This window comes from Balaenoptera acutorostrata, chromosome 3 (genome assembly GCF_949987535.1).
Source record: "Balaenoptera acutorostrata chromosome 3, mBalAcu1.1, whole genome shotgun sequence".
Lineage (NCBI taxonomy): Eukaryota > Metazoa > Chordata > Mammalia > Artiodactyla > Balaenopteridae > Balaenoptera > Balaenoptera acutorostrata.
This window is the reverse complement of record NC_080066.1, coordinates 52,326,602-52,566,808: the sequence shown is the minus strand read 5'-3', so window position 1 is coordinate 52,566,808 and position 240,207 is coordinate 52,326,602. Positions and strand designations below refer to the sequence as shown.

Here is a 240,207-nt window from a genome sequence, read left to right as displayed (position 1 = left end):
GCTTTATTTTTTGAATTTGCAAGTTTAAAATTTATTTAAAAACTTGGTTCATTTAATATTAATCTGGGATTTCTGATCTACTGTTCACAGTCAAAAAAGAACACTTAGTTCTGCATCACATCACCATAAGCAATTATTTACGGATTTAAATTAATAATAAGACAACAAATGAAAGTAGTACATAAGATTCAACTGGTTCAGGCACAGTGCAAGTTTATATTATATAAACATATTGATACTCAGATATACATTGGTTGCATCTAAAGGTTTTAAACGATAGCAACAACAAACAAAATGAGCATATAAACAAGAAAACAGGATACCATCTTATAACAGCACCATGAAGAAGCCTTGGCTAAGAGTTTGCCAAAAGTGCTATCCTGAGATATTTCAAGACCAACAACTTTTCACATTTATGCAGTGCCGTTCAGAAGTAAACATATTTTCACAATTGCTTCTGTTTGGAGAGAGGCTGGTGTGAAATGACTGAAGCTTGATTTGCAGCTGTTTTGTAGGTGTGAAATGACTGAAGCTTGATTTGCAGCTGTTTTGTACGGTTCTTGTCCAGAGCCTTGAGGTGGGGAAGGAAGTGGGGTTTCTGGAGTTGAGATCTGGTCTGTATGAACCAGTGTTGACATTGGACCCAAAAGTATAGTTTGTCCAGTTAATGGATCTTGAGATAAATGTGGGTGCATTGGATGATGGAGATGGTTAGCCTCACTGGAAGCACCACCCAGTAACATCTCCTGAAGTAAGTTGTCGATTTTAACCATCCCAAAAAGTTTAACGAAATGTATTTGCTCAATCATTTGCCAAGCGATGCTCTGCAGTGTGGGCAGGAGCAGAAGCAGCTCCCCAAACCTGCCCTGCGAGTCGTACTGCCGGTCGTTGATGTAGTCCTCCAAACTCAGCTGCACTTGGAACCGCATGTTCTTAATCTTTACGATCACTTAGCCCTTTTGCATCTGGATCAAAAAATACAATTGCCTTCAAACAAGCATATTCATTGTCATCAATCTGAATTTCTTGAAGTGGTCGGACCAGCTCGTCTAGAACCCGGTAGGCCACACGGCTAATCTCAACTTCACAGCTGTTGCAGTGAATAATGTAATTGTTTCCCAAAAGCAAAATATCTTTATACACCATGGATCTCTTTGTAGCTCCAAGCAGTAAATGTTCCCCTGCGTGAGCTCTCAACAGTGCCACCTGATCATCCAGTGGTAACTCACAAAAGGCAGGAATATATTTAGCCCATTCCACCAAGACTAAGAGCTGCTGTTTCATGGATTCACAGACATCACCAATACTGGCAATTTTCTTAATATTTACGTCAGTGCTTGCACCAGGGCTTGAGACTGAGATCTGGCGAGACCGAACTTCTGCTTGTGCCAGTGTGTTAATGGAGGGGATGTTGCTGCCATCAAATGTGCTTCTTCTTGTGCTTATTCTATCACGTTCGTTTTGCACAGCTTCTTTTTTCATTCCTGCTCTAAAGCACTTTCTTAATCGACAGTATCTACATTGATTCCTTTTGTCTTTGTCAACAACACATTGCCGGCTGAACCTGCAGGAATAAATGTGACTCTTGCGGATGCTGCGTCTGAAGAAGCCCTTGCACCCGTCACAGCTGGAGGCGCCATAGTGCTTTCCTGTCGCTCTGTCCCCACATATAGCACATAGACAGTTGACACCATTATCTGTGGTATTCATACTTGTTGTCTCTGGGACAGAACTATCAGTTTGCACGTTTAGGCCACCTCACTACAAATAGATCAATTTCGTTTCTTTTTATGGCTGAGTAATATTCCATTGTATATGTGTGCCACATCTTCTTTATCCATTCATCTGTCGATGGACATTTAGGTTGGTTCCATGTCCTGGCTATTGTAAATAGTGCTGCAATGAACATTGTGGTGCATGTCTCTTTTTGAATTATGGTTTCCTCAGGGTATATGCCCAGTAGTGGGATTGCTGGGTCATATGGTAGTTCTATTTTTAGTTTTTTAAGGAACCTCCATACTGTTTTCCATAGTGGTTGTATCAATTTACATTCCCACCAACAGTGTAGGAGGGTTCCCTTTTCACCACACCCTTTCCAGCATTTATTGTTTGTAGCTTTTTTGATAATGGTGATAATGGCCATACTGACCAGGCGTGAGATGATACCTCATTGTAGTTTTGATTTGCATTTCGCTAACAATGAGAGATGTTGAGCATATTTTCATGTGCCTCTTGGCCATCTGTATGTCTTCCTTGGTGAAATGTTTATTTAGGTCTTCTGCCCATTTTTTAGCTGGATTGTTTGTTTTTTTCATATTGAGCTCCAAGAGCTGTTTGTATATTTTGGAGATCAAGCCTTTGTCTGTTGTTTCATTTGCAAATATTTTCTCCCATTCTCAGGGTTGTCTTTTTGTCTTGTTTATGGTTTCCTTTGCTGTGCGAAAGAAAGCTTTTAAGTTTAATTAAGTCCCATTTATTTATTTTTGTTTCTATTTTGGTTACTCTAGGAGGTGGGTCAAAAACATCTTGCTGTGGTTTATGTCAAAGTGTGTTTTTCCTCTGTTTTCCTCTAAAAGTTTTATAGTGTCTGGTCTTACATTTATGTCTTTAATCCATTTGGAGTTTATTTTTGTGTATGGTGTTAGGTAGTGTTCTAATTTCATTCTTTTACATGTAGCTGTCCAATTTTCCCAGCACCACTTATTGAAGAGTCTGTCTTTTCTCCATTGTATATTCTTGTCTCCTTTGTTGTAAATTAGGTGCCCATATGTGCATGGGTTTATCTCTGGGCATTCTATCCTGTACCATTGATCTATATTTCTGTTTTTTTGCCAGTACCATACTGTCTTGATTACTGTAGCTTTGTGATATAGTCTGAAGGTGCGGAGCCTGATTCCTCCAACTCCGTTTTTCTTTCTCAAGATTGGTTTGGCTATTCAGGGTCTGTTTTGTTTCCATACGAATTATAAGATTTTTTGTTCTAATCTTGTGAAGAATGCCATTGGTAGTTTGATAGGGATTGCACTGAATCTGTAGATTGCTTTGGGTAGTATAGTCATGTTCACAAGATTGATTCTTCCAATCCAAGAACATGGTATATTTCTCCATCAGTTTATGTCATCTTTGATTTCTTTCATCAGTGTTTTATAGTTTTCTGAGTACAAGTCTTTCGCCTCCTTAGGCAGGTTTATTCCTAGGTATTTTATTCTTTTTATTGCAATGGTAAATGGGTGTCTTTCTTTAGTTTCTCTTTCTGATTTTTCATTGTTGGTCTATAGGAATGCCAGAGATTTCTGTGCATTAATTTTGTATCCATCAACCTTACCAAACTCATTGATTAGTTCTAGAAGTTTTCTGGTGGCATCGTTAGGATTTTCTATGTATAGTATCATGTCATCTGCAAACAGTGACAGTTTTATTTCTTCTTTTCCAATTTGGATTCTTTTTATTTCTTTTTCCTCTCTGATTGCCATGGCTAGGACTTCCAAAACTATGTTGAATAATAGTGGTGACAGTGGACATCCTTGTCTTGCTCCTGATCTTAGAGGAAATGCTTTCTGGTTTTCACCATTGAGAATGATGTTTGCTGTGGGTTTGTCATATATGGCCTTTATTATGTTGAGGCAGTTTCCCTGTATGCCCATTTTCTGGAGATTTTTTTAGCATAAATGGGTGTTAAATTTTGTCAAAAGATTTTTCTGCATCTATTGAGATGATCATATGGTTTTTATTCCTTAATTTGTTAATGTGGTGTGTCACATTGATTGACTTGAGTATATTGAAGAATCCTTGCATCCCTGGGATAAATCTCACTTGATCATGGTGTGTGATCCTTTTAATGTGCTGTTGGATTCTGTTTGCTATTATTGTGTTGAGGATTTCAATGTTCATCAGTGATATTGGTCTATAATTTTCTTTGTTTGTGATACCTTTTTCTGGTTTTGGTATCAGGGTGATGGTAGCTTTGTAGAATGAATTTGGGAGTGTTTCTTTCTCTGCAGTTTTTTGGAAGAGTTTGAGAAAGATCGGTGTTGTTAGCTCTTCTCTAAATGTTTGATAGAATTTGCCTGTGAAGCCATCTGGTCCTGGACTTTGGTTTGTTGGAAGATTTTTAATTATGGTTTCAATTTCATTACTTGTGGTAGGTCTGTTTATATTTTCTAATTCTTCCTGGTTCAGTCTTGGAAAATTGTACCTTTCCAAGAATTTGTCCATTTCTTCGTGGTTGTCCATTTTATTGGCATATAGTTGTTGGTAGTAGTCTCTTATAATCCTTTGTATTTCTGTAGTGTCAGTTGTGATTTCTCCTTTTTCATTTCTAATTTAATTTATTTGCTTCCTCTCCCTTTTTTTCTTGATGACTCTTGCTAAGGGTTTATCAATTTTGTTTATCTTCTCAAAGAACCAGCTTTTAGTTTTACTGACCTTTGGTATTGTTTTCTTCATTTCTATTTCATTTGTTTCTGCTCTGATCTTTTTGATTTCTTTCCTTCTAGTGACTTTGGGTTTTCTTTGTTCTCCTTTCTCTAGTTGTTTTAAGTGTAGGGTTAGATTGTTTATTTGAGATTTTTCTTGTTTCTTGAGGTGAGATTGTATTGCTATAAACTTCTGTCTTAGAACTTCTTTTGCTGCATCCCATAGGTTTTGGGTCATTGTGTTTTCATCGTCATTTGTTTCTAGGTATTTTTTTGATTTCCTCAGTGATCCATTGGTTGTTTAGTAACATAGTGTTTAGCCTCAACGTGTTTGTGTTTTTTACTGTTTTTTTTCTTGTAGTTGATTTCTATTCACATAGTGTTGTGGTCAGAAAAGATCCTTGATATGATTCCAATTTTCTTAAATTTACTGAGGCTCGCTTTGTGGCACAGCATGTGATCAATCCTGGAGAACATTCCATGTGCACTTGAGAAGAATGTGTATTCTGCTGCTTTTGGATGGAATGCTCTATAATATCAGTTAAGTCCGTCTGGTCTACTGTGTCATTTAAGGCCTGTGTTTCCTTAATGATTTTCTCTCTGGATTGTCTGTCCATTGATGCAAGTGGGGTGTTAAAGTTCCCCTCTATTATTGTGTTACTGTTGATTTCTCCTTTTATGGCTGTTAGCATTTGCCTTATATATTGAGGTGCTCCTATGTTGGGTGCATATATATTTACAATTGTTATATCTTCTTCCTGGATTGATCCCTTGATCATTATGTAGTGTCCTTCTTTGTATCTTGTAATTGTTTTCATTTTAAAGTCTATTTTTTCTGATATGAGTATTGCTACTCCAGCTTTCTTTTGATTTCCATTTCCATGGAATACTGTTTTCCATCCCCTCACTTTTCAGTCTTTATGTGTTCCTAGATATGAAGTGGGTCTCTTGTAGACAGCATGTATATGGGTCTTGTTTTTGTATCCATTCAGCCAGTCTGTGTCTTTTGGTTGGAGCGTTTAATCTATTTACATTTAAGGTAATTATCAATATGTGTTCTTATTGCCATTTTGTTAATCGTTTTGGATTTGTTTTTGTAGGTCTTTTTCTTCCCTTCCTCTTTTGTTCTCTTCTCTTGTAATTTGATGACTAACTTTAGTGTTTTGTTTGGGTTGCTTTTTCTTTTTTCTGTGTGTATCTGTTGTAGATTTTTTGTTTGTGGTAACCATGGGGTTTTTTGGGGGGTGTGGTGGGTCTTTGTTGCTGCGCATGAGCTTTCTTGAGTAACGGTGAGTGGGGGCTACTCTTCGTTGTGGTGCATGGGCTTCTCATTGTGGTGGTTTCTTTTGTTACAGAGCACAGGCTCTAGGCACACGGGCTTCAGTAGTTGCAGCATGTGGGCTCAGTAGTTGCGGTGTGTGGGCTCTAGGGCATGCAGGCTTTCAGTTGTTGTGGCACGCAGGCTCAGTAGTTGTGGCTCATGGGCTCTAGAGCACAGGCTCAGTAGTTGTGGTGCACGGGCTTAGTTGCTCTGCAGCATGTGGGATCTTCCCGGACCAGGGATCGAACTTGTGTCCCCTGCATTGGCAGGTGGATTCTTAACCACTGCGCCACCAGGGATGTCCCCCATGGGCTTTTGGTATAGCAGTCTATATATAAACAAGATTGTTTTAAGTTGCTGGTCTTTTAATTTCAAATGCATTTCCAGTATCCTTCACTTGTACTGTCCTCACAGTTGCTGGTTTTGATATCGTATTTGTGTGTGGATGATTTCCTACCTTTACTGTATGTTTGCCTTTACCAGTAAGCTTTTCCATCTGTAATTTTCTTATTTCTAGTTGTGGCCTTTTCTTTTCCACCTAGAGAAGTTCACTTAGCATTTGTTGCAAAGCTGGTCTAGTGGTGCCAAATTATCTTAGCTTTTGCTTGTCGGTAAAGCTTTTGATTTCTCCATTGAATCTGAATGAGAGCCTTGCTGGGTAGCATATTCTTGGTTGTAGATTCTTCCCTTTGATCACTTAAAATATATTCTGCCACTTCCTTCTTGCCTGTTGAGTTTCTGCTGTGAAATCAGCTGATAACCTTATGGGATTCCCTCATGTGTTATTTGTTGCTTTTCTCTTCTTCCTTTGGATATTTTTTCCTTGTCTTTAATTTTTGTCAAGTTGATTACTATGTGCCTTGGTGTGTTCCTCCTTGGGTTTACCCTGCCTGGGACTCTCTGCACTTCCTGGACTCGGGTGACTTTCCTTTCCCATGTTAGGGAAGTTTTCAGCTATTATCTCTTCAAGTATTTTCTCAGGTCCTTTCTGTCTCTTTTATTATTTTGGGACTCCTATAATTCAAATGTTGGTGTATTTAATGTCCCAGAGGTCTCTGAGACTGTCCTCATTTCTATTCATTCTTTTTTATTTATCTATTCTGCAGCAGTGATTTCCACCATTCTGTCTTCCAGCTTACTTATCCGTTCTGCCTCCAGTTATTCTGCTATTGATTCTTTGTAGTGTATTTTTCATTCCAGTTTTTGTATTGTTCATCCCTGTTTGTTTGTTCTTTAGCTCTTGTAGGTCTTTGTTAATCATTTTTTGTATCTTGTCAATCTGTGCCTCCATTCTTTTTCAGACACCTTGGATCATCTTTACTATCATAAGTCTGAATTCTTTTTCAGGTAGGTTGCCTCTCTCCACTTCACTTAATTGTTCTTCTGAGGTTTTATCTTGTTCCTTCATCTGGGACATATTCCTCTGCTGTCTCATTTTGTCTGACTTTCTGTGATTGTAGTTTCCATTCCACAGGCTACAGCATTGTAGTTCTTGCTTCTGCTGTCTCCCCCGCTCTTGGATGAGGCTGTCTAAGAGGTTTGTGCAGGCTTCCTGGTGGTTGGAACTGGTTCTTGCCCACTGGTGGGTGGAGCTGGCTCTTGTCACTCTGGTGGGCAGAGCCATGTCAAGGGTTGTGTTTACCGGGCAGCTGTGCACTCAGGAAGACTTTAAGCAGCCTGACTGCTAACGGATGGGGCTCTGTTCCTGCCCTGTTGGTTTTTTGGCCTGAGGCATCCCAGTACTGGAGCCTATAGGCTGTTGGGTGGGGCCAGGTCTTGGTGAGAAAATGGCAGCCTCCAGGAGGGCTCATGCCAATGAGTGCTCCCCCGAACTACCACTACCAGTGTCTTTTTCCCCACAGTGAGCTACAGCTGTCCCCTGCCTCCACAGGAGACCCTCCAATACTGCAGGTAGGTCTGGCCTTGGCTCTTATGAGGTCACTGCTTTTTTCCCTGGGTCTTGGTGTACATGAGACCTTGTGTGCACCCTACAAGTGTGGAGTCTCTGTTCCCTCAGTCCCATGGAATTCCTGTGATCAAACCCCATTGGCCTTCAAAGCCAGATTCTCAGGGGGCTCCTCCTCCCATTGCTAGACCCCCAGGCTGGGGAGCCTGCCATATGGCTCAGAACTTTCACCCTTGTGGGAGAACTTCTGTGACATGATTATTTTCCAGTTTGTGGGTCGCCCACCTGGCAGGTATGGGATTTGAGTTTATCATGATTGTGCCCCTCCTACTTTCTCGTTGTGGCTTCTTCTTCATCTTTGGGTGTAGAATATCTTTTTTGGTAGGTTCCAGCATTTTTGTTTTGTTTTGTTTGTTTGTTTTGTCAATGGTTGTTCAGCAGTTAGTTGTGATTTTGGTGTTTCCATAAGATGCGTTGAGCTCATGTCCTTCTACTCCATGATTTTGTCTCCATCTCCCCTGAAATATTTTATTAAGATATTATTCATCGTGAGTACTGAGATTTTCGGCACCTCTTAGATTTTGCACACACAGCAAGTTCGTCATTCATGCCTCTAGTCTCAACTCTACTGCTTAGACTTGGATTAGCATTTTTATAATATTACATATTTTAGGCACTAGGCTAGGGGTTGATGCTGTCAGTGGAGGCACAGGGTATCCACTGCATCTTCTTTATCCATTGATCCATTGACAGACACTTAGGTTGTTACTATATTTTGGCTGTTATGGATAATGCTGCAAGAAACATGGGAGTACAGATTCCTTTTTGATATCTTTTTTCATTTATTTTGTATATGTACCAGAAGTGAGATTCCTGGATCATATGGTAGTTTTAAAAAAATTGGGGAAACCTCCATACAGTTTTCCATAGTGATTAAAGTAATTTACATTCTCACCAATGGTGCATAGGGGTTCCCTTTTCTCCACATCCTCATTAAGCTTGTTATCTCATCTTTTAGATGATATCCAATCTAACAGGTATGAGGTGATATCTCATTGTGGTTTTGATTTACATTTCCCTGATGATTAGTGATGCTGAGAATCTTTTCATGTTACCTGTTGGCCACCTGTGTGTTTTCTTTGGAAAAAAATGTCTCTTCAGATCCTCTGCCCATTTTTAAATTGGATTGTTTATTTGTTTTTTGCTATTGAGTTGTATTAGTTCTTTAATATACTTTTGTCATTAAAGCCTTATGAGATATATGGTTTGCAAATATTTTCTCCCATTCTGTAGGTTGTCTTTTCATTTTGTTATTGCTTCTTTTTCTGTGGAGAAACTCTTTAGTTTGGTATAGTCCAAATTGTTGATTTTTGCTTTTCTTGCTTGTGCTTTTGGTGTCATATCCAAAAAATTGTTGCCAGAACCAATGTCAAAGAGCCTTTCCCCTGTGTTTTCTTCTGGGAGTTTTATAGTTTCAGGCCTTATGTTTAAGTCCTTAATCCATTTTGAGTTAATGTTTTGATTGGTGTAAGATAGGGGTCTGCTTTCATTCTTTTATGTATGAATACCCAATTTTCTTAGCACCATTGGCTGGAAAGAGACTATCAAATTTTCTCAGCACCATTTAAAGGAAAGAGACTATCTTTTCCCCACTGAGTATTCTTGACTCTGGGCTTGTGATTCTGTTCCACTGATCTGTGTGTCTAAGTTTTTTTTTTTTTTTGCCATACCAGGTGTCTTGTGGGATCTTAGTTCCCCAACCAGGGATTGAACCTGGGCCACCACAGTGAAAGCACTGAGTCCTAACCACTGGACTGCCAAGGAATTCCCTGTGTGTCTATTTTTATACTAGTACAACACTGTTTTGATTACTATAACTTTGTAGTATAGTTTGAAATCAGGAAGTATGATGTGTTTGCCTTTATTCTTCTTTCTCAGGATTGCTTTGGCTATTTAGGGTCTTTTGTGGCTCCATATACATTTTAAGATTGTTTTTTCTATCTCTCGGAAAAATGCCTTTGGAATTTTGATATGGGTTGCAGTGAATCCATAGATGGCTTTGGATAGTATGGACATTTTAATAATATTAATTATTCCAATCCATGAATACTGGTTATCTTTTTATTTGTGTTGTCTTCAATTTCTTACATCAAATTTGTAGTTTTCAGGCAAAAGAACTTTTACCTCCTCAGTTAGATTTATTCCTAAGTATTTTATTGTTTTAGATGCTATTTTGAATGGGATTGTTCTATTTCTTTTTCAGATGTTCCGTTGTTAGTGTATAGAAACACAACTATTTTCTGTGTGTTGATTTTATATCCTGCCACTTTACTGAATTTGTTGATTAGTTCTAGCAGTTTTAGGGTCATGTCTTTAGGATTCCTTATATATAAGATCATATCATCTGCAAGCAAGTACAGTCTTACTTCTTACCTTCCCATTTGGATGTCTTTTTTTTCTTTTTCTTGATTGCTCTGGCTGAGATTTCCAATACTATGTTGAATTGGAGTGGTGAGAGTGTGCACTTTTGTCATGTTCCTGGTCTTAGGGAAGAAGCTTTCAGCCTTTCACCAGTTGAGCATGATGTTGACTATGGGGTTGTCATGTATGGCCTTTATTGTATTGAGGTATGTTCCTTCTATACCAACTTTGTTGAGCATTTTTATCATGAAAGGATGTTGTTTTGTCAAATGCTTTTTTCTGCATCTGTTGAAATGATCATATGATTTTTATCTTGCATTCTATTAATGTGGTGTAGCACATTGATTGATTTGCATATGTTGAACCACCTTATGTCCAGAGATAAGTCTCACTTGATCATGGTAAATGATCCTTTTAATGTGCTGATGAATTTAGTTTGCTAGTATTTTATTGAAATTCTTTGCATCTCTATTCATCAGGGATACTGGCCTGTAGTAGTTCTCTTTTCTTGTAGTATCCTTTTCTGACTTTGGTATCAGGGTAATTCTAGCCTTGTAAATGAGTTTGGGTATGTTCCCTCTTCTTCAGTTTTTTTTTGGGGAATGGTTTGAGAAGGATTGCCATTAATTCTTCTTTAAATGTTTGGTGGAATTCATCAGTGAAGCCATCTGGTCCTGGGTTTTTTTGTGTTGGGAGGTTCGTGATTACTGATTCAATCTCCTTACTCAATATTTGTCTGCTCAGATTTTCTTTTTTTTTTTTTTCGAGCAAATGAATGAATACAGCACCATGAATTTTCTTTTCTTTTTTGTAAAATTTATTTATTTAATTTATTTATTTTTGGCTGTGTTGGGTCTTCGTTTCTGTGCAAGGGCTTTCTCTAGTTGCGGCGAGCAGGGGCCACTCTTCATCGCGGTGCACGGGCCTCTCACTATCGTGGCCTCTCTTGTTGCAGAGCACAAGCTCCAGACGCGCAGGCTCAGTAGTTGTGGCTCATGGGCCTAGTTGCTCCACGGCATGTGGGATCTTCCCAGACCAGGGCTCGAACCCGTGTCCCCTGCATTGGCAGGCAGATTCTCAACCGCTGCGCCACCAGGGAAGCCCTGTAATATCTTTTATTTCATTTTCTGATTCAGTCTAGCAAAAGCTTTGTCGATCCTGTTTATTTAAAAAAAAAACCCCAAAACCCAGCCCTTGGTTTCGTTGATCTTTTCTAGTATTTTTCTGGTTTCTATTTCATTTATTTCTGCTCTGATCTTTGTATTTCCTTCTTTTTACTAAATTTAGGCTTTGTTTGTTCTTTTTCTATTCCCTTCATGTGTAATGTGAGGTTGTTTACTTGAGCTCTTTCTTGTTTCTTAAAGTAGGCAGACATTTATCACTATAAACTTCCCTCTTAGGACTGCTTTTGCAACATCTCATAGGTTTTGATATGTTGTGCTTCCATGTTCATTTGTTTCAAGATATTTCTTAACTCCCTTTTCTATTTCTTCTTTTAACCCATTGTTTATTCAGGAACATGTTGCTTAGTCTTATATATTTGGGATTTTTCCAGTTTTCCTCCTGTTATTGATTTCTGGTTTCATACCATTGCAGTTAGAAAATATACTTAGTATGATTTCATTCTTCTTAAGTATGATAAGACTTTTTTGTGACCTGTCATGTGATCTATCCTGGATAATGTTGCATGTGCCCTTGAGAAGAATGTATATTCTGGAATGTTTGTATATTTCTATTAGGTCCATTTGGTCTAAAGTATAGTTCAAGTCCAATGTTTCCTCATTGATTTTCTGTCTGGATGATGTATATATTGTTGAAAGTGGGGTATTGAAATCCTCTTCTATTATTGTATTGTTGCCTATTTCTCCCTTTGATCTGTTAGTATTAATATATTTAGGTGCTCTGATGTTGGGTGCATATACATTTATGATTGTTATATCTTCTTGATGAGTTGAACCCTTTATCATTACTTAATGACCATCTTTGTTTCTTGTTATTATTTTTGGCTTAAGGTCAATTTTGTTTGATATAGTATAGCTACCCATGCTCTTTTGGCTTCCACTTACATGGAATATCTTTTGCCATCCCTTCACTTGAACCTATGCATGTCCTTAGAGCTGAGATGAATCTCTTGTAGCATACAGTTGGGTCTGTTTTTTCTTTTTTAATCTATCCATCCAGTCTGTGTCTTTTGATTGGAGAATTTAATCCATTAACATTTACAGTAGTTATTGATAGGTAAGGACTTACTAATGCCATCTTATTGTTTTCTGACAGTTATTATATTTCCATTTTTTTCTTTTCTTCCTTTCTTGTTGCTTTCCTTTGTAAATTGATGATATTCCACAGTGTTATGTTTTAATTTCCTCTTCTCTATCTTTTATGTATATGTTGTAGATTTGTGCTTTGGGGTTCCCATGAAGTTTAAATAAAATATCTTATAAATATAACAGTGTATTTTATGCTAATAACAATTTAGTTTGATTGCATATAAAAATTGTATCCATTTATTCCCCCTCCCCCTCCCCTTTTAGGTTTTTGATGATACCATTTACATTTTTTATTGTGTATCCATTAACAAATTGTTGAAGCTAAAGCTATGTTTAATACTTTTGCCTTTTAGCCTTTATCTAGAGTTAAGTAGTTAGCATATCATATTATAGTATTAAGGTATTCAAAATCTTAATCTATCCTTTACCAGTGTGTTGTATATTTTCATGTTTTCAAGCTACTAATTAGTGGCCTTTTTTTCAGCTTGAAGAACTCCTTTCAGCATTTCTTGTACTGTACTTTCAGTGATGATGAGTCCCCTCAGCTTTTGTTTATTAGGAAAAGATTTTATTTCACCTTTATTTCTAAAGGACCATTTTGTTTGGTAAAGTATTCTTAGTTGGCAGTTTCTTTCTCTTAGCACTTTGAATATAGTATCTCATTTTCTCCTGGCCTAGTGTCTGGTGAGAGATCTGCTAATAGTCTTATGGGGGCTCCCTTGTATGAGAGAATTTTTTTTCTCTTGCTGCTTTTAGAATTCTCTCTTTATCTTTTAAAATTCTCTGCTTTTAAAATTCTCTCTTTGTCTTTGGTTTTAGACAATTTTATCACTATGTGTTTTGGAGAAGAATGTTTTGGATTGGTGACCTGTTAGCTTCATGAACTTGAATGTCCAATTCTCTTCTCATGTGTGGGAAATTCTCAGCCATTATTTCTTTAGATAAGCTTCTACTCCTTTTTCCTTCTCTCCTCCTTCTGGGACTCCAGTAATGTGTACATTATTTCTTTTGATTATGTCCCATAACTTCTGTAGGCTTTCTTTGTTCCTCTGCATTCTTTTTTCTTCTTGCTTTTCTAATTGTACAATTTCAGTTGACTTGTCTTCTTGTCCACTGATTCTCCCCTCTATTTGTTCAAATATGCTGTTGAAGCTCTTTGTTGAAGACTTCAGTTCAGTCATTTTATTCTTTAGCTTCAAAATTTCTGTTTGGTTCTGTTTTATGTTTTCTGTCTCTTTCTTTATTGAGCTTCTCATTTCATTCTTGTTTTATTTTTCTCATATTATCAAATTGTTTATCTGTGTTCTCGTCTAGCTCTCTGAGCATCTGTAGGCAATTTTTTTTTTGCAATTATTTTAAATTATTTGTTGGGCAATTCATGAATCTCCATTTCTTTGGTCTGGATAGTGGAGGTTTACTGTATTCCTTTGGTAGAGACAAGTTTTCCTGATTCTTTGTGATCCCTGTAGCCTTGTGTAGGTGTCCAAGCATTTGAAGAGGTAGTCACCTCTTCCAGACTTTATGGACTGATTTTGGTAAGAGAAGCCTGTTACCTATGGATAGGGGAACACCAGATTGTGTGGTGACCCCAGATCTAGTGATACCAGGGCACATGGCAGCACTGGATCCAGTGTGGGTGTGATGTCTCTTTGTCTCAAGCCACTAGGATCCACAGTATTGACAACTATGTATTCCTGGGTGAGCACTGCAGGGAATCTGAAATGGCTGCAAGGGATGTTGGGCTTCTAAGCCATGCCTCTTGAATCAATAGCTAGGGACCAGGGCAGGCAGCAGTGGTGGCTGGAGCCAATGGTGTGCACATACTCTGCTTCAGGGGCTGCTGCAGATGCCTATGTAGTGGCAGAGGTTATTTGCAGGCACACTTGAAGTGATGGGGGTCAGGGCAGGTAGCAAGGGCCAGGGCCAGCTATGGGCTCACTGTCATCTATGGAGGACCTGGGTGTCAGCATGTTCTCCTATGGCTTCACACTCTACCCCTGGGTATGTATACTACAGTGGAGGACAGTGACAGGGGTCAGGCTGTGGGGCATGGAGGTCCTCAGCTGGATGAACTAGCTACATGTGGGCATGGTGGTGCTGGCCAGCAACAGAAGACAGGGCCTCATCTGGACTCAGAAACAGCTGCTAGGGGCCCTGGTCCTTGGTGTTCTCTCCTGTGGCTGTATTCTTTCCCCCTGGGCATGCACACTGCAGTGAAGGCCGGGGGCGGGGGGGGGGGGTCAGGCTGGGGGCATGCATGTGCACTGCTGGAGGGGCTAGTTACAGGTAGGTGTGGTGGTGCTGGCCAGTGACAGAAGGCAGGGCCTGATCCAGGCCTGCAGGCAGCTGCAGGGTCCCTGGATATCAGTGTGCTACAGTCTCCCCATGGGCTGTGCACACTGTAGTGAGGGCTGGTGATGGGGGTTGGGCATTGGCATGCTGGAGCAAAGCTGGAGGGGCTGTCTATAGGTGGGCATCTTGTTGCTTCCCTGTGAGGAGAGGCAGGGCCTGATCCTTGCCCAAAAGCAGCATCAGGGGGCCGGGCTGTCAGTGTGTTTACATGTGGCTGTACCCTTTCCTCTCCCTGCACATGTGCTACAGTGGAGGCCAGTGACCAGCATCAGGCTGGTGGCATACAGGTGGGCAGCTGGAGGGTCTAGTCCCTAGCACAGAGCCAGTGGTGGGGGTCAGCTGACGGCACTGAGGCTTCTGTCTTGCATTCATGTAGCTGTTGAAGCCAGTTTGCTCTAAGTGTAGCTCCCAGGCTCTGGCGGGCGTGGGGAGGGACTCAGGTGTCTAACTTCTTATCCTTGTGCAGCCACAGAAACATTGGATGGCTACTGGTGCAGGTCCAGGCTCTTGCAGGAGGCAGCGGGTGGGGGCGAGGGGGTTAGGAAGCAGGGAGGGACTGGACTGAAGCTCGCTGACTGGCATTAGGGAATGTAAATACCTGCAGTGTGGCTGGCAAATCTGAGCAGCTGGCTGGTGACTTCATCAGTGGTGGAAGCTGCTGAGCTTGTCTGCAGGGCAGGTCTCCCACTCAGAGGCACTCTTAGTAGTTGGCCTTCTTGGTGCTGAATACTGTCTTGGAGGATGGGATGATACACGCAAAATGTAGTTGTCTTCCTTCTCTTCTTGTGCAGTTATTCTCAGGTTTGTTGGGTCTTTTTGGTTTTGTTTTTTTCCCCCCACCATGTTGCTAAAATTTCATAAGTGGATTCTAGAGATTTCCTGGAGCTGTTTTTGTTTGTGGATAGCTGCCTAATCATTGATCTTTGCTCAGGGACAGGGAAGCCGGGATCTTTTACATAACCATTTTTTCTAGAATCTTCTTCTATTTTATTACCTTGCTTGATTGCTCTGGCTAGGATTGCCAGTATGTTGACCAAGAGTGGTGAGAGTGGCACCCTTGTCTTGTTCCTAATCTTAGAGGAAGAGCTTTCAACCTTTCACTGTTGCATATGATTGTGGGTTGGTTGGGTGTGGGTTTGTCATATAAAGCCTTAATTGTATTGAGGTTTGCTCCTTCTATACCCACTTTACTGAGCATTTTTATCATGAAAGGATGTTTTATTTTGTCAAATGCTTTTTCTGCATCTATTGAAATGATCGTATGAATTTTACCTTTCATTCTATTAATGTGATACATCACATTGATTGATTTGCATATGTTGAACCACCCTTGTATCCCAGGGATAAATCTAACTTGATCACGGTGTATTATCCTTTTAATGTGCCATTGAATTTGTTGTGCTAATATTTTGTTGAGAATTTTTGCATCTCTGTTCATTGGGGATACTGGTCTGTAATTTTTCTTGATTGTCCTTATCTGGCTTTGGTTATCAGGATAGTCCTGGCCTCATAAAAAGAGTTTTGGAGTGTTCCCTCCAATTCAATTTTTTGGAATAGTTTTGAGAAGGATTGGCATTAATTTTTTAACTGGTAGAATTCACCAGCAAAACCATCTGATCCTGGGCTTTTTTGTGTTGGGAGGTTTTTGATTACTGATTGAATCTTCTTGTTATTGGTCTAGTCAGATTTTCTGTTTCTTCCTGATTCAGTCTTGGTTGGTTGTATGTTTCTAGGAATTTATCCATTTCTTCTCTGTTGTTCAATTTGTTGGTATACAAGTGTTCATTGTAATGTCTTATGATGCTATGTATTTCTGTGTTATCAGTTGTGATATTGCCTCTTTCATTTCTGATTGTATTCTCTTATTCTTAATTAGTCTAGCTAAAGTTTTGTCAATTTTGTTTTTAAAGAAAATAGCTCTTGGTTTTGAATCTTTTATATTTTTGCTCTGATCTCTATTTCCTTTATTTCCCCTCTGATCTGTTATTTCCTTCCTTCTGCTTACCTTGGCTTAGTTTGTTCTTCTTTTTCTAGTGCCTTGAGGTGTAAAGTTTTAGGTTGTTTATTTGGGATCTTTCTTTGTTTATAAATGCATTTATTACTATAAACTTCCCTTTATGAACTGCTTTTGCAACATCCCATTGGTTTTGGTATGTTTTGTTTCCACTTGCATTTGTTTCAAGGTATTTCTTGATTTCCCTTCTGATTGATTTCTTTTTTGACCCATTAGTTGTTCAGGAGTGTGTAGTTTATATCTTGTTTATACCAGACATACCGTTAAGTGAAGAAAGCAAAAGAAACAAAAACAAAAACGACAAAAAAACCCCCACCAAAATGCTAATTTATGCAAAAGAAATAATACAGGAAGGATTAAACCAGAATCTAGAGACTGGTTATCCGTAGAGGGCTGGTGGGAAAAGTCAGGGAGGGGGATGGGGTAGCAGGGGTGAGAAGAGAGTGACATTACTGTATCTTTTGTATAGCTCTCTTAGAACATAATAATGTTTCAGATACCATTCACTTATCTCCCCCCAAATAAATTAAAACCAACTAGTATGAGGTGGAGTACCTGAAATGAAATAAAAGCCAACAAGAGATCCTAACTATATTATATTGAATAACGTAACACTGAAGGTGGTTGGGAACATAAAATAACCATGGAAAACACTGTCCTCACTGGATAATGTAAGGCCAGAGGGAAAAAGAACTACACAAATGCTCTAATCTGGTCAATAAATGTGTTTCTCACGCAGGTGTGGACTGGCAATTTTTTTTTTTTTTTCCCATGCCATACATCATGAAGGATCCTAGTTCCCCGACCATGGATCAAACCCGTGTCCCCTGCAGTGGAAGCAGAGTTTTAACCACTGGACCACCAGGGAAGTCCCTGGACTGGCAATTCTGAAACTACCTTATGTGTACGCTAGAACTGAACAAGTAAAAAGATTGCAGATAATGAGAGCCAGGTTCTTACCTTAGGAGAAAGAATTTACAAATAAGGAAAGGTTAAAATGAACCCTGTGATGCTGAATTGAAATCGGAAGTATTACTGTAAGCGCATGTTTTTTCACATACATATGTTTAGATAACTAGCTGCAGAATATGGATGTGTGTCTGTGTGAGTGAGCATACCTATATTTACTTCCTAGCTTTGGTGGCAGAGAGGGCCAAAAAGCAGTGACTCTAGTAGCAATGAGCACATGTAGTGCCAAAATCTTGGCTTCTCAATGCCATTCTCCAATAAATGGAACTAGGAATCCTTGGAGAGGCGGTTGTTCCAGTACCTGGAAAGGGAATGAATATGAGAGTGTTTAACATCTTGCCAGAAAGTAAGGAAATGCTTAAAAAGTGGGCAGGAGCTTTTCCAAGGAACACAGTAGTCTACCTAAAGGAGCTCTTAATGGCCAAAACTGGAATAATTTAAGGAATAAAATAATGATAGTACTAGATTATAACCCATAGAATAAAATAAATATCCATGATTCCATAATTAATATGATCAAATAAATTAGTGGGGAGAAGAGACAGTTCTTCCTTCAGAAGTCCAATTAATAAATGTAGAAGAAAACAGGCAAATACTACAGAAATAGTTGTTCTAAACAAGATGCTATAATTCGTAGGTGAAAGTTTTTGAAAAACCTATGTATAGTTTCAAAGTATCTCCCCAAGATACTTATCAACTACAAAGGGAAAGATAGTAACTTTACAGTGGAGAAACCCAATAGAAACCACTTAACCAAGTGGTCAAGGTCAACATCACCTGTACAAACATATGACATGAACTGCATGATGCATTAAGGATACATCATTTCTGTGAAATTCTTGCCAAAATGCACACTCATTCCAATCATGAGAAAACATCAGACAAATCCACACATCAAGGGATACTATTCGGAGTAACTGATCAGTATTCTTCAAAAGTGTCTTGTCTTTTTGAAGACAAGAAAAGACTGAGGAACTATTACAGAGACATAACAACTAAATGCAATGTGGGATCCTGGATTGGATCCTAGAACAGAGATAGTGGATAAAGTGGTGAAATGCAAATAGGGTATTTAGTTAATAGCACTGTATCAATGTTAATTTCTTGGTTCTGATAGTGGTACTGTGGTTTTGTAAGTGTTAACATTAGGGAAGGCTAAGTGAGGGACATATGAAACCTACTATTTTTCCAACTTTTCTGTAAGTTAAAAATTAGTTCAAAATAAAGTTTAAAAAAAGGGTGGTGGAGGATAATATGGTGAAACCAGTTAGTGTAACTGATTTTTTTCTTCCCCAGCTGCGTTCAGCCGCTTTGGTATACACAGAGCAGGCAGACTGTGAGTAAGACAGTGACTGGAGTCTAGGGCATGTTCTCAAAGCGGGGTAAGCCGCCCTGTTAGTTTGGGTCCTCTAGGAAGCAGACGCTGCGGTGGAAGTGGGAATTTACCCCAGCTACGTGCAGTCATGGGCTGGGGCCCACCTCTCACTCGTGGGCTAAGCACGCTCTGCCTGGCAGCACGTGTCCACTCAGCCCCCACGAGCCCCTCCCTGTAGTGTTCCAGGTGCCTATTGGGAACCTCCCCACTCTTGCGTCAGCTGGAAGGAAGACCACCGCCTCCTCAGTTCTACAACCAAGTGGTACTTTGACCCCTTGTGAGAGACTGGACAGGCAGATGGGAGCAGGCAGGAGGAGCCATCCCACTGGCAGAAGACATCACTGAAAAGTCATTTTCTTGGCTGGTGTCAGTCACAGAATCAACTGAAAAACAAGACAGAGCCTAGAGGGAGGCAGCACCCATGGGAGCCAACTAGGAAATCGCAATGAATTGATTTTAAGTAGCTGCCGGTGTGATTTTTAGCCACAGGCCTCAACCAGCTTTCAAAACCTGCTAGTAAGAGTCTCACAGTAGTCACCAAGTAAAGCCAGCACAGACATTTAGCTTTTAATTTGACAGCAAGAATCTGCTTAGCTGGGAGATGGCTTAGAAAGTGAATAAGAGGAAGAGAACTCTTTTTGCTGCAAGTTTAAGATAATTTTTCACATCTATCAATCACTTTTGAAAATAAAAATTTTTTTAGTAAATCTGTCTTCTGCCACCCCACCTAAGTATTATGTATGCATGTTGAGTAAAACAAATTATTTCACCACCTAAACTTGAGGGAGAAATAGACTCGGATGATAGTAAGTGCCGGCAATGCCCCACCCCCACACTTTGGTAGCATATCCTGCAGGAAGCCGCGATCAGAGACTGAATGGGTTTAATGTATCCACACCAGCATGCACAGAATGGCCAGGCTGGCTGATGCTGGGACTGGATCCCTGGCTGCTTCCTAAAGCGTCCAGGGCCGCCCCAGGAAGAGAGGCCTCGGGAGCCAATACAGGGGAGGCTGGTGGGGTGCCGCCAACAGTTTCCCTGACCACATCTCAAAGCAAGTGAAAGGGACCTGCAGGCGGAAAAGGGGAGGGGAGGGGAAGGAGGAGGGAAAGGGAGGGGAGGGAGAGAGGAAAGGGAAGGGAAAAGAGGACGACTGGTGGCAAACATGACAGAGTCTGGAGTACACAGGAAAAGCCAGTCCATCTTTACTGTAGTGAGTGCAGGATACAAAGAGTTTACAACAACCTCTAACATTTTCTTAACCATTTGATAAAAAGTTCACTATAATATTTATTGTATAATGAAGAAAAAAAACACATTCAGGGAAAAATTGAGATTAACTTATTTTTCTTAAAAGGTTCATCTCAAGGATGGCAACAAAGTCCAGCTTGTGCCGCCAAACGGTTTTACATGATCAAACCGTGTACAGCTTCTTGTGTGAACTGTTGACTACAAACATTTACCAAATACATAAATCTCTTTTAAAAAAGCCATTTTAAATATAGCAAAGCAGTGTCTTCTTGCACAGCAAAGTGAAGAAAGTTTCTACAGAGAAATAAAAGTTTTACATTTGTAAAATCTTTTTCACATTCTAATCATCTAGCTTCTTATGATCCAATGCCAGGAGTTTTCTGGTTCCTTATTTACTATGTATTTCTTGTGCGCATGATGGTTAATACAGAAAATATGTTAATGCTTTATTAGTTGTCCTTACAGTAAAAGGAAATGGTAAAACATATACTGTTCTTTTAGAACAAGCCCCTGATTTAGTCTCTAACACAATGGACATAATTAGGGCTCAAAAGATTGATTTTTGATTGGGACCATCTGTAGACGTACAATGGTGACTTTCACTCTCAATGTAGTACCAGGTAGACTGCTGAAGGAAGTACAGCTGCTGGAAACTGTACTTTAACCAGTGCAATTTAAGCTTTTTTTGTTTTTGTCTTTTAGTAATAAAATACTTCATCTGCAGGGATAAAATTTCTTATGATGGTGTCATACAAAACACATGAGTCTAAAAGGGTAGAAAAGTAGGTTCTAAAGTAACACAGTTAGTGCCTTCCCCACTCTGAGCTGGTTTCCACCAGGAGACGTGTATGTTTATATGTGTTCGTACATGGGGTCTGGGTGAGGGTGTCTCTGTCAAGTCCATATGCTCTAAGTCACACTGGGTGTATGGGAAAAGGGTTAACAGTCAAATACTCAGTTCCTGAAAACGGAATACATTGTTACTTGGTCAGTGTAATTGAAATACAAACTCCGAGCCTTGCGTAATATTATTTTAGAAAACAGTAGTTGTACTGATTATAAACCTGCATAGAAAGAAAGACTATTGAGATACAGTCAGAAAAGCCATCTCATAAGGCACACAAGAAAATAGACAGTAAATGTGAATGTGTTAACTCCTATCCCATGTACAGCAGAAGTTCATGAACATGCATAAGTAACAACCAAAGAAGCACTGAACACTTCCAAAGCTATAAATGGTTTACAAAGTGGTAAGGATTATCCTGGAAATTCAGTGTTGGGAAACTGTCTTCTTTCAACTAGGTGTGACCTCATGAAGAAATGTGCCTGTAAGTAGTTCAGTAAAATAAGTATATTTTAAAGAAAAACCAATCCTTTCTGAATAAGAGCCAAATGTCTAAACTGACGAGAGGAGAAAGCACATTGCCCTCCCTTTTTTGGCCTCTTATCAAAATTTACTACTGAAAATGTCATTAAAAACAGAATTCCATTTTGCAGCTGGGAATGCCACAAGTTTATCCTGTACCTACTACCTATGTGTCAGCCAGGAAGTCTGGCTGATGATTTGTCATAAAGAGCATAGGAGGAAAACGTCACAAGGAACGCAATTTAGGGGGAAAAACCAAAACATAAGTAAAAATTGTAGGTAGCTGCTTAATATTAAGTTTAAAATAGAAAATAGCAGTAATTTTAAACCCTTATTTTGAGTTTCTCAGGAAAGGGAGTATTTAAAAATCAATGATGAAAGACATACAGGACTTTGAATTTTGTTCATGGCACAAGCCCAGGGACCTGCTGAACTTGCTGTTACCACTTAGCTGTCTTCCTGTGAGAGTAAGGCCTTGGTCAGCATCTCAGTTGAGGGCATTAGGATGGCAAGAGTTGTGCCAAGAATCGGCACCATGAGAGGACTGCTCCCCACACTGCAGTGTCATTCGATGCAGAGTGTCCGGCGTGGTAGTATTCTGTAACCAGCTGCATCACTATTTTAGAGGGTCAAGGAAAAAAGACCCCTTTCCCCATGAATATTTTTCCCTAATCATTTACCACTTATAAAACCTTTGTGCTCATCAACTATTTTGCCATTTTCTCTAATATTAATTAAATTAGGTCAGCTTTTCTACTATATTTTTTTCCTCACAAAAGGCAAGATTTAAATAATGCCTTATAAAATCTGTCACAACACATTTTACATTTATGCAGGATGAACTTAACACCAATTTTTTTTGCCACTTTGCTATTTATATACACATATAAAATATATAATGATGCTCAACCCATACAGCACAAAGATTACAATGTAACATCACACATTCACCACCAGTGAGGGGAGAAACCCCTTTATACAATCCTCTGAAAAGACTGGGCCAATAATTAAAATCCAAAGTACAGTATATTTAACAAAATAGTAAATATTAAACAGTGAATACTCTACTTAATAAGGATCTCGCCTTTTCCCCCTAAATTGGTGGCAATCCACAAAAATATACTTTTTAATCTGGTGACCATACAATACATAGGTACTTACATCAAAGGTGATAATATATTTAAGATTCTATATACACAAAGAGTTTGGCTCAACTTTTAATTTACATATAGAATAATAAGTGTTCATGGCTTTTTTTTTCCAAGGTTCTGCTTGCAAGATATTTTTGTTTGTTTTTTTTCCCCCTCTTAAAATAAAACTAGAAAGTTAAAACAAGATAAAGCTATTCTCTAAAAAAAAAAGTTACAACATACAGCTTTGGCTTATATAAATAATTCATAGCAGAATGTGTTCAAAAGTAGTGAATATAATTTTATATATAGTCATCAATTCATAAGGGTGTTTTCTTTCATATAAAATATACATGAGCTAAAATCAGTTTCTTTAATTTTTATGATATGAATGTAAAAAGAAACTTCTGACATATTCCAATTATAACTTAATATATTAATTTACTGTTAATGCTCTATATTTCTAGGCTAATATTTTCTGAATATCTCATGCGTGTTTTCTATTCTCTCTCTTTTTTATTAGCTAAAGATCACTTCTTTGACCCAATACATTTTTGCACGTGCAAAACAGTTATGTGTGGGGCTTTTTTTGTTTTGTTTTTTGTTTTTAATATCAACAGCCCTTTCCCATGCACCTCTTTGCAACAGAGACCCATGCCAGGTGGGTAATTAATATAAATGTCATTTTATGTACAGTATTGCTTTCTTGGTTCCTGCTTTTCTACTGCTCTGTTCTACAAAGCATTTTTCTTAAGTAACTACAGTCACCGCACAGTTAAATAAAACAAGTAGGGGCCCTCTAGGTTTCTGCAAGCTAGTGTGGGAGAATTATATATATGGGTACACGTTTCTCTGCAAAAACTGGTTATCTTACGAAACAAGTAGTCCAAGGAAGTGCCAGACTAGACTCTGCCTACAGGGTGCTCTGTTTGCCATGGGACGCACACCTGCAGATCTACAAGAGTTTGCAGGTAAGTGCCTGATTCTGTGTATGCAACACACACCCACACATACACACACTCACACCCACATACATATATATGTAAAGGGATATATATGTATGTATGTACATATAAATATATTTAACTCATGTCCTTATTTACCAACTTAGATATGTAGAGCAGTTCACTGCAGTAACAAAGTACAGACACCAGCCTGGAAGCCTTAGGTCACCCACGTGTCCATCCTCATTCGCTTTACGGAAGGGCTCTCTCTGTCCTCAGTGTTTGGGGGTCGGCCAAGCACAATCGGAGAATGGAAGTCGCTCCGCGGGTCCTCCCGGTCACTGCCATCATAGGAGCTGCTAGAGCTGCTCAGACTGTCCACAGGGGAGCGGCCCATTTCCTGCCGCGGCTGTGGTTGCGGCTGCGGCTGCGGCTGCGGCTGGGGGGGTTGTGACTGTGGCGGCGGCTGCTGCTGGAAGCCTGATGGGGTCATTCGATCCCGGGGAGGTGAAATTGGTTCTGACTTAATGTTGATGTTTTGGTTGGTATTAATGGATAAATTCGAACCCTGAGATAACTGCCCTCCAGCACTGAAGGAAAAAAAAACGATATGGTAGATGGTTTGTGAGTGCATCTGCATAAATGGAATATTACAGACACCACCTGACTGAAAAGAGTCCAGGGTCTGAAATACTGTCAGAATTCCCCAAGACCAGTTTTGGTGTTTCCTGCAGTGCTTGGCACAGAAAAAAATTATATATCCCTGGTAGAAAAAAAGCAAGTACAGTTGAGATTTTTAGTGACTGGTCCTGTTACCCACAGTCTTGGTACTTCTGTAGCTGAAGTATCCAAAACAGTGTCAGTGACTAATGCTGTACATGGACCAAAACGGCAGAGGAATAATATGGCAACTTGAATTCTTCTCCCTCTCTTCCTTTCTGCTGCTTCTGTGACAGGCACAACATGTCACCTACTCTCACAGCAGCTCTCAGAAGTCAGTCATGTCACCCTATTTTCCAGATGAGGAAAGAGTCTCAGAAAGGCTAAGTGACTTGCTCAGAGTAGGACACAGTAGAGTGTATACAGGCTTTTCCCCCAGTCTGAGCACCAAGCCTTTTCCACTTGCCTTTGCATGGCTATTTTTAGTGTGTTCATTTAGGATGCTCTGCAAAGGCCCGAGGGCCAAACACCCGTGTAGGCAAAGAAATTTCCCTCAGATACTCTGCGCCTTTCTCCATGACACAATTCCCAAGACGACTGATAACAGTATGCATTGTGGAGCTATTTCAGGATGCAGGGAAGCTCTCTGGGGATTTTCAGGGCAGGAGGCTAGGAGGCTGGGTGTCCTGAGCAGAGGCGAGGTGGCCAACCCTCGTGGAGGCCACGTGCGCCTGCTATGCTGTCCCCTCTTCTAGGATGTTCTCCTCTAGCTGCTCTGTGGGCTGACTATTCTGTTCTACTGAAGCACCATTCCTTCTCCTGCTGGTGATGCCTGGTCCTACCTGGGCACCACTGTAAACCCTTTTCAGTTATATCCCCACACGCTGTCCATAAGGAACATTCTCTTTTGTGAACCCTTCTTGGTGAGGTATACAGTGTATGCAGCGGGCTGGGATCAACCACATGAATCCCATGTAGCTTGATTCATACATAAGATACCCAAGCCCTACCACTCCTCCCCTACGATCCAGGGAGAAAAAGCAAAGGGCACAGCTCATTTTCTTATTCTCTTTGTCTGTTGATGTTAACCAAGGCAAAAAAAGAGAAGGGTGGTAGGTAGGCCGGAATACCTTCAGGCTGCCTTTCTTCAAACAGTGGAATGAGACAGAGGTTGGGAAATAGGGGTACAGATTTGGGGAAAATTTCTAGTTACTCACACGAGAGAGCTGAGGGCTGCTTGTCCTAAATGGTGCTGCTGCCAGGCTGACACCTGTCCCAGAGACAGCATTCCTGGGGAGTTGAAGCCCTGCAGGGCCGACAGGTCTGCACTAGTCAGTGAGTAATCTAAAAAAGAAGGAAATGTTGCTTGTGTGTGTAATTAAAAGGACCATGCAGAATCTGTTTTTCAAATAGTTGCTTCAAAAGTTTTCTTAGGTTGAGAGAAGCCAGGTACTTCATAACATCAAACAACGCACTTACGGGTCTAAAACCCACAAAAAATTCTTCTTTTGGGAGGTTTATAGGACCTAGCTGTATTCAGTTGTCTGGGATTATTTCAATAAAAAAGGTTTCAATTTTGTACTAAATATTTATAGTTTATTATTTTTCAAAAAGTTGAGATACTTCTTCCGGACTTGTAAATAGAAATAATAAAAATGCCATCACTAAAGGATGTTCCTATACAATTGTTATTTTAAATAAATATGCCCACTGCTACCCTCCTGAACAAAGAGAAACACTCCAGCTCACCCTGACTCCATCTAAATCAGCAAGTCTCATATTCTTGAAGTACAGGGGGAGCAGGAAAGACTCAGGACCCCTTCTCATGGGGTGCCAAGCTTAGTGACATAGACAGTATTTACATTATCACACAATTAAATAACTGCATTTGTTCGAAGTACAGGAACTGCCAAAGATCCCTGATTGCATGCAAAATGAAAGTTCATCAAAAAACTGTTACAAGACATAATATACATGAATGCTTCAGTCATAATCATTGTGACCAAGACTTAGGATGTTAGTTATCAGACTTAGGATGTTAGTTATCATTCACACGTAGAGTTATTTCAGTTCATCATTAACGCTTGTCTTTTCCAGTTAGTTCTAAAGAGAGGAGGCAAAAACTCTTCTAACTTCTTTTTCATGTCTCAAGAGAGGTGTTTAAAGAAATTGGTCTTCCTAGTGAATTAGCATTTTAAAAAAAGAAACTGAGTTGAAACAGCATAGCTCTGCTTAGGATATTTTCTCATTCAGTGTTCTCTAAGATTGCCTCGTCCCTCCCCACGGAAGCTGGGGTGGGGGTCCATCACACTGTGCCTTCCACAGTGCCTCCAAGTCCTTCCAACTACTTACTTGACATGTCTACTTGTATGTCTCTCCAGACACCTCAAATCTGACATGACTCCACTGGACTCATCATTTCCTCCAAACCTGCTTCTCTTTAGTAAATGGAACCAACTTTCACATGACTGTTCGTGCCAGAAACCTGTGGGTGTTATCCTTGGTACTTACTTCCACCACCAACCATCATGTCTGGTTGGCTCTAGCTACTGTCTCTCAAGCCTGCCCAAGTTTCACCGTCTCCACTGCCACCACCCTAGTTCACGCCATCAGTATCCATTACTTGGACCATCACAGTAGCCTCTTGTGTGGTGTCCTTGAATTCACTTTTGCCCCATGCACACTGTAGCCAGGTGATCTCAAAAAACAAATATGGTCATGATACCTCTCTGCTTAAAACCTTTCTATGGCTTCCCAATGCTCTCAATGCTTCTCATGTCCAAAGTCCTCAACAAGGCCTATGCATCCCTACTTACCTCTGTAGTTTCAACTCTACAGCCGTCCCATCCCTCCAGCCACGCTCCTGTTGCCTCCCAGCCTTGGTACACAGTACTCCCTCTTCCCGGAACACTCTCCCTACTCTGCCTGGCTGAGTCAGGCGTGCTCCTTCAGGCTGAAGCTTCAGTGCAGCCCTTAACACGGCAGTAATAAATTATTCCTGGAGCTGTTTGTCCTGTGTCTTTTCCTCTGATAGACCCTACATTCCGCTGTTAACCATGCACTCTTGTATTTCCAGTGCCCGGCACAGTGCTTGTCACACAGTACGTGTTCAATAAATATGTGCTGAATGGATCCATGAATGAGTGGAGAAGCTGGGAGCGATCTTATGGATGGGCATGAGGAAGCAAGCGTCTCTATGATTCCTCCACACAGAACTATTGTACTCTTTGAAATGTTGCTCATTTATTCATCCCTGTACTGACTGACTGGCATGTGTTTGACACGTGCCACACATACAACGTAGCTGATATACTAACGAAAGACAAAACATGGATGCATGTTTTAAAAAGGCAAATGGATAAATATGTTAAAGATAACGTGGTAACATTAAACAGAATAGGTGCTCTGAGAGAGAGCAAAGACTATGTAGTTAAAGAAGGAGTGAGATTGATGCTAAGTGATGGACAGTTTTGACAGAACCTGACTCCATTTTTATGTTTTGGTAATTCCTTCTGGACTTAAAAAAAAAAGATTCTTTAAATCCAATGGCATTTCTAAAAACAAATACAGGGGGATATCTAAGTTGAATATTGGAAAAACCTGTCATGAACTGCTCAGTAAACTGTAATCTAATGTTGACACCCAGCTCAAGCCCCACCTCCTCAGCCAACACTCCTCTGAACATTCTAGCTCACAGATTTCCTTCTTTCCTCACCTTCTAGAGATCAGAGTATCAACTGGTAACCTCAACAACTCAGGACTTCCCCGCCATAGTTACCAACTTAGGTATGTCCTGTCTCCTTTTCCAGAATAAACTTGGGAGAAAATATATGTCCCTAGAATAGTGTTGCTCATATAGCTGGTGATCAGGACAATGAAACAGAATTTCTATGAATGCATAATCCCTGGCTTTACTCTAGATTTAGCGGATGGATTTGGACATTTTTTTTCATATTGATTGTTGGAAAAGGTAGTAGACACTTTCTAAGAGGCTTTCTTTTTCAACAAAACCTTTTAAAGTTATTTCTGTTTTAAAAGAACTACTTGGAATTAAAGCAGCAATCAAATGTATTGATGGCTCTGCACCCCTCTGGGAGCTCCAGAGAGCAGGGTGAAAGCACCGTGCTACAGCATTTACCCTGAAGTCTAAAATTAGATGATTTTTATTAGTCTCCTTATTAGAATCACAAAAGAATAAATTCTCTGCACTGTCGTCTCTGAGAAACTGGCAAGGTATTTTTAACTATCCCCCTCTTTCCTTCTTTTGAAGCATCAGGTGTTGGCTGGGCTGGTGAGACAGTGAAGCCCCGTGTGTCCTCTGCCGCTCCCTATGGTGGCACATCTAGAGAGACCTGGGCACGTCGGCTTCTCCACACGGCCTGCGTGGCTGGAAGCACCCCTTCAGTCACTGCAGCATTCTTACATTTGCTTAGTATATCCTCCAAATAGGGTATTTGGGAGTGAAACGTCTAAATAAACATGAATGAGTGAAAAGCTCCCCTCAGAGGTGACGAGGGACAGACTCTGAGGAGAAACAAGAAAGCTCCTGGTCTTGCCCCTCAGGCACAAACAGCGGAAACCAAACGGGCTGTCACACGGAGGGAAACACGACCTGCTGGCACAGCCACCCAGCTCCACCTCCCCGAGCCCTGAGGTCCAAAGGGACTCAGTCTTTCCCAAGGTAGGTTGACACAGCATACAGAAAAACACCTTATTTCAAAGCCTGGAATAGTGAGATGCTGTTTAACAAGAACTATATAGAAAATGCTGAGCCTTTTGCTCCGCTTGCTGCATACCATAATTTTGATAACAGCTAGTTGTTTCTTCGTCAGGGGTAAGTAAAAGTTCATGCTGGGAAATCTTTCTACAATCAATGTGTATTTTCTAATTTTTTTCAAAGTAGCATGTGTTTCTTTAACATATCCAAATGTGAATCTAAGAAACTGGAAATAATTTATTTCAATAAATATACTTTTTAAGAATCATAAAAGCACATGTTGAGCACAAAACAAAGAAATAAAACCCACAAAAGGCAACAGAGTAGGCTTACCAGTGTTGTAGGCGGTCGGCATTGCTGAGTACACCAGGCCCTGCGGAGGCAGGCTAGGGGTTGTCACAGACACCACGGGGGTAGCTAGGGGCTGAGTGGCTTGAGAACTGCTTATCCTCTGGGTATTCTGTGAGAGAGAAGAAAAAAGTAAAAGTGTTATTCTGTGAGTATTTATATTCAAACTTAATATTTTAAAAATAACATTCAATTTAAAAGTGACATTTTTCACAGTTTCATGATGTGAATGTCATTATTCCCTGAAGCAGTGATCATGTGAAAACGTTAAAAATACTAATGAGAATAACTAAATATTTAATTTTAAAGGACGTATTTTACATTAATTATTCAGTTTCCCCTAGAGTCTTTTTCATAGAGTTTATTGATGTCAGAGATATACCCTTAAAAAAGAAAACTGCATTAGGACTGATAACACTTATGTGTTAGCATAAATGAGGACTTGATGCCACTATAAAGACAGCCAAACTACCCTAAATAAAATATGTGTAGATTTTAAATACCCGAGGATAGCAAGGTCATCTGTATATATAGAGATTATAAGTCCATGAGCATATAGGGATCAAAGCTACTTTTTGCAGCATTTACATATTAACAAGGTTTTAAGTCATGGCTTACTAAAGTACAGCTTGTATTCATATTTCCTTCCCTGTGATCCTGCAGTTGACACACACACATATATATATATGTACATGTATATGTATGTATATATTTAGATATAGATTTTTTAAGACTTTTAAAAGAGCAGTTTTAGGTTCACGGCAAAATTGAAGGAAAGGTACAGAGATTTACCATATACTCCCTGCCCCCATACATGCAGAGCCTCTCCCATCATCCACATCATCCAACATTGACCTGTTTTTTAACGGCAGATTCAGACACAGTCTCCTGACTCTTATGAGAGGAGAAGCTTTGAGTAGAGAGCTCTTGAATAAAGTACTTTTGACAGGGCTGTATGAGAAATGGTAAATGCTTGCCAACTGACAGCATCTACATAGTATCCTATCTACAGTGGGAATGAAAAAAGAAATCAACTATTAAATAGTCAAGTCAGTTTAAGATAGTCACAATTCTCTATATGTAGGGGTATGACAGGGCAGTTTCTCATGACACTTTCTAAAACTGAGGATCAGAGGAACAGGACAGACTCCAAGTTCCATGTGGTTAGAGCACAAGAAGGCTAAAGCATAACTCCAGGGTTATTTTTTTCTAACTGAAGAAATTACAGCCTGATAACTGACATTTGGGGTACTAAGCCATATGAATAAAAGTATAATTCAGTGCCCTTGAGGTTATAAAGAGTCAGGATGTGATTCAGTTTTCTCTAACACCATTTCAAAGGGTAATCAGATAAAGGCATTTGGTTAGATCTAGATATTTGAACTTTTGATCATTTGATAAGGATCCAGATCTCATTTTATTTCTTTTTAGTTTGTATTTTCTATCCAATCTTAAGTTAGAGGATGTTGGAAAGACCATTCAGGTTATACTGCCCTGGATCTTGTCCCAGATTCACTAATTCCTAAGCACTGGGAAAATCATTTAACCTCTCCAAACCTCTTCAGTTATAAAGTGGGGAAGATAGTGATCATTGTGCTGCCTGCCTTGTAGTACTACTGTGAGAATCTAGTAAGGTAATAGATGGGAAATGCTTTGAGACAATTGAAGTACTACAGGAAGATAGTACCCTTAAATTATTGCTCTAAGAAACCCTCTGGCCCAAGACTTCTACATAACTCGTATAAAAAAAAAAAAGGTAAATATATTTATTCCTTCTGATCCATAGCTATTCCCCTGGAGCTGTCATGAAGTAGAGTTATTCTAGAATTGCAAGGCTTCTAAAGGAATCTCTGTAGCCTGGTTCTAAAGGAGGCTTTAGTGTAGGCTCCAGGGCACTTGTTTTTATTTCACTTGGGGTCAGAGCCATTCACGATTATATTTTAGAGTTCAAGCCAATTTATACAACTTTCCGAATTCTAATAGATTGTGTGTCTGATTATATTTTGGTCTGACACATAAAGCTCTGCATTTTAAATTAAGTTTTAGAGTCTGAATTACCTTAAGTTTTAGAAATGTGAACGACTGTTTACAGTTTTTGGTTATATATTTGTTTCTTAATTACAAGTATTTATTTTTATGATTGCTAGATTTTATAGTCTTCAAATACTTAGAAATTTACCTTTGAGATTCTGTTATTGAGGGTATACTTTAAGGAATGTGGAAAGGAATACATTTTTGTCTCAGCATCAAGTTAAAAATTTTAATGAACTTTTGAGACAGAGATCTACTTTGGATTTAATTTGTTCTCACAGATTTGGTCACTGAAACTTCAAGAGTCAAATACTAGGTGAAAAATAAAGTGCAACATGGTTTGGTCTAGCTTTATCCATGCCATAGCTTCACCTCCATGGAAATCTACTGATGTGACCTCAAGATGGGGGGGTGGGATGGGGTGTGTGTGTGTGTGTGTGTGTGTGTGTAAAACAGTGACACTCCAATATATTGGTTCTACCCATCAAAGCTCAATGGCACAACCACTAGTGGATTTCCACAACCACTAGAGGGCAACATATTGCTAGATAATTCATAAGTTCACAAGGAAGCATTCATGATAACTTCTTAAGGGTATAAATAGTGAGGTTTAATCTAAGATGAATTATTTTATCTTGAACTATAAACATCCATTTGCTAATCATTACTGTATCATTAAGTAAAGTATTTCCCCAAAAGATAGTTAAAATCTGCACATGATATAATCCAACAACACAACGAAAGCTGGCTAGTGTATTTTAGTTAACCAATATGAAACCACATCCAAAACTGTGAGAGTGAACACAAAGTTAAAGAACAATCTCTCATTTTAAGGACAGAGCACAGACAACCTTATTTGAAAAGAAACCAACTGTGCAAAACACACCAGCATGCATATATATATAATAATAAAATGTAAACAAAATGAACAGATGCCTTTCCCCCATGCTTTCATGCAATCTAAACCTCTGTCCATGCTAAAAGCTAAACATTTTCAAGTTTTTATTCCCCTTAAAGTCACCTAATTAGCAGCTGACTGTGAAATCAGAAGATCAGTTCTGTGAGGTTTGAGTTTTAGTTCCCAAAGTAATATATCAACTGAAAGTTATTTTTAGTCAAATTTAATTTCTAGAAAAAAAGCCAATAGAAATCATTTGTTTTGGAAAAAAGGTAACAGCTACTTTTAAGAACAGAATATCTTCTGATAGAAAAAAAAGTAAGTTTGTGTATGTTAAATTAAAGACATTCATTTTAATAAACAGGGAACCCCCTTGTGGTTCAGATCGTCTCATGCAGGATGAAATAATTCTAACTCTGTGAAAAAAGGTGACCTCACCAAAAATGATGTAATCTTTTTGAAAGAAAGAGAAACACAAGATAGTGTGTTACAATCTGAGGAATTGTGAGGGTGAAGTCATTTTCTAAAAATATATTAATAATTTGGGGAACTATAAAAGGTATTTTGTATCTTTCCTTAAAAAAATTCTTTAATGTGTCTTGTCATCATGGACAGCTATTGTTTATAAAGGCTCTATCCCAAAGTTCCCTAAAAAGTTGTAACAAATAAAATGGGTCAAGATATACAATTATAAGTAGAAAAACCAGACTCTGCAGTACCAGTAGGTTGGTCTAGTTATTCAAAATGTTTGGACAGTATTTAATAGCAAGAAAAAAAATATGTGTAACAAAGGGAACATTAGATAAAAACACTGAAGAGAATTAGTACTTTCTACATCTTTTTCAACTCCCTTCAATCAGAAACCCACACTCACCAACTCCAATTCCTCTTCCTCCGACTGCACTCAGCACATAAGAGGGATAAGAGAGTTACTAAGACTGTTGGTACTCGAATATAAAATATTTCTTTAGAAAAACATGTTATCTGAACACTAGCAGTTGTTTGGAAGTCTAAAGAGATGATTATATATGCAGTGAATACAAACATAAATTATTTACTGTTTCTGTACCTGTAGTTAACTTCAAAAGACTGGAAAGATTCTTTTAAATCCTCTAGGGCCAGGATTTAAAGACATTCCTACCCTAACTTGGTCTGCTCTTATGCTGGCCTCGCCTACACATGGCCATGCTACTGTGACAATATATAAAATGATTTCCTAATCATGAAACTAGTTTCTATTTGGAATCTGGAGAATATTAACTCTATACTTACATCTAAATCCTCCCATCCCTACCCTACCTGGTCACACATGTCCACTTATCTTATACTAGATTCTGTGCTCCTTGGTGGGCAGAAATTATCTTGTTTTCTTATTTCCCACAGTAACTAGCACACTGTTATGAAACAACAAGAACTCAAACATTTAGTAAGTATAGTTTTAAATAATACAAATTTATATGTTTATCATTTGCAAATACAGTTTTCAAATGAATATAATAATTTCAATGGAGAAAAATCACATATATGAAGAAAATGAGACTGGAGGAGAAATGAACTGATAAATCACATACAGAAAAGATAAATGAAACATATTGCTCCTTTTTTCCCTACACATCTAGAAAGCTAATATGCTAGAAATAATCTACAATCTAGTTTTTTTATTATTTTACTTGAATAAGTCAAGCTTCTTTGTCAATCTGCTAAAGGTGTCTTTATAATAAGCATCACTGATACATGAAGCCCCAATGTGAAAGCAGACAATGGTGTAAAATAGGAGGGAAGCTCATTATTTACTCTGAAAAACAACTACCTGGCCTATAAACTTCTATTTCAAATGTGGGCAAAATGCTCTTCAACTGTTTTGTTATAGATGTCTTCACACATCTCCAACTGTAAGACACATCAAAATAATATGGGTGTGTGTATGTACAGTTTTCAATATAACTTAAATGGATAAGGGTGTAAATAGTTTCTGTGGCGAATTTTAAGAATTCCACGGAGATGCTTCATGATCTCTTAAAAAAAAGATCAAGATAACTGACAAGTTGCTAAATGTCAAACTTGTAGTTTGTCCTTAAGTTTTGTAGTTTATTAGTAATTCTTATAAACATATTTCTACACCTTAAGTGAAACTTCCTACAGTTTTTATTTCTGAAGGATAGTGGCAGGTATTCCACATCCAGTTCATGAAAGGTGAGCCAAATGACTATCCTAAATGTCATTTTTTCTCAGCTCCTTTTCCTGGGGGTATACTTCTCCGTTATATATAGGTATGTATTTTTTTTAACATCTTTATTGGAGTATAATTGCTTTACAATGTTGTGTTAGTTTCTGCTGTATAACAAAGTGAATCAGCTATATGTATATATATATTCCCCCCTCCCTATATATGTATCCCCTCCCTCTTGCATCTCCCTCCCACCCGCCCTATCCCACCCCTCGAGGCGGTCACAAAGCACTGAGCTGATCTCCCTGTGCGTGCAATGCAGCTGCTTCCCACTAGCTATCTATTTTACATCTGGTAGTGTATATCTCTCACTTCGTCCCAGCTTACCCTTACCCCTCCCGGTGTCCTCAAGTCCATTCTCTACGTCTGTGTCTTTATTCCTGTCCTGCCCCTAGGTTCGTCAGAACCAAATTTTTTTTTTTTTTAGATTCCATATGTGTTAGCATACGGTATTTGTTTTTCTCTTTCTGACTTACTTCAATCTGTATGACAGACTCTAGGTCCATCCACCTCACTACAAATAACTCAATTTCGTTTCTTTTTATGGCTCAGTAATATTCGATTATATATATGTGCCACATCTTCTTTATCCATTCATCTGTCGATGGACACTTAGGTTGCTTCCATGTCCTGGCTATTGTAAATAGTGCTGCAATGAACACTGGGGTGCATGTGTCTTTTTGAATTATGCTCTTCTCAGGGTATATGCCCAGTAGTGGGATTGCTGGGTCATACGGTAGTTCTATTTTTCTTTTTTTAAAGAACCTCCATACTGTTCTCCATAGTGGCTGTATCAATTACATTCCCACCAACAGTGCAAGAGGGTTCCCTTTTCTCCACACCCTCTCCAGCATTTATTGTTTGTAGGTTTTTTGATGATGGCCATTCTGACTGGTGTGAGGTGATACCTCATTGTGGTTTTGAATTGCATTTCTCTGATGATTAGTGATATTGAGCATCCTTTCATGTGTTTGTTGGCAATCTGTATATCTTCTTTGGAGAAATGTCTATTTAGGTCTTCTGCTCATTGGTTGTTTTTTTGATATTGAGCTGCATGAGTTGCTTGTACGTTTTGGAGATTAATCCTTTGTTGCTTTGTTTGCAAATATTGCTCCCATTCTGAGGGTGGTCTTTTCATCTTGTTTATGGTTTCCTGTGCTGTGCAAAAGCTTTTAAGTTTCATTAGGTCCCATTTGTTTTTATTTCCATTTCTCTAGGAGGTGGGTCAAAATGGATCTTGCTGTGATTTATGTCATAGAGTTTTCTGCCTATGTTTTCCTCTAAGAGTTTTATAGTGTCTGGCCTTACATTTAGGTCTTTAATCCATTTTGAGTTTATTTTTGTATACAGTGTTAAGGAGTGTTCTAATTTCATTCTTTTACATGTAGCTGTCCAGTTTTCCCAGCACCATTTATTGAACAGGCTGTCTTTCCTCCATTGTACATTCTTGCCTCCTTTATCAAAATAAGGTGACTATATGTCTGTGGGTTTAATCTCTGGGCTTTCTATGCTGTTCCATTGATCTGTATTTCTATTTTTGTGCCAGTACCATCTGTCTTGATTACTGTAGCTTTGTAGTATAGTCTGAAGTCTGGGAGCCTGATTCCTCCAGCTCCGTTTTTCTTTCTCAAGGTTGCTTTGGCTATTCAGGGTCTTTTGTGTTTCCATACAAATTGTGAATTTTTTTGTTCTAGTTCTGTGAAAAATGCCATTGGTAGTTTGATAGGGATTGCATTGAATATGTAGATTGCTTTGGGTAGTATAGTCATTTTCACAGTGTTGATTCTTACAATCCAAGAACATGGTATATCTCTCCATCTGTTTGTATCGTCTTTAATTTTTCATCAGTGTCTTATAGTTTTCCGCATACAAGTCTTTTGTCTCCTTAGGTAGATTTATTCCTAGGTATTTTATTCTTTTTGTTGCAGTGGTAAATGGGAGTGTTTCCTTAATTTCTCTTTCAGATTTTTTACCATTAGTGTATAGGAATGCAACAGATTTCTGTGCATTAATTTTGTATCCTGCTACTTTACCAAATTCGTTGATTAGCTCTAGTAGCTTTCTGGTAACATGTTAGGATTCTCTATGTATAGTATCATGTCATCTGCAAACACTGACAGTTTTACTTCTTCTTTTCCGATTTGGATTCCTTTTATTTCTTTTTCTTCTCTGATTGCTGTGGCAAAAACTTCCAAAACTATGTTGAATAATAGTGGTGAGAGGGCTCAACCTTGTCTTGTTCCTGGTCTTAGAGGAAATGGTTTCAGTTTTTCACCATTGAGAACGATGTTGGCTGTGGGTTTGTCATATATGGCCTTTATTATGTTGAGGTAGGTTCCCTCTATGCCTACTTTCTGGAGAGTTTTTATCATAAATGGGTGTTGAATTTTGTCGAAAGCTTTTTCTGCATCTACTGAGATGATCATATGGTTTTTAGCCTTCAATTTGTTAATATGGTGTATCACATTGATTGATTTGCATATATTGAAGAATCCTTGCATTCCTGGGATAGACCTGACTTGATCATGGTGTATGATCCTTTTAATGTGCTGCTGGATTCTGTTTGCTAGTGTTTTGTTGAGGATTTTTGCATGTATGTTCATCAGTGATATTGGCCTGTAGTTTTCTTTTTTTGTGACATCTTTGTCTGCTTTTAGTATCAGTGTGATAGTGGCCTCACAGAACGAGTTTGGGAGTGTTCCTCCCTCTGCTATATTTTCCAAGAGTTTGAGAAGGATAGGTGTTTGCTCTTCTCTGAATGTTTGATAGAATTCACCTGTGAACCCATCTGGTCCTGGGCTTTGGTTTGTTGGCAGACTTTTAATCACAGTTTCAATTTCAGTGCTTGTGATTGGTATGTTTATATTTTCTATTTCTTCCTGGCTCAGCCTCGGAAGGTTGTGCTTTTCTAAGAATTTGTGCATTTCTTCACATTGTCCATTTTACTGGCATATAGTTGCTTGTAGTAATCTCTCATGATCCTTTGTATTTCTACAGTGTCAGTTGTTACTTCTTTTTCATTTCTATTTCTGTTGATTTAAGTCTTCTCCCTTTTTTTCTTGATGAGTCTGGCTAATGGTTTATCAATTTTGTTTATCTTCTCAAAGAACCAGCTTTTAGTTTTGTTGATCTTCGCTATTGTTTCCTTCATTTCTTTTTCATTTATTTCTGATCTGATCTTTATGATTTCTTTCCTTCTGCTAACTTTGGGGTTTTTTGTTCTTCTTTCTCTAATTGCTTTAGGTTTAAGGTTAGGTTGTTTATTTGAGATTTTTCTTGTTTCTTGAGGTAGGCCTGTATTGCTATAAATTTCCCTCTTAGAGCTGCTTTTGCTTTTGCTGCATCCCTTAGGTTTGGGGTTGTGTTTTCATCATCATTTGTTTCTAGGTATTTTTTGATTTCTCTTTGTTTTCTTCAGTGATCTCTTGTTTATTTAGTAGCGTACTGTTTAGCCTCCATGTGTTTTTATTTTTTAGTTTTCTTCCTGTAATTGATATCTAGTCTCATAGCATTGTGGTCAGAAAAGATACTTGTTATGATTTCAATTTTCTTAAATTTACCGAGGCTTGATTTGTGACCCAAGATATGATCTAGCCTGGAGAATGTTCCATGAGCACTTGAGAAGAAAGTGTATTCTGTTGTTTTTGGATGGGATGTCCTATAAATATAAATATCACTTAAGTCCATCTTGTCTAATGTGTCATTTAAAGCTTGTGTTTCCTTATTTATTTTCTGTTTGGATCATCTGTTCATTGGTGAAAGTGGAGTGTTAAAGTCCCCTACTATGATTGTTTTACTGTCGATTTCCCCTCTTATGGCTGTTAGCATTTGCCTTATGTATTGAGGTGCTCCTATGCTGGGTGCATAAATATTTACCATTGTTATATCTTCTTCTTGGATTGATCCCTTGATCATTATGTAGTGTCCTTCTCTGTCTCTTGTAATAGTCTTTATTTTAAAGTCTATTTTGTCTGATATGAGAATTGCTACTCCAGCTTTCTTTTGATTTCCATTTGCATGGAATTTCTTTTTCCATCCCCTCACTTTCAGTCTGTATGTGTCCCTTGGTCTGAAGTGGGTCTCTTGTAGATAGCATATATATGGGTCTTGTTTTTGTATCCATTCAGCCAGTCTATGTCTTTTGGTTGGAGCATTTAATCCATTTACATTTAAGGTAATTATCGATATGTATGTTACTATTACCATTTTCTTAATTGTTTTGGGTTTGTTTTTGGAGGTTTTTTCCTTCATTTGTGTTTCCTGCCTAGAGAAGTTCCTTTGGCATTTGTTGTAAAGCTGGTTTGGTGGTGCTGAATTCTCTTAACTTTTACTTGTCTGTAAAGGTTTTAATTTCTCTGTCAAATCTGAATGAAATCTTTGCTGGGTAGAGTAATCTTGGTTGTAGGTTTTTTCCTTTCATCATTTTAATTATATTCTGCCACTCCTTTCTGGCTTGCGGAGTTTCTGCTGAAAGATTAGCTGTTAACCTTATGGGGATTCCTTTGTATGTTATTTGTTGCTTTTCCCTTGCTGCTTTTAATATATTTCTTTGTATTTAAATTTTGATACTTTTATTAATGTGTCTTGGTGTGTTTCTCCTTGGATTTATCCTGTATGGGACTCTCTGCGCTTCCTGGACTTGACTGACTATTGCCTTTCCCATGTTAGGGAAGTTTTCAAGTATAATCTCAAATATTTTCTTAGACCCTTTCTTTTTCTCTTCTACTTCTGGGACCCCTATAATTCGAATGTTGGTGCGTTTAATGTGGTCCCAGAGGTCTCTGAGACTGTCCTCAATTCTTTTCATTCTTTTTTCTTTATTCTGTTCTGCAGTAGTTATTTCCACTATTTTATCTTTCAGGTCACTTATCCGTTCTTCTGCCTCAGTTATTGTGCTATTGATTCCTTCTAGAGAATTTTTAATTTCATTTATTGTGTTGTTCATTGTTGTTTGTGGGCTCTTTAGTTCCTCTAGGTCTTTGTTAAATGTTTCTTGTATTTTCTTCATTCTATTTCCAAGAGATTGGATCATCTTTACTATCATCATTCTGAATTCTTTTTCAGGAATACTGCCTATTTTCTCTTCATTTGTTTGGTCTGGTGGGTGTTTACCTTGCTCCTTCATGTGCTGCATATTTCTCTGTCTTCTCTTTTTGTTTAACTTACTGTGTTTGGGGTCTCCTTTTTGCAGGTTGCAGGTTTGTAGTTCCCGTTGTTTTTGGTGTCTGTTCCCAGTGGGTGAGGCTGCTTCAGTGGCCTGTGTAAGCTTCCTGGTGGAGGGGACTAGTGCCTGTGTTCTGGTGGGTAGGGGTGGATCTTGTCTTTCTGGTGGGCAGGGCCGCATCCAGTGGTGTGTTTTGTGGTGTCTGTGAACTTAGTATGATTTTAGGCAGCCTCTCTGCTAATGGGTGGGGTTGTGTTCCTGTCTTGCTAGTTGTTTGGCATGAGGCGTCCAGCACTGGAGCTTGCTGGCTGTTGGGTGGAGCTGGGTCTTAGTGTTGAGATGGAAATCTCTGGGAGAGCTCTCGCTGATTGATATTACGTGGGGCCAGGAGGTCTCTGATGGTCCAATGTCCTGAACTCGGCTCTCCCACCTCAGAGGCTCAGGCCTGACACCAGGCCAGTGCACCAAGACCCCGTCAGCCACACGGCTGTTGACGAATATGAGAAATATGAGCTCCCTGAACTGTTGAACCAGATTGAGGTGCTGTCTCTGAAGTGTTATTCTTGTGAGAATCTTCCATAATCAACTGTGGCTCTATGTATGTATTTTTAACTTTGTATTCTGAAATAGTTTTAGGCTTAGAGAGCAGCTGCAAAGAGAGCACACCACCACACACCTCATCCAGTTTCCCCCAAAGTTAACACCCTGAAGAAACAGGATGCAGTTGTCAAAATTGCATGTAGCAGTAACCAAAGCTATAGACTTTCCTGGGTTTCAGTCTTTTCATGAATGTCTTTTTTCTGGTCCTGGATCAGATCCTGCATCTCATATGCCTTTAGCTGTCATGTATCCTTAGTCTCCACTGGTCTCCACAGTTCCCTCAGTCTTTCCTTGTTTTTCATGATCTTGACAACTTTGGAAGAGTACTGGTCAGGTATCTTGGAGATCGTCCTTCAGTTTGGGTCTGTCTGATATTTTCTCATAGTTGGACAGACAGCATGGACTTTTGGAAGAAGACCACAGGGGTGACGTGATCCTCTTAGCACATGATATCAGAAGACACATGTCATCCCATTACCAGTGATGTTAACCTTGATCTTCTGGTTAAGGTAGTGTCTTCCAGGATTCTCCACTATAAAATAACTATTTTTCTTTTTGTAATCAACGATTATTTGGGGAGAGACATTCTGAGATTTATTAAATACTCCATTTCTCCTTAAATTTTTGCTAATTTTAGCATTCATCCATTGACTTTGCCTTCAAGGTCTGCACTGTGGTGTTATAATGGTGATTTGCCATTTCTCTCATTCTTTCTACCTGTATTAATTAGAATTCTTCTCTAAGGAAGAGTTGTCCCTTCTCCCTCTATTTATTCAATCAATTACTTAGTAACAGTCTCAGTATTTTTAATTCTTTTATTCTTCTTGTGTTATAATCCAATAATATTGTTATTTATTTTGTTGCTTAAATTGTTCTAGATCTGGCCACTGGGAGCTCCTCTGAAAGGTTGGGTTCCTCTGACTTTTGACATACATTTCCTTATACTCTGGCACCTCTGGCTCATTGTGTATTTTCGTGACCCTAGCTCTACAATCAATCACTTCTCCAAGAAGTCTTGATTCTTTTTATTGGAGAATGGTGTTTAGAAACTAAGATCTGAGTGCGAGGTGTGCTCAGTTACCAGGTGTCATTGTTTTAAGACCCTCTCAGCAGTCAGAGCTAGGAAATATATGATGTATACGAATTCATGTGTACACAACATCTATTTCTGTATCTATCTATCTGTATATATGTTAAAAAAAAAAAAAAGTTCATACTGAAACCTCCAACTACAACCTCAAAAAATAGGGTTCATTATAGCCTTCCCCACCCACGCTGCTTAACTGTAAGTTTTTTCTCGAGAAACCTGGCTTTCTTTATCTACAATGGATAGTAGTTACTTGTTTAAGGCTGTGTATGTATGTAACAAATTTACCATCTTGAGCACCGTGATTTCATGCAATTTTTTTTGGTCTCCATACTTATGGTGTCCAGTCAGAACAGTTTCCAAAGTTATTTAGACCAGCTCTTTCTTCCTCATCCCCTTCAGTATCATCATATCACTCATTTGTAATAACATTATATTCATGTATCATGGTCTGTATTTCATCTTGGGTTCCCCTGGAATCCTGGTTGACTTTTTTTAACGGCATATAGTAAAAAAATCACTCTTTGTATTGTACAGTTTTGTAGGTTTTAACAAAAGCATAGATTCATGAATCTAACAATACAGTATCACAGATAGTTCCACCTCCTCAAAAATTCCCTATACTACCCCTTTCGTATTCAACTCCTCTCCCCACCCCTGGCAACCACTTGTCTGTTTTGCATTTTCCATCATGAAATATAAATGTAATCATATATATACTATGTAGTCTTTGAGATCTGGCTTCTTTCAATTAGCAAAATTCATTTAAGATTCATTTATATCGTTGTGAATAAATACTTCATCCCTTTTGTATTACTGAGCAATATTCCTTTGTATGGATGTACCAGAGTGTGTATACCCATTTATCTGCTGGAAGGACATCTGGGTTGTTCTCACTTTTGGGAGATTATGAAAAATATAAGTTTTTTATATAAGCATGGTTTTCAATTCACTTGAGTAAATACTCTAGGAGCAGGATCGTTGGGTTGTATGACAAGTATATATTTAACTTTATAAGAAGTTGCCAAACTGTTTTCCAAAGTAGCTGTACCATTTTGAATTCCAAGCAGGAATACATGAGAATTCTTGTTGCTCTGCATCCTCACCAGAACTTGGCATTTTTAGTTTTTTTGGTTTTGTTTTTGTAATTTTAGTCATTCTCTAACAGGTGTGTAGTTGTATCATTCTGGATAAAAGTCTTTTACTAGATAGGTGATTTTGCAAATGTTCTCTCCTTATCTGTAGATTGTCTTTTTATTCTCTGAACAGGGCCTTTTCATGGAGTGAAACTTAAATTTTGTTAAATACCAATATATCAATTTTTTCTTTATGGATCATGCTTTTGATGTTGTAATTCTCCAATGTTTTCTTCTAGAAGTTTCAGAGTTTTGTGTTTTACATTTGGATCTATAATACATTTTGAGTTAATTTTTGTATAAGCTATGAATTATACATCGAGCTTCTGTTTTTGCATATGGATGCTAAATTGCTGCAGCCCCATTAGTTGTACTGACTATCCTTACCCCACTGAATTGCCTTACTACCTTTGTAAAAAACCAACTGAATATATTTGTGTGGGTCTATTTTCTGGGCTCTCTGTTTTGTTCTTTGACCCATGTGCTCATCTTTTTGCCAGTATCACACATTATTATTGTAGCTTTATTGTAGGTCTTGAAACCAGGTAGTCTTAGTCTTCCTATTTTGCTCTCTTTCAAAATTGTTTTGGCCAATGTAGTTCCTTTGCCTTTCCATACATATTTTAGAATTGGCTTGTTGATATCTACAAAAAAGCTTGCTGTGATTTAAAGTGGGGTTGTGTTTAATCTGTTGACCAATTTAGGAAGAAGTGACATCTTGACAATAGAGTCTTCAAACCCATTAATATGATATCTCTATTCATTTGGCTCTTTGATTTCTTTCAACAATGTTTTGTAGTTTTAGCATGAAAATCATGCACATATTTGGTGAGATTTGTAGGCAGTTTTTTGAGTAATATTTAAATGGTATTTTAAAATTTCATATTCCAATTGTTCACTGGAAGTTTTTTTGTAGGTTCTTTTATGCTTTTCTACATAAATATTATCTTCTGTGAACAGAGACAGTTTAACTTTCTTCCCAGTGTGTATACATTTTATTTTTATTGCCTTACTGTTTCTCATCTAGGACTTCCAGTACAATGTTGGATATGAGTGGTGAGAATAAACAACACTGTCTAGTTCCTAATATTATTTTACCAAAAGACTGTTTCCCCCTTATTAGGTATATTAGTTGTAGAATTTCTGAAAATACTCTTTATTAGGTTAAAAAACTTCCTTTCTTCTCCTAGTTTGATGGAAGTTATTTTTATTATGAATAAAAGTTGAATTCTGTTAACATGGTAAATTATATTGATGAATTTTCAAATTTAGAATCAGCCTTGTATTCCTGAAATGAAACCCACTTGGTCTTAATATATTATCCTTTTTAGTATACTGATGAATTTATTTACTAATAAACTAATATTTGTTGAGGATTTTATGTCTAGAGTTCGTGAGGGATATTGGCTTATACTTTTTTTGTAATGTCTTATTCTGATTTGTATTAGAGTAATGCTGGTCTAATAAAATGAGTTGAAAGGTGTTCCCTCCTGGGACTTCCCTTGTGGCGCAGTGGATAAGAATCCGCCTGCCAATGCAGGGGACATGGGTTCGATCCCTGGTCTGGGAAGATACCACATGCCATGAAGCAACTAAGCCTGTGCGCCACTACTGAGCCTGCGCTCTAGAGCCCGCGAGCCACAAATACTGAGCCCGCGGGCCTAGAGACCATGCTCTGCAACAAGAGAAGCCACCACAAGGAGAAGCCCGTGCACCGCAATGAAGAGTAGCCCCCCCTTGCCAAAACTAGAGAAAGCCTACGTGCAGCAAGCCAACGCAGCCAAAAAAATAAATCAATAAAATTAAATCTTAAAAAAAAGAAAAGAAAAGGTGTTCCCTCCTTGCCTTTATTCTGAAAGAAATTATGTAGAATTGATATCATTTCTTCTTAAATGTTTGGTAAAATTTGGCAGTAAAACTCTCTGCATCTGGAGTTTTTTTTGGGGAAGGTTTTAAAACTAGGAATTCAATTTCTTTAATAGATATTTATTATTTAGGTTAACTATTTCTTCTTCAGTGAGTCTGATAATTCTTTGGTAATTTGTATTTTTCAAAGGATTTACCCATATCATCTAAACTATCAAATCTATTAGAATAGAGTTGTTTGTAGTATTCCCCTTGCCCCCTTTTTAAGTTGTAGTGTTGTTTTGTTTTTAGATTAGCTGTTACACAATAATTGTTTGTAGTATTATTCTGTAGCTTATCTTCTGTACAATAATTGTTTGCAGTATCTTTTAGTGTCTTTTGGGTTATGTAACCTCTTTCATTCTTAATATTGATAACTTGTGTTCTTCTCTTTTTCTTCGGTAACCTTGGCTAGAAATTTAGCAGTTTTATTGATCTTTAAAAAAAAAACAGCCTTTGGTTTGATTCCTTTTCTCTACAGTCTTTCTGTTTTAAGTTTCATTAATTTCTGCTCCTCATTTTTCTGGTTCCTTTAGGTTAAGTTTGCTCTTCTTTCCCTAGTTTCTTAAAGTAAAAGCTTACTGATTTGGGACCTTCGTCTTTTCTAATATAAACGTTTAATGCTATGAATTTCCCCTCTCAACGCTACCCTAGGTGGTCCCTAAAATTCTGATATGCTATATATATTTCAAATTTTCCCTTGAGATTTCCTCTTACACCCATGAGTTATTTAAAAGTATGTTATTTAATTTCTATATGTGGAGATTTTCCTGTTGTCTTCCTGTTACTGATTTTATTATGCTCAGAGACTGTAATTTGTATGATTGAAATTTGCTAAGGTTTGTTTTATGGCACAGGATATGGTCTAAATTGCTGAATGTACCAAGTGCCCTTAAGAAGAATGTGTGTTCTGCTATGTGAAGTGAAGTGTTCTGTAACTGTCTCTTAGGTCAGGTTGGTTGAATACTGCTCAGGTCACCTAAACCCCTAACTGATATTTCTACCTACTTGTTCTATCAATTACTGAGAGAAGAGTGTTGAAGGTTCCAACTACAATTGTGGATTTTTCTCTTCCACCTTTTAGTTGTATCAGTTTTTGCTTTATGTATTTAGAAGGTGTGCTGTTAGGTGCATACCCATTAAAGATACTTATTTCTTGGAATATGGACTATGTAATATCCTTTGTTATCCTTGATAATATTCCTTATTGTGAAGTTCACATTGCCTGAAATTAATATGGCTACACTAGCTTTCTTTCGGTTAATGTTTGCATGGTATATTTTTTCCATCCTTTTACCTATGTCTTTATATTTAAAGTGGGGTTCTTATAGACAGTGTACTGTATGATCTTCCTTTTTTAATCAATCTGACATTTTGTCTTTTAACTGATGTTTATGACGTTTACTTGTATAGTTGGATTAAAATCTACAATCTTGCTAGCTATATTTCATTTGTTCCATCTGTTCTTTATTATTCTCTTTTTCTCCCATTTCTTGGGCTACTGGAGCATATTTTATGTTTCTATTTTATCTCCTCTATTGACTTATTTATACCTCTTTTTATTTCCTATAGCTGTACTAGGGTTTACAATATACATCTTCAGTTAATTGGAGTTCACCTTCAAATATACACCTCATCATGTGTAAAGACCTACAACAGTATATTTCTAATCCCTCCACCGTCATTTTATTTTTACAGATGCTATAAACACAAAAGTCATTGCCACTATTTTTGCTTTAGAAAGCCGATTATCTTTTGGGGCAAGTAAGAAGAGGGAAAACACCCAGATCTTGGTTTCTAATATCATTCTCCAAAAAAAGGAACCAACGTTCCTCAGAGAAATATCTGATTCCAGGACTGGGGCAGGAAATATACAAGATGAGCCTGGAGCATTCTGTAGTAACCAGAAAATAAAATAGTAACCCCTACTTTCCTCCCTGCCAAAAAAACCCCACAAAGACGAGGGTACATAAAAGGGGCACAGGAACCATTTGAACAGTCCTCAACAGCTAAAGCTGGAACAATTTGAGCAACAGAATAAACTAGTATTGGTATTGATAGAATCATATATTAACAGAATTTCTTATTATTATAACCCAAAGTATAAAATAAATGTCCATGAGTCCATATTAATATTCACTATAAATAAATGATTAAATAAATGAGAGAGAACAGGTAAGTCACCTGTGCAGAAGAACTCCAAATAATGTATGTAGATAGTCTGCCTTCAAGGAGGTAGGAGAATAACCCCCACTACTCCTTAGGTGTGGGCCTTGCACAGTGACTTCCTTCCAAAGAGGACAGTATGGGAAGGGGGAAAAGAGGAGCCAGTGAAATACTACACCAGCAAGATGACCAAAGTGATCAACAGTCATGTTGATAGTATGTACCCTTGATATAATGTGATGAAAATGGCACTTTAGTTCCACAGCCTTCCTCCCCCAAACACATAACACCGGTCTAATCATGAGGAAACCATCAGAAAAACCACAATTTAGGAACACTCTACAACATATCTGACCAATATTCAGAACTGTCAAGGTCATTAAAGTAAAGTCTTAGAGAAACTACCACAGCCAAGAAGAGCCTAAAGAGACATGACTACTAAATGCAATGTTGTATTCCTGGATTGGATTCCAGAACAGAAAAAGACATGGGGTTAACAACTAAGGCTATCCTAATAAAGTGTAGACTTTAGTTAATAATAACGTATCAATATTGATTCATTAGTTGTAACAAATGTACCATACTAATGTAAGATGTTAATAACAGGAAAAATTGGGTGTGCAGCATATGGGAACTTTCTGTACTACCTTTGCAATCTTTGTATAAATTTAAAACTGTTCTAAAATTAAAGTTTATCAAATGAAGGACAAAATGAATTTTATTTTATCTTCATTTATTCCATTTCCATTGTTCTTTATTTCTTTGTATAGACCCAAGAGCTTGCTGGTAGCATATTCCTTCTTCCAAAGGAAATCCTTTAACATTTCTTGTAGAGTATGTCTGCTGGCAATAAATTCCCACAATTTTCTTTTGAGAATGTTTTTATTTCTCTTTCATTTCTTGAAAGATATTTTTGCTGGGTACAGAATTCTAGGTTGAAAGTTTTTTGGTTTTTGTTTTAATTTCAGCACTTTAGATTACTCCATTGTTTTGTAGCTTGCATAGTTTCTGAAAAGAAGTATGGTATAAATTCTTATCTTCATTCTTCTATATATTTATCTGTCTCTTTTCCCTGGTTGCCTTTAAGATTTTCCTCTTTGTCTTCTGCTTTTAGCAGTCTGAGTATATGTGTGTTTGGTGTTGGTTATTATTTCTTCAAACACATTTCTTCTGCTCTGTTCTCTCTCTCTTCTCTTTTTGAAATTCTAGTTATAAACATGTTAAATCATCTGAAAAAGCCTCACAAATATTAGAGGCTTTGTTCTGTTTTTTTTTTTTTTTGACTCTTCTCTTTATATTTCAGTTTGGGTAATTCTTACTGACCTGAAGACCTGTAGCAGGTCTTTCCTCCTGCTAGGCCTTTAGTGCAGAGTTTGAGTTAATTTAATTAAGAACTGGGCTGGGTCTGAGCTTCAGTGTTGCTATGGTTACCCTCAGTGTATCCACCACAGGCCTCAAATCCCTCTGGTGGGAATGGAAGATTGGTTGGCTAGAGGTTTTTTGTTTATTTGTTTTTTCCCCAAAGACTGCTCATTCTCAGTTTTAAGCCTTCCCCTTTGTGCTATGCCTCAGGCTGCAGCCTTCTCAGAAATTCTGCCATGTTCATGACATTGTTCCTGCTCCTTCACCATGGGCTGAGAGAGTTTTCCGTTTCCATTTCCCCAGATACAATGGGAATTCACCAGTGCCTAAGGATGACCGTTTATGTCGTTCATCTCCTCACAGATTAAGACTTCTGTTCCATAGGAGTGAAAGGGGAGAAGGACCCAGGCAAAACTTTTTGCCCCTACTGCAGTGGCTGCTCTTCCCCTCTCTTCCCGTTGTACACCACAAAGGAGACTTTTTCAGGACATTCCCAATTTTTTCTGTGAGCACCCAGTGGGGTTCATGGAGGAAAAGCCTGCAAGAGGGCTTAAGACTCTCCCTACATAGCAGTCCCAGGGGTTTTACAGAGTCCTGCCAGTGAACACTTGGCCTCCAGCAATTCACCAATCACCCTAGCTTAACTCTTATTATCTGTGTCTTGCCCAGATAAAGTCAGTGCTCCAATGTCCTCTCCCTGCAGTATCTGTCTCTCCCTAGAGTCTGGGCCAGTTGGTTGCCCTGAAATCTCAGCACTACAATGTGTTCAAGGAAAACTATGAAATTGTTTGCCCAACATTTTTTCAGTGTTAGGCTGGAAGCAATGGTTTCCACTTTTCTATATCTCCGAATGAAAAAGCACTTTGTTTTTGACTTAAAGGGTTTTGGTTCTGGCTCTCTTTTGTGCTACCTTGGACCAGTACTAACCTTCCCTTGGTTTCCTTATCTTACCTGCCAAGATCACTGTTTGAGAATCAAATGATACAATGCATATAAAGATGTTTGGGAATCTATAAATCATTATACAATGTAGAATTATTATCTAAAGCCTGATAGCATTACTTTCACTTAGCAAACAATCAAATGGCCAGTTTAGCAGCTGCATAGTAGAAAGACCACCTGACACATCACATTGATTGTTAGTAGTCAAACAGTTGCTAAAATCAGAATGGTCTTAAAACTTGCATATATATTCTAACTTTTTTCTATAGAAAGCTAAGGGGGACAGACATATTTTCCTCTTCTTATAAACACAGGATTCAAAAGCAAATGAGGCTGGAACATTGTTAAGGGCTGGGGTGGGCAGACCTGTATTCTTATAAGAGTTAAACGGGAAGGTTATTTCAGAAGGAATAAACAAAGGTTATGAGAACAACTCATCCAAGTTTCTATGCATTCTTTCCTATTCTACAGTAGTTCTCTTTGGTATGTAGAATTTTCTAACAAATAATTTAGTGTTTCTCTTACAGAAAAGTATGTGCAAAAATTACTGAAAGTATGCAGAGCACAGAGAAGAAGTACTTAAGTCAGGTTTAATTTATCAAATTGAGGATGAGACCTCTAAGCAAAGATTCCAGTTTGGTAAATTAAAATTAACATAATAACTTCTCCATATTTAGCTTTAATTTTAAATAACCATTAGGTAGGTTTCCTGTTTTTTCATAATCTGATTTCTGTGTATTTAAAATAGACTTGTCTCTTCAAATGCTAATTTCAAATAGAAATACTCATTAGGAAAAGGTCTAGAGTCTATGGAAGTACAGTAAATTGCAAAGGAGAATATACACTATGTATAAAATACACGTTTTAAAGAATGAAATTGAAGAAAGGTTTAACGTACCAGTGGAGGCATCATGCCCTTGCTTGAAGGGGGGATGACAACTCGAAGATCTGGTTTTCGACTGTTCATTCCAAGACTGCCACCACCTGGAGGAGGGGGAGACTTTGTAGGCATAACTTTGCCTAAACTATTTGCACCAGTAGTTCCAATCAAATTTGGAGAAGCTCTTGAGTTTACAAATCCATTCCCTGGAAAAAAGAAATACCATTCATTAACATGAAACGAGTCATTAAAATTCTTTGGTACAAATATGATGCAAGTTTTCCCCAGTCCCAGTTTCAAGTGAATTTTATAATAAAACTCATGAATATCTAACCATGTCATCTTTTAATACTTTAAAAATAAGCAAAGAAAAAAAAATAAGCAAAGAGAGTGAAGCAAGTCTGAAATACATATAAAGTCTAAGACTAATGCTACTTGTTTCCAGTCTTACTGCTTGGACCTGCTGACAGAAACTTAAAACACAAAATATGTTTCTAATGGGGCATCTCCTACTGGGGACCAAGATAATGGGGATATATAAGAAGATGCCTGAGACCAGCCTATTCATTCATTCTCGCGACAACAAAGGCACTCCTACTAAGTTCTGGGCACAGAACTAGGTATCAGGGCATCTCCTTAACTGAAGCTTATTTAGCACTCAGCTCTAATGCCTTATTTTCACCAAGTACTTCTTCCTTATAGCTCTACCTGTACCTGTTCTGTTCTTTAGCTGCCATTAAGGTCTTCTTTAAGTATCTGTGATTTATCTGACTTCAATCAACTAATTCTTACTTTTTAACTTTCCCTAAAGAATTGTCTATCTTTCTTAGAGAGGAAATAAGGAAAAAGATACAGTGTGGTATATGTTCTATTGTATATACACAGTACATTTGGGCACCAGTTGAGATAGAAAATTAATGTACGAGATCATCCCTACTTTCATGGATACTGCAGTCATTCTAGTCCTCCTCATGTGTAGCCATGTGGTTTGGGTGGGGCTGACTCCACTTCAATCCCCCTTGCCACAGACTGGCTTGTTGATGGGCATTTGACTTAGGCCCAAGCCAATGAGTATACGGCATTCTCCCTCACCACAGTGATCAGAACCTAGGTAAAGCAGTTGCTATATGGCAGTGAGAAAGGCTCCTTCCTGCATTCCTCCAAATGTGACTGGGGAAGCATTTTATTCTCAAGCCATTTTGAGACTCAGAAGAAAGTCAGAATGAGAAAAAAGCTGACAGAGAAAGGAGAACTGAAAATAAATGAAGTAAAAGCCCTACCATGCTTACTGCCTATACCACTTCTGGCTCTTTTCAGTTACATATAAGTTAGTAAATACCCTATACTATTTAAGCCTAATTGAGGTGGTTTTCTGTCAGTTGCAACTGAGAGTATCCTATTACTACTCATCAGCTTACAGTTCAATGGTGGAGATAATGTCACAAATCAAAAACAAAGTAAAGTAACAATATACGGGAACATAAATGTTCATTTATAAAATAGAGGCTACATATACTATTTTGATTTCTAAGTAAATCTTAAATAAAGCAGGTGAGAACAGAAAACGTTAACTACATGATATATTTTTAAAATATTCTGTGAAAATTTAATTACTAAATTTAAGATGTAGTGTTAACTGCCCATAAAAAATACAGCATAGGTCACTCTACTATTCCATATTTTAAAAATAATCATCAGCTTTATAATAATCAAAACATAAAAAATTAAGTTTACCATGTATATGGTGTACTTTTAGCAACAGAGACTTAATTCCATGAATGTTTTACTATTATTCTATTTTGAATAGTGCTTAGTATCTAACTCTACTCTATTACAGTATATAGATGTTAATTTAAGGGCACCGAATAGAAGAAAACTTTGTTGGCTTAAGAATTCCATTCCTAGTGTTTATTACAAGCTAACCAAAAACAAAATATTCAGAATAGTGAACTAGAAGTTCCTGGAGGGCTGAAGAGGCCTCTTGAATTCTCTGGGTGGGACTCAGCATTCACACATCAATAGTAGCAACCATCTAAAATCAGACAACACAGAACTACCTGTACAATTTAGAAATAAACTTTTAAATGTCTATTAGGTGTAGAGCACTATGCAGTGAGGAGATTATAGGAAGGGATTAAAAAAAAAAAACCCTACATGGTCTTCAAGCAGCTTTTCACCTAGTTAGCAAGAACAGGCATACACCACAGAGACACGAAGATGTCAAAATTATACTTAAGATATGGGCAACACAATGAAATGTAACCACACAAAATTTACAAGGAAATAGAAAGCAAAGCACTGATACAGGCATGTGGGCTTTTAATTAGGGAAGACTTTGTGGGATCAACTATTTAAGCAGTCTGAAAGGGCAAAAGATGACAGAAGGCAGGCAGTATGAATAAATGTGAGAAAAATACACTAAAGTATGAATGAACAAAGTGTGACTAAGGAAAGGTGGGGCAGATAAGCACAGAGTCCATGGCTTCAGCGACTGTCACAAGGAAAGGGCAGTTGTATTTATTCTGTTCTTTTCCTTCCAGTATAAAGCAAAAAAGACAACTTTAGAATCCTCCAAAAAGGACTTCCCTGGTGGCGCAGTGGTTAAGAATCTGCCTGCCAATGCAGCGAACATGGGTTCGAGCCCTGGTCCAGGAAGATCCCACAGGCCGCGGAGCAACTAAGCCCGTGCGCCACAACTACTGAGCCTGCGCTCTAGAGCCCATGAGCCACAACTACTGAGCCCATGAGCCACAACTACTGAGCCCATGTGCCACAACTACTGAAGCCCGTGTGCCCAGAGCCCATGCTCTGCAACAAGAGAAGCCACCACAAGGAGAAGCCCATGCATCGCAACGAAGAGTAGCCCCCGCTCACCGCAACTAGAGAAAGCCCACGCGCAGCAACGAAGACCCAATGCAGCCAGAAATCAATAAATTAAAAAAAAAAAAAGAATCCTCCAAAAATAAACAGACACCAGATATTACAAATATATATACATGTCTGTGTTAAATACATGCAGGGACTAACCAAAACTGAGTATCTGCTGTGTGCTTAACACTGGCCTAAAACCTTCCTAAAATCTCACCCTGAGAAGACTATTCTAAAAAGTGAAATGTAGTACAATGAGTACTGCAATGAGTTAATGACAAAAACCAATTATGTACTGCACATATTTTTCAGTTTGTAATTTGTATTTGCTTTTGTATTGGGTTATCAGATCATTTTAATTCTATGGAAGTTTCTTGACTGGAAGAGAAATATTTAAACCCACTAAAATCCACGTAGTGTTTGGCAGTTTATAAAACATTCTCAGGAACAAAATATATAATGAATAGGGTCAACTGATGAATAGATATGTAAATTCTAAAATTAAAAAAATATAACTAGAAAGAGATTAAGTTCTTGAAGTTCTGCTGAAGGAAATGAATGCTTCAGTATATTTGCTTATATTAGAGTTTGAAAAGATATGTTATTTAGGTGATCTATATGAGAAACTAAAAATTAATGTTTTGCTAATGTGATATAATCAACTTTGTTGGATCCTAACCAGAACATTTTCAAGGGACAAAGAAAACAGAGAAGTGAGGTGCAGCACTTAGGAACTGGCCTGCATCTCTTCAGCACTTGTCATTCAAAATGTTGGGATTCCAGATGATCAGTGCTTCTTTCCCCCTCCAAGTTACTCTCACCCAATTCCTCTTGCTTTCTCCAAAACTTTTACCAAGTGACCTACCATTTTTAATTCATTATGTGATTTAATTTTGTTGTGGGGACTGATACTTCAGTTAACCTTATGAGGTTATTTCCTGCATTCTGCTTCCATTATCTTGAAGGGGTATGTATTAAATCTGGGCTGAATCTCCTTTCCACACCCCAGAAAGCAATTTCCAGCACTCTGTTAAGCTCCAGAAAGCAGTGCTGTTAAAAAAACAAGCTCTGCACTAGGCCATCCCCTGTGGAGCAGAGCTCATCCATGAATTGGGCAGAGGTAACTGCTAAGCAAGTCATCTGGATATAAAATGCTCATCAAATAATTTTATACAAAAACCTGAAGGTTTAACAGAAACCAGTAGAATGTAAGTGCAAATTAAAAATGCTTCTCTTAAATAATGGCATGAATATATGTTCTTAATTTCTCTGTTAATATATAGAAGATTCTTATTTACTTGATTTGCACTCAAATCTGAAGGATAAAGCAGTATTTCCTCTCAAATACATTATAAGATGATGCAAAGGTGTAATTTAGAAAAACGCATTATCAAGAAGCACTAATGTGCTTTTCCCATGTGGAATCTATGATGCTTTTCAGCTAGACGTGGTACCATAGTAACCCATGAGAATCAAATTACAAGAATGAAAGGGGACCTAAAAGCACGATATTTCTGAGTATAAAGTCAGAGTCTGCAGCAGACGATTACAGGATGATGTAAGAGTTTGGTAACTTGCCAGACTGAAACAAGATAATCTTATATGCACCATTTGTTATTTTGTGGAGTGTAGTGATATACTGCCTAATGTGTGCCTTCTTACCTCCTGTTCATTTTTTATGACAAAAATGAAGACATTGTTGGGATAGACTTTTGAGGTATATACTTTAAGGATATAACTCATCTTGTCACAGCCTACAAATTTAGGAATAAAGTACTGATTCTAAATGAATAAACCCAATTTAATGTGACTTTTGGTAAAATGTGTTTTCAAGCTTTATGATAACTTATGCCCTGACACAAATGTGACAAAAATGCTTTCGAGCAAACTGCATACTAATGCTTCCAGAAACTTGACAAAGCTGATCTTAATTATGGTCCTACAGCTCTAAGGCAAGTCATTCAATTATATCAATCTGGCTTCTATTTCAGAATATCGTATCATCTGAAATACTGCACTGAAGTGGCTGGAAAGCACTCCCATGTTCTTAATACTGCTCTTTTAGGGTTATTACTATGAATCTATCTGAGAAGTTGAACTGACATGCAGAGGATTTTGAAAATCTCAAGAGATTCTGAAAAATTCATCCAAAGCAAGGTTCAAGAATTAATTTTATCATATTTGACAATTTTTTCATAAAATCTGACAAACTTTCAGCTGATTATTCAATAAATAGGTAAATAAATAAAAATATACTTTAAAAGTCTATAAAATTATGTCATTTGTATAAAGAAGTGAATGAGGTTTCTAAAATTTAAAAAGACCATGGGTTTTAAAATCACTGATGACATACTTACTTGACTCAGTGAAAATTCCTATATGATGAACAATATGGATTCTGTCCATTAGAAACTTATGATCTAAAACAATCATGAGATCCTGGTTCTTCTGTACTCCCTCTCAATCTTTCCTAGGTACACAGCCCCAAAGAGCCCCATGTCTCCTTCTCTTTCAGAGACTTCATGTATCCCCATGGCTTCAACCACTGCCTCAATATGACTCTTAAATCTGTAGTTCTGCTTTGTGTCTCCTAATTTCCAGTCCACATGCAACTATCTGGTGGGCACTGTTCCCCAGATATGCTGCTGTCATTTCAAACTCAACCTGTTTTAAACACCTGTACTACCGTCATCCTCCATCACTTCCATCCCCACTTTCACAGAGCTATCAAGCTTTTCTTTCTTTATAATGCCTTTCTCCTTACCCATCTCTTCTTTTTAACTGCCACTGCCTCTGCTATAATGCAAATCCTTATTACCTTCACTCAACCCATATCAACTCCAAGAGCTTGTTGAGCTCTTTCTAGTCCAGTGTATTTTTTTTCTCTTTCTCGACATGTTTTTAAAAAAGTGAAACTGCTGGATTTGGGCAATTTTACATTATGCTTGATCTTTGAAAAGAGGCCCAAAGTTAAAAAGAGTTCCCAAAGTCATCTAAGTTACAGTATTATCTGAGTATTAAATGTAAATTCTCAGTAGAGAAATTTACCTAGTAAACCATAAGCAATAAGCAGATTGCCTCCATGAAAGATATATACAATTTACAATACATACAAAACTAGCAGGTTTTATTTGGACAATAACATAGACAAAATACAAAAAATCACTTTACAAGGAAAAAAACAAATGAATGCTCTAATTTACTATAATAATTTTATGACTATAGATGTACCACATCAATATAGCATCACAGAAAGTTCAGAAACTAGAAATCAGGAGGGAAAACACATACTTCCACTATTCTAACATAACTATTATAATCATTTTGGATTTCTTCTCCTTTTATCTTCCATGTGTATATTTTTTGCATAGTTTTAAATCACAACTAAAAATTGGAATTCAGTTGAAATTTCTAATTTACTTAATTTTTATACTGTTGAATATGTTGATATTTTCCTATTATTCCCTACTATAAATAAAGTTGCAATGAACCTTTGCATAGTCTGATTGATTTCTTTAGGAGAGATTCCTAGAAATGGGATTACTAGGCTTAGAGGAAAACAGGTTATTATGACTACTGAAACATCTTGTCAAAAACTTTCCAGAACGACTGTTACTAATTTCCAATGCCACAAACACATAACCAGATCATCAGTTTCACCCACCTTCATCAGCTTTCCATGTCACAATAAAAAGTGGTAATAGTTGGCAATTACTAGGTGGGGCTGTTTTTTTTTTTTTTTTTTGCATTTTTATTTGAATCTCATGATTACTATCAACGAGGAACATGCTTTTCAATTTTTAAAATACTAGTTGGGTTTCTTTTTTGAATTGTACATTCAAGTATATTAAATGCCTATTCATTTATCAAATATTCCCCTAGATGTGGCCTGTATTTTATTTCACTTTTTCTCTTAAGAATGAGAAAAATCTATTATCTCACATAAGACTTGGGGAAAAGTGGTTGCAGGCTCAGTGCCTTCAACAGCTCAACACAGAGGACCCACAGTCTTTCTAGCTTTCCACTTTGCCATCCTCAGCTTGTTGGCCTGTCCTTTTATACTGACTTGCTTCATGATCTCAAGATGAAGCTGCATATCTAGCTGCCAATGCAGACAATAATGTTCAAAGATTCAAAAGGCTACCAAATCTTTGTGAGTGTGAATGTATGTGTGTGTGAACTTTTTTCTCTCTAAATTTCAGAATTAATAGTATAACTACAATGTACATTACATGCTCGTAGTTTTAAAAGTGCCTCCACATTTGTGATTATAATTACTTTTTTATATCAAAGTATTATATTTATTTTAAAAACTTTTAATATAATACATATACAGAAAGGTGTACAAAACAAAAACTTAAAAGATCAAGGATTTATCATATGAACCATGTAACCATAGAACCCCAAAGAATATTGCTAGTTTCTATAATTGGGCCCCCAAAATACTCCTATTGTTCCACCTACCAAAGTGGCATATATCATGACTTTTACAGTAACTTCGTGTTTTTCTTTATAGTTTTACTATCTACCTACACAGACATCCTTAAAACTATAGTTTTGCTCGCCTGCTTTTCAAACTTTATGTAGATAGAATCATTTAGTATTTGCATCTCTCTTCTTTCATTTGTATTAGCTTGGTGAAATTCATCCATGTTGTTGATTACTGCTATAGTTCCTTCATTTTCATTGCAGTACAGTATTACTTCATGTAAAGGTACTATCACATATTCATCCACTCTACTACTGACAGAAATCTGAATTATTTCTAGATGCTGGCTGTAACAAATAATGCCATGCACATTCTTTTACATATCTCTTGGTGCTCATGGTGCATATATGCATTTCCCTAGTATATAAGTATGAGTGAAAATGCTGGGTCATGGAATACACATATTTACAACTTTAGTAGATAATGTCAAAATGATTGCACCGATTTGTACTGCCATCATCAGTGTATGAGAGTTTGGGCTTTTCCAAACCCTTGTTAACACCTGGTATTATCTATTTTGCTTTAGCCATTCTGGTGGGTACCTAATGTTGTCTGTGGTTTTAATTTTGCATTTCCTTTATTACTGAATCAAGCATCTTTTCACACATTTATTAGACACCTGGATAGCTTCTTTTGTGAAATGTCTGTGTTCTCATGCACATTAAGACTTAAATTTCTCTTAAAGCACAGCTTTACCTGTATCCCACATGTGTTCTAAAGGGTTTCTTGAATCTATGGCTTGATGTGTTTTGTCAGGTTTGGAAAATTCTGTGATTATCTCTTCAAATACCACTTCTGGCCAATTTTCTCTCTTTTTGCCTCTGGGACTCCGATTTTAAGTATGTTAGACCTTCTCACTGTATCCTCTAGGTCTTACTCTTCTTTTGAATTATCCATCCTTTTATGTCTCAAAAATTCTGAATATTGTTCCTGTCTTATCTTTTAGTTCACCAATTCTCACTTTTGCTTTGTCTAATTTGTTATTAAACCCATCCAGTCAGTTCTTAATACTATTACTTTTTTTAGTTCTAAAATGTCCATTTTTAAAGTTTCCAGTTCTCTGCCAAAATTCTTAATCTATTTTTTATCTTCCTGATACAGTAAATATTGTTATGTTAAAGTCAAAGTCTGTGCCTAATAACTCCAAGTTCTGGAGTTCCCAGGAGGCAGGTTCTACTGTCCATTTTTTTCTGCAGGCTTTCATTTATGTTGTACTGCTCCTGACTGTGCCTAGTTAGTAATCTGCTTGTATGTCAAGTACAAATAATAAGGCCTGGGATGGTGTTTTATCCTTATATTATTTTTCTAAAGAGTATTCCCAGGTATCCTTCCCAGGTATCCTGGGGACCCTAACAATATATCACCACGATCTAACTTCAAGAAGTGGGATGATGCAAATAGGAGATGTATCTACTATGAGGGACTGATAACCTCTGATTCATGCTACTTCTAGGGTCCAGCCTTTTGGGGACTCAATCCAAAGTGAGAAGAATATACTAGGCCTTCCCAATTCTTTGTGGGCCCTGAACTTTGATCTCTCTGTCTCCCTATGTCTCTGAGGCTATTATACTCAGCTTCTTTAGGCAATCCACTGTGGAAGTGGCCAACTACCACCTAGGAAAAGCAGCCATAAATGCTGGGCTCACCTCTTTGAGTCTCTGTCTTTGTCATTCCCTGGATCTTGAGCCAATAATTCCTCATTATCTTATTAGCTCTGAAATGCTTTCAAACAGATTTTAAAAAATACTCTGCCTAGCATTTCTAGTTGTCCTCAGAAAAAGAGTTGGTCCAAATGACCAAGTCTGCCCAAATGACCTGTCTTTCCCAAAATATGTTTTATATGACACTAATTCTGAAAGATGCTTTTTCATGAGGAAAATAAAAATGAAGGGTTCTACTGTGAAATCGCTTTGAGTAACCATATGTTTAAAGATTCACAAAACAGGTTAGCATTTTATAAAGGCTCTGATAAGTCCTACAGTAAAGAAACTGGTTTAGTTTTATTTAGCACAAGGTTTACCAAACACATAGGTAAGTCCTTCTTTTCATATGGTTCTAGGAAACATACTTTGAAAAATGTAGATAAGAAATCATATCCACAGCTCTTAATATATTTTCTTCTAAGTTTCTCTGGGAATTTAAAAATGTTTAATCTTTTCATTCATAAAGACTTTAGGCATAAAATTGAGTTTAAACTATTTTTCCAAACTACTAAACCAAAATGGCACCATTGTTGAAAATGGGCTAAAATACATTATTTGACTCTTCTTTGCAAAAAAATAACAACACTTCTAAAATACCTATGACAGACCATTTATTTTGGGGTGGGGAGGGAAATTTACAGCAAGAAACACTTTAAACCCATGTATGCTATAAGTACTGCACAAAAATAATTACTTCCATTTGGTATCTGAATTAAGTGATACAAGATGTCTAGTTAGTTGAATCTGAATTCTGAGGTGGCACATGTTAAAAAGCAGTTATAACAAAAATGTCATCTAGGATATAATCCAAACAAGCAGAATTACATCTAGCACAGGTTAAATAGGTATATAAGAGTATGAATCAGTGAAGAATCAAGACATTCAATCTTGATATGTCTGAGGTTATATTGTGTTATAAGATTGTTATAAGAAATAGATTTATCTCTGTGTGTATGTAGTAATAGAAATAGACTTTTAAGTAACTCACTAAGCACTTAAATATTTTAATACTTACTTGAATCTTAAATTTTTATAAAAATTCATGTTCACTAATCATGATCAGTAATGTGGTTATTAACACTATTAGCACTAAACATATTAAAATAGTTGCCTATGACTGGGGAATGGAGGGTGCAGGGAGAGGAAGGGAATGGGAGTGGAACAGAGGTATAAAGGGAAAAGTGAATAACATTGAGAGATGCTTTGTGCAAACCACTGAATATGCGCCATGATCTGAGGAGTGTGACTAATGTGACCCTCCAAACCTGAGGGTCTAGAAAGGGGGGAGGAAGCTTACAAAAGAAGAAAGATGAATTTAAAAAAAGAAATAAAAGAAACAGGATTAGATTATATGTAGAAGGTCAAATTAGGATGACGACAAAGTCTGAGTCTGAAATTACCAAAGGGAGCACAGAAAACTGAGCAAAGACAAAGTCTAGATTTATAGTTGCACGGCAGATAATAAAGAATAGTATAAGAGCTTTAGGGAAGTGTGGAGAGTACAAAAACCAAAAAAGAACAAAAAGAGAACTGAAACACTTGTTTGATAGGAGGAAGAGCCATGTTTATAAGCCAGAGGTATGAGAAAAAAAACAAAGGCAAAGGGAAAACACATTAGAAATCTTCAAATAGTTAAACCCCATTAAATAAAAATAATTTTGGAAATAACACCAAGAGCTAGTCAAAATTAACATTAAATAAAACAGAAATTATTGATTCCAGCCATAACCAGGCTGGAAAGTAGAAGGGAGAGCAAGATGCATAGTGCTGGAAGAATAAAAGCATATGGGAAGGGACTTTCCTGGTGGCGCAGTGGTTAAGAATCTGCCTGCCAATGCAGGGGACACAGGTTCGATCCTTGGTCCGGGAAGATCCCACAGGCTGCGGAGCAACTAAGCCCGTGCACCACAACTACTGAGCATGCGCTCTAGAGCACACGAGCCACAACTACTGAAGCCCACATGCCCTAGAGCCACACGCCACAACAACTGAGCCAACACGCCACAATTAACTGAAGCCCATGCACTCTAGGGCCCGCGTGCCGCAACTACTGAGCCCGTGTGTTGCAACTACTGAAGCCCGTGCCCCTAGAGCCCATGCTCCGCAACAAGAGAAGCCACCACAATGAGAAGCCTGTGCACTGCAATGAAGAGTGGCCCCCACTCGCTGCAACTAGAGAAAGCCCACATGCAGCAACGAAGACCCAACGCAGCCAAAAAAAATATTTAAAAAAAAGCATATGGGAAAATGCAATATAAAAAGAGTATATGGGCACGTAAACAACTAAAATAGAGCTGAAAAGAAAGAAACTATAAACATTAGGAAATACACATACAAGGATAGCAGTCCTAATGTGTAATTGGTAAGACCTTTATGAATTTTTCCACATTTAATTATCTGTTAAAAAAATATCCCACAACAGGTCTTATCTGTTTAATTCCATTAAAACAGCAATTAATACAGTCAGTGGCAGATACAATTAGGTATTTATTCCTACTTTAGGTCACTACATGTTTTGTAACTTGTCTCACTCAATAAAGTCCATTTATTTCTTTCTCATCATTTTAAATTATTCAATCATCTCCAAAATTTTCTTAAGGCAGAAGCTCCTCACATTTTTGGAATAAATGGGTTGAATATATGTAATTGGGAATTTTTCCTATAAGTGATCTGTTTTCAGATGTCTCTTTGAACACACAATATCTAGAAGCAGGGAGGGAATTCCTGCCCTTGTTTTCAGATAAAAATGATGATAACTGTAATTATCACAGATGAAGAGACCAAGACGACAAAATGTGATGGTAATCCAAAGGGATACAGTTATTCTTGTGACTCTTTGACATACATGTCATGTTTTTGTAATGTTAAGATCACAATCTATCTTTACCAGCACTTCAGGGCTGGGCAGACAGACACATTTATGACATGTTTAAACTGCTAGTCATCTTGGGAGGGGTCCCAAAGCAAAAGAGCCAATCTGGCAGCAACCACGACAAAATGTGAATGTTCTACATGTGACTACCAAAACAGATCCTTCAGAGACAAACTTCTCAATTCTCTTTGTGTCTCTAGAAGTAGGCCCACCATTTCTTCCTATTGCAGTTTCTCTGAAAACATTTCACACAATTGTAAGATATAGCAGTCTGCTAACAGTCTAACTCTGGTAAGGACAGATGACACAGAAAGCTTCTCCTTAAGAAACTGTCTTGATGTAAAAATTGTATTAAGGTAATTTAGTCTTGAGAAAAGAACAATGTCTGCTATGAAGGAGGCACTCAATTAATATTTATTGAATGAATGAGTAACTGAACGTAAGGCCAAGGTATGAGGAATAACACAGGGATATGAAAAAATGTTAAGTACTAGTGAAAGCACTAATTAGACAAAGTGCAAAGGGACATGTCTACTCTAGTCATATATCCCCATATTCTCCTCTTCGTTTGGTAGAAGGCCTTGTTTGAGGGAAAATATTCCTTTTATCTCAGATAGGACAGATGCCTACAAAGTAAAACAGTAGGAATTCACTCACCCACTGGGCTGCTTCCAGCTCCATTTGGCACTGTGAGGTCTGAGGTGCTCAACATCCCACCTAACAACATTAGAGAGAGGAGAGAGGGAATGTGAATTGGCTCTCCTTATCTGAATAACAAGGAATTGAACAGAGGTTAACTCTCACTCCATTCCTAAAAAACACAAAAATAAAAACTAGCCCAGTCTGAATTTGGTGTTAACATGTAATATGATGTAGTCAAACATACAGTCACTCGCCTATCAAGCTCTGGACATGTCTGCCTTCTTGTGTATCAATACCAAATGGTACATATTGATAAGAATGGGGGGAGTGCTAATGGAGTGCTATAAAATCTAGGAATAATGGGAAAGGAGACACTGCATTACACACAGTGATGCAGTAAATGCACTGAAAATTTCTGCTGAATTAATGAACAAATCAGACAGGGGGAGATGGAGAAAACGCTCTAACTCCAATCAGGTGAGTCATCTCTCCACATTTTTAACACGAATGGCTCACACTCAATTTTAAATCTTTGCTCATGATATCCTAAATAAATTTTCTGCCTGTCTAGTATGGCTTTCCCATGATAAGGAAAGCTTTCCCAGGATAAGGAAAGCTTTATTTGTTCCACAAAGCCTAGTACAAGGCTAGAGCCACAGATTTTCAAAATAATACTTTCAAATGGAGGCAATTATGTAGTAGTGACTCTTGCTCATCAAAGCAATAAAATTAAGAGTAGCAGAATAAGAAACGGTTTATGTTAGCACTTAGTTTTTTCTTTCTTTTAAAGAACTGGAAGAATAAATATCAGGACGTACCTGCACTGCCAGTACTTGGTGGTCTCTGAGGGGCTCCAGGGGATACATTTCTATGTAATGTGGCTTGAGGTGGAGAGAGCATGTTTGAATCTGCTAATGTTGAGCTGGCTGCCAAAGATGGGGACACAAGTGAACTCCCTGGGTTAGTGTAGGACAAAGCACTAGGGCTGGTCACCGGGACTGTGACAGACATTGAGAAGTTTTGAGGTGGCAAACCGGGCTGTAAATAAAGAAAAAGGAAGAGAAAACTGTTAGTTTCATTTTAATCTATATTAAATTTAATAACTTATGAACTTTAATTTGATAAGGTAACACTAGTTACTAAAAGCAGAGGATGGGGATAGCATAGGTTCTTACTAAATCAATTTGCAGGTTTAAGCTATTTTCTTTACAATTATATTTGGACATGAGAATGTTTAACATGAACATTTTCAATTTCCATTTTTTATATATTAATACATATATACTAGTATAATGTATATATTATATATTTCAAATATTGAGAAATGAAAATGAGAGGTCAGAACCTGATATTAAAGTTGTGTTGTCAAGTTTACACATTATAAAATACATCACTGTTACCAAGAAAGCATAAATTAGCACTTAAATGCAAATCAGTTTAGTAACATTACATTTCTATTGGGAGATTCCAAATATAACAAAAGGGGAAAAGTATGTACATATATCATAAACTTCATACATCAAGTTTGCCCTGGTCTGATTTAATTCACTAACATTCTTAATGGACAAAACTTAAAAAAAAAAAAAAATCACGTTATATATATAACACAATGCAATGAGTGTAATAAAAATGCAAAAAAAAAAACTAAACAAAATTAACTACTGACAAGTTATCTTTAAACTGTAAAGATTAAATTACAAGTATTGTTATCTTATTTCCCTCCAAAATATTCCATAGTCCCTTAAAAATAATATTTTCTATTTTCCTCTTGCATTTCCTCCATAGACCGCTTATACTTGTTAACCATGATAAATAACAATCCTCTTTATAATTTAAAGTGAGAGAAAATAGAAAACTTTCCTCTCCCTACATTTTAAAACAGTGATTTGCAAAGTAAGGTAACACTGCTAATTCAAAGTTGAAAGAATGTAAATAATTATGTACTTTACTCAATAGTTTATTTCAGGTAGAAAATTATAACTCATTAAAAAGTATAAAACAATGGATACATGATAAAATGTTTTCAAAGGTAAAGCAATTTTATTTAAACAATGTCTTTGCAGCTTAACGTTAACTGCAAGGTCACCAACATCCATATGAGTTCAAAAGGGATTTTTTTTTTTCTGTTGTTTTGTTTCTTAAGAATGGTATTAGCACAAAAAATACCTCCTTAAATCTGTTTTCCATGGGCTTCTTCTTATAGCATAGGACTACTTTGAAGAAATAATCCATGATGCGTACTTTAGGGCACAGTTTTAAGAGAATTAACTCTGGTAATGAAAGAAATATCAGCATTGGAAACAATTTGTTCCACAAAGCCTACAACACATATATAGTGTTAGAAAAATTAGATCCAGAATAACTGTCTTAAGCAGCTCTTGCCAATGGTGCTTCAATGAGAACTCTCTGAAGAACTATCAAAGGAGTATGAACTCAAAGAAGTACTGTTTCACTATGGTTAAATGTGTGAGCATGGAAAAATTTTAAACCAACTATTTGTTTTGTAACCAGTTTAAGAACACTGCTTCCTTAAATTAAAATCGAGCCAAGGCTCTCTTCCTCAATACCTACAGTGTTAAGAAAAGAATAGGAATTTGGAGGTACTGTCACCAAATTGTTTTGGGACATTAACAAAGAGCCAAATAGTAAGCTACTATTACAGCAACTGTATAAAATAATTAAAAATAATTTTGAAACACCACGTTTTATAATAAACCCAGCCATTTTATATTTTATAGTCTCAAGATCTACTTAAGTACATGTAATATTTTAAAAGTCATCGGAGGGAGAGGGAAGTCTCATATGCACCCTATATTTAAAATCATGGAAATTTAAACCTGGAAGGGACCTTAAAAAACTATTTGAGCCAACTCACTCACTTTACAGATGAGGAAATTGGAATCCAGGATGTTTAGGTGCCCTATCCAAAGACATGGGGATAGTAAGTAGCAGAGCCTGGATTAGGATGTTTTCGCTTCACTTCTATGTTTAAGACACTGAAGACTGAAGATGTACCATTGTAAGATTTATGCAATTTTATTTTGAAGTTCTATAAAACCAAAAGAAATTAATAAAATACTTTTTCCCCCTTCTACTTACTGCTGTCATCACCCGCTACAAAAATAAACAAGATGTGTTGTCAATCTCTTCATGCACAAGGTAAGAGCACAAACCATACTTTAGTACTCACTGCGATTTTATGATTCCGCATCATATTATCAAATTCCTCATTAATTTTTTTATATTTTTCTTCTGTATGTGGAGTTAGCACATAGGAAGTATCAGGGTCTGGGCTGTCGCACCCTCTGTGTTCCTTCTTGTTCAGAGCCTAAATAATGAAGTTAACAAAAAGGATCAACAAATAAAAAGTAGAGGTAAAGTAAAAGTACTTACAGGGCCTCGTTTGAAAATAAAATCACTATCTTCATTTAGTTTGCTGAATCTGTCCTCCGAGAGTGGACTGTGCTCAAAGTAATCGTCAGCATCAGGGCTCTCACAACCATTAAGGCCTTTCTTTCTTAAAGTCTGAAATACAATTGGAAAATTCACACACAAATGATACTAACTTGCCATGAGTTTTTTTTGTAAAATTATGAGAGCACAGACTGAATGAACTGGGTAATACAAGAGCCACTGAAATGGTTTTAAATGATCACAATGCACTCTAAGTCTTCAAATAAAGTAAACCTTAGACATAAGCAAAATTATGTTCCCATTATACCTTAAGAGAAAAGGAATATTTATATATTTGGATTCTTCCTTTCCAAACTTCCTAGAGAATACTAAGTTACTCACTGCTCTGACAGTTACAATCCAAATCTGATTACAGCTTGATCAACATATCTGATAGGATCAATGAGTGTGAGACCCCGAAATACAAATATATCAAGACGATATATATATAAAGTTACCTTTATAAAATGAACATTTCAGCCACTTCATCTACTGACATTCCTTTCTGCCTGAGAGTTTATCCCATTCTTCAGAAAGAATAGGCTCAATATCCCGATAATTTCATTCCTAATTTGTTCTTAAATACTGTGATTTTGCTACATAACTCTGAAGTATAAAAACTCAAATACTTATTTACATATGACAGTAATGACTCTTTCCTACGTAGAATGTACGTATCGTTAGTGACTTCACATATCTTTAAATTTTGTAAAAAAAACTAATTCAGCATGATCTTTTCCACATTTCGCTAGCTCTTTCTACAGAGTGCCTTCATGGATTGATTTAGTCCACTGAATTGACTTCCTGGAGAATTTTCTTGAGTGTTATCAAACTATCCCCTGGACCATATTGACTCTTTTCCTTTCTTCTTACTTTGGGGTACAAATATAATGAACAATTGGTTTTCTGAGTTTTAATTTTTTTAATTAAAATCATCACAAAATGACTTGTTTAGTATTTAAAATAATACACTTAAAACCAAGGGCTTGATAACCTATAGAATATTAATTCACTTACAGATTGTCTAAATTTTTAAAAATCCTGATGGGTCTTACTTTAAAGTAGAATTTTGGGGTTCAACAACTTAGATAGCTTTGAGACTTGCTGATTTTCCAGCCAACCACACAGGAGTTTTAGGAAGTTAAAATTCTCCAAGTAAGCCTACCTACTTAGGTTAAGAAATATTTGAACAATAGATTAGTACTAGATGAGTGCATTTATAAATGATTATTTATATTAGATTTAAGGTATATTTTAAATTAATTCATAATAATAGATCTTGGTATCCTTTAAAACATGATTTACAATAATTATGAATGCTATTTTACTCCTTTTTTTCTTGAAAGAACATAAACACACAATACATTAAGATTTGAGAATTTTTTCTTAATTTCTCTGAAGTCTATTTTAAAATTTCACTTTACTCAATTTGATTTTTTTTTTTTTGGTGCAAGCTTAAAGGATCATTAAGAAATCAGTGGTATAGCTGTGTTAGCTTCTCAAATTGCTTGGCATGCACTAGGAATCCCATACACAATGCCTGAAACTCCCACCACAACACAATCACTAAACATGAGCATATAGCAAACACTACACCTATTTCCCCAATATCAGCCCCGTGGTTCTGAGTTCTATGGGTCTAAGTAATCACATGAACTTTTATGTGTACTTAGCCATAAAAGGTCCTGTTGTTTAGAACTAAAAGGTGGACACGTATCCTCCCCCATTCGTAGTAGCAAGTTCTGCTTGCCAAAGCTCTGCAACTTGCTATCAGCAATGAAGATGTTAACACTCAGAATACTGGAACACAGTGAACTCGTATAACCAACACAGCTCTAGAAACAGAACAAATATAGTAGTCGCCTACACACAGATTTTATCATGAAGTTGATTTATTCTAGCCTGAAATCTCTGGATATTTTCCCGTCATATTCATATATCTTAAGACTAAGTAATTCACAGCCTTGCTCTTCCACTAACAGCAATCACCAAGTATGTCTCTGAACATTTTTAAATTACAGAAGAAAAAGAATATGGCCTTTGTTTAGTAATTACACAAAATTTTTATCCTACAACAGTAGGGTTAACTCTACTTGTACCCAAGAGGAAGAATAGCGCTCTGGTATCTCCAGCTCTGCAAGTCTTCACTTTAGAGGGGGTTCCTGTCATTGTGAGAGAATTTAAGAGGCTGTATCAGCTCTGCAGATAACAAGCTAATGTACCTCTGTTGGATATCCAACTTGTGTCTTCTTATCACTATAATATGAAGAGTTGTTTTGAGGACCCAACTACCATAAAAAGACTTTTTCTGTCTTCTTTATCTTACCACATAGCAAAATAGTAAAAGTTTCTCCTGTGTCACTGGTACTAACAAGTGGAATGCTGTATCTATTAACAAGGCCAGGCGAGGCATATAAGAAACAGGCTAGCTTCAGTTTTCTTACGTGCTTCAAGTTAGCCACAATAAAAACACTTGCTCAATGAAGAAAACAGTCTGAAAGGTCACCACTACGGAGGAATCTGCTTTTAAGTGGGAAAATATTCAAGAGTATTAGCACTGTGCACTCTTTATAGCTATTACTGATGATTATAATGTTCCACTCTTAAGTAAACAGGACTTTAAAAGTACTTTATTCTTGTACATGTGATTGACAGTTTTTCAGTGCCTTTACGGCAAACTTAAGGGGGGAAACTCCACTGTGCCAAAATAATTTCATATTTCAGGGGTGTATACCATTTAAGTTGATGTATCCCAGTTGCTTTTCTTAAATAACTGTATTCTGAAACACAGATTATGAATTGCTAAAGGGACCAGTGGTGATGAACAATTAAATTATTAATCAGTTTAAGCTGACTTGATACAACCTGTTCTGTGTCCTTCATATCAGTGTTCCAAACATGTTTAAAGATTCTAACTAGCAAGATTACTTACATGAAATCATAAAATCAGTATACCTACAATTTTCATTAGTCCATTTCTATAGAAAACAGAAATTTTATTTTTGGAGGGTCAGTTAAACACCTTTAAAAAAGCAAACATTTCTACTTGTCACAACAAAGTTAAACTCTATTACGATTTTAATAGCCTGTCTTTTTGTGATTTTGGGAAATTTTACGCAGGTTTTAAATAATGAATGCCCTTAGCTAACATTTACCTTCAACGTTAGTTATATAGAGACAAATTGTGAAAAAATTTTAAATGGATCAAAAAATAATTGCTAAGTGTCTTTAATCTAAAACAATGCATCTGTTAGGACACATCCTCCCAGGTTATCTGATTCTTTGTGGTTTGTGCCTGTCTTCAAGCTATTTTACAACTCTGTAGATAGAAGTTTTTTGGTAGAAAGCTGATAGTAATGCAAATAATTAGTGTTTATAGACATGCAAATAGATTCTGTCTGAAGGAGGTTTCAACTGACCTCTTTCCTCACCGGGGAAGATGTCAATTTTGCATCCATGAAGAAAATTCATTTTGCCTTCTTGATGGGCTTATGCATTTCTCTAATCTTTGGATTTACCTTTAACCAGTTGCAACATTTTTTTCTTGTTCCCTGAGTAATTAATAAGTTAAAAGTTTTGACTCATGTTCATTTTATAGCTGTCTAAGAATCATGATTTTACCTTTTCTGAAAAAAAACTGTTTAACAGTTTTAAGAGTGAAACCACCCTTGACTCGTGATTCACAGCAGATCCAAACTCAGGGGAAAAGAGTCTGCTCTTGTTAGAACTTAGTATTGGATTGAGTATCGGTTTTTAAAAGAAAAAAGCAATGTGCCGTTATTTGAAATTTTTGAAAATATTTAATTGTCTGATTAATAATCTGTACTAATTTATTATGGTATCAAAAATTAAGGAAATATGATCAGAGAAGGATTATGACCTTTCAATTCTCTTCTTCAAGAAGTTAAGGACAATAATCCTTAATTTCTGTGACAATTCATAAATGAAATATTCATATCACAGTATTAAGAGTGTAACCATCTAAAACTGCAAACCCCACAATCTCTTGAAACAGGGTTCCTCTCCATCTGAAGCTAACGAGCTCCGAAGTAAAATTCAAGCTGTTGGGGAAAAGAGTAGGTAGTGTTTTGTCTGTAAGCATTTCCAAGGAGAAGGGATCCCTACATGACATCTAAACTTTCTGAGCTGGATACGCCCAAATTAAACTTACAAGTAAGAGGATGTTTTCTTTTTGGTTTTGGTATTAATTAAATCAGTTTTACCCAAATGAAGAGTAACTTAAAGACTTCTACCTACTGATTAAAGACCTCATAGGTAGAAAGGCTCTTAAATTTAAGATTTCCATACCAACTTAAGGAAAAACATTAAAAAACTGAAATTTAGTGGGTATCCTGGCTAGAACTTCCATTTAGGTTACATCCATCTTTATTCTTTGACTAGGTTATTTTACAACTCTGTGGAGATGGATATCAGTTTAAAACTATCAGAAAACTCACAGTAACTGCAAATAATTCCTGTTCATAGAAATTGTTTTCTGTGGAATGCCACTGATTATCACATTGTGGATACTGACCAATTTTTGCTTCCCCATGTATTGGGTTGGCCAAAAAGTTCGTTCGGGGTTTTCCATCACATCTTACAGAAAAACCGGAACAAATTTTTTGGCCAACCCAAAAAATTCATTTCAGCATTCTTTACTGATGTGTGGTATTCTGAGTTCTTCTTTGAACTGGCTGTGACATCTTACTAGTTCACTCATTAGTTAATTAATTAAAATATTTGACATATTTTCACTTAATAGTTGCATGAGAGTAATGATTTTATACCTTCTTCCAAATCTAATCTGAAACTTTGAAGACCTACAGTCCCAAATGACTACTGCACATTTCCATTTGGATATTTGGCTAATATCTCTATTTCAATTTAACCAAGATGGAACTCATTATCTTTTATTAAATAGATCCCCTCTTTGGACTTAGCTATTCTAGTCCACACAGCAAGCAATCTTGCTGTTCACTCTTTGTTCTCTCCCCACATTAACATGGAATTCCAAATGTTGTAGATTATTATTTCCATTTCCACTGACTATATATCCTCCTTCGCTTTTCTCTCTCTTCTAATTTGTCCCTTAAATTGTTACAGAATCGGGCTTCCCTGGTGGCGCAGTGGTTGAGAATCTGCCTGCCAATGCAGGGGACACGGGTTTGAGCCCTGGTCTGGGAAGATCCCACATGCTGCGGAGCAACTAGGCCTGTGAGCCACAATTACTGAGCCTGTGCGTCTGGAGCCTGTGCTCCGCAACAAGAGAGGCCGCGATAGTGAGAGGCCCGCGCACCGCGATGAAGAGTGGCCCCCACTTGCCACTACTAGAGAAAGTCCTTGCACAGAAACAAAGACCCAACACAGCCATAAATATAAATAAATAAATAAAAGACTTTCTATTAAAAAAAAAAAATTTGTTACAGATTCATTTCTCCTCAATACCACTTTGTACTTGTCACCCTTGTTTTAAATCTTTGATGGCTCTCTGTGATCTAAAAGCAGTAGCCTCTAAACCTTCTAGATTATCCACCCCATCTGTAAACATATTTCATGCACAGCCCCCAATATATGCATACAATGAAAAAATTATATGCATGAATGACTGTCAGTCTTTTCAAATATTAACATGCCATATCTTAGGATGAAATATAATTTCTCTTATTTTCTCCCTGAACCCTAGTAGTTTTATACATCTTATATCCCTCCTGAAATAACAGATGTAGAGTACAAAATCAAAATTCCTTAGCCTAACTGCAAGTCACCTAACAGCCTAGCTCTTACTTTTTTTTTTTCCTTCCCCATTTTTATGCTTCCTGAAACCTCTGACCCAAACAGAGTGGTCAAAATTATTGTCCTCCTAACAGGCATAAAAATCCCTTCACTGATGTCACCCCACTTGTTTGAAACCCTGTCTTCTCTCTTATTTGTATGACTATTTTATAGCTCCCTATGGCCTAGTTTGAACTCCATCTTTCCATGAAACTTTCTTCCCCCACTGCTTCCTATGCTGAAATTTTAAGAGCACTTACTCTATAGAACATTCATGTAATACATGCAACACTGTATTTACTTATCTTCCGTATATTTTCTGTATTCTTCAACTAATCTATGAACTTTCAAATCAAAGACTGAAGTCTAGATTGCTTTACATTTTCAGAGTCTAGACAAACAAGGTGCTACACACACATGAAGTATGTATTTATTAATACTTGCACAATAAAAAAAAAACATAGCAAAGGAGAGATCAGGATGATCTCTGACGTTATTTCAGGTGTCCTCTAAAACAAAATTATGGATTTGTTATAATATACGTAAATAATAAGGCAATCCAGAAACATTAGTTTGAACTAGGTTGATCCACAGAAATCGTTGATAGTTGACTGCTTCTGAACTACAAAAATACAATTTCATATGTATAATTTCATATATAAGTTTAACTTACAATAGCCTATACTCTGAAAGCTGCTGGGATATTCTCCAGTGGGCTTTTGGATAGGAAAGATTAGAATTGGTAGTGCAAGAAGACTTCTTATTTTGAGTGTACAGTTAGCTATAATCAACTAACAGCCAAAGATTCTGATTCTGGATCTTATTTTGAACACAGAAGGCTGAAGTATAAACCTGGAAATCTAAAAACCAAAAGCCTTACTTTTCGTAATTAAGGGAAACTCCATGTCATCTATAGAGATCAACCCAGTTTAAAAAAATAAAAACTTATGTTAGCACTGAGATAAGTGTCCACAGCTCACCAAATCTCTCCTACTGAGAAAGTATCAGTAAGACAGTATCATAATTGAAGTTTTTTTAAATTTGGGAATTATGTTCTGGTTATAAAAATGGGTAATTGGATAAGAACCCAGAACATCAATTTTTACATGAAGACCATCAGTTGTGCCTTCTGGAGAGTCATCTTGCAAACTAGCCATGGTGGCAGAGATGAGGGACCATGTAGATCTTGAGATGGAGTTCCCGATTTCAGGCCTTAAGGAGGCAGGTATTGCTTCCTGCCTTGGGTGCAATCTGCCTGTATTCTTTCAATAAGTCCCCCTTTGGTTTGAGCTACTTTAACTGAATTTCTATTCCTTATAATCAAAGAACCTTGATAAAAAAAAAAACTGTCACAATTCTTTGAGTCATGAGTTAAGTCTCCTTATCTGTCTAAATCATCTAAGTCCCCAAACAAGTCTGGCTAATGCCTCCACAACCTAGTGTCCAGAAAAGATCCCTAACCTGGAGAAAACTGACTCAAACAACGATCTTTAAAGTCATGTGTTCTACTGTTCTACTTATAAAGTTTTAGCAACCTTATCTTTCAAGTTCAAGGAAACACTTTTAGAATTCTGGAATTCTGGGTATATATAAAAACACTGCTTAGCAGGCCCTGAACATTTGCCTCTCATTTTCTAGTCTACATTACTAAATCTGTTGGTGAAACTGGAGATAGAAAGAATAAGGGAAAAGTAGAAAGGAGATAGGGAAAAGAAACTTGAGAAGGCAAGAACAATGCTGTTTAGACTTTTTTCTAAGTATAGCCAGGTTTTTTTTCTGTTTTTTTTTTACACAATAAACTTAAAAAACAAACATATTTCAATATGGATTATAAATTAGGCAGAGGCAGCTAATTTTAAATAGATTTCTTTCAGCTTATATTCTGTCATCAGCAAAAAATAACATTTAAAATTTTAGACACATTTATTCTCCATGGAAATTATATATACACACACGTGCGTGTGTATATATATATATATATCAATAAATATATATGCACTAATACATATACACACACTATACTCTTTGGTGTTTGTTTACAGAGTGAAGAAATCTAGTATTCAGGGTATTTTTCATTGTAAATATGTTTAAATAAATATTTAAATCACGTGGAATCTGAAATAAGAACTGATAAAAATCCCAGAGGACTGGCATTTTCTGGAATCTTGAGATATGATACTGAATTTTGGATTCAGGAGTCTATACTGCCTGAGTGTTTACCCGGGCCCGTGTCAGACTGCATTTTTAACATCAATCAAGAACTGAAATATACTTTAACATATGCTCAATTTTATAATGACAACTGTCAAATTCCATTCCAAACTAATAATAATCATAGCACTTAGAAGTGAAACTAGGGAATTGAAAGTACTCAAAAGGTACATACGCATAGTTTTAAAACGCACGATGACCTCATCAACTGAACCAATCTACAGTATCACCACCCACCTATCTCATTTCTGCGAAGCAGCTAAGCAGCTCCATAAACACCGGCTGAATGGATAATTTGTCTGCTCTAGCTTATAAGGAATAAATGAGTGCTTGTAAAATAAAGGAATAATATGTCTTCAGTTCCAAGGAACTTAAACTGGACTTTAGAACTTTTTTTAATGAAAAGTTCTCCTTTTCCACATTTTTAATAACTTCCCAATTTTGAAAGATACTTCTTATTCTTCCTAGACACTTTAAAAACACACAAAAACATTTAATTTTTAAAACTGGACATACATAGAGAAAGGTGCATCAAAATTTATATAAAATTCAACAATTATAAAGTGAACAACAGTAATTCTAATCAGGTCAAAAAATAAACCAGAACCCTATATATCTCCCTCAATCACATAACCCTCCCCTCTCTCTTCTATAGGTAATACCATCCTAAATCTGTGATGTCAACTATCTGTACTTTCTCTATAGGTTTACCATATACATATCCCTAAAACTATAATTTAGCTTTGCTTATTTTTAAATATCATGTGAATGTAATATATGCAATGTATTATTTTGTCTGGCCTCCTTCATTACACTTTATGTTTATTATATCCATAGGGTTGCATACAGTTACAGTTTATACATTTTTATTAAATATTGTATTATATGGGAAAAAAACTTTATCCATTCTATTACAGATAGACACTGGAGTTGCTTCAATATTTTGGCTATCATGAAAATGGCGAAACGCACATTTCTGCATAGTCTACTGCATATCTGCACACATTTCTCTAGGGTACATTCTTAGGAGCAGAATCGTTAGTTTGTAACTAGATAATGCAAAACTCCTTTTTAAAGTAGTTGTATCAATGTATACTTCTACCTGCAATGAGGATTTAACTTGCAATCCCTTATTTCATAACTATTGGTCATTCAGATTTTCTCTTTTGTGAAGTGCCAAGTGTTCTAGTTCTTTGCCAATTTTTCTACTGAGTTGTCTTTTTCTTATTACTTTAGAGTCATTCTTTTATTTGTAATCAACATAAATCGTTTGTTAATTTTACGTATTGTAAAAATCCTTCCCTATTCTGTGGCATGTTTAACACTTGTCTTTGGATGAAAACAGGTTCTTAACTTTAATAAAACCAAATTTATACTTTTGTCCCCTTACAGTTATCCTTTATGGTAGTAATGTTTATGTCTTGTATAAGAAATCCTCCCCTACCTCAAAATCATGAAGATATTCTCCTATATTATTTTCTAAAAGTGTTATAATTTTGCCTTTCACATTTAGGTGTATAATCTTCCTGGAGGTAGATTTTGTGTAAGATATGAGGTAGGTTCACTTTCACAGTTTTCCCATATATCTGTATCCAACTGTCCCAGCAACACTGCTTCAAGAGTTTGTTCTTTCCCCCTTTGATTTGTGATACCACAATTATCTATATATGTGCATGGTTTCTGAGCTATTACTTCATTGATATGTTTGGCATTCATGCCAATGCCACAGTATCTTCATTACTGTAGCCATAAAATTAGTCGCAATATATTGTAATGCAAAGCTTCTCATCGTGCTGTTCTTCAGAGTGTCTTTTCCCCTTGAATTTCCCTATATAGTTCAGAATCAGTTTTTGAATTATTAAAAAAATTAATTCCTTGGAATTTTCACTGGCATTTACTTGACTCTATATGGATTATTCACGTAGCACTGACATATACAATATTGAGACTTCCAGTCCATGATACTAGGATACTCTGTTAAGTCAACCCTGCATTCCTGGGATAAATCCAATTTAGTCATAATGTGTATGACTTTTATATATTGCTGGATTTAATTTCTGTATGAGTTAGCATAAATGATGTTAGATGCTTTAACAAACACAAGTCTCTGTGGCCTAACACAATGAAAGTTTCTTATTCACACAAAGGCTAATGAGGATGTTTCTTATCTCAGAGAGCCTTAAGTGAAACTATTCAGAGCCCAGTCATTTATCTTTCGGTTCCACATGAGATCTCAAGAGTTCCCATCTGGATTCTCTGCAGCTGGCTGACAAACAGAGAAGAGAGAGTATGATGATCATGTGGAAGGTATTTTACAGATCAGGCCTGGAAGTAGCATGAATCACTTCTATTAACGTTCCATTGGCCAACTCAGTCACATGACCACTCCAATGCAAGGCAGGCTGATAGTCTAGATGCGTGCCCAAGCAATGAAGAAAATGACTCAATGTGAAAATAAAAATGTCTCTGATAAAAAAAAATTTGTGAACTCAAAAAAGTCAACTAATATTATGTTTAGGAGTTTTGCACTTACATTCAGTGAGACTGACTTCTGATTCTTCTTTTTAGAACTCTCCTTGTTGTTTTGCTATAAAGATTAGACTAGCTTCATATAAAGAGAGTTCCCTCTTTTTCTATTCTCTGGAAGAGTTTGTGAAATATTGGCGTTACTTCTTCTTTAAAATTCTGCTAGTACTTCTTAACAAAGCCATCTGGATTTGGAGTTTCTCTGTGGTAAACTTGACAATAAGACTACTCAGATTTTCTATATCTTTCGTGATTCCATTTTGTTAAACTATATTTTTCTCGAAATTTGTCCACTGAGTCAAAATTCTGAGGCACAACGGAATCTTGAGATTATATGTGCTCAAAAAATTATATTAAAATAGCTGTTGAATAGAAAACTAAATGTTACCTTTGTGATCATCTAGTTCACCTCCTACCTTTATAGAGAAGATTAAATTTAGGAGAGACCCAAGTTCTCACCCCCCAACCCCACCACATCACACAGCTATTAAGTGGCAGTACTGGGACTAGAATAAAAGTCTTCTGATGTCCAGTCTAGTGCTCTTTCCACTACACTGTGTTAGTTCAGACTGCATTAATCAGTCAACAAACAAAAGGGAGAGACTGCATAGAGGACTGTGATCAGGAACCACTTCAACCACTGGAAAGAGCACATTTCTTGTGCATGTGGTTGTAGGCACTGCTTTCAGACTCCTTCCCCAGTTCTTCTATGACCTTATCCATATCTATCTCAGTTAGAAGTGTGTGATGTTCAAGCTATGGTTTCTTTGAATTTTAAGGTCTTACCCAGTATTTACCCAAGTTTGATGGCAAAGGTGTCAGCAAGTGGTAATGATACTTCTCCCCAACACCACCCAAAACAAACAGTTTTGGGGCCCTTGTCTTCAGGGAGCTAGATACTAGGCAGCCCAACAGTCTCATTTTACCCACAGGAATAATGTAACTCTGTTGCAGAACTCCACATATAAATGAACACTTTGACAAGAGTTGGCTCTTGGTGTACTGTGAAGTCAGGAAAGTATATCTTCAAAGCCCTGGCTCTTGGTTCTTCACTATCCATGTGTGTGTGTGTGTGTGTGTGTGTGTGTGTGCACTTAAACTATACAAATGACTTCATTTACCTTTATCCTTTTTTTTCCCCTTTAATCCAACAAAAATTACTGACAGCACTCTACTAGGTTCTGATATTCACTGATAAAACAGACACGGGAATCAGAGTGGGACCTTCAAGATGGAAGAGGAGTAAGATGTGGAGATACCTTCCTCCCCACAAATACATTAAAAATACATCTACATGTGGAACAACTCCTACAGAACACCTCCTGAATACTGGCAGAAGACCTCAGACTTCCCAAAGGGCAAAAAAAATCCCCACGTACCTGGGTAGGGCAAAAGAAAAAAGAAAAAGCAGAGACAAAAGAATAGGGACAAGACCTGCACCTCTGGGAGGGAGCTGTGAAGGAGGAAAAGTTTCCACACACTAGGAAGCCTCTTCACTGGTGGAGACAGGGGGTAGGCAGGGGGGAAGCTTAGGAGCCACGGAGGAGAGCACAGCAACAGGGGTACAGAGGGCAAAGTGGAGAGATTCCCGCACAAAGGATCTGTGCCGACCAGCACTCACCAGCCTGAGATGCGTGTCTGCTCACCTGCTGGGGCAGGTGGGGGCTGGGAGCTGAGGCTGGGGCTTCTGAGGTCAGACCCCAGGGATTGGACTCGGGTTGGCTGTGTGAAGACAGCCTGAAGGGGGCTAGTGCGCCACAACTAGTCAGGAGGGAGTCAGGGAAAAAGTCTGGACCTGCTGAAGAGGCAAGAGACCATTGTTTCAGGATGCACGAGGAGAGGAGATTCCTTCCCCGTGTGCCCAGAAAAGGCAGAGCACCACCTAAGTGAGCTCCAGAGATGGACGCGAGCTGCGGCTATCAGCTCAGACCACAGAGATGGGCATGAAATGCTAATGCTGCTGCCGCTGCCACCAAGAATCCAGTGTGCAAGCACAGGTCATTACCCACCCCCACCCCCACCCCCCGTGAGCCTGTGCAGCCCGCCACTGCCAGGGTCCCGAGATCCAGGGACAACGTCCCTCGGAGAATACATGGCGCGCCTCAGGCTGTTGCAATGGCACGTTGGCTTCTAACGCTGCTGCAGGATTGCCCTGCATTCCAATTATAACTACTGTACCCCTCCCTCTCCCCAGCCTGAGAGAGCGAGAGAAGCCTAATCAGCCGCTGTTTTAACCCCTCCTGTCTGGGTGGGGAAAAGACGCCTGAGGGCAACCTACATGCAGAGGCAGGGCCAAAACCAAAGCTGAACCCTGGGAGCTGTGCAAACAAAGAAGAGAAAGGGAAATTTCTCCGAGCAGCCTCAGGAGCAGTGGATTAAATCCCCACAATCAACTTGATGAAGCCTACATCTGTGGAATACCTGAATAGACAACGAATGTTCCCAAAATTGAGGCGGTGGACTTTGGGAGCAACTGTAGACTTGGGGTTTGTGGTCCGCGGTTGATTTGTTTCTGATTTTTATGTTTATTGTAGTTTAGTTTTTAGCGCTTGTTATCATTGGTGGATTTGTTTACTGGTTTAGTTGCTCTCTTCTTTTTTTTAATGTTTTAAAATTTATTTTTTTATTTTATTATTTTTATTTTTTCTATATTTTTAAAAATTTTACTTTTTCTTTCCTTTTTCTTCTTCCTTTTCTTCTGAGGCGTGTAGCTAACAGGGTCCTAGTGCTCTGGCTGAGTGTCAGGCCTGAACCTCCAAGATGGGAGAACCAGACCCAGGGCACTGGACCACCAGACACCTCCCAGCCACACATAATATCAATCGCTGAGAGCTCTCCCAGAGATCTCCGTCTCAACACTAAGACCCAGCTCCACCCAATGGCGAGCAAGATCCAGTACTGGGCGCCCCATGCCAAACAACTAGCAAGACAGGAACACAACACTACCCATTAGCAGAGAGACTCCGTAAAATCATACTAACTTCACAGACACCCTGAAACACACCACCGGATGCAGCCCTGCCCACCAGAAAGACAAGATCCAGCCCCACCCACCAGAACACAGGCACCAGTCCCCTCCACCAGGAAGCCTTCACAAGCCACTGAACCAACCTCACCACTGGAGGCAGACACCAAAAACAACGGGAACTACGAACCTGCAGCCTGTGAAAAGGAGACCCCAAACAAACTAAGTTAAACAAAGAGAGAAGACAGAGAAATATGCAGCACATGAAGGAGCAAGATAAACACCCACCAGACCAAACAAATGAAGAGGAAACAGGCAGTCTACATGAAAAAGAATTCAGAATAATGATAGTAAAGATGATCCAATCTCTTGGAAATAGAATGAAGAAAATACAAGAAACATTTAACAAGGACCTAGAAGAACTAAAGAGCACAAACAATGATGAACAGCATAAAAAATGAAATTAAAAATTCTCTAGAAGGAATCAACAGAAGAATATCTGAGGCAGAAGAACAGATAAGTGACCTGGAAGATAAAATAGTGGAAATTACTACTGCAGAGCAGAATAAAGAAAAAAGAATGAAAAGAATTGAGGACAGTCTGAGACCTCTGGGACCACATTAAATGCACCAATATTCGATTTATAGGGGTCCCAGAAGAACAAGAGAAAAAGAAAGGGTCTGAGAAAATATTTGAAGAGATTATAGTTGAAAACTTCCCTAACGTGGGAAAGCAAATAGTAAATCAAGTCCAGGAAGGGCAGAGAATCCCATCAGGATAAATCCAAGGAGAAACACGCCAAGACACATATTAATCAAACTATCAAAAATTAAATACAAAGAAAATATATTAAAACCAGCAAGGGAAAAGCAACAAATACCATACAAGGGAATTCCCATAAGGTTAACAGCTGATCTTTCAGCAGAAACTCTGCAAGCCAGAAGGCAGTGGCATGATATACTTAAAGTGATGAAAGGGAAAAAGCTACAACCAAGATTACTCTACCTAGCAAGCATCTCCTTCAGATTCGATGGAGAAATTAAAACCTTTACAGACAAGCAAAAAGTTAAGAGAATTCAGCACCACCAAACCACCTTTACAACAAATGCTAAAGGAACTTCTCTAGGCAGGAGACACAAGAGAAGGAAAAGACCTACAATAACAAATCCAAAACAATTAAGAAAATGGTAATAGGAACATATATATCGATAATTACCTTAAATGTAAATGGATTAAATGCTCCAACCAAAAGACATAGACTGGCTGAATGGATACAAAAACAAGACCCATATATATGCTGTCTACAAGAGACCCACTTCAGACCTAGGGACACATACAGACTGAAAGTGAGGGGATGGAAAAAGAAATTCCATGCAAATGGAAATCAAAAGAAAGCTGGAGTAGCAATTCTCGTATCAGACAAAACAGACTTTAAAATAAAGACTATTACAAGAGACAAAGAAGGACACTACATAATGATCAAGGGATCAACCCAAGAAGAAGATATAGCAATGGTAAATAGTTATGCACCCAACATAGGAGCACCTCAATACAGAAGGAAATGCTAACAGCCATAAAAGGGGAAATCGACAGTAAAACAATAATACTAGGAGACTTTAACACCTGACTTTCACCAATGGACAGATCAACCAAACAGAAAATAAATAAGGAAACACAAGCTTTAAATGACACATTAGACAAGATGGACTTAATTGATATTTATAGGACATTCCATCCAAAAATAACAGAATACAATTTCTTCACAAGTGCTCATGGAACATTCTCCAGCATAGATCATATCTTGGGTCACAAATCAAGCCTCGGTAAATTTAAGAAAATTGAAATCGTATCAAGCATCTTTTCTGACCACAACGCTGTAAGACTAGATATCAATTACAGGAAAAAAAACTGTAAAAAATACAAACACATGGAGGTTAAACAATATGCTACTAAATAACCAAGAGATCACTGAAGAAATCAAAGAAGAAATCAAAAAATACCTACAAACAAATGACGATGAAAACACTATGACCCAAAACCTATGGGATGCAGCGAAAGCGGTTCTAAGAGGGAAGTTTACAGCAATACAATCCTACCTCAAGAAACAAGAAAAATCTCAAATAAACAACCTAACCTTACACCTAAAGTAATTAGAGAAAGAAGAACAAAAAACCCCCAAAGTTAGGAGAAGGAAAGAAATCATAAAGATCAGATCAGAAATAAATGAAAAAGAAATGAAGGAAACAATAGCAAAGATCCATAAAACTAAAAGCTGGTTATTTGAGAAGATAAACAAAATTGATAAACTATTAGCCGGACTCATCAAGAAAAAAAGGGAGAAGACTCAAATCAATAGAAATAGAAATGAAAAAGGAGAAGTAACAACTGACACTGTAGAAATACAAAGGATCATGAGAGATTACTACAAGCAACTATACGCCAATAAAATGGAGAACCTGGAAGAAATGGACAAATTCTTAGAAAAGCACAACCTTCCAAGACTGAAACAGGAAGAAACAGAAAATATGAACAGACCAATCACAAGCACTGAAATTGAAACTGTGATTAAAAATCTTCCAACAAAGAAAAGGCCAGGACCAGATGGCGGCACAGGTGAATTCTATCAAACATTTAGAGAAGAGCTATCAAACATTTAGAGAAGAGCTAACACCTATCCTTCTCAAACTCTTCCAAAATAGGACAGAGGGAGGAACGTTCCCAAACTCATTCTACGAGGCACCATCACCCTGATACCAAAAACAAAGATGTCACAAAAAAAGAAAACTACAGGCCAATATCACTGATGACCATAGATGCAATAATATGCAAAATACTAGCAAACAGAATCCAACAGCACATTAAAAGGACCATACACCATGATCAAGTCGGGTTTATCCCAGGAATGCAAGGATTCTTCGATATACACAAATCAGTGTGATACACCATATTAACAAATTGAAGGCTAAAAACCATATGATCATCTCAGTAGATGCAGAAAAAGCTTTCGACAAAATTCAACACCCATTTATGATAAAAACTCTCCAGAAAGTAGGCATAGAGGGAACCTACCTCAACATAATAAAGGCCATATATGACAAACCCACAGCCAACATCGTTCTCAATGGTGAAAAACTGAAAGCATTTCTTCTAAGATCAGGAACAAGACAAGGTTGCCCATTCTCACCACTATTATTCAACATAGTTTTGGAAGTTTTCGCCACAGCAATCAGAGAAGAAAAAGAAATAAAAGGAATCCAAATCGGAAAAGAAGAAGTAAAGCTGTCACTGTTTGCAGATGACATGATACTATACATAGAGAATCCTAAAGATGCTACCAGAAAACTACTAGAGCCAATCAATGAATTTGGTAAAGTAGCAGGATACAAAATTAATGCACAGAAATCTCTTGCATTCCTATACACTAATGATGAAAAATCTGAAAGACAAACTAAGGAAACACTCCCATTTACCAGTGCAACAAAAAGAATAAAATACCTAGGAATAAACCTACCTAAGGAGACAAAAGGCCTGTATGCAGAAAACTATAAGACACTGATGAAAGAAATTAATGATGATACAAACAGATGGAGAGAGATACCATGTTCTTGGATTGGAAGAATCAACAGTGTGAAAATGACTATACTACCGAAAGCAATCTAGAGATTCAGTGCAATCCCTATCAAACCACCAATGGCATTTTTCTCAGAACCAGAACAAAAAATTTCACAATTTGTATGGAAACACAAAAGACCGTGAATAGTCAAAGCAATCTTCAGAAAGAAAAATGGAGCTGGAGGAATCAGGCTCCCGGACTTCAGACTACACTACAAAGCTATTATAGTAATCAAGACAATATGGTACTGGCACAAAAACAGAAATATAGATCAATGGAACAGGATAGAAAGCCCAGAGATAAACCCATGCACATATGGTCATCTTATCTTTGATAAAGGAGGCAAGAATATGCAATGGAGAAAAGACAGCCTCTTCAATAAGTGGTGCTGAGAAAACTGGATAGCTACTTGTAAAAGAATGAAATTAGAACACTTTCTAATACCATACACAAAAACAAACTCAAAATGGATTAAAGACCTAATGTAAGGCCAGACACTATAAAACTCTTAGAGGAAAACATAGGCAGAGCACTCTATGACATAAATCACAGCAAGATCCTTTTTGACCCACCTCCTAGAGAAATGGAAATAAAAACAAACAAATGGGACCTAATGAAACTTAAAAGCTTTTGCACAGCAAAGGAAACCATAAACAAGACGAAATGACAACCTCAGAATGGGAGCAAATATTTGCAAACGAAGCAACTGACAAAGGATTAATCTCCAAAATACACAAGCAGCTCATGCAGCTCAATATCAAAAAAAAAAAAACCAACCCAATCCAAAAATGGGCAGAAGACCTAAATAGACGTTTCTCCAAAGAAGATATACAGATTGCCAAACACATGAAAAGGATGGTCAACATCACTAATCATTAGAGAAATGAAAATCAAAACCACAATGAGGTATCACCTCACACCGGTCAGAATGGCCATCACCAAAACATCTATGAACAATAAAGGCTGGAGAGGGTGTGGAGAAAAGGGAACCCTCTTACACTGATGGTGTGAATGTAAGTTGATACAGCCACTATGGAGAACAGTATGGAGGTTCCTTAAAAAACTAAAAGTAGAACTACTATATTACCCAGCAATACCACTACTGGGCATATACCCCGAGAAAACCATAATTCAAAAAGAGACATGTACCACAATGTTCACTGTAGCACTATTTACAATAGCCAGGACACGGTACCCACCTAAGTGTCCAATGACAGATGAATGGATAAAGAAGATGTGGCACATATATACAATGGAATATTACTCAGCCATAAAATGAAACGAAATTGAGTTATTTGTAGTGAGGTGAATGGACCCAGAGTCTCTTATACAGAGTGAAGTCAGAAAGAGAAAAACAAATACCGTATGCTAACACATATATATGGAATCTTAAAAAAATGGTTCTGATGAATCTAGGGGCAGGAGAGGAATAAAGACACAGACGTAGAGAATGGACTTGAGGACATGTGGAGGGGTAAGGGTAAGCTGGGATGAAGTGAGAGAGTAGCACTGACATATATATACTACCAAATGTAAAACAGATAGCTAGTGGGAAGCAGCTGCATAGCACAGGGATGTCAGCTCCATGCTTTGTGACCACCTAGAGGGGTGGGATAGGGAGAGTAGGCGGGAGGCGCAAGAGGGAGGAGATATGGGGATATATGCATACATATAGCTGATTCACTTTGTTATACAGCAAAAACTAACACAGCATTGTAAAGCAATTATACTCCAATAAAGAGGTTAAAAAAAAAAAAAACCAGACATGGGTCACTGTCCACATGAAGCTTGTAGAGGTCATATGATCTTTGCATGAAGACTGCTTTCTTACCACAGCAGTCTGACTTGACTTGGTTTTGACCCTTTCTTCAAAACTCTGAGGTGCTTTAGTTGCAAAGCTGATACACTGGTGTTTTGCCCTCATTTCTGAAGATATTTTCTCTGGACATAGAATTCTAACTTGGATTCCAACTCCTTTTTTCCCAGCACATTTAGGATATCATTTCACTGACTACAGATTTCATTTGCTGTTGTTTAGAATCAGTCAGCACTCCTTTGAAGATAATGTGTTTAAAATTTTCTCTGTCATTTGTTTTCTGCAGTTTCATTGTAATTATGTCTATGTAGAGATTAAAAGCGTTTTTAACTCTGCCTGGGATTTGATGGGCTTCTTAAATCTGAGGACTATAGACTCTCATTAATCCTGGAAAATGCTGTCATTATCTTTTCAAATATTGCCTCTGCCCCATTCTCTTCCCTCCAGGAATGCCAGTTAAATTTAGGCTAGAATTTCTAAACAATCCTCCTTTTCTCTCAACCTCTTGGTATTTTCCACCTTTTCATCTCTTTGTGTTGCATTATAGATAATTTCTTCTTTCAGTTCACAAATTTCCTCTTCAGCTATGTCAAATATATTTGCAATATGTCTACTAAGATTTTAATTTTGGCCATTATATTTTTTTCATTTGCAGAAGTATTTCATTCTTTTCAAGTCTGCTATATCACTTGTTTCATAATTTCTTGTTTCATACAGACATTTGCAAGCTTTTAAAAAATTAAAACATAGTAAGTGAAATTGCTTATAATCTATGTATAATAATAGCAGTATCTGAAATATTTAGGTATCAGTTTCTGCTATTTCTTGCTGCATTTTGCTTATTGTGCCTTGTTTTCTTTTATGCTTGGTCATCTCTGTATGATAGATGCTCAATGGCCTTGAAAGGTTACTTGAAGATTTTTGATGCCTACAATAAGGTGCATTTATTCAAAAAGGATATATATTTGCTTTATCGAGGTAACTGGGGCACTACTTTCCTCAGACTTCTTGTGTTATATTCCTTTGGCTTGTGATTCTGCACAATGCTGGTACTTATCTTACAACCTCTCAGAAATAGGTTCTCTTTCTTTTCTTTTTCTCCTCTTTGCCCTATCTGGTCAGCACAAAAGAATTCTCCTGGCAGTCCTTTGCAAGTAGGGAAAAGGCAGTGAGCTTCCCTCTTCCTGAGGTCCCAGCTTGATGTGGGAAGCAATCTATTAGCCTCAGAAACCTAGAAGTAATAACTGTCCTCTTGCCTCTGAATCTACCGAAACCTGAAGCTTAGTTTTTTAACTGTTTTATCCAGATGGGCAAATGATTCAGGGTAGCCAGAGCTTTAAACACTTCTTTACCTTTGAGGTTCTAACATTTTCTTAGATTTTGGCCTGGCATATTCCTTAACAGTTCTTTGATGCTAAAACAAAGTTTTTGTACAACTCATCAAGCGTTTTTAGTTGTCTTCAGTTGAAGAATTGGTCCAGATAATCTGGCCCAACGTTACTGAAATTTAAAAAGTCAACAATTTTAGGAAAAGATGAGCCAAGTGTTTTTTAATGACATCCGTAAAGTTGTTTTTTGATGATTTTTTTTGTTTTTTTTAAAGTTAAATGTTGAAAAGAATTCCACATTTTCCAGAGTTCCACCATCAACTTCCCCCAAAAGAAACAAAGAGCTACCAGCAAATTCCACTCATGGTGAGATACCCAAGAGAAATGAAAATATGTCCATACAAAAACTTGTACACAAGTTTCACAGTAACATTTTCACAACAGTCAAGAAGTGAAACAACCCAATGTTCCTAACTGATGAATGGATAAGCAAAATGTGGTATATCTATACAATGAAATATTATTTAACCATGGAATGAAGTACTAATACATGCCACAATATGGATGAACCTTGAAAACATTATGCTAAATCAAAGAAACCAGTTACAAAAGACCACATATTATATAACTCCATTTATACAAAATACTCAGAACAGGCAAATCCATAGATACAAAAAGTAGATTAGTGGCTGCCACCATGGTGGGGGGGGGGGGGGGTAGGGGAACTGGGAAATGAATGCTAATGGATACCAAGTTTCTTTGTGGATTGATGAAAATATTCTGGAATTAGCGTTCATGGTTGTACAAACTTGTGAATGTTCTAAAAATCACTGTGTAATTTAAAATGGTGAATTTTATGGTCTGTGAATTATATCTCAATAAAAAGAACAAAAAATGTTAATGTTAATCTCAGGTATGTTTATAATACCCACTGTGGTAGCCACTAGCAACACAAAGTTGCCTCACTGGGCATTCAATTTCACATAATGAAAGATACCCGAGGCAATGATTTATAAAAATACCAAGTAGTGTGAAAGTATTTCATGCAGCTTACTAAAAACTTTGGAAATGTTTATTACTATCATTATGAATAATCATCACATCGGCATTTGTACCTATTGAGTCCTATATCCAGGTATATTAAGATTACCAACTGGGCATATACCCTGAGAAAACTGTAATTCAAAAAGAGTCATGTACCACAATGTTCACTGCAGCACTATTTACAACAGCCAGGACATGGAAGCAACCTAACTGTCCATCAACAGATGAATGGATAAAGAAGATGTGGCACATATATACAATGGAATATTACTCAGCCATAAAAAGGAACGAAACTGGGTCATTTGTAGTGAGGTGGATGGACCTAGAGTCTGTCATATAGAGTAAGTCAGAAAGAGAAAAACAAACACCGTATGCTAACACAGATATATGGAATCTAAAAAAAAAATGGTTCTGATGCATCTAGGGGCAGGAGAGGAATAAAGACATAGATGTAGAGAATGGACTTGAGGACACGGAGAGGGGGAAGGGTAAGCTGGGACAAAGTGAGACAGTAACACTGATATATATACACTACCAAATGTAAAATAGATAGCTAGCGGGACGCAGCTGCATAGCACAGGGAGATCAGCTCGGTGCTTTGGGACCACTTAGAGGGTTGGGATAAGGAGGGTGGGAGGGAGACGCAACAGGGAGGGGATATACGTATGCATACAGTTGTTTCACCTTGTTATACAGCAGAAACTAACACAACATTGTAAAGCAATTATACTCCAATAAAGATGTTAAAAAAAAAGATTACAATGAACAGAACTATATGAAACAAAAGCCAATAGAATCTATGAAAACTTTCTTTATATTGCAAAGGAAACTAGAAAGATAATACAACTTCCCATCTCTGAATAATTTTCTTTTACATAGCAGCCGTTTATTCAGATGAACATAAGCTGACAAACACTATCTCAGAAGGGAGGGAGGGAGGGAGGGAGGAAGGAAGGAAGGAAGGGAAGAAAAAACCCTTCTATGATTAAACAGTAGTCTGCTCTACTATAAAACATGTTTTGGAATGCAAATTAGCTCATATGAAACTGATAAACAGAGAATGATGTCAGTATAATAAAGAAGTCATTTTGGTTCACTGGTGATTTTTCCTAGGAAAGGGGAGCCAGGAAAGAGGGAACAGCATCACAACCTTCAGGAGGAAAGGAGAATGTCCTCCTGACAGCAGGAACATTTATCTGTATTATAAGAAAATTTTAAACGAGGGCTTCAGAGGAGTACTCCCAGCCTTGTTGCAGGTTCCCATGCCCACTTTAATGCTAACCCCCCCCTTCCCCCCATGGCTCATTGCTACGTTGCCATCTGTACTGTCCTAAAACCCACTATCTCCATCCTAATTAAAGTGTTGCCAGCATTTCTATTCAAGTAATTAATTTGGTGAATTTATCATACCAACTCTTGTAGTCACTAGCTACACTAAGGTGCCTCACTGAGCAGTTCAAACTATCTTCTCAATTACTAATTAGTTTTAGTTTATGTTGGTGCTCAGAACGCAAAGTTGCATAGGTTTTGCAGTCTGTAAAAATTTTCAGGAACGCATAAACTGCACTACACCAGAAGCACTTGTACTTTTTTCTTTTAAAGTCTGTTTACTTGTCTAAAAGTTGGAAGTTATATATACTGGGAGGAGATGTGGAAGATGGGGAGATACTGAAATAAAGGCATCGTCTCCAGTGTTACAGAGCGAAGACAATCACATCCTGTTCATTCTTGAGCTTTATTTCCACTTAAAGATACTTTATGATTTTGTCCTTATTAGCTTTGGGTAACATTTGATGGATTTTTAATAGTATCATAAATGAATTAACACTGAAGTGAGTAACACTGCTTTTAGCTCAGTTTTATAGGTCACTATTAATTAAGCCATGTGCTGGATCTGTGGGAATCCACCAGGAAGAATACTAATGCTCTTTCTCAAAATCTTTGCCTTAAAGGATCTACAGTATTTCAAAGAGATCCAGCGTTCCCCAACCCAGTCCACGGCCTGTTAGGAACCAGGCTGCACAGCAGGAGGTAAGCAGCAGGCAAGAGACTGAAGCTTCATCTGCTGCTCTCTATTGCTCGCATTACCGCCTGAGCCATCCCCCACACCTGCCTCCGTGGAAAAACTGTCTTCCACAAAACTGGTCCCTGGTGCCAAAAAGGTTGGGGACCGCTGAGATAGACCCAAGACTTTCAAGAGAACATTATTTAAGTCTTGGTTTTGTCATTATGTACTGGTATGATCTTGGACAAGTTCTTTACTTTGTTTGGACCCCAGCTTCCTTATCAATTAAATAAAGTACAGAACTAGATCAAGGTTTCCAAATCTTTTCATAACACAAACTCCTTTTCACAATAATTTTGGTCATTCTGTCATTTTTGCATGATAAATAATAATGAAGTGATTTTAAGTAAAAATACTTTAAATTGCTGTATTAAAGGAGATAACATTGTACAGATTATTTATAAAATAATATTCGACCATATTCACATTACGGTCAAATTCTAAACATTTCCTTTTCTACAAATGATGTACTCAAAATTTTTATAGCTCAATTAAGAAAAAGTGTCATGTGTGAATACATTACACACTTTAGAACACAGCCTAAATCCCCACTTTAATCCCTCTTCCCCATTCAAACCAAGTGGAATAGCATTCTTCATCATACAAATCTCAACATTACTAAAAAGCTACCATAATTAAGAGGTGAGGTAACAGTCTATTTTTAAAAGTATAAACTTCTTTTAAAATGTTAATTATCTGCTGCCAGATGAGTATTCTTACAACAACTATTTGACTTCCTAAACTTTTAAACACTTCTAACGGCTGCCCAATGCCCATAGGACAAATAGCAAATGTCACAGCCTGGTATTCAAGGCATTCCATCAACTATACCCAATCTGTTTCTTCCTTACCTTTATTACTCCCCTATGCAAACTCTCTATTCCACAGAAATTTTGTGGATGATGTGAATATTGGTTTATTTTTTTCTATATGTACACTGCATGTATATGCATACTGCATGTATGCTGCATGTCTGCCTTAGCTACCTTTATATAAGAGAACTGAAATACAACTTAAGACTATAGATAGATCTCACTTTTCAGGCATACCCATAACATTGTTAAATACGGTGAGTACTCTACAGCTTTTGCTCTAAATAAGCTTCTAGCTCTAATAGTAATATAATATTTATATGCTGAATGGTTAATATTTGGTGGTAAACATCAAAATCTTCAGATTGTAAGTGCCTTGAATCCATACTGAAGTGTATCCAACAAAGGGACTTCTGAAGTAAGATAATAAAATAGCCACACATAATCCTGTTAGAAAAACAGAAGAAATATGGCCAGTCACCACCATATTCCCAGTGTCCAGTACAATGCCTCATACATGATATCAGTTCAATAAATTAAAAAATGAAGAAATAATGCATTACATTCAATACTTTTACCCTTTTCTCTTCACTACTCTTCAGCCCCTTTCAAAAAAATTACAATGCAATTCTAACAGAATTTACAGCTTGGGAAGTGCAAGAGAGTCAGTAAAACCGCAGGCAGCTATTCTATTAGGCTCTTTCAATAGGCACCCAAACCTTCAGGAGAAAGTCAAGGGTATTATACGTCTCTTCGGAATCTGGTTTACTTCTCAGGTTTTAGCTGTTTCCACTCTCCACTCTTCACACTACACTACAGCTATTCATAGCTGATTTTAATTCCATAAAATAAGTATGCTATACCTCATTTCCTACTTTCCACATAAGCTGTCCCCCTGACCTACAACACCTTTCTTCTAACCCCTTTTCTCTCTCCAACCCTATCCTTTAAAGGACTCAGGTGATGGTGTCACCTCTAGAGGAAGTTTTCTCTGACCACTCTCCCAATCCTCTGTACCCTCCTTTTCTCACTGGTCAAAAATTTGGTCAATGTATCAAAGAACTTCCCGAGAAAAAAAGAACAATTTATCTCATCGTAAGTACAAAAACATTCAATCCATGACACATAGGGACATAAAAAGGATACAAAAATATTCATCAATAATCACAAGAAATGCATTACAGAAATGTGAGCTATATTATAAAGTGAGATATATATATATATATATATATATATATATATATATATATATATCTCACCCTTTTCACCCATGAACTCCTGTTTATATATCAGCAACATCAATCTCTGATGGAGAAAAACCTGACCTCAAGAAAATAAAAATCACACGCAGAGATGCATAGTTCCTTATAAAAAGCACATAAATGAAAACCAATAATTGTATGATAAATAATAATATTCAAATACGTAGCAAAATGAAAAGAGTAAAACTGAAATTGTAAGAGCTACAGTGATTGCTGTGTGAGGTGATGGTGTAGGACATGTGGGAAGAGGAGGAGGGCCATGAGGATTGCGTGCCTCACCCTGTGAATCACCATCCTGCTGCTTCAGGCTCTGTTAGGAATAAAAGAGCAGGGCAGGGGGCTGGAGGTGGAGGAAAGCTTTGTCTTGTCTTCAGATGTTTCATTATTTTTTCCCTTTCCCTGCCGCTCCACTGCAGCCCTGTAAAACATTAGGCAAGCCTCTTAAACACTCCCTGTCTGTTCCATTCCTCATCTGTAACATGGGGAGTAAAAAACTGATTGGCTCAAAAAGGCTCTCTGAGGACATAATAATACTGTCAGAAAACCTAAACATAATCATGCCTCCAAATTCTGTAACTAGATGATCTCAGGAGACAAAAGTCATTTATCTTTCTTTTTTGCTCAGCTGAGGAACTGGAGTCCATCTCCCCACCCATCCCCACCAGACCCCCTAAATACACTCAAAGAAGCACGTATAACCATATAGAATTGAATCGAAAGGTCACCCATTAAAAATGTGTTCCCTAGTTTGCAATTCACACCAAATCAGCATACTACTTTGAATTGTTCTTTAGAAGGTCTTAAAAGTTACAATTTGTGCTTGCTCACTGCTTGAAATTATTTCAGAGGATAGTCTTAGGGATAAAAATATTTTAAAAGCTGGATAACCACTGCCAAGAGATTGCATGTTAACTTGAAGCTTTTAGTCTCACTGCACTTGGGACAAGTTACTTCAAGTTAATACAAGATTGCTTAGGCCTCATCTCAGAAGTTTCTGATTCTGTAGGTCTGAGGTGGGGCCCAAGAACTTAGATTTCTAACAAGTTCTCTGGTGATCCTGATGCTGCTGGTCAAGGCACCACACTTTGAGAACTACTGATTTTAAATAATGTACTCCTGGCATGATCACTTTTACTACCAGCTGTTTTTATTTAGTAATTGATAGATGCATCTTATATTGATTCCCTATCTTCCTTTGAGATATTATTTACAAATTCCTTTGTAATTTGAAAGCAGGGAAGAACTATTAAGACTCAAAAAAGCAGATTTTCTCTTCCTTTAGAACGCAAATTATCATCTTACTTCATTTATCACTGTGCCTCAATTTCCTCAACTACAAAATGGGGATAATTAGAAGGATTCAATAATATAATAAGATAATATAAATAAAAGCCCTGGGAAGAGTACCAGATCATAATAAGTACTTGATAAATGTTGTGTATTATTCTTGTTGCAATTACTTCGCTAATTTTCTGTTCATTATTGAGGAAAACTTATTCATGTTTGCTATACGTTATACATTACTGGTATATGTATAAAATCTTATCTATTTATGGTGAAATGTCCCAGAGCTCCAATGGATTCAGTAAACTGGGGAACAAAGGGAGGGGATAATGTTAAAGACCTAGGTTCTAATCCCAGTTTTCCCACTAAATTGCTACATGACTCTGGGCAAGTCATTTAACCCTAGTCTCAATTTCTGCTTCTGAAAAAGCTTAACTTGGATATGAAGATCAAATGAGATAATGCAAGTGAAAAAATAATAATAATTTAAGTACTGTAGTATTCCTGTGGTGAAGAAAATACCTCTATTTGGGAACAGTTCACAAGATATTAATAAGAGAGATAACTGGCCATGGCCCCTGTATTTACATCCTTAAATGACAGCACAATGATCTGAATCACCACACAAGCTATTTACTGAATGTCCAATGCCACCAAGTCACTATTTTAAATATATAATGCTATTTTAAATATATTATGAGCAGAAATATTTAATATTTCAAATATTATTGCAAAGTGAAAGAAAAGTAAATACAAAAGTAATCTCAGGCGTATATTGTGTAGCGGCTGCTAACATCCTCACTTCATGTCTTTAGCATAATTTTTATTTTGATGCAGAACCCTTGTATTGGTTCTAGGCTTTTATTCAGTATAAATTCAAAGTGAATGAATAATGGCAACTAATTAGATTGGTGATTTTCATTTCTAGTTTCTAATACTCCAGGACATATCTAATGTTCTTATAAAATTGCATAATACAGTTCACAAGTTTTAAAATCAATTTACTGAAAAGAAGATTTGGGGGTTATAACATTTTCTTTGTACATTTCAATTAAATTACTACCTTTTGTAGGACCAAACAAAAATCTGCCATCTTTCTTTGTGTCAATGCTTACCAATATAAAAAGATACAATGAAACGAATATATTCCTGAAAAGCAGTACACAAACATTTTCAAATAAAATGTCATTTTAACTGCAGCAGTGATACTCCCCTTTCAAAGAAATCCAGTTATGAAGTCTCTTACAAAGTTTACCCCAATGACAATCTCCTAATTTACCAATGTGTAAATTTCCATTTTCATGTATTTAGCTTTCTCAACACAGGAGATATATACATCCAAGACATTGCAGACCTTAATTTAAAATACCTAAATGCAATTTAAAATATGTAAATGTTGTTGATTAAAAAAAAAGCTATACAGAAAAAATTCTTATCAACTATGATTAAAATGTTAAAACTTATTAAAATTTTAAGAGACTAGTTTTAAAATATAAATAATATGAAACAAGGAAAAGCAAAGACAGAAAACACCACTCTGTAGATGTGTTAAAAATACCTGTGGATAAATGTGAGCATCATGTATTCCTCTGTTTATTATCACAATATTCAAATACCAGCTACTTTTACTTTTACTATATTATATTTATTCTATAGTGCTCCCAGAAAACATATTAGATCTAATTCCACAGGCAAAAACATGTGCATCCTTATGCCATGGACTATGCAGATGTGGTTAACAGTACAGGGCACCCATCCCTCTTCTCTCCACAGTACATCCCAAAAGGGCCTGTGTGTAGGATCTAGTAGAATAGAAATACTGATACATCTACAGAAGACTCCATTTTAATATATTCAAGGTTCTGTCGAAGAGTATTTTAGTTCTGGGGGAAAGCAAAATCCTGCTAATTTTAAAGACTAACATATATGCAACAGGAAATGGGTGAATTCAGGTTAGAGGCCTTATGAAAGTTGTTCGCGAAATTTTCAGTTAGTTTCACTGTTGGTCATATTGCATTAAGGAAACACTCTAAAGTAGATCACTTATAGTTGTTCATGCCTCCATTTATTGCTGATGTACTCAGCGAATGAGTACATCATGAGATGGCCCAAGAGTTCGGAACCAATTTGTTACAGGTTTAATATAAAATCTTCCATTGGTAAAAGTGTATCTCAATGTTTTACATAACTGTGGTAGGAGAAAAAAAAAAAGTCTCGTGGCTTGAATTAGAAATCTCTAAATAATATCACTTTGCAGAGTCCCTGGCACACAGAAATCCCTCAAATATTTTTGTCAAATGAACAAATACACATCAACAAGTTTGCTTCCAATTACTACAACTGTTTGAAAGGAAACTATACGTAAAAGGAAAAAATACTTAAAATGATATTCTAAAAATATCCTTAAATAAGATATTTGTAAAGCACTTAAAAAGTGGCCCATAGGAAGCTTTATATAAGTATTTGTCATTACTCTTATCCTGTTAATTTAGTTTGGTTCACAACAATCTTGGTAGCTGCGTTAGCATAAAGCCATCACCACAACTGATAAAAAGAACTCAGGTGTGTATGCACTACTAGTGAGGATGTAGTTGCATCACCTTTACATGTGGAATAAAGACCATCTTACAAGGGTAACCACTACTGTCTTATAATGAAGATTAACTCAGTAAGACATTAACATACAAGAAAGGTGAATTAAGCCTTATAATTTTATCCTACCACAACAAATTAAATCCCTTATAATCCAATGTTTTCTGTCTTGTATTTACATAATGTGTCTTGTATTTATATAATTCAGAACTTCAAAAAGAGCTATTGGTAAGGTTCATGTTCATTTGTATCTAAGAAATTCAATTAAAAAAATAAAACATCAAAATGGCAACTGATGGCAATTTGCTTCATACTAAAGCAAACTATAATATAGGAGAGTGCTAAAAAATGTTTGGGATTTACTCTCTTACACTTTGACTGCTGACCACAACAGAGATGAAGACTGAGGTAGTCTGAAAATTCTGTGAGGATTAAATCACACTATATTCTTCATATTCTCTAAGGAAGTAAACTTTAGGCTGTGCGAAGTACCCTCAACTTCCAGGGGCCAAGAACAACAACTGCTGCAATGAAAGAGCAGAGTAGTTAGGGTTAAGGAGGTGATTGCCTTCTATAATGAAACTAGCTTCAATATCTCTTTGTTGACACTATTAAAGTCAACTCTATTTTTTTGTTTGACTTAAGGCAGTGGAGCTTTTGATAAGACACAGAGGTTTTTAAAATAAGATGTCATTGTAAACTAAACACCAGGGATACCTTCTATTTCAAGGAAAGCCCGTTACAAAGTCTCTTCATGAAGCTTACCCAAACCAAGATCCCCTAATTTACAAAATTACGATTCAAAATGCATTATGATACATAACCAGGGAAGAGTCTACTAAGCAGTTTATATGGCACATAAGTGATAAGATATACCATAAAAGCTAAATGATATAAAATAACTTACAATTGATTAAAACACAGCTGCGCTAAGGGGTTTGGCTAAAGATTAACCATGTAGTTTAACTGAAGTGATCAACAAAAGCAAGATCAAAAGCTTCATAAACACTGGAGTGAGCCACTCAAATAAAATGGTGGGAAAATCAAGCAACAGAGGAATCGTAGCTCTAATTATACTACACTTTTACTTTTCATTTCAAACAATTAATTGCTAAAAAATAAGTACTTTTCTAATAAAAGTAGCAGAATTGTTTTTTTGCAGTAACAATCAATCAATTACTGTCTAAAAAGGAATGGTTAAGGCAGAAAAATATAGGGGAAATTTAAAATGCATTTTCAGAACTATAACATAATCTGTGGAGGCAAATAAATCAGATTCCTACACAATAAAATAAAGTATATTTCTCTATCTTAATTTCAATTTCTCAAATAAAATCTAAATTTGGACTTCATTTCTTCTTTTATGGCTCAGTCTGCATCATTTCCCATGATTTCAGTACTTTAACCAAGGAAATCTCTAATTTATTGAAACAGTTTTCTAATATTACGAAACTAAGTAAACATACATGTTTTTCAAGCAGTGAAAAAAAAATCCATTTCGAACAAAAATAAAACAAAACCTCGAAGTATAAACAAAGAAGATAAAGTAAATAAGAATGCTAATTAAAAATGCTATTAGAAATATACATAGAAAGTTATCTTTTATAAGATTTTTGCAACAGAAAATAGTTGAAGGGGAAAGTATATTGGTTCTCCTTTTTGAAGGTTTTGTCTTAAAACACTTTCTGAATAGATTGAAATCATTCTAAAAACCTTTTTCTTTATTTTCACTTAATTAGGTTGGTAGAACTATGAGAGATACCAAAGGGCAACAGATTAAAAAAAATAATGAGGCAATCCTCCCCCCCACAACCAAAGCACTATTAACAAAATAGAAATAATATTTACATCATTTCCTTCCATTTCATTAGTGTTTAAAGTTGTGGGTAGTCACTGAGGTAATGAAATAATTAAGACATGTTAAAACTATAACTTCATACTGTCCAAAGTGATATAGTTTCTTATAACATTAATTTAAAAACTCATACAAAATAAGTAATCATAGATGAAATGTTAGATTATACTCATGTATACAGTACAACAGCCTAGTTTATTTTTTCTCAATGATTAGGATATGCTTATAACATAAATGGGTCATCATATAAGCAATAATTAGACCCTTCTAAGAAACAATTCAGAGAAAAGCTATATCTATAACCGATTTATATTTTGAATATAAAAAGCAACCTGACAGTTAAAGTTATTAAATCAAGATTTAATTATTATCTACAATTCAGGCATTACTAGATATATGTTACCTCAACAATATCTGAGTTGGTTCTGCTTTCGTGAGGTTCATTATATTCTGTATACTTGAGAAGAACTTTGTCCATATCAGTGCTGGCATACTGAAACAGTTTGTTAGAGCTGTTGAAAATGATGAGTGCTATTTCACAGTCACAGAGCACACTAAGTTCATAGGCTTTCTTCATTAATCCAAACTTTCTCTTTGTAAAAGTGACCTAGACAATCCAAAAAAAAAAAAAGTATATTTTTATTACAAGTTATTAGTAGTACTTGAACACAGGCTACCTGAAGATGAGTTCTCTTTTAACACTGAGTCTGATTTCAAAGCTGAAAAAGGTTCCTAGCTTCATACTCCACATGAGTCTTCTTCCCCAGTTTGCCAAAGGCCTACAATCCTACATATATCCTGTACCTCCAAGGGCTCTAATACAGCAGTCTCCTAAGGAGGCTTCCTTTATCCTTGGCTGCCACTCTGCTGCCGTGGGCAAAGAACCAGAGAAGGAAACAGTTGATCAGTGGCCCCTTATCATCCAGCTTAAAATGGCATTAGAAAACCAAGTCCCACCTCAAGTAATCCATTCATCACTCAGACTTTAATCCCTAAACAACAAAGTACATCCACTAATCTAATTTATATTTCTCCTCCTTCCCAAGCTCTTCTACTGCACCCACTGAAATTCAGTCTAGATCTGCAAATTCCCCAATGTCCTCAAATTCTTCTTTGATATTTCTTTCTCTAACTGAAATATGTCACCTGAAGCCCTCTCAAATAGAGACTAATTAGTTTGTTTTTAAATACTACATCTCCTGTACTCAAGTGTCTGGAAGATATGTCCTTTTTGCTCCCCATTCTTTCCTTAATTTTCCTTTCTTCTTCTCTAAAAACCCCAGATATTTTGAAGGTCAAGCCACGAAATTTATACCACCCAAAAACTCTCCTTGTGGTGACCCCTGGTCACTCTCCCTCTCCCTCATGCACTGATAAGTATCACATAACTACTTCTCATTCTAATCCTGCTCTTATCTCTGGTGACTTCAGCATCTGTGTAAAAAATTAGTGCAAATACCTTAGCCTCTCAGTTCCTTTATCTCCCAACCTCCAAAATGATCAACCACCACCACATGTCAAGCACTCCTACTGCCATACCTTAACTCTGCCATAAACAATAATCACATCACCTCCAAAATCTCAATTTCACGCATTCCACTTTGCCTTCTATGCAACTCTCCTATTTTGTATTATCTCTCCAGAAATTCTTTAACCTTCATCAAGTCCTCCAATCCATTGACCTCACCACTTTGTTACTATCTACATAGTCTCATGCCCTTTCTTCTCTCTTTAGATTCCATGGTCCATCATTATTTTTCACTCCTGTTCTCCTCTACTCTTCTCTCATTAACATACTTGCTTAGCACAGCCCCAACCAAGTACTGACCCCCCATACATTTACCCAATTATCCCTTTATCTTTATGCAAGTAGCTGACAATTACTGGGAACATTAAGTGTGCGTGCACACTCACACCCACATCCCCCTTGTGTTTCTAAACTGATGACCATAAATCTCAACACTTAACACTGCCTGACATTATAACTTGGCTTATTTGTCCCATTATCCCATTCTCCAGGTCAGCTACTTCCTACCTGCTCTCTCTCAAATCAACTCTCCACTGATAACCTTGCCTCAAACCATTGAGAAAACAGAAATAAGCAGCAACTATCTCACTTCCCATCACCAAATCTATCAATTCAATTGTTTCATCTGTACTTTTCCACACTCTCCCTTTTCTGCTGTCATTACTGACATCTCTGTTCCTTTTCCTTTCCATATGCTACACTCTCTTCCCTCATCATGGTTTCCTTCCTATCAGATCAAAGACCACAAGCTTAGAAACATGCTCTAGCATCTCCTTTGACTCCACGCTGCCCCTTCAGTTACCACCCCTTCTCTTCACCCCTCTTTCTGCTCTACTTCAGAGTAAAAATGTTTGAAAGAAACGTCTATAGTTGTTGCCTCTAACTTCTCATCACCTATTCTCTCCTCAACCTTACTGCAATCAGACATCCAGTCCCCAGATTCCACTAAGACTTGTCAATATCATTACAGTGACCTTCAATTTATGTGATGAAAGTCAATGGTCATTTTTTTTTTCTTACCTTACTATACATCTCGTCTGACAAAGTTGACCATATTCTCACTCTTCACACATTTTCTTTTCCAGTTGTTTATGGCACAACACTGTCCTGGTGTTCCTCCTACTTCAGTGACTGCTTCCTCTCAGCCTTTAGAGCTCTATCCTCTTCCTCTGCTCAGCCTCTACCCACTGAAGTGCCTGTGAGCTTTAGACTTGGGCTCCCTTCTCCTCTTTACCCCCCCAGTCCTTGCTAGGTAATTGCAGCCAGCCTCATGATTTTAAAAGCAACAAATATGCTCTTTCCACAGTCTTCTCCATTTCAGCAAATGCCACCGTCATCCATTCAAACAAAACCAAATAATATCTAAGAGTTATCCTTGATCCCTGTTATCACAATAATCTACCCTACCAATCCTTCAGCAAATTGTGTTAGCTCCACCTCTAAAACATATCCCAAATCTATCCACTTCTATCTACACCACTATATCGCCCTAGATTAAGTTACATAATCTCTCATGTGTATTATTTATATAATCACCTTATTAGATTTCCTGCTTTACCTATTGTAACCCACAGTATATTTGCCACATACCTGACAGAGTGATATATTTGAAACATAAATCAAAATGTGTAAGTAGGAGTTTAGAGTTTTTCACTGTACTGAAAGTAATAACCAAACTCATTAAGAAAACAGAATAAATGATCTGGCCTCAAACTACGTGACCTTATTTCTCATCACTCCCTCTTACACCCATTATGCTGCACTGGCGTGTGCGTGTGTATACATGTGCATGTGTTTTCCTTAACCACAAGCTACTTTCCACCTTAGGAACTTTGCTATCTTCCCTCTCTGTGGAACACTTTCACACCACATCTTTCTAATGGTTCCTTCCCTCTCCTTTTAAAAATAAATCTCTCATCTTTATTTAATCTTTTAAAGAAGTCCTTACAATATAAATACACAAATATATGACTTTATATGAATGCATACATGGAATATAATGTGTTTTGCTTGCCTATTTTCCCTTGAACCAACATAAACCTCTTAACCCACATTTTCAACTTAGTATTTTTCATTCCACACTTTTGTGTAAGACCATATAATCATATACACATTCAGATGTATACACATATAAGGGATCTTGTCAGCATTTTACAAAACTGGGACTCTTGTCAGTTTTATTTGTTTTACTCATTTAACTACTCCTCGTGGATATGTCTCTAAGTCAAATGGTATAGTTCTAAGGTACTCTTTTGAATAATTTCTTAATTTTTTCATATAAATGTCAGTACTCTTTTGCTAGGTGCAAAATAAAAATCTCGTTTCTGTAATATGAATTTTCCTAACTAGTAGTGACTAAACATCTCTTTTTTATATTTGCTGTCATTTGAGATTTGTTTGTTCTAAGCTGCCCATCTTTTGATCATTTTCTTATTTTATAAATTGTTTATTACTTGTCTGAGAGCTCCTTGTACAGGTATATTAACCATGTTTTATACTTTTCCAAATTTCTCAATTATATATTCTTTGTTTACATATCATCTGTCATTTAAAAGTTTTAAATTTTTATAAACTGATTGTATTACTGTTCTTCAAAATCTTGGCAGTTATTATACCACTGTAAGAATATAGTGAATATAAGAATACCACTATTAAAATATACTATTTTAAAACAATGAAATCAAAATCATTTATATTTTGAGATGCACCCAGATGTACTTGCTGCATTAAAATTTTGAATTCAGCAAAGGTGCAGTTAGAAAATGTTTTACCATACTCCTAGTAACTGAAGAAAATGACAATCAGCAAAGGAAAGCATTTATTGCAAGAATAATTCCTACTCTAGTCAAAGACTTTCAAAATAAGTAAGATATGAACAAGACATGAGACAGGCAATACTGCTTCAGAATATCCAATAAGCATGCCTGAAGAAAATTCTCTAAAACAAAAACTTAAGTTCACTAACAGTAAAATTAGGACAAACCCTGTTATCCTTTCCAAAAATACTTACAAAAAATATTTCTCTGAAGTTATCAATTAGAAGGAGTTGAAGATGAAGGATGGAGTTAGTGGAGGAGACCTAGCTTATAACAACCTCCTCTCCTCCATTCCTCCAGCTTACTCCAACTAGAGTAAGGTCAAAAAGAGTTTTTTCAGCAACTAGAAAGATTTGCACAAAATACACTTACGTTTCAACAGTGAAGCCAAAGACATAACAGTGAAAACTACAATCTTAATATTTTACTTTCAAGCTTTATAAATTAAATCTTTTTATTTTATCTATAAGTGCTTAAGTCTATTTTTAAACACTCTGGTTTATTGCTAACAATTTATGACAATAGTAATATAAAATTAACTTTGCATTCTTATAAATTTGTCATCCTTTTATATTTTGAAATAATTTCAAACATACAGAGAAGTTTCAAAAAGTAGTACAAGGGAGGAGGTATGGGGATACATGTATATGTATAGCTGATTCACTTTGTTATAAAGCAGTAACTAACACACCATTGTAAAGCAAACTCTAATAAAGGTGTTTAAAAAAAAAACAGTAGTACAAAACTTTCATATATCCTTCCACCAAATTACCTGTTAACATTTTACCACATTTGCATTCTCTAAACACACATAACTTTTTCTCTGAACCCTCTGGACTAAGCTGCAGGTTATAAGGTCCCTTTGCCCCTAAATACTGTCTTAAAAACAAGGACAAATATAATTATCAAAATAAAAAACCAACATGGACACAGCACTATTATCTAATCTATAAACCTTATTCAAATTTCTCAATTTTCCCACTAATTTCCTTCATAGGGGAAAAAAAAGTTTTGCTTTTTTTTCTCCCTCTAGCACAGAATCCAATCCAGGATCAGACGCTGCGTTTAACTGCATCCTGTTTAATTTGGAACACTTTCTCAGTCTTTCTTTTTCAGGACCTTGGCACTTTTGCAGAATACAGGTCATTTATATTGTGGTATGTATCTCAATTTGGCTTTGTCTGTTGTTTCTTTCTGATTATATTCAGATTGTACATTTTGGACAGGAATAGTTTAGAAGCAATGTGTCCTCAATACATCTCATGAAAATCCACATATCTATTTACCCCCTAAATAGTATTGTTAGCTTGATTAAGGCAGTGTCTGCCAGTTTTTCTCCCCAGCAAAGCTACTATTTTCTCCCTATAATTAGTAAGTATATTGTGAAGATCTCTATGAAAATATTCTGTTTTCTCATCAAACTTTAACAAACTGATTTTTGCATCCACTGATGAATACTGCCTGAAAAATTATTACCACAATGGTTGTCAAATGGGAATTTTCTAATTCCATTACATTTTCTATCTACATTTACTAACTGGCATTTTACTGTGAGAGTTTTCCTTTCTCTTCATTCATTCATTCATTCATGTCAGCAACAACTCATGGATTCTTATTTTATTCTATGGGTTATAATTCATTCGTATCTTTACTCATTCTGATGTTCAAATTGTCTTTTATTTCAGCAGTGAGAGATCCACTATGTCGGCTTCCTGTGTCCATTTGACATGCTCCCAGTATTCTTTGAACTTCCTGGCACAGTCAAATGTTCCAGGCTCTTCCTGTTCTTTCCCTGCCCTAGCCCTAGAATCAGCCATTTCACCAGGAAGCTCTGATTCCTTTTGGTAGAGAACTGTATTTAGAAACTAAGATATGGAGGATAAGTTACTCGGGTGTCACTGTTTCTAGGCCCTCTCAACAGACAGAACTAGGAAATATGTATATGTACACACATACACACACAAACACACTTCAATATGTTTCTATTTTTATCAAAATATATTAAAATCCATGATACTTCCAATTCTAATTCTACGTCATAGGGTTTACCACAGGCTTCTCCCTTTCCATAGCTCTAACTCCCTTCTCTGACAGTAAGAAACCCAGCTCCCAATATCCACAATACACTTACTTATTTGCTCAATCTTAGATTACACTTTAAGTAGTTTTAAAATTGCTAAGCCACACTATGAAAAACAAACCTACCATCTAGAAACAAAAGACAGTTCTTTTATCGATACTCTGAAGGACTGGGTCAAGAGATAAATGCATACATAATTTTGGTAAGATATCGTTAAATACCGTCCCCTCAAATGGCTATACAAATCTGTATTCCCATCTGCAATGCACAGGACTGCCTACTTCTTCACAGCCTTACTATACTTTCATTAATAACAGTATTTAGGGCTATGAATTTTCTTCTGATTCCTACATTAAATATATTCCATAAATATGGATGTGTACTATTTTCTTTTTTTTAGAAATTATATTATTTTAGTTATATATTTCCCTTTTTACCCAGAAGTTGTTAGACTGGCATCAAACTTTTCAAAAAAGAAATTCTTATGTAGAATTAGCTTTCAGAAAAACCATCAAACAAAATTAATTTCTAGTTTTACTACATGGTAATCGGCGTATGTTTGTAATATTCTCCTTTATTGAATTTACTGGTGTTTCTTTGGTTAGGTAATATATGATCAATTTTGGTGAATGCTCTATGTACCCTTATATACTCTATTTTCTAAGTGTAGTGTTCAACATATCACTTAAAGTCAATTTTATTGATTATGCTGTTTAGATCTGGTTTACCATCAATTATTTTTTGTCCATTTGATCTATTTCATACTAAGACTACTGTGTTTAAGTATCTTATTACTAGTTTGTTTCCATTTATGTTTCTTTGTATCTCTTTCAGTTTCTGCTTGATAAAGGTAGTATTTAGTATACCATTATTCCTAATTCTTACATCTTCAAGGTGAATTACAGCTTTCAGCACTGAAAAGTATCTTTCTTTGTCCCATTTAATGCTTTTTTGTCTACAATCCTACATCGTCTAATATCAGGATTATAATCTGTTTTCTCATTGTTTTCATTTGTCTGGTATACCTTTTCCCATACCTTTATTTTTAGTCTTTCTGATTATTCCATTTTAGGTGTGTCTCTTTTTGCCTATATTTGGAGCTTGTGAACTAAACTGGAAATGTTTTTTCTCTTAATAAAGAGTCAGTCCCATTCACACTTATTGATATGACTGATAAGGCTTAGAGATTTCATCATCATTTTAATACTTTAATAAATATTTAATGCTTATACGTATTATGTATATTTCCTATTTATTTCCTCTCTCTAAATGAGGTGTTTTCTTTGCTCTTTTATGTTAAAAAAATTTAACAAAGATTAGCATTTTTGTTCTAGTGGTTACCTTTGTAGTTACAGCTTTTAAAAATGCCCTTGGTCTCCTGTTTTCATGTTTAATCTTTCACTATTTGGTGTGTCAAATCTTAATGATATTCTTTAACTCCCACCTATTGCCTAAACAATAACCAGTGTGCTTATTCTACTTTCCTCTTTCCCTCTCCTTTCTTACCATGTCTGTTGCATTACTTCTATTTTATCACAATAAAGTAACATATAATAAACAATATATAACATATTATTCTTCCACCCTTGCCCCCACTGTTGCTTTAGGCTAAAATCTATAGTTAAGTATATTAAATGTTGATCATGTATTTTTTTGCTTATTTCCTCAGACATTTCTCAGTTGTATAAAGCTTATCCTCTACTAGATTGCACACTAACAGCTCATAAGTACAGAATTCCCTGAGCTCTAGTATGTTTAAAACTTGTTTTTATAATCTTTGTATTTGAATACAGCTTGACTGCAAATGAAATCTTTGCTTCAGACTTTTTTCCCTGCATTTTTTGAAAATGCTGCTCTACTGTTGCCTTGTGCTTTATTATCTCAATTTTGCAAAATTCGATGCCAGTCTAATTCTCTGTACTTATATATTTGTTGTTGTTTTATACCTTAGAAGCCCTGAGGATTTTTTTTTTTAATCTTAAAATCTAATAGTTTCAGTAGGATATGTATCAGAGTTGATCTCTGCAGGTCCACCTAATCCTTGGCATCTTACTTTCTCTCTTATTTATGAAAACTTTAATTATAGTTTAAATATTAGTTCTATGGTTTCATTTTTCTTCTTCAGGGACTGCAATTATACATAAGTTCGATCTTCTTTATACATAAGTTCGATCTTCTTTATCTATCTCCCTTTTCAACCACTTCTCTCAAACCCTTTGAAATTACTTATCTCATTTTCATTCATTCATTCAGTTGTTTCCCTGCCTTCCTTCAATCAATATTAAGGTTTCATTTGAATCTATTATTCCTTGGCCACTTTGTAATTTAGTCCTTGTTTTTATCTTTATCTTTTTTTTTTTTCTGGAGTTCAATCACTTTCAGTTTCATCCATGCTTTTAAAAAAAAATCCACTTCCATTCTTAGTATTTCAAAATTCTGAATCATGATTTTTTTGTCTGTAATATTCCTAAATACTTGTTTAAGGAAATTTATTGCAGGTTAGAAAGTCAGATAGCAGTTTTTTCCCACTTTTTCATTGTTGGGGGAACAATCTTATCACCCAAATAGTAGTAAATATCATTTTGCTTTCTTCTTTATAATAGTATATATAGGAGAATACTGCTTGCATCACTGAATATCTATGGAAAGAACAAACAGTGGGGGGTGGTTTAAAATACTCTTAGTTCAAGAGCACCTCTCCTTCTAAAGGAGTTAAGTATGGTCCCTTTAATGGAAGGCTTTTGGGGCGGGTACTGGCAGTGGGGAGAAGAGCTTTGTGTCCTTTGATAAATATATATATATATATATTTATATATATATTTGCATATTCTTTTGTCTTGAAGGATATATACATATATCCATTTGTATATATCCATATATTCATTTCCATTCAACTAGCATTCTCCAAAGAGTACCTTTGCCTTCCTTTTTACCCTCTTCTCCCTCAAATAGTTACCTTTTCAAGACTATATATAACACTTCCTTGAGCACTACATACATTTAAGACCTTTCTTTACCTGTGGTCTCTTCTGACCTACAAATAGTATTTTTCAGAATTTTTGGACTTAGGGTAGAATTCCTCTTTTTGTAGTGATTTCAAATCAATCTTAAGACAGCTACAAGGTTTCCTCTTCTCCTTTCCCACACACTTTTTCCTGATGTATGCTTGCTCACCTCAAAGACTTACAGTAGAAGTTCAAGAAACAGCACACTGTGACTTAGTAATAATTTTCTACTTGGAGGTAATGTAAGATTTAGATATGCTTTGCCTTCTAGTTATGCCAAGATTGTAGGTTTTATGTAATTTTATTTGTTCTTCTTGTTTTTCTGTATCTATTTTTGGAGAAATTATGTTGGAAGAGTCAGGATTAATGCAGCCACCATTCCTTTAATTACTAAGAATTCCTCCTATAAATTTGAATCTTTGTTTTCAAACAAAGGCTTAAAAATTTTTTTACTTGAAACATATTAAACATTTAATTTCATTTTATTTTAAATATTATGAAATTTTTAAAATATCAGTATTAATAAAGCTATTTCAGTATCAGGCAAAATAAATTTTATTTTTATTAAAAAAATTTTTTTAATGTTTATTTATTTGGCTGCATCGGGTCTTAGTTGCGGCACGCAGGCTCTCTAGTTGTAGCATGCACGCTCTGGAGCGTGCGGGCTTAGTTGCCCCACAGCAGGTGGGATCTTAGTTCCCCGACCAGGTATCAAACCCACGTGCCCTGCATTAGAAGGCGGATTCTTAACCACTGGACCACCAGGGAAGTCCCATAAATTTTATTTTTAAATTGTCATTTTACTCCAGTACTGTAATAACTATAAAGAAAAAGAACAGGACTAAAGGGCTAGACTACAAAATTCAGTGCCTCTATAAACTGAGACACATTTGGTTTTAACCTAACCAGCTTTCCTGATTTTGTGTAAAATCTGGGACTAATATAATTCTCTGAATTCAAGAAGGTTGAACTTTACCATCTCTAAAAGACCTTCTATGTTTTAAATCCCAAGTACCTGTAAAGATTTTCACATCATATATATTTAGACATACTTTATTTCATTGTTGAATTTAAAAGTCCAGGAGAGACTTTGAGTTTCTGCTTCAGCACTTAACACTCATGGAAGTCGCCACTCTGTCCTAACAACAAGTAAAAAGCTGAACAAACTGAAAAATCAACAACTCTTCTTAGATCCCTCAGAGAGTTGAGGTCCCAGGGAAACTTCTACCTCCCAAACTGGAGACAGACAGGCAGATACTACAAATCATAAATTACCAGAGCCATGCGCAGAAACCTCCAGAGGAACCAGTACAGGGGTAGGAAAATCTTAACTGTAATTGATGAGTTGCTAGAGGATCACTGTGGACAAGTACAAAAGTTAAGAACTCTAGGGGGACCCAGTCTAGGGAGGGCATACCTACACTTTTGTGAGTTTTACCTCCAGGACCTCTATCTATCAGGTTCTCACAGTAAATTGAAATAATCAACTAAGATGGTATAAACCAGTCCAAATATATATACAAAGGATGACAAAGAATAAGATCCATGTAAAATGGAGAGTCAAGATATATTATCAGACTAGATAAAAAACAAAATCCAGCCACATACTATTTACAAAAGATATACCTAAAGCATAAAGACATAGGTTGAATGTAAATGTAGAGAACTAGACCTATCAAGAAAATACTAGCCAAAAGAAAGCTGTAGCTATATTAATGTGAGACAGTAGATTTAAGTAGATTTAAGACAGATATGCCTTCCTGAGGACAGAAAAAGTCAATATGTATTAAAAAATTCACCAAGAAGATATAACAATTCTAAATATGTATGAGCCTAATGAAATATTCCCCAAATATATAAAACAATATGTATTAAGCTAATAAAATATAGAGAGAAATTGACAAATCCATCATTGTGGTAAGTGCAATTACTGACAGGTCTCAATGAGCCAAAACCAAATACATAAAAAAAACACAAAGAATACAGATAATGTGAACACAAAATGAGACTGAATAGACATATGTAGAATCCTGCATCCAACAATTAAAAGAATACACATTTATCTCAAGTCCACTTGGAACATTTACCAAAAACTGATCATGATTTAGGAAATTAAGCAAAGCCTTAACACATTTTAAAGTGTTCACAATCTAAAGGCAATATAAACTACTATAAAACACTGTAATAAGTCCTATCATTAAAGTGTTTATAAAGTGTTTTGGTAAAGACTGAAAGATACTATTTGAAACAGATTAAGTACATACAGAATTAATATCTAGAATATATAAAGAACTTCTAAGAAAAAAATCAACAATCCAGCAAAAAATGGGCAAATCACAAAAACAGGTAACATTTCACCTTCATTAGACAAAAAAATATATTTAAAAAAATGAAAAAACAAAGTGAGAGAGAAAGGAAGGAGAAAGGCAAAGTGTATAGGAAAAAGAAATTTTCATAAATTACTACAGTGTATCTGGTACAACTACTTTGGAGAGCAACTTGAAAACCACACAGTAAAGCTATGACAGACATACTCAACCCAGCAACTCCTCTAGATATTTATCACAGAGACATGTCCACAGATGTAGCTTTAGCATTTCTAACATAACATATGCAGCAAAATTTCTAAAAAACTGGAAACAACCTAAATGTTCTTTGATAGAAGTACTGATAAATGAATTGAGGCATATTCTTTCCTACGAACTAGTTGTACTAAATGAATTACACAGACAACTCTCCAAAACACTACATTTAGTGAAAAAGCATGTGCAGATAATAATGCTATTATGTAAAATTTTTAAACCATGTTGAAACAATATTCAGTAATATGTGCTTAAATAATAAAGAAAATACAAATTAAATCCATGATGGGGGTTACTTTGGGGAAGCAAAGAGGAATGAGACTAGGAAAAATTATAGAGGACAGTAAATTTTTAATTTTTTCTTTTACAAGGAAAGATATCTGCAGCAAATATGTCAGAATTGACATACACTACTTCTGGATAATAAAACTAACAGTGTTTGCGGTATTGTTTGTTCTCTGTATTCTGCCTTAAAATAATTTTTTAACTCTATTTCATTTTTTATTTAAAATATAAGAGGATGTCTGTCTCTAAGTAAAATGGAGTGACTGGTGGAAGACCAAAGAACCCACTGAGATCAACTACAAAAAGAGTGAAATACACCAAATACCTGTTCTAAGACATGAGAAAGCTGCTGAAGCAAAAAAGGACTGAAGATGCCAAAACTTTAGAGGGATGAAAGACTTCACTTCCACTTAGAATCTTCTGATGAAACTGTGTGTTTGTCCTTCTTGGTCTAATTCTTTTTAAAATGTAAACTTTGTACTAAAGCATAACATAAAAGGAAAGCTCACAAATCCTGAGTGTGTGGCTCAGTGAATTTTCGAAGAAAAGAATATGGCCTTATGTCTAGCATATGCCGGTGCACCACCCCAGAAACACTCTTTTGTCCTGTCTCCAAGTCATTATCACCTTGTCCCAAGGAAGATCATTAACCTAACTTCTAGCATCATAGATTAATTATGCTTGTTGTTGAGTTTTTTATGAAGAGCATGTGTTCTTTTCTGCTTCGTTGGTATGGTTTTTGCAATAAATTGCACTGGGTCAACTGAAAATCCATCTGAAAAATAACAAATTTTGACCCCTACACCTCAAACCACACACAAAAACAAATTCCAAATGAAGAGCAGATCTAAAACCCAAAAGCCTATTTACAAGAGAATAAATATATACATTGTGTTCTATTCACACAATGGAATATTATACATCAATGAAAATGTATAAAATACATCTCCATGCAACAACAATGATGAATTTCACAAACATAATGTTGCGCAAAAGAACACGTGATGTTCCAATGACTTTAAGTGTGTTATTTATCTTACTAGCTCAAAAACTCTAGTAATTCAAAACTCTATTTGCTATTACCTCCTTCAGTAACTGCTCCCTGAACTATCCCACCATCAGAGGTTGGTGGTTTCTTCCATAAACACTCCTATCACCTAAGCTTACTTCTATTTGCAATACACTTAAAATGTATTTAATGAGTTCCCAGTGCCTAGCAGTCTCTCAGATAAAGTAGGTATTCAAATTTGGATGAAATAAATGACATCTCTTCTGCATGGGAACGATTTTTCCTCTTTAATAAAGCAAGAATAATGAAACTTTTAACTCAGAATCCACAAATTCCAAAATCAGTAAAATTAAGATACCCTTTTAGTTTATGACAAATTGTTCCTAATCTAACCTTAAAAATAAACTACCCAACTACCTCTTTGATATCTTTTCTGCATTTTTTTTGCCAAAATCATCTGAGGAGAAATTCAGATACCCTTGTCCCATTTGGCAGCTTGGCAAGAAGCTGACTTAGCAGGTAAATTCAACACAGGAATAGGCTATTTCTAGTTGCTGAGATATAGTGGCAGGCTCCATTTTTTTAACCAGCTCATTTCCTTAACTTAAAAAGTTCCCATTACACAGTCACTTACATATTCCTAGTTGTCCTTTCCCTCTAAACATGTGGAGTCCTTTCCACTAGTTGTTCTAGTCTACCTATGCTCAATTTAAACGTGACTCTGTATGGGATACCGAGAGCTGAAGGGATCTTAGGTGCTTTGCTAATCCTCTGCTTGTACGTTATTCCCCAATAAATCCTATTTTACATTTACGCTGCACATGATTATGAAACAGGTCCCCATGCCCCCTCTACATGTCACAATCCTCAGACTTGTGAAGGGAAATTTACTTGCAATCTTGCTAGAATCATTCCTTTGGAATGATGGTATGATTATTTTATCAGTCTTCCCTATTTTATCAACCTTCATAACGAATCATACTGTGTGAGCCTTAACACTTTAGCTAAGGAATCTTCATGAGCTGAAACAAGGGAACTCTTCAATTCGGTCTATCAGCAACCCTAATCACTTCCACTAACTTCTTTACCAGCTGCTCAGTTGAGTTTTGTATTACTGGATGAACTACTACTCAGACTTTACAGAACACATCTTCAGTACTGTTCTATTCCTGGTAAGCTTCCAAAAACCAGCTGTTCTTGAAACTTCTGATATGCAACCTTTCTGGAGATACCATCCCTCCCTTCTGCATATGCTTTCAATAGTAGTTCCTTTACAATAGTCTATGATATTATTTTTCCTTCTTTCCTTTAAACGAAGGGATTGGCAAACTTTTTCTTAAAGGGCCAGGGAGCAAAGATTTTAGGTCTATGGGCCATGCAGTCTCTGGGGCAACTACTCAACTCTGTTTTAGTGTGAAAACAGCCAAAGACAATATGCAAACAAATGTGCATGGCAATGTCCTAATAATGCTTTATTTATTAAAAAAAAACAATAGGCAGCCAGCCCATGGAACATAGTTTGCCACCTCCTGCTTTAAACTCTTACAACTTCTGGGCTTCATATACCAGTATCATTATAATTACCCTGAATTTGGAAGGGTTTACTGAAATTGTAATGAAAATTAAGTTCAACATATTTGATCAATTAAAGGTGAGATATATACATAAATGACTTAGAAATATTTGTGATAATAAGAGTTGTAAAAAAATTCTCACTATTTGTTGGTGAATCGGAAAACCTAACTGACCAGAACACATTCACTGATAACCACAGTTAACTTAGGTATTACCTAATTATGACAACAGAGGTGGTAATTTAAAATAATCATCAATATATGGAAAACTAACAAACATAATCAAGTGTACAGAAGACTAAATATATTATGATAAACCTACACAATGGATGGTAGTAGTAGAATTGCAGTGATTTTACTTTTCCTATTTTGCTTATTTATGTTTTCTATAATTAACAAAAACGATTGCTATAATAAGAAAAAAAGTTTCTTTAAAGCACATGATGAAAAGTCAAAAGCTTTTGATTGCTAAATGTTTAACGTAGTCTGGAAATAAAAATATTTAGACTTCAAATTAATTAAAAAAAAAATCAACCATTCTATCCCACACTCCTTTTTTTAAAAATTTACACCGATTAAATAGATAAATTAAAATTTTCATTTACCTGTCGGTTCCTTTCATCCATTATGCGTGTGATTTGTATTTTCTTCCGCCCCATTTTCAGTCACCTTTCCTTCCTTATATTCCAAATATTTAATTCAAAAATTAATTTTCTTCAATACCCTAATGCATGGTACACAGCTTCTATTATTTCAGCTTCTAGTTCAAGGGCTACAGCTGAAATTTTCTATAAGATCTAAAAGAAAACACAAATTAGAAAATTTAAGTTCTATAAGTTTGCAACTCATGAAAATGTTATACAAATTTCAAACCTGCCTTTATAGTGCACACAGACTGCATTATTAGTTGAAATTTTTCATTACGTAAAATTAGTAAACAAGTTGAAGCCTTGTTAATTTTACCCTTAAAATATCTCTTGAAACTTTTCATGCCTCTAGTTCTGGCTAAAAGAGTGCAATTATATATAACCTTTGAGCTTTTCCTCAATGAATATAATAACAGCAAAACAAGAGCAACACTTACTGAGATTTTTCTATGTGCCAGGCACTTTTCTAAGTACCTAATATGCCTTAACTCATTCAATCATAACTTCAGTCTTCTGAGTTATAATTATCATCTCCATTTTATAAATAGGGATATTAAGGCAGAGAGCTGTTAAGTAATGTGTCCAAGGTCACACAGCTAGTAAGAGGCAGAGCTTGGAATATGAACTCAGGGAGTCTGGCTCTAGAATTTCTACTCTCAAACATTATGGAATATCCTTAAAAGCTTTTGATAGCCTCCATGTCAAAGGATGAACTAATAATCTGGGTAGCCCCAATCTGCCTTTACAAATTCTTCTTGCAAATTGCCCTAGCCACCAGCAAAATTACTATCTGTCAATCCACAAAGACAGTATATGCTTTCATAAGAATATGCACCTAAATGAAACACTATTCCTTTAGCCATTTAATTACCTCCTCCTTATCAGCCAAGGTGCAGTTTGAATGGCACCGCCCTGATGAAGCCAACACCAATTCCCCTTGGTAGAATAAATCATAGCACCTTATTTTGTGGGTACACGTGTATAAATTCCAAGACCATTTCCCTTTGAGACTGTGACTCTTTCAAAAACAACGATTTTCTATTCCATTTATCTCTACAGTAGAATGACTGGCAATGGTATAACTTGTCATGCTCTGAATGATAGCTGTGTCAAAAACCCAGTGCTCTCAAAACTTACATAATAAAATACTTACAGAGGGATGGGGGATGGGAGACAAATGTTATAACACAATAACAATTTCTCAAGGGAATTTTTTGAAGTATTTTTAATATTGTACATGTAACTCTATAAAACTTCAACTGTACTATGCAAATCCAGTGTTTAATTAAATCTGGCTTTTGCTCAAAAGCAGTTAGTTTCCAATTCTTATCACAACCATCATTATCATCAGCACAGCATTTCTTACATATTTTCCCTTATTCATTCTGTTATTTCTTTATTTATACAAATATTAATTGATCATCTATTAACAACTAATAACCTATTCAGTGATCACCTACTTGCAAAACAGGTACTTCCAAACACTGAACTAGGTACATATGATAAAATGGTCAAGGAAAAAAGGCATAATTTCTGATCTCACAGTCCAGAGTCTAGTAAGGGAAAACAGACATTAGCCAAACCATCATATAAATGAGTTTGTACAAAAGTTCATTTATCTGACCTAAATTCATGGTCAGGGCAGGCTTCACTGAGAACTGCTTCATACTCAAACCTGAGTATGCAGATATACTTACTAGGCAGACAGAATAGCATGTGCAAAAACCCTATGACAAGAACGAGCAGGAAACATGAGAGGAAATGAAAGATGGCTAGTCACTGGTAGGAATCAATTAAACAAGCAGCTGTGCTGTAGAGTATTTCTGTTTTGTCAACAGGCTGCAATATAAACAATAGAAGTTGGTTTACTCCAAATCATGTTCTCTAATAGATCACAGCACATCCAATTCCCATTATGAAAACTTGCACTGTAGCAGGCAATGTAAATATTCACACATTTCACCACAGAGATAATATGTTAACTCCTATAAGGTATATGCACTTGTAGAATCTGAAAAATTCTGAACATATCTGAGCATTTTGCTTTTGACAATGGTGGAGTAGGTTGCTTCAAACCAGTCTTTCCCTGAGAATCACTAGAAAAGCAAAACAAAAAGTAATCTGTTTAAAACAACTGAAGAACTTTCAAGACAGTGAGAATTTGCAGGGCTGGGACCTAGAAGAAACAGGTGGGGCCAGACTTTAGACTCGTTTTCCCCTAGAATCATTGGTAGATTGTAAAAACACTAGCTGAGAGGCTGAGAAGCTAAGCAGAGTTTTCCACACTTCTTTGGGTGGGGACACGAAAATTCAATTCAGAGCCTGGCTAGGAGGAATAGCTCCAGTAAACACATTGGGAAGCTGGAGGGAATCTAAAGGACTACTACTTTTATCCTAGGTAAAAGGTAAACCAGAAATAGACCAGGCCACAAAAGGAAAGAAGAATAGCTTCAATCTTCTCCATCTGATTATACTGAGGTAATCTGGGCTACCTAGTATCATTAGCCTAGCTGCATGCCAGTAAAATCTTCCCAAAAGGTTTTAGCAAAAGCAAATCTTATCAGCAAGAAGACTCCAAAATTCAAATTATCCTATCATTTTTCGTATGAAATGTCTAAAAAAAAAACTCATCAAGATCTGACTGAAAACTAAGACTTTAAAATGGCAACAGAAATAGACTCCTAATAGATTCAGATAATGGTGTTAGCAGAAAAGTTTTTTTTTTTTTAATGATCCATGCTTTTGACCAGATTTAACAGCTTTATTTATTTATTTATTTTTTGGCTGTGCTGGGTCTTTGTTGCTGCACGTGGGCTTTCTCTAGTTGTGGCAAGTGGGGCCTACTCTTTGTGGTGTGCGAGCTTCTCATCGTGGTGGCTTCTCTTCTTGTAGAGCACAGGCTCTAGGCGTGCGAGCTCAGCAGTTGTGGCTCGCAGGCTCTAGAACGCAGGCTCAGTAGTTGTGGTGCACGGGCTTAGTTGCTCCGCAGCATGTGGGATCTTTCCGGACCAGGGCTCGAACCTGTGTCCCCTGCATTGGCAAGCAGATTCTTAACCACGGCAAAACCAGGCAATCCCAGAAAACAGTTTTAAAATAAGTTAATTTAATGTGTTAAAAGGATTTTTTAAAATGAAGAATTTTAGCAAACACTATAAACATGGAAAACAGAGAACTGAAAAATACAATTTTTTAAACAGAAATTGAGAAATTGATGGATGAGTTTAACAATAGGTTAGATACAGCTGACGAAAGAACCAATGACCCAGAAGATAGGAAAGAAGAAAATACACTGAAGCCCAAAAAGACACAAGAATGGGAAATACAGAAAAGAGTGTGAAAATATTACGAAACATGAAGAAAAGATCCAAAATTCATGTAACTGGAGTCCCAGAAAGGAAGGCGAGAACATATAAGAAAGAAAAGATATTTAAAGACCTAATAGTTTAAAACTTTAAAAAACTGATCAGTGACATCAAGCCACAGACTCAAGAAGATCTACAAACTCCCAAGCAAAACAAATACAAAGAAAACCACACTTAGGCAAATCAAAGTAAAGGGGGAGGTTGGAGGGACAGAAACAAAGAGACAGAAACAGCCACAAACAGACCTTAAAAGCAGCCAGAAAAATTTAAAAATATATTAACTTTAAGAGTAACAGTAAGGGGCTTCCCTGGTGGCACAGTGGTTGGGAGTCCGCCTACCAATGCAGGGGACATGGTTTCGGGCCCTGGTCCGGGAAGATCCCACATGCCTCGGAGCAACTGAGCCCGTGGGCCACGGCTGCTGAGCCTGCGCTCTAGAGCCACAACTACTGAAGCCCGTGCACCTGGTGCCTGCACGCCGCAACTGGAGAGAGCCTGAGCGCAGCAACAGAGACCCAACGCAGCCAAAAATAAATAAATTAAAAAAAAAAAAGAGTAACAGTAAGATATAGCTGGCTTCTTTAAATGAATAATGGAAGCCAAAAGACAACAAAATGATATCCTCAGAGTGCTGGGAACAGGGGAAATGCCAAAATAGAACTCTGTATCTGGCAAAAAAAAAAAAAAAAAAAATACCCTTCAGAAATGAAGGCAAAATAGAGACCTTTTTAGCCAAACAGAATCAGAAAATTTGTCACCAGGGTACACTGAAGAGACTTCTTCAAGTAGAAGGAAAAGAGGGATTCCAGATACAGCTTGGATATGCACCAAAAAAATGAAATATAATGAACAAGTTAAATATGTAACTCTAAATGAATACTGACTAAATAAAATAATGACAGTATTTTGTGGAATTTAAAATATTACAATGAACAACAATACATAATTGGGAAGGGTAGTAAATGAAGTTAAAGTGTTCTAAAACACTTTCATTGATTAGGAAATGGAAAAAGTTCTCATTTACTTTAGACTTCAAAACATGAAAGATGCATGTGGTAACCTCTGAGATAACCACTAGAAAGACAGTAAGAGTATATATAGTCGTTCCTTGGTATCTGTAGGGGATTGATTCCAGGACCCTGAGAGGATACCAAAATCTGAGGATGCGCAAGTCCCTTATATAAAATGGCATAGCATTTGCATATAACCCACACACATCCTCTCATATACTTTAAATCATCCTTAGATTACTTATAATACATAATAAAATGTAAATGCTATGTAAATAGTTGCTGGCATGCAGTAAATTCAAGCTTTGCTTTTGGGAATTTTCTGGAATTTTTTTTCCTGGATATTTTCAATCTACAGTTGGTTGAATCCACGGGTACAAAACCCGCAGACATGAAGAGCCACCTGTACAGCTAACAAGCTAACACAGGGGAAAAATGGATTAATAAATAATCCAAATTAGATTTAAGAAAATAAAACCTAATTATAAGATGATTATAGAGAATATATCTGACATATGGGGATATAGAAAGAATAAGCATAAAAGCATGGAGAAAGATATCTTTTGTAAAACACAAACCAAAAGAAAGCTTGTGTGGCTATACTGTACCATAGAAAACTTTGATGCATGAGATAGATATATATAGATATGGATAAAAATATAGTGGGATATTTCATTACAATAAAAGTTCAATTCACCAGGAAGGCACAGCAATTCTAAATCTGAATGCACCTGGTAACACCTAAGTCAGGTATCTTTTCCTGAAAAGCAGATATTCTGTGCAAAACCCTAACCAGGAACTTGTTTTCCAATATTTTAAATAGGAAAAATTATGTTACATATCAACTGATAACCCCCAATCACTTCTCTTTGAAAATTTAACTAAACATAGAAAATGTCCATTTACCATAGTAAATTATCATGGTTAGGATGTAAAATGCACACTATATGACTTCATATGCAATAACTTTCTCCCTGGCTTTGTTTTCCTTCTCCACAATTTAACATTTTCTCAACATGTTTGGGGCATTCTACAAATTTAAGCAAAATCAAGGACCAAATATGAAAGGCAATTAGAAATTTAATCAAAACAAACACATATGGCAGATAATAGCTCAAAAGCTTACAATACTGTAACATCTTTCTCATTGCCAGAAACATCAGAGATGCATATTCCCTTTGTTGACACTAAGCAAATGTTTCAAAATGTCTACATGTGCTTCTAATGTTCAACAAATTACATTTGGAAGGTAATTTGTGACTTCCCCCATAGACCAGTTTGCTAAAATATTGTACTGAATTTTACAGATTAAAAAATACTTTTTCTAAATAAACTTAAACTAAGAAACTAGAGTATGGTATATAAAACCAACATGAAAAGAACTACGTGAAGTCCACAATTCTAGTAAGTTGATTTTAACACAGCTTTCTCAGTAAAGGAGAAAGGAACAAGCACACCAAAACAAGGAACAAGCAGACTAGAAGAAACGGAACAGATGTGAACCTTACAATTAACAACCTAACTGACATATAGAACATTAAACCTTACAAATGCAGAAAATACATTCTTTGTAAGTATGTAAAAAACATTTACCAAAAGTGACCACATGATGGACCAAAACTAAGTGTTAACAAATTTCAAAGGACAGACATGTTTCTCTGAGCTCAAATTGAGCTATGAATTAATAACAACAATATAACTAGAAAATCCTTATATATGTGAAAATTAAGCAATAAACTTCTAAATAGCCCATGGGTCAAAGAAGAAATCACAGTGAAAATTAGAAAAAATTTTTAATGGAATGCTATTAAAACACTTCCTATTAAAATGTACAGGATGCAGCTGAAACTATTCTTAAGAGGAAAAATTTTAGCTTTAAAATACATATACACTTGAAAGGCCAAAAACCAATGTTTTAAGCAACCATCTGAAAGAGTAACAAAAAGAACAAACTAAATCCCAAAACAGTACAAATGATGAAATAAAGGTAAGAGCAAAAAGTAATGAAATAGAAAACAAACATACAACAGAGATCAACAAAGCCAAAAGTTAGTTTTTTGAAAAATAAAAATTGATGAACTCCTGAAAAGAGTAATGGAGGAAAAAAGGAAGCAATCCAAAACATATCTGGCCCCAAAGGTCGTAGATAAAGGAATCTGGACTGTCCTATACATATATTTATCACACAAAGATTAATATCAATATAATAACCAACAAAAATCTGACAGTACAATAAATTATTTACTGGCATGAAATTAAATTGGCATGTGGGACTCTAACCACCACCTCCTGTATTTCCAGCTTACAGACTCTAATAACCTAATTCCAACAATCCTTTGATCCCACTAGGTCCCACAATTTATTAAGCCTACTATGTTTTCACTGTCCCTCACCCACTCTATGTTTCTTACATGCCTCCTTATCCAGTTTAATTTTCATATATCCTTAGTCCCTTGGCTCCCACTCTCCCTCCTCCCGCCACATTTCCTGGGAGAAAACTCACCCCTGAGGAGGGCCTGCTCCTGTGTAGCTGAATATGGCTGAAAAATAAACAACCATGCTAACTAGGCTAATTAATCTGACAAAATTCATGAAGGTCATGGACCTCAAGCCTTAAATATTCCCTTCATACTGCCCAGTAATCTTCCATTTCCCAATCTCCTAGTTGATTATTTAATACCATATTCTATCTCCTCACATCTGCAAGACCCATCCTTAATCCTCACTTTCAGCTGATAATTTGCTACCTATTCTACTGACAGGAAAAAAAAAGCAATCAGAAGAGAAGCTCCTCAAATTCCTGCCATCACAACTATCAACCCACCAGCATCTGTCTCATATACTCTGCCTTCCTTCCTTTTAAGATCTTCGCTCCAACAATTCTTCTTTTCTTTCCTTCAATGTCAATTTTTGCTTCCATACTGAAGAGTTCCCAGTGGCACACACACACACAAAAGATGCTATTATTTCACTTACCTAAAACAAAACACAGAAAACAAACAAAAAGTCTTGATCCTGAGAGAAATTTAAAATATACTAAATAACAAATTCACATTTGCAGATTCTCAGAGTTTCAATTTTGTAAAGATGTCAATTCTCCCCAAATTAATCTGGAGATTCAATACAATCTTAATCAAAATACCAGCAGGTTTTCTTTTACTATATGCAGAAACTGACAATATTACCCTAAAATTCATTTGGAAATACAAAGGTATAAGAATAGTGACGGCTACCTTGAAGGGTAAAGCTTAAAGACTCACATACCATCATTTACCAGACTTATTATAAAGCTATAGTAATTAAGATGGTGTGCCCCAAGAGAAAACTCAAAGCTAACAGAAGGAAAGAAATAATAAACAGCAGAACAGAGATAAAGAATAGAAAAACAGAGTAAAAAAAATCAATAAAACCAGAAGTTGGTTTTGAAAAAGGTTAAAAAAATTGACAAACCTTTAGCTAGATGGATTAAGAAAGAGAGAAGACTCAAATAATTTACATCAGAATTGAAAGTGGGGACATTACTTACCAGAAATAAATATCATAGTACCAGAGTACTCTAACAATCGTATGCCAACAAATGGAATAACCTAGATAAAATGGACAAATACCTAGAAACACAAAACCTACCAATACTGGGGAGGGAGGAAGGGAGGAAAAACTGAATAGATCTACAACTAGTAAGAAAATTGAATAAGTAATCAAAAATCTCCTGAAAAAGAAAAATACTCAACCTGATGGCTCCACTGGTGGGTTCTACCAAAGATTTAAAGAAGAACTAACACCAATCCTTCTCAAACTCTTCCCAAAAACTGAAGAGGAAGAAACGCTTCCTAAAGTCAGCTTTGTCCAGATAACGAACCAAAGACAGTACACGAAAAGTACAGATCAATATCCCTATGAACAATGATGCAAAAATCCTGAACAAAATACCAGCAAACTAAATTCACTGGCATAGCAAAAGGACTGTACACCATGACCAAGTGGGATTTATTGCTGGAGTGCAAGAATAGTTCAACATACTAAAATTACTCAATGTGATATGCCACCTTAAGAGAACGAAGGAGAAAAACCACATAACCATCTCAATTGATGCAGAAAAAGGATTTGACAAAACACACTACCCTTTTATGATAAAAACATCCAACTAGGAAAAGAAAGAAACTACCTCAACTTAATAAAAATATATAATAGAAAAACCCCACAGCTTACACCATACTCAATGGTGTAAGACTGAAAGCTTTTCCTCTAAGATCAGGAACAAGACAAGGATGACTGATTTCACCACTTCTAAAACAAACAAAAAGCATCCAAACTGGAAAGGAAGAAGTATAATTATCTGTCTGAAGATGACATGATCATATATGTAGAATCCCCTAAAGATTCCACAAAAAAACATTGTTAGAATAAATAAATTCATCAAAATACTAGGATACAAATCAACACACAAAAATCAGCTGCATTTCTATTCACTAACAGTCTGAAATAGTAAAATAATTCCATTTACAATAGCATCAAAAAGAATAAAATACTCAGGAGTAAACTTTAGTCAAGGAAGTGAAAGGCTTGCACGTTGAAAACTAAAAAAGATGGATAAAGAAATTAAAGCAGACACAATAGACATTCCACGTTTATAGACTGAAAGACAATTTTGTTAATCTGTCAATACAAATTCAATGCAATCCCTATCAAAATCCCAAAGATTTTTTTTGCAGAAATAGGAAAAGCCATCCAAAAATTCATATGGAATATCAAGAAACAACAGCCAAAACAATACTGAAAAGGAAGAAACTGGAAAACTCACACTCCCTAATGTCAAATTTTTCTACAAAGCTACAGTAATCAAAACAGTATACTACGGGCATAAAGACAGACAATAACAGACAAATGGAACACAACAGAGAGCCCAGAAATAAATCCATGTATACATGGTCAAATGTCAAAAAGTGTCAATGGACACTATCAACAGAGTAAAACAGCAACCCACAGAATGGGTGAAAATAATTATAAATTACATATCTGATAAGAAATTAATAGCCAGAATATATAAATAACCCTTAAAACTCCACAACAAAAAATAAACAAGCCAATTTTAAACATAGGCAAAGGACTTGAATAGACACTTCTCTAAAGATATACAAATGGCCAATAAGGACATGAAAAGATGCTCAACATGACTAATCATTTGGCAAATGCATATCAAAACCACGAGATACCACTTCACACCCATTTGGATAGCTATTTTATGAAACAAATAAAAAAGAAAAATAAAAAACAGAAAATTAGTGTTAAGGTACATGTGGAAAAACTGGAACCCCTATGCATTGTTTTGGGGAATCTAAAATGGTACACCTGCTGTGGAAAAACGTATGGTGGTTACTTAAAAAATTAAATATAGAATTACTACTTGATCCAGCAATTCTACTTCTAGGTATACACACAAAAGAACTGAAAGCAAGGACTCAAATAACATATTTGTACACCAACGTTCATAGGAGCATTATTCACAATAGTCAAAAGATAGAAACAACCCAAATGTCCACTGGCAAATGAACAAAGAAGCAAAATGTGGTATATATATGTATACAATGGAATATTTTTCAGCCTTAAAAAAGGAAATCCTATCACAAACTACAACAAGAATGAACTTTGAAAATATTATGCTAGTAAGCCAGTTGCAGAAAGACAAATACTATGTAATTCCACTTACATGAGATTCCTAGAGTAGTCAAATTCAGAGACAGAAAGTAAAATGCGAGTTGCCAGAGATGGGGAGGGATAGGGAGTAGAAGAACGAATGGGGAGTTAGTGTTTAATGGGTACAGAGTTTCACTATGGAATGATGAAAAAGTTCTGGAGATGGCCTGTGGTGATCACTGCTCAGCAATGTGAATTTATTTTAATGCCACTGGACTGAATATTTAAAAATGGTTAAAATGGCAAGTACTATGCTATGTATATTTTACCACAATTTAAAAGAATACAAATACTCCCCCCAAAAGTATGTACATACCTTTAAAATGATTACAGTATTCAGATTTTATTAATTCAATCTAACCACTAACCCTAGGTCAAATGAGTACTGATTTTTCTGTACAGTGAGTTTTACTGGAAACGGCAACATTTAAAACCTACCTTTAGAACTAAAACCTATCTTTAGCAAACACAGATGGGCATTTTTTCACAGAGAAAGTAATATATATCCTAGAGGGGGAAAAAGGAATCTCTAATTAAATCCCAAGGCCTCTATCTGTATTCAAGCAATGTTAATACAGTAAAAAAAATTAATTTAAACTGAACTTACAGTTAACTGAAAAAAATTTTTAGTATATCATTTTATTAAAAGCAGGAATCAGATCTTCAAAAAGATTTCCTATAATAACTATAAATGGAATATAACCTTTAAAAACTGTGAATCACAATGTTGCACACCTGAAAATTATATAATATTGTAAAACAACTATACCTCAGTAACAAATTTTTTAAAGAAATTTTGAAAAATTCCCAGTTTGGGCTCTACTGTCTTAATTTAAGAGATATCATAGAATCTGGCACGCAGACTCAGACCACACTAACACTGATCGCAGATGTTCAGTCTTTTAAAATCAATTAAAATCAATTTTACTTACTGTTTTAAAGAACTCTGTTGCTTAAGTAAATAAATATTTTAAGAGCATGGACTTTAAACAGAAGGTGAACCTTTACTTTTTAAACTTGGCCCTTATTAACACCAATCTTTGAGTTCATCAGAACACCCCATTTTGGTGATGCTGGTAAATCAATTATTTATTAATTTTTTTCAAAAGTTACTAAAATAAACTTTGTAATAAAAGTAACTATGTACAATCAACAACTGAACCTTTTTAATAGATAAACAGGTATCTATCAAGAGAAAATCTTTAATGATTCATTACCTCTTTAAAAGGCGGGGGGGGTGGGGAGCACGACTTCCCCGGTGGCCCAGTGGTAAAGAATCCACCTTCCAATGCAGGGAACTCAGGTTTGACCCCAGTCGGGGAACTAAGATCCCACACACCACAGGGCAACTAAGACCACACGCCACAATTACTGAGCCCACACACCACAACTACTGAGCCCGCGTGCTGCAACTACAGAGTCCACATGCTCTGGAGCCCGCACGCCACAACTAGAGAGAGAAAACCCATGTACCACAACTAGACAGAGAAAACCCGCACACCACAACTAGAGAGAAGCCCGCGTACCACAACTAGAGAGAAGCCCACGTGCCACAACAACGATCCCATGTGCTGCAACTAAGACCCAACACAGCCAAAAATTAAATAAATAAGTAAATAATAAAATGCTTAAAAATAAATAAATAAAAGAGGGGAACTTAAGAATTCAATTTTGGATATAATAAACTTGTGATAGTCAGGGATCATTATGTTGGAAATGTCAAAAAGGAAGCTAGATATAACACTCAGACCTTAGAGCAAAAAATACACTTTGGGGAATCTTGTGAGAAACAATGTGCTCACCTAGGGATAAAATGTAAAATGAAGAGGGAGAGCGAAACCCCCAAGGAACATTTATTATTATTGTTGCAAATGAATAGCCCCAAACTATCCTTAAGACATAAGGCTTTAAACAACTTGGCCAACATTAAAAAAATTTTTCAAACAGAAATCTTTCAGCCTCCCTTGAAAAAACCATTCTACTTTCAAGAATTTATTCTAAGGAAGTAATAAGACAATGACAAAAATATATATACATATATGGATGTTCATCCCAATGCACCCAAAACAGTGAAAACGTAGAGGGAAAAGACTATAAGCATATAGGCATGACCTGTCTATATAATAAAATACCATAGCCATTAAAAACGTTGAACATTTTATAACAATGTTCACAATATAATGTTGTGGGCAGAAAATATATAATTCTAGTAGTATTTTTAAAATTTTGTAGGTATGGTGTGCACAGATACAAGATGGCACTGTATATTCATGTTACCGAAATTAATAAACTGTGGACAGTTTTTAAAAATCATTTTCATTTTATTTTTTCCAAAATAAACATCACTGTGATAAGGAAAAAAGTTATTACATACAACAAAAAACTAATGGCCACTTTTAAAATTAGTCAGAAAATTAAAATCCTGAAAGATAGAAAGCATGAACTTTAAACATTACTGAAAAGTTCCTTCTACTTTAGCATTTTGTGCAATTTCCAATTACTTTTTCTTCATAACTTGCTTGCAATTTCAAAGCATTATTTGACTGAGAAGGTCTATGACAAGTGAAGTGAGAAAATGTGGGTCCTAGCTCCAGACAATGTCACTAAAGTAGCTGCACAACCTCTGGTACACGACAGTTTCTAAGAAAAAGTGACTTTTTATAACAGGAAAATTGAAATTATACACGCTATAAGTACTACACAAGGCTAGAATAAAATACTGTGCATATGCAAATATTTGAGGAAAAGTGATTATTACTACCAACAAATATATTTTTAAGCATGGTATAATGTGTTACATTAATATTTATGATTAGAAAATGAGTACTTTATTTAGTGTGTGCCCACTATTTCACATATTTATTCCCTTAAAATGTATTTATACCTTTTTTGCACATACAATAGAAATCAAGAGAAAAAAATTAAATTAAAAACATTATCTTGTAGCTAATTTTCAATAACTGAATGTCAAATTATATCTAAGATTATACCTTATAAAAAAGCAAATTAAAGGACTTCTCTGGTGGTCCAGCAATAAACACTCCGTGCTCCCGAGATTGGTTCAAGATGGTGGAGTAGAAGGACGTACTTTCACTCCCTCTTGCGAGAGCACCGGAATCACAACTAACTGCTGAATGCTGAATAATCATCAACAGGAAGACACTGGAACGCACCAAAAAAGATACCCCACATCCAAAGACAAAGAAGAAGCCACAATGAGACAGTAGGAGGGACGCAATCACAATAAAATCAAATCCCGTAACTGCTGGGTGGGTGACTCACAAACTGGAGAACACTTATACCACAGAAGTCCATCCACTGGAGTGAAGGTTCTGAGCCCCACGTCAGGCTTCCCAACCTGGGGGTCCAGCAACAGGAGGAGGAATTCCTAGAGAACCAGACTTTGAAGGCTAGCAGGATTTGATTGCAGGACTTCGACAGGACTGTGGAAAACAGACTCCACTATTGGAGGGCACACACAAAGTAGTGTGTGCACTGGGACCCAGAGGAAGAAGCAGTGACCCCACAGGAAACTGAACCAGACCTACCTGCTAGTGTTGGAGGGTCTCCTGCAGAGGCGGGGGGGGGGGGGGCTGTGTCTCACCGTGAGGACAAGGACACTGGCAGCAGAAGTTCTGGGAAATACTCCTTGGCGTGAGCCCTTCCAGAGTCTGCCATTAGCCCCACCGAAGAGCCCAGGTAGGCTCCAGTGTTGGGTCGCCTCAGGCCAAACAACCAACAGGAAGGGAACCCAGCCACACCCAACAGGAGACAAGTGGATTAAAGTTTTACTGAGCTCTGCCCACCAGAGCAACAGCCAGCACTACCCACCACCAGTCCCTCCCATCAGGAAACTTGCACAAGCCTCTCAGATAGCCTCATCCACCAGAGGGCAGACAGCAGAAGCAAGAAGAACTACAATCCTGCAGCCTGTGGAACAAAAACCACATTCCCAGAAAGAGAGACAAGATGAAAAGGCAGAGGGCTATGTACCAGATGAAGGAACAAGAAATAGCCCCAGAAAAACAACTAAATTAAGAGGAGGTAGGCAACCTTCCAGAAAAAGAATTCAGAATAATGACAGTGAAGATGATCCAGAACCTCGGAAAAAGAATGGAGGCAAAGATCAAAAAGATGCAAGAAATGTTTAAAAAAGACGTAGAAGAATTAAAGAACAAACAGAGATGAACAATAAATAACTGAAATGAAAACTACACTAGAAAGAATCAATAGCAGAATAACTGAGGCAAAAGAATGGATAAGTGACCTGGAAGACAGAATGGTGGAATTCACTGCTGTGGAACAGAATAAAGAAAAAAAGAATGAAAAGAAATGAAGACAGCCTAAGAGAACTCTGGGACAACATTAAACTCAACAACATTCGCATTATATGGGTCCCAGAAGGAGAAGAGAGAGAGAAAGGACCAGAGAAAATATTTGAAGAGATAATAGTGGAAAACTTCCCTAAAATGGGAAAGGAACTAGCCACCCAAGTCCAGGAAGTGCAGAGAGTCCCATACAGGATAAACCCAAGGAGAAACATGCCGAGACACATAGTAATCAAATTGGCAGAAATTAAGTACAAAGAAAACTTACTGAAAGCAGCAAGGGAAAAAAGACAAATAACATACAAGGGAACTCCCATAAGGTGAACAGCTGATTTCTCAGCAGAAACTCTACAAGCCAGAGGGAGTGGCATGACACATTTAAAGTGATGAAAGGGAAGAAACTACAACCAAGATAACCCGGCAAGGATCTCATTCACATTCGATGGAGAAATCAAAAGCTTTACAGACAAGCAAAAGCTAACAGAATTCAGCACCACCAAACCAGCTCTACAACAGATGCTAAAGGAACTTCTCTAACTGGGAAACACAAGAGAAGAAAAGGACCTACAAAAACAAACTCAAAACAATTAAGAAAATGGTCATAGAACATACATACCAATAATTACCTTAAACGTGAATGGATTAAATGCTCCAACCAAAAGACACAGGCTTGCTGAATGGATACAAAAACAAAACCCATATATATGCTGTCTACAAGAGACCCACTTCAGACCTAGGGACACATACAGACTGAAAATGAGGGGATGGAAAAAGATATTCCATGCAAATGGGAATCAAAAGAAAGCTGGAGTAACAATACTCATATCAGATAAAATAGACTTTAAAATAAAGAAAGTTACAAGAGACAAGGAAGGACATGACATAATGATCAAGGGATCAATCCAAGAAGAAGGTATAACAATTATAAACATATATGCACAACACAGGAGCACCTCAATACATAAGACAACTGCTAACAGCTATAAAAGAGGAAATCGACAGTAACCACAGTAATAGTGGGGGACTTTAACACCTCATTACACCAACAGGCAGATCATCCAAAATGCAAATAAATAAGGAAGAAGAAGCTTTAAATGACAAAATAGACCAGACAGATTTAATTGATATTTATAGGACATTCCATCCAAAAACAGCAGATTAAACTTTCTTCTCAAATGCGCACGGAACATTCTCCAGGATAGATCACATCTTGGGTCACAAATGAAGCCTCAGTAAACTTAAGGAAATTGAAATCATATCAAGCATCTTTTCTGACCACAATGCTATGAGATTAGAAATCAATTACAGGGAAAAAACATAAAAAACACAAACACATGGAGGCTAAACAATACATTACTAAATAACGAAGAGATCACTGAAGAAATCAAAGAGGAAATCAAAAAATACCTAGAGACAAATGACAATGAAAATACGACGATCCAAAACGTATGGGATGCAGCAAAAGCAGTTCTAAGAGGGAAGTTTATAGCAATAGAAGCGTATCTCAAAAAACAAGAAAAATCTCAAATAAACAATCTAAGCTTACACCTAAAGGGACTAGATAAAGAAGAACAAACAAAACCCAAAGTTAGCAGAAGGAAAGAAATCATAAAGATCAGAGCAGAAATAAATGAAATAGAAACAAAGAAAGCAACAGCAAAGATCAATAAAACTAAAAGCTGGTTCTTTGAGAAGATAAACAAAATTGATAAACCATTAGCCAGACTCATCAAGAAAAAAAGGGAGAAGACTCAAATCAATAGAATTAGAAATGAAAAAGGAGAAGTAACAACTGACACTGCAGAAATACAAACGATCATGAGAGATTACTACAAGTAACTCTATGGCAATAAAATGGACAACCTGGAAGAAATGGACAAATTCTTAGAAAGGTATATATAACCTTCCAAGACTGAACCAGGAAGAAATAGAAAATATGAACAGACTAATCACAAGTAATGAAATTGAAACTGTGATTTAAAATCTTCCAACAAACAAAAGTCCAGGACCAGATGGCTTCACAGGTGAATTCTATCAAACATTTAGAGAAAAGCTAACACCCATCCTTCTCACTCTTCCAAAAAACTGCAGAGGAAGGAACACTCCCAAACTCATTCTATGAGGTCACCATCACCCTGATACCAAAACCAAAGATACTACAAAAAAAAGAAGGGCTTCCCTGGTGGCGCAGTGGTTGAGAATCTGCCTGCCAATGCAGGAGACACGGATTCGAGCCCTGGTCTGGGAGGATCCCACAGGCCGCGGAGCAAATGGGCCCGTGAGCCACGATTGCTGAGCCTGCGCGTCTGGAGCCTGTGCTCCGCAATGGGAGAGGCCGCGACAGTGAGAGGCCCGCGCACCGTGATGAAGAGAGGCCCCCGCTTGCCACGGCTAGAGAGAGCCCTCACACAGAAACGAGGATCCAACACAGCCATTAATAAATAAATAAAGCACACCTAGTATAGTGTAATTAAAAAAAAAAAATTACAGACCAATATCACTGATGAATATAGATGCAAAAATCCTCAACAAAATACTAGCAAACAGAATCCAACAACACATTAAAAGGATCATACACCATGATCAAGTGGGATTTATCCCAGGGATTCAAGGATTCTTCAATATACGCAAATCAATCAGTGTGATATACCATATGAACAAATTGAAGAACAAAAACCATATGATCATCTCAATAGCTACAGAACAAGCTATTGACAAAATTCAACACCCATTTATGATAAAAACTCTCCAGAAATGGGCATAGAGGGAACCTACTTCAACATAATAAAGGCCATATACAACAAACCCACAGCAAACATCATTCTCAATGGTGAAAAACTGAAAGCATTTCCTCTAAGATCAGGAACAAGACAAGGATGTCCACTCTCACCACTATTATTCAACATAGTTTTGGAAGTCCTAGCCACGGCAATCAGGGAAGAAAAAGAAATAAAAGGAATACAAATTGGAAAAGAAGAAGTAAAACTGTCACTGTTTGCAGATGACATGATACTATACATAGAGAATCCTAAAGATGCCACCAGAAAACTTCTAGAGCTAATCAATGAATCTGGTAAAGTTGCAGGATACAAAATTAATGCACAGAAATCTCTTGCATTCCTCTACACTAATGATGAAAAATCTGAATGAGAAATTAAGGGAACACTCCCACTTACCACTGGAACAAAAAGAATAAAATACCTAGGAATTAACCTACCTGGGGAGAGAAAAGACCTGTATGCAGAAAACTGTAAGACACTGATGAAAGAAATTAAAGATGATACCAACAGATGGAGAGATATACCATGTTCTTGGATTGGAAGAATCAATATTGTGAAAATGACTATACGACCCAAAGCAATCTACAGATTCAATGCAATCCCTATCAAATTACCAATGGCATTGTTTACAGAACTAGAACAAAAACTCTTAAAATTTGTATGGAGACACAAAAGACCCCGAATAGCCAAAGCAGTCTTGAGGGAAAAAAATGGAGCTGGAGGAATCAGACTCCCTGACTTCAGACTATACAACAAAGCTACAGTAATCAAGACAACATGGTACTGGCACAAAAACAGAAATATAGATCAATGGAACAGAAAGCCCAGAGATAAACCCATGCACGTATGGTCAACTAATCTATGACAAAGGAGGCAAGGATATACAATGGAGAAAAGACAGTCTCTTCAATAAGGGAACACTGGACAGCTACCTGTAAAAGAACGAAATTAGAACACTCCCTAACACCATACACTAAAATAAACTCAAAATGGATTAGAGACCTAAATGTAAGACCGGACACTATATAACTCTTAGAGGAAAACATAGGAAGAACACTCTTTGACATAAATCACAGCAAGGTCTTTTTTGATCCACCTCCTAGAGTAATGGAAATAGAAAGAAAACTAAACAAATGAGACCTAATGAAACTTAAAAGCTTTTGCACAGCAAAGGAAACCATAAACAAGACGAAAAGACAACCCTCAGAATGGGAGAAAATATTTGCAAATGAATCATCGGACAAAGGATTAATCTCCAAAATACATAAACAGCTCATGCAGCTCAATATTAAAAAAACAAACAACCCAATCCAAAAATGGGGGAAAGACCTAAATAGACATTTCTCCAAAGAAGACATACAGATGCCCAAGAGGCACATGAAAAGCTGCTCAACATCACTAATTGTTAGAGAAATGCAAATCAAAACTACAATGAGGTATCACCTCACACCGGTTAGAATGGGCATCATCAGAAAATCTACAAACAACAAATGCTGGAGAGGGTGTGGAGAAAAGGGAACCCTCTTGCACTGCTGGTGGGAATGTAAATTGATACAGTCACTATGGAGAACAGTATGGAGGTTCCTTAAAGAACTAAAAATAGAATTACCATATGACCCAGCAATCCCACTACTGGGCATATACCCAGAGAAAACCATAATTCAAAAAGACACATGCATCAGCTCGGTGCTTTGTGACCACCTAGAGGGGTGGGATAGGGATGGTGGGAGGGAGGGAGACGCAAGAGGGAAGAGATATGGGGATATATGTATATGTATGACTGATTCACTTTGTTATAAAGCAGAAACTAACACACCATTGTAAAGCAAATATACTCCAATAAAGATGTTTAAAAAAAAAAGACACGTGCACCCCAATGTTCACTGCAGCACTATTTACAATAGCCAGGTCATGGAAGCAATCTAGATGCCCATCGACAGACGAATGGATAAAGAAGATGTGGTACATATATACAATGGAATATTATTCAGCCATAAGAAGGAACAAAATTGGGTCATTTGTAGAGACATGGATGAATCCAGAGACTGTCATACAGAGTGAAATAAGTCAGAAAGACAAAAACAAATATCGTATATTAATGCATGTATGTGGAACCTCAAAAAATGGTACAGATGAACTGGTTTCCAGGGCAGAAATTGAGACACGGATGTAGAGAACAAACGTATGGACACCAAGGGGGGAAAGCGGCGGGGGCTGGGGGGGAGGTGTGGTGGTGTGATGAATTGGGAGATTGGGATTGACATATATACACTAATATGTATTAAATGGATAACTAATAAGAACTTGCTGTATAAAAAAATAAATAAAATTAAATTAAAAAAAAAAAAAGACTCCGTGCTCCCAATGCAGGGGAAGAACCGACGTGCCGCAACTAAGATCCGGCGTAGCCAAATAAAATAATTAAATAAATATTTTTTTTAAAAACAAGCAAATTAAACATGAAATATACATTAGCTACATATATTATAATATATTAATATATATTTTTAAAATTTATATGTAGTATGTATATAGTTTGAATTTTTTTCCTTAGGCTTAGTAGATACTCTTACTTGATTTCTTCCTTTTTCTATACATAGTCTATCAATGAAAAGCAGGGGAAGAAAGAGTGCCGAGTCAATACTGCTCCAGGACCCATTTTAATGTAAACCTCATTTTTCACCAAACTTCAATCAAGCTGCTTAAAAAAGGGTAGAATCCTAAAATTTTCAAGTTTCCTTAGAAATCATCTTGTAATCCCTACCCCTTCAGCAAAGAAGAAACTGAGAGCCAAGGAGAAAAGTGAACCCTCTAGAATCTCAGTTCCAACAGCTAGGAACTTTTCTACTATAACATGGCAGTTGTTCTTCTAGTCATTCACATACTATCTTCTCAATGTTTCTCCTAATTATGTACCACTCTGTACATCATTATTTACCTATTTTTCCTTTACATCAATTCTCTTTTTCACTTTAATAAATGTATTTAAAACAAACTTTATTAATGCTATAATAGAAAAATTAGTATAACTTGCCACAAATGAAAGATGGTCATTAAAAACAATGAAAACATAATTAAATATAAAGTAAAATGAAAGCAATTAAACATAATGTTGGTATGTATGTATGGGTGTATCACATTATTACTTATAGTTTCTATGATTATATGGTAAATATGTATATATAGCATACCTATATATAATATATAGAATAATGGTAAGTATAAGTAACATGATTTCATGATAACTATACATATTTATATAAAACATATTTATATAAAGTATGCTATATGTTTATAATCATAGTAACTATAAATAAAACAAATCAAATTGCCTAATTTGTAAAAATGCATACCTGAAAATAATTTCCTCAGTAAGAACAGGATTGTAAAAAATTAGTATTAAAGAGGGATTCAGCTCCATTTTACTTAGGAAGACAACTCCAATTTTTAGTTTTAAGTAAACCAGATCAAAGAATCCCATCTCACATGCGTACTTAATCAGAAAAGGGAAAGGTTTGGGCAACCTTCTTTGATAGGGTTGGAATACTGAAAATTAATTCCTAATCATAAAATTAACTTTTGTTCAACAAACTTTTGCCTCAAGATCATTTCAGAAGCCTTCTTCTTAAATGTGAAAATGTACCTGGCAATTTTCAAACAGCAATGGGAAATGGGTACTATGTCCATTCATTTCTGCCATGCAATTTGGGGAAAATACCTTTTTTTTTTTTTTCAAACATCTTTATTGAAGTATAATTGCCTTACAATAGTGTGTTAGCATCTGCTTTATAACAAAGTGAATCTGTTATACATATACAATATGTTCCCATTTCTCTTCCCTCTTGCAGGAAAATACCTTTTAAAAAGCCTTTTATCAGGTCTTCCAAGTGTCTTTTCATAATATTCAGAATATGTTCAAAGCCAGTTCATCAGAGAAATAAGTCCATAACCATAGGATTCAGACAATGAATACGTTTTCTATTATGTATTAAATGGCTGAACGGAGAAATGAAGTTTTTCAAGGGCCCCGGTACATAATAACAGCAAAGCATTTTACATGCCTTATGTCCTTAAATTGTTAACACCTCTTTATGACATAGGCATTATTATTACTCCCATTTTAAATCTGAGAAAACTGAAGCCTAGGCAATAAATACCACTTCCCCAAGGTCACAGGTGCTAAATAGTGGAGCCAAGACTCAATCCAGGTCTATGTGACTCCAGAACAGCACGTTAATAGTTGTATTCTGCTGCCTTAGTAAGACAGGATCAGTAGCTAAAGCCCTGCATCAGTTTTCCCAGAGCAGCTAGTCTCAGGCACCAAGTACCAGCCTTGACCAGGGAGGGACCCTGGGTTCAGGGACCCAAGGTCAATAGTCTGGCTATCACTAGCCCAGCCCTACCAGAGAAACCCTTATCTCACTGCTGGCAAAGGAGAATGGTGGGAGAGAAGAAAAAGCCAAAGACTACCAACCCCAGCTAAAGAAACCTCACCACCACTCCCACTGCCTGGTTCCTTCCCTCCTCCTCCTTCCTTCCATCCTTAATGACCATGCCAGGGACACCACAGTCCTTTAAGCTGCAGCTGCTGCCTCCTCCTGCTTGCCCACACTTTGGGATATAGATCTTCCTTGACCTACTATGCTACTCTTGCACAATTTAAAATTCACATTGTGCCTTAAAAGAAAATACAGAGAATGTCTTCAGCAAGTATACTAATGTCTGTAACCATTTAGAAAAATTTTTATTTTTAAACTTTTAACATTTTGCCATAGTTTCTCATTCTCTGTCCCCCTTCCCTCATGGAGTGAAGAATATTTTCTTATATAACCAAAATACAGTTATCAAACTCAGAAAATATATCATTTATACAATACTCTAAAATGCAGGCCATATTCCATTTTTGTCAATTATCCCAATAATGTTCTTTAGAGGTTTTTTTTTCCCTCTTCAGTACAAGATCTTTACAGGTTCACATATCACATTTAGCTGTCCGTCTTTTTAGTTTCCTTTAATCTAAAGTTTCTTGGCCTTTGCCTTTCATGACATTGACATTGTGAAGAATGAGAGCCAGTTATTCTACAGAATATTCCTCAATTTAGGTCTGTCTTATGTTTCCTCACATTTAAATTCCCAGCCAAAACACTACATAAGTGATCTTGTATCCTTCTTAGGGTATCATATGCAGAGGCATTTGATGTCCATCTACCCCTTACTGATGTTTATTTTGATCACTTGATCAAAGTGTCATCCAATTTCTCTGCTGTATAGACCTATTTCCCTCTTGCAAATAACAAGCAATCTATGGGAAGATAAAACCATATAAATATCCTACTCCTCATCAAACTTTTCCCCTGGATTGAGAACCCTCTGATGATTCTTACCTGAACCAATCTATACCATGACAATTAAAAAATGATGGTCTTTGGATTCCACTACTCCCTCCACATTTATCAACCATAAGGAAGAGCCCTCCTCTCTGCTGTGTATTATTTATTTATCTATTTATTATCAGTATGGATTTATATATTCCTCTTTTATTCAATGGTTATAATTCATTACTCTTCTAATTTTGATGCTCAAATTATCCTCAACTTGGCCAGTGGGACCCCTCCTTTCAAGCTGGGACCTGTGTCTTTTTAACATTCTTAGAGCACTTGATTACTTTCTGGCCCAACAGGATGCTCCAGGCTCATCTGGTACCTTCCTGAGCCATCCCTAGAATAAGTAAGTCATTTATCCAAGTGAGTCTGGTTGCTTTTATTGGGCAATGGTAGAAGTCAAGATCTGAGTGGTGCTGGGTGTGCTCACTACTACTGTAGCGCCATTCTTCTAAGCCATTTCTAGGAAATACATAAATAAAATGTGAACCTATGTTCATATTGACACCTCCAATTCTCACAAGGTTCTTCTCTGCCTTCCCTGTGCCATATTTGTACTTCCCTTCTTCCATAGTAAGAACCCTGGTTTGCAGCAACATCAATGCATTTATTCATTTCCTTAATCCAGAGTTTCTCAACTGCAGCCCTATTGACATTTAAGACCAGATAACAATTCTTTGTTGGGGGGTGGGGGGGGTTGGAAATCCTGTGTACTGAAGCAGGTTTAGTAGCACAACTTCCTGACTTCCACCTTTGCATGTTTTCAAGATAATTATATTTCCAGACAGTAAGACAGACAAGATCATAAGGAAAATAATGATCGAACTCAAGTGAAATTTGCCCTGTTTATCTGATAAGGTATTTATTGACTATCATTAGAGAGAAATGTATTTTCAGAACAGCCTAGGGTAAGGAATAAAACATCAAGTGTTTCAATGTTTAGTTATACGTAAAAAATAATATAATATAGATAACAAAAACACAGAAGCAAGAAGAGACTTACACATTCCCATAATAATATTCTAGCTCTATATAGCATTCCAGGTTACAACCATAGCTTTTATAGACAAAGAATATAAAATGAGCAGAGAACAAAAATCTTTAACCTGCATAATTTTACTTCATTTTACTGTGGCTGTTATAAACAGAAGGAAGACTCCTAATAGAGTCCAGCCTTTCATTCCTAAAGGAAATCTAGATAATGATTTATTATTTTTAGGGCAGAAAGATTATTTTATGTAATTAATTAACAGCAAAAAATGCATCCCAAGAAGTTTTGGTATATTTTCATTATACTTCTCTCATTCAAAGATGTGAGTCTTTAAATTTCAACTAATTTGACGGTGTACCTCCAAAGAATTACGATACAGTTTAAACCCAAAACCCTAAAACAGAATTATGTACTTAAGAAAATATACACTTAACATTAATCACCTAATCGATATAATTTTTTTTGCAACACTCTCAACTTTACACAAGAAAGGATTTCATAGTCCAGCTACTCAAAAGACAAAAAAATTCACTTTATACAACCTTCAGCTAAGGATGTAAAGACAATGTTAGAAGCTGCTATCCTAACAAAGAGAGCCAAATAATCTACAGAAGCATAATTTTTTGAACCTATCAAAAGGCTGAGGTTGCAAGGCAACCACGTGAATTCTAAAGGATGACAAGCCTCTCTGAGGAAACAGGACACATAAACTGATTCACCTTTGGCAGAACACGGGAGAAATAGGCTGCTACTACAAAAGCTGGTAAGAAGAAATCAGCTGACACTGCAGAAATGCAAAGGATCATGAGAAATTACTACAAGCAACTATATGCCAATAAAAAAGAAATCAGCTGACATTTTAATGTTTCCTTAAAGGCTAAGTGGGCTAGTATGACAGTTTAGAATCTCTGGAAACCCCAAACAAAGGGGTGTTAGTGTTCTTTTCTATGTGCCCACAAGAAAGATTGGGGGACAGTACAAAACATGTGAGAGAGGCCCCCCTGGTGACACCCAAATACAAATTCCTGTCTTCTTACCAGATATCAGAGTTGTCTACTAGATACATGACTCTGGACTACAGTCAAGTAAATTTCTCTTACCCTTCGTTTTCAAATCTGTAAAATGGGAATAATATATTTCACACAGGGTTTTGTGAGGATTCATCGAGATAAAGTACCTGTTTAGCACTTGGCAAATATCAGGTGCTTAAAAATTTATAGTCATTATTCAATATTCCAACTCCAAGTACCCATTTGTTGATAAAATTAATGAGGGCAGCATAGGCTTGGCTGCCACCTAGGGAACATGTAAACGGCAAAGAAGCCCCAAAACAGAAGTACATAAGCAAACAAAAGATCAATTTTAAATTCTGCTAATTTACTATTTAGAGAAATGCATCAGATATCGTAAACCTATAAAAAACTTACACTTACAATGAGAGGAAAAGGTAGTATCTGGAAGAAAACGGTGATTCTCTTTTATGAAAGGAAGAATTATCTTTTAATTTACCTGGATTGAAAGTTCATGATTTACATACACTGTATTTTCATCATGAGCATTTACTCTCTTTAACGCATTTTAATTTTATACCACAGACATCACAATGAGTGAACTGGATTTACTGACAGGATTCTCTATTGTCTGAGGGGCTTCTGACTACAGAGAAACACTTGTTATTCTCTATGCTTTTTTTAATGTTCATTTTCCTTAATTATATATGTAATTGAAAAATAAACAACATTAGATATTTAGAAGAAAATTCATATTTTTAGTTTCAATGATGAAAATAAAAGATAAAAGCAAAAATAAACTAGGATATTTAGAATCAATCCAGAGCATTTTTTTCTCCCCATGGGCATAAACACAGTCTAGGTCAACCACACACTGCCTAGGGACTATACTAGTAGGGAAGGACAGCTAAATCAAGAAGTTCAGAATGAAACAGTAGAACATGAAAACTGCACAGAAAAGATAGAAGAGGGACCTAAGTTAACCAATCCTGGAACCACCCTAACTCTGAACTTCTTGTTAGATGAGATGATAAAATCCTTACTGTTTTGATTAGCCTCTCTGTTACTTGGAACAGAAAGCATCCTACCTGATGCATAAATGCAGACAGTTTAAGAGCTGATTATAATCTGCTCCCAAAAAGACAAGTAAATTATAGATCACTTAAAAATATTTCAGTTAGGTTATTTTCACATCAAAACATAAATATTCTTTCCATCTATAGCTTCATTTTGTAATTTTTATTCTAGACATAAAAAAGATGTGTAAATGCTCATAAGGCCAAAACCTTCTAAGTCAAAATACCAGATAATACAGAAAGCTAAAAATAGAAAACAAAAATATCTTGTAAATAAATATAGACCATACAACAAAACACATATATAGCTTAAAAAAATGAAAGATTTTCCTATGCAGTCTAAAGAAAGCTCACTGTTTCTGGTATCTACAGGCACCCAGTATAGCAGTCTTTACAAGAAATGATGTGAGCTGAGCACACAATTAAAGATTGCTAAACAACAGTAGTATTGGGTGACAGAAGGCAGCATTCAAAGATAAGCAATCAGGGACTTCCCTGGTGGTGCAGTGGTTAAGAATCCACCTGACAACGCAGGGGACACAGGTTCGAGCCCTGGTCTGGGAGGATCCCGCATGCCGCGGAGCAACTAAGACCGTGCACCACAACTACTGAGGCTGCGCTCTAGAGCTCGCGAGCCACAACTGCTGAGGCCCAGGCACCTAGAGCTGTGCTCTGCAACAAGAGAAGCCACCACAATGAGAAGGCTGCACACTGCAAGGAAGAGTAGCTCCCACTCGCCGCAACTAGAGAAAGCCTGTGCGCAGCAATGAAGACCCAATGCAACCAAAAATAAGTTTTAAAAATTAATTTATTAAAAAAAAGATGAGCAATCAATTCTTGTAATATACATAGATCATAATCATATGCTAACTTAAAGACAGATTAATAAATGACTGTAACAAAGACAGAGATAGTGGAACAGTAAGCTTGTTGATTTAGCTACTCATTATTTTCTAAAATTCAAAAGTACCTTAAAAGACTGCTTCAAAATTCTCTCACATCCAGCCAACCAATCAAAATTCAGTATCTGTTTCAGAATGGTTCTGCCAGCATAGTGAGATAGGTTTGTTCTTCACTGTAATAAGAAACCCCATGGCTACAGCTCCAATTAGAGTATCCATGAACCAAAAGAAACATGAATATAGCATTATTTTACTGGCATTCAGTACCCAAAAGACATTCTACATCATCAACTGACAGCATAAAAGTGAGGCAGCTGACAGGTGATTTTTTATTTTTTTAGAATGTGCCTCAGACTAAGCTTTTTTGAAAAGGGCTTACTGAAAAAGAATATTTATTCCAAACCGAGATCCTGAAGAAGCAGTGAAACGGTTAATACTTATTTTAATTGCCTTTCACTGATTTTTAGTAGGCAGTAACAAGTACTGGTAAAATAAAAGTCTTGAACTCTGGTGTTAAGAGAAGCCAATATTTAAGATGCATTTATGCTGTGTCACCTCATTACCTCAATGTTCATTCGTCCTCTCAAAACTAAGGAAAAAACAAAAAGAATGAAATTAAATGACTGAATTAAGATCCAGATGTAGTCCTTTACAAATGCTAACAATTATCTACTGACTATGAAAAGCTAGTCAAGATATCAGTATTGTAATTTTGTCTGATTTCTTCAGAGACATTATAAAATGGACATGAATTTGCTAGATAGTATTTTCCCATTCTATCTCTTCTAAAATAATTTTAATGAAGAAAAAGGCTTTACTTCACTTTCAAGTAAAAGTTATTATTTTTAAGTATTTTAATTTTCTCAGCTGTTTATCCTCTAAGTTCAACACATAATTTTAAACATTGAAGATCTATAATTTATTTGTAAGAACAAGACTGTAGTTTGATACATAACCATTAAATTCAATCATGTTCCCCAAGGGAAAAGTTCTCATTTTTAAGTCAACACAGTTCTTATTTTTAAGTAGTAAAATAGCAAATATACTAGCCTTGGAGTCAAAAGAGCCAATTTTAAACCCTGGCCCTGCCATTAACTAATGATCTTGAACAAGTCACTTAATCTCTCTGGGCCACAGTTTGTTCATTTTTAAAATGGAACAGATACCAAATATTTCACAGAGCATGTGAATGTTAACGTAAATGAGGAAGTATATTAAAGCATCTACAGCACAATCAATGCATAGTATACACAGGTCTTCCATAAAAGTTCAATAAATGCTTTCTTATTCAGTCATTCTCAGTTTTGTTTATTCGCTTGGTTCAAAAATCACAGAGGAGTAGCTTATGGTAGTGGTTAAGAAGACAGGTTCCGCGGTGAGCCCGCCTGGATTCAAACCTCAGCTCCACCACTTACTACATGTGTCACCTCGAGGAAGTTATTCAACTTCTCTAAGCTTCAAGTGCCACATCTTAAAAATATTAGAATAATAATAATAATGCTCATACACGTGTAAGAATTAAGAGATAACATATATAAAATACCTACCTTAGTATGCAGCACAAGCAAGTTTACAAATGTTAAGAAAATCATAACAAATGCATTCAAACTGTTGTGAAATATGCATAAAAGACAAATACCAGGAACTCAGAGTATCAACCTACTACAAAGGCCTCAGCCACCACCTGAACACCAGAACCACATGGTTGTCCTTATGGGCCCTCTATTCCCAACCACATTCTCAACTACTCAACCTGGGTGTCCTACAGGTATCTTGAAATCCAAGGTTTTTTAAAACCAAACACATCAAGTCTATTTCTTTTCTGTATTCACACCTTTCCTGCTGTGCTCCAATCCAATGGTTACACTGCTACCTGTAATGTTTTTTAAACATCTTATCTAGCCAAATCATTCCCATTTATAAAATCTCCACTGACTCCACACTGCCTACAAGGTTAAAGCCATTACAAGATCTGGTTCCAACTCATGTCTCCAGTCACAGCACAGTACTCCATTTCCAGGAACAGCCACTAACCACTCTAGCCTAGGTCGTGCAATAGCCCACTACCTGGTCTCAGCAGGCATTCTTATTTCTCTCTAATCCAATTTCCCCATTTTCATTAGATTGATTTTAAAATGCAGTAATGTCACTTGCCACTGTTCTTAAAGTCTAAGCCCGTAACATGGCCTAGAAAGCCCTATCTAATCTTCGCCCTGTCTCTACCCACCACCCTCTTCCCCTGCCACTCTTTCTCTTGCCCAGTAAGCATCTGAGCACAGGCCTTTCTATGCTTAGAAAGCTAACTCCTTTCCGCTGCAGGGCCTTTATACATACTACCAGCTTGCTATCTCTTGCTAGGTCTCAACCCAAACACCTCCTCTTACTAAGAGTCCTACACATCCTTTATGTCTCAGTATTACCATTATTTCCTCCACGAAATGTTCCAAACTATGTTGGGACACCTTCTAATACACTTTCAGAGCACACTGTACTTCTCTTTTATGGCATTTACCACAAATAAATTACTAGTACAAATGAATGTTTAATTTCTTTTTTTCCCCCTGCCAAACTGTAAGCTCAGGGAGGGACAGGATCAAGTCTGCTGTATTTGCCCTTAAAACCTCAGAAGCTACCAAAGTGCCTAGCCCAAAAACAGATGGTCAATAAATAGTTGCTTAGTTAATGAATGGAAGCAATAAATCAAAGTGTAAGAAAGATTTCAGGCCCCAGGCTGTGAAAACTCTCTAAAAGCCAACCTTTTGAAGGCAGTCAGTTGTTCTTCACTGAACTACAGGTCACTAACATTTATCCAATGTCTACATGTACCAATAGCTGTGTCAGAAATTAATGTACACTATCTCATTTAGTAGTCACAATAATCCTGTGAGGTAGTTAGCATTTGCTCCATTTCTAGGGTGAAGCAACTGAGGCCAAAGCAGCTCTCATCCAAAGTCACCACAAGGAGGCAGAGTTAAAATTTTGGCTCTAATGCCATGTGTAGTATAACAGTATAGCATCACCAGTAGGACAATTTAAGCAGTGGCTGAAGAAAGGCTATCAGTTAAAAATGTCATGGGGACATTTTTGTACAGGTATGATCCATCACTAAATAAGCTAAACTGCAAAACCTTCAAGGAGCAACGCAACTCCAATTTCATGAGTCTAGCATTAAGATAATGTCTTCTAAACTATGTGTGGCTGTACAAGAGAAACCACAACATTGCACTATGTCCTCCCCCAATTCCAACATCAGAGGGCAATTTATCTGGCGCTACAATGGGCTGTCAAAATACAAAGGCCGTGGGCAGTTATCAGCTAACTGAGAGAGTTCTGACCTCCAAGGTCTCCATCTCCCAATCCCTCCTATTCCACACAGTGATGAAAATACCCTTCCCTGTCTGCCAAGGATATAAGTTTCAAGCGTTTGCAAAGGAACTTGAGCTTCTACCTACTTCCCACTACTGCTCCTGCTTCAATGTAACCTAAATAAATAAATAAATAAATAAGATTCCTCCCAATCTCTGTTCTTGGAGGAGTAGAGGAATCACAATTTCTGGTTTACCAACAGGGCTAGCCCTGGGTGGGAAAAAGGTAGGTGGGTATAGTTTAGACTAAGGTTCTCTCAGGTCCTACAGCTGTTTACTATTTATCCACCAAACAATAATAACTATATATTTCAATAAATGAATCAATAAAACTCTTTGATTTAATGCAGTGGCTCTCAAATTAAATGGATACTAAATTCAACTAAGGAGCTATAACATATATTTTGCATGCATGAACTTACCCTGGCCCCACAATAAAACTATCAAATCATAATTGAGACTAATGTCCAAGCAAGAGTAATTTTTAAAAGCTCCACATATTATTATGATGCACATCCCTAGCTCAGAGCAACTGTTTTATTATGTTACAGCACTAAACTCCTTATTCATTCAAACACTGGTTGGCTATGTGTGACAGTTAAGTGACAAAATCATATAAATGAATAAAGATCTAATTGTATTATAACTACACATTGCACTTCATACACACATTTGCATTCATTTCCATAGAGAAATACCTTCTCTATTTCCTTGAATAACATGGCTGTTTTAGTCTTTTTCTTTTTCCACATTCGATAATGAAGGACAAGAAAAATTTTATATCCCTCAAATGTCTTCTATGTGAGAAAGAAAATAGCTTAAACACACCAAGAAGCAGGGAGAACATACACTCTGGTGTACCTGGGACAGCCAGCTTTATGTTTATTGTATGGGTATAATTATTAAGCGAGACCCCTCACTCTCAAGAATATCCTGGTTTGATGATAAATTATATCAGAAGTAGGTCACTGTTTTCATTTCTATGTGATTTTTAATTGAGTTATAATTCATGTGTGCCATTAAGATCACCTTTTTAAAAGTGTACAATTCAGTTTTTTTTTTTTTTGCAACCATCCCTACTAATTCCAGAACATTTTTATCATCCTAAAAAGAAGCCCAATGCCCATTAGCTATCAATCCCCATTCCTTCCGCTCCCCAACTCCTGAAAATTACTTTTCTACTTTCTGACTCTACAGATTTGCCTATTTGAGGCATCTCATAAAATGGAATCAGACAATATGCAGCCCTTTGTGTCTGGCTTCTTTCACATAGCATAATGTTTTCAAGGCTCATCTGTGTTAAGTATTATCAGTACCTCATTCCTTTTTTGGCTGAATAATGTTGTATTTTATGGATATACCACATTTTATTTATTCATTCAACAGTTGATGGATATTTGGTTGCTTCTATTCTTTAACTATTAACTGCTGTGAACAGTGGTGCGCAGATTTTTGTGTGGATATGTTTTCAATTCTCTTGGGTGTATGCCTAGGAGGAGAATTGCTGGGTCATGTGGTAACTTTATGTTTAACTTTCTGAGGGACCGCCAGGCTGTGCTCCAAGTGGTCTGAACCATTTTGCCGTCCTACCAGTAATGTACAAGGGTTCCAATTTCTACACACCCTCATCAACACTTGTTATTGTCTTTTTTATTACAACTATCCTAGTAGATGTAAAGTGGTATCTCAATGTAGTTTTCATGCATTTCTCTAATGACTAATGATATAAAGCATCTTTTCATGAGCCTATTGGCCATTTGTATATCTTCTTTGGAGAAATGTATATTTCAAATCCTTTCGTAAACTGGGTTATTTGGCTTTTCATTGTTAACTTGTACGAGTTCTTTATATACTCTGGATACTAGACCCTTATCAGAAATATGATTTGCAAATATATTCTCCCATCTAGCAGGCTGTTTTTTCACTATCTTGACAGTGTCCCCGGAAGGATAAAGTTTTTAATTTTGACAAAGTCCAATATGTCTTATTTCTTCTTTGGTTGCTTGCGTTTTTGGTGTCATATCTAAGAAACCACTGCCTCATTCAAGGTCTTGAAAACTTAAGTTTACATGGTTTTAGCTCTGACGTTTAAGTCTTTGATCCACTTTAAGCCAATTTTTGTATATGGCGTAAAGCAAGGAAACAACTTTGTTCATTTACATGTGTATATCTAGGTGTCCCAGCACCGTTTATTAAAATGTCTATCATTTCCCCAGTGAATAGCCTTGGCACCCTTGTCAAAAGTCAATTCACCATAACAGGCAACAAGCATATGAAGACATGCCCAGTTTCATGAATATCTGGGAAATATAAATTAATGCAAGGCATTTTTTCTTCCACTAGATTAAAAAAGAAAGAAATTAAAACCACATCTGAATAAGCCAAAAAAAAAGAAAAAAAGAATAAAGAAAAAATTTTTCCTTGTGATGAAAATGTGTAAGATTTAACGTGCTGACCATAATAAAAGTAAACTAAAATCTGTAACAAAAAAATCTTCAAATACTTGGGAAATAAACCATACAAGTCAGAATAATTCATGAATCAAGCGAAATTAGAAAATGTTTTTAACTGGTCAAAATTGAAGTAGAACATAGCAAAATATGTGGGATGCAGCTAAAGCAGTGCTTAGAAGGAAATGTACAACTTTATACACTTACATTAGAAAATAAAAATGTCTCAAATTAACAGTCATAGCTGCCAATCTAAGAAACTAGAAAAATAAGAGCAAAATAAACCCAAAGCAAAGAAAGAAAGAAGATACAAGATTAGAAGTGAATGAAATCGAAAAGGGAAAAAAATAGAGAAAATCAATGAAATGAAAAACGGTTTCTCTGAAAAGACCAATAAATTGATAAATCTCTTATAAGACTCACAAACTAAGGGAGAAGATACAATATCAGAAATGAAGGAGAAAATATCACTACAGACCCCTGAGACATTAAAGGGAAAATAAGGGACTACTAGAAACAATGCTTCACACATAAATTCTACACCTTTGAAGCAAATTGATCCATTCTTCAAAAACAAAAACTCAAAACAGATCAAAGACAAAGAGATTATTTGAGTAACTTTGTATCTATTAAAGAAATTGATTTTGTAACTAAAAAAACTTATGAAATAAAAATCTCCAGACACCCCCCTCAAAAAACCAATTCACCATAAATTGTATGGGTTTATTTCTAGACTCTCAATTCTACTCCATTGATCTATATGTATATCCCTACACTAGTAGCAAAATGTCCTGATTACCATAGCTTTGTAGTTAAGTTCTGAGATCAGGAAATGGGAATCCTCCAACTTTATTATTTTTAAAGACTGGTTTTTGGCTATTCAAGGTATCTTGAATTTCCATGTGAATTTTAAGATCAGCTTGTCAATTTCTGCAAAACAGCCAGCTAAGATTCTGATATGGATTGCCCTGAATCTGTTTAGGGAGTACTGCAATCTTAATAATAATAAGTCTTCTAATTCATAAACACTGTATGTCTTCCATTTACTTAGGTTGCCTTTAGATTCTTTCAACAATGTTTTCTAGTTTTCAGAGTACAAGTATTACACTTCTTTTGTTAAATTTATTCCTAAGTACTTTATTCTTTTGATGCTATTATAAATAGAACTGTTTTCTTAATTTCACTTATGGATCTCACTGCTTTCACTCTATATGATTCTTGACTTCAAAAATGTAGAATGATATTTTAAAAAGAGTAATCAGAAGTTTATTACATTTATTTTTTAAGTTTTTTTATTGAAGTATAGTTGATTTACAATATTGTGTTAATTTCAGGTATACAGAAAAGTGGTTCAGTTATATATCTACACATACATATATATATATACACATATGATTTTCATATTATTTTCCATTATAGGTTATTTTAAGACATTGAATATAGTTCCCTGTGCTATAAAGTAAATCCTTATTGCTTACCTATTTTATATACAGTAGCGTGTATCTGTTAATCCCAGACTCCTAATTTATCCCTCCCCACCCCTTTCCCCTTTGGTAACCATAAGTTTTTCTATGTCTGTGAGTCTGTTTCTGTTTTGTAAATAAATTCATTTGTACTATTTTTTAGATTCCATATATAAATATTTGTCTTTCTCTGTCTGACATACCTCACTTAGTATGATATTCTCTAGGTCCATTCGTGTTGCTGCAAATGGCAATGCTTCATTCTTTTTTATGGGTAATATTCCATTGTGTGTGTGTGTGTGTGTGTGTGTGTGTGTACACACACACACACACACCCCACATCTTCTTTATCCATTCAACACTTAGGTTGCTTCCATGTCTTGGATATTGTGAATAGTGCTACTATGAACACTGGGGTGCATGTATCTTTTCAAATTAGAGTTTTTGTCTTTTCCAGATACACACCCAGGAGTGGGATTGCTAGATCCTATGGTAGCTCTATTTTTGGTTTTTTAAGGAACATCCATACTGTTCTCCATAGTGGCTGCACCAATTTACATTCCCATCAACAGTGTAGCAAGGTTCCCTTTTCTCCATACCCTCTCCAGCATTTATTATTTGTAGACTTTTTGATAATAGCCATTATAACCAGTGTGAGGTGATACCTTACTGTGATTTTGATTTGCATTTCTCTAATAATTAGCAAAGTTGATCATCTTTTCATGTGCCTGTTGGACATCTGTATATCTCCTTTGGTGAAATGTCTACTTAGGTCTTCTGCCTATTTTTGATTTGAGTTGGTTTTCTTTTTTTTTTGGATACCGTATTTTATAAGCTGTTTGCATATTTTGGAAATTAAGCCCGTCGGTCACATCACTTACAAATATTTTCTCCCCTTCTGTAGGTTGTTTTTTTGTTTTGATGATGGTTTCCTTTGCTGCACAAAATCTTTTAAGTTTGATTAGGTCTCATTTGTTTATTTTTGTTATTATTTCTTTTACTTTGGGAGACTGATCTAAGAAAATATTGCTACGATTTATGTCAGAGAATGTTTTGCCTATGTTCTCTTCTAGGAGTCTTATGGTGACATGTCTTATATTTACGTCTCTAAACCATTTTGAGTTTATTTTTGTGCATGGTGTAAGGGTGTGTTCTAACTTCATTGATTTACATGCAGCTGTCCAGCTTTCCCAACACCACTGATTGAAGAGACTGTTTTTTCTCCATTTTATATTCTTGCCTCCTATGTCAAAGATTGACTATAGGTGTGTGGGCTTATTTCTAGGCTCTCTACTCTGTTCCATTGATCTATATGTCTATTTTTGTGCCAATACCATGCTATTTTGATTACCGTAGCTATACAGTACTTTCTGAAGTCTGTGAGGGTTATGTCTCCAGCTTTGTTCTATTGCCTCAGGATTGCTTTGGCAATTTTGTGTCTTTTATAGTTCCATACAAATTTGGGGATTATTTGTTCTAGTTCTGTGAAAAAATGTCATGGGTATTTTGATAGGGATTGCATTAAATCTATAGATTACTTTGGGTAGTATGGCCATTTTAACAATATTCATTCTTCCAATCCAAGAACATGGGATATCTTTCCATCTCTGTGAATTGTCTTCAATTTTCTTTATCAATGTTTTATAGTTTTTAGCATATAGGTCTTTCACCTCCTTGGTTAGATATGTGCCTAGGTATTTTTGACGTGATTTTAAATGGGATTTTTTTTTTAACTTTCTCTTTCTGATATTTCATTGTTAGTGTAAAGAAATGCAACAACAGATCTCTGTATATTAATCTTGTACCCTGTTACCTTGCTGATTTCATATATTAGTTTTTATGTGGAGTCTTTAGGGTTTGCTATATAGAGTATCATGTTATATGCATATAATGACAATTTTACCTCTTCCCTTCCAATTTGCATACCTTTTATTTCCTTTTCTTGTCTGATTGCTGTGGCTAGGACTTCCCATACTATGCTGAAAAGAAGTGGTGAGGGTGGGCATCCTTGTCTTGCTCCAGAATTTAGAAGGAAGGCTTTCAGCTTTTCACCATTATGTTGGCTGTGGGTTTGTCATAAACGGCTTTTATTATGTTGAGATATGTTCCCTCTATACTCACTTTGGTGAGAGTTTTTATCATGAATGGATGTTGAGTTTTATCAAATAATTTTTCTGCGTCTATTGAGATGATCATGTGGTTTTTGTCTTTTGTTAATGTGGTGTATCACATTGATTGATTTGTGTATGCTGAACCATCCTTGTGACCCTGGGACGAATCCAACTTCATTGTGGTATATGATCTTTTTTATGTATTGTTGGATTCAAGTTGCTAATATCTTGTTGAGAATTTTTGCATCTACATTCATCAAAGACACTGGCCTGTAATTTTCTTTTTTGGTAGTTTCTTTGTCTGGTTTTGATATCAGGGTGATGGTGGCTTCATAGGATGACTCTGGGAGTGTTCCCTCATATTCAGTCTTTTGGAAGAGTTTGAGAAAGATCGGTATAAGTCCTTCTTTGTATGTTTGGTAGAATTTCCCAGTGAAGCCATCTGGTCCTGCACTTCTGCTTGCAGGGAGTTTTTTTAAATTACATATTATATTTCACTTCCAGTATTCAGTCCATTCAAATTATCTATTTCTTCTTGATTCAGTTTTGGTAGGCTGTATGTTTCTAGAAAATTGTTCATTTCTTCCAGGTTGTCCAATTTGTTGGCATATAATTGTTCACAGTATTCTCTTATGGTTTTTTGTATTTCTGTAGTATTGGTTGTTATTTCTCTTATTTCATTTCTTATTTTGTTTCTTTGGGTTCTCTCTTTTTTCTTGGTGACCCTAGCTAGATGCTTGTCAATTTTGTTTACCCTTTCAAAAAACCAGCTCGTGGTTTTATTGATCTTTTCTACTGCTTTTTGATCTCTATTTTATTTCCTCTCTCATATTTCCTTCCTTCTACTGACTTTGGGTTTTGTTTCTTCTTTTTCTAATTCTTTTAGGTGGTAGGTTGGGTTGTTTGAGATTTTTCTTGTTTCTTGAGGAAGGTCTATATCACTATGAACTTCCTTCCTTGAACTACTTTTGCTGCATCCCATGGATTTTGTAATGTTGTTTTCAATGTCATTTGTCTCCAGGTATTTTCAGATTTCCTCTTTGATTTCACTGTTGACCCACTGGTTTGTTAGTAGCATGTTGTTAATTTTTTTCATTGCAGTTAAACACGAATACCTTGGGTCCTCTAATTTTTATCTACTACAAGGGGAAAAAAATTGATCTCAATAAGCAAGAAACCCTAATAGCCATCCACTTTGCTAAAAGATCTTAAAAAATCAGAATCTAGCAATGCCAAATAATCTTAATCCCAATTTCAGTACTGGGCAATGCAACTACCTTACGCACATGCATGTGTGCACACACATACACACAGTCACAAATGATGTCTTGCATTCCCTTATTAACTATATAAACAAAATAACCGCTATTCTCTTAGTCACACGAACTTGAGGGAGACTATCTTACTATAATTGTCAATGTGATTAGAGATTCTTTGCTCTTACAGATTTATCTTTCAGTTACTTTTAATACAAGAACATTTTTCTTCACTGTAAAATAGGATATTTTCATTACTGTTTACAAACAATTAAATCCAGGCAGAAATTCAAATTCTAAATTAATTTAAGACTATCATTTAACTATTGTTTTATGGAAAATGAGCAAAGCATTCCATTTCAGCCGGAATTGCACATGCTATATCTAATTACACATTTTTAAAATACAATATGTTGTATGAACTTAATGATGGCTACTACTCAGTATTTAAAGATATGATTCAATAAGTAAAACAAACTTTACTTTGAACTATAGCTATTACTTGAAAACAGTTTTTCTGTATTATATAACTTTCATAAAGGCAGAACATGCCCTACAAACAATTACACTTAATTTTATAAAGCTCTGACTTATATTTGGTTGTTATAAATTTTAGGTAAAATTCAAAAACATTAACATATGATCAATAAAAGTATGAAACATAGATATCACTAAGAAAATAATCCCATACTAACTACAAAAGGGACTAATGAACAAATTCATGGGTATCATGATAGATATTCTGGCCTGAAAAGCAATTTAAATGATATAAATCTATCAAAAGAAAGGCAAGAAGTCATTATGACTCAAGGCACTTTGAACAATGGTGGAGGCTGTACCCTGCACATGGGCATAGGGCCAAGAGAAGGCAAGTGGGGACTGAATCCAGTTTGTTCTCCACTCTCTAAACCCTGAATCCTAGCAGAGGGCAGCATCCACCTAAAATTGGGAGAAGAGCCTTTTTCTAACTTTGCAAGGGCTAGCTGTGACTTGGCTGTAACACATCCAAACAACTAGTTCTTAGAAAAATTAGGACAACTAAGATACTAAATATTGGTACCCTTCCTAAAATCATAACACCAAAATATCACTTCTCACTGTGAGTTTATTTTGAATGTTTTAGGTAAAATCGTTAATATAGCAAAACATAAATAGGTTGAGGGGAGGGGAGAAATCATCTAAAATTCTAAAATGATATCCTTCTAGTTCATTTGGATTTCTCTGATTAATAACCAGTTATATATTCAGATTAGAGACATTTTAAAGCTGAATGCTAAAAAATTAGAGGACAGCTTAGGGGTATATTGTTAAGAACCTATTCCTAATAGAGAAATATACAACTTATTTTACACAACATATATAGTGCAAAAAATTATGTATTAACTAAATTTGATGGAACTAGAAGTAATTTTTTTAAGGTCACTATCCCTCCTTTCATTTAATTGTACAGGGAGTTTGAAGATTTTTTTTAAATTGTGTTTCCTTAAAGACACACATTTTTAAATGATACAAATTATTAATCATGATAAATAATCCAATCTACTGACTAAAAAGACATTATAACTGAAATTTTTATCAGAATGACCAGCCTATAAAATGTTTATTTTATTTCTAGATATACCAATGAATTGCCATGTGACTTTCAGTGACTCACGTCTTCACTACCTCAAATCAGTTGTACAAAGTGGAGCAAGAATATAGCTCAAACTCTTGTAGGAAATTATGAGGATATAACCACAGGGCACCTTGGGCTCCTTAGAGATAAGCACAATATTATTAAAATTATTATTAAAAAGGATATTTTGTAAACTGCCCTTATTAAGACTAAATTCCATCCATACATGACCTTTCATTCCCAGATTAATTACACATACATAAGAGCAATGTCCTGTCTTCACATGGGACACACAGAAGAAATAAAGGACACATCAAGGCAAGGTGTGAAAATGAGAATGAGATTCTAGTCCTCCACCACCAACTCACTTTCAATATTAGCACTTTGTCATTTTTAAAATGTAGATTCTTATACCTATCCCAAATCATAATGATTTCTGGAAAAAAACCTTTGCCAATAATTACATCCTGTATAAAGATAAATTATCCTTACTAGAAACCATCTCCATTCTCTATATTATTACAAATACTAAATACATTTAAATCTTTTAACCTTGTATCACCTGAATCAAACCTGTATATAAATGCTGTTCTAGGTCTAACTTTATCTTTATTTATAAAGATAAATATGATTTGGCATATACCATTATATTCAGAATCAGAAGATTTCTAAATGAATGTGAAAAGAAGTATAGCAATATGGGTAGGCATGCAATACAATTAGGAACTGGCATATTTGGTGTTAACATATAATATACACAAGCATGAAATGTATACATTTTATGTTTTTATTTTTATGTGCTTTGATTTTACTCTGCATAAGTGGAATCACAAATTATGAATTTTTTTGTTTCTAGCTTCTATTGAGAAACATGTTTGTGTTACCTGTGTAGTATGTAGCTGCAGTTCATCCATTTTTATTGCTATAAAGTAAACATATATAAATATATATATATAAACATATATATGTTACATATATATAAACATATCACAATTTTATTCAATCAACTGTTGATGAATATTGCATTGAGTCTGAAGCTACTAAAACACTGCTGCCACCAATATTATCAACATATCTCTTGGTACACACGTTCATTCATTACTCTCAGGGGTATACTCATGGAAGGAAATTATTGGGTCACAGGGTAAGCAAGTAACAAACTGTTTCCTAAAGTGGTTGTAGTAACATACATTCCTACCAGCAGTGTTTACTGAGTTGCTATAACACTTAACATCCTCTCCAAAACTTGTACTGTCAATCTACTTTTTAAATTCAGACACTCTAGTGTTTTATGGAGGCTCTTTGCAGTTTTAATTTATATTTCCCAGATTACTAATGAAGTTAAGCACCTTTTTCACATATTTCTTGAATACTTGTATTTCTTTTAGAAAGTGCCTTTAAGGGACTTCCCTGATGGTCCAGTGGTTAAGACTCCGCATTTCCACTGCAGAGGGTGTGAGTTCAATCCCTCGTTGGGGAAGTTTCACATGCTGTGTGGTGCAGCCAAAAAAAAAAATAGAAAGTGCCTTTATATGTCTCTTACCCCTTTTTCTATTGGATTTTTTGTCTTTGTCACACTGATGTGCAGAAGTGCTCTGAATATTCTGATATATACATTTTGTCTGTTACATGTGTTGCAAATATCATCTTCCACCCTGCCTTCCCTCTCTATTCTAATGGTGACTTTGCAAGAACAAAATTTCTTAATTTTAAGGTAATCAAACTTATCAATTGTGTTATTTATATCAGCACTTTTTATTTCTTTTTAAGAATATTTTCCTGTCCAGAGATCATGAGCATGTTCTCCTTACATTTAGCTTCTAAAGTTTTACAGTTCTGCCTTTCACACTGAGATGTACAAATCAATCTTTAATTGATTTTTGCATATGGTATGGAGTATGAGTCATATTTTTGCTTTATCACCAATTGTTCCAATATCATTTATTGAGTAATTCTTTTCCCACCACTCTAAAGTGTCAGTTTTGTCATAAAGCAAGTGCGCATGTACACAGTGACCCTCTTTCAGACTCTTTATTTCTTTTGTTTATCCTTGTGGCATTATTTCATGAAAGTAATTATTGTAGATTTATAGGCTTTGAGTAGAGAAAGTCTTCTGATTTGATCTTCTTTTTCGTGACTAAGCTATTCTTGGGCAGGCCATAAAATTTCCTTTAAAACACAAAACAGAAACTAATAAAAATTTTTTATAATATCCATTGGGATTACAATGAATTGAGAATAATGCTCAAAATGGATTATAACCCTCAGAAAAACATAACCTTAATGGATGACCAAATTAACCCCACAATAAAAGCTGCTCTGGACCAATGCTGACCAAGCTTTAAAAAAAAAAAAAAAAAAGCCTCAAAAGGATTCGGCTGATAGCAAATAACTTAAACGTGTACAAAAACAAAGTTCAACACTATATAAAAAGTGCAAAAAAATCGCTATACCCAACAATGTCCAGCATTCAAACAATGAAAAGCAGGAAATGTGGCCCATAATAACAATAGGCAATCAATATAGAGAACCAGGAATGATAAAGTTAATGGAATTAACAGATGAAGGCATTAAAACAATGATTATAAATAAGTTTTATATGTTAGAAAAGGTAAAGGAAAATAAGAATATGATGAGAAAAATGAAAGAAATAAAACTTCCAGAGATAAAAAATAATTATTAGAAATAAAAAACATACTGGATGGTATTAAGAACAGATTATATATTGAAAAAAAAAATCAGTGAACCTTGAGACATGACATTAACCATCCAAATAAAACAGAGAGGAAAAAAAGAATGAAAAAGAAGGGGGAGTTAAGTGCCGAGACAATATCAAATGTATAATTGAAATTCCCTCCCCTCCAAAATATCACCTGGGATAAGTGGGATATCTGAAAAAATAGTGGTCAGTATGTTTCTAAATTTGGTTTAAAAAACAAAAAAAACCAAAAACTCAAAAAAACTAAACAGGATTTTCACAGAGAAAACCATATGAAGGCACATTATAATCAAGTGACATCATAATCATAGTCACTAAAAAAGTTGTAAGACTGAAGAGCAGTCAAACAAAAAAGAAAATTTACATATGAGGCAACAAAGTAAAAATAACAGCAGACTTTCTGTCAGAAACTATACAAGCTATTTCAGAAATGACTTCGCAACATATTACCAGAGATAGGGACAAGACAGAAGACCCAATTCATCAAGAATAAATTTTTTTAAAAAGATATGTATGCACCTATTAAAAGAGCTTCAAAATACATGAACCAGTAAGTGAAAGGAGAAACAGACAAATCCACAATTAAAGTTGACTCTTCTCTCAGCAATTACTGTAAACAAATAGAAAATCAGAAGGGATAAATCTTGAAGAACACTATCAATCAATTTGACCTAATATTTTTAGAAAGCTCCACTCAACAGCATACAATTCTTCTTAAGTGCACACAAAACATTCATTTATACAGACAACATTCTGCACTCTATAATAAACCCAAAAAGCACAATATGTTCTTGGACCACAAAAAAATTAAATTAAAAACCTATTAGAGAAAAAGATCTGGAAAATTTAGGAAATATTTGGAAATTATATAGGTCCAAATAAAATCACAAAGGAGCTTAAAAATACTTTGAACTCCATGTAAACAAACACACGTAAAGAAACTTTGCAGAATGCAGACAGAGAAAAGTTTTAAATTTTAGAATTTAATTTTTCCTTTAGAAAAAGTAGGAAGGTCTCGAATACTAGAATGAGAGTATCACAACAGATCCTTCAAACATTAAAAGAATAAAGAAATATAACATGAAACTTCATGCCAATACATTAGACAACTTACATAAAATAGACAAATTCCTTAGAAGACACAAAAAACTAAAACTTATTCAAAAAGAATTAATACAGACCTGAATAGCCCAATATCAAACCCTTCCCACAAAGAAACTCCAAGGCCAGTGGTCTTCGTTGGTAAATTCTACCAAACACTTAAAGAAGAAATAACACCAACTGTATGAAAACTTTTCCAGAAGAGGAAATCTTTCCAACTCACCCTGTTATCCTGATACAAAACCCAGACAAAGGACATTATTAAAAAACTACATACCAATGTCTACTATGAACACAGATGAAAAAAACCTCTCATTAACACAAATCTGAACTTACACAACAATTTAACTCAAAATTACCTTTATTTCAAGATACCAGAAAACATTCACATATTTGCAATTTTTGTCTATTATCTGTATCTGTAACAACTTTCTTCAAGGCTTCAACATTGGAATTATTTTATGCCTTTGTATCACAGACCTAAAGAGATTGAAAGTGAGATAATTCTTGGGATAGCTCACCAAAATAAATGGTTTCTTAATATAAAAAATTTAACCCAGCAATATATAAAAAGTATTAACACATCATGACCAAGTGGGGATTATCTCAGAAATGCATGATTTATTCATTCAATATTCAAAAATCAATCAATCAACTACATTAACAGAAAAAAGGAAAAAAACCATGTGATCATCTCAAGATGCAGAAAAAGCATCTGATAAAAATTCATTTGATAAAAATACTCGCGGGTTCAAAAAGTTAATAGGCGTTTGCAGACGCTAGTTCCCGAGGCTTGGGTAAAATCTTAGGGCTTGTGAACAGTAAAAATATTTTTAGCAAAAAGTTGCCTAGATAAACAGGTATCACTCCCACCTGCTGTAGCCCGTGTGAGAGTGTTTAAGCAGGCAGTGACCTGCTGAAGAGCAGGAAACAGGTTTTAACCTGGAGGTCCCGGTGCTTAGTGCAGCTTCTCGGATAAAATGCTAAGTGAATATAGGAGAAAATGAGAAACCTGCAACGTTACTGTAGCAGAGGCATTTGAGCGCCTACTGTGACCCAGGCACTGAGCCACACTCTGCAAGGATTCATTTAATCCTCACCCAGCATAAGAGCTGTGTGGACGAAAGGCTCTTGGTGCTCCAGCCAGGCATCAGGGCCGTGCCTCTGACGGGGGAGAGCCAACTTCAGAACACTGGTCCACAAGAGACCTCCCAGCTCCACGTAATACCAAACGGCAAAAATCTCCCAGAGATCTCCATCTCAACATCAAGACCCAGCTTCACTCAACGACCAGCAAGCTACAGTGCTGGACACCCTATGCCAAACAACTAGCTAGACAGGAACACAACCCCATCCATTAGCAGAGAGGCTGCCTAAAATCATAATAAGGCCACAGATACCCCAAAATACACCACCAGACGTGGACGTGCCCACCAGAAAGACAAGATCTAGCCTCATCCACCAGAAATCAGGCACTAGTTCCCTCCACCAGGAAGCCTACACAACCCACTGAACCAACCTTAGCCACTGGGGACAGATACCAAAAACAACGGGAACTACGAACCTGCAGCCTGTGAAAAGGAGACCCCAAACACAGTAAGATAGGCAAAATGAGACGACAGAAAAACACACAGCAGATGAAGGAGCAGGCTCAAAACACACTGGACTTAACAAATGAAGAGGAAATAGGTAGTCTACCTGAAAAAGAATTCAGAATAATGATAGTAAGGATGATCCAAAATCTTGGAAATAGAATAGACAAAATGCAAGAAACATTTAACAAGGATGTAGAAGAACTAAAGAGGAACCAAGCAATGATGAAGAACACAATAAATGAAATTAAAAATACTCTAGATGGGATCAATAGTAGAATAACTGAGGCAGAAGAAAGGATAAGTGACCTGGAAGATAAAATGGTGGAAATAACTACTACAGAGCAGGATAAAGAAAAAGGAATGAAAAGAACTGAGGACAGTCTCAGGGACCTCTGGGACAACATTAAACGCTCCAACATTCGAATTATAGGGGTACCAGAAGAAGAAGAGAAAAAGAAAGGGACTGAGAAAATTTTTGAAGAGATTATAGTTGAAAATTTCCCTAATATGGGAAAGGAAATAGTTAATCAAGTCCTGGAAGCACAGAGAGTCCCATACAGGATAAACCCAAGGAGGAACACGCCAAGACACATATTAATCAAACTGTCAAAAATTAAATATAAGGAAAACATATTAAAGGCAGCAAGGGAAAAACAACAAATAACACACAAGGGAATCCCCATAAGGTTAACATCTGATCTATCAGCAGAAACTCTGCAAGCCAGAAGGGAGTGGCAGGATATACTTAAAGTGATGAAGCAGAAAAACCTACAACCAAGATTACTCTACCCAGCAAGGATTTCATTCAGATTCGATGGAGAAATTAAAACCTTTACAGACAAGCAAAAGCTGAGAGAGTTCAGCACCACCAAACCAGCTTTACAACAAATGCTAAAGGAACTTCTCTAGGCAAGAAACACAAGAGAAGGAAAACACCTACAATAACAAACCCAATACATTTAAGAAAATGGGAATAGGAACATACATATCGATAATTACCTTGAATGTAAATGGATTAAATGCTCCCACCAAAAGACACAGGCTGGCTGAATGGATACAAAAACAAGACCCATATATATGCTGTCTACAAGAGACCCACTTCAGACCTAGAGACACATACAGATTGAAAGTGAGGGGATGGAAAAAGATATTCCATGCAAATGGAAATCAAAAGAAAGCTGGAGTAGCAATTCTCATATCAGACAAAATAGACTTTAAAATAAAGACTATTACAAGAGACAAAGAAGGACACTATATAATGATCAAGGGATCGATCCAAGAGGAAGGTATAACAATTGTAAATATTTATGCACCCAACATAGGAGCACCTCAATACATAAGGCAAATACTAACAGCCATAAAAGGGGAAATTGACAGCAACACAATCATAGTAGGGGACTTTAACACCCCACTTTCACCAATGGACAGATCATCCAAAATGAAAATAAATAAGGAAACACAAGCTTTAAATGATACATTAAACAAGATGGACTTAATTGATATTTATAGGACATTCCACCCAAAAACAACAGAATACACATTTTTCTCAAGTGCTCATGGAACATTCTCCAGGATAGATCATATCTTGGGTCACAAATCAAGCCTTGGTAAATTTAAGAAAATTGAAATCGTATCAAGTATCTTTTCCGACCACAACGCTATGAGACTAGATATCAATTACAGGAAAAGATCTGTAAAAAATACAAACACATGGAGGCTACACAATACATTACTTAATAACGAAGTGATTACTGAAGAAATCAAAGGGGAAATCAAAAAATACCTAGAAACAAATGACAATGGAGACACGACGACCCAAAACCTATGGGACGCAGCAAAAGCAGTGCTAAGAGGGAAGTTTATAGCAATACAGGCCTACCTCAAGAAACAGGAAACATCTCGAATAAACAACCTAACCTTGCACCTAAAGCAATTAGAGAAAGAAGAACAAAAAAACCCCAAAGCCAGCAGAAGGAAAGAAATTATAAAGATCAGGTCAGAAATAAATGAAAAAGAAATGAAGGAAACAATAGCAAAAATCAATGAAACTAAAAGCTGGTTCTTTGAGAAGATAAACAAAATTGATAAACCATTAGCCAGACTCATCAAGAAAAAAAGGGAGAAGACCCAGATCAATAGAATTAGAAATGAAAAAGGAGAAGTAACCACTGACACTGCAAAAGATCATGAGAGATTACTACAAGCAACTCTATGCCAATAAAATGGACAACCTGGAAGAAATGGACAGATTCCTAGAAATGCACAAACTGCTGAGACTGAACCAGGAAGAAATAGAAAATATGAACAGACCAATCACAAGCACTGAAATTGAAACTGTGATTAAAAACCTTCCAACAAACAAAAGCCCAGGACCAGATGGCTTCACAGGTGAATTCTATCAAACATTTAGAGAAGAGCTAACACCTATCCTTCTCAAACTCTTCCAAAATATTGCAGAGGGAGGAACACTCCCAAACTCATTCTACGAGGCCACCATCACCCTGATACCAAAACCAGACAAAGATGTCACAAAGAAAGAAAACTACAGGCCAATATCACTGATGAACATAGATGCAAAAATCCTCAACAAAATACTAGCAAACAGAATCCAACAGCACATTAAAAGGATCATACACCATGATCAAGTGGGGTTTATCCCAGGAATGCAAGGATTCTTCAATATACGCAAATCAATCAATGTGATACACCATATTAACAAATTGAAGGAGAAAAACCATATGATCATCTCAATAGATGCAGAGAAAGCTTTCGACAAAATTCAACACCCATTTATGATAAAAGCCCTGCAGAAAGTAGGCATAGAGGGAACTTTCCTCAACATAATAAAGGCCATATATGACAAACCCACAGCCAACATTGTCCTCAATGGTGAAAAACTGAAACCATTTCCACTAAGATCAGGAACAAGACAAGGTTGCCCACTCTCACCACTATTATTCAACATAGTTCTGGAAGTCCTAGCCACAGCAATCAGAGAAGACAAAGAAATAAAAGGAATCCAAATCGGAAAAGAAGAAGTAAAGCTGTCACTATTTGCAGATGACATGATACTATACATAGAGAATCCTAAAGATGCTACCAGAAAACTCCTAGAGCTAATCAATGAATTTGGTAAAGTAGCAGGATACAAAATTAATGCACAGAAATCTCTTGCATTTCTATACACTAATGACGAAAAATCTGAAAGTGAAATTAAGAAAACACTCCCATTTACCACTGCAACAAAAAGAATAAAATATCTAGGAATAAACCTACCTAAGGAGACAAAAGACCTGTATGCAGAAAATTATAAGACACTGATGAAAGAAATTAAAGATGATACAAATAGATGGAGAGATATACCATGTTCCTGGATTGGAAGAATCAACATTGTGAAAATGACTCTACTTCCCAAAGCAATCTACAGATTCAATGCAATCCCTATCAAACTACCACTGGCATTTTTCACAGAACTAGAACAAAAAATTTCACAATTTGTATGGAAACACAAAAGACCCCGAATAGCCAAAGCCATCTTGAGAACGAAAAATGGAGCTGGGGGAATCAGGCTCCCTGACTTCAGACTATATTACAAAGCTTCAGTAATCAAGACAGTTTGGTACTGGCACAAAAACAGAAATATAGATCAATGGAACAGGATAGAAAGCCCAGAGATAAACCCACACACATATGGTCAACTTATCTTTGATAAAGGAGGCAAGCATATACAGTGGAGAAAAGACAGCCTCTTCAATAAGTGGTGCTGGGAAAATTGGACAGGAACATGTAAAAGTATGAAATTAGAACACTCCCTGACACCATGCACAAAAATAAACTCAAAATGGATTAAAGACCTAAGTGTAAGGGCAGACACTATCAAACTCTTAGAGGAAAACATAGGCAGAACACTCTATGACATACATCACAGCAAGATTCTTTTTGACCCAGCTCCCAGAGAAATGGAAATAAGAACACAAGTAAACAAATGGGACCTAATGAAACTTAAAAGCTTTTGCACAGCAAAGGAAACCATAAACAAGACCAAAAGACAACCCTCAGAATGGGAGAAAATATTTGCCAATGAAGCAACTGACAAAGGATTAATCTCCAAGATTTACAAGCAGCTCATGCAGCTCAATAACAAAAAAACGAACAACACAATCCAAAAATGGGCAGAAGATCTAAATAGACATTTCTCCAAAGAAGATATACAGATGGCCTACAGACACATGAAAGAATGCTCAACATCATTAATCATTAGAGAAATGCAAATCAAAACTACAATGAGATATCATCTCACACCGGTCAGAATGGCCATCATCAAAAAATCTAGAAACAATAAATGCTGGAGAGGGTGTGGAGGAAAGGGAACACTCTTGCACTGTTGGTGGGAATGTAAATTGATACAGCCACTATGGAGAACAGTATGGAGGTTCCTTAAAAAACTACAAATAGAACTACCATATGACCCAGCAATCCCACTACTGGGCATATACCCTGAGAAAACCATAGGTCAAAAAGAGTCATGTACCAAAATGTTCATTGCAGCTCTATTTACAATAGCCAGGACATGGAAGCAACCTAAATGTCCATCGACAGATGAATGGATAAAGAAGATGTGGCACGTATATACAATGGAATATTACTCAGCCATAAAAAGAAATGAAATGGAGGTATTTGTAATGAGGTGGATGGAGTTAGAGTCTGTCATACAGAGTGAAGTAAGTCAGAAAGAGAAAAACAAATACAGTATGCTAACACATATATACGGAATCTAAGGGAAAAAAAAAAAAAAGGCCATGAAGAACCTAGTGGCAAGACGGGAATAAAGACACAGACCTACTAGAGAATGGACTTGAGGATATGGGGAGGGGGTGGGGTGAGATGTGACAGGGTAAGAGAGTGTCATGGACATATATACACTACCAAATGTAAAATAGATAACTAGTGGGAAGCAGCCACACAGCACAGGGAGATCAGCTCGGTGCTTTGTGAGCACCTAGAGGGGTGGGATGGGGAGGGTGGGAGGGAGGGAGATGCAAGAGGGAAGAGAAATGGGAACATATTGTATATGTATAACTGATTCACTTTGTTATAAAGCAGAAGCTAACACACTATTGTAAGGCAATTATACTTCAATAAAGATGTTTAAAAAAAAAAAATACTCACTGATAATAAGAAAATATACTCCCAGCAAACTACGAATATAAGGGAATTTCTTCAATCTGATAAAGGATATCTATAAAAAACCTACAGCTAACATCATACTTAATGGTAAAAGCCTGGATGGTTTTGATCTAAGATCAACAGTAAGGCAACAGGGATTTCCCTGGTGGCACAGTGGTTAAGAATCCACCTGCCAATGCAGGGGACACGGGTTCAAGCCCTGCTCCAGGAAGATCCCACATGCCATGGAGCAACTAAGCCTGTGCGCCACAACTACTGAGCCTGCACTCTAGAGCCCGTGAGCCACAACTACTGAAGCCCGCATGCCTAGAGCCCATGCTCTGCAACAAAGAGAAGCCACCGCAATGAGAAGCCCATGCACCACAACAAAGCCCATGTGCAGCAACAAAGACCCAACACAGCAACGAAGACCCAACACAGCCATAAATAAATAAATAAATAGATAGATAAATAAATAGATAAATAAGAGTAAGGCAACAATGTGAGCCCACCACTTCTATTCAACATTGCACTGGGACTACTAGGCAGTGTAATAAAGCAAGCAAAAGAAATAAAAGGTACAAAAATTGAAAAGGTAGAGGTAAAATAGTCTTTACTCACAGACAAGATGATGGTCTACACAGAACATTTGAAGGAATACACAAAACTGCCACCAGAACTAGTAAGTTTAGCAGAATCATAAATTACAAAGGTTTATGTAAAAATCTATTATATTTCTATACACTAACAACAAACAATCGGGAACTGATGTTAAGATGCCATTTACAATAACATAAAAATAGAAAACAGAGATCAATTCAACAAAATACGTGTAGTACCTTTACACTGAAAACTACAAAATACTGCCGAGAAACTAAAGACAGCTTAAATGGAGAAAGATACCAAATTCACACATTAGAAGACTCAACATCCTTAAGAGATTAATTCTCTCCCTATTAGCCTCTAAAAGCATTCATAATCAAAATCCCATTGAGGCTTTTTTGTAGAAAATGACAAGCTAATTCTAAAATACATAGAGAGAAATGGAAAGGACTTAGAATAGAAAAACAGCTTTGAAACAGAAGAGCAAACTTGGAGGATTTACACTACCGGATTTTAATATAAAGCTATGGTAATCAAGACAGTACAGTATTGTCATAAGGATAGATACATAAATCAATAGAACATAATAGAGTCCTGAAATAGACCCCCATATAATGTCAACTGATCTGCAGCAAAGGTTGCCAAGGCAGTAATTCAGTAGGGGAAAATATAACCTTTTCAAAAATGCTTCTTGAACAATTTGATTTTCATATGCAAAGAAATAAATCTCACCCCTTACCTAATACCATACATAAAAATTAACTCAAAGGGGACCAAACACTTAAAATACAAGATCCCAAAGCAGTTTCAAGACATGAAGGAAAAGAAAAAAGGTAGAAAAAATTTTGCCCAATGTCTGTGCCAACTCCTCCAATTTCTACTCAGAATTAGGGCAGAATTATAGGGAAAACAAATCTGAGGTTCTTCAGTCAACATTTGAACCTACTCAAAAGGAAAAGAGTGTTCCCCATCTAAGTACTCAGAGTAACTCCAAAACAAGTAGCTCTTAACTCAGTCACAGCCCTCAGAACCATGCAAAACCTGCCATAAAGAATAAGACACTGTTTATATCTTCAGAACTCAGTGAAAGAAGTATCATAGAGGATACCCTAAAGCTTAAACATAACCCAAATATAACAACTGAAGTTATGCTCACAGCCATCACGGAGGTTCAGAGAAGGTACAGAATTATAGGGAAATTATAGGGGAAATTCTCTGGAATGAGAATGTCTAAATTCCTATAGTGCTTTAATTCAAATCACTCAGTATTGAGCAGTTAGTGAACTATATATATATATATATATATATATATATACATATATATATATATATACATATATATATATATGAGAAATGTAAAAAAGATGAGAAAAGAAAACAAACCAAATAAACACTGAAAGATATACAGAAGACTAACCAAGGTTTGTATTTTAAAATGTGAACTAAACTTCATTATTCCCATCTTTCCTGTACATATACAATTTTTCAACTGAAGGATACTTTTCAATTGGAAAAACAATACCTTTTCCCCTAGTTCCCCAAACTGAAGGATATCATAAAATGGGCTGTTCTGCAGTCAAGGTTTAAGAAGAAAAATATATGGGCATAAGAAACGACATTGGAATAAAGTATTTTAACAAAAAACTCATTTTGTAAGCTCATAAAAGTTCTTTCTACCATTTAATAATTCAAGAAAAAATTTAAACATTAAACAGCAAAAGTATTCTTAAAACAAGAATAACAACAAGAGCAAATATTGTAAGTAGCTTTCCCAAGTTTTTACTGACATAACCATCAGGCTTGATCAACTGTATCTAACATTCAGAATGTTAAGGTTAACATATTATATATAACACACCAAAAACTATCCCCTAACATTTGCTGAAATTACATTATGTTAAAATATCCTAGTATTAATATAATTCTTTTCCATTTTGAATAGAAAGTAGAATTCAAGTGAAGTTTCACTTATGAAAGCTTTCTGAGGAGAACTACACATCTTACTAGCATACTGGAACCATTAACCTAGGCCAATGTAAGTTTTTAAATCAAAATTGCCTACTCCAGAGCTTTGCAAATATGGGCCTACAACTTAAGGCAAAAAATTCAAAGTCACAAAAAAAGTCTACATTTTAAAAAGATTTCTTAAATTTGCTTAATTTTTTTCTTCAACCCTTCCACCTTTCAAGAGATATGGCTAGATTTGTCCACTTTGTCTTTCATTTGAAAATCTCTCCTCATAATATGTAACTCACGTCCTCAAACCCTCTCTTCCTCCAACTTACTGTCACAGTAAATATGGACTTTAGATCTTTTTTCCTTATTTTCAAATACATGTAATGGACATGGAAAATGGAAGTGGAAAAGATGTAAAAGTATGGGATTATCTCAGCAGTGCCACTATATGAGAAACTGTCACTATACCACATCACGTATATTTTGTGTGTGTGTGTGTATATATACACATACATATATATGTATATTCAACAGGATTTTATGAATTTCCTTAATTAATCTACCTTAATCCCCAAAATAAACTCCAAAATGACTGTTATTCAAGCTCACAAGTCAGTCTTATTTAAAAAAAAAAAAAAATCCCATTGTGTTTATTTACTTCATAACATAGAAAAAAGGAAAAATGTCTTACCAGAAATGATGTATCAGCAAAAAGTGCACTTAGATGTGATCCTTGCAAAGAATTCTTCTTTGTTACTTTTTCACAAAATCCAATTCTTTAATAAAGAAAAAAATATTAGATGGGTTAGTAATTATTCTTAAGTCTAAAACAAAATTAAATATAATTTCATTACTACAAATTTCAACAATCAACAGACAGTTCCACTAATACTTACTGATCAATAGAAAAATGAATTTTTAAAAATTTGGCTAATAAAAACACAATGTTAGCCAATTGGGCATTGCTAATGTCACTAATCCATTTTTTTCAGGAAGTATTACTTAAACGTTCAGTAATATTCTATCCACGCCAAGGTTCACAAATTGGTGTCCTAGGTCCCACTTTCCTACCCTCTATATCACATGATATACTTTATATTTAACTGGTATACACAGCCTACTGAATTTACGTTTTGATAAAATAGTTACATTCTGAAAATGTTCACTGTACTATGTTCTCATTTAGAAAAAAAACTGTCAATGGGTCAGTGACTTGCATTGCCATAAAATGTGTATATATTCAAATGCTATGTGTATACTTAGAGCTTTCACTCTTTTAAAGGGAACAATGAAATGAAAATGAACATAAAAATGCCAAAAACAAATATAAAACAGATTAATGTCAATAATTCACATTAATAAAGGAACACTAATAAATGCTAACCAATGGAGTAGTGCATAAAGAATAATCCAGTCCTGCTACACTTTTGCTTGGAAATAGTAGCAATACACTTAGGTAGAAAGAGAAAGATGGTAAAAGCCTCTCCTCACCCTGACTGGCCAGGATCAATTTATGACGCTAATCTAATAATTTAGAATTACATGATTGGGTAATTATGACAATCCCCAAGTAAATCTGCTTCATCAAATGAAAATGGTAATTTCTCCACACAAACACCAGTCTTTTTAATCTTGTTCAGCAATACTAATTATTGTGATACTACAATTTTGTTTCTATTTGAAATGTATATCCCCTCTAGAAGCGGGGGGGGGGGCAGTGGAGCCACAGTCTGCCAAATATTTTTTATATTAACGAATTAAGCATTAAAAGCTTTAACTTTAAAACACACATACACACCACACACATACACACACACACACAAATAAGCCCTTTTTTTTTAACCAAGGTTAAAAGGAGCTTGCTTTAAAAAGCCAATTTCAGCTTTTAGTCTAATTGTACCGAAAAACAGAACAGAGCAACCTCCTCAAATACCAATACATTACCAGTTTCTAAAATCCAATAATTCAAAGTGAAACTATTTTTCATGTGTTCTCATTCTAAACAAAACTAATTATTTTTAAATGTATTTGGACACCAGCTTTGTGTCAGTGTCACAGTAGGAATTAAAGTTTGGCAATTTGACCCACGGTAAATAACAGATTAAATAAAAATTTGATAATTATCCACGTGGTACATATTCTTATATCAAAAAATATTAATTCCTCAATTCTATAAATTAACTGTTGACAAGTTTGTTTTGTACACAGTTCTCAAATAGTTTCTAAAAGGTAATATTCTAAAAACCAAGTTTTTATAGGTCGTTTATAACAATCTATAAAGAAATACACTCTCACCTTCAAAAAATAAAACCAAAACTAAAATGTTAGTGCTACAGCCAGTTATCATTAAATTTCACATACTGAACATCCAAAATCCCATTACTCTGTCCAGGTAAGAGCTAGACAACCTGTACCTCTAACAGCTATCTTTCCCAAACCTGGTCCTAACTGATTTCCTAGCTCCCTCTACTTCTAATTAACCTACACTGTTGTTAACCTGGACTACAAGCCATTGCCCAAACTGTCAAACTCTGTAATTTTGTTCAAGATTTTACCTCTACCTGGAAACAACCTTCCTTATCTGGATCAAATGTCCAGTTCAATTGACACCTTCTGTGAGGGCATCCTCAGGTATCCTTTACCACCATCATCACCATCACTTACATGGGGCAAAATAACTATAGTTAGTTTTGTAGGTATGAGTCTCTTCTATTATACTACATGCTTTTTAAGAGAAAGAACTTTTTTGTACTTTTTTCATTTCTATATCCCCAGTATCTAGTCAATACCTGGCACACAATTCAACATTATCCATTCAGAAAACATTTACTGGGTATCCAATATACTCCCGACACTTCTCTAGGTGCTAGGAATAAATCCCTGTATCTATTCCTGACTTTATGGAGTTTACATTCTAGTGGGGGAGACCTACAGCACACAGTGAATAAGGGATATATGTGTATACAGCAGGTTTGTGGAAAGTCCTTAATGAGAAAAAAATAAAGCAGGGAAGGAAGTACTGTCATAGGGAGGGGATTAAAATTTGAGAAAAGGTGTCCAAGAAAGGCCTAACATAACAATAATAGTAATAATAACTGCAACAGCAGCAATAACATTTGAGTATTTATCATATGCTAATCAGTAGCCTAATTGCTTTACATATATTAAGTGATGTAAAGCCAACAATAACCTCACTATTATCCTCAAGAGGAAACTGAAATACTAAGAAGCAGTTAGCCAAGGTCACAGAGCTAAACCAGTAAAGTGGTAAAGCCAGGATTAGAACCCAGGCATGCTTTTAACAACTACACATAACCACAGTTCAGTTAATGCTTTTGTTGAATAAATTTAATAAGTGAAATAAATGAATGCATACTATAGCAACAGACTGAAAAGAGAGCCAAGCATATCAGTCTCAGAGGACTGATACACTTGAGCGGCTTCAGATATACAATGAACATCAATACCTATATATGAAGACATCCTGACAAATAACAAGTCGGTGCCTGCTGTGAACAAAAATTATAAACAGTGATAATTCCTCTATAACTTTAAAAATACATTTTAAGCTCCTATATGAGAATTACCAGAACTAAAAATTACACAAACAATATCACAAAAAGCACATGGAGAGATCATTTAAAAAAAAAAAAAAACTTTTAAAAAAGGTCCTCTGAAACAAATGAGACCTTTGAAGGCATTACCATTTCAGTGATAAATGTTGAATACCATATTTTATACTATGGCACAAGTTACTGTCATCTTCCAGTTTTCCATATTAATAAAAAAGGGTTAAATGAAATGACCAAGGTTCAAAACTCCTTTCTTCAAATGTCCCAAATATGCTTTATAAAGCAAACAGACGAAACCCAGCACAACTGCTGATAACTGAAGACCTGAATGACCTAAAATAAGTAATTTGCTCCCTAACTCCTATCTCTTGCCATATTAGCTGGTTATTTAAGTGCCTAATCAGTGAATGCCAATAAACTAGAAAGCAAAGTGAAACCAAAGTGCTGCTGACATACTGACATTCCTAGCTTCAAATCTTGAGGGCCTAAAAAGTATCTCCTCAAATCTTGATTAAAATTATCGATACAATTATGAAGAAAATTACTGCTTTATGTTTGGAAATTATCAAAGTTTCTGCCTTGAGCATAACGTAGTGTCAAAGAAAATAGGTTTCTACATGAAAACAAACAGCTTTAAAAATCAATCCAGATTAAGATAAAAATGAAGCAGGCAAAAAAAACCCAAAAACATAAAGTACAGTCTATAAACACAATACAAAGTATTTATTTGCTCAAAGATGAATTTCATTTTGTAATCAAAACTGAGGTTTAAAAATGGTGTTTTTAATTCATGTTCTCATATGTGGTCATCAACTTACTCGTGCCTTAAAAAGATTTTTGCTACTAGCCATGATGTGGTAACTAGTACCAATCATGCTCTCCCAGTGAACTCAACGAGAAAACTGATGATATATATATATATACACACACACACACACACACACACACACACACACACACACAGATATATATGTAAAACTATAATTTTAAAACACTGGACAACAAGGAGCTCACCACTGCAACACCTGAGAAAACGGAAAGTGTCCCCTACAACAGGGGTCCCCAACCCTGGGGGCCACGGACCACAACTGGCCTGCAGCCTGTTAGGAACCGGGCCACAGAGCAGGTGAGCGGCGGGCGAGTGAGTGAGCGAAGCTTCATCTGCCACTCCCCATCACTTGCATTACCACCTGAACCATCCCCCCCATCCCATCAAAAAATTGTCTTCCACAAAACTGGTCTCTGGTGCCAAAAAGGTTGGGGACCGCAACCCTACAATGAAGAGTCAGGAGAGCAGTGCAGAAATGAGAAGCCAAGCAGAATATGGTGGACTAAGTGAGTAAAAGAGACAGAAACGGAAATTTAGGGAGGCTAAGGAAGCTGGAAACTGTGTGGGAAAGTAATAGAGACGATAGAGTTCAAGAAGACAAAGTGCACCTGAAATTTGCACAGAGGATTTTACAGCAGCTCCGTCCAAAACAAACATAACATGAGCCCAAAATATAATTTAAAATTTTCTAATAATCACATTTTAAAAGTAAAATGGGGTTTCCCTGGTGGCAAAGTGGTTAAGAATCCGCCTGCCAATGCAGGGGACACGGGTTCGATCCCTGGCCCAGGAAGATCCCACATGCCTCAGAGCAACTAAGCTCATGCACCACAACTACTGAGCCTGCGCTCTAGAGCCTGTGCTCTGCAACAAGAGAAGCCACGACAATGAGAAGCCCGCGCACCATAACGAAGAGTAGCCCCCACCTGCCTCAACGAGAGAAAGCCCATGCACAGCAATGAAGACCCAACACAGCCAAAAATAAAAAATAAGTAAAATTTAAAAAAAAAAAGTAAAATGAAGCAGATGAAACTAATTTTAACATAATTCCTTTAACCGGAATGCTCAAAATGTTATCATTTCAGAATACAATTGATTTAAAAAACAGATATTTTACATTTTTTTCCCATAAGTTTCTGAAATTCAGTATGTTTTATACTTACAGAATATTTAAATTTGAACTAGCCACAATTCAAGCTCTCAAAAGCCACACGTGGTTAATTGCTATAATACTTGACAACACAGTTTTTTGCTGAATATAAAGCTGCAGCATTAGTAAAGTGAAACTCTACAAGGCCAGGCAAAGAACAATAACTAGGAAGCAGTAGGCTCAAAAGTTACCAGAGATTACATAAGATTTGGAGATGTTCAAATTCCAAATAGAGGAGAGAAAAATCTCATTGAAACCTGGCGCAGTGAGTAGACATTGAAGCAGAATCACTTCCTTAGCAGTAGTGCTAAACTACTACTATTTTTTCATAAGAAATGGAATACACTGCCAAAACAAAATTTAAGCCTGTTAAGAAAAAACCAACAAAATCCAGACAACATCATGATGAACATCCAAGAGTCAATCAAAACTTACTCAACATAAGAAACCAGAAAAATGTGTAAGCTATACCAGGGGAAAAAATTCTGACAAAAAAAACAGATCCAGAAACAAGATGATGATATCTTTAAAGACATAAACTTTAAAATTTTATAAATATATTAAAGGATTTAATGAAAAACAGAAAAAATGACAATTATTTTGAAAAGAATCAAATGAATTTCTAAAGATGAAAAATATAGTATCTCAAATAAAAAACTAGATAGACTTAAGCAACAGATTCGACAGTGCAGGAAAAAAGGATCCCTAAATTGAAGATGTGAAAATAGAAAGCAAAAAAAGAAACAAAGAACAGAGCATCAAGGACCTGTGAGAATATCAAGGGCAGTCTAAAAATGGTGTAATTATAGTCCCAGAAGGATAGAGAGAGAAAAAATATCTGAAGAAACAAAGGCCAAAGAATTTCCAAATCTGAGGAAAACTGAACCCATATACTCAAGAAACTCAAGGAACAAAAAACAGGTTAAGCACACAGAAACTGTACCAAGGCACATAATTAACAATCAAACTGCTGAAATCCAGTAATATAAAGAAAATCTTAAAAGCAACCAAAGTGAGGGGAAGACACATTACATACAGAGGAACAAAGGTAAGAATTACCACAGACTCCTTGCAGAAAGTAATGCGAACAAGTTTAAGCAAAGGAATAACGCCTTTAAAGTGCTAAGAAGGAAAAAAAACCTGTAAACTGAAATCTACATAAAGCAAAAATATCCTTCACAGATGGAGAAATAAAAACATTTTCAGACAAACAAAAGCTGAGAATCTGTCAACAGAATGAACCCTAATGTAAACCATGGACTTAATTAATAATAATGCATCAGTATCAACTCTAACAAATGTACCATCCCAATGCAATGTTAATAATAGGGAAGGGGGAGAGACGAGAGTGAGAAAGAGAGTATATAGGAACTCTGTACTTCCTGTTCAGTTTTTCTGTAAACCTAAAACTGCTCTGAGAAACAACAGATAGAAACCTATTTCTACAGAAAGGAAGACCAATAGAAATGGTAAGTGTGTGAGTTTACCTTTTATTTTCTTACTTTTACTTTTTAAAGAGATAATGGGTTTTAAAGCAAACGTAGCAATAATGTATAAAAATAAAAACATGCATCATAAAATGGATGACAAAAATAGCACAAGAATGAGGGGGAGAAAATTTTATTTCCAAATTGGAAACAACCAAAATGTCCATGAAAGGTGAATGGAGAAATTGTGGTATAAACATATAAAGGAACACTAGGCAACAGGAAACTGGAACAAAATACTGATAGACACAAACACGGATGAATTGCAAAAACACTTTGGTGAGGGAAAAAATCCAGACATTAAAGAGTACATACTCTATGGTTCCATTTAGGAATAAATTTGTAAAACTTTGAGCAACCACCAAATACATACAAAGATCACACATTACGAAAGCAGATACTCAACACAGAGAAGCTATACATACATAGTTAAAAGATTTTTCTGACTTTACAAAGTTAAGATCAAGAACAATCATCATTATCTTCTGAGTTTTAGTTTCCTCATCTGTAAAACAGTGTAGTAATAGTTTGTATACTTCATAAATTTAGTTGTTAAATTAATTAAATAGTTGTTATTAAATAAGCATATATGCTACGCTATTACTTCGCATAGTTCCAGTATGAGCTCAATAAGTGCTAGCTTCGTAAAGAAATAACCCAGAAAAGGGGGCAAATGGAACAAATGGAGACTGCCACTGGAAGTCAATTGGTTAGCAACGTTCCTATTAAAGAGTCATCACTGTTGAAGAAATCAGAAAGGCAAACACTACATACAGCAAAAGCCAAATGAGAAGTTTTGGAATATATTTGGAATCATTTAATACGACTCTAGAACTGAAAACGATACTACTAAGGCCTTAAAAGAATAGATTTATAAACATATAAAAAGACTAAGCCACAAGAAACAATATCTTCAAGTCAGTTAATTTCACAGAAGCAAGCATTTAAGAAAGAAAGTGATTTCAAGCACACATGAAACTAGGGACTGTTCCAATTACAGAAAGTAAAAAGATGACACAAATGTGAGTAGGTGTGAACAAAAAGAGCAAAGCAGGGTGTAGGATGGATAGATGGGCAGAACACAATTATGCGCTACCTTGAAAACAGGAAAACATTTGAATTTAATATGACAAAAAATACACAAATAAGAGAAAGGCAAGACTAATCCTGTCAAGTAGAATAATGCACAATTCCAGCCTCAGTGTTAGGTAAGGTTAAAAAGCTGGGTTCTTTTACAATGCCCACTAAAACACAACCTATCACATTCTTAGCCAGCAAACAGAGAGGGTAGCATTGGTGTTACAATGTGATAGTATACTAATGCCAGAAATGCCTATTTTCCCCCATGCGCTTCCACCTCCATCTATATCTCCCAAAGTACCCATTAGGTCCAAAACATCTCTTCACACAGCCTCAGTTCTTTTTTAAAAAATAAAAAAGCAAATAGCTTTACTGAGATATAATTCACATGCCATACAATTCACCCATTTAAAGTATACACCTGAATTTTTTTATATTCACAGGAATGTGCAGCCATCAGCACTAATCCCAGAACATTTTCATCACCCTTAAAAGAAACCTGTACCCATCAGCAGTCACTCCCCATTCCCTATTCCCACCCCACACCCCAGCCCTAAGCAGTGAGGCATCTTTATGTCTCTATAGAATTGCCTATTCTGGACATTTCATATAAATTGAACCATATAATATATGATCTTCCATGACTAGCTTATTTCACTTAACAATGTTTTCAAGATCCATCCATGTTGTGGCATGCATTCATACTTCATCCTTTTTTATTGCCAAATAATATTCTACTGTATGGAAACACCACATTTTATTTATTCATTCATCAGCTGATGGACATTTGTTTCCATTTTTTGCCTATTATTAGTAATGGTGCTATGAACACTGGTATACAAGCTTCTGTGTGGGTATATGTGTTTATTTTTAGCTTCTACTCTTATAATAAAATAACTTAGAGTGCCTTCACATTTTCTTTTCTATCATCCTACTTCATTATGGTATCTAACATCTTCCCCATAACGATACGCATACCAGTGGTTATGCCACAAAAAGGCATTTTAGGTAAATTACTAGTTCCTATTTTATTTTCCCAAATAATTTATCACCCCCTAATCTATAATCAGCAACCATACTGACAGCGTTCACATTGATATTTAATATTTATTACATGTTCTGATAACGCTATCATTCATCAAGTGGAGGATGTAACTTCCCAAATGCTAAAGTTCCATTTGTTCTACGCGCCTCAACCCAAACTAAGGGCTAACAACACTCTTAGTATTTCTTGTCAGGCATATAGTTACTGGAACCTATCATTTTTACAGTCCTCAACCACCTACACCCCAATAACAAAAAGTATATTTTGTCCACAAAAAAAAAAAGTTCAAAAACAAGCACACTTTAAAATGTGACACTAGGCACTTAACATAAAAAATGGCCAAATATACATCACTTTGGTTAAAGTCTGGTAAGCTGGCAAAGTGTGTCAAACAGATGTCCATATTAATAAGGATGTTGGCCAGAATCTAGAAAAAGCTTGAACACCATATTTGCGATATTCTGCAACTTCCTAAAGTTTTGAACTGGAAGAGGCCTCAGAGGTCTTTTTAGAAACACAAACTCTAAAGCTTAACAGAAATGAAATGGAATCCAGGAGTAATATCCAGACTACCAGTCTAATCCGCATCAAAACAGGATTCTACCCATTTCAAACAAACAAATAGTTAACAACAAAAACATCTGCACTAATGGAAAAGAAGAAATCCAAAAAACCCTAAAGTTATCCTGAAAGATGGATACTATAACTAGGGATTTTTATTGCAAATAATTTGATACTTCTAAAGTGCTGTTTTGAACCTTAAAATAGAGAGAGGGGGCTTCAGATTATCCTCATAGTACTACCTTTCCTTGCATTCTGGTATGCCTTCTTAAGTGGAAGAAAATTGGGAAGAGTTAAAGCTACTGCCCTAAGAACTATATACATCATCTACTACTTGTTACACTGACAACAAATCCTAGGATAGTTGTGGCAATTATAAATCACTGTAACATTTTACTTCCCTGCTAAGTAGATGCATGGGAGTCCATGTGTCAAAATTTCATCTACTGTATCTCACAGCAGAAAAAATGTTGAGAACTACTGATCTAGACCAGCAGTATTAAAGACTTTAAGTTCAGTCCAAAACCTTAGTTCAGCCCAAATCCTCATGTAAAATCTAGGGTCATTTGAAAGACAGAAACTTAATAGATTACTATATATTTACTGAGAATCTACATGAAAAGAATGCAAGAACTAAGATACAAGCATAAAAAGCTTTAATGCACTGTGTATACACCTACTCCCTTTATTATAAGGTCAAACATGGTAAGTACAATAAGACAGATACAAAGTACTATGAGGATTTCAAAAGAAAACTCTTCTAATTGGAAGGAATCAGTTCTTTATGGAAAGCACAGCATTTGGCCTGACCTGGGAATGGAGATCAAGAAGTGAGATACAGGGTTTCCCTGGTGGCGCAGTGGTTGAGAATCCGCCTGCCAATGCAGAGGACACGGGTTCGAGCCCTGGTCTGGGAAGATCCCACATGCCGCGGAGCGACTGGGCCCGTGAGCCACAACTACTGAGCCTGCGCATCTGGAGCCTGTGCTCCACAACAAGAGAGGCCGCGATAGTGAGAGGCCTGCGCACCGCGATGAAGAGTGGCCCCCACTTGCCACAACTAGAGAAAGCCCTCGCACACAAGCGAAGACCCAACACAGCCAAAAATAAATAAATAAATTAATTAATTTAAAAAAAAGAAGTGAGATACAGAGGAGAATGAGAAAAGAATAATCTATCTTTATTCATGTCTTCTACTTGAAAGGCATATATTCCCACCAATTTCCTTCAAACAATCAAATTAAGAATGAGGCTAGCACTGTCCTTTCAAACAAGTGTTGTTGAGCATTATTCTTTAAGGAACCAAGCTTTATTAATAAGGAAGGACATAATGTCATCTTTGTTATCTTGTTATATGGGGATATTAAAGACGGCCCTGGTCACTTCCAAGCTTAAAAGACTTTTCAACAGCTCTTCCTTAGCTGAAGAACAAAGTCCAAACTGCTCAACATCCAACGTGCTCTACAATCTGGTCTCAAGCTCTCTTTCCCACTTTACCATCTTCTACTTCTGAAACACCCTCCAATCTAGCCAAACTGTGTCCAATACATACCTCTCACTTTTCTGTTTTAGTTCTTTTGCTCAAAATGGTTTCTCTATGTGAAATATCTTTTCTACACCTCTGACAATAAAACCTGACATCCAGCTCAAATATCAATTCTTCCATGAAGCATTCCCTGGTCACTTCTGAACTCTTCCTTCCCTGAACTCCCTAATCCATGCCTTGTGTCTAAGATTTACACATCACTCGGTAATTAATGTAGCATAGTAATTAATGGGGTTTTACCCTTTCTACACCATTACCTACTAGAAGCAAAGAGCTATATCTTAAATGTGTTTATATTTCTGCATCAACAATACAGAAACAATAGTTAAAGTAGTGAGAAAAGAAAAGGAATAGAGTCCAAAGGAAGGGGCAAGGGAGCAGAGCAATGGACATTGCTTTGGGGCTACCATATTTACCAGCTGAAAGAAAAGGGGTAGGGCAGTAAAAAGAAATTGTATAGAGAGCCTGTCAAGTCATTACTTAAGACTTCGGGAAGCTACAAAAAAAGAAATGAAAGCCCATATATGAGGTTCCAAAGACAGACAGCTGGGCATAGGTACTGACTGCCTTTAAACACCATCAAAAAGTCAGGTGGAGAATTCCAAAAACACATCATTAATAGCAAAGGTTTTAATTTATATTATGAAAGATTTCTGCTGTTTAAAGTCAATACGCCTTTTAATTTTGGTTTATATTTTTTAAAAGAAATGTATAATGACTAATGGAACAAGTCAATTTCTACCCCAACAACATAAAACACTGACAAAAAAACTTGTTAATTCTAGGGAAAGAAATGCTTAAAGGTAATAAATATTTTAAGCAACTAAATTCTAGAAACCAAGCATAAAGAACTTCCACACATAACTCCAACTTTATGTTAAATTTCTCATGTTAAAAAGACATAGATATAAAGCATATAAGACAGAACCAATTAACTTCAGCTACAATCAACAGATACAGTGCCATCTTATTGAACACCATAAAAGTGCACAGCCAAGAAATAACACGACACCTACAATTTATTGTAATCAAAGGACAACAGTTCAATCATAAAATAAAACTGAGAAAGCCAAAAGAGCAGAAAAAGAAAAAGAAGAGATACAAGTAGTTTAACTTTCAAAGAAGTTAACATCTATCAGATCAATTCCCAAGTTTAGAAGTTACCTTTCTAAAAAAAAAAAAAAAAAAAAAAAAAAAATCTACTATCCTACTAACAGAACCAGGAAACAAGTAGAATGGATAAATAAACTGTGAAGTAGTCATACAATGGCATGTGAGGTCATGGAAAATAAACGGACTTTAGCTACATGTACTAATAGTAACCTGCTTAAGAATATAGGCCAAGAGAATAATAACCACAAATTCTTAATAATTCTTAATCCTGGGGTTAGAGATAGAAATAAGACTGTGAATGTTCACACAGGGGACTTCAACAATACTGGTAGTTTTATTTTTTCAGTAAGGTAGTAGATCCACAAGTGAATGTTTTATTATTCTTTATATACCATTATATTTCTTATATATTATTTACATCTCCACCTCTAAGTGTAAAAAATTTTATTAAAAATGATTTAAATTCCAAAAAAAAAAGTTACCTTTTCTGAAAACTTCACATATTAGATTGTCATTAGAATAAAGAAGTACCAAAGAAGTGCTAGGTTGAATATAGGCCTATAACTCATTCATGTTATAAATAAAACCAAAGCATTTCCAATATACATTACAGAAATAAATATTTGAATTAATAACCTTCTTTACAAAAAAAAAGCACTTAAGACTCTTGCAATAACCTAGAACCTGCATTTACATGCTAGCAGAATGAAGCAAGAGTATTTAAATTGGTTTATATCTCCTACAGGGTACTTTCTAACATCTCTAGCTCACCAGTGTAAGTTGACTACCTATGTCTTTTCTTACTAAAACCCTTGTAGCATTGATAGCATAAGTCAATAGATTCCTGCTCCCCCTCCCCCAGAAGTAGACACTTTAGTGAGGCCAATGGTGGTAGCATTATCTAACTAAAAATATTCCCCCTAAACCATATGAAAATACAAGGTGGAAAAGGAAATCCTACACAAAACCAAGCTTTCAGCATAGCCTAAAGACAAAAAAAAAAAAAAAGCTCTCTATGAGTGGAAACAGAAAAATCACCAAATCCCAGTACTTGATTGATCTCCCAAGCTGTCACTCCACCCCCACGCACCACAAGGCTTGGTGCCAGCAAACAGGCCTAAGGGTCATTTGAAAGGACCACCAAAAATATTAACCCACCCTAAATCTGGGGAATTACTGGGAAAATGGGCAGATCAGAATACAGAGCACAGGGAAGGAAGTTCAAACTTCTGGTGATTTAAAGAACAGGTGCCATTTAAAGCACTAGCCGCCACGTAAGGGGGCACAACCTTGAAACACATGGCCTCTGGGAGAAGACAGGCAAAAGGAAGGAAAGAGTGTCCTTTGGCAATTGGATGGTAAAGGGAAAAAGAAAAAGGGGAAAATTTAAGGTCCCGCAAGACCAAAAAGAATCATAAAATTGGAAGTCTCACAACCCTTCTCTCCAACCATTAAAACAAACAAGTAAGAACTACTGAAGTAACAGGACTATTTTATACCGACAGAAGAGGGCACCATTAAACTAGGAATACTGTAAAACCCCCCAGTATCACAAAAATGAACAAAAGAAAAGTGAAATCCAGAAAATCAGGAAACAGATTTTGACATATCATGTGAGGAAAACCTCCTACCAAAAACAACCTCAAAGCAGCAAAAACTCTGTAAGTCAGTATTCCAAATAGAATTAAATATATTCTGTTAATACATTATCCTAATATATTAATAATTGGATTAAACATATTCAAACAAGCATTTGAGGATATGAAAACCACTTTGAATCAGACAGAAACTGAAAAACTAAAAACAAAAATGAGAAACTTAAAAAGCTGACTGAATTCAAAAAAGAAATAGAAAAAAAAATTATTGCAGAAATGAAGAATAAATTGCAAGGCACCCAAGGGAGAACTGACTCAAATGAAAATGATCTACCACAGTCCATAACATAACAGCATGTGTTATGAGCCACATCCATCCACATCTGGTGGTGTTTCATTTGATTTCAGATAACTTTCAATCCACCACTTCACAATAACTCACAAGCCACAACCTTTCCAAAACTCACCTACATAAGCAAACTTCATGTCTTCTTCATAGCAAAGAGCCACATTTACTCTTTCTGTAATACTTAACCATTTAACATGTTTAACCGCATGACTGCTGTTTTAAATAGGTTTATTAGGTTCCTATCTTTTCTCTTTAATGCGTCACTGACAGAGTTTCTGAGTATTGTTTTCCTGGCTCCATCGATGCCATGAACCCCGTGGTCTTTATTATACAACTTTGCATTGCACACTGATTTTCAGGAACACACATGCCATGTTATAGTAGAAGTGACTGTACATGTATACAATCATATACTAACCCACACATACATATATGTGTGGGTTAGTATATACACACATATTTCTTAGCTCTGCTGAAAAGGCCTAGAAACAATGACACCCCAGGAGCAATGAGCACACCTAGCACCCAGATCTTGGTTTCTAAATGCCATCCTCCAACGAAAGGAGCCAGGGCTCTTCGGAAAAGAGGATGATTCCAGGATTGGGAAAGGTAAAACACAAGATGAGTCTGGAGCAATTAAACAGTCTCCTGCTTTGTTTAGAAAAAAATATTTATTGTTGCGGGGTTATTTTTTTTTTTGCTTTTTTGTTTGCTTGTTTAACTTAAGACAATCTTATTGAGACTACAGTATCTGAAACATTTTATATGCTGAAAACCTTGAGATAATCTAAAACAGTGTGCTCTGCCTTAGGGCAGGCATACCCTTAGGCTTTTTTTAATAGATAAATCCTCTCTGTTCCCCAACCACTACATACCTTCACTTCCACTCCTCTTCAAACACCCATTCCATGGGCAACTCCTTAGGCCTCGTCATTAACAGGAACTGTTCCACTTCTGAGAGTAAGTTATACATCCCACTCTCTGACCATACCCTCTTTATCCATCTAGGCACTCTATCACAAGTAAATTCATCATCTTTCTCCAAAGCCTAAACCTCCCCTTGTGCTTCCTATTTCAGTAAACCACCCATTCATTCCCTCAATTGCCCAAGCCATAAACCTAATCATTACCCTTAACTCTTTCTCTTTCACCTACCACAAGCCCTCCATCACTGAGTCCTTTCATTCTACCTCCTATATACCTCCTCAAATCCAACTATTTCTTCAATCCTCATCCCACTACCACAGTCCAGGCCACCTTAACCCCTTTTAACTAATTTGTTGTAACATCCTCCTAATTATTCTCCCTGCCTACCAGTTTTTTGGGTTTTTAAAATTTATTTATTTATTTATTTATTTATTTATGGCTGAGTTGGGTCTTTGATGCTGCACGCGGGCTTTCTCTAGTTGCAGAGAGTGGAGGCTACTCTTCGTTGTGGTGCGCTAGCTTCTCATTGCGGTGGCTCCCCTTGCTGTGGGGCACGGGCTCTAGGCATGCGGGCTTCAGTAGTTCTGGCTCGCGGGCTCTAGAGGGCAGGCTCAGTAGTGGTGGCGCACGGGCTTAGTTGCTCCATAGCGTGTGGCATCTTCCCGGACCAGGGCTTGAACCCATGCCCCATGCATTGGCAGGCAGATTCTGACCCACTGCGCCACCAGGGAAGCCCTGCCTACCAGTTGTAACTCTCTCTGAAGAAGTCTACACAGTGCAATCAGTATCACCTTTTAAATTAATTTTCTCCAGGCTTAAGATGCTTAGATTTTCCCTAAAATAAAGTACAAATTCCTTAACACAGCTTAAGGGCTCTTCATAATCTGGTCCCTATTTATCTCTCTAGTCTAATCTCTCTGGCACTGCCTGATCCATCCATAGTGTACTCTTTGAGTTTCTCCAAGCAACCCAAGGTCCTTAAATGTATCTCTTGCCCTTAACACAGGTCTAGTAAACTCTATCTACTCTCTTCACAAGGCTAAGTCCTATTCACTCTTTAGACTTCAACCTAAGTTGAAAATGTCACTTCCAGTGGAATAAATTTTCCTGGCTGGGATCCCTGAAACTGGGTTAATTGCCCCTTCTATGTGCTCCTGTAGCACTCTGCACTATACACATCAAGCACATAGCAAAGTGAATTATAAACCTATATGTGTCCATACTCCCACGTGACTGTGAAAGCCATGCCTTTTCACTCTTATTCCTCATCACCTAGCCCTGTGGACTGAATGAATAAGATAATGAAAACCAAACTGTGAAATTGCCAAAGTAACACAATGTTTACGAAGAATTAGAACCCAATGACTCCTGGCTCAGTAGCACAATATTCTTTCCACTATACTTTGTAGCACTTAATTTCACTTTCATAAACAAGTCAACGTTAATTATATATAAAGCATGTAACCTAGACTTAAAAAGGATCTAGATATCATCTCACTATAATTAAAGTGAAGCCCAGAAAGGGCTAAAGAACAAAACACTATAAAACAGCAATGTCAAGATTAGTCGTTTTGATGTTCTTTAATTATATACTTTAATCTCAAGAATTAGGTTTTTAAAATTTTTAAGTTGAAAAACTTTTAGATGTTTCATTACTTCAAGGTTAATAAAGTTAGTATAAACAGAACAAATGAATCACCAATTCACTTAAAAGTTTCCACAAAATTACCTGAAATGTTACAACAAAACACAAGAACAGTTAACTATGGTATAAGAGTAATAAAGATAATATTGAGTCACTATTATATTTATACATTATAAACCACCTATGGGTACCAATCATGCTCAAGGCACTATGAAACATATTCACTGAACATACAAAGAGATATAAAACAGGACTCCTATTCCCAAGAACCTTAAAATAAGTTTTGGAAATCAAGACCCAACCATTACAGAATAAAACAGAAAAATTACGTGACAAATTAGTCACTTAAACTGTTAACAGTTTCAAAAGAAAAGATTCTGTGCTAAGGAGTTCCAGGAACGTAAAGAAAAATTACAATCTACTGCTTGAGCAATTAGCATAAACTCAAAATTTCTCAGCTTGGTCAGCTGAAAAGGCTCTAAAACAATGATATTCCAGTATCAACAAGCATACCTACTGCCCAGTTCTTGACTTCTAAATACTCTTAACCCAATGAAAGAAACCAGAACTCCCTGAAGAAATGGCCAATCCTAGGACAGCTGCAGGAAAAGCAGAAGATGAGCCTAGAATATCTTCTGTCCCCAAAGTAAGGAAGTGCTCCAAAAATGATAGAAACATGTCAAAACAATCAATGAGTTAAGTTGAAGGAGCTCCCACTGACCAAATCTGAGTTAATTTGGAACATCAAAATGAATACTGACAGGGGACTTCCCTGGTGGCACAGTGGTTAAGAATCTGCCTGCCAATGCAGGGGACACAGGTTCGACCCCTGGTCCGGGAAGATCCCACGTGCCACGGAGCAACTAAGCCCGTGAGCCACAATTACTTAGCCTGCGCTCTAGAGCCCGCGAGCCACAACTACGGCAGCCCGTGCGCCTAGAGCCCGTGCTCCGCAACAAGAGAAACACCGCAATGAGAAGCACGTGCACCACAATGAAGAGTAGCCCCTGCTCGCCGCACCTAGAGGAAGCCCGTGTGCAGCAACGAAGACCCAACGCAGCCAAAAATAAATAAATAAATATTTTTAAAAAATGAACACTGACAGGTGATAGAGTATAACCTACTTCATAAAAAAAGAATCTATAAACATATTGATATTAAATAAGCAATGAAAAGGAAAAGCTCTAATTTACAATTGAATAGAAGGTCAACTAACAAATGTAGAAGGAATAATAGAAAAACACCACTTTGAAACCGCTGTGTAATAACTGATTCAGGCAAGAATCATCAACAAATGCTAAAACCATTATGTGAACATTCTGGGGGAAGACAGAGTATTTACACAGTCTCAAAGGGTCTCCCCAAAGATTATTCAACAATAACAAAGGGGACAATGAAAACTTTTATATGGAGTTTTCAAACCTTAACTAAGTGATTCAAGTAAACAACAACAATGGGTCAAACAGACATTATATTGCCTCCTGATAGTGATGCACTGAAGGATATATCATCACTTATGTGGTATTCCTGCATCCTACAAAACAAAGGACCTGTACTCTTCAAAACTATTCATGTCAGATAAAAAAAAACACTGAAGGATTGTCTCAAATTAAAGGAGATAGGACAACTAAAATGCAATAAATAACACTGAATTAGAAAAAAACACTATTAAAGGATATTATTGGCACAACTGGAGATTTCAACATGAACTGTATAGTAAATTATTGTATCAATATTAAATTTCCTGAATCCATCATACTGTGTGGTTATGTAAGAATATCTCTTCGTTATTAATATTGCTAAAGCACCTGGGGTAAAGGATCATGATGAGTGAGACCTACTCTCAAATGGTTAACAATAAAAATAATTATAATAGGAAAAGGAAGAAAAAGGAGAGAAGAAAAAAAAAGAGGAAAAAGAGAAGGAAAAAGATCTACACAGTGGATTCCTGCTATTACAGCACAATACATGATATGCTGAATGAGATTAATATATTTAATATGTGGTTTCCTTGTTAGCAAAGTACATTAATGCAGCATTTCCAATCTATCCCTTGTATGCATCTGTGATGCTCTGCCTCAGATGATATGCCTCCGACTTTAACTGAATAAACTTGAATCTTTCGCATACTCGAGAAGATGTAATCAAGGAGCTTCAAATTATAGATAAAATAAAATAATAATATCTGTTTCCAGAGTTTGGGGCCACTCTGCAAACACAGAGAATCATAAGGCAAATATGCTAAATATATTAACAATCGGTGAATCTAGGTGACAGGTATATGAGTTCACTGTACTAGTCTTGTAACTTTTCTCTAAGGTTTTCCCAAAGCAAAACATTAAAACAACAACAACAACAACCTTCTGACAATACCTTTACTTTGGGAAAACTGAGCCATTTCTGAAAAACAAAATCTCAACTTGCAGATTCTTTTCTCCCTTTCCCTTCATAATCCATGTGAAAATAAGCTTAACACCATTAAGAAAAAGGTCTTCAGCATCAAAATAAACATTTTGCTAAAATAGTCCCCAACTTCCAAACAGGTTATGTTCCAAAAGCTCATTTGTAATTTAGGTATTTAGAATGTGGAACCATCTTCACCATTACAAATAGTTCTTAGGTTCCTAATGCTGGCCACAAAAGCTCTCACAAAATGGAATTTCAGGAAATGCTATTATACTTAGGCTCGATAGCTCTGAGATTCCTGCCTTGACCCAGAACACATATATTAATATATACAGGAAATGCACAAACTAGTATTTTATAATCTGGAAAGTTCGTTTATAATTTTTAAAGTCTCATTTGGGAAAACTGGTTTGTGTTGGTCATTTCAGTTGATTAGGACAACTTCCACTCAATTCAACATTTATGGAGATTTAATATGTGGCATGACAGACTGGTTGGTACTGAGCATACAGAAAGAGCAACACAGTCTTTGACAGAGGAACTCCGCCTAGCAGAAGAGAATGACATCAATTATAATACTTTAAATAGTCTATAATGGATTTTACTCTACAAATAGTGTGTGCATCAAGAGCAAGGGAGGAAAACTTTGTCTAAAAACATTAAAATCGGTATCAAGATAACATCTGAACTACAACTTAAAGGATAAATATGAGCAAGTGAGCATTCCAATCCCTGGCAAAAACATGAATGAAGATATAGATATATTACATTCAGATAATGGAGAAAAACCATAATTAAGCAACAACTAAACAAGATATGTACAAATTACACTAAGTGTCTTAAAGAAAATAAACAAAATGTGTGACAGAGTAACTAACAGACTGCAACATTAAACAGGATGGTCTGAGTGAGAAAGTGAGATCTGGGCTAAGTTCCAAAGAGTTTGGCCAGGCGAGCCTTATGAAAAGCATCTCAAGCAGGTAGTACAAAAAGTGCAAAAGACCCTAAAAAGGAAGTAAAAAGTTTAAAGAACACTGAGAGGCGCAAGTGGCTGGCATCCAGTGAATGAAGGGAAGAACAATGAGAAGAAGAAAGATCATTCAGGGCCATTCAGGTCACGGAAAAGAATACAGGCCATTTGAGAGAAACGGGAAGTCACTGGAAGATTTTAAGGAAAAATGACATGACTGAGGCTCTTAAAATGGTCCCTAGGGCTGCTGTGTGAATAAAGAACTTGTGAGGAACAGGAAAAGAAACAAGAAGCCCAGTCAGGAGGCTACTGCAGTAATTCATGCAAGAGATAATGAGGCCTTGAAATAAAGAGGTGAAGGCAGTGAAGGCTAAGAGCAGTGGATTGGCTCAAGATAGATTCTGAAGGTACAACATAACGTGTGGATGGGTTGGATCTGAGAGAAAAGAAGAGAACCCGAAATGATATCTTAGGTTTCTGGCTTGAGTCCTGCCATTTACTGAGATGGGGAGGGCCAGCAGAGACACCAGGGTTTGAGGGTAGGAGAGAGGAAGAAGATTGGGGGAAAGGAATAAATAGCTATATCTTAGTCACGTGGCTAACATGATGTTTGAAATCCCAACTAGATTTCCAAGGGGATATCACACTCAGGAAAATTCTGGGCTAGAAAAATAAAAGTGGGAGACATCAGCATGAAAATAATAGCCTTTTCAGGGAAGAGCAAATAGCTGGCCTTAACTGGGTCATAGAAACTGAAGAGTTGTGGCTGACAATGAGCCTAGAAAGATAGGATAGAATCATACTATGAAGTGAACTGTGACTAATAATGGCAACAGCAGTAGCGGTAATGATAGTAACAGTAGGAGAAAAAATTACTGCATTTTAGGTACCAAGGACTGTGCTAAAAGCTTGATAATACACATCTCATTCAATCGTCTCAACAACTCTACAAAGTAAATAACATTATAATCACCATTTTATACACTGAGCCTCATGAAGACTGAGAACTTGCCAAAGAAAAAGTGCTAGAGTGGGTATTCTAAAACTTAGGCAGTCAGATTTTAGAGATCAACCTCTTATCTTTTAAATTACTGCCTGTTTACTGATTTTACATGCCTTCCAAGTTTTTTTTAAAAGAAGAATGCAATTTAGATCTGAATTTTAGAAATGTAATTCTAATCTCTATGTAAAAGATGGATTGCTAGGGGTGGAGATAAAAAATGAGACAAGCAAATACAATATTAGTCAATGCAAGAGCACCTTGTTTTAATAAGCCAACAGCTACAAGTTATCTTACCAGGTTAAATGGAGAGTATTCTTTTGTTCCAAGGGTCACAAATCATACCTCAAACTAATCCAAGTCAAGCTCCACATGCATGCTGCTGGCAACAAAAATAACCTGGTGAAAAGGTCCAGCTCATGCAGTATAAATTTACCACCCACTACCAAAACATTTCTCAAAACATATAACAATGTAACTTTATTGATGGCTGAATTTAAGTTCATAAATTAAAGTTTACATTTTTGTATAAGAAAGAAAATAAAATTAGTATTAATTCAAGACAACCATAAAAAGATGTGCCTTGGTTGATAGTTATTAGAAGTCTGATCAGCTAGTGTCTGTTTTTCACCTATGTTAACAATTCCTCTGGCTTTCAGCATCAACAGGTATTAAACTGAAGAAGTAAATTATCTGCTGTCATACACCAATGTTCAAAAATCTGGTATTCCACTTCATAAACCAGATAATTTTCTTAACTCATATGCTTACGATTTCATCTTGAGTGATTATTAAGATGATTCAATATTAGATAAAATACTAAGTTCAGTAAATATCAATTTAGTAAATACAAAAATATTAAAATTAGTAAATAACATATATCTATATAAATAATATAGTATTTATTAAATATGTGCCAACACATATCCCGTGCCATGCATGAGTCTTATTAACAAATGAGCTTATACTTTCAATTATAATAAACTGGACACAGGATCCATTTATCATAGAGTACACAGATAAACCATACACAGATAAAGCACACCTAAATAAAATAATTTAGTTCCACCAAGCAAGTAAAAAGAATAAAAAATTAAAATTACCAACTAAAGAAAACCTATTTTTTAGATATACCTATTCCAGGTATGTTATAAAAATATTTTTATAATTTCAAATTTTAAATATCATATCTTAAAGATAACTCCCACAGATAATTCCTAAAAGACATGTTTCAGTGAAAAGTAGGAAAAATGCTTATATTTCACTTTTTTTTTTTTTTTTAATGTAGAGAGATCATGGAAGTTAGAATCCAACAATGATTGCATATCAGCCAACTAAACATTTTATGTTTAATCTGACAATGAATTTAAGATGCTGGGATATTTTATCCCAAACAAATATATGAGCATTCTCCTGTATTTATACATTACACGAAGTCCTTTTGGTAACAAACATTAAAGGTACAGGTATTGGGCAGAGTACCTACACAATCTACATAGAAAGGAAGGGATGTATGCAGGAAGAGATGAAGGGAGACGAGGCAATATGCATTTTTGTACATCAAGTCTCAGGGAACGCCCTAGGAACTATCACACCATTATTTCATTTAATTCTAACAATTCTATGGGGCAGGTGGTGTAATTCCTTCCCATTTTACAGAAAACATCTCATAACTTTGTCAGTGGCAGAGCTGGGATCAGAACCAAGATCTGATGACAAAGTCAAGCAGCCTTCCTTTATGAGGACTTGCAAATCAGCATAATGTCTTAGAGTGTTCTATGCAGGAAGTTATCTAACTAGAAAACAGATTTGATTTTCCATATTTACACTTCTCTTATTACTTCAAACATTGAGAGAGCACTCACTTCTCAATTTACTAAGAACGTTCAGAAATTTTCTTTCTAATCTAGAAGAAGGCAATGCTGATCATTTTCAGTCCACAAAGCAGTATTTTCATTGCCCCATCGCTGATAAAAGAAAACTTCAGCTAGACTTTGTAACATTCATATGTACCATTAGTATATCTTCCAAAACAAACAAACAAAAAATAGGTGCATAGTCTGATTACAAGACAGAATATATAAAATTAGAAATGCCCAAAGAAAATCTAGGACCATCATCATTGTGTGTTACTCTAAATTCCTCTTGCCAGACTTTATAAAAGCAGCAAAGGGAGGAAAAAAAAGTGGCTTCCCAAAACCACACTGATAAGCATACCACTTCCCAGTAACAAATTTACTTATGGCTTCCCCCTCCTAAATCGGAAAACAAATCTACTAAAAAGATTTTATTAAAATATTTCAAACTTCAAAATCACGTTCTAATAAACATTTCCACAATTACTTAACCACTCTCAGAATACACTTAGATATTTCTCTTGGTAACCAAAAAATTAATGAGTGACGACACTGCTACTGCTTGAATATTAATAAAATTAATATTAACCTGCACTGCATTCTTAATGTAAAATACAAAGAATAATGCAACTGCCTTGAAAAATAAAACATCACCATTCAAAACAACTCATCTTTAAAAGATTATTTCCAGTTGCATTTACAAAATAATCTTTGTCAAACATACCCATTAAGGAAACATAAAAACTCTAACAATATAGAAGATTATTCTCAAACCCTAATTCAGCATGGTGACTTTACAATTATTATTTCTGAGCCCCAAAGAGTTTCCTTCTACTGAGCACTCCCCACCACTCATTCACTCATTGCCCTAAACAATTTTATTGGACTTTTGCTGGGAAGCAATTTAAGGAGTTAACATGATTTTATCATCTTTGCTCCAGTATGAATAAAACCATAGTTTCATATATAACAACAGTGTGAATTGAATGAAAAACCTGTGTTTAGAGAGGTCACTACCATCTCACAATCGTTGACGGCTTTAGTAAATAAGTTTCTATTGGAAGCACTCTTCCAACAGAAATATTAAAGCCTGTGTCTGCAAAGTATTTAAATCACTAGTTTTAGTTCTTCAGAGTATTTTCATTTTAACACCATTATCACAACTTTTTACTACAACGCTCACTGAGAATTAGAAGTGATTCCAGAATCAGTTAGTGCATCATCATATAGAACTAATCTTAATGTTTTATATAACATGTGTTCACTACGTTTGATATAAAGTCTAACTAAAATTGTCTTCCACTTTAGTGAAAACACGTTTGACTTTTTTCTTAAAACAAAAGTTGCCATTCACAGGAAAAGAAATGAGTAAAGACTGAGCCTTCCAAAACTAAACCAAAAAAACAAAAACAAAAAACACCCCAAACCAAAAGACCTATATACAAAAGCCATAATAACACAATATAGTTATTTTATCCTCATTTCCTAAATTCACACTATTAAAATAAATGCCGTTTTTGTGTTTGCAGAAAAAATCTTTAAGCTATTTTGTTTAACTTTTCCACAGACTGTACAAGTACTGCCAAGGTAACAGATTTTAAAACTGACAACTGGAGTACTTGGCAGATGCCAAAACAACACAGCTGGATTCTTAAAGGAAAAGTGCTCTTCTGTAATGTACACCTAATTAGAGTTTTAGAGAACCTTCTCTCCATATAGTAATAGATACAAGACACAATGCAAACATACTGTGCTAAACCTTGAAAATGTTTAGACAGTATTTGTTTTAAAATACACACACTCTCAACACACCACAGCAGGCCTTTCTAAAAGCACACTTACTGGAATCACAATCTCATTGTAAAATAAAATGCAGGTTAACACGGTGCTGCTAGTCTTCAATCTACACATGGTTCCCTACTGGATCATGACAGAAGGCTCGTTTCTTATCTCAGTAATCAGTCATCAGGTCTGAGGACATTTTTATAGTTACACTTTAAAGCGAAAAAAACCAAAAAAACAAAATAACAACACAAAAAACCCTTGTTTTTCTAATTCAGAAATGCTCATCTTTTCCAAACTTGTTTGCACTATCTCACCTACTAATAAATCCTCACTGATCAAAGACAGATGGAATCGAACTAAAAGGCAAAGTTCCTATCACACAAAACCTTCCCTGCGAGCCGGGATCTACTTAGATGGACGTCCTGGGTGAGGGCAGCGAGCGGTTCCCTCTGTAGCCCCTTCCCTCCCCGCGACGTCTCCCCGCACGGTCGGGCGTCCGCACCCGCAGGTACCCCCAGCCCGGGCCACCTCTTGGCCCCAAGTACCGACCCGACCACTGACATCCACACACACACACGGCCACTGACTGACTGACACACACACACACACACACACACACACACACACACACACACACACACACACACACACACACACACACACACACACACACACACACACACACACTTCCACTCCGTTAGACCAACCTTCTCCCAAACAGAAGTGGGGGAACTTCTTCGAGTCCAACAACAGCGCAAAACGCCCCCCGCACCCCCTGGTAAACCGCTTCGGGGAGACCCCGGCCTCACACTGGAAGATTAAGAAAACAGCCCTCGGGCGTTCCCCTACAGAGAGGCTCCGGGCCCCCAGGGAACTCCAACTTTCAAGGAGGCGACGTCCACCACCGCCCCCCAGCCCCAAACACAGCGCGCGCCCTGGGAGGCTCCTCGCGCCGAGCCTGCGCGGCCGACCCTCCCTCCACCGGCCCGCGACACCCCTTCAGACCTCGGGCCCGCCCTCGGGGCACCCCGCCCCCACCTCCGCAGGCGCCTTGCCCCTTGTCTCCGACCCCGACGCGACCACCGCTCGCCGCCTCCCCGCACCCCACCCGCCCCGCCGCAGCGCGCCTCGACCCCTGCTTTCTGCCAACCGGACACCACACCGTCCCGCTGTCCTCGGAGTCCCGCAGGCGCCCCTCCAGGGCCGCGTCGCCCCCCTCCCCGGCGCCCCCAGCCCCCTCGCCGAGACGCCGCCCCTCTGGCCCCGCGGACTGAGCCCTGCCGCCCGCGGCCCTCACCGTCTCTCCGGCGCAGCTGGCGGGCGCACACAAGCCGGAACGGGGGCCCGCCACCAGCGCTCCGCGCCGCCCGGAGCCGCCTCCTTCAGCCCGGGACTCGTCGGGACATCAGCGCACGGATCCCCACACCGGGGCTATTTTTAGGAGACAGGCCCGGGCCAGACCGGAACTCGTTCCTGCCGACGCGCGTGCGCACTATTTCGACGGTACTCTGTGTCCCTCCGCCAAGCTCGCCTTTTCCTTTACTTCCCTTCGCACCCTCTCTGGCTTCTCCCTTAAGTTTTCTTCACAGAGCTGATTTATCCTGTTGGTGGGTCCTAGAGCACTTGGAGTGGGAAAGACAAGGGTGCGGGCAAAGAGAGTCACACTGTTTGGAAGCGAGCACTACCCCACAAGGACGTGAGGGGCGGACTATGTTTTCTGGTGGGTGAGGAGACGGATCACCCGGCACAGGAAGGAGATGACGGCGGTTTGGCGCCGGGGCTACAGGCTGGAGCTCGCTTCCCTCTGAAGGACCGTGTTCTCCTGGAAGGGATACTGGTCACTTAATGAGGACCCGGGCGCCTCCTAGGGCGGGGCAGCCCAGCGGCGTCGCGCCCTGTAGCCCTGCCTCCCCCACTGCTGCCTCCCTGACCAGCCGCGGGGGCCGGGCTCGGAGCGGCTCCAGAGACGGGGCGCGTGGCAAATCGCCTCGCTTGGCCGCCGGCTCCAGCCAACCCGGGGCGCCGGGGGGCGGGGTCCCAGGGGCGGGGCCGGAGCTCGGGGGGCGAGTCCGTCAGTCGTCCGGAGTCGGGTGCCAGGCGGCGTCCTTCGGAAGGGCCCAGACACCCCCTGCCGGGCTCTTGGAGCCGCTGCCAGACCCCCGCCCTCGGGACAAGCTTGGCGCCCCAGATCTCCGCTCGCCACGCCCGTGCCCACACCCACATTGCGGTTGGGACCGCACCTGTGCCCTCGCCTGCGCGGCCACCAGATCACCCTCACTGAGCAAGCACAATTGGGACTCAGGCCCCTGGCACGCCGAGGCGGCTCGGACCCCTGCCCCCAGACAGTAGGACTTAAAGGGGCCTGGAAAGCTGGAAGGCGGGCGACCCCTTTCGGGCTTTCGACCCCAGCCAAGCTCGCCACGTCCGGGGAGAGACTCAAACTACTAATCTTGACTACTAGTAATAGCTAGTTACTGATAGGCACAGCTAGTATGCCTTGAGCGCTAAACTGTGTGCTGAATAGTTTGCAATATGATAGCTCATCATCCTTACAACATCCCCATAAAGTAGCTTCAGTTTCTATTCCCATTTTACATAGGAGGAAAGGGAAGCTTGAGCGCTAAAGTGACCTTTTGAGGTTACAGCTTAGGAGGAGGGCACTGAGCACTTGAACTCCTGACCACTCTGCATACTGCCTTTTCTGAGAGGGGTTCAAAGGAAATGTGTTTGGGGGCTATTGGTTTTTGCCGAGGGAGGTCGTTAGGAGGTGAGCCATTTGTAGTCTTTGCATCATGAAGCCTGCTTGCCTCTGGAGTTTCTACGGCCACGCTGCCTATCTATGCACCCAGAGGTACCTATGCAGTGGATACAAAGCCAAATAATTATTTTCATTTGAAGATGAGAAATTCAGTCGCACAGCACTTTGAAACAAAGTGATTGGGGTGGGTGAGCAGATGCGCAGAGGCTGTGGGCAGAGAAACTGGGAAGTTACAAAGGAAGCTGGAGACTAACAAGCTTCCTCCCTCAAGGACAAGGCAATGTACTGGGGAGAACCCAACACAAAAGTGACACATAAACACCAGACACTGGAAAATTAACCTGGAGTTGTGCTCAGAGCCCCACAATGTCAGCGTTCAGAGGAGCCAGCAGCAGGGAGGTTTTTTTAAAAACACGTTAGAATTTGGTGTAACTCAGCAAGTCATGTGGAAATGCACACTTTTTAATCTGCCAGAAGCTGCAAAGCCAGCTGGATTTGGCTTCTCTGCTCCAAGAAAATAGAAGAGTTGAACAGTTTTCCTTCAGAAAGGAAAAGGTGAGGTGGGAGGACCATGAGCAATGGCTCCCTTATTCCCACCTGCCCTGAAAGGAGAAGAGGAACAATGAGAACAGACTTTTCTGAAAGAGGTTTTCATATGCTCATTGCTTCACCCCATCTCCCATCCTTGGCAGAAGCTGACCCTCTTGGGGCACAGAAGACTCAGCTCAGACTGCCCTTCCCCTACCCATTCAAATGCTGTTGGTCACTCCAGAAAGCCAGGCAGAGAACTTGGCTCTGAGTCCAGCCAAAGCAGAAATGAAGAATGTTTGCATCACCTAAGAGAGCACCTCTTTCCCCACTACCCACTGCAAGTCAAAGCCCTTGTCTAAGAATTACAGGGAGTTGGAAGGAAGGAAGGAAGGAAGGAAAGAAGGAAGGAGGGAGGGAAGGAAGGGAGGGAGGAAGGGAGGAAAGAAGAGAGGGGAAAAAAGTAAGTTTAAGAATTTTAGAGCACAGCTATTGTAAAATCCATTAGCAAGCTATAATCACTGTTATTTGTAATTAAAGTAACCAATTCTAGGAAATCATCATTGCCTCTATGGTTTCAAAAACATGTACCTGAAGTCCAGTGTCTCCAGCAACTTGCTGCACTCAGCTGGGCCTAGACCATGCGCCACTGGCTTGGAAGGAACTTCTGAAGGACAGCATCTGTTAGTCTTCCAACTCTTTCTGGAAGAGCACTTAAAGCACTTAGGTGTCCAAGTGTGTCTCAACTGAAGAGGCTCTGTATTGTACTAGGCACTGTGATATAGAGGTAAGGAAGAGCAGCCCTTCCTTCAAAGGGGCTGGCAGGCCATGGTGGGGGACATACACCTTAAAACACAAGCCAGCCTGGTAACCACCAAGAGATGGATTTCCAAGGGCACTAGAAGAGCACAGAAGATGAATATCTAAGAAGAAAAGAGAATTAGGGTAGGCTTCTTAGATGAGGCAACCCCACAGTGAATCTAAAAAGCCTCCAAAGAAGGATGAAAAGGGGTCCTCTCATTATGTCTTGAGCTGAAGAATAAAGCCCAAGCTCCTTAGGAGGCAGAGGTCCCTGACCATTGGCCAGCCTTACTCTCACCCCTTCCTGCCAGATACCTCACTGTCCGCATTCAGGAATCTTAATCACACACCAGGCTACTTCCTATGTCTGCAGGGTAAACCCCTTTTTATCCATCAAGTCTCCATTAGGCATCTTCTCTAAGAACCCTTCTCTGATACAGTGCTTAGTTGAAGTGTATTTCTGTATGTCTGTCTCCTTCCTTCTGGTGAATGAGCCCCCTGAAGACAAGAAATGTGATTTATTCCTTACTTGATCTGCCATATCTAGCACAGTGCCCGGCGTGTGGTAGACAATCAAATGTTTGTTAAATATTTCTGAGCAGCCTTTAGGCAGAGGGACTGCTATGTGCAAGGACCCCATGAGTGTGGCTCAAGAGAAAAACCACAGCTAGAGTAGTGTGCCTGGAGCCTGGAGTCTGATCAAGTGCTGGGGAGTGGTCAGGAGCAAAACGGTGCAGAGCCTTAGCCCATCAAGCCAGGCCATTTGGATCTCTTTCTGAAAGCAAAGGGAAGCACTGACAGATTTCAAGCAGGTGAATAGCAAGATCTGTTTGGCATTTTAGAAGGATCACTGAGGGCAGTAGTTGGAGGTGGGTGGGAGGGAGCAAGACCGGAGGCAGGACAACCAGTTAGAATGCACTGATGGTATAGCCGCTGCTGGCAGAGCCCCCACCCTTCCCATCCCTGGACATCTCCACAGACTTTCCCCACACATGCTGATGGCTTTCTGTGTCTCTGTTGAGGCTCTGGCCCCAAGAGAGGGCTTCCTTGGGTCAGGAGATAAAGACTCCAGCTTCCTCACGCCTTAGAAAGACAATTCTAAGGCATGTACCCCAAAGTCTCTCAGGGGCCCCAGTGGATTGGGCCCCAGTGGTCCTCAGTGGTGATCCACTCATTAGCACAGTTTTGATGTCTGTCCTCACTTCCCAAGTCTTCCGCACTCCCCCAGAGCCCTTCCCAGGATCACCTCCCAAATAAACCACCTGCACCAAAATCCTTGTTTTGAGGTCTGCTTTTCAGAGGACCCATTTAAGACAAATTGCAACTGAGATAAGAAGAAGGAGGACCTGAATGAAGACAGTTGCCTGATGGTAAAGAGAGGGCAGAAGCAAAACATGGAGCTAGAAGGAGAATTGACCTGCTTGCTGACCGTTGAATATGGGGTCAGGGAAGGTAGAGGAGTCTCAGCTGCCTCCAGGTTTCTGGCTTAGGCTCCTGAGTAGATAATAGCAGCATCATTTAAGTGGGGAACACTGGAGGAAAGTGAGGTTGAGGGAGCTGGATGAGGGGAGCACGATGAGTTCCATTCTGCTCATGTTGAATTTGACATGCCTGTGGGACAAATTATCCTTAGCCTCGTGGGGTTGGAAAAAGAACTAGTTGAGACTGGACAATATAGGGAAGTCTTCCTGTGGGAAGAGAATTTTAAGCAGAATTTTGAAGCTGTGGTATATGGGCTGGAGAAAAAACATAAATACATATCAGAATGACAATGAGAGGGATGGACAGTAAAAAAAAAAAAAGAAAGAAAGAAAGAAAAAAAGATTCATACGGCGGCGGTGGGGTGGGGGGAAGGGGGAAGCAAGTTTATCTGAATGAGGGAAAATAAAAAGAGCCTCACAGGGGTTTCAGTTTGTGAGCTGCTTGAAGATAAGGGTCATGCCATGTTCAGTCTTGTGTCCCCACACTTACACAAAGTTGATATTTATTAAATATGGTGTGAACCAGGCAAAGTAATATTTTTCATGATGTCTCAATCTTGTACAACTATAAATAATTAAAAATTGAAGGTTTTAAATGTGTTCCAAATTAGCAAATTCTCCAAATTTAACTTTGTGTAAGGATTTGTGTCTTGTTGAGGAATACCATATTTAAGAGAAATATCTTGCTCATAAAGTTACCTGATTGTAAATTTTACTTGTAAATCTGACATAGGATCTAATGACTTGCGAATATTTCAGAAAATCAAAATTCCACATTTTAAATTAAACCTAAAGCTAAAGACGTAATCTACTTCGTACTGTACACAATAAGTGCTTTAGAGTTAAAATCATGAACGTATATGTGAAAGAAAGAGACCTTTTGTGCATTCCTTTTCTATTGCAAGTTCCATGACAAACACCCAGATCTAAATGACATTTTCCAGTAAAAGAAACCAGGGCTCCTTGGAGAAATGGCTGATTTCAGGATTGGAGAAGGAAAAACAAACAAACAAAAAACAAAACAAAACGAAAAAACCTAGATAAACCTATGGTGCCAGAAAGCAAGGAAGTGCTCAAAAAAATGATGGGCAGGTCAAAGGGACATTGGAGCCAATCTGAAAGAGCTGCCAATGGCCAAAGCTGGAACAATTGAAGCAACAAAGTAAATAATGCTAGTGTTGGATTATAACCTATAGAATAAAATGAGCCCATACTGATACAAATAAATAATTGGCTGAATAAATTAACAGGAGAGAAAGTATAGATGTTACTTATAGGAGAATTCCCATTTTAAAAAAATGTAGAAGAATGAGAACAATATAAAAACCACCATTAGGCAAACACCACAGTTAATAACTTCTTGCAGGCGAGAATGTTCAGTGGATGCAAAAATTGGTGGGAAAAAAATTATGAGAACAGGACATTTGCATAGTCTCAAAGTAGTTACCTGCAAGATATTTATTAATTACAAAGAGAAAAATAGTAACTTTATGATAGAGAAACCCAGCAGACACCACCTGAGCCAAGTGAACAAGGCTAGTATCACCAGCAACAATGTTTATCGACATTATGCACACTATGTGTATGATGCAATGAGAAAGGCACGTCCCTTCTCTGGTATTCCTGCCCAAAATGTATGACCTGAATCTAATCATGAGAGAACCTCAGACAAACACAAATCGAGGGACATTCTACAAAATAACTGACAAGTATTCATTGAAAGTGTCCAGATCATGAAAGACAAGGAAAGACAGAGGAACTGTCACAGATTGGAGGAGACCAAGAAACGTGACAACTAAATGCAAAATGGGATCCTGGATTGGATCCTGGTACAGAAAAGAGACATTAGTGAGAAAACTGGTGAAATGAGAATAAGGTCTGTAGTTTAGTTAATAGTGTTATGTCACTGTTAATTTCCTGGTTTTGATCATTGTACTATCCTTATGTAAGATAACATTCAAGGAAGCTGGATGAATTCTCTGCACTATGTTTGTCACTTTTGGTAAGTCTGAAAGTATTTCAAGATAAAAAAAACTTTTAAGTGACAAAATATTTTAGTATTCTATAATTTACTCAACTCCCCAATAACAACCCCCTCATGTGGAGTTTAAATAACAGGTATAAAGCATTTTTACAATGGTAAGTTCAACTTCAAATTGGGCAATATTAAAACTATTGGGAAAATACTTATAAGTATGAATGTTTTGAGGTGGCCAATGTTCTGAATTGAGGAAAAAACCCACAGAATATAACAATGTTTCCACTTATTACACACAGCAATAGGATCCATGACTGCCATGTCTATGGCTATTCCTAAACACCAGAAAGTGAAACACACGTATAAATTCTAACACTGCCTATTACATCTTTTTCAAGCATTAAAAATGTTGTTTTCACTTCTCTTATGTCATGGGCTTTTATTCTTGAATGCCTTATGATGAAAAGGATGAATTCAGGTTCTCGAAGAAGAGGATAAAAGACGTTTCCTTTGCTCAATTTATAATCTTACATATCAAAGTCTACATGAAGTTTAAACAAACTTCAAAAATATAAGAAATCGAATCTTTGACAGCTGGATGTTTTGTACAATCTAACTTCAAATAAGTCTTTCAATTTCTATGATATGTTATCATTTTGTTATATATTTTTTTCCTCTGCACAGAGTTTATTCTGACTTTGTGATCCTCTCCACAACCAACAATACATTCGCATGTCAATTACAGTAACTCCCAACCTTGAGTTTATTTTCTTTTCACTTTTTGTATTCCATCCAAAGAGAGGCTGCATTTCACAGCAATATCCCTCCCAATATCCCACCCACAACTACCCCTTGCATATGAGATATGATCTCTCTCCTGTCCTCTTTGCCTATATATTGTTGTCACAGATATTTCTTCTAAATCCTGGAATTGCCCTAGTTCCCCCTCAATAATTTATTTCCAGATGCATCCCAGGCATTACCAAGCTCTACCTGTCTATTAGGATGTCCATTTAGACCTATTTTGGGCCTAGGTGTCCCTAAGATCTCATAGAGAGAGAAGGGTCAGTTTTCTTGGTGATGACCACATTATACAACTCATTCCCAAATTGCTACTTATGATCTAGCAAAGATTTTTATCTGTTAGGATTTTAGAATGTTGACATTTGAAACAAATCTGGGAGTCACTGAAAAAAATAAGACTACAAATTTTGGAGTCCAGTGGTCTTTTGTTTAAATCACACCTCTACCATTTCCCAGGTGTGTAAATTTGGGCAAGTTGCTCAACTTCTCCAAACCTCTATCTTCCTACCTGTAGGATGATAGGAATCCTTCCTCAAGGTTGTTTTACGGACTGAGTAACCTACATAAAGTGCTTACATAATCTGCATGCATAAATAGTAGTTACATGTTTGGCCGTTTGATTGATTTCACAAACTTCTACTGAGCCCTTACTGTGTACCACGCACTGTCTTAAGCATGGGGAATACAGAGAAGATCAATGTTCTTAGGAAGTTTGTAGTCATGCAGGTACACAGACAATAAAATATATATGTAAACAAGAAGATGTCAGATGGCAATAAGGGCTATAATGAAATAACACAAGACCATGAGAGAGCCATTGAGAGGAGATCTTAGCTAGGGGTTCAGGGAAGGCTTCTCTGAGGCAGTGACATTTAAACTGGGTGACAAAGGAGCTAGACAGGTGAAGACCTGGGGAAGAGTGTCTCAGGCAGAGGGAAGGACAATGTCCCCAAGGTGCGACTGAGCTTATTTCGTTCAAAGAATAGAAAGAAGGCAAGTATGGCTGAAGCAAGGTTGGGGGGCCCGGGATGGTTTTTAAGCCATTGGAGGGCTGTTGCTGTGGTGTTGTTATCTAAGTGGGAAAACAATGAAAAAACAACAGATTAAATCACCAGCATGTTAGTACATTGCTCCCTTCACATTCAAAAGGGACAAGTGAGGCAACTGTCTGTCAGTCTATTAGTCAGCAGTTTTTTAGCGTAAGTAACAGGAACCCAAGTCAAACCAACTTAAACCAAAAATAGGGAGAATTTACTGGCTTGTTCGACTGAAAATTCAGTGCCATTTCTAATTCCAGCGTTGCTGGACTGGAAACTAAAACACTCTCTCCGTGTCTCTCTCTCTCTCTCTCTCTCTCTCTCTCTCTCTCTCTCTCTCTCTCCCTCTCTTTCCCTCCCTCTCTCCCTCTCTCCCATTTACCCTGTTCTGTGCCCCAAATTCATATGTTGAAACCTAATCCCCAATGTAATGGTATTAGGAGGTGGGGCCCTTTGGGAGGTGATTAGGTCATGAGAGTGGAGGCCTCAGGTTGGGATTAGTGCCCTTATAAAATAGACCCAGAGAGCTCCCTTTCCCCTTCTGCCATGTGAGGACAAAGCAAGAAGGCCATCTATGAACCAGGAAGCAGGCTCTCACCAGACACCTAATCTGCCAGCACCTCGACCCTGGACTTTCCAGCCTCCAGAACTATGAGAAATAAATTTCTGTTGTTTATACACCACTCAGTCTATGGCATTCTGTTATAGCAGGCCAAACAGATTAAGACTGTTTCCACTGAGAAAGAGCTTTCTTTAAATTTCTATTAATCAAAGTCCCAGAGTTAAGCCTGGCCTGGCTAACACATCTCTTTCTGAACCAATCACTGTGGCCAGGGTGATAGAATGCTCTGATGGGTCACATCTGGGTCATTACCTGCCACTAGAATCCTGGAAGGGGAATTGAATTCACCAAAAACCCAGGAACACATGGGCTGAGAGTGGGTCGAGTAGTTCCCCACAAATTGAGCTATTATCAGAAGGGGATCTATGTGCCAGAGAGAAAATAAGAAAATAGACATTGTTACCAAACCAAACTTGGGTCCACTTGCCTGGACACAGTAAAGACAATCTACTGACACCAGGTTGTGGTGAAGGAAAGTGCAGCGTTTATTGCAGGTGCCAAACAAGGAGTCCAGGCAGCTAGTGCTCAAAAGGCCCAAACTCCCTGATGGCTTTCAGGTAATGGTTTCTAAAGACAGGGTAAGGGAGGGGGGTTGTGGGGTGTGTGATCAGCTCATAGACATTCTTCTGATTGGTTGGTGGTGAGGTAATCAAGAGTCAACATCATCAACCTTCTGGTTTCAACTGGTCTGGGGTCTACATGCTTGTGGGCAGCATACAGTTAACTTCTTCCACCTGTTGGGCATTTCAGTATCTGCAAAACAGCTCAAAGGGCATGACTCAGAATATTCTCTATAGCCCTTGAAGAGGAACTAAAGTTCCTTGACTTTATTTAACGGCCAAACTATCATTATTTTGTTTTGCTTGACTGTTTTCCTTTCTTTATGCATTTTCTCACTTCTCTGATTAAATTTATTCTTTGACTATAAAGTTTTTCTACAGACAAAAGGCAGGCAGAGGACTTGGGAGGGGGTCTGTTCTGGAAAGACCCCATAGGGTCCTGCTCAGTTACAGACATCACAACAATTGAGTGGCAAGAGTTGATTGTATGCTTGTATTTAGATTGTGAGTGGAGAAATTTTGTTCCTACCCTCAAGGCTAACCCTGGGCTCCTAATGGAAAAGAGACACAGAAGGAAAATTATCAGTAAGAAACCTAACAGACTATATTGTAAAGCCTGAAATTCCATGTTCTGCCTTGACATCTTTGACCCTCACAGGGCTGCAGAGTCCTAACCATGAGTTCCCTGTTCTCACCAGACATGCATGGCCCCTAACCAGCTGGTGACCCTATCAGCCAGACCAGCCAGGCCAGCCAGACCCCACCCAGTTCTAAACCTCATAGGTTTCATGTCCCTGCCAGCCCACACAATTATTCAAACAAGCAAATCACATTCTCCTGCAGGAACCAGTGGGCATCTCACCCTCCTGTTACTAGAGAGCATTTCTCGCCCAGCTCTTGCTGGTTCACTCTGCTCCTGAGTGCAAGCCCAGTGTGGCCCTGCACAGCATTCAGTCTCCTCCTCCCTCAGGCTGTGAGCACATGTGACTCAAAATCTGCTGCCAGTCTCATCTGTCCACTGCTGGATGTCATGTGTTTGGCCATCTCGTGTTTTTTAGGGCAGGAGATCCCTCCTGCTCCAATGGGATGAATGGGGGGTGATCAGATCACAGACCTCAATAGCTTTTCTAAGAGTAGCCTGAGCCATTTGCACTGGTCAGTAAATTTCAGCCCTCTGGACTCTGATAAACCCTGAGAGCTCCTGCTGGTGGGTCCTGGGGGCCTCTGCACATACAGGCAGACTTCTCCACACCCCTGGTTCCCAGCCTCTCTTCCCAGATGATCTTTTTTAGTATGAGATCTGGCCATCAGACATGGCATCTTACTCATTAGTGCCTTTGCCAGAGTCTAGCTGAGGACCTGATACATAGTAGGCTTCCAATAACTGGTCCCTGAGTGACAGAATGTATCTTTGTCTTCAATCAGGCAATGGTAAAATGTGGAACTTTCTGGTCTGACGCAACCCCTTGAAAACTTGGTTTAAGTTAGAGTCAAAGTGACCAACCCAGAAAATCTGAGAATGGAAAATCTATTTTATCCTGGGCTTTACAGAGAAAGGAAATACTGGAGGTCAGAAGCCATGGTTTTCAATGTTCACATTAGCGAAGTATCAAAATGACCTTTTTTTTAAAAAAAATGAGGTTTCATTTTTATGCTAACGTTTTCAGTGAGGTCCCTGTTTTTGTCAGAAATTTCAACCTTTGCCGGGTAATTGCACAACCCCTGGGTTTGCTTCGCCTGCATAGTCTTGGCACGACTGACTTTTTTGGTACATGCTGTAGGCAAGATTTTTATGAGGACTGATTCTTGTCTTGACTTTATTTGATCAGGTATATCTGTAATTCTGCACATACATTAAAGCAGACAGCACCTCTTAGCACCACAGAAGAATGATAACAAAATATTTATCATATATATATCTACAGGAATGCAAAAAGTCTTTCCAGAAATCATGCTTCAGCACGTTGTGTGATTTAAGCACACAGTTTCAAGGGGCTGGGTTCTCTCCTTGAGAATCACTTGCAATTTCCAAGAGTTTGGATAAATTAGATTCAGCATGCCAAAACAACACAAAACAAAACAAAACTGAAGAGTTTCATCAAGATTCTTCACCAGAATTCTCTTTCCTGGTCTTTGGATCTATAAAAGTGTTCATTTTTGAGCAACTTCTCTTCAGAATACCTCTTCTAGAACTGAACACAGTGGCAGAGCTGAGGTTAAAGAAAGACTCCTTTTTTTCACCTTTTGGATTAAAAAAGATGAAAAGGTTTGTTAACACATTGAGTTGGCAAGGGTATATAGAAACAGGCCCTCTTGTACCATGTTACTGGGAGTGAAAATTGGTACAATCTCTTTGGAAGGCCATTTAGTTAATATCTATCACAATTTTAAATACATGTACATTTGGCTCAGCAATTCCACATCTAAGAATTTACCCCCATAGAGATGCTTACATATATTCATTGCAGAATTGCTTAGAGCAGCAAAATAATTTTAAAAAGAAATATTTATCAAAGTGAGATTGGGTAAATAATTTATGGTACAACCATACAAGCGAATACTATTCCGCTACCGTATATATACATAGCTGAATAGATAGATAGATAGATAGATAGATAGATAGATAGATAGATAGATATAGATAATATAGATATATATATACACACACACACATACATGCAGTATGTGTGTGTGTGTGTGTGTGTGTGTGTGTCCCAAGACCAGTGGTTTTCAATAGGAAGAACAGCTGATAATATCTGGAGACAACTGGACAGGGCACCTAGTGGGTAGAGGCTGGGGATGCTGCTAAACATCCTACAGTACACAGAACAGCTCCTCCTCTCCAACAACATATAACTATCTAGCACAAAATATCAATAGTGCTGAAGATGAGAAACCCTTCTCCTAGACAATCTGGAAGTTTCCATAAGTAACAATAGTAGCTGTCTCTGAGAAGGGAAACTGGAAGACTGGATGTAACACTTTGTCCTGAAGGAAATTGTATAGATGTGTATATTCTATACTTAATGTACTCCATATGAAGCAGTTTGAAAATTTTCACTCCCAGGCTCTCTCAGGCAGGGTATCAGAAAGTAACAGGCTCTGTGGGAGCCATTTCTCTGCCTTCTCTTGCCTCAGATCTCGTCTTTGCTCTGAGCAAATGACAAACACCATGAGTGAGCTTGAGGATGAGAAAAAATACTTTGTATTCACAAGTTCCTGGGCCATTTCTGTTCACCCAGGGACAGAAATATCACTGAAGTGTTGACTCTAAAAGTAAAGTGTAACTTTCTTTTTGCTTGCCTCTGCTCATGTTGACTCTAGAACTTGGTGTAGAAAGGCAAGGGCTCTTTTCCTTCCCCGTATGTATCAATAAAATAAGTAAACTCAGGGATATACCTCTCTAATAGCCTGAATGTACAGTTTTTATATTTCAAATAATAAATTACCCCTTAAAATATTTTAAACACCGTTTTGAGTTTAGCAAATAAAAATTTACCCACAAAAGTTTGCCAAAGTAGGATGTTCGTTGAAGCACTGTTTATAAATCTGAATCTGAAAATAAGAAAAGTATCCAGGAGAAAGATGTTATATAAACTATATCAAAGTCATTCTACAGAATATTCTGCTACTGTTAAAAAATGAGATAGAACCACACATGTTGATATGGTATGGTCTCTAAGATACATCACTTGAAAAAAGCAAGTTATAGAAGAGTGTATATGATAGGCTTCTTTCTGTATAAATTACAAAAAAAGAATATACTTAAAATTCCATCTTGGCATATGCATGTTTTGCTTTCTGGAAAGAATAATATGAAACTCTTAACAGTAGCTTCTTTGGTGAAAGGGACTGAGGGCAGGGGGGTAGGGAGAGTTACAGGCAGTTCTCTTGGTATTTCATACCCTCACATACTTTCTAAATGTTCTAACCATGTACATGTGCATGCATTATTTAAAAATTTTTTTTCAACAGAGGTTATCAGGATGGCAAAAGCATGGACCTTTTAAAATTTTTTTCAGTATTCCTTTTTGTTTATAAAAATGCACATGACATATATTATGAAAGACACTTTAGAAAACATCAGAATGTAAAAGAGGCAAGGGATGGTCAAATTAAATAGACAATTTAAAACTGTTATTTAAAATTACATAGAGCCAAATCAATGTACAGTAAAAGGGCATATATATGAGCCTTCAGATATGAGCAATGCCATTGAACAAATTTGAATAGAACATCTTGTTGTTGTTGTTGCTGTTATGGTTACTATTATCCCTTGATCTATTAGTAGTTTTGAGTGTCTACTCTAAGCAAAAAGCATTGTGGTTAAGTCTACAAAAGAGATAAAGATGGGTCAGATGTGGACACAGACCCCTTGAGTCACCTGCCAGCTAAAGTGATAAATTTACACTACATTATGTCTGCAAGCTAGCTAACCAGGGTTAGGGACTCAGGCAGCTCCCTAGTAAGGATCAGGCCCATGAAGTAGGCCAGTCTGGTTTGAGGACCAGTTGCCACATCTCCCTCAGATGGACCAGGACCTGAAATCGCCACCATTACACTGAGTCCTAGAGTTGACAACAGAGGCTGATTTAAAATAAAATGCTCATGATTAAAATGCACTCAGCAGGCCCACATTTCCCAAGCTATGTAATCCAGTGTCTAAATATATCATTTGTTTAATTCCTTCTGATAGCAGATAATGTAAATCTTAGCCAACTGGCAGCAAAATGGGTTATTTCTCATTTTGAATCGCATCCAGTTCAGGAATCCCCCTCCTTCTCCCTGAGATTCACCTATATTGGGGTGGGGAAGGGGGGCACTAGTTCATTGTCATTCTCTGTAACCAGTTGGCATCCCCCAAAGATTTGCATTCCACTCTGGTTGGTGTCTTCTGAGGTGGGGATGCAGTGTCCCACTCCCAGCTGTGAGGCTCCTCCAGGTGACCTATTGGTCATAAAATGCATGTAAAACCTTATAGGACAGAGATCCATGAATCAGATTATCTAGATTTTCACCCTTGTTTTGTGGTTCTCAATTCTGGCTGCACAATGGAATCAACTGGGAAGATTTAAAAAATGTCTGGGCCCCACTTTTCCTCTCAGATCTTCTGATTTAATTGGCCTGAGGTGCAGCCTGGATATTGAAGATTTTAGAAGTCTTTAGGTGATTTGAATGTGCAGCCCTGGTTGAGAACCACTGCCCTAGATCTTCCAGGCAATCCACTCAGTTCATTGAGGTTTCAGTTGGAAATGGGCCCCCATGTGGTCCTCTGATCCATTAGTCCCCACCCTTTCTTCTTCCTCTAATATGACCTGTTATTTTACTTGTTAGAGCAGGCACCGTTTTAGTAACAAATATACCCAAATGTGTACTGGCTCAACATAAGAGAAATTTTCTTGCTCAGGTAACAATCCAGGTAGCAGGGTAAGGTGTCTATGTGTGTGGCTGGAGGATGTCCTGCTTTCTACAGGTCTCAGGCACATGAGCTGACTATGATTCTGCCATCTGCAACAATAGCTAAGGTTTGCCTAGAGGTCACCAAAACAGTCAGCTGAATGGAGACAAGAACATGGAAATGCACAGGAGGAAGGTTTTAATGGGTAGGCTAAGAAGTGGCCCTCAGATCTTCTCTTCTCATTCCATTGGCAGGAATTAGTCATATGGTAACATCTAACTGCAGAGGAATCTGGGAATGTAGTCCAACCATGTTCCCAAGAAGAAGAGGAAAATGGATTTTGAGGAACCACTGTAGTCTCTACTGCATCTCTATAGCTGCTTCCTGCAAACAAATAGCTTCAATTCTCTAGCCCTTCTCTGCATTCTTTACAATTAGCTGGCAACACCCTAACTTATGATTAAGTCATCACCTGCCTTTTTTTTTTTACACTTATATTCACACAACCTGTACATGAATGTTTATAACAGCTTTATGTATTTATTTATCTTTTTGGCCACACCACATGGCTTGCAGGATCCTAGTTTCCTGACCAGGGATCGAACCCGTGCCCTCAGCAGTGAAAGCGTGGAGCCCTAACTACTGGACTGCCAGGGTATTCCCATCACCTGACTTTTTGCTCACTGCCCCTAAGCAGTTGAACATGGGTAGACACAACATGATATTTAGTTCATGATTTTTAAACCTCAAATGGGCACCCAGCACTTGTGGCAATCTGACTACATTTCCTTGGTAAGCTTGCTCTCCTACTGCCCAGGTAACTGCTTTATACCTCAACCTCTTCTCAATCTTAATATATTGAAAACTGGACTTGACTGACCCCTCAACACATCCTGACCCAGGCTTCCCCATCTTGGGAAACATCACCATCCAGCAAGTGGCTCAACCCAAACAAGTGACCATCATTCTGACTCCTCCCTTTTTCTCCCCCTCCTCCAACCCATCATCAAATCTCATCAGCTTTGCCTCTAAAACATATCCTAATTCTACACTCTTCCATCTCTCCAGGCATCTGAAAAGTTGTCTACCAGCTCTTGCCTCTCTTACAGCCTATTCTTCCCAGGCAGCCATGGGACATTCCTCAAACCTGAGCGCTATCATGTCACTCCCCTGCCTAATCCCCTGATGTAGCTTTCATTGCACCTTGTAAAAACTCAGCCTGGGGCTTCCCTGGTGGCGCAGTGGTTGAGAGTCTGCCTGCTAATGCAGGGGACATGGGTTCAAGCCCTGGTCTGGGAAGATCCCACATGCCGCGGAGCAACTAGGCCCGTGAGCCACAACTACTGAGCCTGCGCGTCTGGAGCCTGTGCTCTGCAACAAGAGAGGCTATGATAGTGAGAGGCCGGCGCACCGCGATGAAGAGTGGCCCCCGCTTGCCGCAACTAGAGGAAGCCCTCACGCAGAAACGAAGACCCAACACAGCCAAATAAATAAATAAATAATAATTAAAGGTGCTAATAATTAAAAAAAAAACAAAAAAACCTCAGCCTGGTTACCATTGCTTACATGGTACCCACTGTATAATTCCTCTTTCTCCAACCCCATCCAACATCACTATTACCCCTGTCCTCAAGCCCTCAAGTCTCTTTCCTTCTGCAAAATCTTCACACTTGCTGTTCTCTTTGACTAGAATGCTTTTCTCCTATCTGTTTAGGGCTGACTCCTAAACATCCTTTAGGTCTCAGTTTAAACCCCAGTGGACAGTATTAACCTCACTGCACTTCTAAGCAGGTCCCCATTATCCTCTATCATTTCACTCTGTTTCCCTCACAGCACTCATTACTATTTATAATTAATTGTGTGTGTTTACTTGTTTATTGTTCCAACCTATAAGATTCTTAGCTACATGAGGGTAGGGCTATGTCTGCTTTGTTACTGGCTGTTGCAGATGACTGATACATTCTGTCTACACTGGTTGAATGTAATATAGATCAATGAATGCAGTGCAATAGATCAATGCTTCTTAACATTTATTGATTTATAATTACTATTATTTTAGGTCAAGGAAACTTTAAGAACCTGATGAAAGCTTTGGGCCTTTCCCCCTGAAAAAATGCACACATAGCATTGTGTTAAGTTTCGGTTAATTCCTGGGCCTTCAGAAGCCTACCCACTCAGAAATTTGATTAATAATTCTAGAACTAAATGGCACTTTTAGCTCTAAAATTCTTATAGTAACACATTTTATTATACCAACTATTCTGTTACCAATAAAAGTACCAACAAAGAAAACAGTAAAGCCTTCATACGAAGACATCCAGGAAAGGTAAGTTTTTATGGGATAGTGAGAAGCAGCAGGAAATGCCTAGAATCCTAGGGTAGCTAAGAACCAAGACCACGCCCCCGCCCCGGGCAGCCTGATAGATGGCACAGCTGAGAAAGTGCGGGAAGGGAGAGCCCACCTGCCAGGTCATGAATGTGAGTGTTCTGCAGGGCCCTCCAGAGATGTTGGGACACCCATATTTCATCTTCTTGGTAGCTGTGACTGACAGGGGTTGGTGGATAGCAGAACAAGTTCATCAAGGGACTCCTCCAAAGTGGAGTTGTGAGAGCTCTGATGGTATGTCTTCCCTTGTCTGAATTCCTTCAGCATGTCTGCATTCCTGTGTGCTCGAAGTTCCTGTTCCCGTTGTTGCCCGTCTCCTGGAAAGCAGGGTCCATGTCATCCCCACAGCAACTACTGCAGGGTTTGCACACAGAGCTCCCTAGAAACGCTTGTCTAGGGATGGATAATAAAATCTTTATATAATATAATGATAATATAATGGATAATATAATTCCATAATGAATGGATGCTGTGCTGCTGCCAGGGCATTCACAAACCCCAGGGGAGCCTCTAGAGGGGCTGGGGGTAAGGGTGGCATGTAAGGCGCCCCTCCAGGGAGGTGGGAATCCACATTATAGAGGAAACTTTAGGACCAGGGCAGCTCATCATGTCTAATGTCAGGTGACGTGTGACAGCCAAGTCCTCAGCCCAACAGGTGCTGGGACACCTGTCAGCATAGCTGCTACAAATTCCTTGGTAGGTCACAAAAAGAGCCCAGGGTCAGCTATCTGAAGGGTATGAAGGGGTTTGGGTAACCAGAGGGGCCTCACCTGCAGGTCACAGCTGTCCCTGGCCTCAGGCAGGCAGGCCAGTGGCCACTAGCAGGTGCTTCCATAACTGCCGTAACCCAGAAGCTGATACCTTGATTCAGCTGTTGGACATTCTGTGAAGCATGTGTTGTGGGCCACTGTGGTCGATGATGCTAGTACTTAAAATTCTGAGACCAGCTTAGATGGGCTGTGGTCCCAGTAATTATTTATACAGAAGGCAGTTTCTGTGCAAGGCAGAAACTATCCTGCATGTAAACAGTGTCCCCTGATCTCACCAAATCTCCTATCAATGGACATTTTCTTGTTTCAAGAGTTCCTTTTCTTTGCTCATTAAAGACATTTTGAGAAAGCTCATCATCAGGACTGTGTATTATTTCAACTTCCAATGAATAGTTTAAATATTAAATTGGGACTCTATATTGTTTAATAAATGCATTTATAGTCAAAGTGGGGATGGCATCTGCTAACTTCAGGAGAGTAAAACCCTCTGAGATTTGAAGGAAAAGGGGAGGAAAGAGTAATTGAGGGGAGGGACTCTTAGCTCTTCCTGTTTATTTTTAAAAGAAACACCCAGTAAGATCTGAAGCAAATATAGCCAAATACCAACGTCTGTTAAACCTAGGTGGTGGAGGTTCTGTGGACGTATGTAATATTATTTTCTGTACTTTTTTGTACCTTTGAAATGTTTATAATCAGAATGAACATTTTTTAAAGATGGGATATAGAAAGGAAATAGACTTTATAAAACTTAGGTGTGTATTGGGATTTCTTAAAGTTCTGCATATGATTATTTTGCTTAGAGATGAGAAAAGGGAGATAAATGTCACATTTGGATATGGAAGGCATAATAATAATTAGAGCAAAACCTACATATGGGCTTAGTATGTGCCAGGCACAGTTCTAAACACGTTATTCATTAACTCATTTAGTCAGACACCAGCACAAACCTCCATCCGGGGTTGTGATCACTTGATGAAATAATGGTTTTATTGCTGGGGTTTCCAATTCGGACTCACTAAGTGAAATTAAGCAGGGAAGCATCAAGCCAGAAAAGATCAGACTTCTGTTTCTCAATGCATGGGTCTCAGGAGTAAGTCAGCCAGGGAGAAATAAACTTCTACCTCTGATGTAGCATCCTGGTGGGAGACGGACCTGTGGAAAACTGGCCCCACTTCTGGAAGAGACAAGGGACCAGACACTGTAAAGGGACAGACCTGTTGGGATGGCTGCCTCCCAGTCACGCTCCATTCCCTTAAAGGTAACAAATATCTTTTTTTTTTTTAATTGAAGTATAGTTGATTTACAATATTGTGTTACTTCAGGTATACAGCAAAGGGATTCAGTTATATATATATATACATATATATATATCAGAGTATTTTCCATTATAGGTTATCACAAGGTATTGTTCCCTGTGGTATACAGTAAATCCTTCTTGCTTAACTATTTTATATATAGTAGTGTGTATCTGTTAATCTCATAATCTTCCCAAACTCCTAATTAATCGCTACCCCACCTTCCCCCTTTGGTAACCATAACTTTGTTTCCTATACCTGTAAGTCTATTTCTGTTTTGCGAATAGGTTCATTTGTATTATTTTTTAGATTCCACATATAAGCAATATCATATATTTGTCTTTCTCTGTTGACTTACTTCACTTAATATGATATTGTCTAGGTCTATCCATGTTGCTGCAAATGGCAATATTTCATTCTTTTTATGGCTGAGTAATATTCCATTGTATGTGTATATATACATATATATATACACACATATGTATATACTCATTGATTATTTTGCTTGTTTGTGACACTTAAGTAAACGGAATCACTTGGAGTGCATTCTTATGTCTTGCTTGTTTTACTAAACATTTATTTAGTGAGATTTATTCTGCAATTGCCTGTACCAGTAGTTCATTCATTTTCATTGCTGCAGAATTTTTCATTGTATGAATATGTTGTAATTTATCAACTCATGATACTACTGATGGACCTGTGTGGAGTTTCCATTTGAGGCTCTATGACTTGTGCTGTGCTGAACACTCTTGTGTATGTCTTTTGGTGTAAATATATATGCATTTCTGTTGAGTAGACCCCTAAATGTTCAGCTTTTGAAGACACTTCAAATGGTTTTCCAAAGTGGTTGTACCAATTTGTACTCTGTCCAGCAGTGTGTGAGAGTTCAAGTTGTGCTATAATATCATCAAAGCTAAAATTTGTCTGTTTTTTTTAAATGAATACCTAATCTAAGTGTTCATACTTAGCATTTTTCTAGGAAAGAGGTATCTGGTGGGGCAAGGGCTTCCTCCTACATTGTTTTTCCCTTTTCAAGAAGTTTCTTGTTTATTCACATGGACTTTCTATTCTAGATGAATTTTAGAACTATTTTATTGAGTTCCAAAAAAATGTTAGTAATTGCTAGATTAAGGTTATGCACATTTTAAATTTTTGATAGATACTGCTAAATTGCTCACAAAAAGTCTGGGTCAGTATATAGTCCTACCAACAGTGGAAAAGAGTAACCATTTCCCCTCACCTTCACCAACCCTGGATATTAACAAATTCTAAAAATTTACCCCCAAAACGTATCTTATTGCATTTAAATTTGTGTTTTTTTGAGACAGATTGTGTACTTTTAACCTGTTTATTGGCCATTTGTATTTCTTCTTCTATGCTTTGTGTGTTCATATTCTAAGCTAGTATGTCTACTGTTTATCTCTTTTTATTTCTCTCTGTAAGAGTTTTTTCTATTTTTTAAATCTGCATTGCCCAATATGAGTCACCACTGGCCATATTTGTCTATTTAAATTGAAAGTAATTTAATTAAGTAAAACTAAGGCTTCAGTTCCTCAAACTGGTCACATCTCAAGTGTTCAACCGCTACATGTGGCCAGTGGCTGTCCTTTTGGGTAACACAGAGCATGAACAGTTCCCTCATTGCAGAAAGTTCTATTGGACAGTGTTGGTTTAGATAGTAATCCTTTTTCTGTATTTGTATTGAAATATTTTCCCTCAGGCCACCCTTATATTTTTTATTTTTGAACACTTTCTTTTGTGGTACAGAGAGAATACATTTTTATGTGGCCAAATTATTAATAATTTTTATATGGATCTTGTTTAAGAAAACCTTCAGAAGTTATAAACATTTTCTACAAATTTTCTTCTAATTATTTATTTGTGTTGTTCTTTAATTTATCTAAAATTAATTTTACAGTGCAAAATAGGAGCTCAATTCAATTTTTCACAGTGGATTGCCAATCTTTCTCGTACCATGTATCGTGCTTGAAAGGAGGAAAACCAGAAATATTGGTGAACAGTACTAATAACTACCACATACCTTTAATCGAGGTAATGAAAATTTCCTTCTGTTTTAGTTTGCTAAGCAGTTTTGGCAGGAATAAACATTAAATTTTGTCAACTGCTTTTTCTGTGCTTCTCAAGAGGATTTTTTTTACTCCTAATTAGGACAAATCCTACCCTTAGTTGGGGGTAATGTATTATTTTTAATTCATTAATGGATTTGATGTGCTAATATTTTATTTAAAATTTTTGTATGTATTCAGAAACAAGTTTGGCGTTTTTCTTGTTGATACATAGTATTCCATTGTATGGATGTATTATACTTTGTTTAGTCAGCTCCCTATTAATGGATATTTGCATTTTCCAATATTGTTCTAATTACCAACAATGCTACGATGCTGCTGCAACCCTGTACCTATGTCATTTTGCACCTGGGCAACTGTATCTATAAGATAAATTCCCAAACATGAGATTGTCAACTCAAAAGTAAGTTTGTTAGATATTGCTAAATTGGCCTCGATAAAGATTTTTACCGATTTACACCCCAACTGGAAATGTATGAGTGGCTGTTTTCCCAACAGTGTCCTTGAACTGTAAACTCCATCTCCTCCACTCAGCAAGGCTGCCTGGCTCTGCCTGTGTCTTTCCCCTGCGCCAGTGGTCCAGAAATTGTCTCCAGGCAGAGAATGGGGCAATTGTATGGCTCACCTCATTTATTCCCCTTCTCTGAGGGGTCACAGTCCTCCCATGCTGCTTGTTGTCCAATGTCTGAAAGCAGTTGTTTAAAATATTTTGTTGTTTTCTAGCTGTTTGTGGTGGGAGATTAAATCTGTTCTTGCTACTCCATCATGGACCAGAAGCAAAAGTCCGCTTTTACTTCTACTTTTCAACCTTTCTGTGTATAGCATAGAGTTGGGTTTGGTTTTGTAATTCAATCTGAAAATCTCTTATATGGGCAACCTAAGCTACTCTACATTCATTGACATGCCAAACATGTTTGATCTCAGTTCTGTCATTATTTTATGTTATGCTTACTTTTTATATTCAAGTCATTCCTATTCATCTTTTGTTTTCTCTATTTTTAGGTAGGGCTCTTCTTCAATTTAGGATGGCTTACATTTTTGGTTATTATCTTCACTAATTCAGAAATTCACCTCTCACCTCTTTTTTTCCATTTTCTAAAGAAAATGGTAATGCATTATTTTGTTTATTGCATATAGATATAGATCTTAGGATAACTGTTATTATTATATTTATTTTACAGATGATGAAATAAAGCTCAAAGAGTTTCAGTGCCCAAGATTGCAAACCAGGAAGGTGCAGAAACAGAATTTGAATCCAAGATCACCTCACTCTGAAGTCCACACTCATTTTATTCTACTCTGCACAATACTAACTATATTATATCCCACATCACACTATACTATAGCATACTATACTATGCAGCCTCCTTACTTTCTAGGGGGTGAATTTGCAATTCTGGAAAATATACATACTATAAAGTTTCATAAGTGTTATTAAATAACCATTATTGAGTTTAAAGACAGGTATATTAGTTAAGTCGTTAAGTTGCTGGTAATGACTGTTCTTATTTTTTAATTTCCAAAAGATAACCCAAAATAATTTTGCATGGGAAAGAGCTCTTTTGCCCCTCAGATTTTAAACTTTCCTACAGGGAAAAGATTGAAAGAAGGTAGGTAGTTCCCTAACTCAAGATCTAAGGCAGGGACAAATTTCCTATTTAGTAATTCAGGAACTCATATACATCTCCTCCCGTTCAAGGGACAGAGAGGCCAGAGCCTTTTCAGCTCTTGTCTGAAGATGAACACAGACAGATGAGTATGGACACGGGGAGGTCATGAGGCAGTAGGATACCGAGACAAAAATACAGGGTTCCATTCCCGAGTCTGTGGCTCATGAGCTGGGGAGCCTTGGGCAAATAAATCACTTACCCTCTTGGGATTTCAGTTTTCTCATTTTTAGAAAGAGTGTGTTGGACTAGATATCTTATATAAGGTCTCCTTTAGGGTAAAAATAATTTAATTTTATACTTTAAAAAATGGGGACTCTGTGAGTTATACTGTTATAGTTAAAAAAAAAAAACACAGCTTACAAAAGCACTATATGCACTAGCTATCTAAAGGAAAGGCAACACATCAAAAAAAATAAAATCTATATATCTGGGTGGTAGAATTTTCTTCTGAATGTTTTTCTGCCTTTTTCAACTTCTGTACAATGAATATGTATTATTTTTGTAATCTGAAAAAATATATTTTGTTTTTGGCACATTGAAAACTGCAAGAGAGCCAAAAATAGAATAAAACAACCCAAATTTTAATGTAACCAGGATACCAGACAGAAGGCCCAACATCCCACATATTATGAAACTTTTTAAGGTGTCAGGGGGTCAGGATCTCATCTGACAGATGGACTCACCAGTAACCCAGTCCCTCTCAGCAGCATCCGGGGACAGTGTTTCCATAATGACTCACAAGGACTGTGCCAGCCAGCCCCAGATCACGGCCTTTTCCATTTCCAGCTCCAGAGTTGTGACGGCCTGACACTGTGGTTCTCATGGAATTCTGAAACAAGCCTGGCTTCATCATAATGACTGCCTATTCAAGGCAGAAATGGGAAGGAGGATATGACTAATGATATTTGGAGGCAGTATGGGAACAAAACCAAAAATTACAGTGACTCTCTGGTTGGGAGACACTGGATAGGAACAGAACTGTGTATTCACAAATCCAGGAGTTTGTGGCCTGGCCAAAGGACCAGAAGCAAAAATAAACAGCAGACCTGCCCAATTTGTCAGTTATGAGGGATGAAGACTTGAGACTGAGGATGGGAGTTGGCAAGAAGTCATTTGACAGGTGGGCTCCTCAGCATTTGGGGCAAAATTCCCTGGTCTGGGAACCATTGAGAGAAGACTCATTTTGGCATGAAGGACACTCTCAGTTGTCTTGTGAGCACCATGTTCCCCCGCTCTGCCCCAAAACTATCCCCATGGCATCTCACCATGATCACGGTAGATTCAAATAAAATCATTGCCATTTCATAAGGTCAGCCCATTGTGTGTAATCCACAACTTCCAGGCCCTCAGGTTTCCATTTATTAAAACAAGGGTTCTTACCCTGGAACTGTAGACCCTAAGGGGTCTATGGATAGAATTCAGGGGTCCTTCAACTTAGATGAGAGAACAATGTTCATTTTCACTAGCCTCAGACTGAAATTTAGTATTTCCTTCCAAATGCATGTTGGCAACAAACCACAGCTATATTAACAATGCCTTGACGTTGTCCCCAAGAGAGAGTATGGAAATATTCAAATCACATTACAATTGTTGCACATGTCTCAGAATATTTTTTATGCTTGTTACTGCTTGAAAATTGCAGAACTTATTAGACCCGCCTCTAGATCTTGTTATTTAATGCATTAATTAAGAAGTACATCTATTACTATAGAACAAAATCAGTTAGAAAAATATGTTAATCACTATAAACACTATAACTATTTCCTTTGTAGCCCTGTGTTTTACTTTGTGTATTTGGAAACATTATTCTGAGAAGCTGCCATAGGTTTTGCAAGATGGCCAGAGGGTCCATGGTGTAAAAACAGTTCAATATTCCTCCAATAAACAATATGAACTTTCTTTTACACCCACATTCAATATGAATGTCAATTCAAGACACTGGACATAGGCAACAAAGGATAGTGACCCTTGAGAGACGGGAAATGACCGAGATGAAACCTACAATCCCCCAGCATACTTCCAGAAGAGAATTTCCAGGCATCAATGCAGGCAGGGGGCACCCAGGTGGGACCCTGCAGTCTCCCCGTGTTGAGGAGCTGGAAGTCTGAGAGGCCAAAGTGGCTGGAGTTTGCAGAGCAGAGCATCAGAGAAGATAGAGTTACAGGGAGAGAAGACTCTGGAGATGTGCAGAGAATCCCTTCAAATACTCATCTGAGGACAGATCAGCATGTGTGTGAGAGAAAAAAACCCACAGCTGAGGAAAGAAGCCCCTGAAAGGATTCGAGGGAACAACTCCTGGAGCTCATACTGAGCAGGGGCATCATAATGTACCGGGCGTTGGTTTTGACTCAGCAGTGGGGAAAAATTAGCCCTAAACTAAACACCACTCTGGTTCCTCCTATCAAAGCTTAAAAGTAAGATCTGGAAGAGTCAAACTAGTCCCAAGTAACTTAGCTGAATTTCAGAACAAAACTCAGGAATATTAATAGGAATAAAAATACAAAAATGCCCAGCACCCAACAAGGTAAAATTTACAATACTTGTATCCAGTAAAAAAAAAAAAGTACCTGGCATGCAAAAGAGCAGGAAAATATGAACCATAATGAGAAAAAAGTCAATAGAAACTGACCCAAAAATGACATGGATGTTATAAGTAGCCAGTAAAGACAGTTATTATAATGGTTTTCATGCATTCAAGAAGATATATAAAGATTATACATGTAAAATCAACATATGTAAGTATACACATATATATTAATCTAACCATGTATCTACTTAACATGTTTAAATATATATCAGAATTGAAGAGATGAAAACTACCATGTCTGAGAAGAAAAATACACTATTAATGATGAAGAAGATGGAATGGATTAGATGCTGCAGAAAAAAAGTTCAGTGACCATGAAGACAAAGCAATAGAAACTATCCAAAATGAAACACAAAGACAAAAAAAGACTAATAAACAGTAACAGAGAATCTGTGAGCTCTGGAACAGCTTTAAATGGCCTAATATATGTGTAAATGGAATCTCCATAGGAGGAGAGGGCAGAAAAAATATTTGAAGAAATAATGCCCCCCAAACAAATTATTGAAAACTTTAAACACACACTCTAAATTCAAAAAGCTCAGTGAACCCCAAGTACAAGAAACATGGAGAAAACAAAGGTACATTATAATTACATTGCTTAAAACCAGTGATAAAGAGAAAATCTTAAAACAGAGAAAAAAGAAACTTTATCTACAGAGGAATAAAGATGGTAGCACATTTCTTATCTGAAACAATGCAAATGAGAAAATGGTGCAGAAATATCTTCAAAGTATACCACACACACACACACACACACACACACACATCTAAGGGCCCAGATGGTTCTACTGGTTATTATACAAAACATTTGGGGAAGAAATAATACCGAATTTTAAAACTATCCCAGAACATTGAAGAGGAGGAATATTTCCAGCTCATGCTATGAGGCCAGCATTATACCCTGACACCAAAATCAGACAAAGACATAACAAGAAAAGAAACTACAGACTCTAATGCCTCATGCACATAGATATGAAAATCTTAACAAAATTTTAGCAAATCAAACTAATTCCTCTGAATAGTCTAAACTTCTTCAAATAGTTAGCTACATATTCTTTATTAATAAAAAATGAATATCTTCATTTTAGTCCCTGTTTATTGAATCTTCTCTAATACCAGCCTACAGTGAGGGACTACATATATATATATATATATATATATATATATATATATATATAGTCTCTCAACCTCATGAAAACTCTTGAAGGTAGATATTGTTAAACACATCTTGCATAGATGAGGAAAATGAAACTCAGAGAAGTTACATCCTCAAAATCATGTAACTGTTAAGTGGATTTGAATCCCAGTCTTCTATGACGCTTCTCTGCTTACAAAGAATATAAAACCTTTTCCTTAAGGAATATTCTATCTGTAACTTCAGCCTGAAATGTCCCCCAAAAATGACACACAAAAGGTAAGAGAATTTCTTCTCAGTAGGCCTGTATCACAAGAAAGTTTAAAGAAAGTTCATGAAAAAGGAAAGTGACACCAGATGGACATGTGCATCTATGCAAACTAAGGAAGAGTGTGGAAGTGGTAACTATGTGGGCAAATTAAAAAGTCTTTGCACTGCAGACCAGCCAGGTATCTGTTTGTCCCCTGTAGTAGGTTGGATGGGTTCAGGGTTACCTATGGTAGATTGCTGGGCACCACCAGAAGGGCTGTCAGGAGCCAACCTTGGGTTCTGAGGGTTTACCTCAAAGTCTGAGAAGGTGCAGTGCTTCAGTTGTAGATGCAAGTAAAAACCTACAAACCATTCACACTGGAAGATCTGCTGTGTGCACCTGACTTCCCCAAGGATGCTTCAATCTACAGTGCCAACGGGAAGTAATGAGAACATTTGTAGCCATCACGTTGCCATGTGGAGCAATAGGAGTGGGCTGTAGGGACAGTGTGGGATAGGTTCCACTGCGCCTGACCCTGTGGTAGGTGACTCATATGCCTCCTTCTATTTACTCTTCACACACAGTGTTCTTCCCAGTTTGCAGATGAAGAAACTCAAAGATAAAATAACTACTGAAGAAAGCAACATGCCAATCAGTGTATACAGTACACTACTTTTCATGTCAAAGAAGGGGAAATAAGAAAATATATAGGTGTGTATTCACTCATATACATACGTGCTTATTTTTGCAAATAGAAACATAGAAGCTAATGAAAATGGTACTGGGATGGTGGGAGGGTGGGGAGACAAGAGTGTGGTAAAGAGAATGTGGATGGCAATATTTCCTTCTATTCTTTAATAGCTTTGAATTTTGAGCTATATAAACATTTCATATGTTCAAAATATAACATTTAATTGAAAAGAAATGGAAAAAAGCAAACATTAAAACTGAACATAAACTAATGAACACTATCAAATTGATAACATATTTATACATAGAAAATAACTATTTCAAGTAAGTTAAACTCTCTGACAGCATTCTTGGAGGTGAGTTTATAATTTATGTCAGTAACACTGGTGTTGTAAAAAGAAGGAAAGCAGCAAAACAGTGTCATAATAATGAGCAGAATGGAAAGGCTCCTGAACAGAAGTCCTATTTCTGTTCTATCTGTTCCTTCAGGGACAAAGAGCTTCCTCTACAACTTTCAATTTCCTGTGTAAGTAAAAAAGCTGGAACTTAACAATAAAAAGAAATATCAGCTGCCATTTTGACAACCATTCCCTAAATAGGGTAAATATAATAACGTAGTGCCAATGAATATATTGAAAGACTAGTTCAATTAGTTTAAAGAGCTAATTGGCACAGTTTGGAGGAAGCTATAATAATGAGCTGCTGCTGTGGTTAGTACATAAGAAGTTGAGCTGTTTGGGCTTCCCTGGTGGCGCAGTGGTTGAGGATCTGCCTGCCAATGCAGGGAACACGGGTTCGAGCCCTGGTCTGGGAGGATCCCACATGCCCCGGAGCAACTAGGCCCGTGAGCCACAACTACTGAGCCTGCGCGACTGGAGCCTGTGCTCCGCAACAAGAGAGGCCGCGATAGTGAGAGGCCCGTGCACCGCGATGAAGAGTGGCCTCTGCTTGCCACTAGAGAAAGCCCTTGCACAGAAACTAAGACCCAACACAGCCAAAAATAAATAAATAAATAAATTTTAAAAGAAATTGATGATTTAAAAAAAAAATGAAGTTGAGCTGTTTAATTTTTTGCATTGAAAGTAGAGAATTCTCAGAGAAATCAGTAAAAGATGAGGGTCCAATTTCCATTGCTGGGTATTTGTAGTATGTGGGTCAAAATTTGTTGTAAAAACATCTGAGGGGCATGATTGTGCTAGATTGGTGGATAAAAGTATTAAAAGCAATTGAGAAAAGAAAAAAGAAAACCTTTATGTGTGGGAAAAATTTTTTTATTTTTATTTTTTTTAATAAGTATTTTAATTTTAATTAATTAATTAATTAATTTTATTTTTGGCTGTGTTGGGTCTTCGTTTCTGTGCGAGGGCTTTCTCTAATTGTGGCAAGTGGGGGCCACTCTTCATCGCGGTGCGCGGGCCTCTCACTATTGTGGCTTCTCCCGCTGCAGAGCACAGGCTCCAGATGCGCATGCTCAGTAGTTGTGGCTCACGGGCCTAGTTGCTCCGCGGCATGTGGGATCTTCCCAGACCAGGGCTCAAACCCGTGTCCCCTGCATTGGCAAGCAGATTCTCAACCACCGCGCCACCAGGGAAGCCCGGAAAAAAATTTTTATATGCCAGATACTTGCCACAATCTCTGTAATATTTGGTGACTGAAGTCAATGAGGGTTGTGCCGTATATTAAATAATGACTGTCAAGTACTCAGTCTTCTCCATAGACAGTGCTCAGTTAAATGATACAGAGTTTACTTAGAGTTAACTCAAAATGACTACCAGTGTTTGAATTTTGGTTTTGGTATTTGCTATTGTCAGATATGAATATCTTAATTTCTAGAATTTTGAATCAAGCTAATTATTATAGCAAAAATAAATGTTTCTTATTGTTAAACTCTTTAAAAATATTTGACTATTTAGAGTGAAATAAAAATAATGTACTGTGAGACTTATACCATATATAGAAGTAAAATATATGACAACCATAGCACAAAGTCATGAGGGTAGAAATGGAAATATACTATTTTAAGATTCCTACACTATGGAAGTTGTGTAATATTATTTGAAATAAGATTAAGATAATTTTTATACATGATGTATATATTTATTATAATTTATCAATTTAATGTATTATGGTTATTAATTTGCATATAAATTATCTTAATCTTATCTCAAATAATATTTTATATATATACATATATATAGTTGATCCTTTTATAATATGGGTTTGAACTCAGTAGGTCCACTTACACAAAAATTTTTTTCAATAAATGTATACTACAGTAGTACACAATCAGAAGTTGGTTGAATCCATGGATGTGGAACAGTTGGTAGGAAGGGCTAACTGTAAAACTATATGCAAATTTTCAACTGCACAGAAGGTTGGTGCCCTAATGTCCCTGTTGTTCAAGGGTCAACTATATGTATGTATATACTGTAAACTGTAACCACTGAAAATAATAAAACCAAGCGGTATAGTTGATAAGCTGATAGTGGAGATATTACAGGATCATAAAAATACTCAATCCAAAAGAAAGCAGGAAAAGAGGAGAAAAAATGGAGCAAACATCAAATGGAACAAATAGTAAAAATATAGCAAGATAGATTTAAATCAATTATATTGATAATTACATTAAGCATGAATGATGTAAACCCTCCAATTAAAAGCCAGAGATCGTCAAATTAGATAAGAAAGCAAGATCCAAATACATACTGCCTACAAGAAAGCCCTTTAAAATATAAAGTCAAATATATGCTAGCAGATGAAAGGATGGGAAACAATACACCATGTGGGCAGAAAAGAGTTAATATAAAAGGCCTAAGACTGCTGTCCTTGGACAGATTTTCTTGAAAAGTTGGCCTTTGGCTGGTGTCTGCGACCTTGGATTTTGACGGGTTACTATTATTTCCAGAATTGATAATAGTGGCTCAATGTGCCTAAATTGTTTGTACAAACAATGTGGTTTATGGTGAACAACTGTTTCTCTTCTGGGAGTCTAAAGAACTAATACAAATTCTACACAAATTCTCCCATAAAATAAAGGTGGAGGGAACTTCTTGACTTACTTTATGAGGTCCACATTACCCTAACTACAGACCAATATCCCTCATGAACATAGACATAAAAATCCTTAACAAAAAATTTTAGTTGATTGAAACTAACAATATATAAAATAAATAATAGATCATAGCCAAGTGCTGTTTATTCCAGAAATGCAAGTTTCATTTAACACTTGAAAATCAACCAATGTACCATATGATCCAGCAATCCCACTCCTGGGCATATATCCAGAAAATATGACTCTAATCGAAAAGATACATGCACCCCAACATTCAAAGGAGCACTATTTACAATAGTTAGGATATTGAAACAACCTAAATGTTCATCAACAGTTGAATGGATAAAGAAGATGTGGTATATATACACAATGGAATATTACTCAGCCATATAAAAGAATGAGATAATGCCATTTGCAGCAACATGGATGGATTTAGAGATTATCATACTAAGTGAGTTAAGTCAGATAGAGAAAGATAAATATCATATGATATCACTTATATGTGGACTCTTAAAAAATGATACAAATGAACTTATTTACAAAACAGAAATAGACTCACATACAGTAAACAAATTTATGGTTACCAAAGGGGAAAGGGGGGTGGAGGGATTAAAAAATAATAATAATAAAGAAAATCAACCAATGTAACTCTCCACATTTACAGACTGAAAAAAAACCACTCAAATGATTTTTTCAATAGATTTGTTAAAAATTCAACATCTATTTATGATAAAAACTCTCAGTAAACTATGATTAGGAGGCAAATTTGTCTTCTAACCAGATAAAGGGCACCTACAAAAACCCTACAGCTAATACATTTATAGTGAAAGACTGAGTTCTTACACTTAAAATCAGTGTGTTGGGGGGGCCTGTGTGTAGCTGGTATATTAAGTTAAGAATATGCAAAATATGACCTGCTGAATGAGGAGGCACAAGCCATCCACACAGTGTTGGCAGGTGACTCCTTCAGCACCCGACCTTCCACTTTAGGGAAGCAAAAATCCAGGGGTAGTTTTTTAAAAATTGTTTTTTATTTATTTTATTTATTTAATTTTGGCTACATTGGGTCTTTGTTGCTGCATGTGGGCTTTCTCTAGTTGTGGCGAGCAGGGGCTACTCTTCGTTGTGGTGCACAGGTTTCTCATTGCGCTGGCTTCTCTTGTTGCGGAGCACGGGCTCTAGGCATAAAGGCTTCAGTAGTTGTGGCACACGGGCTCAGTAGTTGTGGCTCACGGGCTTAGTTGCTCTGTGGCATGTGAGATCTTCCTCGAGCAGGGCTTGAACCCAGGTCCCCTGCGTTGGCAGGTGGATTCTTATCCACTGCACCACCAGGGAAGCCCCAGGGGTAGTTTTGATTGAAGGTGCAGTTTCAATATATTAATAAAGGAAGTAAAGTGACAAGATGTATTATAGATCCTAGAAATGGGGACAGGGGTGTGCAATGAGCCTGGTAAAGGGCGGTCCTCCATCCCAGGTCATGATCCAGCAGGTGACAGAGAGCAGGTAGCAAGCACTTGTTACCTACAAGATGGTTGGGGCAGAGGTCACTAAATTTTCAAGGGCTCAACAATAAGTAGTTATTTTAAAATGTGCCCCAGGAAAAGTAAAATGGGAACTTGTGGTGGAAATCTTAACCTCAACTCTGGGTGTGAGCAGGGTTGTCATACTGTAAAATGCATAGGCAGCAACTCAAAATAGCTGTTTTCTCATCACAGTCAGGAACAAGGTAAAGATGTCCACTCTCACCACTTTCTTTCAATGTCTATTGATGATGCTGGTCAATGCAATAAAGCAAGAGAAAGAAATAAAAGTTATATAAATTGGAAGTGTTGGAGTATGGAGGGAAGTGTCCACTGAATTGAGAAGGCATATTGAGAGTGAAGAATGAGGCAGGCAGCTCCATATAATCAATGGATCAGTTTATTATAGGGTGACTTACTCACAGAGTGGGATTGGGATTGGCTGGACAGTGATCTGGAAGCATTTGCAGCTGCACTCTGCACCACCAAGGGGCCATTGGGACAACTTTATAGTTAACCTAGGGTATGAGGGTAGGCGCTTGGAAACAGGATGTGCATTCCTAAGTTAAGATTTATGAATGGGTAACTAGGCTTGTGGGTGCTGGGAATACGTCAGCTAAGGTTTTCATCATTGTTTGCAGACTAACAGAGCATAGAGGCCACCTGGTCCTAATGATTACTAAACAATAGGTATTAACTAAAAAGCCCTTGACAACAGAGAAGTGGTTTACTGCACAGTACAGTCCTGGGTAGGGGGGTCAGTGGGAGGACAGGAGAAATTGTAAGAGCCCAACATAGCATCACTTATGCTAACAGCCATACAAACAGAAAAAGTAAACTTTCTTTATTCACAGAAGACACAACCATGTACATAGAAAATCTGAAAGGATTTACAAAAAAGCGAATTTGGCAAGGTTATAACATATAAAATCAATGTAAAATGATTAATTATATTTATAAATATAAATTGGCAGTTAAAATTATAGTACCAATAATAAATTAGAAATATAATACATATTATATGTAATAACTTTGGAAATAGAAATATATTTACAAAATATGTGCAAGAGCAGTACACTAAAAACTTTAAATCATTGCTAAGAGAAATTTTAAGAGCTGTGAATAAATGAAGAGATATACCATGTTCATGGATAGGAACATTGTTACAATGTTAACAATTTACGAATTAATCTTAGATTCAATGTGGTACCAATTAAAATTGCAGCAGGCTTTTTTTGTTGGGGGGGAACGGTGTAGAGGCTGATAAGGTGATTTTAAAATTTATATGGAAATTCAAAGGATTTACAATAGCCAAAACAAATTTGAGAAAGAACAAAGTTCGAGGCTTCATACCATCTGAGTTGAAGACTTAGTAAAAAACTATGATGATCAAAATAACATACAATTGGTTTAAGTATATTTATATATCAATGGAACAGAACAGAGAGTCCACAAGTTGACCCACACATGTACGGGCAACTGAATTTCAGCAAAGGTACCACATAATTCAATAAGGAAAGGATTAACTTTTCAATGAATGCTGTGGGGACAATTGGGTATTCATACACAAAAAACAAACCTAGACTCCTTATATCATATCATATATAAAAATTACCTATAAGTGGATCACAGACCTAAATATAAGAGCTAAAGCTACATAACTTCTAGAAGGAAACATAAGCATCTTTGTGCCAATAAGTTAGGCAGATTTCTTAAGTAAGACATAAACATGAAACATAAATGAAAAAAATTGATAAGCTGAACTTCATTAAAGTATAAACCTTTTGCTTTTCAAAGATATTGTTCAGAAAATAAAAAGACAAGCTACAGACTAAAAGAAAATATTTATGAAAAATCTATCTAATGACAGACTTGTATCCAGACTATATAAAGAACACTTACAACTGAATGATAAGATGAATAACCCAGTTAAAGATGATCAAAAGATTTGAACAGATAACATCATTGAAAAATATAAAAATTGTAAATAAGTACATAAGAAGATGCTCAATATTATTAGCCATTACGTGAATGCAAATTAAAGCCACAATGAGATTTTACTGCATACCCACTAGGATGTCTAAAATGAAAAGACATGACAATGTCAAATTGGAGCAATAAGATTTCTCATAGACTGCTTGCAGGGGTGCAAATGTGACTAAATATTGTGGAAAACGAATAGTTTCATAGTTTTTAAAATTGATAACACACATTTACCGTACAACCACACAAACCTAGCAATGCTAAGTATTTACCCAACATAAATGAAAACATATTGCTATGCAAAGATGTGTACTGAAATGTTCATAGAAATTTTATTCATAACAGCTCCCAAACTGGAAAGAGCCCAAATGTCCATTAGCTGATGAACGGACAAACAAATCCTGGTATATCCGTTCAACAGACCATGAACAAAAAGTAAAAAACTACTGGTACCTATAACAATGGATAAATTTCAAAAGCATTATGACTAAGTAAAAGAAGCCAGGACTACATACTGTAGGATTTCACTCATAGCCAATTCTGGAAAATGTACACTAACACTATAATGTAGTGATACTGTTCTACAGAAAGCAGATCAGTGGTTGCCTGGGCTTGTGGGTGGGGGGAGGAGAATTGGCTGCAAAGGGGTACAAACGAACTTCTTGGGAGTGATAGAAAAGTTCTACATCATGATCGTGATGGTTGTTACATTTGTCAAAGCTCATCAAACTGTATACTTAAAACTGTTGAATTTTTTTGTGTGTAAATTATACTTCAATAAAAAAAGAAAAAGTGGTCATTAATTTTTTCTTCAGCTCATGGTGCCTGCCACACTTTTAATCTCCTTCTCCAGTCCCTAGATGACAATATAATTATGGCTGCACAGCTTCCCTTCTCCAACCAGCTGCCCCAGGTTTTCCTCTAGGGAAGCACACTTTTCCTCTAATCAGTCTTCTTCAAGAATGGACCCTTATGGGCTTGAGTCAATTAGCATCTTCTATTCCCCTGACCACTGTTATTGATTCCAGGGTAGGCACATGGTCTGATTTGGACAAATGAAACTCAGGAGATATCTCCTGGGGGATTCTGGGAAAGAGTTTCATTTTTCTCCTCTGGGAACAGACTCTTCCTCTAGATGGTTGATGTGAGGGTATGTGTGAGTGTATGAGTTCTGGAATTTGCTAAAGCCATTGCTACTACTTGATGGGAGCTGGCCTGGGACTAAGCCAACCACAGAAGAGGGCCAGGTAGAAAATCTTTTAAAATTGTATTAGTTTCCTAGGGCTGGCATAGCAAGGTACCACAAACTGGGTAACTTAAACAACAAAATTTGTCTCCCAGTTCTGGAGGCTAGAAGTCTGAGATCAAAGTGTCAGCAGGTTGGTTCCTTCTGAGGGCTGTGAGGAGAATCTGTCCAGGCCTCTCCTGCAGCTTCTTGTGGTTTGTGGCAATCTTTGGCGTTCCTTGGCTGGTACATTATCTTCCTGAGCTCTGCCTTCATCTTCACGTGGTGTTCTCCCTGTGTGCGTGTCTATCTCTGTGTCCATTTCTCCCCTTTTTATAAGGACGCCAGTCATATTGGATTACGGCCCACTCCAACGACCTCCTTTTAACTTTGTTACCTCTGTAGAGACACTATGTCCATATAAGGTCACATTATGAGTCCCTGGGGGTTAGGACTCCAGTATATCTTTCTGAGGGGGTAGGACACAGTTCAACCCATAACAAAAATGGAGCCATCAGTCTGAGAATGTGGTGGGTCAATTAATCACACAGTACCTGAAGACTGCCCTACCACTAGATTTCTGAGTGATTGGAGCTATTAAATACCATTTTTACTTTAGATTGTTTGGGTTGAATTTTCTTTGTTTGCATCTGAAAAGCTCCTAATTTTTCTAGACAGGCAACTAGGGAAACACTTTAGGACTTTTTTTTAAACAATGGAAAGAGTATATTAGACGATAATTATGGTTCTCAAAGAGCTGTTCCCAGACCAGAGCATAAGCATCTCCTGGGAACTTAGCAGAGATGCAAATTCTAAGGCCTCAGCTCAGACCTATTTAATCAGAAACTCTGGGTGTGAAACCCCCTGTATTTTCACAAACCAGGCAGGTGATTCGAGGCCTGGTCGAGTTTGTGAAGCACTCAACTGTAAAATAGACTGTGGTTTGATTGGCAAAAGCTAGAAATACTTTTTTATTCATGGCACAACCACAAAGGACATCATTTGAGGAGCAAATGAGCTGAGGCAGGAAACCATTCCATTGCCCACTCCATTTCTTCCCTTCTCTGTGAGTGTGCTTGTTTATTTTTGACTGTGGTAAAATATTACAAAACATAAAATTTACTATTTTAACCCATTTTAAGTATACAGTTTTGTGGCATTAAGTACATTCACAATGCCATACAATCATCACAGCCGTCCATCTCCAGAAGTTTTTCAACATCCCGAACTGAAATTCTGTACCCAGTATACCCTAACTCCCCATTTTCTCCTCTCCCCAGCCCCTGGTAACCTTTATTCTACATTCTGTCTCTATGAATTTGTCTATTCTAGGTACCTCATGTCAATGGAATCATATAATATTTTGTTCCTTTGTGTCTGGCTTATTTCACTTAGCATAATTCTTTGAAGTCTTATCTTTTGTTTTGTAAATGCCCAAATCAAATGCCCTCTGTCAGCTTCAGCTTGTAACTCTCAAGTTTAATCTGGTAGGGCAGTCATCACTTTCCTTATCTAATACATTGACTAGATAAACTTTTTCAAAGATAATATGCCACCCCACTTTTTGAAGCTATCTCATCTGACCTTCTTTTTTAAACATTTAAGGATAAAGAACCAGCTTTCAGGGGACTTGGGCATCCATAAGATTAGCTGAGTATAACACCCCAGCTTGGGTTCAGGAAAAAATTTCTGTTCTGAGTACTCCCTAAATAGTTTGGATTTCCTCTAAGAATTTGACCTTCTCTTATGTTGAGCCTGTAGATTGTAATGAAAATCTGGAATTTACTTTTAAAGAGGCAACTACTTCAAGTTTTCACCGTGGCTCCAGCTCAGGGATGTCCATGGTGTGGGGTGACCGGTGCTGCACCTCCACAACAATTCTAGAGCTATGCAAACTGTGCCATCCTAGTATCCCAATTTCAAAAGACACATGAGATAATTTTGCAGAAGATGCTACTGTTTACAACTAAAATAGGTTCCAACCCGTAAATTCCAAAATAAAATTCACTCTCTTAGTACTACCTGGTTAACACATTTATTTTTACTTTTTATTATGGAAAATTTCAAACAGACAAATGTGAAGCTCACCTATGCATGTCAACTTCATCAGTTATTCACATTTTGACAAACATGTTTAATTTAACACCCCCCCAACACACACATACACACACTTGTATTTTGTTTGTTGAGTATTTCAAATAAAATCCCAGATATTATCTAATTTCACCTGTATATTCTTAAGTATGAATATTTCACAGGTAAGAACTACTTTTTACATATCCATAATACCATTTTCATTCCTAAGAAAATTACTCTAATGTTTTCTAAGACCCAGTCCATAATCAAATGTCTCCAGTTGTTTCAAATATGGTTTCTTATAGTTGTTTTTTTGAATCAAGGTCCAAGAAAGGTCCACAGATTGAATTTGGTTGTTATGTCTCTCCGTGAAGTTACCTCTCTCTTTCAGTTTATGCCACTTGTTGAAAGAACTGAATTATTTGTGGAGTATACTTTTCCAGATTCTGTATTTGATTATTTCCTTGTGGCATTGTTTAACTTATTTCTCTATCTCTTGTATGTCCTGTAAACTGGGATTAAATCCTAGAAGCTTGATGGGTTTGCATTCTTTTTTTTTTTTTTTTTTAATTTCAGCAAGAATATTTAATAGAGGGGGCTCTGTACTTTCTATTGCAACAAATCAAGGGCTGAACATAGTGTTTGACTGTCACATTTTTAGTGATGTTAAGGTTAATCAGGATATTTAGTTGTTTTCTGCCTGATTCATCTTTTATAAAGTTCTCCATCAATATTTCATCCAGTGACATCAGCAGCCATTGACAATCAATTCAGGATGTATCAAGAACTTAGGGAATATTCAATTCCTCTGAGTCCAAATACTATTTCTAGAAATTAATAATAAAGGAGAATAATATATGTAACAAAACTTTAGGAACAAATGTGTTTGTTGCAGCGTTATTTAAGAAGAAAGAAAGAAAGATAGAGATAGAGAGAGAGGGAGGGAGTGAGGGAGGAAAGAAGGAAGGAAGGAGAAAAGAAAGAAAAAAGGAAGGAAAGAAGAAAGGAAGGATGGAAAGAAAGAAAGGAAGAAAGAAAAGGAAAAAGAGAAAGAAAAAATCTGACAATACAAAAAATAGACATGGTTACTTAAACAACTGTAAACCCCATAATGGAATAAAATAAGTATAGGAGTATGAGTGCTTTTCTGATTTGTTACTGTTTCTCATAATTTCCAATTTTTCAAAATAAATAAATGCATTACTTTCATCAATTTAAAAAAGTTATAACAAAAATTTCTTAGCCAGATGGCATGGTACAGTAAAAGTCTGGCTATCTGAGAGTAAAGGAGAATCGAAAAAAAGTATTTCTAAGATCATTTTTGGATGTAAAATTACATCATTATCAGTCCTTTCTAGTGAACTACAACTCAGAGTAAAGCTTCTGTCACTGTGCAGGCCACCATCACTGAATCCTGATGACCTTGCACTCCTTGCCCCAAGACTAACCACTCTGCTTCTCTCCTACCCAAAGCTCTATCTTGGATAAAAATCCAGTCAATTACTTGGTCATTTCAGTAGGTGTCCCTGCTCCTACAGTTTTTATGGACTCTAAGCCATTGTCTTTTTGGGGTCCTAGGATGATATTTTTAAATATTTGGGGGACATTTTCTTAATTGACTGAAAACATTAAAAAAATCAAAGACTGCAGAAGTATGATGTGAATAATATAGCACACAGAATGATCTGGATCAGACATCTTGAGTCTCCTTTCTAGATTTATTTTAAAATATTAAAAGGTAAAAACATAACTTCTACATATGCTATTTCTTCTGTCAGGAATGTTCACCGCCCCTCCCACCCGCCAGGCTAACTTCATTTCATTCCTCAAAATTCAGCTGAACCATCACTACCTCAGGAAATTCTTTCTGGATGTCTCAGACTAGATTTGGTGCAGTTTTATGTTCCTATACATACTGGTTCCATCCTATATTGCAAGGAGGCAGCTGTACACTTGTAGTGAGATAACATTTATCTATCACTCTGGATTGTATGTTCCATGAGGGCAGGGACTTTGTCTGACTGCTCACCTGGGAGTCCCCAATTTCTTATTCAGTGCTTGATACATACTAAAAAATTCAATACATATTTGTTGAGTGAATGCAGGCATTTTTCCATCAAAACCAATGGGTTGACTTCAACTATGGTTTCTACTAGTAAGATTGAATTGAACACAATACAATGCCATATGTGCTTGACTCAGTTAAGAGGTCACTGTAATGTTTCTTCACATATGTGCTAGTTCTAGATCTATATCCATTGACAACACCACGAGTATATCACCAGTGTTCCACCTCTTCCAAGTTCATCTCTTCTACATGAATTCTCCTCTTTGTTGAATAGCCTCAGTTTTGACATGTTCATTCTGAACTATATCTAGCTACACTTGCTCCAAGTGTTCTGAAGTAGTCTGAAGTTTTTGTCTCTTAGTCTCAGTCAACAGTTCCTTGAACCAGAGAATATTTTTGTTTCTTTCAAGTAACACAATAAATAGACAGTGGATGAGTCTTGGTGGTTGGTTGACATTAAGTTATCTAACATACTTAAGTATCTGTAAAGTAAAACATAACTTGATCATTTGATAATTGCCTCAAAACTGATGAATCGATTTTCTCTAAGGTGGATATTTCTAACCTTTGGAGATTGCAATCACCTTTTAGAATGATGAAAGCTACAGAATTCCTGGAAAAATGCTCATTAGCAAACTGCAGGTTTAGTAACCTTGGACCATGGTTTATATCAAGCAGAATGCATAGAATGTAGTGTAAAAATATACTTCTTTGATCCAAGCCCATAATGAGTGTGGTGTGTGATCATTTTATAAGTTCATAGTCCTGAGATGCTATATAAACCTGTGTTCTCTGGGTGGCAATTATTTGAATAATTTGGGACATCAAAGGTGGAGAAAGAAGTTAATACTAAGTACCTACCACATCAGTGACTGCATTGTGTTGGGCTCTGTATACACATGATCATATTTCATGACACAGCAACCCTGGAGACAGCTGTCATTTACTCCATTTTACAGCCAAGGAAACTGAGGCTCAGAGGACTAAACAACTAGCCTGAGATAATACAATTACTAAGGAGTGGAGCCAGGATTTAAACCCAGGACCAAACAGTACATATTACCCAGGACTCTCTGCTATATCACACATCTCTCAAACCCCAGCCAGACTTTGTGTAATTACAGCTTTCAAACCTCACTGTGGGTTGATGTGTAGAAATTTTACTCACAGGTCTGTAATACACCTTATTCCTTTAGGCACCAATACCTGGAGTGCACAAAGTATTAAAAGTGTCCCTGGGTATGTGTAAAGGAGTATTTTGGCAATAAGAATAGGAAAGTAAGATCTTAGAATAAAAGCAAGAAAGATCTTATTTCTTTTGCCATTCATCTCAGGCAAAGCTGTAAATTTCCATTACTATTATCATTATTATTAGAAAAAAAGCATCTAATACAGAGTTCTAATCCCTATTAGACTCAATGCCTTCCTTTAAAACACAGAGTTTGTTTTTTTAAGATCCTGCAATAAAATTCATAGATTACCTACCTAAATACATTATTTCAAAATAATTAATATACTTTAAATATGAAGAAGAAAGAAAAAAGAAATTAAATTATACTAAAAGAATGTGTATTTCAATATGTAGATACTCAGACATGTCTAGACTAGAAGACATAATGAAATAATCAGATTTTTGCACCAATATGTAGAATCACACTTACAGATACAGCCTAATCCTAGAGTGTTATTTTGAGCGTCCAAATACCTTAAGCTGTGTTGCTAATGGGGATGTGATTTTCTGAAAAGATGAACAATTCTCAATGGAGTCTCAAACAAAATACAATGTAGTCTTTTCTAAATCTATATGATAGTTGCATTCTTGGAAAATTCAGTGCATATTAAAATGTGCAAATGTTACTTTTGGTTTATATGTAAAACCGAGTCCTATAAATGCAGATAATTACAGACAGATGTCCCCCCTATATCAATGTCTGGTAGGATATTCTAAAGTTATGAAGGATGTGGGACAATTCTTTGCATTACAGGGCTGCCCCACAGGCATTGTCTAGGCATTCTTGGCCCCTGCCCTCTAAATGACAGTAGTGCCTTCCCAATTGTTGTGTTGACCAGAAACTTTCTCCCTTCCCCCGACCACATTTCCAAAATTTCCCACTGTGAACAACTGATGTGTTAGGCACTCTACTTAATTCCCTATAAATATCATTAATAATTTATTATTTTCCCCCATTCAGCAAACATTATATACCCTTTTATCTGCTAGACATTGTGCTATGCTGTGGATATACACTTGTGAACAAGATAGTCAGTGGTTCCTGACCACAAAGAGTGAATGGTCTAGCAGAGGGGATGGGTGACAAAACCTTACAAACAAATGAATATATAGTTACAAACTGTGTCAACTGGTATGAAGGAAAGAATTGGATACTATGAAACAGAATAACACTTGAATTTAAAGAAGAGTATCAGGAAAGTCTCTAGGAGCCAGCAATTTAAGCCAAGACCTGAAGGATGTCAAGGAGGCAACCATGTGAAGTTATTCTGTGCTTTTCATGGAGGAAGAAAATGAAGGCTGGAGAAGTAATCAGCCCAAGGTCACACTGCTTCTAAATAGTTGAACCTATTTGAACCCAATTTTCTCTAGTTCCAAAGGCCATCAGCTTTACAGATCTAAAATGGATGGATAATTTCTCCAAAGTAGAGATACAAATGGCCAACAGGCATACAAGAAGATGCTCAACACCATTAGTCATCAGGGAAATGCAAGTCAAAATAACAAGATACCACTTCACACGAGAACAGCTATAGTAAAAAACATAATAATAATAAGCGTTGGAAAGGGTGTGGAGAAATTGGAGCTCTTGTACAGTGCTGGTGAGACTGTAAAATAGTTCAGCCATTGTGGATAATAGTATGGTGACTCCCTGAAAAGTTAAACATAAGGTTACCATATGGCTCAGCAATTATACTCCTAGGTATATACCCCCCAAATGGAAAACAGTTACTCAAACAGTTCCTCTTTCACAAATGTTCATACAGCACTGTTCACAATAGCCAAAAAGTAGTTAAAAAGCACCCAGATGTCCCTCAGTGGACGAATGGATGAACAAATTGTGGTATATACATATAGTGGGATATTCAGGGAGATCAGCTCGGTGCTTTGTGACCACCTAGAGGGGTGGGTTAGGGAAGATGAGAAGGAGACACAAGAGGGAGGGGATATGGGGATATATGTATACATATAGCTGATTCACTTTGTTATACAGCAGAAACTCACACAACATTGTAAAGCAATTATACTACAATAAAGATGTTAAAATCTAAAAAAAAAAATAATAATAATAACTTTTAATTTATAACACACACACACACAAAAGGAATGAAGTTTTAAAATATGCTACAACATGGAAGAATCTTGAAAACATTCTGCTAAGTGAGAGAAGCTAGACACAAAAGAACACATATTGTATGATTCCACTGAAATGAAATATCCAGAATAGAGACAGAAAGCAGATTGGTGGTTGCCAGGGACTTAGGCAGGAAAAGCAGGAAGTAACTCCTTAGTGGGCAAGGGGGTTACTTTGGAGTGGTGGAAATGTCTTGGAACTAGGACAGGTGGCCCTTGTACAACATTGTGAGTGAATTGAATGCCACTGAATTGTTTACTTTAAAATGGCTAATTTTATGTTTTGTGAATTTCACCTCAATACAATTTTTTAAAAGGATGAATACTCTTGCCTTTTTAGATTTATATTCCATCTGCTTTGGAAAAGACCTGACTTGTTCATGTCTTTTCTTCCACTGTGAAGTTATATGGCCAGGTAGAGAATGTTACTCACCAGGAATTTTCTCATGAGAAAACCAGTCAGAATAATAGAGAAACTCTACTTCTCAACCTTTGGACCTTTCTGAGCTTCCCTGACTGGGAGGCAAGGGAGGAGCAGGGGCTATGGTGTCAAAGGATCAAGCCACTTGCAGGCCTGGTGGGCAGATGACGCAGGTTGTGAGAACCTACTCACTCTGGAGGGGAGGAGAGAGGGAAGGGGCTGTGTGGTGGGAAGGGAGCACAGGACAAATTAGGGCCAGCCCGTGGTGGTGGTGGGGGAGGTCTGAATGGGATCTGGGGGAAGTTCTCTGTGGTGTGTACTGGGAGAGACCCCAGAGACTCACTCTCTCGAAACACCAAGAGTAAAGCTCTACATTATTTACAAAAATTTCTGTTGATGGATTTGTTTTCTCTCAGAATGTGAAGGAACATGTAAAGACAGGAAACGCATTTGGTCACAGGTAAGAAGTCAAAGTTGAGGGAATTCATGCCCCCAGTTTTCCCTGTGAAAGTGGAAGCTATGACATGAGCCCATGGAAGGATTTGGCAGAAGGAGACCCGTACCAGTTAGTGAGGATACAGCTGACTGGAATCCAATTTTCTACAGCTCCGTGTTGCCTGCTTTCTAAGTCAGGGTTTACCCACGTTAGTTATTTTGAGCAGAAAAGGATTTAATACAAGGAACTATGTGCTTAAAAATTCACAGGAAGGCTTCAAGCCCAGTCCTCAGGATGGGCTTTGAGGAACAATGAACAACACATCGAGGCATGACTGGTGTGCCGAGAAGCTGCCACAGCCAGGCGAAAGGAGAGTCTAGAAGCTGCCCTAGACACTTTGCCTGTAGGCCACTTTCCCTTAGTTGCAACCCAGTGCTCGGAAAGCTACTCAGAAACATGGGCTCTGAAGCAAGTAGTGATTATTCATCTACACCAGCAAAGATGAGTGCTCTGTTTATGCTCTGCCTCTGGAGGTCAAGAGTGAAACTGGGTGGGCTGATGCTGTCACACAATCCAACACATCTTCAGTGACTTGTCAGTAGAAACAACCCCAACAGAGTCTCCACCTTACTCCTGCCTTCCAAACTTGTGCAAGGGTACTTAATGGGCCCAAGTGGAATCGTACCCAAAAGTTGAGCTGCAAGGGATCCTGGAAAAGCTGTTGTTGACTTGAGGTTGTTAGTTGTTAGTCTTGAGAAAGGCCTACTCGGAGGTCAAAATGGACTGTATGTCAATCCACAGTGTCTTCACACCTTAGCCTCCCTTTAGACTATTCCTTAATGTTAAAGGTGTTATAGAATGACAGTGGATCCAGGTCTGTATAGAAATTTGGAAGCTCTAACTCTTGTCCTCAGTGTCCTGTGGGGCTATGTGAGGTATTGATCTCTTCACTGAATTCCATCTATACTTAAGAGAATCTGAGAATTTTGGAATAAAAAGGAAAATCATTTTGTCCTCCTATTAAAGCCAGAGAGAGAAAACTCAAGAGAAATCCAAGCCCTTGATGCTCATATTCTAAATTGCAGCACTCAGACACAAAATATCCCCATGTAGAAAGTAGTTGCTGTTCAAGAAGGAAGCTCTTAAAATCATATTTTCATAGGTTTTGCAGGAACTCAGGACTGCACCATTGGAGGGATAGCCAAGCAGTCTTTTTGCGCCTGGGGCAAGTTCCAACTGCCCCTCCAATTTGCCCCCCTAATTTGCCAAACCATAGGAAAACAAACCTGCAATTAGAGTTGTATTTTTAAATCATCTAAGTTTTATGTGGCACTCTCTCCTCCCATACACAGTCTCACCAAAATGCTGTTATTTTCACAGAGGAAATACAAAGAGTGGGTTTAAAATGACAAGTCACAGTTTAAGTCAGAAAAAGGAAGTGGGTTCTCTGGGGCAACCTCCGGACTGGACTCTATGCAGTTGTCCAAACCTCATAACGCCACAACATCCAGCGCCTGGGACAGCCATGGCCTAACCCTGAAATGGGAAGACCCCAGCTTCCAGTTTTTCTACACAGATTTATGGTTCCTTATTGGTCACTAGACATGTGTGTGCATGCTGCGTGCTTTTGTTTGGGGCGGATGAGGGGGAATTTTGGTCCCTGGCTCCACATCACTTAAATGTCAGAAATGTTCTCATTGTCTCTGTTGGTGAAATGAATGTGACCCATACCCCACTGAAGCTCATGACATTTTATCTGTTCTAGAAATGACAGAAGACAGGTCCCTGTGGGATTCACGCGCCTCTGCTGGGATTTTCACACCAGTCGCCATGTTAACATGAAGCAACAGCTGGGTTGAAGATAGCTGATAAAAATAGCAACCTTACTATGTGAGCAAGCTGCGTGGAAAAGATGGGAATGAAGTATTCAATGCAGGGTAGCACGTGACCTTTTCTGAGTCCAGAGCTGCGTCTCTTGGAGTGCCCACTTTTTCAGAAAGAGCAAAGCAAGTTTTGTTTCCACCTAAGTGTTGTGGAGGAGGACGTGGAGAGGGGTAGACTGCTCCCTCCGTTCCCTGCTCCCCACTCATAGGCACCTGGCACCCCTGATCATTAACTGGTAGATCACGTAATCTGACGGTGTAGTCCTTGAACGATTGAGTTCAATACTGGGAACTTGGTTTTCAAGGTTGCTGTATGTTGCTGCAGAAACTTCCTGCTCTTGCCCTATCTTTCCATTCATTAAAGTGTAGCTTGCAGTTGAACATTCTGACATAACATAGCTCAGATTTTTGGCAGCAACATTAACCATATTCAAGAGTTTCCTTCAGACGATGTTAAATTTTTCATATCCTCATGAATGCTTGCCACCTTCTTTTAATAACTTGAAAAAACAAACTTCTCTCAGGAACTTCATTGTTCCAATATTTTCCCAGCACACATTTACTTTCTTTTAGAAGTATGTTAGATGTGTGTGTATTTATAGAGTCAGGGTCTACTTAGGTGGGTTAGAATTCAGCATCTAACTTACAAAAGTCAGCAATATGAATGGATCTTAGAGAAAGTTATTAGAAGTCCAATGTTTTCTTTATAAGTTCTTATTTTTCTCCTTCTATGCTATTTGGTCATTTCACCACAAAATTATATTTTGTAAAAAAAGGGTATATTGACTAACTCTAACCTTGGGGTTTGAAAATAGCCTTTTACAAAATTTGTAAAAAATTTACAAAGGGGAGGTGGTAGAAGGAGGGTTTCCTTCCTTTCCTCCATAGTGAAAAATTTAGTCTTACTATTTACAGTTATCTTAGGAGAAAATTTTTAAAATGGAAAATGAATTGGTTTAAATTTCTAGCTACTTAGACAACTGGAAAATTTTAAAACCCATTCTTATTAAGATGCAAAGAAGTGCCAAATGCAATGCAAAGCTCAAATGAATTTGTAATTTTTAACTGCCCACACAAATGGGAAGTTCTTGGATGGCAGGTGGTTTAGAAAGTTCTCTAATTCTCTAATTCAAATGCGGTGACTGTTTGCAGGCTGAATTACAGCAGGATGGTTACTGTTCCCCAAAACTTTAAAAAGCATTTTGTAATAGAGCACAATGTGGTTAACTGAGATTTTAACCCAAGTTATGACATATTTGAACCCAACAAGCTCCACTTCAATTTGCAAATTGGGATCTGGCTGTGTTTCTGTATCACTGATCTGCCCCTCAGTCCTAATGCACAAGGTATAAGCTCACCCAGGGCCGTAATAGCAATGGTATCAGAGACTTACTTCACCTTGAATTCACACAGCAAACTCTCATATCACCTATTCCACAGATGATGAAAGTGATGTTCAAAGAAGTTAAGGAACTTTCCTGAGCTCATATAACTGGACGGGCTTTGAAACCCTGGATCACTGCCTCCAGAGTGGGTATTACAGCCATTCATACAAGTGTGCATTTGCTACCTAAACTGTTAGGGTTTATATCATGTCACTTGCTGGGGTCTCTTGTCTTTGTGTGAATTAAAATTAAATTATGATGGTTTTTATTGACTTCTTCCCCCGAACATGTGTAACACCAAACAGAAAATAAAAGATCACAGATGGGATTCTAGAATATAATTGCTCCAACAAATGATTTTATAAATGTATCAGGCCCAACTTGCTTGGTTGGCCAGATGCTAAAATTGAATCGCAGAAGTTGGGCAGCTACTGAGGAAATGCGGCTGCTTCCTGTGTGCATTTGTCAAGCCTGCTGTGGCTTTACCCTCCACCCCCCCGCATCAGGCCAGAGTGTGTGCTTTGGCAGACAGGCAGTGTCCAGCGAGGCTGGCAGCCCAACAGTGAGAGCTGGGGAGCACTCGCAAAGCCCCAAGATTAGGGGCATGTGGGCACCCTTATTTCCCAGAGGAAAAAAATACTATGGGAAATGTGAGCCAACAGCCAAAAGTACTTAGAAGTCAGAGGCCGGGGTGGATAAAAGTATGTAGTGAGAAGGAAGAGAATTAGGGGAGGTAGGGGGATAGAAAGACTGAGAGGCACTATGAAATCTAGAGAGATGTGTGAAAAAGCAGAGGAAGAAGACCATGTCTGTGCAGGGAAGGGTCAGTGCAAATTAACTGGCATTGAGAGACAACTGCCTCAGTGTCCAGGGATATCTGGAACCCTCTCCTACACCTCTTGTTTTAGTCAGGCCGGCCACTCTTACTTGAGGGTACAGAGAGATCTTTAAATGAACCATTTTTAGTTAAATAAGAGAAATATACTGTCTCCAGCAGCCACCGTGGGGAGGGTAGGTGGGTACCCGCTTAGGAGGCAAATGGAGCCAAGACCCAGATGAGAGCCCACCTCTCTCCAACGCTGCCTCTCTCTCATCTTGGGAGTGGACTTCTCTGTCTCAGACCTCTCTCTCTACGAGGCAAAAGATGCGGTGCCTGGGCTTTGGGCTCTTTCCTGTCCAGCTTCCAGACCAGAGGAGAGAGGCCTCTCCATTCCCTCCCCCTTCCCCCACTCTCCCCTCCCCCACTCTCCCCTCCCCCACTCTCCCCTCCCCCACTCTCCCCTCCCCCACCCCTCCAGTTTGAAATGTCCTGGGAGGGTAAAGTCATGTGCCCACCTCCTGGGCCAACCCCTGCAGCCACGTCAGGCGAGGCACTACAATTAGCTCAGCTTTGGCCTTGTGCCCATCTATGGGGGAGGAGGGGCAAAGTCTTTTACCCCGTGCTGGGCAGGTGATAACTGTATAGGTCTGCTGTACTGTCCACATCTTTTCATCATGTCCTGGCAATGGCTTGATGCATCAAAACTCAGCAGAGAGCAGCCAGGCTGTCCTTCATCAGGATCTCAGGGGGGGAAGTCCGTTTGCATAAAGTATATTAAATTACGTAATTCATTTGATTTGCTTTGAAGCCCAGTGTTTAATTTTATTTGAAATTTCAAATAATATTGAAGAAGGGCACACATTTATCAAAAACAGGGCATGGATTAAAAATATTTGAGAAACAGCATTGTAAGGGGGAGCTTCTCCCACTGTCTCAACAGCAGCAGAATCCATTCCTATTTGGACAGAGTCCAGCTTGGTCTCTTTAGTTCTCTGCGGGGAGATATGAGCTAAAATGTCAGCCATGTTCAGAGGGAGTAGGGGAGAGGGAAGGCACCGCCCATGAACTGAGTGCCTACTGGGTACTAGGCACACGGTGTGCACTTTCCCAAAGTGGCCCCACCTCTTCCTCTGGCCTCCCAGTGAGGGGTGGCCTCTCAGGCTCTCTGTCATGGAGGCACCCGCCACAAGACTAGCATCTTGGCAACTTGCTTAGACTCTCTTTTAAGATGCCTCCGCGTTTGCCTCGTGGCTAACAGTCCGTCATGTCTGAGTCAAAGTGCGGAGAGGACGGATGAGATGTGTTGGCAAAGCTGAGCGTGATAAAGACACCCCTTTCTGTTCTGAAACCTTATTAGGTTCCTGAGAGTTTCTTCAATCATGAAGCCACTAGAGAGAACTGGTCAGGCTGCAGCCCTGAAAACAACCAGCCTGTTCCCACTTCTTGCCCGGGGCTAGTCTCAACAGAAAACAGTTTAGGGAAGGGCTGGGCAACCACAGGCAAGACGTCTGTCCAGCCACGTGGACTTCACTGCCTGTGGTCCCAGTGATGTGACAATGCTGAGCTGCGGAGGTTTTAGTGAGGGACGGAGTTTCTGGCACAGGGCCTAGCACATAGGATGCGCTGAATGCATGCAGCCAGTGTTACAAAGGGAAGCATAAACATCTGCCAACTTATTTTTATGTTATTTATTTATTTATGCCCTTAGCTTGGAGACCTAGTTTTGCTCAGC

The 240,207-nt window shown here is 37.1% G+C and overlaps 2 protein-coding genes across 11 annotated transcripts; both read right to left on the bottom strand.

Moving 5' to 3' along the window:
• Positions 1–294: 294 nt before the first annotated feature.
• On the bottom strand, positions 295–1,731 carry LOC103006839 (hepatocyte nuclear factor 4-gamma-like). The gene is given in 3 exon segments (XM_057543896.1): positions 295–517; positions 558–942; positions 944–1,731. Coding segments are annotated over 3 exon segments (1,224 nt in total). The 5' UTR covers positions 1,711–1,731; the 3' UTR covers positions 295–445.
• Positions 1,732–20,224: 18,493 nt separating this feature from the next.
• On the bottom strand, positions 20,225–191,246 carry MEF2A (myocyte enhancer factor 2A). 10 transcript variants are annotated; one of them, XM_057542638.1, is made up of 13 exons: positions 190,703–191,242; positions 165,181–165,265; positions 119,752–119,903; positions 112,514–112,705; positions 97,433–97,636; positions 65,622–65,759; positions 63,250–63,469; positions 62,447–62,506; positions 49,876–50,063; positions 33,263–33,286; positions 29,445–29,571; positions 25,612–25,738; positions 20,225–24,324 (listed from the first exon to the last, which is right to left on the bottom strand). In XM_057542638.1, exons 4-13 carry the CDS (start codon positions 112,565–112,567, stop codon positions 23,955–23,957), a joined length of 1,512 nt encoding a protein of 503 aa, XP_057398621.1. In that variant the 5' UTR covers positions 112,568–112,705; positions 119,752–119,903; positions 165,181–165,265; positions 190,703–191,242; the 3' UTR covers positions 20,225–23,954. The 10 variants fall into 10 exon arrangements, with proteins under 10 accessions (XP_057398621.1, XP_057398626.1, XP_057398627.1 ...); XM_057542643.1 differs by lacking the exon at positions 119,752–119,903 and having other exon boundaries at positions 49,876–49,961; positions 190,703–191,246; XM_057542644.1 differs by lacking the exons at positions 65,622–65,759; positions 119,752–119,903 and adding an exon at positions 65,825–65,956 and having other exon boundaries at positions 49,876–49,961.
• Between the last annotated feature and the right edge of the window lie 48,961 nt (positions 191,247–240,207).

Coding starts and splice junctions, on each gene's coding strand:
- MEF2A (XM_057542646.1), bottom strand. CDS start 112,567: ATGGGGCGGAAGAAAATACAAATCACACGCATAATGGATGAAAGGAAC. Junction 97,637..112,513: donor TGGATGAAAGGAACCGACAG/GTAAATGAAAAT, acceptor TGGATTGTCTAG/GTCACTTTTACAAAGAGAAA. Junction 29,572..49,875: donor AGGGCATGATGCCTCCACTG/GTACGTTAAACC, acceptor TCTCTCTCACAG/AATACCCAGAGGATAAGCAG.